Raw genomic sequence first — 243,284 nt, 5'->3', positions numbered from 1 at the left:
CAAATCGGTTTCTCGGAATTTTCTGAACCGATTTTGACAAACTTAATTTTAAATGAAAGGTCCATCAGCTGCTGTTGAATTTTGTGTGGATCCGAGTTCTGGTTCCTGAATTACAGGGTGATACGTACGATCACGCAGCAAATCCCGATTCTAACGAATTCTGCGATGAATGTAAAAAGGTGATTTTTTTCCAAAATGTAAACACAACTGTTGAATTTGTAGATCTAGGTCCCCAACAGTCATTCAAAGTCTCTTTGGCCACACTGGCCACCATCGACGGATCCGGAAGCATCCAAAGTCAGAATAACGGTTATATTGGTTTCTCGAAAATGGCTAGATTTGCTCAACTTAGTCTCAAATGAAAGGTGTTGCGTTCCCGGAAACTGATATTAAATTCCATCTCCATCCGACTTCCAGCACCGGAGTTACGGGTTGTGGAGGTCGATCACATAGAAAACTCCGATTCAAACCGATACCGCGATGAATGCAAAAAGGTGCTCTTATATATACTTACCAAGTGTAATAAGAATGAAAGACATTTCCATAAAGTTATATTGTACGAACCAGCTATTAAATCATAGTTTGGAGAAATGAGAAAGGCACAATTGCACCTCTAGGTGGATTAAAACAGGTTTTTTTAAATATTTTTGTTCGATCATGGATGTCTGTTCTCTGTGACCAAACCATAGGAAGAATCAATGGTGAAATTAGTATTGCACACCAAAACTTATCATAATCTGACGTTCATTAAGACTTTAGATCAGAGATCTTGTTCTACTATACTTACTCCGAGGGGCGACTCACTCTAGTATTTTCGATTCAGGCTAACGTATTGTGTATTTTTCACGAAATGACATGTATTTTGTGTATTGATGAGTATTGGTTATTTCTTTCATAATTCTTACGTATTAGCGCATTAAAAACGTATTTGTGTATTGTTCACGAAATGCAATGTATTATGCGTATTGGTGAATTATTTCATAATTCTTATGGATTAGTGTACTAAAACGTACAATTGTATGCACGCATTGTATTTTTGTTGAATAATCAATTGAAACCGAATGTTACTGAATTTTGACGTTTAAATGTTGTTGTAGAATGCAAGTAGAATAATTTCATAAACGCAAATAATAAAATTAGTACAAATGGAATTACTAGTGATTTTTCAAGATTAACGAACAATTAAGCATTATGCCAAATTTTATTATTTAGAGAATTAGAATTTCTAATTAGGCTTACCCAATGGTAATTTTTGAGCAACGCGGTATTATATTTAATCACTGCAGTCTTATCTAAATTTATTTCAAAAATTGAGATGCATCTCAGTAAAATTGAGATGCTCCTAAGTAAAATCAGCCGAAATTCCTACTGGTTGTACTAGACTCGGTTGCGTCACTAGAGCCTGAATTCTGGCAGAATCCAGCCGGAATTCCAACTGGACTTAGAGTTATGGCTGAACTCATTCCTGCAAGTTGATCGGAAGCGACTCGTAATTCGGATTCTTGTGTTTTGTATAATTTTTTATTTTTTTTAGTTATAGAGGTTTTAACCTTAGGGTCATTCGCCTCTTCTCTGGTTAGAGTAATCTCTTGTGGAAAAATCTCTAACCCTATGTGCGGGGTTGGGAATCGAACCCAGGTGAGCTGCGTACAATCTTGTGTTTTGCATTCTCAATTCATCGAGCGTTGGTTTCGATTCTATTCCCCCAACGAGTGTTGATTTATAATGCAACCTATATATCTAAACAAAATGATCCATCGCAATGTAAACTTCGAACTTGCAAGATTTTAGAGCTTCACTATTTAGGGTAAACATTAAACCATTGTTTATGTCGATAAAATGAGCGAATTCTTGATCAAAAATTTCCTAAATGAAGTGCACTAGACAACCAAAGTACAAGTGAGAACACGCCAATTGTTCAAAAAACAATTTTAAGCTTATAAGCCAGACATGAACCGCTATGTTAGAAAAACGCGAAAAACAACCAAGTCCATTTCAGCCGCCAGAAAATTTGTCTGAGTATTGAAATTGCCTTTAAACCGCATTCGCAAATTGTTGTTGTTCCTAGGGGCAATTAGCACAGGCGAGTTGAGTCAAACGTCCAACTTTTTAAATAGCCTGACCATTACACGGTAATCACAACAAACCTTATTATAACTATGAAGTACACGGTAAATCGAGACTACCCATTTTATGACTATGTTTCATACATTTTTGAGAATACCATTTATACCGAGGGGCAATTCACTCCCCATTCAAAGTGAATTGAAAATACCCAATTGAAAAAATACACGAGAAATGCTTCAATACACCTTAATACATTTAATGCGCCGAAAATACACTAATGCACTAAAATACGTTACTTCTGGAATAATTTTTCAATACGTCGAAAATACGCTAATACACAAAAATACGTTAGTACCGGAAATATTTTCCAATGCGTCGATAACAATCCAATTCGTCAAGTAATACACTGTTGATACAAGCCATACAAATATTACATTAATTTCATGCCGAATGAAACTAATTCAGTATATTTCTTATTATGACATAGCGTATGTTTTTTTCAAGCTAGATTGTTTACTTTTCTCGGAATTGGAACTCCCAGCAAACGGACTCAGAATCGGTGAATCATTAGAATAACAAGTAGGCAGAAATCAATCAGAATTCTTGTTAGTTTGATTCAGAGGAACAATCTTTAATGGAAATAAACATCCCGTACATTTGAAAATACTCCCAGGGGACGTGAACATAAATAAATCCGAAACTTCCTACCAGCATCAGTAGGAAATTTTTGATCAAGAATTCGCTCATTTTATCGACATAAACAATGGTTTAATGTTTACCCTAAATAGTGAAGCTCTAAAATCTTGCAAGTTCGAAGTTTACATTGCGATGGATCATTTTGTTTAGATATATAGGTTGCACTATAAATCAACACTCGTTGGGGGAATAGAATCGAAACCAACGCTCGATGAATTGAGAATGCAAAACACAAGATTGTACGCAGCTCACCTGGGTTCGATTCCCAACCCCGCACATAGGGTTAGAGATTTTTCCACAAGAGATTACTCTAACCAGAGAAGAGGCGAATGACCCTAAGGTTAAAACCTCTATAACTAAAAAAATAAAAAATTATACAAAACACAAGAATCCGAATTACGAGTCGCTTCCGATCAACTTGCAGGAATGAGTTCAGCCATAACTCCAAGTCCAGTTGGAATTCCGGCTGGATTCTGCCAGAATTCAGGCTCTAGTGACGCAACCGAGTCTAGTACAACCAGTAGGAATTTCGGCTGATTTTACTTAGGAGCATCTCAATTTTACTGAGATGCATCTCAATTTTTGAAATAAATTTAGATAATACTGCAGTGATTAAATATAATACCGCGTTTCTCAAAAATTACCATTGGGTAAGCCTAATTAGAAATTCTAATTCTCTAAATAATAAAATTTGGCATAATGCTTAATTGTTCGTTAATCTTGAAAAATCACTAGTAATTCCATTTGTACTAATTTTATTATTTGCGTTTATGAAATTATTCTACTTGCATTCTACAACAACATTTAAACGTCAAAATTCAGTAACATTCGGTTTCAATTGATTATTCAACAAAAATACAATGCGTGCATACAATTGTACGTTTTAGTACACTAATCCATAAGAATTATGAAATAATTCACCAATACGCATAATACATTGCATTTCGTGAACAATACACGAATACGTTTTTAATGCGCTAATACGTAAGAATTATGAAAGAAATAACCAATACTCATCAATACACAAAATACATGTCATTTCGTGAAAAATACACAAATACATCTCTCAATACGTTAGCCTGAATCGAAAATACTAGAGTGAGTCGCCCCTCGATTTATACGTCAAAAAGTGATTAGATTTTACTTATGAACGAAGAGTATGTTTTACGCATTTTTTGAGAATGTCAACGACGAAGAAAAATGTGTAAAAAGTATACCTCACAGAGAAAAGAAAATTTACACTTTGACATGAGGCCATTTTCAAATATAAGTTCGTGTTGCAAACAGCATTTCTTTTTTACTTCCGCGATTATTTGTCACAGGCAAGAAAATTTAAATAGGTATTTTTTATGCTATATTTACTGATATATATAGGTATTTTTTACTTTTTCAAGAAACTAAAAACCTGAGTGCATATAAGGAGAGTGACGACACTGTCAAAATTGGAACAATTATTATTTGTCAGTGTCATTCCAAACGAGTCAAATTCATGTATTTTGACAGGTCGTTTGTTCGTTTGGAATATCACTGACGGATAATCATGACAGTTGTCTTCACTCTCCTTACATACACTCTGCTAAAAACTATGCATTTTGCTTTGCAGGTATGAGTATAAATTACCCATTTTATACTTCGTCGAAAGAGTCAAAACTATGCATTTTTTACTTTGTTGTGTGGAGTAGAAAGTATGCAGATTCTGACGTACATTCTGTTTACTCAAAAGAGAGTAAAAACAATATATTCATTTTATGGGTAGTCCCAGTTTCCCACAAAAATGCGTACATTCATTCACATCTTTCTCGCTGATTTTAACGTTGAATCAGTCCGTTCTTTTTCTTAGAATAATTACGAAGTTTGAGGGAAAGATGGTTTGATGCAACGAACCAATCATGTGACGAAACGGCACGAGAGAGAAGAGAAATGTTAAAATCGTTCATCTCGCAAGCAAGGAGTTTTTTTTTCTCAGCTGATACGATCCTCAAAAATGCCGATCGGCCATGTTGGTTTTAGAAACGACAACATTGTTTACTAGTTCTCTCCATATGTTTGCTTTGATTTCAGTGGGTAAACAAAGTTGCAAGGTTGAATATATTATTCGATTTTATTGTAATATATAAGGATATTAGCCGAATTTTCTCTGTGATGATTTTTTGATACTCTATCAACCCTATAATTTTTAACATGGCCGGGTTATAATGGATTAAGGAAAACTTACAAATTTGTCTTAAAACAAGAAGTGGCGATCCTTTTCTTTTGGTTTTTGCGCGGGACAAAATGTGAACGCGAGGTCACAGATTGATAAATCTATGCTAGTCTGTGATTAATCTGTGCACCTGGCATCCCTGATACTTACGTTGAATGGCTGATCATGACCACCACACGGTTAAATAAAACAACCTGCAGAATAAGTTCTTTTAACTTACTTTTGAGTTGTGCGTCGCTTTCGTACTTATTAGTGTTGTTAAAAACAAAACGAGAAATTCGACTCAGTCGAGGTCTTCCGTGGAGGAAGGTACTTTTGAGTTGTTTGGGGTATACTCAAAATTAGGTAAATTCAACTTAAATTTGAGTATAAAAAACCTATCAATGAGTTGTAACTACGCGCCATAAGGAGACTGGAGGACCAAAATCCAACAACATAGAAATCTGAAATATTCGGTCATCTTACGGAAAAAACTGGATTGTTCGGCCACGATGATGATGAAAAAAAGATGTAAAAATATTTTCTTTCACTGTAAGTTTTATTTAAAGATATGGTAAAAACAATTTGAATCAAAACAGTAATTTTGGTGCTCTTTTACGGATTCAACAATAGCACAGAGATGAAATATCTATCTCAAAATGCATTCAGCGTGTATTTGCTTACCCGATCATAGCTGGGGCAGCTCATGTGAAGGCTAGCCGCTGAACAACCATATGAATGTTAAAGACTTTTCGTTTATTTTTTATTAAACTTCCGTTTCCAATCAGCTTCTTTTACATTCCATTGCTGGTTCGTCTTTCTTGATTATTGGCCCACTGTGAAGTATTTGCAAAGGTAAATTTGGTTAAATTCAAAATAGTTGATCATCACCAGAAACATGAGCTCAACAACGTTAAAGTCGTTATGTTCAGTTGAAGAAATGGTGAACCTGCTTTTCATAAATGCATGTTTATTTCAGTCAATAGAAACGATCAACATTAGATTTTTCTCAATAAACACGAGAGAAGTGAAATTCTCGTTATGTATCGTTTTGGGTAAGAATGTGTTCACATGACTTCTGTATCTCAAACACCAACATTTGCCCAATAATAATGCTTGCTCACGCGAGAGTGAATCCTAAACTAATGCTTCGTTTTCCTACAAGAATGTTATAGGGTTCCTGATAAACTAATGTGGCCACTATAATATGCAAAATGCGTAAACATGAATATTACACCATACTGTTGAACACAGGTAATGCTAGCTAACACATCACCAAACAATTTTGAATGAATTTATTTCTCTTTTCAAAATGCTCATGAACCGGTTTTTACAAAGTGTGTGACTGCGTAGAAAGAAAATTTCTTGAGCTTTAATTACCTCTTACTTGTTAAGTAGTGTATTTTTATCTCTTTTTCAAACATTCTAATCAACATCCAAATATTAAGATTTTTCCTGTGATTATAGTTGCTGTTTCTTTAATGATCCATTTCCACAAAAGGGTCAATATCTGGGTTAGCTTCACTTACTCTTGCCGCAGTCGCGTGTATGGTTTTGGGTTAATATAAATGTGTGTAGTATGTGTTATTTAGTTTCTGCCTCCCGACAGGCTTCACTTCTTACCGGGAGGCGCCATCGGGGTGCCGATATCCTTGCCCCGTAATTTTATGCCAATCACTCGTTCGATCTTGCCCAGGATCATGTGATTCGGGATGCCACGGCCGGCCTCGTAGTCGTTGACGATCTGGGGCTTTTCACATATTTTCTGAAATAGGCAGAAAGGATAGACGATGAGCAATGATGAGTACATAGGTAGGTTTGTGTGGCAACGATTGTTCACTATTTGGAATGTAAGATTTCCGTTTCTGGCTGTGTTCATACATGATGCACATCAATAGTTAGTTTTGTCGTCACTACGACGTACCTTTTAATATTGGCCCCTTTTCGGAAGAAACGGCAGCTAGAGTTTTTAATGCTAGAAACTTGCATTGCACTAAACGGAATTACACTATAGTTACATTGTGTGTACTCCATATGGCATAATAGACGCTTGCATGAAGGGCTTGGCATAATGCTTTATTGAGAGGAGGTAGGGATTGTTGGCATACGTGACATCTCGTCGCGGTTGTGCTATCTTATGACAAACGTCATTTTTGGGGTAAACTGAGTTAGACATGCCACTTTGTCTGAAAAATCTCTACAAAGTGGCGTTTTCAGAATTTTAACATTTCGCTTAGTTACTGAGATATAGCTAGAATCGTGATGAGAAATTCTATTTTGCTAAAAACGACTGTGTCTGGGGATGGATGTTTTTCTATGTAAAACTGTCTTAGAAACACGATAAAATAAATTCGATTTTCGGAAAACAAGGTGACTTCAAAATCAAGCCACTTCCACTTCCCGGTCAAACCATTCGGAATTTGATTCGGAATCCTGAATGGAGTCAGTATGGATTCCATCTAAAATGCAACAACCGATTCTGAAACCGATTGAGTTGAAATCGGTTGTTGCATTTGAGATGGAATCCATACTGACTCCATTCAGGAATCCGAAACCGGTTCCGGAATAAGTTTAACTGGGGTGATTTACTTTCATTGGCCAAAATGTTTTTCATTTATAGTTCTCGAAAAAAGCACAAAAATTAACCGACTACAAACTTGTGAAGAAAACAAGAAACACCAAAAAAAATTTTTGGAAGGAAGCGAGCCGGTTGATAAAAACAACGACTTCCAGCTAAATTTATAATAAGATTTATGTGACTTTGCTGACGGTTTCCAGTTAGGGATAAATTTATTCCCTAATAATAGTTTTCTTTATCCACATTTTGGAATTCGTTCATAACACACGTAACGAAACACACCTTTCTCTTGAAAATTTTTCGTTTCGTTGTTCGTGGTACTCGTACAGAGAAGGCATACTAGCGCCACCATCAAATCGGTGGTACATATATGAAATAAGCACTATCTGTCAAGTTGTCCCTGGATTGGAGAAGAGGTTCTGCTATTATTTGACAATCTCAAATTTCACTGCAACCGTTTGATTTGACGAGACTTCCCATTTAGATGCGATGTTGTCAAAATGCTCCATCTAGAAGTAGCTGTGCCAATTTGAAAACCATGGTTGATTGAAGCATACATTTGGTTGATTGAAGCATACATTTTACAATTATGTTGCATATAACAGCAGTTTTGTTGACGTTTTATTTTGTCTAGACAAACAGTGTCCAATGTTTGTCATTCTTATCGTTTCATTCGCTCTAAAGATTCCTAGTCATGCCAACATCATAAATTCAGTTCGTGTTGGATCTTTTTGGTCTCATAATAATTAGTAACTTTTTCGATGAATCGCAGTTCTTTAAAAAAGAATCGCGGTTCATTCGCCCATCTCTAATCTGAACAGAATGGTTCTAAAGCTAAACAAATGCTCAATCGTCACTTTTTCGCGTACTCGTCAATCCAGTTCAACTACCGTTTGCCCGACTCGATCATTCCAAGACACACTCACGTCAAGGATCTTGGAGTCATCTTGGATCCGGCACTAACATTCATACTCCACACATCATTCATTCTAGCTAAGGCATGTACAGAGTTGGTATTCATTTTCTGAATAGCAAAAAAAAAACTTTAGGGACTTATACTGTCTTAAATCGCTTTATTGCGCGTTGGTTGGCTCAAAAATATCGATCCGGCAATTTTTCCAAAACACTAACTCCACCTTTTATTCACGATCTCGAACACTTATTTGCTGTTGGGTTACCCCTCGGGCTTGGGAACCATTTGTCACTAGTGGTCTATCCCCCATATGCTTGTTCATATGTCAGTGGCGCCATAATTGCAAATGTGACCGCAGTCCCAACTACAAATAAATTTAAAATGACCGATAAAGCGGGCGAAGCATTGTTTTCGAGTGTTATGTCTGTTAGTCTGTGCTACCAGAACAGGATTGACAGAATCGAGACTTTCTGAACGCTTTGTTCTTTGACATTTCCCATGGCGAAATAGATCTCAACTCCGCATTTGGAGGGACTGCTGTTGTACCTTTTTTGTCTCGGATTTACTAAGTGCCAGAGCTGATTTTTTTACAATTCTCGAACCCGTGTTCGAGAACTACGTAATAGCTTTCTACTGCGAGTCGCCAATATAGGGCGCCTAGAAGACCCAATCCTATGAGAAGACCCAGTAAGCAAATTTTCTGGCAGACCGCTCTGCTAGATTTCTGTTTGGCAGTTCTGTCAGATTTCTGCGCGTATCCTGTCGGGTTAGTTGAGCTAGGGCGAACTCGGTTTCGCTCGCGTTTTCTGTAGCATCCCTCTAAGAACGGTTGGTTTCAAAATCGTCCAATGAAGGACGTTCGTTGGACCAATTTGGACGACGTCCAAATAACCGTTCAACAAACGTCCATCGTTGGACCCGTTTTGAACGATTTTGAAACATTTTTTTGGACGTCTCAGTGGGATGTAGCAGGAAGCGGGCAGAGATCTTGGCCGTACATTTCTGGCTGGATTCTGGATAAAAGTGAGCAGCATGGGTTGGTTTAACCGCTTCTGTCAGAAACGGTTGTTGCATTTGAGCGAATTCGTTGCCAGAATTCTCGCACAAATCGCGCAAAATGCTTGCAGAAACTCTGCCTGCATCAATTTCGCTTTGCTCAACTTTTGCTAACTTTCACTTGCCACGCTGACCGGGGAGACATGATCTTCTCGATTGTCTCTAATAGCCCCTGCTGAGAATCTAAAGACAACAAGCGACCATCGTTTCTAGATTCCTTTTACATGTCTTCCGCTATTTACCTCAAAGATCGCACCTAAACCCAAAATTCACAAATCCATGTGAATTTAGAAGCAAAATTTTATTTTTATTGTACATTTTATCTATTTCTCAGCCACTGAATTAGGTAATGCCAATGGGTACACTGATCCTAAAAAGAGTGAAAGATCCTTTAAGAATAATTTCAAGCGAGTTAACCTGTAAACTATGGATCTTAGCAGAACCCGTGGCGGAATCGGAACATTTTGACAATGCTCCAAAAACAACGGCAGTTTAAACTACTGATGATGTTGCAAATATCCGCCATTTCCGCAATTTTGACAGCTTTGAAAGTAGGGTTGACACCTCCGGCGAAGTTTTCACTGACCTAAAGCGAAGACTCCATATCAAGAAGACTGGCAACTCTGTCCATAATCCGGAGACAGTAACAGCAACGCCACTTGCGGGTAAAGGTGGTACTTTCCATAGTGATGCACACACACATATACATTTTTACATAAAGCTTCCTCCCTTCTTCCAATAGAGGCGCTGTAACCTCTGTCGCTTCTCGTTTGTATGGGGGAAGGAAAGAGATATCAGTCTTCTTGATATGGAGTCTTCGCCTAAAGGCACGAGTGTACGTTGAAACTAGACCTGCCTGCTAAATTTAAATGCGACAAGTATAAACTCTTGCAGTCTTTTTGTAACTTGGTATCAATTGCCAAAAGTGATTCACATTCACCATTTAGTGTTTTTTTGGCAAAGCATAATGCACCCCCCTGTTCTACGCTTTTCTCGTTAAGCTATAAATTTTTCACGTTTGTAAACCACTCCCACTGTGGAGGAAAAGCAGAATATGGATTGCTCTCTGCCACATCTAACAGGAGAAGTAGGGAGAAGCAGGCAGGAGAGGGGCAACGGATTTTTTGCTGGGCGCAAATTTGGTTATTCATCATCACAGTCACTAGAGAGGTTCCAACAAAGGAACGAATCTTTTCTCTCTGGTCAACATTAATGCTAGCTGCAGGTGCAGCCAACATTTACACCGGAAGAAAAAAAAACTCGTTTAAAACAAGCAATTTCAGTTAAAATTATTTATCGTCTCACTAGACCCGCAGCCCCTGGGATTGGTTCCAAAAACCGGAGCCTCCGGATCAAACTCGGAGGGGTGGCAACCCTATTTGGAAGCCAACAAAGATGTTCTAACCAAAGACAGGTTTTATTTAGTTTTGTGGTTTTAGAATAGGATTTCAATCGAGATTCTCTTGCTTTCATGAGAGAGAGCAAATGTTAAATGAATGTATTATGTCTTTTTTTAATTCAGAAATAATTCTATTTTCAGCATTTTTCATCATGGGGCGATTTTCATTATTGGGTATTTTTTACGCATTTTGTTGTAACTGCTCTTCGAAAAATAATGGAGGTTAACGTACAAGGTCTGTACTCATTATTGAGTACAAGCTCTTTACCCATTAAGTGGGTTATTCCCACTGACAGCTCCTATACAAATCATTGAAACCACTTTTTTTGGTCTGTGGGTCTAAAATGACGAATCAATCTTTATTCAAGGCCAATACCTGAAAAAAATGTAAATTTATTCACAGTAAGAGTTTTCTTGTCAAGATTTTTTGTACATTCGGTTATTTATTATTTGAAGACTTTCGGGGTTTAAGGTTGTTTTTTTTTCGAGAGTTGTCCTACTGGAGCTGTAGAGCTAGGTTCTCGGAAGGGCTTCCCGTCAGAATCACATGCTACAATTTGCAGACGAGACAGGCAATGTCACCCACTAAAACACTGCTTTAGGCCGATTGTAGAATGTGATATTCATTGTACGGTTCAGGTATGCCCGGGCGTAGGGACTCGCGATCGTGTGTATCATCGCGAAGAGCTCGAGCATTTGTACGTTAACGTGTTCGATCGCGTGTGCGTTTGCATGTCGCGTGTGCTAACGTGTATGTAACTTCGCGTGTATAAATTCTATTTTATAACCGTGTGCCTTTCGCATATTCGCGTGTGCTCTTGGATAATCGCGCGCGGACCGTGAATCTAATACTTTATTTTTTGGTGCACGGCTAAGATGCTAAAAGAGAGTGAGATCTTCCATATCTCTAGAGTTCCCGGTGATGTCGCCATGGAGCGTGTTATCTAGTGGATGAGCTTTATTTTTTCATTGGCCCTACTGAATGTATGGATCTAAGTTATTGGGACAGAGAGTAATGGTTTCCGGACGGGACCGATACATGAGCGCGCGGAAACGGACGTTTGTAGGTTCGTGTTTGAGACAGCGTTTGAAACTTCGTGATTGCTAAAACGTTCTCCTTATTACCGTGGTGTTATTAGGTTTGCGTGATCGCGAGCGTAGGTGTACGTTGTTAATCGCGAAGGGCTTAAGCGTTCGTATGTTAACGTGTTTGTCACGTGTGCTCGCGTTCATGTGACTTCGCGTGTACAAGACTGGATTTTGTAACCGTGTGGCATTTCCCATATACGCGTGCGTTCTTGGATCAAGCGGACCTTCATTCTGATAGTTTTTGGTGTACAATTCACATTCTGACAGGGAGTAAGTTACCCCATATCACTAGAGTCCTCGATCATGCCGCCATGTAGCGTGTTGTCCAGTGGATATGAGAGCTTTCTTTTTTAATTGATCCAATTGAAGGCATGGACCTACTCTGCTAGAAACCTATCTCTGGACCTATCAAGGCTAGAAACATCCGGAAGTGTCCGATTCATGATCATGCGGGAGTTTTTAGGTTCACGCTTGAGACCGCGTTTGTTAAATTAATAGGAGCTGAGACATTCACTTTATCACCGGGATGTTATAATGTTTACGAGATCGCGGGTGTAGGTGCCGGGGATGGTCGCGAAGGGCTCAAGCATTTGTATATTAATTGTAATTATATTTGTATATTATCAATGTGATTTCGATGGTATAATTTTGATTTTATAATGATGTATCGTGTATTCTTGCATGATCGCGCGCGGACCGCGAATCTGATGCTTAATTTTTAGTGTATGGTACAGATGGTAGTTCGTTTCTCCATATCACTTGAGTTCCAGGTCATGTCAGTGATGGGTTAATGTTTGAGACCGCGTTTGGAAGTTTAAAGATGCTACGTTTACTTAACTACCGGGGTGTTTTCATGTAGCCGAAATCGCGGGCGTAAGTAATTGTGGATTATTGCAAATGCATGGTCGTATTTGTGGCCAGGTTTGTGTTATCGCGAAGTCCACGAGCGTTTGTACCTATATGAGTATAAATAGCGTATAGTAGAGATATACTAATAAAAGGAATCATAACATGCCCAATAAAGAAAAATAGATGCAAAGAGCTTGACTAGAAGTGTATAAATTGAACAATACTATTTTGGTATACATAAATAATTGAAAAGCAAACTTATAGAAGAACAAAAGAAATAGACTAATGAAGTAGAATAGAAAAACATATGTAATATGCAATCAAACTCGTCTAAATGGAGCAAATGTTGTATATTTATCATTAACAACAATTGCATGGGAATGGATGACTCACGTGCGTCGGTAAATTTATTGAATCCTAATTTATCTAACCCGATTTTCTCAAATGAATAGAACCAAATGCTCAGATTGATTACCAGAAGTATTAGCAACTATTCTATCATAACCATCAGTTCTGCATCCATTCCCTGACCCAACTGTCACAAATACTCAAGACGAATACATAAATAGATAGACATACGACTAGCACATAACAGTTGCGCACTAGTACGAAAAACTACGATTATTACAAAGCTACAATAGGTTTCTACTTATTCTACTTTATTAACTTAATTTAATTAGTATGTGCACGATGACGAAGTCGACCGATAAATGAACACACAATGACTATGAGCCCCGTCCACGAATACCACCAATAGAACAATATTTGCAAACACGGCACACAGCAAAAGTCAATCCACGTCGATCCGCCAGTCGGCCACGCCACCGCGCATAGACCAATAGTTTAGCGTTGGTATGCGCAGGTGCAGAGTATGAAGAAACATATAACATAAAAAAGGCGCATCAGCCCTCTCAATCTCCTCGATGCACCACTATCGAGGCCTAATGCAATAACCATCATAAAGCAATTGTCTGTCAGAGGTTCTGTAGGACTGATGCACGCAATATGCTTTATGATGTTTGCAATACCGTCAAACCCCTAAACCTTGGGAAGAGGGTTTAAGGTTGTTTTTATTATAAAAATAATAAATGAGTACTCCGATCAATTTTTCGAAATTCTCGACTAGTGGCGCGTGTATTGTGAATTTACTCGAAAGTTGGATTTTGGCGGCTACTTCTGCTGGCGATATGCGAATGGTGCACGAGGAATCACACATTATTACATCGATTACATTCTTCTAATTCTCGTATATGTATGCCGCAAAATCACTACTTTGAAAATAACGATGATTTATAATTTACGCATAATTTATTTCCTAGAGAATAATTCTTCTTATCATTATGATTCTTCTGATTGCACGGGTTGTTATCTCTCGTGAGGTAGCGCGGATTGCTATCCCCCGTGAGGTAGCGCGGATTGCTATCCTCCTGAGGTAGAAGTCAAACTTAAGGGACAACCGAAAAGGCTTGGAAAAGCCGTTGGAAAAATTTTCATGAAGATGAATCAATGTATTCGGGGCATTGGTAGAATACTATTGATTGATTTTCATGAAGATTTTTCCAATGGGAGAAAAAATTGTTTTTTTTTCGTTTTTTAAGTTTCTCAGTTGAAAAAATATTTAAAAAAAACGTGTGTAAACATTTGAATTAATATACGATAAACACTAGCGCAACCACACCAATCTATCCCAACTATCCGTGAAATCCATTCCGAAATCCTTCGAATCCGATTCGAAATCCTGAATGGATTCAGTATGGAATCTTGCTTAAAGAAAACAACCGATTACGACTCTGTCGGTTGATGCATTTGAGCTGGAATTCATGCTGAAAGTCCGAACCGGTTCCGGACTAGTTTGATTGGGTAGAGGAATAACCGCTGTCAATTCTGTTAAACTCAGCCACAAAAAACATGACAGTAGCGCATCTGGTTTGGATATCCCAACTACCTTCGCAACCGTTAAAGATTTTACTCAAGTTGAATGCTGAAGATGGACGTCGATTCTCTATGGACCCGTGTTGAACGCCTTTACAACAATTTTTTGGGCTTCTCTCAGTGCCCACTGAGACGTCCAAAAAATTGTTTCAAAATCGTTCAACGCGGGTCCAACGATGGACGTTTATTGAACGGTTATTTGGACGTTGTCCAAATTGGTCCAACGAACATCCTTCATTGAACGGTTTTGAAGCCAACCGTTCTTAGAGGGTGCCCTCTAAGAACGGTTGGTTTCAAAATTGTCCAATGAAGGACGTTCGTTGGACCAATTTGGACAACGTCCAAATAACCGTTCAACGAACGTCCATCGTTGGACCCGTGTTGAACGATTTTGAAACAATTTTTTTGGACTTCTCAGTGGGTGGGTGGGAACTATCCCGGTCAAACCATTCGGAATTTGATTCGGAATCCTGAATGGAGTCAGTATGGATTCCAAATCAAATGCAACAACCGATTCTGAGTCGCAATCGGTTGTTGCATTTGAGTTGGAATCCATGACTCCATTCAGAAATCCGAACCGGTTCCGGAATGAGCCGGGATAGAGCGCTCTTGCCCTGTAAAGTTCAACCGCAAATGAGCCGGAATTCTGACTGGTTCTAGTTAGTAATCCGGCTCGTGGCACAACCGATTCTAATTAGAATCGATTGTGTCACCGGAGTTGGAAAATGGGAGAAAACTGCCCTCTAACGGTTGGTTTCAAAATCGTCCAATTAATGACATTCGTTGGACCAATTTGGACAACGTCCAAATAACCGTTCAACAAACGTCCATCGTTAGACCCGTTTTGAACGATTTTGAAACAATTTTTTGGTCGTCTCAGTGGGTGCTTTTTGTCTTCCATAATGCACAGATTCCTAGCGTTCAATTTTTGCCTCGAGCAAAAACTAAAAAAAAGGTCGCAGAAAAATTATCGACAGAAAAAATGAACTCTCTCGAATCAGATCTCGCCTCTTTGAATCCTAGATTGCACGATTCATTGATCGAAACTCAAAACTTTATAAAGTATTTGAAATTATTAAGTTTTTGCTATTTAAATCGGCAAAATAATAGTATCGCCCCTTTAGTGATTGTTTACTTTTTCGGTCCCACCTATCACCATTGAAGTGTAGCCCTTACGTTTTTTTACAATAACTACCGTTTTACACCACCGATTTCGTCCGGGTTTTTTCCAATAGCGATCATTGTTACTATTTACAGCTGGTATTAGCTTGTTAAACTTGAAAAAAAGCCTCTAAACTGGTAGCAAAAAAAGTATCGCACTGATTGTTTGTATGGAGCGTGGAAGACGAAACTTTAAATAAACAAACAAAATACAGTTTCGCCCGTTGTATTTTTTGCTGAAATTTAAGCAATATCATAGAATGCAAATATTTAGGTAAATTTGTTGCGTTTTGAAGCCCTCATTCGCATGTATTAAAAATGCCCTATGTTTACATTTGTAAGTATTGCCCTTTTCACAACAAAGCGTTGAAATATAAAGCGACCGTAAAACGAATTTTTAGTCATAATATTATATATACATATTATATACCTTGTTTCCGCTCATATTAAAACAAAAATAAAATAAATACGTGCTAAGTTATAAACTTGCATAGAAAGGGATATTTTCAGTCAGTCTGTTTTTGTTTTACTATTATATAACCGAAAAAAGCTTATCATGGTGGCACCGTTTTTCAACTGATATTCTCGTTTATGAAATGCATAAAAACGGTGATAGCATACTGGTATATGATTATGAAGCCACATCAATATACTGTTAATAACTCATAAGCACTCTAAGCACTACTGAAATTTGTTTCGAATATTTATCACATTGAGGTTATCCTTGACCTGATTTAAAGACTGTACTAACAGGTTATTGTGCTCAATAAAATTACAAATTACTGTTAACAGTAGGATAGCGCATGTTTACATACAGGACAAAATTATTTAATACAACGTACATTTGAAGTTGCGCCATTTGCTTTAAAACTTCTTTAACTCGAATGAACTACACATCTTTTAACTGTTCCAAGAACGCGAATTAATAAATATCAATGACTTGGCAAAGTTGTAAAAATTCCGTTGCATTTCACCATATTTTGCAAACTTTGCCTTTACTCTTGTCTATACTTCATTCTGCTAAAACTTATCAATGATAGCGTCAATATCAACTCACCGTGGCCAAATCCTTTTGACTGAGTCCCTTTGCTTGGCGGCCCTGCATGATCAATTTGGAAATGTCGTGCGAAACGGTCTTATGCTTTAATTCTTCGTTTTCCCGATCCAACTTAGCGGTGTTTTTTGTTGCAACATGCTGCTTATTTGTGCCGGCGTTATCTAGGAGACAAAATAAAAAAAAAATGCATGTAATTTTTAGATGCGGCATACGAAATTGAAATCTAAATTAAGCAAACAACAATCACTGCGGTTTATTTATTTTAGTCTTCCGGCCTCATGCTTTGCTCGATGAGACAAATTTTGTTAATATGGCGAAACAATAATGAAATGAGGTTGACAATTTTGTAAATTAAAAAAAAAATGTGGAAACTGGAGAGGCTACCTACATTTTTGGTTGGTCTCTACCGGAATACCCTGGCGACGAGCCAAATTCACGGCCGACTCAGTCTTCATCGTGGAAGCTTTGGGGGCCTTTTTACGCAACACAGTCACGGTATCCCAGTCGCTTTCGGACATCTTGGTGTCTTTTATTTTCTGCTACACTCTTGCCCAAGTTCTTCCGACAGCTTGACGTTTGAAAAATGTAATAATGCTGATTTCGAACGTGTACTTTATTCTGTTCGGACCAAATTATTAAAATAGGACACTGCAAAAGTTTCAGTTTTTATAACTCACAATAGGTTTGTTCCAGTACATGGAAGTTACTCCCTGTTGCTCCGGAGCAAAAAATTCTTGCTCCTTTTCACTCCGGTTTGCCACCAGAAGAAGAAAAAAGAGAAGAAGATAGTGCAGGAACGATTTTCTCCCTGTTTGCTCCGGAGTACTTCCAGTTTCTCCTGGTACTGGAACAAACCTAATACGACCAGCGCACAAACACGAGTTTTCTACTAGACTTCTGTACTGTAGCTGAATGAGTGCTTTGCTTTCTGTACTGTAAATTTAAAGGCGCACGTATTTGGAAAATATGAGGATCTCACAAGGGCACTCAATTAAGTTACGCCAATCAATATGGTTAGACGAAATAATATCTCTTGAAATTACGCAAACCTCGTTGGATGCGCCGCCCCTGCTTTTGGGAAACGGTTCGAGGAACTCAGATAGTTCACCCGGAAAATGATCCGGAATGCTGGCTGATTCTAGTTAGAATTCTGGCACTAGGAACACAACCGGTTCTAATTAGAATCGTTTGCGTCACGAGCCGGAATAGAAACTAGAATCAGCCAGAATTCCGACTCATTTTTGGGCTGAGCTTCTGACACTCAATCATTAGAGCTCACTCTCACTCCAATTTTCCCATCTTTTCTCTCCTTTTGGTTACAGGCTCATTGAGATATCTGACGTTTAAAATACGCACACTGAGATCTCGCATTTTTATACTACCGTCCTCCCCTTAAGCCCACAAGCGGTTTGTTTTCCTCCCAATTCGCAGTGCAAATGATTTGTTTTCCTCCCAATTTAAACGTCAAAACGGCACAATACCAACGCAGCTGGATAAGTCTATACGAACAAAGTAAAATAATGACAGCCAACTAATTGACGTATGTCAATATGTCATATATACATAAGAACTCAGCGAAAACCCTCTAAGAACGGTTGGTTTCAAAATCGTCCAATAAAGGACGTTCGTTGGACCAATTTGGACAACGTCCAAATAACCGTTCAACGAACGTCCATCGTTGGACCCGTGTTGAACGATTTTGAAACAATTTTTTGGACGTCTCAGTGGGAATGTTTGCGCGATAGGGTTGTCAGATGATTTTGTATGAGGCTGCAAACAAAAAAAATTATTTGCTGGCGAAAATGCTGGAAATCTGATTACAGTCGTGATTCGCTGGTTGGGCCACACCTCTGACAGATGTCAAAAACTATCCAAAGGAGGCGTTAGTAGTATGATTGCATCCATTCACATCTCTAATAATTGTCAGATTGATTGTCAAATTTGACATAAGATTTTGACATTGACAGATGCTTTTTAGTTGGACAATAGTCCAACTAGCGGAGGTCCAGCTAAAAAGCGGTCCAGTTAAAAAATGTCCAACCAGCGAATCACGACTGTATCTGCTTTCGTGCATTTGAAATATTCTTTAACACAGGTAAATAAGATTGTGCTAGTTTAAGGGAGGTACTCCCTCAAGAAATTTCAAAAAATCATTATTTTTTGTTGTTTTAATCGATAGATGTCAGCCTTAAGAATATTTTTCCAAAGTTTCAAAAGCCTGTTCTCGAAATTATGACTGCAGCTAGGGGCAGATCACTTTAGGAATGTATAAGAAATATGCATTAAATTAGAAAAATGCATTTAATTTCAACTTTGCACTCCCTCGTAGAAAAGATTATTTAACAATCGTCCTAAGCTGATCCACTTTGTTCGATGTTTTATTGAATGTAGGGCTGGTTTTTTGTAGGGTTTTGACGTCTTACACGCCATGCAAAATGCATTATGAATTTCTATTTTGATGGAAAGAAAGGCATTTAATTTCGCTGATTTCTAAAAATGCATCACAAGTGATCTGACCCTAGAACTGCAGTTTTTTTTCTTGACGACAACTTTAAACGGCGTTTTCTCATTAAAAAACTGTTTTTAAGGCCCTCATTTTTTGAGGTAAATGTTGAAAATTAATAATTTTTTTAGATTCATCGACGATATACAACCCTCCCAAGTAAAAAATGTGTGGTATTATGATTTTAGATGAGAATTGAGACCAGGATCACTTACGCCAATTTCGATGTAAGCGGAAAGGTGCCCAAGCAACTAGAAGTTCGGATAATACTTAAAAAGCACACTTTAAAGTTCACATGAAGTTCATAGCAAACTTTCAAGCAGTTTAAGCTTTAATGGAACTTCAAACCTGCTTAAGCTTCTATTATAACATAAAACGTATTGCAAAATTACTTAAAACGGGTAGCTTATGCAGCTCCATTATACAAACTTTTGGTTGCTTGGGTGATTTACAATATCGACCTGAACATTCATATTTTCAACAGTACTTGATAAAAGCGAGTCGGCGCGAAATCTTCATAAAATTGACAACGCAGGCACAATATATACAAGATTGCACACTCATTGAGCTGAACGCTTTGTTGACTGCAGGTGCAAAGTTGACTAGCAAGTCGACATAAAATGGCTTTTATTAGGTTAGGTTTGTTCCAGTACACCGAAGTCACTCCGCAGCATAAAAGAAGAAGGCAAATTTGAAGAGAATACAGAAACGGTTTTCTGTATGTTTACTTTGGAATATTTCCAGTTTCTCCTGGTACTGGAACAAACCTATCAGCCTGTGCGCGCTGACGAGGTCGACTGATAAGTCAACATAAAATGACGTTTACTGTGAACCGTGATTACCAACACTACCACTAAAACTTGAAGCAATGTTTGTAAGTCCGGCTAATAGTAAAAGTCAATTTTTTAAAGATATTTGAAGCTATGAATATGTTGTAAAGACATATTTTACATCTGAACACAATTTTATTTAGAAACGAGGGCGTGACACTCTTTTATAAATATATTTCACCTGGTTTTATACTTTTTATAACTCCCTATATTTATTTATAATGGTCTATAAAAGTTATAACTGTATTCGAATCGTAGAAAGTTCAAAAAAAAAATTCGAACACCCGTTACTATAGTAACCTAGTTACCGCGAGTGATTATAAACAATGAAAAAATGGTTTTGCATAAACAAGAAATGTGTAGCGGGCCAAATGGCCGTTTACGGTTTCCGTCTACCAAAACGCTCCTCAGGACGTTTTAAACGAGTAGCTTTAGCGCCACCCCCGAAGAGGACCACTCGTCAGGTTAGAATTGCCCAGCATGAAACCTAACCTCAGGGCAGGTTATAGAAATTGATCCCGAAATGGCGCAAAGGAACGGTAGGTAAACACAAAATGTGAAAAGATGCACTCCGTTTCGCGTATAGATGGAGCCACTACTATGTTTAGCAAAGACGCAAGAGAAATGATCGTTATACCAACTCGAAAGCTCATGCACTAAAAAACGATCAGTTATCATCACAGGCAGAACACTCTTTCCCTCTCGCTTCGTAAGTAGTAGTGGGGACTAATTCCCGATAGCCCATCGGAGTAAAACAAACACAAAGAAAATTCAAATCTACGGAAACGACGCGAAACGTGAGAAATCTTCTCGAACCAAATTCACTACACGGGAAAGCTAATTAACATAAAAAATACAAACATTTCAGGTAACACGAACTAACAGGAAAACATTTTATTGGACGGATTAAAATACGGCATTTTATTCTTAACCTAGGTTTCATATATTCATTTAGCTTTACATTTTTCGTGTTCCTTCCCTTTCTAGCTTTCCCCTTTTCTGTCTACCTATGTGCGGTCAAAATTTCCTGCTAGCGGATAAAGCTGCGCTGAGCAGTACAAATGCGCGCTCGGCTTTAGCTTTCGAGCGGCAAAGAAAGCTTTCGAAGGTTTGAGTGTTGTGTGTGTATGGATCTACGTGCACGGATCAATGATCTATTTTTAACTTACATGCGTTATTTCAGGAACAGCGTCGATCTAGTAGAGCTGCATCTCAGCTGGGTGCCGACTGGTATTGCGGCTTCGGCACCGACTTCCTATCGCAAACCTATTCAGCGATGGCGACGAACGGCGTCTACAATGGCGTCGCAATGATGACGCTAATTAGGCCTTTGCCTACTGGGCGTTGAATTCGGCCGACTTTTCAATGATAATGATGATGGCCGTCGCTCTAACGAAGCGCGTTGATGGTTTTGCTGCTTCCTTCCGACCTTTTACCAAAAGCGTCGGGAACTTTCGAAGCCGGAACGTGGGGTCAGCAGGGTGGTAAACGAGACGGGCGGCGTGCCGAGCGTATGCGTCGCTAGAACGCGGATGGCGGAAAATCCCCAAACTTTTGCAATAAAAGAAAAGAAGCCGTCGATCGGCTATTCGACGCTTTGAAGCTTTTTATCACACAACTCAATTATTTAATCTTACCTTCTTTTCACACACAAGTTCGCACGAAATGTAGCGAATTCAAATTTGTATTTCTGACCGCACAATTCACTGACCGCACTAGCTATGCCTATCGGAAAGGAACTTTTTTAATAAATTTAATCCTAAAAACTTCTCACATTTTTAACAAACTACCTTATAAAACACACCGCGATACTAAAAAAAGAACTTCACACTGCTGCCTCTTCCACGATCAGGATCGAAATGGACGAGTTGCAGTTCTGTAAATCCTCAGATAGGCGTCAAGTAATTCGAGTATTCGTAGTCGGAAGTACGTATTTTTACAAATACTACTCTTTCGACAACCATTTCTCTCGCTTGAATTTTAAGAATACTCTTTCCTCTTAACACATTCGTATCTATCCATTTCATTCTAATGCGCATTTGGGTTTCGGTGAGACGGAATATTTTTTGAAAGTTCATCCGAAATAGGCTAAAATTGCATGCAAGGGAATATTTGTACACAAGCGTCTGAATATTTCTTGATGTGATGCGTTTTGGCATAGTGAGCGTAGTGAACGAATAATGACAAAAACTACGAAAAAGGTGAACATGCTACATCATCCCCTACTAATTGTACGAAAATTTGATTGAATTGCAAAATTCAATCAAATTTTCGTAGGGTTTAACTTTACTGAATTGAAAAATTTGGCTATTGACATGAAATTCCAAAATAAATATGACAAGCAAACTCATTCAAACATCAACACGCAACAAAAAACATTCATTCAACAATTATAAAAACATTACTTTACTGAAATTTATGAAAATTCCAGAAAATAACAATACTAGAACATTGTTTTCACTTCAGCAATGAATTAGCCGAACCACTGAAAACAATAATCTGTAAAATAAACCGCGACTTGTGGATCCAGAATCATGATCTACTCCAGCCCAGTAAAGTTCAGCCGGAACTGAACTGGAATTCTGGCTGGTTCCAGTTCGTATTCCGGCTCCAGTGACACAACCGATTCTAACTAGAATCGGTTGTGCCACTGGAGCCGGAATGCGAACTGGAACCAGCCGGAATTCCAGTTCATTTCCGGCTGAGCTTAACTGGGAGAATAATATCCGAATTAATGATCATGTACGTTTTCCACATTATAAACGATAAAAAAAATCCTGCGAATCCTGAATAACGATCACTCCAGAATTAATCCCGAAATTCTGATCGTATTCACTCTCCACAATAATAAACCTGTGAATCCTGAATGGCAATCCCTCCAGAGTATACTCCGAAACTCTGATTGCATTCATTTTCCACAATAAATTCGTCTTGCGCTATGAAAAACCCTCCAGAAATAATAATCCGAAAAACTGTTTATCATAAACACAAAACGTCAAATCGAAAATATTATATTTTCGACGAAACTAACAATACCAATTTACTTCTCAATCACTCACACGCATACTGAGAGCAAATCGTCACTCACTCCCGTAACTCATTCACTCCTATTGCATTGCCAACAAAACGGAACAAAAATGAAAAAACAAATGTCAAAATGAAATACAGTGATGGCGGCTTTGTTTACTTTTGTAGTGCCCGGACGGTTGCGGAATGGTTTTCCGTAAATTTTCGTAGGAAAACCCCGGAAAATCCAGCCGAAAGCTTAGGGAAGTATTTTTTATTTATGTGTCGTGTCGTTGTTTTGCTTATTTGAGCAATTATTTTCCAGGAACCCGGCGATTTTTCCTTCTTTTCAGGTAGATTGCAGGAGGAAAATGGTTTTAGCGATGGATGAAATGCGACTACAATTACAATAAAAATGTAAACGAATGCAACGAATAATTATGGCCAAAAATAAAAAATACAACGGAGAGAAAAATATTGAAAAAATAACTATGAAGAGAGGAGATACTAAATTGAAGGCATGCAAATGAGTTGGATAAAAAATAAGAAGAAGAAACAATGAATTAATCGTGAGTCTGAACAATTAACTAACAGAAACTTAAACTAACAATACATTTAACGTAGGGCGTTAGGCGCGTACTAATCACTAATTTACAGTATTTACATGGGGAAGTAAGTCCTCTTTGTTTATTGATTATTTCTTCTCCGTTTGGGTTTTTTGATGGATTTTTTCTTAATTTCTCGGTTGCTTCGTATGAAGTGAGCATAGCTTGAGATCCATTTTAAACCCTCTCGTGAGGTCTGATCACACTTTACTGTGATCGAAGAAGTCCAGCAAGTTTCCTAGAGAATGACTCCAAGAATCGACTTTTGATGGCTTCAGAGTCGTGCTCATTCTCGCTCTTATAGGAAACATACTTTTTTGTTTTTTGAAGTCATCGCCAGGCTCACTTTAAACATTCGTTTGTTAACTACTGTTGACAGGTCATCGCCTTGGCTCGTTCTTACTCTTCATGAATCCTACTACTTTCTTGAAATCAACGCACGGATTCCTCTTTAGCTATCTCAAAGTAAATGATTCAAGTAGTATTCGTGGGTTTCCTTTCTTGAAATATTTTTTGAAGTTCTTGTCTCTCACGATACATAGCTTGGAAATTAATGGGTGGTGTTGTTCTGTAATGTTCAAAAATGACCCCGGAGGTGTTTTATTATGACATGCATGTAGTTACTCCGTAGAGCTTCATAGCTGGAAGAAGTGGGTCTTATTTTACAACACGATTTCAATACTGACCCGAAGGTGTTTTCTTTGAAAGTGTAATGTGGTTACTCCGTAGAGCTTCATAGCTGGAAGAAGTGGGTCTTATTTTACAACACGATTTCAATACTGACCCGAAGGTGTTTTCTTTGAAAGTGTAATGTGGTTACTCCGTAGAGCTACATAGCTGGAAATCGTTGGATGTTGTTATTGTACAACACAGTTTCAGTATTGACCCTGAGGTATTTTGTTATGAAACGGATTCATTTTGTCACTCCGAAGAGTTTCATAGCTGAGAATAGGGTGTTGTTACTTCATAACAATGTTTCAGTATTGACCCGAAGGTGTTTTATTATGAAACGAGTTCATTTTGTCGCTCCGAAGAGTTTCATAGCTGAGAATCTTTTTACTTCTTGGGCAAATGCATCTTCTTCAGGTGGTTCCCGTAGAAGACGCCAAGTCGCTTCCCAGTAGAATCTTCAAGCTCGTAGCAGTGTTTTCCTAATATTTTCCTGACTACGGCGAGTTCATACTTTGGGGCTAACTTTGCACAGAAACCTTTCCCTTTGTCTGAAAGCGCAAAGTTTCGCTTCAAAACAGTCTCCCCGAGAGCATAGGTGGGACAATCTGAGTTTGACCGAAGGTTGTATTGCTTTTTATGACGATCATAAGCCTTCGTTAATTGTTCTTTTATTTCGTCGAACAATTTTTTTCTTCTTTTCTGTGCTTCGTCATTCTGCATTGGACCTGCGGTTGGCTGATCCCGTATTTTCTGGTATTCAAAACCATCAGACACCCTTTCTCGACCAAAGACTACAAAATACGGCGTATATTTCGTCGATTCGTGAACCGCATTCCGGATTGCACATGCAATCGTTTGCAGATCGTCTGCCCAATCTTTGTGCTGCTTTATCGTGGCTCGAATCGCTGTTGTTATTACCCTATTCGCTCGCTCAGTGTTGTTTACCTGAGGGTGGTAAGCCGGTGTAAGCCAGTGGTTCACGTTGAAGTCTGCCAACAGATCGCGAAAGATTTTCGACGTGAACTGAGTACCGTTGTCTGTCAGAATCACTTCTGGTACGCCGAAGAGTAAGAAGATCATATTCTTGACAAAATCGACAAGCGAATTTGCCTTTGCTTCTCGAAATGGCTGTATCAGGACGAATTTGCTAAAAACATCGGTGGCAACCAGCAGACACGTGTGTCTACCCTTTCCCGATGCCGGAAGCGGCCCTACATAATCCAGCGTAACGAACTGCCAAGGATACTCAACGAATTCTTTCTGCATTCCCATCGGAGGGGTTGCGTTGATGTTACTGGCTTTTGAGGTCTGGCATTTAACACATTCGCGACAGAATTTTTTTACCTCTTCAGCCATTCCTGGCCAGGTGTAGCGACGCTTCAGTGCCTGCAGCGTCTTTTCTACTCCTAAGTGCGCAATATCATGCTCGGTCTGAATGATTGGTACCCTCTCTTCTTTTCTCGGGAACATTTTCCATCGGAATCGTGGATCGTCGACACGGCTTTCACTTTTAACGTAACGGTAGATTACGTTGTCCGTTATTCGGCGAACTTCGCTGGGTTTGCTTTAATCTGTTCTACCAGTTCTTTGTATTCGTCATCCTGGGACGTTAGATCGAGGAGATTGATGGACCTTGAAAGGCAATCGGCGGTAATGTTGCAAGCTCCTTTCCTATACTCCAGCTGTATGTCGTATGACTGTATTTTTAGCGCTCATCGGAGGAGTTTTGAATTTCCGGACTCAACTCCGATGGTAAACAGCCATAAGAGGCTTCGTGCGTCCGTGACTACTTTGAAGCGCGACCCCTCTACATAATGTCGGAAGTTCTCTATCGCGAGCAGCACTCCGAGGCATTCCTTCTCGACACTTGAATACGCTCGTTGCGTTCTACTGAGCTTTTTGCTGAAATATGCAATCACCCGTGTTTCCCCGTCGATGCTCTGGACTAATGCTGCTCCAACGGCTGTGTCGGACGCATCTGATTCGATGGTGAAAGGCTGGTTGAAGTCCGGATTTGCCAGTATCGGTGCCGACGTTAGAACTGACTTGAGCTCTGTAAATGCCAGTTCCGCTTCTTCGGTCCACTCGAGTTTCTTTTTGGTCTTTTTCAGCAGGTCGGTTATCGGCACGGTAATCCGACTATAGTTTTTTATAAACCGCTGATAAAATCCGGCTAATCCCAGCAGTCGTCTTACGTCCTTGACGTTCTTCGGTCTCGCATAGTCCAAAATCGGTGCGATTCTGGAACTATCGATTGCTACACCTCTTTCTGTCAGCAAATATCCGAGGTATTTAATTTGCTTCCGGCAAAATTTTGACTTTTCTAATGAAACAGTCAAATTTGCATTTCGCAATCTCTCGGCTACAATCCGCAAGAGACGAAAATGTTCGCTCAACGTCTTGGTCGCAATAACGATATCGTCCAGGTAGACAAATACCGCTGGCATGAGATCGAAGCCAATCACCTTGTCCATTAGTCGGCACATAGTGAAAGGCGCATTGGTTACTCCAAATGGACAGACCTTGAACCGGAACAGGCCCTTCGAGGTCCTGAAAGCGGTCAGATTCTTGCACTCTTCCTTCAGCGGAATTTGAAAGTACGCATCTTTCAAATCGATGATGGAAAAGAACTTCGCGTGTTCTAGTCTGCCGAAAATCTCTAGCATGTTCCGGATTGGGTACTGGTCCTTCACCGTCATCGCATTCAGCCTTCTGGAATCGAGACAAACTCGTATTTTCCCGTTCGACTTCCTCACGGGCACCAGCGGGTTGGTCCATTCACTGTAGCATTCCTCTATCACATCCATTTTCCGAAATCGCTCAATCTCAGCATCTATTTCCTTCTGTATGCTAGGAGAGCAGCGATACGTTGGCTGGTTCCGAGGTTTCGCCCCCTCCTTCAAAACGATTTCGTGCTCGATCATATTGGTTCGACCGAGCTTTTCGCTGGATGTGAATGCAAAGTCCTTCACAACTTCCACCAATTCTCGACGTTCGTTAGGTGTCAATTCGTGCTCCACCTCGATCGAATCCTCAGTTGGGATCTGTGCGTTATCCGGTACGTCGAATGTGGGAACGTCCAGCGTTATATCCTCGCCTGTTAGCGGTAGAGGTGGCAACGTGCCTAACGGCTCTAACGTGAAAGCGATGAGCTCGTTAACGTTACCGAAATCATCTACTGGTTCTGGTCCGTGTCCCAGGTCGGCCATAGGAGTAATGCCAAAACTTTTCCAGAAATTACAACCTAATATTGGTTTTGAAATTTCTGGAACTACGACGGTCGGAACTACTCTCGTAACACCTTTATAAGTGTACGGGATGTTTAAATAACCCAGACAATTGTACTGGGTGTTGTCGGCCGTGCACACTCGCAGCTTTGTTGGCTGAAGTTTCAATCCGTATTTCTCAGAGAGTTCCAACGAATTAATTACAGATATGCCTGCACCGGAATCCAACAACGCTGTTATTACGCTGTCAAAAACGTTCACTCGCAAGTATGGACACTTCCTGGTTTCGATTTGAATCGTGTGGACACGATTAATTGGGTCGTAACCGGGTTTAATGGGAACTTTGCCGTTTGTAGGGATGACCGTGTTCCCCGGCGTACACCCCCTTAATGGTTTCCCTGGTTCTGACTGGGTTGTATTCGAGCAGTTGCAGCACAATGTGTGCAAGTGCGAATCGTCCTCCCCAGTTCTCCGCAACCATAACAGAACACCCTTCTGGTCTCTCTGCAGTCCCGCCAATTGTGACCGGATTTCCTGCAGTTCCAACATATATTTAGCTGGGTGTGCTCTGCATTTTGAAGATTCGTCGCGTTCCTTTTATCTGCAGACGGTCTCCAATTTTTCGCTTCCGCCCTTGGATTGATTGCGTCGATCGCTTGCGGGGTGTCACTGTCGTACTCTGACTGCTCACAATCCACGTGATTTACCATCCGCTGGATTCGAGCATCCGGCTGTTGAAGATTCAGGTCGGCTGCATCGATACCGTGATTCAGTCGAATCAGATGGTCAAGATCTCGCACCGGAACGATCGAAATTTTCGAACGGTAGTGCTGTCGCATATTGTCCCATACTACTTCGAACTTCCGTCTGCGCGAGAGGGGTCTTGATAACAGTTTGTTCAACCTCTCTATTTCTGTCACGAACGCAATGAACGGCTCTCCTCTGTGCTGCTTGCGTTCCTGGATTTTCTGCCGAATTCCCTGGTCCTGATTCGGGTTGCCAAACCGATATCGTATCCTCTCCTCGAAATCGTTCCAGTTCTCAAATTCGTCGACGTACGTAAAGAACCAGTCCGAAGCTTGTCCTTCCAAAATGAGATGAATGTCACGCAGTAGACTCCTGTCTGACACTCCCTCACGTCCGGCAATCTTTTTCAGTTTATACAGGAAGTTCTCCACCGAAACAGATTTAGAATCACCAGAAAAAAATAATTTCCAGTGTTCTATTCTCCGGTAGTGTCGAGGTTCGCGATTCTCTCGCAAGATTCCACCCTGACGCGCCATCCTTCCATGGCTTACCCGGTCACTGTATTCTCCCGAACCATACCAATCATCGCTGGCCTCTCTATAGTTCTGCCTATGACGTCCCCCTTGCCAGTCTGTCGCCCTATGTCTTCGAAAATCTTCCTCCGATTCAACTTCGCTGCTTTCTTCGGTTCGTTGAGTCGGCAGTCCGCTGATCCTACGATTTAGCGTCTCATCCGGGTATTGTCGTTCCGTCCTGGCGAAATGCCCTGTCTGTAGCTGAACTGATCTTCTCCTCTCCGGCTCGTTGTTACCGTGTTCTGATTCGGTTGCGTTCATTCTAGGATATATATTATTGGCTGCTTCCATCTTACACTGGATTAACTGCGATTCGAGTTGGTTGATGCGTTTCAGGAGTTCTTCAATCGACGGTTGCACCGCTGTCGACTCACTATTTTGCCGATTTGTAGTTTTAGCCGGTGTCTGGTTGGTTTTCTGAATCGCTCCAAAGCTTTTATCCAGTGTTAATTCCCGGTTAAAGCCTTTAGGGTTCTCCAGGTCAGCCTCAAGTTCTTGTTTGTCCTCACCTCCTACGGCTTCGCTTTCATTCCCGTCATATTCGGGGAGTGTTTGAAGCTTATTGGTAGCTTTCTGAAGCAATTCATGAATGTACTTCAGAAGCTCTTGGCGCGCTCTTTCTCCACTCTCGTTTGTAGCTTCACCTCGATGTACCCGCAAATCATAGTGTCTAAGACGAGACACCAACTTGGGGCTCGATCCATCCTGCAAGGACACATCTATCTGGTGTAGCCGACTCCTGATGACGTCAATTTCCTGCTCGAATCTGTATGGGGGGCGATACTCCCTTCCCTCCTTCTGGTCTTCCTGGAATAGTCGTCGTAATAACCGCAGTTTTGACGACGTGTCTTTCTGCCGTTCCTCTAACTGATTCCGAAGCAATAGTTCGTAATCCACTTCTTCATTCGACAAGTGTTCCGCATATGGAAATTTCAAAGCCATTTTCAAATTTTAAATTCAACAATCTGCAATTCAAATCAAGTTCACTCACCAACTTCACAACTTTATTTTTATTAAGTTAAAAAAATTAAATGTACCAATAAATTTAAGGTTATCATAGAATAGAAAAATATATGTACAGAACTAGGAATAATAAATTTTTTTAACTTAATTATATTCAGGACGCATGTACAAATATAAAAACAGAAGAATAAACGTTATAAAAATGCCCAGTTTTTCTTTTGATTTCAACAAATCCGAAAAAAAATTACCCGAAATCGTTATGTATTTTTTTGAGAAAATGCAGTTCCCAAAACACAACAAAAAAAAACCAATACTAGATTAACTCAAGATGCAAATTGCATTACCTGAGTCCGCAAAATTTTAGCCTTTTTTAAAATTGGATGCCAAAATGTGATACGCGCAACAGGAAAAAAAATTACCCCAAAATTTACGTTGGGCGCCAAAATGTAGCGGGCCAAATGGCCGTTTACGGTCTCCGTCTACCAAAACGCTCCTCAGGACGTTTTAAACGAGTAGCTTTAGCGCCACCCCCGAAGAGGACCACTCGTCAGGTTAGAATTGCCCAGCATGAAACCTAACCTCAGGGCAGGTTATAGAAATTGATCCCGAAATGGCGCAAAGGAACGGTAGGTAAACACAAAATGTGAAAAGATGCACTCCGTTTCGCGTATAGATGGAGCCACTACTATGTTTAGCAAAGACGCAAGAGAAATGATCGTTATACCAACTCGAAAGCTCATGCACTAAAAAAACGATCAGTTATCATCACAGGCAGAACTCAGTCGAACACTCTTTCCCTCTCGCTTCGTAAGTAGTAGTGGGGACTAATTCCCGATAGCCCATCGGAGTAAAACAAACACAAAGAAAATTCAAATCTACGGAAACGACGCGAAACGTGAGAAATCTTCTCGAACCAAATTCACTAGACGGGAAAGCTAATTAACATAAAAAATACAAACATTTCAGGTAACACGAACTAACAGGAAAACATTTTATTGGACGGATTAAAATACGGCATTTTATTCTTAACCTAGGTTTCATATATTCATTTAGCTTTACATTTTTCGTGTTCCTTCCCTTTCTAGCTTTCCCCTTTTCTGTCTACCTATGTGCGGTCAAAATTTCCTGCTAGCGGATAAAGCTGCGCTGAGCAGTACAAATGCGCGCTCGGCTTTAGCTTTCGAGCGGCAAAGAAAGCTTTCGAAGGTTTGAGTGTTGTGTGTGTATGGATCTACGTGCACGGATCAATGATCTATTTTTAACTTACATGCGTTATTTCAGGAACAGCGTCGATCTAGTAGAGCTGCATCTCAGCTGGGTGCCGACTGGTATTGCGGCTTCGGCACCGACTTCCTATCGCAAACCTATTCAGCGATGGCGACGAACGGCGTCTACAATGGCGTCGCAATGATGACGCTAATTAGGCCTTTGCCTACTGGGCGTTGAATTCGGCCGACTTTTCAATGATAATGATGATGGCCGTCGCTCTAACGAAGCGCGTTGATGGTTTTGCTGCTTCCTTCCGACCTTTTACCAAAAGCGTCGGGAACTTTCGAAGCCGGAACGTGGGGTCAGCAGGGTGGTAAACGAGACGGGCGGCGTGCCGAGCGTATGCGTCGCTAGAACGCGGATGGCGGAAAATCCCCAAACTTTTGCAATAAAAGAAAAGAAGCCGTCGATCGGCTATTCGACGCTTTGAAGCTTTTTATCACACAACTCAATTATTTAATCTTACCTTCTTTTCACACACAAGTTCGCACGAAATGTAGCGAATTCAAATTTGTATTTCTGACCGCACAATTCACTGACCGCACTAGCTATGCCTATCGGAAAGGAACTTTTTTAATAAATTTAATCCTAAAAACTTCTCACATTTTTAACAAACTACCTTATAAAACACACCGCGATACTAAAAAAAGAACTTCACACTGCTGCCTCTTCCACGATCAGGATCGAAATGGACGAGTTGCAGTTCTGTAAATCCTCAGATAGGCGTCAAGTGATTCGAGTATTCGTAGTCGGAAGTACGTATTTTTACAAATACTACTCTCGACAATCATTTCTCTCGCTTGAATTTTAAGAATACTCTTTCCTCTTAACACATTCGTATCTATCCATTTCATTCTAATGCGCATTTGGGTTTCGGTGAGACGGAATATTTTTTGAAAGTTCATCCGAAATAGGCTAAAATTGCATGCAAGGGAATATTTGTACACAAGCGTCTGAATATTTCTTGATGTGATGCGTTTTGGCATAGTGAGCGTAGTGAACGAATAATGACAAAAACTACGAAAAAGGTGAACATGCTACAAATGGTAAGTACCCAAATATTTTATATATTTCTGGGTGTTTCTAGTTAGTATCCAGCTCCAGTGACACAACCGATCCTAATTAGAATAGGTTGTGTCACTGGAGCTGGACACTAACTAGAACCAGCAAGAATTACGGGCTCATTTGCTGGCTGGACTTACTCGGACTTACCTGTGGGGGTTCTCCTGATTTAGTAAAATCGGAGCCATACACAAAAAACGCAGCTTTGTCAAATCCCGGTCTTGGTTTCTACAAGTTCTTTACCTCAAAATAGGTCTGTCTTAACGCCGATAATAATTCAGCCATCCCAACCGCAACAGCAGCAAACAACCACAATTCCAGCGTTCTTCAGTAACATTTCACAGCAGCACATTAAGATTTTCCATCATCCGACCGGGATATAGCAAAAACTATGCTTCTGCCACAGAGTTTGACTCCCGATCCTGCAGTTCCCGCTCCTATCTCCGATGCCTCAATTTGATACTAATCATCAGAATGACCGCTTCAACAACGTCGTTGGCTTCAGGTTCTGCAACCTTATCAACTTCGCCTTTTTCCAAATATTGTCGACGTGATTCAATCCTCAACTTGGGTAGCAACTTGCACATCCGCTTCGAGCTTCTCCTCTAAATCGGACACAAGATCGCTTTAGATTTGCAAGAAACATTTCGTCAAAGGTTTGTATCATAATTCGTTTTGTTTCTTTTATTTTATGAATAACTTTTACAGGAAGAACTGCGAGCCATATGATTTTGCTGATGTCGAGTGGATTCCAAGCCTCTGCTTGGATACAACTGAAAGTTTCCTAAATGTAGTAGATGCAAAATTTGAAAATGTAGATAGTAGTAACTTCCTACGGCAGAGCCAATATATGGATATGAAAAAACCTGTCGTCTATGTCAAGAGAACATTGCCCTGATGTCTGCACTGCATCCACTTCCATCACCCTTGTATAATCGTCGTTTAAAATGGCTTAATAAGGAAATTGCTGGCATTCAACTACCTTTCAAGACTGAGTATACAACAATTTTGCATATGAGCTATGTCTAACAAAACTAGAAGAGTTTCACACTTGGCGTGAACGTCAACAGATCATCGACTCTTTAATTAGAACGTTTCGGGATAACGAAAAAGACCGCCGGAATGTCCCACCAATACCAATCGTGTCTAATCCCATTGAACGACTAATGGAAGATTATATGGAGGAGGTTCTCCCGTTCAACTCGTCTAATGGAGAAGTGGAATAAAGATTAAACATGAAACGATATCAACGATACCTGAACGAGATGAACAATTTGATCAGCTGAAGAATGAAACTTTTTCCACGATAGAACCTTTTGGTGTAGAATTGGCTCGAATTGATATTGATGTTTCAGTGGTTTCTCCCACAGAGATACCTTTGGTTGGAGAAAAATAGATTGATCAGAAAGATGCCAAAAAATTAGGAGATAAATGCTGCAACTAAATCCCAAGAAGAGTCGAAGGTAGTTGTGGAGAGCACGATTTATGTATTTATGGATTGTTTTTGAATACGTTTGCAATACACAAAACGATTAAATCACTTTTTTCTCGGATCCGGGATCTTCTATGCTGTACATTTCACAAAAAATGCGATCTTTTTCTACAAGGATGTGCTTTAATAAGTCGTGGGGAACCATTTTACGTTCAATCAAAACAAACTGCCTAGTCCCATCTTTATCACCGTCGAAACGTCTTTAATTGCAACTTCAGAACCATACTAAAAAGAACACGTAGTTGGGTTATATTGTGCACATCCGAGTATAAGCATTTGAATCTGATTCAGTTGAAATTGTACATGTGAAATAATGTGCGTTCTTCCTTAGTAAACTCATTGCTGAATACTAAATCGTATGCCATTGTCTCGAAAATTCTGCATAGTCCACCGATAGAAGTTGATATCAATTTCGTAGGATTCGTTGCGGGTATCAATTTTGACGGTTTTCTTGTTTTGTTTCATTGTTTCAGCTGATCTACCACCAAGACCTCGGCGTCCTATCTTGATTTGACAATTGATGGGATCAACTGTTCCCTCGTTCCTAGATCCTAATGAACCGCCGCTCCAACCAATCTTCTGAAGCTACTTGAATCCCAAATTGCTTTAGTCGATTTTCTTCTCCTTAAAGTCATCAACTTAGGGTGACCATATCAGACGAGTAAAAAACCAGGACAGTCGCAAGGGTACTGATTCCCCCCGTTACCTTTCAATCGACATTGCCTTTTCCGCATGTTTTCGTCAGTTAAAAAGTTCTGGGGTCTGGCATGCAGAGCTTGGACAGTAAAAAAGTTATGGGAGTCTGGGAGGAAGGCTCTGCCAGAAAGTCTTTCATCGGAATTCCACAGTGGTAGTTCTTGCTACACCACCATAAGCAAACGTTTAATGCTGAGATGATCTGTGCAGTACCGGCGAGGAGTTTTCAGTACTAAAAACACGACATGGACGTAAATCAGAAACATCAGTGATCTCAAGTAGCTTCCCTGCGCTATGCCTGGCAATCTCCGTTGACAACCATTATCTCTCGACTTGAGAGCTGCAAAACCTACCGTTGTTACCAAAAATTTCTCCGTTTAATCGATTGTTATATGAAAACTGGCGGATAGCTTGGTGTAAATAATATCAGTTTGAGCCCGAGCTTGAAAAAATTGACATCCCTGCGTGAACTTGAAAGAAAACAAAATTCAATTCATGCACGCCGCGATGAAAGAAATGTTTGGTTCGTTTCCCTCTTCATTCGTTCTCCCGACACAGCGCATTCAGGTTCCATTCTACCTATGAGAGGGATTATTGAGCAAAAGTGCACCAGATATTGATTATGCAGTTCACGTACGCTCGAATATGTAGAAGATGCCAGCTTCTGCCTTCAAACTTTCCACATAAAAACAAATAAATGCATTATTTGGTGAAGTAATTTATATTTCCTCTGCACTCAAGCGTTCCATTCTGCATGAAGTTTCAGTCAGTTGGGAAGTTAATGAATGAGGGAGGTGGTGATTCTGAATTTTGGTTTCGTTAAATACAAGCAGAAATAAGTAACCGATTTTGAAATTTCGCAGCACGTATTTGAGCGCGACATTACATACTCCCTGCTATGTTGTTCGTCCGCATTTTTTTGACTGAGGTAGGATGCTACACTCGGCGATTCGTCGCTGTTCAGCGTCCAGGCGTGAAGGCATGTTAATCGTCCAATAGATATTTCGCACGCATTTTATTCGACACTCCTCAATGCATTACCTGCGCCGTAGAACTTTTAATATTATCAATGTGTAAATAAAAATAAATAAATCGAATTTTAGTGTATAGTGTATTTGTTACTTTGCCTAAAGATCTTATTTCTTGTTGAAAATCTATTTATTTCATTGCCTCTTGTTGCTTGTGGATCACTTAGTCTGCTTTCTCTAGGTTTATCGTTCATGCTATTCTCGCTGTTAATGTTGTATGGGCTTTCACGATTACCTGGTTTGAGTTGCTTGTGGGGCCTACGGGTCACCATCGCGTATCCATGTTCTTTGTTATTTACTTTATTATCGGTGGTGCTAGCAGTTGTTTGGGAAGTAGTAGGCACATCACAATGATCGTTCACGCTGTGCGTTCGTTCGTACGTTCTGTTGTTCCAGTATTCGTTGGTGCCTGAGCTGCAACTCCGGTGGTTTGTGATTTAGTTGATGTTGATGAAGGGCTGTGTGATGGGTATGCTTGCAGTTGATATTGCTTCGTTAGAGGTTTGTGTACATGGTTTCTCGTAGTGTGTCTTCTTGTGTAACAACGTAGGGCACGCAGGGGTCTGTCCTTCATACGTGCACAGCGTGATTTGAGATTTGGTCACGCGTTTTGCTTTAAATTGAAAGTTCAGATATGAAGGAATAGGTCACTCGCATTCTCACGAAACAAAAACCGTTGGAAATACCTAAATTTTCTCCGGGTTTTAAACTTAAAGGATTTCACCGTTACGTATTCCGACATGACGGTTGTAATAAATTTATTAATAATACCCAGGTGTAGATTGTGCAGACGCATATCAATCTTATCTTTGTCAATATAAACGGGAATCTTGGTCCTAACATTATCATGCTCAACGACGTACTGCATGTTGTCTTACATTGCGTAGCTTTCCGTTATAGCCAAAGTTTTAAATGTTATCAGTAACAAGTGTGGTGAGCTTGTATAACGACGACTTCCGTTAGTCTAAACTGCATTTGCAAATTTGCTGTTGAGTTTCAAACATCTTGAAATGAATTATCGATATCGCATCGATGAAAGTAACGGTGCTTTATTGTTCACACGAGCTTTGGACGAAATTTATTATTCGATTGCTTTGCTTGTTTATAGTACTGGCACGGTGCATATAGACAGCAGACTTTAGGTAGAAACGTTCGTTTGATTCACTGCACTGTTGACAAGCAGAGCGACTGATTAGGTGCTATTTTTCTTTTTATGGAATGGATTTCCAGTAAGACGAAAAAAAGCCACTAGCAAGAGAACTCAAGTAGAAGCAAAAGCACCAAAATGGCGATGTGTCTTTTCAGAGGTACCAAAGGGAATTGAATGACGATTTAAGCTGAGAAGAAGCGCTGGTAACCATTGGGAGATTAAAAAAACATCGGAAGGTACAATTGGGAGATTCGACTATATTAAGTTTTATTTGTCGCATTCCGATTGAGGATGAATATACGTTGCAGTTATGGTTGCGGTCGGTCGTTACTGCGATCTAGAGAATAGTGAAAATCGAAGACTGAATAGATAGAAATATATTAGGCTTACAGGAGAAAAACCAGGACAAATTAAGCATTTTCCTCGACTTCCCAGGACACCAGGACAGTCAATGCAAAACCAGGACATGTCCTGGGAAACCAGGACGTATGGTCACCCTAACTATATGACCCGGCGGTCTACAGTTCCGTCAATTTCTTTACATTCGACGCTTTCGTTGTCTAGATTGACGGATTGCTTTTTCCGCTGAAAGAAAAACAAACACTGAAAATTTTTCGAAAATAAAGTCGTATACAACAAAATATCTTACAACAATTTTGTAGCAATGGTTAGCCATCTTTTTCAGGAATGAGATCTTTACATTTTTTCTAACCAGCTTATCCAAATCGCCTATCGCGTCAATCAGTACAAGCGTTCCCACCTTTATTTGGCTCAAGATTTTTCCTCCGGCATTTCTCGACATGTGAAGCTGCACATGCTTAAACTTACTGGAGTATTCCGTTCGCAGTAGAGCACCGCTGTGAGAAACCTGATCTTCCGGTCCTTTCCGTTGTACTTCGGATGCAGCAGCATTCGAAGCCGAAACGAATGTTCGCTGAAGTTAATTTCTTCTGGAAGCTCGATACTTATTGGCAACCCCCTCCAACAGCTGCTTAAGACGTTCCATCGTCTCTGGGGAGTAGCGGAAGTGTAGCAATTCTACATACACAAATACTGAGCAAACATACGAGTTCGTCCTCCGGAATTCAATGTTGATGTCGTTCCAGGAAAATACGCCGAAGGTCCCAATGTTCATCCAGCTCGTAGCGCGTTCTGTAGTCGTCGATGTTTCAATGCAAATTGGTCTTCGGTTCGGTATTTTGCGGAGCATATTTACGGCATTATTTCACTAAAGATTTTTCATTTGTTATATTGGACAATCAAACAACACGTAAACCACAAAATGACACCCGTGGATGGGAATCATTGTTGGATTGCTTATACCTGCTACTCCATCACAAGTAGTTATTCTTCTGCAGTGTAATCAGGTCGGTTTCGGTGCTTTGGTATGTGGTACAAGTGCAAAGGCTTCCGTTTTCATTGTTGGATTGATATTTTCGTTTGTCGATCGATTTCAACTCAACAATGTCAACAATAGTAAATGATAGCTCATAAATCCACCGCACACTGAGAATATGTTCGAAAACAAGTTCGAAAATTCTATGGTTATAAAGTGTATAAAATTATAATGTTGTATATAATTATACAAAAACGTTAGGGCATGTTCAGGAGCGTTTTATTTTGTATAGGAGTTTCAAAGTAGAACTCGAACTGAAACATTCACATCCCCAGCAGAGCGTTTTGTTTTATAATTTCGAACAGTTTTGTTTCAAAATTTAAAACTGTTATATGACTCCGTTCTATTTGTTACTGATTTTAAAACGCATTTAGAACTGTGTTTTAAATACATGCAAAGTTTTCAGCACACACAGAAAAAAAATGTTGGTAAAAATAAGAGTTTTTCACTCTTAGCAAAAAACAACCAACGTATACTCTTAGTTTAAAAATAAAACTTTTGTTTTGAGTACTATTCTTCATTTGCTTAAAAGGAAAACTTTTACTTTGATTATTATTCTTGATAAATTTAAAAGATTTACTTTCAACCTAATAGTTGGCGTTGGTTGTTTTTTGCTAAGAGCGGAACACTCTTACTTTTACCAATATTTTTTTTTCTGTGTGCAGACACTCAGACCCGATAGACTGGGGAAAAATAAATTTTAATGCAGTAACGCTGAAGGCATGGCGATACATGAATTTTAAACTGAATAGAACATCCGCTAAAAATGCTGCTGGGGACAGCAAGTTCATGTTTTAAAATTTTCAGTTTTATATAATAGAACTGTCGAAATTATGAATCTAGAACTGAAACACTCCTGAACATGCTCTTATAATTGTATAATATTTTATAATTTATTGGAAGTGTCACGCCCCTTGTTTAGAAATCTATCTGGTTTCTGGTACAGTTCTGGATCAAAGTCAAAAACCGATCCAAAAGTCTGGTTTCTGGTCTAAGAAAACAAATAAAGACAGTTTTCATTAAATGTTAAAATTTAATATACCTGATGGTATTGTCTATCCTGAGATAAACTAGCGTTTCGTTGATTTGTTGCTATATGTGGCACACATTAGTCGAACGAAACAAAAATAAACGTCAACTCGTTTTTTCGCTTGCACTAACGCAAAGTGAACATGCGCTTAATTCGGCGCACGACTTGGTTTCGCATGGCTGAAATGTCACGATGTGGATTTTAGAAAAGATTCGCAATATGTGTGCACATTTTTTTTCTGTGTGTGAGTGCGGTTGTCATTTTTCTTTGATGAAACCGAAAAAAACAAGAGGATATGAAGAAGAAAAGCACAAACAAATGACGTAGTGTACCTTTCTGTTGCCATAAGTTTTTTTTTCGGTTCGGTCATAAGCGGCCCTTGCACGTTCAATATTTTTGTCAATACAGTATTGACGATATTGCTTCAATACGTCAATCCCATTTGAAATGCACATCGTCAATACATCAATACTTCCATTACACGTACAATACTTTTATCAATACTCTCTAGTATTGACCAAAATATTTAACGTGTAAGGGCCGCTATCGTTAATTCAATCGGTCTTTTCGAGGTAAAAAGTGTCCATGAGTGTTCTAATCGGTAGATCCGAGGTGAAGCTCGGCCTTTTCTCACTTTTTATCGTGCGCCAAAGAATCAGGATGCTCGTTCGGATGTTTATGTTTACTTCAAGGGCCCCGGCCGCCATGCTAAATTTTGCAAGTATAATACTAATACACTCAAAAGTGTCAAATGTTCCCACCCTCTATCTTGGATGGTATCTCTGTTCGTCAGATGACTTTTACCTAGAGCACTCTAGTTAGAGTGTGGCCAAGAGGCCATGACGTATCCAAACGAACATGAAATTTGACATATTTCTATTGTGTATATGTCAAATTCCATGTTCGTTTGGATACGTCATGGCTTCTTGGCCACACTCTAACTAGAGTGCTCTACTTTTACCCCTTGGTCTGAGTGTACGTGTACCACGAGCTGAACTTTTAGCGAAAAAAGCTAGCGACTTAATTCATCCAACCTTCTCACTGTTTACTTACCTTGCATGGAGTTTGAGGACTGGCGACAGAAAGAAACGCAAAGAAGAAGCAAAAGGTTTTTCATCCACCCGAACTCGAGTCGAGTCTGCAAAGCGATAGCCAATCGAGAGGACGTCCATCTCCAAATTCGTGTCGTTTTTACTCCGCGATTACAGGAATTCGCGACCATATTTCTTTTTCTTACTTTCGCCATCCCATCGGTGGAAAACAGTTTTCATTGGATGAAATACGAAAAGGTGTAATGGGTGAAAAATAAGGTGATTGTAGAAATAGCTAATTTAATTCGAAGGGCAGTGAAAAATTCGAATTTCCGACAACAAAAGGCTTGCACATTCATGGAAAAAGGAAGTGATTTTTCGGAGTTGGGCTGCGCCTGGCATTTCCCGTTATAACAACCGGGCTATGGGGGACAAGTGAGATGTGAAGGAAAATTTTCAGTGCAAGTGCTAGTGGTGACATGGACCACATAATGTGGTTCGTCTGGAAGTGAGAGTTTAATTCACTTTGGCCAACCGGAATAAATTCCCTTCAGAAGGGTTTCAGTTCCAGACGTGGAAGATTTGTGGCAAGAGGGAGTGGAACCAATTATTGCTTTCTTTACTGCTAGGAAGCTGTGGAGTCGAAAAAAAAGAATTTGAATTCATGGTTGTATGTATGTGTGTTTTGTCCGATGAAAAGTAGTGAGAATACAAGTTATTAATTTGAAGGAAGTGAAAATTGTGTTGCACAAGTATATCAAAATAATCACATATTAATAATTCAGTCAATAAAATGGTATACCCAAGCCAGTAGTGGGCGGTCAGTTCAGAAAATAATCGTATCGTAAAAGAGTGGAATGTTGGCGACTAACTTCCGGCGTTGAGAGAATCGTCTAGTTCAAGTTTACTTGTGCAGTAGAGACGACCGATCAATGGGAGCCCAGCAAGTTAAGGAGCGCTCCTCTGGCGGGGGCGGAGGAGGATCTGGAGGGGCTGCAGTAAGTTCTTCCTCAACACTGGGTGCCGGTAGCTCAATTCGGTCTAGCCGAAACAAGCCCCGAGTACCTAAGGACTCGCGCATTCTTGGATCGAACATCTTCACAGAGCATAGTGGTAAGCGAATTTCTAAACGTACGAATCGTGATCGGCATCTATCTGAACTAGCCTGTTTTTTGGACCAATGTATAATTATAAATAAGTTTATGGTCAGTTATGAACAATTACCAATAGAATAAAAGCAAGTCAACTACCTCTAGTCATTATCACAGAAAATACATGTAGGAAGCATGAAGGAGCATAGTAAGGTTTATACGTTTCTTATGCTTAAATCGGTTCCAACCACTTATATTGATTTTTTTTCTAATTTAATCGTTTGTCTTCTGTTGTTTTAAGCGACTTTTATGCCCAAGCTTTCAATGTTGTCTTCAACTCAACTCGTCCATTTATTTGTTTAGTTTTCATTTAGAATAATTGCTCATTTGCTTATTATAATTTTAAAATGGTCCAGGTATAATATGGAGTACTTCTTGCTAATCTGAAACCTTTAGTGTAGGCCATTCGGAATTTGATTCGAAATCCTGAATGAAATCAGTATAAATTCCTGGTCAAATGCAACAATCGATTCCAAAACCAGTTGAACCGGAATCGGCTGTCGCATTTGAGATGAGATCCATAGTGGTTTAATTGGGATACATTGAAAACCCGATTTTATCAGTCCTTTGGCGAATTTTAGGCTGATTAAAAAGGAACATTGACAAGATCGGGACATATATTTTTCTATCTTTCTAAGAAACCGAAATTCTTAAAATATTGTTGTTTAGTTCCTAGATATAGCCTCATTTTCCTTTCCGACGGCGCCGGTGGCTGAGGTAAGCGTGGCCGCCTCTCATTCCAGTTGGCCTGGGTTCAATTTCAGCCGAGGTCGTTGGGAGCCGTTGATCCCCAGGTCCATGAGTTGATGGATTGATATCTAGTCCAGATAGTGGAGTCACCTCTCTGGCGTCGGTAAAAAAGAAGTGAAATCCAGCTTCTTTCCTGCTTTTCACGTGCCATAATGGCAGTGAAATTGTTTACTTCGTAATACGTATAATTGCTCTTTTTTGACAATAATCATTTACGTCAAGCACCCAGCAAGAGGAAGTCAACCTACGTTAGTCCAATTTGTTGGATGTTTATTCAATGAACGCCCGATATCCTCAACTGGGTGTTACTGTCAAGCTGGCGTAAACGATTTAATTGCCAAAAAAGGGCAATTAAACGAACTTACGAACTAAACCATTTAGACCATCATTATGGCATGTAAAAAGCTGGATATTAACAAATATTCGCCTTCCGTGACACTTGTGGAGTGTGCAGTAGTATATACGGCTTCTAGCATTGGTAACTGAAACTACGTTTTCGAGCGCCCTAAAGCACACCTTTTTTCATCCGCCATTAAGTATGAAATTAGCAGCCCAACTTGGCTCGATAGATAAAGGTCAGATAGATCACAGATTAGAAATTCAATCAACAAAATTACATTAAATGCAAACGATCCGCTATCACTACTATTACTACTTAAATTCACTATCAAGTTATTTTTTAGTAGCATGTACTTTGTGCAGTAGATGCCAAATCCTGCGTTGTACGACCAAAGAAGATCAATACTTTCATTGGTATCGAGATTACAATAGAAAATCATGTATCTAGTAAAAAAAAGTTCCCCAGAGTAGGTATTTCATTAACGTACATTTAATCATTTTGAAAATTTGATTAAGTTTGTTTACCATTGTTTACCTAATTTTTAAATACATCGTTCTCTGTATATATAAAAAAACGTAGTGTTTGGCAGGTAGTTATATTTAGTAGAGTTGAAGATCAAAGATTTTATTTCAGAACGGTTCCCAGTTCCTGCTAAAATACCAGTACTCTTATCGCAGCAGCTGAATTTTTAGCATTGATTCTCTTCCACACCAAATAAATCCTTTCGAACCCAACAAGTCTGGGCTTGTTTCTTGGCATGGCTATGCCAAACGATACAACCAGCTTGCACACTGCGGAATATGCTGCTGCAGATTGCCTTTTTCATTCATGTTCTATACTGTAGTTATCAGCGTAACTGTCGTATTTTCTACAGTATTTCTATGTATATGAGACAGTTATGCGAATGACGTCTGCATACGTGTCTAAAGTCTGTACAATCCAAGCTTGTTGTGATGTTGCGTTAGGCAGAGTAATTACATCTGCACCAATATAATCTTTCGGAAGGTAGCTGTTTTTTTTTAAATGTGTTAGCACGTCATATTGTTTGTTAGCAAGATGACAATAAAAGGATGAATAGTATTTCCACATAGTTCGGATATTTTTTCGAGTTCAAACGGCAGCTCTATTTCTAGCAATCTTGCCCTGCACAGCAGAGTTAAAAATAATCGAAGCTCTTTTTGACGGCTGAAAATGAACCTGATGCGACTCGCGGTGAATAGAAAAAAATATTCATTCAAATGTCCATGTTATTCATTCAGTTGAATATCGTACAATAAATTCATTACACAGTTATCTAGGAAAATGTTTTCAAATGCCGGTAAAGCATATGAAACAACAAACATCATCGCTTACATTGTGCCAGGGCCTACTGTGATGCGTTTGATTCGTTGCTGCATGGCCGCTTCGTGTAATAATCGGAAACGAATGAAAATTTGCATGGATGAATGGGCGGTTAGTTCGTTTGACGTTTTCAGTTGCGTTACTGAATATTGAAAATGAATGCGGCTGAATATGTTCAATTTTCATTCAATGAATTTGAATATTTTTAACTCTGCTGCACAGTCATCATCACAAGGAATAGCAATACAAGCAAAAGAACACAAAAGAAAAATGCGTACTGCAAGCATGCTGATTGTCGACTAGAGCAGTACGATTATCGATTACGAAAGCTGTTTGCCGTGCAATTTTCAGTGGGGGAGTGACAACAATATGAATCTATCTTAGAATTTTCCCCCTTTCGAGGAGAAATAAGAACAATATTTTTCTCTTTTCCCAACCGAAAATAATCGTCTGTCTGGTTGATAGAAATCTTTATAATTATCGGCTAAACAAATATATTGATGCGGGTGAAATGTGTGAGTAGGAACAAGTCGTAATTGAATGTTATAGGGGAATGCCAACACCAGTCGCAGTTTATGCAGCAGACTAAATTATGCTTTGCGATTTTGACGGTATATTTCGATTATGAAATGTTCAAGGTATGATTCAAACGATACATCAGCTTCCGTCAACCTAACGGAATGTCAATTTCACGTCTGGTCACCGTTTATAGTCAGCAAAAATTGAATTTATTTCCCCTGTGCGCATTTATGCGTTCCGTACGTCATTCATGTTGTGCGTGACTGATTCTGTTCCACAGCACGTAACTAATTTTGACATTGACGTAAATGGTATTTAAGAAATAACAAACGTAACTGTTAAAGCATTATGTTGGATTTACAACATTACCATCTTCAGAAACGTAAATGGAAGCTTTCATTTCCATTTGGTTTGGAAAAGTTGATATATAGGAAGGTTAACATACAAACGCTCGAGCCCATTGCGATCAACAACTTATCTGGGAACACCCGACGATTTAATAGTTTTTTGACGATCAGTAGATGTTGTACATCTTCAAGCAATATTACATGTATCAGTTTAAATACTTTACACTAAGTTTTATCAATAATTTATACTATTATTTAAACTAGACTCCTTTTACCTTCCACATTCTATTGTACATAATTGTAGCTTTTTATATTGACTGCATTATATCTAACAAAATGTTGCTTGAAGATGTTGATTGCAATACGCCTCGATGTGATGCATCAGGAGGCCACACAGTGGTCCAAAAATTGAAAAACCTGTTTTAATCCACCTAGCGGTGCAATTGTGCATTTCTCAATCATGAACACGAGAATGTTTGCGTTGTTTATATTCATTAAAAGCTTTCAAATGCATATATTACATTTTATTGTTATACATGACATGACAATTATATACAAGAAAAGAAATCATTATTCGAGTTCTAAAATTTTGTAAAAGAAAAAACAGCCACGGTAATATTGAACTGAAAAAAGGTGCGAAATCGGCAAAGTCCCAAAAAGTCGATTTTGATAAAAAAAAATTTCCGGGATAACATAAAATTTCGACGGTTCATGAACTTTAAAGATGTTTGGCATCAAAAATACGAATTCGATTTCTGAAATGTCATGGGGTCCCCCCTTCGAAAAATTTTTGAGTTCCGGCTTATATGGGAATTTCATATGTGACCGGACGGTTCAGTATGTATTTCCGGAACCATATAAGCGATCCGTGCGAAATTTTATAGACATCTGTGGGGATAATATAGCTATCATTTGGGACTAAGTTTGTGAAAATCGGCCCAATCATTTCCGAGAAATTGATATGAGTTTGCTAGTTTTGAAAGATGGCCGCTTTTCCCGGGCACTTCCGGAACCGTCTATGGTGGTCAATGTAGTCAACGAAAGTTTGTTTGGCCGTCGGTGACCTAGAACTGCAAATTTAAGTTGTTTGAGAGACATTTAAACGAAATTTTTTATCATTTTTGCTTTCATCGGAGTATCGGTTTGAATCACAATTTGCTATGTGATCGCACGCCACAACCCGTAACTCCGGAATCGGAAGTCGGTTAAGGATAAAATTTAATAGCCTTTTACGGGGACGCAACATCTTTCATTTGAGACAGAGTGTGGTTGATTCGGTCTAGCCCTCTCCGAGAAACCGATGTGACTGTTATTCTGAATTTGGATACTTCCGGAACCGATGATTGTGGCCAATGTGACCACAAAGACCTTGAATGGCTGTTAGTGACCTAGTTTTACAAATCGAAGCAGTTCTGGTTACATTTTGGAAAAATTTTCTTCACCATCACCATTCATTGGAGAATTCATTAAAATCGACATTTTCTACGTGATCGTACTCATCACCCTGTAATTCCGGAACCGGAAGTTGGATCCGTTAGACATTCAATACCAGCCTATGGGAACGTTGCACCTTTCATTTGGGACTAAGTTTGTGAAAATCGGTTCAGCCATCTCTGAGAAAAGTGAGTGAGATTGTGTTCGCGTACACACACAGACGCACATACACATACATATACGCACAGACATTTGCCGAACTCGACGAGCTGAATCGAATGGCATGTGTCACTCGGCCCGCTGGGCCTCCGTTAAAAAGTCGGTTTTCAGAGCAATTGCAATAATACCTTTCTATTGAGAAAGGCAAAAAAACGGTCGTAGGTGTTTCTTGAATTCCAGTTACGTTTTTGTGCTTTAGTGTGTTTAGAATTAAAAAAAATCGATTATTTATTGGCCTATTGAGCTTTAGGGTGCTCACATGATATCTCAAAAAAAGGAAGACGAAAAATGTTCAAAAATTTCAATGCTGCCTCCTATGTATATCCTGTACTGAAAACTATGTATATCCTGTACTGAAAACTTTAATCGCGTTTTTCTCGAAGCCACTTTTTTGAGCTGGTCGGAAATGTAAGTCGAACAAAAGATTTTGAAACCTTCCACAGTACATACTAAATTGATTTCTCCAGTGACGCACGCGGAATTTAATTTTTTTATTGCTGATTTGTCTTTAATTAACAATTCTATGTTGATTTTTATGACATCTTCGGCGTTTTTTCACTTAAACTTTCAAAATATCAGAAAAAATACTACATACGTCGCTTGCTACTGTCATAAGGAATCAAAAAATATTAGGCTTTTGGCTCCGTGGGTGAATGGAGTCTAGTTATGTAAGTATGCAAACTAGGCTCCATTAAACTATCGAAGTCAGTCTTGGATATCACATATATTTGGAGCAACATCAGATATTGCTTCAAGCTGTTCTCAACTCCTATTCGGCAGTTTTCACATCGCCACCCGCGTTACGGCTTGATAAGGCCAAAATGGTGGCGAAGGGGATCAATTAAGGTTGTCTGACATATTCTGGATTTTTGAATTATAATAGGCAGACAGCCTTAGTTGATTATAGGATTAAGGAATATATTTAATGTGATAAATAATGTCTATTTTGCTTCAGATAGTTGATATTCGAGCCAGTAGAACTCCTTGACCGTCTCATATACGAGTTCCGACGGAAATTGAGGATTAGATGAAAGAGATCTCTGCTATGAGACGGTCACCGACAGTGTCGAAATGCCGGAAGAGATGAGCAGCGGTAAGCGAATTTTACAAGAGGGAATGAAACACTCCTTACTACAATTTAAATGAAATCTGCAAGTAGCACGCATCAACGCAAGGATGTGCAAGTTGAGGATCAAAGGCCGTTTCTTCAACTACAGCATCATCAACGTGCACTGCCCACACGAAGGGAGACCCGACGACGAGAAAGAAGCGTTCTACATGCAGCTGGAGCAGACATACGACGGTTGCCCTCTGCGAGACGTGAAAATTGTCATCGGCGACATGAATGCACAGGTAGGAAGGGAGGCAATGTACAGACCGGTGATCGGGCCTAACAGCCTGCATTCCGTATCAAATGACAACGGCCAACGATGTGTGAACTTCGCAGCCTCCCGTGGAATGGTAATTAGAAGCACCTTCTTCCCTCGCAAAGATATCCACAAAGTCACCTGGAGATCACCGGACCAAGTAACAAAAAATCAAATCGACCACGTTCTAATCGACGGTAGATTCTTCTCGTACGTCACAAACGTCCGCACTTATCGCAGTGCGAATATAGATTCGGACCACCACCTGGTTGCAGTATGCTTGCGCTCAAAACTTTCGACAGTGCATAGCTTTCGTCGAAGCCGAACGCCGCGGCTAAACATCGAGCGGCTACAAGATGGCAGAGTGGCCCAAGAATGCGCGCAGCAGTTGGAAGTGGCACTACCAACGGAAGAGAAGAGAAGAATGCAGCATGGGCGAGAATGCTGCAACACCGCACGAGGGCGAACGAGGCGCGATATAAACAGGCACGGAACAGGTAGAACTCGATTTTCCGGACCAAAAAGCGCCAGCAGGAAGACCGAGATCGCGAAGCGACACGGAAATTCTACGAGAAGTTGAACCGCTCGCGCAGGGGCCACGTACCACAGGCCGACATGTGCAGCGATACAAACGGGAATCTTCTCACTGTGAGGTGATCCAGAGGTGGCGGCAGCACTACGAAGAACACCTGAACGGCGATGCAGCAGACGACGAGGATGGCACGGTAACGCACCTGGGAGCACGCGCGGAAGACATTACACTACCGGCTCCGGATCTCCAGGAAATCCAGGAGGAGATTAGCCGGCTCAAAAATAATAAAGCCGCTGGGGTTGACCAAATACCAAGCGAGCTACTAAAACACGGTAGCGAGCTACTGGCTAAAGCGCTGCACTGGGTGATTACCAAGATTTGGGAGGAGGAGATTTTACCGGAGGAGTGGATGGAAGGTGTCGTGTGTCCTATCTACAAAAAGGGCGACAAGCTGAATTGTTGTAATTACCGAGCAATCACCCTGCTGAACGCCGCCTACAAGGTACTCTCCCAAATACTATGCCGTCGACTATCACCAATTGCAAGAGAGTTCGTGGGGTAGTACCAGGCGGGTTTCATGAGCGAACGATCTACCATGGACCAGGTGTTCGCTCTTCGTCAAGTACTGCAGAAATGCCGCGAGTACAATGTGCCCACACATCATTTGTTCATCGACTTCAAAGCCGCATACGACACTCGATCGAGATCAGCTATGGTAGATTATGCACGAGTACGGATTCCCGGACAAACTGACGCGATTAGTGAAGGCGACGATGGATCGGGTGATGTGCGTAGTACGTGTCTCAGGGACGCTCTCGAGTCCCTTCGAATCACGCAGAGGGTTACGGCAAGGTGATGGTCTCTCGTGTCTGTTATACAACATCGCGCTGGAAGGTGTAATAAGAAGAGCAGGGATCGACACGAGTGGTACGATTTTCACAAAGTCCGTTCAGCTACTTGGCTTCGCCGATGACGTTGATATTATTGCACGAAACTTTGAGAAGATGGAGGAAGCCTACATCAGACTGAAAAGAGAAGCCAAGCGCGTCGGACTTGCCATCAACACGTCGAAGACAAAGTACATGATAGGAAGAGGTTCACGAGAAGAGAATGAGAACCGCTCGCTTCGAGTTTGCATCGGTGGCGACGAAATCGAGGTGGTTGAAGAGTTCGTGTACTTGGGCTCGCTGGTGACCGCCGACAATGATACCAGCAGAGAGATTCGTAGACGCATCGTAGCAGGAAATCGTGCTTACTTTGGCCTCCGCAAGACACTTCGGTCGAACAGAGTTCGCCGTCGTACGAAGTTGACCATCTACAAGACGCTGATTAGACCGGTAGTTCTCTACGGGCACGAGACCTGGACCATGCTCGTGGAGGACCAACGCGCACTTGGTGTCTTCGAACGGAAAGTGCTGAGTACCATCTACGGTGGAGTGCAGATGGAAGACGGCACATGGAGACGGCGAATGAACCATGAGTTGCATCAGCTGTTGGGGGAGCCGCCCATCTGTCATACCGCGAAAATCGGACGACTATGGTGGGCCGGGCACGCAGCCAGAATGTCGGACAATAGCCCGGTGAAAACGGTTCTCAATTGCAATCCGACCGGTACAAGAAGACGTGGCGCGCAGCGAGCACGATGGATCGACCAGGTGGAAGACGATTTGCGGACCGTTCGCAGACTGCGTGGCTGGCGACGCGCGGCCATGGACCGAGTGGAATGGAGGAATCTTTTGTATACGACACAGGCCACTTCGGCCTTAATCTGTTAATAAATAAATAAAAGCAAGTAGCACTAACAAACATCTAATTTCAGGAACTGTACGAGATGACGCTGGGCCTTCGACTGGCATGGTCCATTCTCATTGGTTCGGAAGTCTTCTTGGCCGGTTGGTAGACATGTGCTCCTACTTGCACGTTGATCAATTCGCTTGGGTGGGGGACATGTTGACCCTGCTAGTTGTCGACTCTTTTGACCTTGGTTATAAGGCTAGTTCGGGAAAGGAGTCGCACCTAAGAGATAGTTAATTATTCAGGACTTGATTATTTATCTCGACCAAGCACACCGGCTCTCAGAAATGACAAGTAGCCCTTTCGGGTCGAGGTGGTCCATTCGAGTCGAACCAGGAGGACAATCGGTTCGAGCTAACTTTATGGGGGAATAGTGGATAGATATTTCTTATGTCCTTTATGGCAGCGAATGGAGAGGTCGCACAGGCTCCAATTTTTACAACCATTTCTCGTCTAGATAGATAGGAGTGAAGCTAATTCAAAAAGCCTGTTCGAATCCAAGCCTCTCTAGTTTAGCAACAGTTATCTAGTGGTTGATCCTGTCGAAGGCTGCCAAAAAGTCGGTGTATACGGCGTCTACTTGTAGTCTTGCTTGCTATGAATGGATAATGAAGGATGTGTACGATATTAACTTAGTAGAAGTTGATCGTTTAGGCATGAAACCGTGTTGAATCTCGGATATGTAATCGGAGCAGTTATGGGTGATGAAATCCAGAACAATCTTTTCAAATAGCTTAAATACTGCGCATAAAAAGCTGTTCCGCGATAGTTTGAAACAACGCCTTTGTTTCCTTTTTTGAAAATGGATATAAATTTTTTTTCCATAATACCGGAGAAATTCCTGAATGAAGCGATATTTAATAGCATTGAAAAGGAACCAGGTAGCTATTAGCGCAGTTCTTTAGTACGCTCGCGGCTTTTCGCGATAACGCTGACCTGGCCACAAACGCGAACCTGCAATTGCAATCATCCACAATCACTTACGCCCGCGATTTCGCCACATTAAAACAGCCCGGTAATTAAGTTGTAGCACCTATAAATTTACAAAAAGCCTCATAAGTTTTTTGCAGTTGGAAAAGGTTTCCAGCTGCCAGATATTGTTCTGATATAAAATACAGATTTTAACACATGAAACAGATATATACATATTCGACTAAAACTTCTATTAAAAGAGACTTTTCTTAAATCTCTTTTTGTGCGAAAAATGTCAGGAAAGATTGAAAGCCGTGTGGTGTCCGGCGGGCTGAAATCTTTTTGCACTATTTCAACCAAGAATAGAACCTCTGGGAACTGCTCCCATGTCGTAAGAGGCGACTAACAACATGCTAGGAGTTCCTAGGCCGACGTTTTGCTCCGTACCGAAGCCTTAATCTGGACGGACCTTAAGGTTTTCCATATTACCCTCTTTCCAGTCTGTATTTAGTGAATCACTGACATATACTCACCTTTTCTGATTCGCCTTTCTTGATTATGTACCAACGTTTTAAGTTTCTTCTGGCGGTTGTATATTAGCCGTAAATGACGAAATCTAATTCTACACTAAGTAACAGAATATATTAATATACCGGCACTTCCACGCCAAGGTTTAACTTCCAAAGCTTTGGTTTAAAAACCGTTTTTAAAAAATGGAAACTTTCATGTAGGAAATTTATTGAATTGGCCTAAGATGGAGCTGTCGAATTTCACAAAAAGCTTTTTATGTTGCAAGTGATCTGTAGTTGTGTTAAATTAGGTATTTTTCTATTATATTTGGAACCGTCTACCGACAAATCTACATTTACGAATACCTCCAAAAGTGACTCCTTGAGGTCTCATGAAGGCCTGACACTAGCTTTATGATACTTTTGCTTTTCTAAGCAGTAATAAAAATCTCAACATTCAAGAACTTCACTTTGTCAGAAAATGTAGGGCCATCGGAAGCTAAAACTTTGTAAAATCGCACTCCTGGTCCTTTTTTCAGTGCAGTACTCTACGTCACTCGTTCAAATTTGCACCGCTCTTATGGTAGTCGGTATTTGCTAGTATTACTGTTCTCCCATCCATTCTGGTAGTCAAACGGTGGGATAGCAAAATTCTTACAAGTTTCCTATCTCATGCCTCCACGCGAGTCTAAGTCTATTGATGACATTTGGTCCTTAGACCGCAGAATGAGAGGGTGCGAACAGAATGAGAGGGTGCGAACAGATCTAGTCGAGAAAACATTGCCGTAAAAATGAATAGTTGATCGGAAATTAGCCCCAATACGACTAATCTGACTAGTATCTATGAACACGGGTCAATACGTATTGAAAATTCGCCGCGTCTGTTTTTATGAACCTAATTTAAAGCTCCGTTATTGCTAACAAGCCCGTGCATCAGGTTAACAATCCTTTATATTTCCCTTGAGTGTTCGGTATTATCGCTCGTATACTTGTATTCCACAAACAATCCGATATGGAAATAAGAAATACTTTCCTTGATTTATAACATCTCTCGCTATTTTTGCCTGTATAATGTGTTATCACTCGGTAGTTTTCAAGCCAATAAATATATCGTAGAGAAGAAGTAGCGAATTCTGTCCAAATACTGTTGCAATAAATAGTGATCCGGCCCATTACGCGGATAAGATTAGCTTTTCTAGGCAATACTCCCACGGTCGGCCGTGTGGAGTTCAAATTGCTTTTGTTTAGGGAACATAGTATACTCTCGGTAGCCGGCTGCCCAGAGTTTAAAAATAACCAAAAACTAAACAAGATCATCTCTTTTTCGAGTGATCGTGCACTCGAAGACTAACTAAACAACTACCTAATAAAACATGCTTTACAGGTCGCATCGTTTGCTTGGAGCGAATCCTAGACCTGATACCCTTCCAAACCACCAACTCCGCGACACCTATGGAAGAGTCTGATGAATCGTCGTCCTTCCGTTAAGTAGGTGGAGCATCAACACTTCCCGTCTACCTTATCCTTTATCCTTCCCCGTGAACGATGGAGATGGGGGCGGCCGGCAATGATGGCTATCATGCTGTTGAGGTTTTAATATGGGTCGGATTGGTATGAATTCCTACTTACCACTTCCTAAGCAACTCTTATTAGATAATCAGCAGTCAAACATGATGAAGTCAGTGTGCAATCCGCCAAAATCATCGTCACAACGCAACGCAACGCAACGCAACGAAAAATGTCAGGAAAGATTGAATTTACCTAAACGTACAAAGCAATGATTTCATGACATCAAACTTATAGAATTGCGATAGCACATTTTCCAGCAAAATAACCAAGCATAAGTTTATAAAAATATATTGATAATTGGCGGAGTTACGGCTTTTTCCCTGAAAATCTATTTCCCGGATCTACAAAAGTTTGGGAAAATATTCTCAAGGAGTTGTGCTTTCAGATAAACTAATAAAAAATCAATTTTTTGAAAAATAAAAAGGTATGTAACCCTTTAACCCTCACTTCCCCCGTTTTACTAACATGGCTAATACAAAATCATCTGACAGCTCGGGGGTTTACACCGTGCTGCTGGTATGCCGACAATGGATTAATTTGTAACTGTATTGGGCAGTTCCGGGCACCATTGTATCGCTTTCTGTGAGCTTTATAAAGGACAGATATTGAGTTATATGCAACATTCGGTACAAAGGTAAGAATTTCATTGGCACGAAAATCTCATAGTTGTAAGTGTCTATAAACATGCTACACGGTGGTTGAAAACAGCATTTTGAGGTACTTATTAATTCGTTGGAGTCAAAGCTGTCCATATAAGTGATTTTACATATTGTGCATTTTTTGTCTGTGTAAAAAGCGAGTTATAAGACGTTTTCTATGATAAACTTCTTAAATTCTTATTTTTACTTAGGGTTACTGTACCCTAATTCATCTTAGCTCTTCTATTCATCTCACCCATTTGAACACGTTAGTTAGAGCAGTGTCTACTATCTCTATTCAACGCATTAGCTCAAATGGTGGGATGAATAAGTGTATGTTGTACTCGACTTTTCGCTTCACTCAAACGCGCGCGTTTTACTTTTTCCAGGCAAAATTTTTAACTGTGCTACTTCTTAGGAACGAAGCAATTCAGTCACTCTAAGTCGAGTTATCAACGAAATAGTGTGACATCCTTACTAATGAGATGAATAAGGGCGCGTCTACCCTATAATTTGTTTGTTCCTGATTTTGACAACGTAAAAAAAGAATTTCCAGATGACAAAAAGTGCCCTTCATGATGAGTCATCAGAAATATATAAGTCATACCTAGTGACATAAAATGGTACACGTGATGCTGGTAGTATAGTTTGGTTCCAGTTTATTACTTCTATCGCTTTTTCGCATCTGATTGATTTGGAACATGGGACAGAGCTGATTGGAACGGCAGTATAGAACATTGAATCGACAAAAATCTGGGGCCATACTACTACATATAGATAGAATAATAGAGTGTTTGAATTTTATGTTCTGTGTTTTTTTCTCATTCTCTCCTAGATCAGAACCAGAAGACGCCTATTTCAGAACATTGCAGCTCATTAACGATTGCACCAAGTTTTGTTTGATTGATCACGCCGGCCGGTGCTAAGAGCTATGTAATTCAAACAGCTCCACCACTGTCTATAATAGAATTCAATGAAACAAAAAGTAGAATGTTCTAAAAACGAAAGTGCTGCACGGGAAAACTCACTTCCTTTCATTTCAAATACCGATTCATCAGCTAAAAATAAATATTCTGTTCATCGTCGTTACCGAGCTGGAAATGAAAAGTGGACTAGTGAAAAGCGAATCGACTTTGTACACGACACGTGAGAACTGTAAAACCGAGAAGTACCATCCACGCCACAAAAAGCATCTACCCAGTCACGAACTTTTTTTTCGATGCTTAGCAAAACGGGCTGAAAAGAATGGAAAAAAAATTATGTCTAGGTTTTTCTTTTCTTATAGATAGTTCGAATGACCATCTGAAAAAATAGACCATTTAACTTGAACGAATTGAGTTTTGTCTTTTCCGAGAACAGGAAAAAATATTACCGACCAAGTTTTTCGTAGGTACACACAGAGATATTTAGGTTGCCAACCCGACATTTATGTTTCGCGAAATTCGTACGACCAGAGATATTGAAAATAATTCAATGCATTACTTTTTTGGATGGGTAACTTTCAATGGTCAGGTACAATAATTCGAAGAAAAACGATGAGTATTTCCGGATTTGGTTCTGATATATATTGAACAATCTATAATTATATTTGGTTTGTTCAGTATTGATATGATAAGCTAGGGGCTGTTATCTGGGGAGTTTCAATACGTTGAAATCTGGAGAATGTGTTTTACAAAATTAGAATATTCCCAATAGTTGATGGTGCGGATTAGTACTGGTCATGTGACCTATCAATGGCGTGGACCATTCTCACTGTTTCATATGGCTGGCTGGTGGATGCCTGCTTCTGCATACAAGTTTTAATGTTGTTTTATTTGCTTGCAGACTCTTTTGAACTTGGGTGTATCGGCAGCTTCAGACTAGACGTACAGGACTGGTACCTGATGATGTTGATAGACCTACATTAACCTCTATAAAAGGGTGAACCGAACAATTTATCTACAAGATAATCAACATTTTGGAAAAACAAAACGAACTGGTTTAATAGAGGACAGCTGAATGTTGATTTAATTGACAAGCCATCCGCACGCCCAAATGCATTAGATTCAACCCTGTCCAACCTAACTGAGGAGAAATTACATGTGGATGGTTTTCACGATCGCCACGGTAACACGATCAGTAGTGATCTTACGAAATCGAATAATCCTTCTAATGATATGAGAAAAAAAACATTGTTTGTAAAAGTACGAAGCCTTCATTTTCACTGTTTTTGCTTCAAAGGTAGAAAAATACCCTACGACGCACAGAGGAGTATTTGGGGTCGAATCCTGGCCAAAATTATTTGCTGCTGCAATTGTTGTTATTATGCCTTAATATGAACTAAAAATAGACAATTGCTAGTTTTTGGAACAATTTGGCATCTACCCACCTACCAGTGCAGAGGCCAATTTTCTATATCCTTTCGAATACTAGTAATTTCTAGGTGATCTTTGTGAATACATTTGTTTTTTCAGTTGCATAAACATTTGATCAGTGGGAAAGGGAGAAGAAAAGGGACGCCTGTGCATATTTTCATAGAGATACATTTTGGCAAACATAATGTTTGGCCCTACAGCATTTCGGTGTACCTCAAATTAGTAAAAATTTCAATATTTTCAAATAGCTTGGGTTTGGTGGATCGGATAAGATCGGAAGAGTTCGAATATTTTTTGTATAGCTGAAATCTTGTTCTGTAATACTGTTTCAGCAACTTTGCCGGATGTAGCCGTATAATGTAACTTTTTATCATTCAAATTTGGAATAAAATGTTTAAAAAGGGTATTTTTTAAAGTTGGTGCAATACACAGCAAGTCTACTTTTTTAGTTAGTTTTAAACTGAAGCAAAAGGTTGTGTTGAACTACCTTTGTAATAATATTGTCTTATTTAATACAGTCATCATGACTAGAAAGCGATTTTGCTGAATATATAACGAAAACGATTAAAATATCCCTTAAAATATCACCATTGGAAATACATGCAAAAATTCTTTAACAATTTTTGATATACACTCAAGTTTTTTTTACGCGGTTTTTTTTGCGCGGTATTTTTTACGCGGTTTTTTTTTACGCGGATTTTGAAATTTACGCGGTTTTCATTTACGCGGTTTTTGAAATTTACGCGGTTTTCATTTACGCGGTTTTTGAAATTTACGCGGTTTTCATTTACGCGGTTTTTGAAATTTACGCGGTTTTCATTTACGCGGATTTTGAAATTTACGCGGTATCCATCAATGAGGTTCCCTTTATCGCGGATTCTTAAATTTAAATGGTCTTCATTTACGCGGATTTTGAAATTTACGCGTTTTTCATTTACGCGGATTGTGAAATTTACGCGGTTTTCATTTACGCGGATTTTGAAATTTACGCGGTTTTCATTTACGCGGATTTTGAAATTTACGCGGTTTTCATTTACGCGGATTTTGAAATTTACGCGGTTTTCATTTACGCGGTTTTCATTTACGCGGCTCGTATCCCCCGCGTAAAAAAAACTTGAGTGTACTCCTAATTTTTGCCATGTTATGCAGTAGGTGCTTAGGTATGTAAAAAAATATAATGAAACAAAAAAAAATTAAAAAAAAATCGTTTTTGGCCAAGAATTTGTTCTAGTTAATCCTCTGTGCGACGCCTCGATAACTGGGTTGAGGCGAGTGGCTTACTATCAGTAACCCAGTTGATTTCCGAAGGGGAAATGAAACGAACCATGCTATCGGTACTACTTTCAAAAGAAACTCAATTCACTGACACATGACAATTGCTTTAAGATGGTTATTGCATTACGCCTCGATAGTGGTGCATCGGGGAGACCGAGAGGGCTTATGGCTTCATGTATTTTCATACTCTGCACCAGCCCTAACTAACTATCAACAGCTAGCCTATGCACGCTGGCGGGTCGACGTGGATTAACTTTTGCTGTGGGCCGTGTTTGCAAACATTGTTCCACAGCTTAATGGCGGTGTTGGTGAACAAGTGGGGATCACTGTATGCCCATTTATCCGTCGAGACATGGTCATCGTGCACAGGCCAATCAAATTAATTCAATAATTAAATTAATTTAATAAATACATCAAAAGAACCCTATCTACTAGTTGTCATTTTGTAATAATTACAGTCTTTAGTACTAGTGTCGTACTTTTATTGTGTATGTGTTCGTCTGAGTATTTGTGACAGCTGGGTCAAGGAATGGATACAGAATTGGCGTATATGATAGAATGGTTGCTAATACTTCCGGTGTTCAATTTGTACATTCGATTCTATTCATTCAAGAAGGTAGGATTGGATAAATTAAGGTACAATTAATTTACCGACGCACGTGAATCATTCATTTCCGATCAGCATATCATGATGAAATTTTAACAGAATGTATAACGTTCCCATAAGCTGCTATCAAATTTTTAGTTGATCTTACATCCGGTTCTGGAGTTACGGGTGGAAAAAAGCGGTCACACAGCAATTTCTCGTATAAACTGGTACAGTAAGATTCCGTTTTTGGCATGCTCCCTTTTTGGCACACTCCGATTTTGGCAACAAATGGGTTCCGTTTTTGACAACATTTTTGTTGGTCATAACAAGTCTTTTAGAAATGTGCAAAAGATATTTTTGTGTCAATTTATATCACATTTGCCTTCATTTCCAAACATGGGAGTCATATTAACCCTCAAAGGCGCAAATCAATTTTTTTTAATATTGTGAAAATTGTCTCATAGCTTCAATACATTACTGTGATAATTTTGAGATGTTTTTCGCAATGTTGTTTTAAAACAGTGTTATGTATTTAAGGGTTACCTATATTTTACACTATACGTGTTTTATTTAATCATTACAATAAGTGTAGAGATGCATTATTTATGTAGGGGAATGTGTTCGGTTGTCGGAACACTTTTGTTTTTGGCTCACAACATTACTCCAATTAAACAATATATGGGAATAAGCATACTAATAGAAAGCTAGAGGCCTTAGCTAATAACCTATCGAAGAATTTCATTTAATTTGTCAACTTAAAAAAAGTTATTAACAATTTTGTAAAATGATAACTATTTACCATTTTGAAAAATGTGGTCGGTTGTCGGCACCCTAAAAAAATATAAAAATGGAAAAATATGAATGATGATCATCACGATTCAAAGGGAAAAGGAAATTTATTCAGTTCAATACCCATGAAAGGCATTATGAACATCATTCTTCATCAGAACCACAATATGTGTATATGATAAACTAGTGCGGATATTACGCACTGCTAATGCACTGACGGATCGCATTCACTGCCATTGAGTTAGTTTCAGGCACTCCAGTTTTTTACCAAAGCTTCAGACAGATCAGATAGAAATCAGTCAAAACGGGAGGGGGACTACAGGGTAACCCCGAGCCACCCACACAAATTATCTGGTCGTGACAATCTGGTATATACGGTGCTACCTAGCCGTGAAAACACAACCAGGTGAGCTTTCTTCATGTAAATGTAAAACGCTGAACCGGAAGTCGCCTTCCTGGTTTTCAGAATGGTGCCAAAGATCGATCTCTGGTATCTATTCGTAAAGCCCGTTCCAAAATACCCATATTGATTAGGTTATTGAGAGCATTTGCCACAAAAAATTGGGTGCCGACAACCGATTTTAGTAACCCTTTTGAAAACTGATCAAAAGAAAACATGTGGCGAACATTTCGGCGCCATTCAACGTTGAATCACAAAATAGAATAAATTCACATCGTAAATATTCAATGCGCATACTTTTTCGATCGATTTACTTCTTTCTGTAACACTAAGCAAATCATCAAAAAAACTTTTGAGTAGAGTTTCACTTGTTCAAAAAATATATTGGTTGTAGAACAGAACATTCGAGTCTGCTTCAGCAATCGGCACAAAAAGATCGCGCTAATATATAACACAAATAATATTTATCAGAATGTCCATATCTGGTTTCTGTCAAAAGCTACTTAGGGGTGTCGACAACCGACCAGTGCCGGCAACCGACGACTTTCCCCTATAATATGGACAAGTTGCAAGTGATTTTTACAACAAAAATGGTTTTCTTCAAACCTAAATATCTTCAAGCATTGCAGTTCGATTTTCAATCTATCAATTCCATTTGAAGGATCAACGATGGGTTAGTTATGGAGAAGCAATAAATTTATTAATTTTTTAAAAGAGCTGTGTTTTTTAAACAAAATTGTTCAATAATTTTCAGAAAGAAGACATAACAGCCCCAGGAGCGAAATCAACACTACCATTCAGTGAATTGTTCAAGTTTTGACGTTCAGTGGGCCGAAGAAAAGCGATTCGAATTAAATGCTATTTTACATAGTCGTAATGAGGGGAATTGCACTCGAGAAGTGCGCGAAGAATGTGAGAATTCTACAGGACGGCACAGTGGGTAGAATACTACTTTCGACGCTCAAATCCTCTAGCGCCCTGAGTATGTATCCTGAAGGACTTGTGTCTTCGGAAAAGTATCTTGGATGAAAATGAGCATTATTTTGACAACTGACTGATAAACGTTTCTTGCAAAGAATAAGCACAGTCTTATGACTGAACTACAATTCGGAAAACTGCAAAAAGGACTAGACACAGCAGTGATTTAAATAAGATTATTATATAAATTACTTGATAAATTTATTCTCATTTCGAAATATTATATTTGAATTCGAAAACAAGAAAATATTTGCATATATTTTAGTTTACTCAAAAATTCTCTAGCGAAGTAGGAACTATTTAACTTGAATTATAATTTTTTCCTCATTTCATTTGTCTGTAAAAGACCCATATTGCCCCACTTTTTTCTCTTCGTGGTTATAAAGTTAAAGGTTTTTACTAGTCACAAACAAAACTCCAGCTGCCGTCATCTGCCGCTTCGCGGGTTATTACAAATTTTGTGGAACATATGTTTTTAATATTTTTGATGAAAACAACCTTAAAATGTCATGATAACATTTATCACTTTTTTAAGCATTTTTATTATTGTATATTTTCGAAGATTTAGGAATAAAACATTTATTTCTAGATATATTTTTCATAAATGTTAAAATTAGTTTTCTCGAGCATTTTTTTAAATGTCATGTAGCGTCATCTACATAGGTTATAAAGTATAAATGTCTTCAGTACATGCGTTAGAAATATCAAAACAAACAACTTTGCAGAAGAAAGTTTTTTGATAGAACACCTCTATCAAAAGATAGAACTGATCTAGATCAGGTTCTACTTATCTAGATTAAAACCAAAGTTGTCAAAATAATGATCATTTCCATCTAAGATGCTTTGCTAAAGACACTAATCCTCCAGGATATATACCCAGGGCGGTAGAAGTTTTGAGCGTCGAAACCCGATCAGAACGACATAACAGAAAGCTATCAATTTTATATCTCATGTTGATATTTATTACTCACTGTGTTATTTTTGTGATATCCCTATCAGCAAGGCAAGCAAACTTATATCAAGATTATATCTTCTGGTGATATCATTGAACTGCTAATATGATTTAAATGTACGCATATAACGATGATGTTATAATATATTACATATTCTTTCACAATTATCTTTGAACGCTAACTGTAAACTGTAAAGCGGGCAAATGACCAGTTGGTTAAAGCCTCAATAAACAAATCAATCGATCAACTGTGAATGATTGTTATATTACACCAATGATCGTCTATTTGCTAATACGCTGAAGCCTCTTTTTATGCGTATTTGTTCAACTTTTTAAAGCAAATTTTCGAAGTTTTTATTGATTTCCCTATATTCAAAGTTCCACGATTTTTAGAATAAATAAGTTTTGTATGCAAGAGGTCGGAAAACTTGAAAATAAGGTGTTTAACTTACTTGGTTGCATTTTGATTAAGAGATTACCTATTTTCTTAGACACTCGTCTGACACGCAACTTCGAATATGTAGCTTATGATTTCAATGTTTAAGCCTTTATTCAAAAAGTTTTGGAATCGCAAAGTTATCAACAAGCTATTCTAAAGAATATAATTTTCATATAAAACTTATTTTAAAAAAGAAGCAGGAAGTATCAAGCACTCCAGATGAAATAAAGAAACGCGGATTCAAATAAAAAAGCATTTTTAAACTATTTGTTATGGTTTAGTCAAATGATTCTATAAATAATTTTCTTTTAATTAATTGTGCATACTGCGAAAACGAATTTTCAGAACTTAAAAAAACTGTTGAATATATACTGAGTTCCACAATACCGTTATGCATTTTGAGGATCTTCGAGGATCTTCAATCCGATTTTTCCAATTTATGCGGCTTTTTAATATTTTAATAATTTTGTGCGTTCTCCGAATTACCAAAGCATTGTAATTTCTTTTATTTCAACCCCGCATAAAAATGTTTGAGTTTGAGATTGTTGTATCTTTTCATTCCATCTAAGACAGTTTGACATTTACAATTTACAATTACTTTGAATGCACATATGTACTAATGTTTCCGTTGTATTCGATGGTGCTTCGTTCGTCTTAAAAAAACATCGAACTAACAAATTTTCGTAATAATCAAGATACTCGATTCATTTTGCCGTTAAAAAAGGAATAATGCGACTTGTTCAAATTGTTGAAAGATTAATATTTGTGAGTATGCTGCATAAAGCTATCAATATTTCAAAATGGCCTAGAAATCTCTGAATAAATGCACATCCCAGCTGGTATTATTGTTTGCTTTTGCAATTTAAATATGTGTTTTAGATAGTGATTGAAATAGCTAAAAACTTTAATGTAAAAATATTGAATAATTTCCTCCTTAAAACTAAATAAAATTTAGAAAAGAAAATGTATTTTAGAAAACATGAAATTTTCTAAAATTCGTCACACAGAAGAATCCTCAACAAGTTCTCGAATTTTATGATTATCTGTTATAATATTCGCAGTTGATAGATTGAACTATTGTAAAAAATTGTATTTCTGCGAATTTACTAGATGTGAGATAATTGTACTGATTTGCTTAATCTTCCCCATTTTAAAAATGCCAGTAACAAAACCCCAAAAGCGACTTTACTTGAAATCTTAAAATGCAAGCCTCAAAACTTTGGTATTTGTTTCTTTGAATCTATTAGGACTCATAAGTAACATTTGTCGTATTCCCCGTAAAATAATGTAGGTAAATTATCCGCTAAATGTTACCATATCGCATCGACATTATTCCTAAAAATCGTGTAATCATGTATACAAGGAAAACAAACAGTCCTTTGGCTTTGGCAAAGTTCAATGTGTACGTTCTGGAAACATGCACGCTAAATTCGTTGATACTATACAATAGGTGATAAAGGCTATATTGGCCGTGGGAGAACCTAACAAATTTTGTTATAATTCTGATAGAAGCCTATCACAGGTTGTCATATTTTTGATATATACTAGAAGAATTTTTGTTATGTTTTCTGTTATTTTACCAACTAATGAGACCAAAGTTATAACACAACTTGTTCTCTTAACAAAGTAACTCAGTCTGTAATAATTTTGTTATTTCTTTCTGATCGGGAAGCTTGCCCCACTGTACGACGTCTGAATTTGATAAAATCATGAATAAAATTGAATTTGCATATTTTTTCTTTCATCTCATTTCATTTCACATATGATTTAAAATCCTTGAAACATTTTTTAAGTCGTAAATTGAAATTCCAAACTTTAAAAATAAGGTTCCATTTTTGGCACGGTTCCGGTTTTGGCAACTGAAAAAAATAAAATTGTTGCCAAAAACGGAATCCTACTGTATCACCGTGATATCTAAATGATGTAAAACGTATTAAAACTAATCATAGTTTAGGTAAATGAGAAAGTCACAATCGCACCAAAAAGATTTTTTTTATTTTGAACTGGATTTTGACCAACGCAAGATTTGTCTGAACGACTAATAACATTAAGACCACCACGCGCACAAATTGATCAGAAGATCGAAAGTAAATATATCTTTATTTAATTTGACTTTCAAATATTAATTTGAATTTTGCTAAAATCGGGAATACTTAGATTCATTAAATTTAGTTTTAGGTCAAATTTAGTTTGAAGCTCACATTTTATTTGTAAACTAAAGCAATCATTACCAAAATATAATCACAGTACAAGGTCGCTTAACACCAAAATAGCAATAAAAGTTACAACGAGGCATCAATAATTAATCTTTAACACTCGTGAGTGGTTTAAATATCACCAACAGCAGCATCTTCCAATAATATTTAACTACATGCCGTATTCACTTCCCCAGGCGTAGCGGTGATTTAAGAAACATTCCTCCACGACGATTCTAGCATCATTTGCTTGCATATGGCAATGACGAAGCTGTGAAGTTCCACTCGACAGCACTTCGCAAGCAAAAGCATGTATTCGCTATTTCACATGGACACGATCCGACAAAACAGTCTACACTTCCTAGCTCGGTATCGGGGCGATGATACTTTCACATTCAGACTCGGTTCCCCTCGATGTCGACGGCTTCCATACTGCTCGACAAGAAGAGTCGACTGTAAATAGAAGACACTTCGAATGTAGCGGAGGCTGAGAACACCAGAAGACTCGCATATCAATTATGAGTTTCGGGGGCTCCCGTCCTGCTGCCCGTCAGTCCAGACAGGTCTTCCGTCTCACGTTCCGCTTCCAGACAAAGAAGGTTCGAGTGTGATCCCGAGGCATAGGGAGGCAAACAAAGCCAATGTTACTACAAATCCTCTCCGCACTCCATACGCGAAAATCGAAACTCTCAAGTGTGTTGACTTGTGTGGAGCACAAAGCACACAGAACATCAGCGCCGGTTGCGTCAGTGCGCAGAATCGCAACCGAGAAGTTGTTGCTATTTGTACTGATGGTTTCTCCCACATCCCACAGGATATCCAGTGCTTTCCAGGGAAGACAGGCGGGCGGAAGAAGTAGTATGCCATGGTATGGATTTTTGCCCTTTCCTAACTTGTTCATGGATTTGTCCCCGAGCGGGATCACACTTTTGCATTTGCCTTCCATTTGATGATGTTCATATAAGAAAGATTCGTCGATAATCGTACAAAGCGAGCATACGGTAAATGGTGATGAAAAGCACCATCCAACAATTTCATTGGCGGAAACGGTGTCGGAATCAGGAAAAAGACAAAGTTTTTAAAGTTCAATGGAATTACTACCTGACGGAAACGAAGTGTTATTGGTTAAGGAAGTAGTTGTACACCAATGTGCGCGTGCTTCGGTTGTTCGCATTTTAGTTCAACAGTTTCTTTCGCTGTTCGGATGTCTGGTTTACAACTGTTATACATCGATGCAGCTGTTGCGTTATCTTTTGATTATTTTTTTTCATTCCGATGCGTGTGCGGATCAATTGCTAATTAAATTGGGAGGGAATATGGAATATTAACGTTGTCTTGAAGCTCAACATTGTTCGATTAATCAATATTATTAGCGACAGTTTCATGTATGTATCGTGTACCTGAAATTATCATTTTTAAAGAACCTCTGGCAGACAAATGCTTTAAGCGGTTACACAACCGTAGAATTTTCAAACATCGAATTTTTTAATTGACCTAAAGTATGCATTAGGGTCTTAAAAATGATATGTCGAAATATGAAACGCGACAGTAATATATAAACGTTCAAATTTTCAATTCTGGCGCAACGCCTCTTATGTAGGGGAAACCAGGGCTGGTTGGCCAAAATTTGCTTTCGGAAATTCTGCACTCATTCTGGTTAGACTTTTTGTTAATCTGTTTGTGCTGGCATGAACCCTTGAGCGCATATGTGAATTTTTTATTCATAAAACAAAATCAGGGAAAAGTTATTAACAATCAAAGTCGAAGTGGAAAATCGGCCAACCAATCCCAAGGCTGGGGTATGTTGACCGAATTCGGTGAAATGAGTGGAACAAACCAAATGTATCAGTGGAAAATGTTTATTAGTGAGAAAATATCATTTTGCAATATGGAGGTACAAAAAACTCCACTCTTTACTTTTTAGTCCTTTAGACCTTTTGCCTTTTCATATGAAGAGGTTTTTAGACTTAATTTCGGTAGCCTGAGTGCTTTATTTTTCTCCTTTAATGCTGCTTTTAATGGGTAATCAGTCAAGTTTCGACTCGATCGGCGTTTACGACCTTGACGCTTCTTCGAATCAATTTGTGCATTTGTCTTGGCGAAAGGTTGGGCGTCTTCAGGCAGGCTATAATCTACACTACACCTACAACCTCTCCTATTCCGAACGTACAAACGCTCGTGCCTTCGCGATAACACAAACAACCTGGTCACAAACGCGAACATGCAATTGCAATCATCCACGCATACTTCAGCCCGCGATCTCACCAACATTAAACACCCCGGTAAATAAGTGAACGTTTTGGCATCTATTAATTTACAAACACGTTCTCAACCATTCCGTTGGACCAGTAAAAAAATGACGGTCATATTCACTAGACAATATGTTCCATGGCGACATGATCGGAAACTCTAGTGAAATGGGGGAACTATCTTCTAGTATCTGAACCGTACGTGTCTGTGGGTGGTATGATGGGGGCAAATGGCCTTGATGGGGAGGGAGGTTTGATGAGTAGTAAGGGGAAAGTGATATGATATATGGGGGAACCTCTCGCCGGATACCTGTAGCTACGCTCTTGTTCAAATCCAGTCGGGATTATGTTCACGATTTTCAGAGAAATTGCTAAACCTTTCCATACGAGAAAGGCAAAAATGTTCCAAATCAACAAACTCAAAAAAAAAGTGAATTTTCGTCAATTTTTTTCAAGATCGCATCAAATCTCAACATTTAAATGATATTTGGCATGAAAAATAAAAATTCGATTTTTAAATTTTGCCTTACTATCCCCTTTGAACTTTTTTCAATGCCTGCTTATATTGGACCAAGAACCGTCGTAAATGACTAATGTGGTCAAAGCGACTTTGGTTGGTTATAAGTGATCTAGACTGGCAACTCCAAGAAATTTTGCACTCATTTTAATATTATGGTGGTACCGATTTATATGGAAATTTGCTGTGTGGCTCACTCTTCAACCCATAACTCCGGAACCGCAAGTCGGATTAGAAAAAGTGGCAGCCAATGGGAAGGTTAAGACTAAGTTTGTGCAAAAGTGGGGCTGGGAGTAAGTTATCAATTTTCAGAGTTATTGTATAACTTTCCGAGTTATAGGGTCCAGTAGGACATTTGTCCAGTTTAAAGGCATATAAGTGCTAAAATCATGTCAAATTTATTTTGACAATCAAACTGACAACTGGCGAACTAGTGCATTTAAGCTACGTACATCTGTCAGTCGTTCCAACTGGTGAATCAAACTCGTTAATTTAACATGAGTGGTGGTCCGAGCAGCGAATCAAGGTCATGCAAGAGGAGGATGGGGGTGGTGTGGCATTGTGTATTTTGGGCTCAGTCGGGTATGGCCGTAAGGCGATCGAATAGGATTTGATTTTGGAGGTGCAGCTGATGATCTTTTTACCTCGGCAGGTATGCAATTTTGGAAATTGCGAAGCCGGGGAAAGGTTGGAGACCGCATGTCCGAGCTTTCTTTGGAGATTTCCTGGGTTCTGGAAGAGCTATTTTCAGGAAAAGATTATGTTCGAGATGGCACTGGGTTTTTGCGATTCATGCATTTCCAGTCTAGATGGAGAGGCGTATTAGATATCTGGTGATTTCTCACGGGTTGCGTTGCGTTTTAACGATGATTTTGGCGGATTGCACACTGACTTCATCATGTTTAACTGCTGATTATCTAATAAGAGTTGCTTAGGAAATTATAAATAGGAATTCATACCAATCCGACCCACATTAAAACCTCAACAGCATGATAGCCATCATTGCCGACCGCCCCCATCTTCATCGTTCACGGGGAAGGATAAAGGATAAGGTAGACAGGAAGTGTTGATGCTCCAGCTACTTAACGGAAGGACGACGATTCATGAAACTCTTCGATAGGTGTCGCGGAGTTGGTAGTTTGGAAGGGTATCAGGTCTAGGATTCGCTACAAGCAAGCGATGCGACCTATAAAGTATATTTTATTAGGTAGTTGTTTAGTTAGTCTTCGAGTGCATGATGACTCGAAAAAGAAAAGATCTTGTTTAGTTTTTGGTTCTTTTTAAACTCTGGGCAGCCGGCTACCGAGAGTAACCTATGTTCCCTAAACAAAAGCAATTTGAACTCCACACAGCCGACCGTGGGAGTATTGCCTGGGTAAGCTAATCTTATCTGCGTAATCGGCCGGATCATTATTTATTGAAACAGTATTTAGACGGAATTTGTTACTTCTTCTCTACGATATATTTATTGGCTTAAAAACTACCGAGTTATAACACATTATACAGGCAAAGATAGCGCAAGATGTTATAAATCATGGAAAGTATTTCTTAATCTCCATATCGGATTGTTTTTGGAATACAAGTATACGAGCGATAATAACGAACACTGAAGGAAATATAAAGGATTGTTAACCTGATGCACGGGCTTGTTAGCAATAACGGATCTTGAAATTAGGTTCATAAAAACAGACGCGGCGAATTTTCAATGCGTATTGACCCGTGATCATCGATACTAGTCAGATTAGTCGTATTGGGGCTAATTTCCGATCAACTATTCATTTTTACGGCAATGTTTTCTCGGCTAGATCTGTTCGCCCCCTCTCATTCTGATATCGGCAGAAGGCTGATAGCACCCAGTCGTCGCCAGTGTAAGAACCAAATGTCATCAATAGACTTAGACTCGCGTGGAGGCATGAGATAGGAAACTTGTGGGAATTTTTTAATCCCACCATTTGACGACCAGATCTCTGGTGATTTCTCACGGGTGGGTATTTTCTGATTTTGATTGATTTATTTGGCCCTTGTTCGTGTTCCATTGAACTCGAATTTTGCTTGAGAACTCGGGGTGGTCTAGCTTTTGCGGAGAATCCGTTTGAAAAATTCAGGATGACCATTCTTAAAACTACGTCCCGCGATCTCGCTCACACCTCGGTGATTAAGTCAACCTGTTAGAATCCACAAACTTATAGACACGATCTTCGATTATACTAACGCCAATTTTTATACGATCGCGGATGGCGCGCTGAATATCCCCAAACATCGATATATACCTTTACTTGCGCCACCTTGAAAATAATAAATAAATTAAGTGTTAGAATCGTGGCCACCCGAAAATACAAACTTACGTGTTCGCGCGATCATTAATTCCCGTCCGGAAGTCTCTAGCCTCAGTCCTAGCAGTCTAGGTTCATGCCTTCAGTTGGACTAATAAAAAATGACGCTCATATCAACTAAACAACATGGCGACATGACCGGGACCTGTAGTGATATGCAGGAACTCACTCACTTTTAGAATCTGAACAGTACACCGAGCACAAAGCATCAGATTCACGGTTCGCGCGATGCCTATAATATCGAATTAATACACTAGCACACGCGACAAACATGTTAACATACGCTTCATCCCTTCGTGATCCTCCACGAACACTTCCGCCGGCGATCTCGTAAACATGACAACATCCAAGTGATTAATACAACGTTCTAGCACTTATACACATAGAAACGCGGATTCAAGCGTCGACCTACAAACACCTGTGTTCGCGCGATCGTGAATCGGTTACGTCCGGAAGTCCTTACCCACGGTCCTAGAAGCCTAGGTCCATGCCTTCAGTAGGACTAATCAGAAAAATTTACTCTCATATCCACTAAACAACACGTTTCATGGCGACATGGCCGGGAACTCCAGTAATATGGGACAACTCTCTCTTCAAACATCTGAACCGTATACTGAATATCAAGTATCAAATTCACGATCCGCGTAATTATTCAAGGACACGCGCAACTATGCGAATGGCCACATTATTATAAAATTAAATTTATGCACGCGAAGTTACACACTAGCATACGTGACATACAAAGGCCCGTGCGGTCGAACACGTTACCATACAAACGGCCGAGCCCTTCGCGACGATACACAAAGACAAACATGCAATCGCGATCTTCCTCGCACAACTATGCTCAAGATTTTGCAAACATAAAAACGCCTCGGTGATTTAGGGAACACTATAGCACTTGAAATCTGATAAACGCGGTCTCAAGCGCGAACACATTAACGCTCATTCCCATGCCCGCTCATCTCAACCGTACACTCAATGTCACAATCAGAGTCGCGATCCGCTCCAATTGGCACAATTAAGCACTGTATTAGTGGGCGACGTTTCGTCTCGTCTGCCACCGTAGCGAGTGATTCTGGCAGGGAACCAAGCTTCAGTTTCAGTAGGACACGACTAAAAAAATATATTTTTTGTTCGTTTGAAATACATTTGGTTAAAGGCTTGCACAGAAAATTTGACAGCTTTTTCTAAGTCCCTCATTTTTTTAATGTCCTTTTTCATGACGCGCATAGTAGCATTAAATCAGGTGGGTGCACCCCTGTACGAGCCTCATTACATTACATATAGCATCTTCAGCTGAACGAATTACTATTTAATCAACCATCTTGTATTTTCAAATTAACTGGGGATTATTCAGAGATAACAGTACGTATAAGCCTTAATTCAACAGACTGAACAATCAAGAAGAATCACATCTATGGGCATCCATGCATAAAGTAATCGATGGTGCTAGTTTCGAAAGTTGTACTACTGTAAACAAGTGCGCTGTTGCCAATGACATAGACGTGTGTGTTCCGGATATGGATTTTCGTTATATGTTGTGTACAGATTCTCTGGTCAGAAGTTAGCTCCGCTGAGTTATTTCTGGTTCCTATTTAAAATCGTATTCACAGGTTACCTGTCACGGATAAACCATTCCGTCATCTCTTTTTTTCAATGAATAGAACAAGCCAAGATTTTTTTTTCATCAAGTCGGATGAAAAAGAAATAAGTTGAAACGGCAAGACGAAGCGATTAAAAAAGTACGCCATTGGGATCCACAAGAGACTGCAACAAAAACCGAGACTTCCGTGCTTAAATCGGTACTAGAAGCTGCTGCAAGAATGAATTGTGTGGGGAAAAAAATTCGCAATTATTATCGCTCATAGAACAGTGCTAGGAAAAGCTACATAGCTAACTGCGGTCGAGAACAAAACCGTCATGTGTTACATTATGAACGCATACGAGCAAAACATCAGTTCCAGCTAAGTAAAGGGAGAAGCGAACAAGAACTGAAACAAGACCGTCACGTCCGAACCGTCAGCACTCGTGACTTGTGTTGGTTCATCCAACGACTAGTACAGCGAGTAGCAACTGATATCGTATTTCAAATATTTTTCACGCTTGCACCTACCTACAGAAGGCTGTCTTTATTAGTGGTGAGCAATGAATGCGTATGTGCAAATCAGACTGAGTGAACTTGAGCGCTCGACTGGTTTACCCTGCCGGTGTCGTGTTAAATTTGGCGAGGATTAATCATGTTATTTGATGAGGTCATAATGATAGATCCAACAATCAGACCTAATTTTTTATATGTTAACCATTTGATGAAGCAGTTTTTTAATGATTCACAGAGATTCAATTTTTAACAATGTTGTGTTTCTAAATAGTGAAAATAAAAATTTACAACCAGATAACACTTGATCATGATGGAAAAGCTTCACTTTAATCCTTCTCTTGAACAGTATCTTCACTCTCAACCTTATCTTATGAACGTGCTTTAACTTTCATACTCGCTGTGATCGAAGCACGTCGTTGCCACAGCGCATACCTACGTCTTTTCCCTTCCACAATCACCAGCTCAGTCAATGAATAAGACATATGGACATGTGTTCATAAGTTGGTCCAAATACAGCACGAGCACGGCGCACAGTGGCGGATCTTCAAACAAAAGTCGGACAAAACCTCAAATGTTACCTAATATGGCTGAAAATCACAATTTAAGCTAATTTTGAGGTGCTGAGCTCATTTTTGATGTCAAAAGTCGTAAAATATTAAATACATTTTTCCATACAGTGTCATTGAATCTTTCTTATAACTATGATCCCTTTTTCATGAGAGATTTTCCGTTAATGTTCACCAATGTTGCCAATATTATAAAAAATGAAGAACATTACTTTAAATCCACTGTATAACGTGTTGGTTTACTGTAGATTGTCTTACCATTTTACACAAAACACCATGCGCCTCCATATCACCACCAAAGCTTCAAAATTTCCTTAAACCCTTTTGCGCACCTAGGCGCAGAACGAGACCATGATATTCGAAAAGTAGAGGTTATTTCCCATAGAATGTATACTATGTGACCATTCCGAAATGATTCCGAAATTTGTACAGAATACATTAGTGAAAAAAGTAGTTTTGATCTGACCACCTCAAACATATTTAAACAAAAAAGTCATAGTTCCAAGCAAATTTACCAAATGTATTTTAATCACTAACCACGTTCTTTCGTTCCTCTACACAATGAAACTAGTTGTGCTAAAATCGGGCCAAAATCAAAAGAGCAACATGCATTTAAAGTGAACAGAGCAATTGTGTTTTCGGAAATGAAAAACATTAAAAAGTCCGGACTTGGCTACGTTTAAACTGATGTTAAAAATCGTGTTCTTACCCAATGATCATAAAATTTTGAATATACATCATTCAATACATGAGAAATTTACGAAAAATATAAAATATCAATATTTCAAAAATAATTTTTTGAGGTTTTGGCCAGCCTCCAGCCACTGTGCGGCGTCAGTTTAAACGTGAATCCTCACTTATGTTTATCACGAGACTAACCATACCGTTCAGAAGAGAAGCATTCCTGTTATATCGCTACGCACAGCGATGATTCAGCGCCCAGATTGAAGTATTCCCCGATAGGGCAGACATGGTTGCACGTGAAAATTTTCCTCTACACAATTCAACGTGGTACTTCGTACAGGAAAAAAGTTCGATGAAATACAACTTGTAAACAATTAAGTAAAAGGGCCATATATCTTTTCTCGTTTTCATCGCCGTTTCACCCGGCACGTCATTCTCGGCTGTTCTCTCCACCCAATGTGTAAATGTGTAAAAGTGGAAAAATTCGGCGGTGTGAATAAACTCTCCAGCATTGTACATACCCCGCACAACCCCTCCGAGCACACGTCGCATGTACAGTGCATAAATATTGTAGAAGTAAAAGGAAAATCTCTCGCTCATATCAGTATTTCAAACAGCATTGACCTACCTCGCGTCTCTGCCTCAGTAATAAACACACCGGCTTCCTTCGACCGTATTTAATTATATTTTATTTCGATGCGAGAAATGACCGTCGAGCAGTCATTCACCAGTTGTGGATAGGCGATGTTTAGACATGATAGTCATTTATAGTTAGCTTGTCAGGAGTCTTATTGGCTTTAATTAAGCTTGAAATACACTTCACATTACATATCTATGTTTTCTTAGATTAAGCTGGTACTAACAACAGCCCATTCCAAAATTTGCCAGTATATCGTAATACAGGGGGTCGTACACAAATGACGTTTTTATGATTCCCGGAGGAAGTAGTAACAAACATTTCACATGAGTTTTTCGGAGGTCTAGACTCAACAAAACAAACGCAAATGGCTCAAATGAAAAATATAATATCACCATTATCTGGCATTAACTTTTATTCCGAAGATATAAATGAGTACTATACCGTCAAATATAAAATTTCATTACGCATAGAGTGACAAGAAAAAAAAATTACCCCTGTCGGCCCATTCCTGAGTCGATTCCTAGTCCCAACAGGAGTACTTGCTCCAAATTTAAAGCAAATCGGACAAGTCTAGCTACCGGACCAACGTGCCTGAAGTTTGTATGGGATTTTCTGACAATTTTCATTTCTCTATGCTTTCCTGTACAAAGACTGGTTTTTACCAACAAATTTTCACCCTTGCGAGAAATTTTGGTTTTTACCAAATTTTCCTCCATAGGGTGAAATATAGCATAGTGCTTTCGCATAGGCCTGCTAAGCCAAGACAAGTTTCGGTTTCACTGTGTCTCATCGGCATAAACAGAACTTCTGCTCGAACGGGACATCACGTTTGATCAGTCGTTCGATTGAAACACAAAGTGTGTTTTAGTTTTAAGGGATTTGCGTCAAGCCGGCGCTAATCTATTCCGACAATAAGTTAGTGTTGGTTTCTGATGAGGCGAAGCCGAAACGCAACACAGTATTTCATTTCTCGATATTCTATCTCTCTTCTATGAAAAGTTAGTGTTGGCGCCCTCTAGGCGGCCACAGGTGGAACTAAAATTTTCTAACCAAAACATGACTCGTATGTACTACAATTCTTCTGAACATACTATTGAGCTAAATCTAACAATTATTTCACAAAAATGTGTAGTCGTGGGAATCGAATCCTGACTGACTCAGACAACACTTCGTTAAAAGTTTAATAACTTCTTCTGATACAGCCGGATTGACTAGCAGTCTTCGACAAATTTGTAGACAATTAAATTATCTTTCTTATTTTCGCTTACAGTGATAATACGATGCATATAGTGCCTCCTAGCGGCAGAAAATGCGAGCTAGTGGGTTTTCTCTATGTAAATTGTCGGAAAAGCCAATACAAACTTCAGGCACGTTGGTCCGGTGGACTTGTCCGATTTGCTTCAAATTTGGAGCAAGTACGCCTGGTGGGACTAGGAATCGACTCAGGGGTGGGTCGATTGAATTTTCGAATATTCATTATTTTTCTGGGCAGTCCAATTATGCGGTAACAGCACACTTAAGTCCCAATCCTACCAAGATTACCAGTTCAATAAACAATATATAACAGCCACTGTAGACAAAATGGCGCACTGGGAGACTTTCGGGACCTCAAGAAATACGATCGGAAACAAGCAGTTCATCGCAGGTCAGTGTATATTCACACCGAATGAAGAAACAATATTTCGTCGCTGTTGTGCTACCTTATGACAAACGCCTTTTTTGAGTTTAACTCAGTTAGATATGCCACATAAGTTGTTTAAAAAATCTCTACGAAGTTGCGTGGGGGAGGGGCGGTGTATGCAACTTGAATTTTTAACGTAAATTTTGTATTTTTGTAAAAAATTACGCAACATTTTTTCAGTGTATATCTTTTTACTCGAGCAGAAGTATTCATTCCCTGTAACTCGTTTTTAGATAGTTTTGCTGTATAAAATACGGCAATCGAACTTTTTTTTTAAAGTAAGCGTTGCATTGCGTTGCGTTGTGACGAAGATTTTGGCGGATTGCACACTGACTTCGTCATGTTTGACTGCTAATTATCAAATAAGAGTTGCTTAGGAAATGGTATGTAGCAACATTTTTTTGATAGTAATGTACGCAAAAACGTCAACGTCCTTTTTAAAAATTGCTCTTGTATTAAAATCAATTGCAAGAGAAAATCGTGTAGATTCCTTAACCGAACACAACGGCAAAGTTTTGTTCAAATCGGCGATGGTCATATTTTATGCTCGGTCGGTGACCCGAATGAAGAATAAAATTCTTTTTTTATTGCATACATCTAAGTCAGTTTTCTAAACGTAGCCATATGAATTTTCTCTTGAATATTCAGAAAGAATTACAATTCAATTTCTATTAAAATGTAAACAGATCCGTGCTTGATACAATCGGATTTGCTCAACGATTGTTATACCCACAGGGCTTAATATCATTGAACCTAAGCAAAAATATAGTTGGATGGTATTGTCCTGCTTATCCACTTCAAAAAAAAAACAATTTTTATTTATCAATTGACTATGCATGATTAACGCCACCTGCCTCGGAATCAACTGCACACGGAAGTGGGACCCAATTAGAAATCTAGTTTTAATTTATTTATATAACATTTTAAATAAATTGAGTGTAGCTTCGTTTTTCCTAATTGAATTTTGATTCCTTGGTTTTATCGTGCAACTACTAAAATAAAGTTGTTTGTAGAATAGAGCAATTAATGCCATTTTAATGCTTAATTCAACTTTAGACTTAGATCGGACATGTGACATTACAATATTTTAGTGTAACCGAACATGTTTGATTGTATAACAAGTCAAGAAGAAATTTTTCAGCATTATCGTAATTTCGTTTTCAGCTGTCATTCCAAAGCTTAGAAAATGTGTACCATTAGTTACAAAAAGTTCCCTAGAAGAGCAGACTTTTTCGACAATATTAGGCAACTTTAAATGCTACTTCCAAAATTATGTAACGTAACAGTCCATGCTTAGACGTTCTTAACTCACAAATAACTAAGCGTGCCAAAAAATATAAATTTGAAAAAAACTTCGCTAAATGAGCATGCTTTTTCAGGTGGTTGTATAATAAATATCAGAAATATGTAGGTATTATCAAGAAAAATCATGTCGAAATATCCGTCTGAGTGTAACGTAACAGTCCGTTTTTTGCAATTTAAATTATAACATATTATACATAATATATTTTAACATATTTTTTCGTACAGAAATATTCATTCATTCATTATTCACTCGTGCTCAGGTAGTTTTGCTGTATAAAAGCGGTAATTGAACTTTTTTTTTCGAAAATGCTACGTGTAAAAACTTTGACTTTTTTAAATTGCTCTTTAGCCAAAATAATCTCATTGACTGCAGAAAATGTTTAGTCTTCCATGCCGGTGAAACGCGTTTCATCGGAATCGAAGATGGTCGGTCACGATTTTAAAGACTTTCGGACGACTCTTCTTGGAATTCCGTAGAGACAAATTTGAAATTATCTGAATCGACACTGAAATAAAATTATGCTATTTTTCGTGATGCGGTTTGATTTCCAAAGTTTAGATTAGACACCATAATATAATCGAGTAAAGCACAACAAAATTGTAATGAACGATAGCGTAAGGTGGGGCAATTCCAACCTAGTAAATAGTTATGGCTGTAAAATGCTCATTTTACACCGGATCAAGTCGTTTTATATACCAAATTAAAGGTTAGACTTTTGAGCAAATTTTTGTATATAGCATTTTATTCGTATCTTTAGAAAATTTGGAGATGCAAGCGTTTTGCGAAAAATTTCATTTTTGTTGTTTTCAAAAATGGTGGGGTAAACCCAATTGCCTATGTTTTTGGTTGATTTAGTACAGATATTACCTAAATTTTATGGTTGTTCAATGATAAATTGATGAATGTTATGTTATTGAATTGTAACATGAAAATGGAATTCAATGTCAATCTGGGAATGTCAAAATCAAGAGCAGTATCACATAAAAATATTCCCATTTGCATCGGAGCAATTGCTCGACGAATACTATATTCAACACGGTTTTGTGTTTTTCGTTTGTAATTATGAACCATTGTGCAAAAAAAAATAAATAATTATAATAAAATTATTTTTCAAATTGATAAATACACATGTTCTTAGCAAAAAAGCGGTCGGATGTACCCCACTATTTTAGAGGTCGGATTTGCCCTACAGCGTCATTTTTCATTACGACGCGATTAAAACAAATTATGAGAAAAGTTGGACTAAATTCATCTATGCACTTTGTAGGACTTAAATTAAAGAATTTAAATCCACTTATATTTTTTATGCAATCACTTTAACAAGAGTAAAGCCATGTCAAGTGATCCTCGAATTTTTCGCAAAATCACCGATTTTCATGAGATATATTTTATTGTATAGGGATTATGGTAAATAGCTTTCGGTATAAATATTTCGTTAAAACTCCTTTTTTCCTTTGAGATATTAACCCTTAAACTTTATTGCATGATATAATTGTAAATTTCATATCTCAAAAACTACTGAAGATAATTGAATAAATTTTTGTACACTTGTGGAATGATATTTATACTATCCCATAAAAATATTTTTTCTGTATTATTGTGTGAATAACGGTACTTTGCATCTACTTAAAAATTTCAATTGTATTTTTTCTTGTGTTCTTCACGCTAAAAACTTTCAAAAAGTATGTCAAATTACGTGTCAATCTTTCACCTTCAATAATCTGTATTGATAATTTTTCATTTTTGTTTCTATCGAGAGTTATGGATGATTTTGTAACGGTGCGCTCTTTAACGCACGGCTCACTATGATGCAGCCTGCGAGAACTTACATATTGGCAACGCCGCGCGTCTGAACGTCAGAATGCGCATCGCGTAGGAAGTGTGCATCGCATGACTTAATGAAACCACATCCCTAAATTGGTGAAAAAGGACAAGCTTTTCTATACGGATTATCAAAGGTAAATTTTTTCCGTATATTTTGAGATGCTTTTAGATTTTTTTTTGACTGAAGACTGATTCTTTTTTGACACAACAAAAACAATAGTTGTTTAATGAATACTTTTTTATTATAATTTAACCTTACTAGAAATTAAACTGTATCGCAAAGAACCGAAACATAACTTATATAATATGCTTAAGTTATTGCCATCTTCAAAGACACTTTTGCTATGCCATTTTCGTTTTCGACAGTGCACTACACCAGTGTAGTCGGGGCTATACTCATTCAAACTTGGGTGTAATCAGTCTATCTCATTTTTTGCACTAAACTGGTGTTGTGCCAGGTACAAATGAAAACGTTATTAGTCAATGTTATGAAACATTCATTATTAGTCTACAACATTATACAGGAAAATGGAACATTTTATGAAAATAGCATTTTACTTGCATGTTTATGTCCACTGAGTGATCTTACTTATAAACAACGAAGTGTCTTGCGAAAAAAGTTTATTTTAAATCCGTTTTTCAATTGCATTGGCATGTTTTCTTTATCGCTATTGCTTCTGTTCTAGTAAGATATTATTTACTTCATCAAATTTCAGTGAATCATCAACGATTTTTAATTCAAAATCATCGTTACTGTTTTAGCGCAATACAGTATCCGTTTGGTTGAACCATGCTTATAACAAAAAAAAACAAACAAATGTTTTTTTCGAGCAAATATACCGTGCTAACATCTAGACAGAACCAACTGACGATTAATAGTGGTAAAATATGTCAATTTGTAAAAAAGTCATATCCATGCAGATTCAAACATGTCCACTGCTGAAGTTTGCACAGCAACTGCCATCATCCGAGCGCGCCGGTTTGAGAGATTGAATGACAGAAAATTAAATAACTCCTGAAAAATATAACGCTAAAAACCATGTAACCTACTCGGAATACGTTCACCTTTAATAATCCGTACAGAAAAGCTAATCTTTTTGCTCTAATATCAGAGATGGCAATTTTGGACATAAGATACGCTCTTCCAAAACGATGCGCAGTAGAACGTTGCGACATGCGGCATTGCCAATATGTAAGTTCTCGCAGGCTGCATCAAAATGAGCCGTGCGTTGCAGGAACGCACCGTCACAAAATCATCCATAACTCTCGATAGAAACAAAAATGAAAAATTATCAATACAGATTATTGAAGGTGAAAGATTGACGCGTAATTTGACATACTTTTCGAAAGTTTTTAGCGTGAAGAACATAAGAAAAAATGCAATTGAAATTTTTAAATAGATGCAAAGTACCGTTATTCACACAATAATACAGAAAAATTATTTTTATGAGATAGTATAAATATCATTCCACAAGTGTACAAAAATTAATTCAATTATCTTCAGTAGTTTTTGAGATATGAAATTTACAATTATATCATGCAATAAAGTTTAAGGGTTAATATCTCAAAGGAAAAAAGGAGTTTTAACGAAATATTTATACCAAAAGCTATTTATCATAATCCCTATACAATAAAATATATCACATGAAAATCGGTGATTTTGTGAAAAATTCGAGGATCACTTGACATGGCTTTACTCACAAGTAAAAATGTCTTGATATCGATGATCCACAAAAATCAAATCAAAAGTTTTAAAAACACACATTGTCGTTTGAGCATCTCAATGTAGACTAATAAAATCCTGTCATGTCACCATTATGATTATTTTCGATGCTCTACCTGACAGCATTGATATTAGTTCGCGTAGTGCTTCCGATTTTCGATAACAGAGGGGGGTCGGGTTTACCCAACGGTCGGAGTTTCCCCACCTTACCCTAATTATTGAAATTGGAAAATTTGCTAAACAACGTTCTCACATTTTTGAATGCAGTTCTCAAAGCTATAAGTGATGTATTGTATTCAACAAACGATAGTCTCCTTTCGGCTTTTGGGGTTGGTATACGTGTGTACGCGGACACACTGTGAATTTATCCCACGCTTCCAATCTTTTCCACACGCACAAATACATTCCGACGACAGGGTCTTTTTTACTTCTGTTGTTCTTGAACTGCATTCCACCACTCGTCTGAACACATGACTGCGGTGGCTGCTAGCAACGGGCTCGGGATGTATTATGCCTGTTTAAATACTAGTCGCAATCCGTTCTTATCACCTGAAGAAAAATGACTAGTATGCCAGTTGATGCATATAGTGTATTTTAGGTCGTTTTCATTCTGGATTGTCAAAATCATTCGTAAAATTGGTTCATCACCCTACCTAAAGTCAGTCGTCGCACTTACTTCAAACAACCGAATAGCACTTATAGTAATACATTCTTATGTACAAGAGAAAAGAAGTATAAGCACTCCCTACCCTGGTCTCAACGAAGGATAAGTACCGCTCACCGTTCCTAAGAACTAGAAATCTTATAGCGACATAATTTGGCTTTGCGTTTCTACCGTGTGTGCGAGAATTCTATGATGTTTATTTGTCGGCACATTAATTGAGAAGGTCGTAGCATGGTCATCGTGGAATAATATAAGAACGATTAAAATGACCATAAACTTTAATTAACTTCAGGAGCAAATCGGTTACAACATGTGTGATTTAGTCGTGATCACATTCGAATAATTTCGGAGATGATCTTACGTATTGTCGAAGCTACACCATTATTCAGCGTAATTTGTAATCTCTATTTCACATACTCATGAATTCGCTCAAGTTATGTATAACCACACCTAAGCTACACCTTTGTTAACAAACTAAGGAGCCTTCGACATTTTATTGTTCATCTGGCCTTCTGAAAACATACCTATACTCGCGAGTAATGACACCATCTGAGAAACATTGTTATTTTCTTACACAATGAAGCAGCGGCAATAAAGACGCCGAGTAAATGTAGCGGCTTTTCGGCTAACACTTTGTGCTACCAAATCTCGAGTCTACGATGCGATCACAACAGTTTAGCTCTGGCTTTGGTCAGTCAGCCATTCATGGTGGTGCATTAATAGAACGTTGGGAACTAGCAAGTGCAAAACAGTTATTACTTACCGTTGCGTTGGTCGGTGGCAGTATGGCTTATTGAGTAAAATATTTGAAGCATCCAGAGTAAGAAGAGCAGATATGCAGTGTTTCAAACAGATGGAAACATATGTGTGGCCCATTTAATTTGCTTTCAAGATGGTTAACTCAATTACATGTATTTTTTTTCCATACGTTTATTTGACACGGCATTTGCAAAAGCTTTTTACGCCAGTTTCTTTTTTTACATAGCACGTTACAAAAATCCTTAAGACTAATTTTAACTATACTAGTACTTTGTCTAAAAATAACACTGAAATCACTTTATTGTTTGCTTTTTTCCTTACATTGTTGTATTTCATAATGATCTAGTATTTTCGGGTGCATTTATTTACTTTTTTCTCTGTTTTTGTCTAAATTTAAAAACTAAATATTCTAGGACACTTTAATTGGTGAATGATTAGCCTTGGATGAGAGTATGAGGAGATGAATTTAATTAAATTTTGACAGACGCTGTTTTTAGAAAATGATAGATAAGTTCCATGTATAGAGGATCGCGATACGCCAGGATGTCTCTAACAGGAACATGGATTGGTCTTCCTCGGACTTGTAAAGAATCTACTAATTGTGATCTGGCTTCACGATATTCAGTGCAGGACCAAACAACATGCTCAATGTCGTGGTAACCTTCTCCACAAGCACAATGATTACCCTCAGCGAGCCCAATACGACGGAGGTGCGCATCTAAAGTATAATGATTGGACATGAGCCTAGACATCACACGGATGAAGTCCCGACTTACATCCAATCCTTTGAACCATGCCTTCGTTGATACTTTAGGGATAATTGAGTGTAGCCATCGTCCCATATCTCCATTGTCCCAAGATGTTTGCCAACTAGCAAGTGTCCTCTGTCGAGAAGCGCTATAAAATTCATTGTAAGCGATGGGTCTTTCATATATTTCACCATCTAGTGCACCAATCTTGGCTAAATTATCAGCTTTCTCATTGCCCGCAATAGAGCAATGGGCGGGGAGCCACACTAGGGTAAATTTATAACATTTTCTTGTCAGGTTACTCAGAGATTCTCGTATCTTCCCCAAAAAGAATGGATCGTGATTATCAATCCTCTTTGAGCGTAGAGCTGCAATTGTGCTGAGACTATCAGTGAGGATAAAGTAATGGTTCGGGGGTAAAGTATTAATTATTTGAAAACTATAGTGAACTGCTGCTAGTTCCGCTATATAAACAGAGGCGGGTTCTGCAAGTTTGAGAGAAATTGAAAAATTATTGTTGAAAATACCGAAACCAGTGGCCTCACTGATTCGTGACCCATCAGTGTAAAACATTTTAAGGCAGTCTATGTGTTGATATTTACTTGTGAATATTTTAGGGATCTCCCGCGAGCGTAGATGATCCGGAATTCCACGAATCTCTGCTTGCATGGACGTGTCGAAGAATAAAGTGGATTCAGGAGTATCTAGTATATTAACGTATGTGGGAACATACCTAGCAGGCGTTATTTCTTGTGACATGTGATTGAAATACACTGTCATGAATCTGGTTTGGGGTTGAAGCTTGACAAGTCTTTCAAAATTTTCAATTACCAGTGGATTCATAACCTCACATCGAATAAGTAAACGAGAAGAGAGATCCCAGAATCGGTCTTTTAAAGGAAGAACTCCCGCTAGTACTTCAAGACTCATCGTATGGGTCGACTGCATGCAACCTAAGGCAATTCGTAAACAGCGATACTGCATCCGTTCCAGTTTAATAATGTGAGTGTTCGCAGCTGAACGGAAACAGATGCATCCATATTCCATTACTGAAAGTATTGTTGTTTGATACAATCTTATCATGTCACTTGGATGAGAACCCCACCATGATCCAGTTATTGTTCGCAGAATATTTATCCTTTGTTGGCATTTCGTTATTAGATACCTAATGTGGCCTCCCCATGTGTATTAATGTGTATAAATAATTATTTAATATCGGTGAAAGACCACATTAATGTAGCTTCTCCGAGAGAACATCAATGGAGACTGAGTCGAATGCTCCTTTTATGTCTAAGAACACAGACGCCATTTGTTCTTTTTTTGCGTAAGCGAGTTGGATTTCTGACGAAAGTAGCGCCAGACAATCATTCGTTCCCTTTCCCCTCCGAAAACCAAACTGGGTATCTGATAGCAAGCCGTTCGCCTCAACCCAATTGTCGAGACGTCGTAGGATAATTTTTTCCAACAATTTCCTGATGCAGGATAGCATTGCAATCGGTCGATACGAGTTATGATCGGAGGCTGGTTTTCCCGGTTTTGGAATAGCGATAACTCTCACTTGTCTCCAGTCGTGCGGGACAATGTTCTGCTCAAGAAGCTTATTGAATAAATTCAACAAGCGTCTTTTTGCTAGGTCAGGCAGATTCTTCACCAAGTTGAATTTAATTCTGTCTAGTCCCGGAGCATTATTGTTGCATGAGAGAAGTGCAATTGAGAATTCCATCATTGTCAAAGGCGAATCTATGAAATCGTTACTTGTGGGAGCATCGCGACTGATTTTCTGCGCAGGAGCAGAATCGGGACAAATTTTCTTGGCAAAATTAAATATCCAACGATTCGAAAAATCTTCGCTTTCATTAGTCACGTTTCGATTCCTCATTCTTCTGGCTGTGTTCCAAAGAGTACTCATTGATGTTTCTCTTGACAAGCCATTAACGAAGTGTCTCCAATAACTAGATTTTTTGGCACGACGTATACTGTCAAATTTGTTTTGCAAAATGAAATAATTTTCAAAGTTCTCACGTATACCCCCTTTCTGTTTCATAATTTCTTTGTAGGCAACTTGTTTAGCTTCATATGCGTCAGAGCACTCTTTGTCCCACCAAGGATTAGGGGGCCGTCTATTTATTGTCATTCCAGGATTGCATTTCGTTTGGGCTTGTTCTGCTGCTTCAATAATTAAACCCGCTAAGAATTCATATTCTTCGGTAGGGGGTAGCTCTTCTGTCGAAGCAAGAGAAGTGGAAATTAATGTTTCGTATGTTTTCCAATCAATATTTCGTGTTAAGTCGTAAGGAACATTGATTGAATTCGTAAGGCCTAATTCACTGTTAATTGAAACAACGATTGGCAAATGATCGCTACCGTGAGGATCAGGTACAACCTTCCACGTGCAATCTAACCGAAGTGATGTCGAGCACAGAGATAGATCTAATGCACTTGGACGTGCAGGAGGTCTGGGGATGCGTGTTGTTTCGCCAGTATTTAAAACTGTCATATTAAATTCATCACAAACATTGTATATCAAAGAGGATCGATTATCATTGTAGAGGGAACCCCACAATACTCCGTGCGAGTTGAAGTCTCCCAGTATCAGACGCGGAGCAGCCATGGATTCCACTACCTCAAAAATTTGACGTTGTCCAATTTGAACTTTGGGAGGTATATATATATATAGAAGCGATAGACATGTCTTTGCCTTTAATATTCGTTTGGACAGCTACAGCCTCAATGCCCGCAAACAAGGGGATGTTAATTCTATAGAAAGAATAGCACTTTTTAATTCCTAGAAGCACTCCTCCATACGGGGTGTCTCGGTCTAGGCGAATAATGTTGAAATCATTTAAGTTGAAATTAATGTTTGAGGTAAGCCATGTTTCACATAGAGCAAAAGCATCGCATTTTAAATTATGCAGTAAAATTTTTAAGGAATCAATTTTAGGTATGATACTTCTGCAATTCCACTGTAAAACAGTGATGGAATCTTTCATTGGAGGAGGTGAATTACCCATTGAAAGATACAATCGCTGCAAGGATGGGCCATTGAGCAATCAGCTGCTCTAAAAATGTTCTAATTGTTGGGAGGAAAGCTGAAAGTATACTCTTTAGTGGTTCAGAAATATTGAATGCTTTAAAAATCCAATCAACAATTTCAGAAAATTTCAATAATCCTACCCCTAGCTGAGGCTCAGAGGAAGTCGAAATTTTATTATTACCAGTAATGGTGTTCTGTTTGGATTGTACGTTCCCAAAACCGGGCGGAATTGATTTCGGTTTTGAATCGGAATTTTTCGGTTTTGGGCGCAGTTTATCTATTGGTGGAGAAATTTTAAGGCCCTTTCTTGGCAGCTTGGGAAAAGAAGACTGTTTTCTTTTTCTGGAATTTCCGGGTAAAACAAATGATGTACCTTCGCACGCTCCGTCAGAGTCAGACTGTTCCGAAAATCGAGATGTGTAAGTGTTTTCTAAGAAGATGGGTTTAGGGGTAGCATTTTTCAACATTTCTGCATAGGAGCGCTTAGACCTCTCCTTCAAGGATCGTTTAATTTTATCCTCACGCAATTTATAAATGGGGCATGCCGGGAGCTCATGTGAGTTTTCTCCGCACATTAAACATTTTTCTGAATTTTCATTGCATGTATCCTCTTGATGAGAACCCCCACATTTGCTACACCGTGCCTTATTGGAACAGTAAGTGGCTGTGTGGCCAAGCTGTTTGCAATTAAGGCAATTCATTACACGAGGGATAAAAAGGCGAACAGGGAGACGAATCTTATCGATAATGACATAGTTGGGCAGCGCAGACCCAGCGAAAGTCACTCGAAATGAGTCAGGCAGTCGATAAACTTTTTTATCTCCTTCGTGTGATACTGAATGCAATTGCTTGCATTCAAGTATTTTTACGTCTTTAAGTATGGTGTCTTTGAAGCGACCAACCCCATACTTAACTAAGTCATCAACAGTCAAACTCGATTCTGTGATGACCCCATCAATTTCAATTTCCTTTGAAGGAATATACGCTCTATATTCACGCGTAAAAAGCTCGCAAGAAGCAATTGCATTGGCTTGTTTGAGACTACCAACGACAATGCGTATTTTATCTTTATTAACTTTGACGATCTCTTTTACATCCGAGAATCGCGAAGTCAAATCTTTAGAAATTTGAATGATATTTAGCGCCTTTGCTTTACGCCTAATAAATACAATCCATGGTCCCGTTGACGACTCTGGGTAAATTTTAATTCTAGTCGGATTTACATTTTCAGCATAAGGCTTAGGGGGAGGGTCTGTTACTCGTTCTCCCATCTCTTCATCCATTTTACCTAGTAAGAAAAACTATCACAAAAAGGAATGAAAAATATACCTGTTATCTGCTATCTATTAGGTGACGAAGACACCGATAGAACACACCTCATGTGTTACGTTGTAAACTCGGTGCCCGTTGTTTGACAATGTGACACTTGCTGTCCTTCTTCGTCGCGTTGCTTCTTCAGTAGAGAAATAGTCCTACCTGCAACACTTCAAAACTCTCTCCGGTATCACCACCACAAGCGCGATCTCTCCGTTTCCACCACTTTGGTAGACAAATGTGGCTACCTGTGGCTTGCTGCGAAAATCCCACTGTCGATGCGGCACTTTTCGGTGCCACTTGTTTTCCTTATTCGTCGTACCACTTCTGCGGTAGACAAATAGAGCAAATGGGTCTACCTGTGACGCTTCCCTCTCGTCGATTAGAATTGCCCGACGACACCAATACACTATATTTTTTTCTGTGTGTACAGGCACGATCACTGTCGATTTCTGCTACCGCGGTAGGCAAATTCGTCTACCCGCGGTTTGCTGTCAAAACACCACTTGTCGAGGATGCCGTTGACCACGCCTCCGACGTATCAACTGTCGACTCACACTTAACAAACTGGTCTCTCTCTCTCTCTCTCTCTCTCTCCCACAATAACGCATACAGCGTCTCGCACTCCGTCACTCTCTCGAGAACAAAACCTTCCACCTGGAGGCACAACCGTCTCGGTCGGTTGCAAAAACTGTTATGAATTACATGTATTTGGATGTTCAATGTTTTGGTAGTATGTATTTTCAAATCTGGTAGACAAGAACTTTAATAAAGTTGTGACACGAATTGTACAAATGCAATCTCTTTTATTATTCGGCCTTGATGCTAAAATAAAAAGCCTTTTTGCAAGGTTTGTTATAACGTTTGCAAGATTGTTATAACGTTTTCGTAAACTAAAAATATCGTGCTATATTTTAAAATACTAATGATATTTGTGGATTAAAAGAAAATCCAGCGACAGTATGTATTTCAGTCACCCTTTGTTTTAAGATGTGTACAATGATTTTCTTTCTCCCTTTTGTGCTAAGCATATGTTTCACATTGCGATCAATACTCTAAAACATATTTTTTCTCTTCTCATCCCAGGTAAGCAACATTGTCGAATGGATATTACGAAAGGTTTATCATGTTTACCCTTTCGATTAGTTAATTGAAGCTATTTTAGTAATTCGTTGAAAGTGATGGGATCGAGTTCCAGCTTTCATACAAGCTTGTGTACAATAAAACTTTTGTTTAGAGATGTCCAATGTAACCGCAAATTTTAGCTGGTATTTTCGTTCGTTCAATTCGTACATACACCAGACACCAAAAATGACAGGCATTAAACGTAATAATCTTTCAAATAACAACTGTTTTATCTATGTATCAACACTATGTTGAAATGAAATAACAATAAATTACGTTGAAGAAATTATAAACCTCTTTTTTGTTTTGTCAAAGAATGTTTATCTAAAATTAAAGGCTTTCTCAATTTTTCGTTAATGTCAGAGAAAAGACCAAAACATACAGTGTTTCAAAGCGCGCTTCAATTATTAAGAGCAGTAGTAACTTGTAACTTTAAAGTCGATTATCTCTAAATGGTGTTTTTCAATAGTAGGTACCGTGATCACTATTGCCGAAAAAATATTTATCTGTCATTTATTAATTTTTTCATATTTTAAGGGGGTATATATGTTGTTCTGATGAAAAAAAATCGAGAAAGGATTATGGCTATATTATTTTGAAGTGCGCGTCCTTAATTACTTAGTCATGCGACACCTATGATTTAGCTCATGAACTGGCAAATTGATGCAGTTTGTTTTATTATCTCTCGCAAGTGAGTCGTAGTTTCCAATAAAAACTTCATTTTACTAACTGAAAAACCTTTCCATTGCCAAAGTATGAAGAAAAACTATGTTGAAAATGTAGTTTTATTTGTAATTATTTGAAGTTTCAACCATTCAAAACTATTTGACGTAATAATTTCTTCGAAATATAATTGTAGTATTATGGTGATTATCAAAATACGTTTCATAAATAAAATTTCAACTGGAAGCCGAGAACCAAACAATACCAATGTTAAACTCCCTGATATTTTGGACTACGTGGGAGATTTTGTTGGACCAGTTTTGTATGATGCAAAAAATATAGTTTGCATATGTTACACCATGACGTGATTTGCATCGAATACTACGTAACAAAATTTTCTCACCTTGGTAAAATACCGCTTGAAATCAGATTTAGAAACCAGCAGAAATTTTTCGACATGTATTTTCAACGGCGTTTGTGTCGTAAAGATGTGAGGGACGAATCATATTCCTTTTTGCCCGAACTTTCAATGCGAAACAGAAGGCGTTCCAAATCTCACACTGTGAACATATGAAAGACAGACGCCTTCGTATCAGTTCCGTAAAAAAGGGCACATTAAGTAAAAACAAGTAGAAAACTCTAACGGAACAACATCTACTGTACGGAAACCTAACACACAACCCTCATCAACATCAATTAAATCAACAACTACCGTAGTAGCTGCCCTGGCACCAGCGAATACCGGAACAGCAGAATCCACGAACAGCGTTTCCGACCGTTGTGATTCGCCTGCTACCTCCAAATCAACAACCAGTAACCCAAAGCAACAGCAGGCGTTGCAGAATTTCTAACGAGAGAAAAGATCTTTACGCGAAGTAACAAAACGCGTACACAAGATCCAATGGACGTATTATTAAATTTGATTTGCTAATTTCTATTTATACATTGTAAATATAAGAATATCCACGGCTTAGTTAAGCTAACACGTTGAGTTGTGCCAAATAAACAAAATATACATAAATTCATACGTCAACTACGCTATTTATCGTGGTATTGTTTGCGAACATGTCACAGAGGAGTAACAAGAAGAAAATCATGGACAAAATCCATTTTTTTCGAATTTTTATTTTGGTTATTGTGACTATTAGAGCAGTAGAGCCTATTGTTACCCTATTTCGCATCTCTTGGTTCCGAATCGGATTATTTTCCAAATTACTTATGAACATATGGGCGAATGACCATCTGGTTATAGCCCCTAATAAACAAATTACAATTACAATAACTTATGAACATATATAAGCCCTCCCCTAGATAGACGGGTTTGACGGTATTGCAAACATCATCAAGTATATGTTTCAAAGTTTCAAACATCATCAAGTATAGTTTCAAAGAACCTCTGACAGACAACTGCTTTAAGATGGCTATTGCTTCACGTTTCGATAGTGGTGCATCGATGAGACCGAGAGGGCTTAAGGGCCTTTGTTATGATTTGCGTTTTTCATACTCAACAGCCTGTGCACACTGGCGTGGCCGATTGGCGAGTCGCCTTGGGCTGACTTTTTTGTGGGCTGTGTTTCCAAACATTGTTCAACAGCTTGTGTGTCGATGTATCGGTCGGCTTCGTCAACGTGCGCAAGTGCTTTAAAAAAATATAACCTTATTATTTGTGTTGTGTTGTAATAATTGTAATTTTTAGTACTTGGGTACAATTGTTATGTGTTAGTCGTATTTCTATCTGTGTATGTTTTCATCTGAGTATTTGTGACAGATGAGTCAGGCAATGGATGGAGAACTGGCGTATATGATAGAATAGTGAGTAATCCTTCTTGGGATTCGTTGGTCACTTTTTACCGGTGTTGAATTCGTGAATTCGATTCGATTCATTCTGGAAGATCGGATTGAACAAATTATGGTACGATAAATTTACCGACGCACGTGAATCATCCATTTCCGGTCAGCATAGCATGAAAAACTTCGAACGGAATGTCGTTAAAAATAAATAAATATCATTTGCTGGGATTCAGGCGATTTCAAGTAGTTTGATTGCATGTTACATGTGTTCTCTTCTTCTACTTCACTGGTCTGGGGTTTTGTACTTCTAGTGGTTTTCTTTTCCACTACTCATTTGTACCTAAAATAATATCGATCAATTTCGCTTCTACTTAATTTCTTTTATTTTTATTTATTATGTTATTTTTTTCTTTTATTGCTATATCTTAAATTAGATCCATGCTAACACTCACTAACACAATAAATTGCTTATTCTCTCATATACACTCACAATCTCTCGCGATCCAAACGTATGAAATAACGCGATAACACAAGTTTGATCACAAACGCGAACGCCCGTGATTTCGCCAACATTCAAGCACCCTGGTAATTAAGTGAACGTTTTAACATTCATAAATTGACTAACGCGGTCTCAAGCATCAACCCACCGCTCGCGCAATCATGAATCGGTCACATCCGGAAGCCTCTACCTTCGATCCTATCAACCCAAACTCATGCCTTCAGTTGGACCAATAGAAAAAAAACTTGACAACACGTACCATGGCGACACGACCGGGAACGCTAGTTAAGTGGGTGAACTAAATCTCTTCTAGCATCTGAACCATACACTAAAAATTAAGTGCATTCACGATCCGCGCGCGATTATTCAAGAACATGCGAACTTGCGAATGGCCACACGCTTATAAAAAAAATGTATGCACACAAAGTTACATACACGCTGGCACATGCGACAAAAACGTCAACATATGAACACTCGAGTCCTTTTTATTTAACATGAGTAAGAAACCCCATTAATCGAAAAATTATCTCAAAAACTCAACGTAGGGGTTAGGTATTTTTACATAGAATGTGCATGCAAATTTTGAAAGAAATCGGTTGAGTAGTTCTTGGATGGTAGGTAACACCGCAAATCATGTTTTTTTTTCCAAAGACGTTTTACAAAAAGCTTCGTCACCGAGTCCTTTATCGATATTTTCACATAGAAAAATTATAGTATATTATAGAAATAATACACTATAATGTATAAAAGTTTTGATCGATTCGCTTCATGCAAAGTTCTAAAAATATTCGCAAAAAAGTGTTTTTATTTTCACGCTGAAAGCCTTATCTTCCCCTAAGGCAGTGTTTTAGTGGGCTACATTGCATGTCTCATCTGTAATTGTAGTGAGTGATTCCGACGGGGAGCCCTCCCGAGAATCTATCCCGACCAAGAGAAAATAACTGGGCAATAACCCGAGCATACTATTTTTTGGTATTCATACTAAAACTTGGTATTAGTTGATTATTATACCTCATTGAGGTATTAAGCAGGTATTGAGGAAAGATTTTTCAATACCTGCTTAATACCTCAATGAGGTATAATACTTTATTTTGGTATTACTTATGTATTTCAGCGATTTTTACAAACACCAAATCAATACCTTATTGAATATCTCCATAGAGTAAATATAACAAAACTGGAAGGTTGAAAAATGTTTTATTATTATTCAGGTATTGTAATAACTCGTTTCATTATCAAATACTTATTAGTAGAACATGTCTGTGCTCATATTTTCGGCCTCGCCTCATCAGAAACCGACACTAACTTATTGTCGAAATAGATTAGCGCCGGCTTGACGCAAATCCCTTAAAACTAAAACACACTTTGTGTTTCAATCGAACGACTGATCAAACGTGATGCCCCGTCCGAGCAGAAGTTCTGTTTATGCCGATGAGACACAGTGAAGCCGAAACTTGTCTTGGCTTAGCAGGCCTATGCGAAAGCACTTTTTTACCAAATTTTCCTCCTTAGGGTGAAATATAGCATGTCTGTGTTATTTTTTTGGTGTTTTACCTCTTATGCAGAGCTCATTAATACCATATTGTGGTAAACAGTCGTTGGTATTGATACCTAAATTTAGTATTCCGCAATTATCTTGTTCTGCTCGGGTAACTCTTCAGATCCAGAAGGACAGCTCTAAAAAATTACTTATGAACATATTTAAGCACTATTGACTAAATCCAACTTTTGGTGAAAATAAAATTACCTTCTTGAAATATATGCTACTTCTCTTCATTCGTATAGTGAAAATTAAGCTTAGCGAAATTCGCAAATATGAGCCGCACCTTGCTGCGCAATATCTTATTACAGCGCCACAAACATATCAAACTTTGCAAAGACACGTACTATTATTTGAACTGGAGACTAAACATTAGGATAGACATACTACCCAAAAAGAAAATGCATTAAAAAAAAACAAAATTCAAATCCTTTTATATTTTTCCAGGTACTAAGAACCTCGATAATATGGAAAAAATAATTACACCATATTTTTTGCCATTATTTTTTGTACTGATACATCCAAATTCTGCCCTCGCGTCGTGGGGAGGCTTGACCAGAAAAAATGATCACAGCAAAACTTTTGTAGCTTAATAACTTGGGCAATTTCTAACCAATTTCGACAATTTTGGGTGTTTTGGATTTTAGACTCGGTAAAAATGAATCGGGTTACTTCTTTCGGTTCCCGGGGATCCGGAAACAGGTTCCAGTGCTGGGATACTATTTGTGAACTTCAATGAAATACTAGTAATATGGGTATCAAAATTCTTGGAATTGCATCAGTAGGCTGTATCTCGTAGTTTTGGAACCATTTGGTGATTTGACCCCAGAACGGACATTCCGGAGCAAGTTCCCGTGGGGCTGTGAGTGGCCATTCCATTTCAATTGCATTTTTCAAATTGCATAGGGTCCCGTAACAATAAATAACAGACTTCCGAGACAATTTGAAGAGTTTTGATACTCTAGAACATTATTAAAATTTACAAATCATTCCCTAGTACAGGAACATTACTCTGGAAAATTCGGATTACCAAGAACCAGATCCATTCTTCCGGTTCAATTTTACAGAATCAAAAAGTGGACGAGTGCCTGAATCCAAAACATCTAAAAGTGTCCAAATCAGTTAAAGGAAGCCATAGTTATGAGCATTTCAATTTGTGGGTACCCGGTAGGGTTCGCAGTACCGACCCTTTTTGGCGAGAACTGGTACTACGGTACTGAAGTACCGCTAAAGTACCGGTACTGGAATATTTTTTTTAAAAAATTCGAGAAAAGCTTCAAAGTGAAATTGAATGCTCAAACTGATGACCTCATTCTCAAATAATTGATGTGTGGTGATCAAAAAACATGTTTATTGTTTTTAATTGATTCGGAATGGCATGACTCATTTCAGCAGAAAATATTTTTCGTATGCGGCACCTTCTTTTATTTCGAAATCTAGGCCACTTTGAAATCAATAACTGCTAAGTGGTGCGACTTATGTAGACTTCAAGAGATGGTAAATGTAAGAAACACTATTAACAACAGTAAATCAAAGCGAGAATAACAGTAAATCCGAGCAGGTTGCTCGCATTTCCTCTCTTGATTTTCTGTAAATTGGTTTTGACCTGCATACCAAGGCTCCTTGCTTTCCTGTAAACTATGGAGTTTTGCTGAATTTTCCGATCACCAATAATTACAAATCGCCCCATTTGGAGTAGTTCACCAAGTCTAAAATTGTTAGCTACTAAATCGCTGTTCGTTCTTCTATAAATAAAGGTTTAAGAGCAACCCAAAGACATAACTTAGACCATAGTCTTATTACGCGTCACCTAGTGAATAATGGAAACCAATCTGATTGTCTCTAATAAAAAAAATCATAGCAAATTTTTACGTCTCTTACGCTAGATGTGAATATTTTGAAATTTAGTACAAGATCGTTAAAATTTAATTTCGACAAAATAAAGCAGGTATTTAAACATACCGTTCAATACAACGGGAGCTAGAAATGTCTAACTTATAGAAGGTAATTAATACAATTAAAAGTCATCTTGCAGACTGATATTTTGAGACAGGTCCCCCTAGAGAGTCCACATATTTTTCATAAAAATTGCATGGTACCGAAAATCCCGGTACTGGTTTTTGTTCAGTACCGGTATTACGGTACCAAAAATAGGTCGGAATTCCCGGGATTTTCGGTACCGGTATTACCGGTACCACAACCCTAGTACCCGGGTACCCACGTTGGCCTGTTAAAGGTGTCTTTTTGTTGGACACATAACAGTTAAAAAGTAAATTAACAATTCTACAAAAAATCATGAATACGCACAAGACTTTTGCACATTACATTTGAATGAGTTTTGAAATATTGAGTTTTTTTATAGATTTACGTAGGTTTAATGGGTTACACCACTGTAGATCTCGAAAAAATAGGCATATTTCAGGAAAACTAGGCGCAATAAAGAGGTGAATCAAGATATTACCAAATGAGATTTATAATACTAGTTATGAAGTATAAAACTAATTTTTTTTCGAGTAAAGGCTTTTGCCGTAGACGCCTCTTTTTAGAAAGTGTCCACTGCAAGAAAGCTATCTCCCGTAATTTTTATCCCAGAGATTAAAACTAAACTTCTTTCAATTCCTTATAACAATAGCAAGCGATGTGCGCAGGATTTTTTCGATATTTTGTTTTTTCGCGAAATGGTGCACTTTGTAGTAAAAAAACACAGAAAATGTCTTAAAAATGGATACAAAATTGTTGATTAAAAAAAAACAATAAATAAAAGCTGGGACGTCGCTGGAAAAATCAATTCTGAATATGCTGTAAAAATTTCAAAACTATCAAAAATCGTTTGTTCGAGTTATGTTTCCGGCAAGCTAAAAAAATGTTGTTGTCCAATGCGCTCGGGGTATACATAAGAGGCGTTATGGCAGAATTGAAAATTTAAACATTTACTAATGATTGTTGCCTGTGGTTGTTTGGTATATCATTTTCAAGACCCCAAAGCACATTTTAGACCAATAAACCAAAAATTGTACTTTTTAAAATTCTATCGTGGTGTAACCCCTTAACTGAAATCCTGGCCAAGTCTCCTCATGTTCCCCTATTCCAAACGTCACGCACTCATAATTTAGTATGCCCTGAAACCCTTCTCGATTTTTGCGTTAGCAACTTCAAAGAGCTGATTGGAAATGGTAAAGGGGTTCTCGTATGCAACTCAAAAATGTTATTCAAGACTAAAGTGTGTGTGTAATCCATTTTGCCTTCCCGTTTTGGTCCAAGTTACTCCTCTGTACATTGCTGAATTATTATACCTTAGGTTATACTAATAAGACCAAGGCTTACAAATTTTAATTTTCGTTAGTCGAATGTTTATTTATATTATCTATTCGTATTCAAGATTTTGAGATAATGTAAGACTGTCGTTTACTGCAATTCTGCGTGGTCCACCACGATTCAAGATATTTTAGAATATATGTTTGTATTATTACCAACTCTGACATATTAACATATGAGCTCATACATTTTTTTTCATTCTTTTCATTTCCGATGCCAGCGGCCCATTTAAGCCGTTTTCGAACACCCGGATTCAAAGAAGGTAATAACGTGTGGAAATGATACCTTTTTATACGTAATTTGATGTAGTTATTAGATGTTATGTAGTAGGGATGATTAAACCCTTGGTGTAATTCGATGTAGAGGACTGATGAGCTAGCCACAAAAATGAACATACACCTTGGGAACCAATTATCTGCAATGCTTGAAATATCTGCAAAATGTCATCGAAAGTTTAATTCCTATTTGCTTTTTTCACATTATTATTATCCACTGTTGGCAATGTGGGAATAAAACCTGTAGTTCTAGTATATTTGGTTATTGTAAACATGTAATGTGTTAGAACCACAAATATGCAAGCCCTTGAACAACTTTGGTATGTACAATTAAAATTTGCAATGACACCGCTGTTTTGGGGCCATGGATACACTACCTAAACTTTTTTGTAGATGTCGTTTTTAGGTGACATATCTATTTTATCATCCCAAAATGGTTTATGGGATGCTCAAATGTAATGCAAAATCTCCTGCATTCTGATGCGGATCTTGAGCTTCTTTTCGGACATAGTTTGAAACTGATTTATACCGCGTAAGACAATTACAGGGCTGATGAAGCGATCCGACTGACATTTGCTATCTAGATTTTCGTATTCCTTATGAAGTAATGAAATTATTTTACATAGGGTGATGAGCCTATTTTCACCATACTAAGCAAGGCGCCTCACTAATTCGGTAATTTCTTGCCTTACAATCAATGGAATGCGTACCGCTTTGCTTCGTTGTTAAGAACCAATATTATAACACAAATGCGTTGAAAACAGAAATTCTCGTGTTTGAGCACAATAAAAACTCGAATCGAGTGCCTCTATTGTTGCGCTACCATTTGACTCAATGCGTTGAACAAAGATGGCAGACACTGCTCCAACCAACGGCTCATCACCCTAAATCGGAATATTGGAATAGTTAGTACTAAGATTTGCACGACATTGAACACAAGATCTAATGCTGGGGAGACGTGACCAAGAATTTCTGCGGAGAGTTGACCAAGTGGCAATAAGTTGAAGAAACCTACAAAATTTCTGATACTTATTATTCTATGGTACCGTAAATCGGAGTGACATTGATCACTTTTCGAAGTAATCATTATATATTTTGCGGCGCAACACATTATTTTCAAGTTTAATATTTTTAAATCATGTACTGCAGTATGAAGAACAAAATTGGATTATTCTACCTGAAATTGTCCGCTTACTATTTTTTCAAAAATCATTATAATTTGAAATCCGTTTTCGTATTCCGAGGAGACTTCGATAACCTGTATGTTCACCCACATTAAATTTTTGATGCAAATGTTTTTCATTTAAATGTTCATTTAAACTAATTCTGAAAACATACTCATTGCTAAATAGATGTTGATTGGTGTTATATAATATATTTCAATATACTGAAAAATTCTAGTGAACGAAATTTGTATAATTCGATTTCAATTTGAGTAAAAGTATCTGAAAATTTATTCAACCGGCAAATTCAACGGCACTGAGTATTAAAAAAATATTGCGATTTTAAGCTTGAAAAAATTTGAAATAATTGCGAGCTAGTTTCACAATTTTTTTTTTTTAATATAAGTAAGCTCTTAAAAATAAATTTGGCACATACGACTTTGAAGAAAAATGAAAACTCGATTGGAATTTACTATTCTGGCTAAAATCTATGATTTATTAGTTGTATAGAAAATTGACACTTTACGATGCTTCGCCAAAATAAGGAAAAGTAAAATTTTGTATTTTTGTACATTTTGTACTCAAAAATCGAACAATGTACTCAAAAAGCATAACAAATCACTACTTTATAAGTTTAGAGTAAAGCTCATTTCAAATGGGAATGATTAAGTAGATTATTCTAGCTCAATAAGTAATCTACGAAAAAAGTTTCGAGTGATCAGTCACCCCGGTTTACGTAGGTACCGTTATTGTTAATCACGCCACAAAAAGATCCCACCTTAAATACCAGTCTATATTTTTATTGTACTAGTAAACGAAATTAGCTTATATGGCTTTGGTCCTCAACCGATTGACCTTAAGTATTTTGCACATACTTTTTTGGGCGGGAGATTGCGTCAGGGGGCTCCGAATAAAATTTATAAAATTAATTGGTTTTCTAAACAGTCTAATGACTAATCATTACTATGCTATTCCATAGGCAGTGAATTTTAGTTAATACTTGTTTCGTTCAGTAAAATGATTCTGCACAATAACTCACATAATTTCAACCCATTAACCTTTGAACTACATGTTACGGAAAATCAATTGATGGTCGGCTTCATTCCTATTGGATTAGCCAGTTAAGCGCTTTTGGCAAACTTCCATTCAAACTGCCCTTGCTAGTTTGCTGGCTGTCGACTCAGCTCATTTGATTCACAAGTGCATGTTTTCAAGTTCTTCTGTTGTTGTGCAAGGGCTTCCCACTTTTTGTCGCTACAGCAGTCCGGTAATCACATCGAAACCGTCGCATGAATAGGTCGCCTGGCCGCGGTTCAGTAAAGATACAGACAAAAGCAGTGGTTTGGCTTCACTCCCTACGGTTGTAGCACCTCTTGTGCGCAATATACAATGTATTGCAGATTTGGCTGCACTTGTAAGGGATTTGACGCACACTGTTTTGCCATATGGCGTGAAATCAATCGATTTTTCAATGTGGGATTTACATGTTTTGTGGAATGCCGGATGTATACCGTCACCGTTAGTATTACTATGTGTATTATTTAGACGTCGAAACATCTCTTCGTAAATCAAAACTTGATTTTGGTCTAGCTATGATAACGTATTATAAAACATAAACCAGGATGAGCATTTTGATATCCACGCAGGTTGATGCTCCGCATTTCTATAAACACCCGTTTTCTCATTAACCTAAACATATTTTTAGAGCAGCGGAATTGAGAAGTATTTTGAAATTCCTTCTACATATTTCCGACTGCTTCATTACCGACACATTTCTGAAAGTCATTCACACTTCTATAATCCTAACCGCTTCGCTTCCCGTTCCATTCGACCATTAAGTACAACCGGTCGAGGCCATACTTATCGAAGAAGGGATTAAGATTGAGGCTGAGCAAATAGAAGAAATAATATACACTCCACAATTAGTTTCCGGTACCACCCATCGTAATCCTTTTCCACTTTAGTAGCGCGAGGTAAATAAGACCCCCTCTTTCGGGCACTCACATCAGAAACGTAAAAATGTGCTGTATGTTTTGAGCTTTCGAATATTAGATCGTTTCAATATAATTCATGTGGAGTATATGGACAATTATTTCGAGAGTAGAAAAAATTTTAACTTCAAATTTCCTAAAAATAGTAAAAATGGCATTTTTTTAAACATGCTAGGAAACCAAGATAAAATTGCAAATAAATAGTCTGCTTTACCACGGATTGGTTTTTCGAACGAATGTAAATGGAATGCATTAAACAACCATTTCATTTCCTCTTCTCATTGGGAATGCGCATATCACATTCATTCTAAAAAGCAATCTCATGTGAATGTCTTAGGAACGACCAGAAGATTTAATGTAGCAAACTACACAAGTTGAGTTTTGTTGTTCTGTATCAACGATTCACTGGTAATTAAATACTGGGATCGGAACATACTTCAGCATAAAACCTTCACGAGAACGTGTGTGTTCAAGCGAGACGACAAAAATGCGCATCCATCCGTTTGGTTATATTATTATGTATCAGTTTAAAAAGGAGTGACCACGTCAGGCTTTGAAATCTTCCCATATTAGGATTGCTAAGCATACACGTATGTAAATAGTGGCAAGCAAAGGGTTCAAATAAACTCGTTTTCTTTTGATTCTCCCATTTCGTTTGATTTTGGTTCAACTTTACCTTTCTCCAGGCAAATCACATAACTGTGACATGGACTGGGCATTGCTCTAGACGATGACCCTGTCTCCGTTAACTGTTTATGAAGTTAATATGGAAGCCATAAATAACTGCGGGGTAAATTCACACTAAACCATTAGAAAATTTCGTAATGTGCCATATCTGGGATGAACGTGACATTTTGACCTAAACGTTACTGGACCTACCGCACTCTAATTAGCTATTCATAATAAGAGTCAGTAGAGTAGAGATTTCAAGATATTCGTGTAGTTTGAGCTCTGTTGAGTTGTGCTTCCCTTCGTCGATAGCGGATAGATAAACATTTTTTCCATATATCTACGAAGAAATGAATGATGTAGATTACTTGGCTTCTTGTTATGTTATATGTTTGACCTATTTTCTTCTTGATACATGGCGTCGTTCTTGTGGTATCTTGAACCAAATTATATTCAAGAAGTTTAAAAGCGGTTTTAGAGGGGTTGGTTTCGAGTTTTTTAATAAATTCGAAAAGTTATTTTCTCATTTGGAAAAACAAACAATTAAAGCAATACAAAGTAGGGGCTGGCTTAAAGGCGCGAAGGTAGTTTCAGATTGAGATAAGATTACGAGATTTTCAATGTTTTTGTCTGTCACTTCTAGATTTTTACATGTTAGTCCCATAGGTCTGCTCATGTACCTCAATAACAACATTTAAAACAGGTTCTTACTGCTAAAACCAAATACCTTTGCATAATTATGTGAGTGAAATGTAACAAGATGTGGTAACAGGTGGTAACTTTCACCAGAGAACTTCAGGGATTACACCTTTGTATAATTTTAAAAAATAGTTTTTTATTGTTCTAATCTGCCTGAAAATTATATACCCACAATAGAAGGCAACAATAATATATTAAACAAATGTTCATATTTTCAATTATGCCACAAACCCTCGTGTAGTGACGAAACTATCTAAATATTTGTGTAATTTATATCCAAAAACTATAAGACACGAAAAACTTGATTTTTGAGGTTTAAACAATTTGGTGGTAATAATATCACAAAGTTTAAAATCGAAAGAACACAATTTCACTACCCATCATAATAAATAAGTACTTCAGAACAAAACAGAACCTTGACGACGATAAATTCGCTATTACTCAAAGCAATATCCCCTTCCAGGTAACTAAAATGTTAACAGCTGCCAACCGAAAGTCATTTGTTGTAGGAAGTTCCCTTCGTGCAGTTTCCTCATTGATGCTCAAGCAATAATAGCTATTTTGCCTGCTGCCAGTTGTTCTTATTATGATTCTACGGCTGATGCGTTATACCCATTGAAGATGTGTACCTATAGGCAATATACACATGGAGTAAATAAACAGAGAATGCAAACACAAACAAGCAAATAGCTACTAATAGGAAGGATGATGGTATGGATATCCCCATATCTACCATTCGTTGAATGCATCGCAATGGATGTGATTTCCGCTTGGATGTAGTATTTATAAATCGATTGTTGTTGATTGGGATTTCAATTAAACTTAATAGATCGAAATTAGAGCCTCGTAGCAGTTCTTTCCCTTGCACGCCGTCAACTATTGACAGAACTGTTTGGTGGGATAACTTATAGAAGTGTAATACAAATATAACAGTCATTACTTTTTCGGTTTTCACAATTTTTGCAAGGATATAATAAATATGCCTCGAAGATTCGTATAAATAATTCAATCAAAGATGAAGGTTTATTATATCAAGGGAACTAGGGAACGTTTCGGAAAGCATACAAAGAGTATATAAATAAAATTAGAATTTACGTTTCAAATTCATCTCATCAGTAATAGATCCTTCTAGGCTCCGGGCCTAGGGAGCGAAACGCCTGGCATTATGCAATATTAATTCCAAAAGGAAAAATTGGATTAAACCAATTTGCGCATTAAGGTTGGACAGAGAATGGGGGGAAATCGAAAACGAAAAAAGCAGTTTTTTCCACACCGTGTGTTAGATCTTCATAAAAATCAATCAGCTTATGTAGAATGTTGTTACAGTACTGCTGAGGATCTAAAACACGGTATGGAAAAAACTGCTTTTTTCGCTTTCGATTTTTGCTACTTCTCAGTTCAACCTTAAGGGCACAAAACATAAATCAAGATTTATTTTTTGTTTCGAGTTCATCTCGTCAGTAACTAGCACCATCTGGGTGTCTAGTTAGACGATGTTTCTAAACTAGTACCCAAATTAGCACTAAGTTAGGTTTTGTGTCCCTAATGCGCAAATTGGTTTAATCCAATTTTCCCTTTTAAGCAATAATATTGCATAATGCCAGGCGTTTGGTTCCCTAGCTATAAGACAAAAGTTCGTTTACGCTTTCTCGTCACCAAACCAGATCTTATGCAGTTACTTCCCGGAGCATCACTCGGGACAAGTCATTTGCTTTTGACATTCACATATGTCGTGTGAATTGTTTGCAATTTTTTGTGTCTAACTAGTAGCACCTATAAACTTACAAAGGTGGTCTCAAGCATTAATTAGCATTAACCCTCCAGAAGTCGCTCAAATGGCTCACTGAACCAGCACCAGCAGCTGCTCTAAGACGAATTCGCTAGATTTTCAGAGCAGCGTGCACTCAGTGCACTAGCGCGACTGCCGTAAGGTTAAGCATCCACCACTCGCGCGATCATGAATCGATCACTCTTTACCCTCGGTCCCAGCAGCTTAGGCTCACGAATTCATTTGAACCACTCAAAAAATGACGCTCATATTCACCAGATAACACGTTCCGTGGCAACATGACCGGGAACTCTGGTGATATGAGGTAACTCACTCACTGTCAGAATGTGAACGGCACACCGAAAACCAAATATCAGAATGACGGTCCGCATGACCATCCAAGAACGCACGCGAATATGTCATTGGTCACTCAGTTACAACATCGAATTTATACACGCGAAGTTACATGCACGCGAGCACATATGAAAAACATGTTAACATACGAACGCTTAAGCCCTTCGCGATCAAAAACGCTCACCTATGCCCGCGATCGTGCAAATTTTGTAACACCCCGGTAATAAGATGAATGTTTTAGGACTTACGAAGTTTCGAACGTTGCCTCAAACGCGAGCCTACAAACGTCCGTGATCGCGCGATCATGAATCGGTGACATCCGGAAATCACTACACTCCATCCTAACAACTTAGGTCCATAGATTCAGTAAGACCAATCAAAAAATAAAGCTCATATCCGCTACACAACACGTTCTATGGCGCAATAACGGAGAAATCTAGTGATATGGAAGATTTCACTTTCTTCTAGCATGTGAACCGTACACCGATTATTCAGTATTAGATTGACGGTCCGCGCGCGATCATCTATGAACATACGCGAATATGCGAAAGGCACATTAACATACCAACGCTCGTGTCCTTCGTGATGATTCACGCGATCGCGAAGTCCCTACGCCCGCACATATGTGAACCGTACAATGAATATCGGAGTAAGAATCACGGCCCGCTGCAATTGGCCTTAAGCGGTGGTTTAGTGGTGACATTTTCCGTCTCGTCTGCAATTGTAGTATGTGATTCTGACGGGAAGCCCTTCCGAGAACCTAGCTCTACAGCTCTAGTAGGACAACTCTCCCAAAATACTATTATCGATGCAAATTTGAGTATTTTTTAAAATGAGGGTGGAATACCAATATTTTCGATTGATTGGGGCAATCGAATTTGATTCTATCTTAACTACATAGAAGGCCATAATTTGAAGTATACTCGAGGAAAAATCGTTATCACGATATTGTTTTAATCTCAATAACTGATTTTAAAATATTAGTTTTTGGAATTACAAGTACTTCTTTTGAATAATAGAACCCAGAGTTTTACTGTTTTAGAAGAAAATATACGTTTTCAAGAACTCTGAAAGTCATCGGCAGCGCACATTAACAAAAAATTAAAACTACAAAAGTTGTACTACATACTTTGTTTTTCATAAATAACCTCTTATCTAAATGTTTAAATTACTTCTACGATGTATAATATGAGAGAGAGAGTCTCGCGCTGTTAAAAATCTTGAAAATGTAAATAAATTTAAATAGTGGAAAGGATGGTTCTACTTTCACCAACAAGGAAATTTCCTTCCAACCTTTGAATTTCTTGTAAAATAGATAGTACCATTTCATTAAAAAATTATCTAATTTTGTTTTCTACAATTTCAACGAAAGCAGTGTAATATGTTTATTTTTAGGACTTGCTAAAATTAGAACAATCCTTGCTACTATTTTAACGAAGAAAAGCCTTACAAAGTACAAAAACTACCAAAAAGTTTTTTTTCTTTTTATCACTTTTCTTCAAGGTGCCACATTCTTTTACGATGCGGGTTGAAATTAATTTAACCGGTTGCATTATTATGGAAGTGTAGAACCGAAAACGAAAAGTTCAGTAAAACCAACAGGGAAGAGGAAATGGTTATTTCCAACCGCGATGACAGTCAACTAAATGATGTTATTTATGATGCTTTTGCTACTGCTGTTGGGGCAAGCTTCCAATTTTATTTTTCTCTCACTGCACGATCTAACATGGCACTGAACTTGTTCATTGGTATGCGTTTTTTCAGTGACATTGTCCATGCTCTGACTTCAATAGTTCGACAGGATCACAATTCATAATTAGGGGAAGGAGGGAAACGGTGGAAAAGCAGAAACCATGAAACACTCGAAATAAAATTAACAGAACCGTCTTATTCTCTCGCATTTCATGATTTTTTTATTCTTTACACGTTTTGCTATATTTTGGCCAATCGATGACTATCTTTTTTTAATGGATATGTGTTTGTTTTATTATAGCTAGAGTAAATTTGCAATGAAAAACATTATTTTTATTTTTTTGAGTTACCAAGTTCTTTCGTTTTTCTACAAGTAGTTGCGCTAAAATAGTACCAAAATCAAAAGGAAAACATGCTTTTGAAGTGAACATAGAAATCGTAATTTCGGAAATGAAAATCATTAGAAAGTTAAACATTTAAACTGTTGTTAAAAATTGTGTTTTTATCCAATGATCATAAAATTTTGAATATGTATCATTCAGTACATGAGAAGTCAAGGAAAAATATCAATAAACAAAATATAACTTTTTGAAATATTGTCCTCCAGCCGCCAGTTTAAATAACACCAAAAATAAATCGCGCAAAAGTGTGTATCACTGTAACCCCCTCTCCTCCTCTAGTCGTACATCAACCGTAGAAATCTGTGAAGGTTTTGAACACATCACATCTAATAGGGAAACGTTAAAAAATAAAGTATATTTTATAACAACTTACAAAGTCAGTATTCATGTGAATTAATTTTGTTTCCGTAATTTTACTGATTATGTAGAAAAAAGTTACATTTTTTGTCTGGTTTTTATCATATAAATACATTCATTCCTTGCAGGTTAACGATATGCTTGTTGAGCTGTTGGGTATAATAATAATTATCTCCTGCTCCTGCGGTTGCTTCGATCTGCTTTGGTAGTCACCTGGCTAGATTTTTCTTAAAATGTTCTTCCACCAAACAACCGCTATTTATAGTTTCATCAAATTGATTTATCTTTGCTCTATATAGCCAATCCTTTTGAAAGTAAACACACCTAAGGCATTAAAACTATCAGTTATTTAAAGGCCGTCTCGCTCGGCAGTTGAAGTGCACCTCCATACATTAAATCATACACATAACATACACATACTGCTGAATGTATAAATTCCATACGGTCACTTCTGGCGAGAGCCGGGAATGCTCAATACTTCTAGAACAGGCCGTGCACTTTCAATCATTCCAGCAGCACTGTAGAATGACGTAGCCGTTGCATTTGGACAGTATCCACAACGACGGTGGCAATTCACGTGTATACTTCGCTGACGTAAACGCTACCAGCATCAGTATCTAAATAGGAGCTACTGTACAGCACTCCATTCGTCCAATAGCTGTCATTTTAGTATGGCATAGAAGGGAGCAGATGTTGAGCTTGGAAACAAGTGGAGGTGGTTCAAGTGCAAGTGTAGGTGGGTATTTGAACCATGACAGAAATAGACACTCTGACGTTACTGGATCATATCAATGAGGGGAACTGAGAAGATTATTAGATTTTTATGCTTAAAATGTATTGCATCGAATCTTTAAACATTAACCTTTTGCGTTACAAATGCCTTAGTTCTACCGCATTTTATGAGATTTACTTTTGCGGTAATCTCGTTTCGTTAATTTAATTGCATCAGTGGATGACTAGAAACATTGATTACCTTCCCGAATATGACATTGCATGTTTACCAAAATATGACATGTAACTACCTTTCCGACTCTGTCTCCAGAATGTTTAGCAGGCGCATTATGAAATTAATGTACACGCAATTTAATCAGATAGTTTATCTATTAACCGGCATAATATTGTTTCTCTCTCAATAAAATATTCCTAAACATTCACTCAAAATTTGTTGGCAGCTGTAAAAATGCTGCGCTGATGTAGCTTTTGCCTCTGTTCAATCGCCCAACCCATGGTGTCAAAAGAGTACGGAGGCAGTATAATTCAAAAATAAATACCACCCCGCCACAGATACAAACTACTGCCGTATTTTTCCAGCCAGACGAACCGGAAAAAAACGGATGTACACAATTGATTTGTAGAAGCCGATGATAATGGCATGGTTTTCGGGCGGGTTATATACATATATATTCATCGTAACGTTGATGCTTTCTCGTTATTGTGCGCTATATTCTCTTCTTCCGTCCCGAGTCGACTTGAGATGTGGGATTTTGTGCTTCTTTTTTACTGGACGGTATCTCTGACTAAGTACTATCATTGGATCGCACTTCTACAGGTACATAAAAGGTCCCACTGCTCACCGGTGCGAATAACGAACATGAAGTCAGATTGCGCAGGTTTCAATTTTTTGTGGATTTCGTTTTAGTCCATGATGAACCAGCAGCCTTGAGTTGTGATGACGTTATTTTTTATACTGCTCTCGGTAATTACTTTTCAATAGAACATCAAGCTTTCAAAACAGTTTGATCCATTAGCAACAGGAATTGCAAAAATTATTGCTTAGGCATTTTTGGTTCATTGAACACTTTGGATGGTGCATTGAGGCGTACATTTTTCAATGCATCTGGAAATAAGATTTAAAACACCGAAAACAATTGTCAGATTATATACCGTACTGACCAGCATGCCAGTTTAATGCTCTATTGAGAAGTTCGATGTTTTACTTCTCTATTCTCTTCGTCGGGACCTTGAAAACATGTAAACCTTTCAGCAATCTTGGTCGATCAATTTTGCTGTTAGCAAGGGAAACCCTCTGGCCAGAACTTCGGGTACGAATCTTTTTGAATTATTTAATGTGTCTAACAAAGTATCTCGTATATTTGAAATTAATCAGAGTTTTCACTGTACAGATGGCGCTGCGATGTTAATAATTAAGAAAATTTAAGACTTGTGAAGTCTTCTATTCACAGTTAAAATGGGGATCGGCGCTAGGATATTGGTTTATACCAATTGAAATATTGGGTACTATATTCGGTATATCTTTTTGGAATAACGAAATTTGAAAATATCAATCTGGAACTGAATTCCGACCCATGCATGCATCTGGGATTTGACCTTTTGTTCTAGATTTATAAAACTGCATGACGATAACGTTGTTCGAGAATAATGTATTAAGAGTTACTGCATGTCGCTCAAAACTAGTATGGGAGTCTATACTTGATTTCCCATAGTAAGCGCAGAAAAATCAGGTTTAATTATACGGTATACCAAGACATCGTGGAGTTGTAGGGAATGAAATAACTGATGTAAGAAAAGGGTCTTCCATTGATTTTATCTTTTCACCATTTGGTTTATTGCCTATGATCGCAAATTTGTCCCAAAAGGATAGGAAATTCCATAGAAAACGGGACAAATATGCGATCTTGGGCAGTTTAGCTTTGGAATAAAATGTCGAACGATATAGTGCGTGCGGCTTGTAATATTTTGGAAAAGCATTTACGGGTCGTAAATAAATTCAAAAGCAAAATATTTAAGAGGTGTAGGTGCGGGAAAAAAGGAGACAGTATGCAACCATATTTTTATCGAATACTTGTTTCACGTCTTGCGTAGTGCAATATCTAATTTGCAAAAGTTTTGCAAGCAGGGACGATTTTTCCAATTTACATCTGAAAAAAATATTAAAAAATTCATAACATTGATATGGAAATTTAAACAAAAAAAATGATATCGTTCTTTGACATCGGTTATTAAATTGCAAACAATTTAAAAAAAACATGTTTGAATTCGGTTGAAAACTTTTTCGGCAACCCTAGTCACCACAACGACGTTTTTGAAATAACATGATTTCGAGATAATTGCGTTCAAAATTTCAAGTATAAGTCATACCCGTGTAAGGGAGCAAGATGAAAAACACTGTCTCCAGGGGACGGGCATAGCGTAGTTGGTAAATTGATTACCTTGTACGCAGCTCACCTGGGTTCGATTCCCAACCCCACACAGAGGATTAGAAATTTTTCCAAAAGAGATTTCTCTAACTCGAAAAGAGGCGAATCACTCTAAGGTTAAAACCTCTATAATAAAATAAAACGCTGTAACGTTGCTTCTACTGCTTGAATCACTATAAAAATTCGGAATAGCGTTCTTAAGAACTTATACTTTAAGATAAAATAATTAAAAAAACATCAGTTTCTGATCGACCTCAACTTTAATAACTCCTTAAATAGAACATTGTAACTTACCTACTTTTACATGTTATTGCATGCGAAACACAAAAGAAATAATATCCGGTTTGTCTTTTTATACATTTTAAGTGCATCACTTTTACGTTGTCACCATAGGGAATTGCAGAAATTGTGCTAATACATGTATAAACCTTTCCTATAAATGTAGTTTTTATCCGATAAATAGATGACATTCATTAGTATATTTTCTGTGTTCCAAAAAATTCATCCTGCACTGCTTGTCATTGACGTAGTAGCAACATTGATACCGATTTAACACTTTCAGGCCCAATTTTCTAGTTCGTGTAAGATTTGCACACTATTTTTTCTTGAAAACCGCGGGGTCTAGAAACTTCTTTATAAAGATAAGTTCTATCCTCGTAGTGCTACAATCTGTTCAATTTCTACCTTTCAATGCTCAATACAGCTCTCCTAGAATATTTACAATACACCAATTGCGTGGAAAACGTGGTCAAAGATAGTCTGAATTGATAGGTTTCATCAGTTTTCAATAATATTTCAATGTAACGAAGATATTTGAAAAATTGTTTTTATATATGTCGTCAACCTAAACTGTCCCTGGCAGCACTGCTCCATCGGAATCCAATCAGACTAATTGCAATAACTTCAGTTCTAGAGCTGATGATTGTAACTGTTAGTGCTCAAATGAAAGGTAATAGTCATATTTATTAGGCTTACTTGTTTTTGTGAGCAAATCTTGCTTAAATGAAAAGTTATAGCTGTTTAAAAACGTTGTTGTTTATAAACAACATGGGCACGAAGTGGTTAAGTTATAGCTCCATTGATTTTGAGTCGAGAAATCAGTGGAATGGGGAGGCGCGCTAAATAATTGGATGGAAGTGAGAGAATTAACCCTAGGGCGAATTCTGCTTGTAAGATCAAACTTTTGTGGGTGCTACTATAGACACTCAAAAACTATGACAGGTGCTTCGCGTACAACGTAAACAGTTCTATCTGTAATTGAATATAATCTATTGTTTTTGCCTTTCTCATATACAAAGGTTATGAAATCGCTCTAAAAATCGTCAATCTAATCTTTCCCCGGAGAGCCAAATGTCATATGCCATTCGACTCAGTTCGTCGAGATCGGAAAATGTCTGTGTGTATGTGGAAAAAAATGTTGCCTCTGTTTCTCAGAGATGGCTGGACCGATTTGCACAAACTTAGTCTCAAATGAAAGGTACAACCTTCCCATCGGCTACTATTGAATTTTTTGGTGATTGGACTTCTGGTTCCGGAATTACGGGTTGAAGAGTGCGACCACACAGCAAATTCCCATATAAACTGGAATGAAAAATTCTCAAAGGGGGGAGTAAGGGAAAATTTCAAAATCGAATTTGTACTTTGGATGCCAAATGACTTTAAAATGCATGAAACTTTGAGATTTGATGCAATCTCGAAAAAATTTTTTTTGCCGAAGATTAACTTTTTTGACTTTAGCACATTTTCCCCTTTCTCATATAGAATGGTTATGCAATCGCTCTTTATGAGTATGCAGTAAGGGGTTGCTACTTTAAAATTATAAGTTGTTCAAAATTGTTTAACCTTATTGATCCGCCACTGGTTTCAAGCGATGTTTCAGTGTCGACACATAGTATCTCAAAATCGTGGCTGTCGATCCATTGTATATACTATGTGCAAATCGTACTGAATATGTAATATACATTTCCACCATTGTACTGAACATAACCAGATATGGAATCGTAGTTTGGACAAATGAGAAAGGCACAATTGCACCACTAGGTGGATAAAAACAGGTTTTTTTCCCTTTTTTATTAACGACTAAGAGTGAGTCAATTTTCCTTTTTTATGTTTTTAACGACATTCAATTAGCAATTCAGGTGATTCGCATTTCTAATGCCAAAAGATCTTGACTCCTGCAGTAGTAGCTAAAGGGTTAAATCGCCAATAAACTCTAAGTTTGCTCATATGACCCTTTCCACGCTTTTCTAAACTTTCTTCCTTCAACTCCTTGCTCTCCCTTGAGTACTATGGCTCTTTATATTGAAAAGTATTCTTCACTTTTCAGTCCCTTGCTAATTGAATGTCGTTAAAAACATAAAAAATCTAGTAGTCTGTAAGGCCAATGATAAAATTGTACAATGTACATCCAACATTTAACCCATTATAACCCAGCTATGTTAAAACTTTTGGTAATTTATTAAATACTTCGTGAGCCTTCATATTATTCCGAATTAGGTATGGGAAAATAAAATAGCCAGTTTGGAACGTTTTGTTGTGAAAAAACTAACGTATGAAATTTCATACTTTGGGCAGATAGGGTATCAAAAAATTATTACAGAGAAAATTCGGCTCATATCCTTATATTTAGTATAAAATCGAATATCTTCAGCCTTGCGAGAAAATTCATTTAGCGGCTTTTTTGAATGATTTTAACGCTTCTCTCCTCTCTCGTGCCGTTTTGGCTCATGATTGGTTCGTTGCATCAAACCATCTTTCCCTCAAACTTTGTAATTATTTTAAGAAAAAGTACATTTTATTACGAGAATTTACATAAACAATATTCTGGTTAGAACCAGGGATGATTTGCAACGTATTTGTTAGCCTTGAATGCACAAATTCGACGTTAAAATCACCGAGAACGTTGTGAATCTCTTCCGGGTCCTAATGGGGAAATAATTTTGCCTTAGGAAAAAAAGATATCGGTTCGTATGAAATATCATACCTTCAACTACCAGCAGAATTTTCGCAATTGTTTCACCAATTTCTTCCATATTGTCACACTGAGCCACCTCTTTCACACCTCTCATGGCCATTCGTTCTCATTGCGAAAGAAGAATTAGTGATTTAGAAGATAAATTTAATAATATGTGTTGTTCATTTTTTGGTTTGAATTTTGTCCAACTTTGACATTCGAAAACACAAAAAGATTATTGAACATACACATTATAAATTATAGAGTATTAATTAATGTTCACAGAAGACCAGAAGTTCGAATACGCCTTTATTGTATAATAAGTATGATCCAGAAATGTGTTGTTTTGGCGTATGGAATTTCATACGCTGGGTCATAATGGGTTAAATGCTGTATATTCTCGAATTCTGATTTTTGCTGTTTTTCGAACTATGTGTCTTTACTCTGTAGTGAAGTGCATGAAATACCACACATACCACTCTCACGAGATTCATTGTTTAACCACATGACAAATAAAATTTTTATTCTAAATTTTACCACTTAGTACATAAAAAAGAGTTACCCGTACAAAATCTTAACAACATGCAACATTGTTGTCATTTCTTCCAACATTCACAAATATTGATTTTATGCTCCTTCTTGCATTTCGGTGAGTTTTCTTTGTTGCGTCTAACACGCCTTTGCTTGGTGATGCTTAAATAACTGTTAGGGCCGGCATTTTATTTTCCTCCAGACTCAACACACTCACCGCGCTGACCCTGCCCACTCGAATACATTTTTTCAGCGTAGATTAATTTAAACCACCCTCGCTCTCGTGCCCTTTCGCGCAGACGTTGTGAATCTCTTCCGGGTCCTAATGGGGAAATAATTTTGCCTTAGGAAAAAAAGATATCGGTTCGTATGAAATATCATACCTTCAACTACCAGCAGAATTTTCGCAATTGTTTCACCAATTTCTTCCATATTGTCACACTGAGCCACCTCTTTCACACCTCTCATGGCCATTCGTTCTCATTGCGAAAGAAGAATTAGTGATTTAGAAGATAAATTTAATAATATGTGTTGTTCATTTTTTGGTTTGAATTTTGTCCAACTTTGACATTCGAAAACACAAAAAGATTATTGAACATACACATTATAAATTATAGAGTATTAATTAATGTTCACAGAAGACCAGAAGTTCGAATACGCCTTTATTGTATAATAAGTATGATCCAGAAATGTGTTGTTTTGGCGTATGGAATTTCATACGCTGGGTCATAATGGGTTAAATGCTGTATATTCTCGAATTCTGATTTTTGCTGTTTTTCGAACTATGTGTCTTTACTCTGTAGTGAAGTGCATGAAATACCACACATACCACTCTCACGAGATTCATTGTTTAACCACATGACAAATAAAATTTTTATTCTAAATTTTACCACTTAGTACATAAAAAAGAGTTACCCGTACAAAATCTTAACAACATGCAACATTGTTGTCATTTCTTCCAACATTCACAAATATTGATTTTATGCTCCTTCTTGCATTTCGGTGAGTTTTCTTTGTTGCGTCTAACACGCCTTTGCTTGGTGATGCTTAAATAACTGTTAGGGCCGGCATTTTATTTTCCTCCAGACTCAACACACTCACCGCGCTGACCCTGCCCACTCGAATACATTTTTTCAGCGTAGATTAATTTAAACCACCCTCGCTCTCGTGCCCTTTCGCGCACCATTCCAACCCGAATCGTTTCACCCGCAGGTCATTCTATTTCATTCATCTATTCCGCACGATACAATCGACCAAGCTGGATTCGACTGCATATGGCTTGTCGGCGTCGGGCTTTATCCTTATATGGACTTTGTTTTCTCGTGCCGAAGCTGGACTATTTAAACCAGCAGAGAAACTGAAAGAGGGGAGTCCGGAGAAACTCGTGCAATTGAAAACATAAGAGAGGGAGCGAATATGAAGGTCTCTCTAGTGGATGTTCCCAGACTGCAATGCCAACGATGTTATAAAAATAATTTTGGGGAACCACGGCAATTTTCGCCAATGATGATTTCAACGACACAGTAGGGGGTAACATTGAGGAGAAAAAATGCTAATAAAGCACAACTAACGTTGTCCACACTTGTGTCCCGCGTCTACCGATTTCAATGTCAAAAGATGCGATTAATTTACGTCTTGTCTCTGGTTTGATGATCTCTTAGTCAGCACTTTCTTAGAATAGGAATTGCCATAACAGTAGATATTCCGTTGACACATTCCGCAGGTTTGTATGTCAGAGGAAACATTTTTGTATTGTATTTTTTGTTTCATAAACAATAATTAGTAATATCTTTTGGTGTATTTGACACGGCACAATGCGTTAGCATTACTGAGTCGTGTGTCCTATATTTTTCTACAATCTGCACATACAAAATACGACGGGTAAATTTCTGTTACTTTTTGGTATTAGTTCATGCAATTACGCATTACTGTAGTAAACCCCTAATACCGTAAAGACGATAAACGGTGGAATTACGAAGTTTGCACAACCAAACAACTTTTCAACCGGAATTCTGGCAAAAACCAACCGGAATTCCGGCGTTTTCGAGTGGGTAAGTTGGATGGTACAAGTAAAGTTAAAGAAATCGTTACGATGCGTTGTACCGAACTCTCGTCTTGGGTTCCAGATGCCCGGTTCCGATTTAGACCGAGATCCAGATCCCAGATCTGACCCAGTACATGGATACGGACTAGTCCAGTAGCAGGGGAAGAACCCGGATCCAAATTATCTACTTTTCCCATACCAGGTTTTTGTGCAGTCGCTATCATGTTTTTGAAGTCCGTGATAGAAGAAAAAATATTTCAACGAAGCACCCCACCACTAATCCGAGACAGTTTTTCGTTTGACTGGTTGTAACACTGATAGAATATATTCGTAAATCGCTGCGAATTAGAATCGTACAGACAATGTTCATGAAATATACGAATTTTTCGTACATATGATGAATCATTCGTAGTTCTATCGAAACACTTATTTTTTATTACGAGTTTTATAACCACGAAACGACTTTCGTTGTCTTATTACGAATCGGCTTCATTATGCAAACAAATTGTTCGCTGATATATACGAAAGTCTTTATAATACTTACGAGCACCATTCGTCAAACCGTCAACGTCAAAAGAACTTCAATAGATGTAGAATATGGAGTCCCTGTTGCTATACGCCAGATAATTGTTGATCATCACGACGGTATCCGTCTGACTATTTAGTAACCGTATCCGTGTCTGCCGGTTTCAGGAAGATTTCCTCTTTCGCTTCCAGTTGATCCAAAATCCGGAGCGGTTTTGGAAATTTACGCGGTTTTCATTTGCGCGGATTTTTGAATTTACATGGTATTTATTAACAAGGTTTCTATTAACGCGGATTTTGAAATTTACGCGGTTTTCATTTACGTGATTTTCATTTACGCGGCCTGTATCCACCGCATAAAAAAACCTGATTGTATATGCAAATTCGTACTACTTAAGTATTCCATCAATTCATCTGAGCTTCTCACATTAATATCAGGATATTAATTAGGACACTATTTACATGTATGCACGAGACACTCGTCATGGATTTATCATGCATTTTTTGTTGAAAACTACGAAGACGGGGTCAAGAAGCTTTCCAACAGAGAAGTTTGTTTGAATGAAAATACGGTTCGTATAAGGCTTTTAAAACAACTGGCATAATTTTGTTTCGCCAGCTATTCTATTCCCGGCACAGAGAGACCTTGGGCTCTTCTCCATAGTCGCCTCTACTTACGACAGGAGGTTAGTGCATCGATTCTTGGCTGAGACGCCTCAACCCACCGAATATCAAAAGGCATCTAGGCCTCCCGAGATAGATAATAAACTATTCTGCTTTTGGGCTTTGGTCAGGCACTCAACATGTCACAATCTCGCACAAAGTTACTTTATTAACCGTTGTGTGTCCGACGCGGTACCCGGGTACCTTTTTATGTTTCAATTAATTAGATTCCTATGTTTTATCCACAGCTGGAAATTGAAACTTTGTGACATAATAGAACTTAACTAAGTCAAGCTTTTGGGTTAATAATATTGTTGATATAGTAAGGGTGGGAGTGAGGAGGGGCTCCTGATCTTTTTTACTACGTAACAGGCCGACGTGGGTACCCGGGTACCCACAAAACTAAAATGCCCATAACTAAGGTAATATTCAACCGATTTCGATACTTTTGGCCTTTTTAGATTCAGGAACTCATCCACTTTTGGACTTGATAAAAATGAATCGGGTTACTTTATTCGGTTCCCGGGAATCCGGGTTTCCGGAAGCAGGTTCCAGTGCTGGGGTACTATTTGCGAACTTCAATGGAATACTAGCAATATGGGTATCAAAATTCTTGGGATTGCATCAGTAGGCTGAATCTATTGGTTTTGGAACCATTTAGTGTTTTGACCCCGGAACGGACATTCCGGAGCAGGTTCCCGTGGGGCCGTGAGCGGCCATTCCATTCCAATTCCATTTTTCGAAGTGCCATAGGGTCCTGTAACAATTGTAACAATCAAAAACAGACTTCCGAGGCAATTTAAAGAGTTTTGATACTTATATTGCTAGGACATGATTAAAATTTACAAATCATATCCTAGTACTGGAACATTATTCGGGAAAATCCGGATTACCAAAAACCAGATCTATTATTCCCGTTCTGTAGTACAGAATCAAAAAGTGGACGAGTTCCTGACTTCAAAACATCTAAAAGTGTCCAAATCGGTTAACGGAAGCCATAGTTATGAGCATTTCAATTTGTGGGTACCCGGGTACCCACGTTGGCCTGTTAAAGGTGTTTTTTTTTTGTTGGACACATAACTGTTAAGCCATCCCCTTCAACGATCTTAAAATCACACCTGGCGCTGTATCAATTTCTATTGTACAAACCGACATAAAAAGCACTGATTTGTCATGTCCATTTGTCGTATAAAGAAAAGCAGACATATCGTCGCTGTTGTGCTCAGGGATGCCAACGGTACCGATAAACTACATTTTTTTCGGTATATTTACATTTGTACAAGCCGTACAGCCCGCTACAGCGACGCATCACTACAGCTCTTGCCAGAACGGTAGCCAAACTGAGTACATTTTCCCGTACAGCAGTAGAATACATTTTTATTTTGCTGCTGTACTCGGACTGCTCGGTGAGAGTGTGGCGTAGTAAAGTTTGTTCTCTCGCTTTGTACATTTTTCTCTGCATAGTCAAAGGGAGAGGCCCGCACACGAAAGCGTTGATGCCGGCCGTGGCGTAAATGAGCCGCATTCATTGTCGTAAATTGCAACCCGTTTTTTGAATAAAAATATTAAAAAGATTGAAAATATTAAAAAATGTGAAATAAGGAAAGAGAAACTGTACCGCTCGCGTCTGGTGGCTGTACTGGGGACAGTAGTTTTTTGTCATGTTACTGCTTTGCACGCAGGCAGCCGTACAGCGCCGGGCGTCCTGCACTAGCGAATGACAGCAGCATCGAGAGAGAAATGAGAATGTAGGCAGAAAAATTACAGCCGCAGAAAAGGTAGGCATTTTGCATCCTTGTGCTATCTTATGACAAACGCCATTTTGGGGTAAACTAAGTTAGATATGCCACTTACTTGTTTGAAAAATCTCTACAAAGTGGCGTTTTCTGAATTTTGAAATTCTACTTGGTTACTTAGATATAGCGAGAAAAATAATGAGAAATTGTGAAATTGTGAGTTTTTTGCTTCAAATCACTGTATCTAGGGATTTGCTCAAGTTATATTGAAGTTTTAGATGTTTTTATGTGTGAAAATGTCTGAGAAACACAATGGCATAAACATTTTCAAAAGAAAATTACACGAGTTGTGAGAAAAACACAGTTTTAGTTTAAAACTGGAAATAAAGGATATTTGGCAACACTGTAACCAAAAATAACAATTTTTTCTAGATTCCCTGACTCATTTCCTTTAAAATGCATTTCACCGATTGTTTATAGAGCATATGAACGCAAGAATATGAATAAAAGTTAAGAATTGATGAATTTTTTCTATGGAAAATTTTCCATTCACGATTATGACACGTCATACAAATTTTGTCATCAATACACGCCTATGACACGTATGAGTGCGACTTTTGTTTACATTCATAGCAAAAACTCGCAACATAGTCAACCGATCTTCGTAATATTTAAGAGATTAATGCAGAATAGATAGAAGCATCAATTGTCTTCTTTGGATTGTTTATTATAAATGGTATAAACAATCCAAGTTTCAAGATATTCAATCTTGAATCTTTTTCTTGAAATGTGCTAAATGGCGCTTGTCATAAGATAGCACAACAGCGACGATATAGTATAGAAAAGCTCGAAATTAGGTTTAACCATCATCGCATAACAGTAAGTATTTCTGAGGCCAATGATTACGTAATTAAAAAATGCTTTGAAAGCCCGAATTTTAAAAACACGCTAATGAAATTCCAAAACAGAAATGTTGAACAAAGTGCTTGCTGGTGGGAAACAAAATTCGTTATGCACTTGGTGTACATCTCGCTGTTTGTCACTATCCAAAATGTCAGTAAAAATTAATTAAGTGCTGAAAGTCGGCTTCATGAAATTTATGATCACTTCGGTGCTCAGGTTACGAAATTTAGTATCGTTGGATTAAAACGAATTGCCTAAAATTGCCTTTTTTTCTCTTAGAAACGATCGTAACTATTAGCAAGACTCGTCATAGGTCAGGGATGAGCGTTATGTGCAGAAATAGTGCATCGGTTTCGAAATTCCTGACTCGGCTGGCTCATAAAATCCGCTATAGTCTGTTGATACTCCCTTAGTTAAGATTTGCAATCATAATTATAATTGCAACCGGTAATATAAACTTCTCGCGTATACATAATCATTTTCTCACGCAGACATTAAACTCCTTTCTTTGGGGTGCAATCCGACGCTTGGTGTAGCTGCTTGAAGCATAAAATATTACACTGCAGTAAAAAAGTTAGGAAAATCATTGTTGAAATCAAATCTTGTTAAAATAATTAAAATAAACTTGATGAATATAGGTATATATTTAAATATACATAGTTTTTTTTAATGTTTAATTTTTGAGGTATTTAGAGGGCTATCCACGATTAACGTTGGCTTCGCTTGGCTGATATAACATCGTTTGATATTTTAAACTTTCCTCTGGTGCTGTACGTACTCAGTGTGGTTATTTATTTTTCTTCGCATGATTATCAAGTGCGTTTATAATTGAAACATTGGCCGCCACTCTGAATAATTTCACTTTCACTTTCGTTCTCATCCACACTTGAATTAGTTGCACCGTCGTTTCTCGCCATTTCTGTGCTGAATTTGACTGGCAGATGTAGACTGAGTTGGGGTAGGGTTTTCTATCCTTCTCGGTGGATGGCGCTCAATCGTGTGCGTTAACGGGTGAACATGGCCGCGACCTCTAACGTTCTTGCTCGATTTTTTGCTGCTCTGGTATCTTAGCGGTTCGTTCCACTTGGATTACTTTTCACACGGGGTATGCTTTTGCAATACCTGATAATTAACGAACGGTACTGAACTGCAGGCTGAACTGGTTTTTGTCTTGAGGTCGAGTCTCTTCTGAATTCACTTGAGTTCGCGTTTTGTTCATTGTGAAAGCTTTGAGTAATAGAAATCAATATATTTCCAAAGTTAAATATAGATCCACAGGCCTGTCTGTCTATCACTATTATTTTCACTTCATTCCTTTAACTATTGTTTAGGAAGAGTATTATTAAAAGAGAGAAGGATAATAAACAACCACCAACATGCAAAAAATTAGGAGAAATGTTAACTATCGTTTTATAGTAATCTCAATACTTAAGGCAAACATTGGTTAATATTTGTATCTTTCACAACTATGTTATTTGTATGTATTATGTGCAGCAAACACAAAGTGCTGAAGTGACGAATCAATACCAGTTTGTCCAGAATCATAGTGTTAGTGGCGATGAAGAAATTTGCAGCATTGTTTTCAAACAGCTATTGCTTATGGTTTTGGCAAGAATAATAACCTCATGACCATTGTTTTTTTATCTGTCAACCCCACTAGTTGGCTATTTGTTATAATTTATTATGTAAAATTTTTCGATGGGCCCATATAAACCGATCTATACGTACTAGAGATTAAAGGAAAATGCATTTTTTTTTCATTTTTCTTCTAGTTTCCGAAAAAAACTGCGGTTTCTAGTTTGCTCCTTTGTTGAAGTAAAAAGTGTACAAATGTGCAGCAAACACAAAGTGCTGAAGTGACGAATCAATACCAGTTTGTCCAGAATCATAGTGTTAGTGGCGATGAAGAAATTTGCAGCATTGTTTTCAAACAGCTATTGCTTATGGTTTTGGCAAGAATAATAACCTCATGACCATTGTTTTTTTATCTGTCAACCCCACTAGTTGGCTATTTGTTATAATTTATTATGTAAAATTTTTCGATGGGCCCATATAAACCGATCTATACGTACTAGAGATTAAAGGAAAATGCATTTTTTTTTCATTTTTCTTCTAGTTTCCGAAAAAAACTGCGGTTTCTAGTTTGCTCCTTTGTTGAAGTAAAAAGTGTACAAATGTAAATAATGAACATATTTAGTGTTGAACGACAGGTTTTATCACACTACTATGTGGGTTGAATGTGTTTTTTATTCATTTATAATCGGATTATAGTTTGTTTGAATCATTACATTATAAAACACTTCCTCTACCCATTGAAAAACAAATTAGAGGAATAATGGGTGTCTGATATCACTGATGATTAACATTAATCTCATTACTTGTATGCTCTCCATTGATTTGTGCATTTAGACCTGCTTCTGAAGACGAAACTGATGCAAACACAATGCGAATCACGCCACGGCACGGGTAAAAAATATTTCGAATTGGGATCTCTCCGTTGACCCCTTATGAAAAACCCGGATTTATTTCTCTCTCAATTGGCGCTTGCATTACGTTCCCCTTGGCGGTGGATCGGTACTCTCGGTTATGCACATAATTGAGGTGTAATTTATCTTTTCTCTGACGGTTTGTTTATACAAGCGGAAAGAGTTCCCCTGCTATAGATTTCTCCTGTCGCGTAGAAGCGATGTTTGTGGTATATCGTTGCGTTGCAACTTACCAGATTAGCATGCAGTCGTTTATGGCCAGTTTTGAGCTACTCGATTATTATCTCGTCATTTTTGCGATGATCATTTTGCGTTATTTTTATGATTTTTCACCTTTCTTATTTTGGGAACGCATAGAACTCAAACTGGGTTTCAACATTCTAAAATTGGACTGGTTTATTGATTTTTTACACTATAATGATATCATATAAACACGAACGTAACAGTATAGATAATCTTATACGACTACGACTTATACGATGAACCCCACTAACTACATTAAATAAATGCTGTTTGGCTGGATTTTTCGACAACATTTTTTTATTTGTTCTAAAAACATTTAAATTAAGTACGTTATGTGTTTCTTCTACCTTCAATCATTTCGAAAATGATCATGAGTATGTGTTCACACACCTCTACAGATTTATTTGAATCCCTATCCCTACTAACAATTGTAGTCGTTACTGAAAGGTTGGATTCATCATTGGGGTTTTCTATATATGCTGATTCGAGAGATTTAAAAAAAAATATGTGTACAGTTTTATGAAATAACTTGCAACATTAATCTGCGGTGTATGCACTGATAAAAATCCGAACGTAAACTCTATTTGCTTCAAAGCACTTAAAATCCATATGACCAAGAAACGCGCACATAAAATCAGGTTTTATGTGCCTTATAGTTATGAAATGTGAATGTAAGGTTCATATTTTTTAGAAATACACACATTACGTTTATGTACCAGCAAATAATTTCTATATGCCACCGCTTGCCTAAATCTATGTGTACCATTAATAGACATAACGTTTACATTTTATTCAGTGTATATGCCTAGGTTTATATTCATACAGTGGAATAAAGATTTCAACGAAACAGTGACTTCCTCTATGCTGCAATATCGAGACCATTTTTATACATCAAATAAAATATTATTCATGTATTTTCCGCATTTTGTAACTTGTAAAATAAATCTGACATAATTTTTAACCTTACAATTGGTAATATCATTAATACAGATAGTAAGAATAAATTAAGGAAAAACTATGTAGTAACCTCTAAAAATCAGTTTACTTATTGGTGTACAGTGAGCAACTGAATACAATTACTTACGACACTTTTTGCATTCTCGTCGAGCCATATGGCGAGAATCGATTTAAATTCAATTTGATTTGTACTGTAACAAACTTCCCGCCTATTCATTTGTCTATAATATTTTAACATTGGGGCGGGTGTAGAGTTAGAAAATATCCTAATCCGAAAAAGAGGCGAATTACCCCAAGGTTAAAAGTTTATAATCAAATTAAAAACAAATTTTAACACTCGTTTACATACGGCTAATGTTTATTTTTTTTTTTCATTTTTTTCAGGTAATGTTGGTCAGCGCATTCGTCTTTGTCAAGAAATGTGGAACGAGCTGAAATAAATAAAAGGATGCATTATGAGGTTTTTGACGTAGGATTATGTATTTGTTTGCGATATGGGGGTGCACTTTGCCAATTCTACAAAAATGATGTGTAACGAAAAGTGGTCCTATTTCAAACGTATCCAATTCAGCCATCTCACGATAAATATCGCCCAAATAGAATAGATTCTAATAGATAAACCCAAAGATTTTTGATATCATTGCATTTAAATTTAAATAATGTACAACCTAGTCAAAATATCGCGCATTTACACACAGAAGATAGTGCTTTCCAAGTCCGGCACGACAGATTTGTGTACTTTGCGCGCTACACTTCTATGAATGACGTCATTATCGACTATTTAAAGAATGGATTTGGCCAGACAAGCTCATTTGCCTGTTGAACGCCAGGCAGAGCAGATCACTGCGCTGTTGTTTTCACAACCAGTGTAGCTGAGTTAGAAGTCCGTTACACTGGCTGTGGAGGTACGCAACCCAGTGCCGTCCAACACGCGACTGAACTTGTCCGTTCAAACACTATGCTTTCTTTTGTGTTGTGCTTGTTTCCAGAACACTTTTATGTACAATCTCGAACACAATTATTCATACACAAAATCGCTTGTACATTCGAGCTCCATTTGCAAACCCGGGTAACATAGTGTCGTGGTACTAGTTGTCTCTTTCGCTCTACCCATCATCATCAGCGTTCACTCATTTTGCTTTGCGCGCTTGGGTTCAATGTTTGAGGCGAATGTAGGAGTAGGTATATCTAAAGGACGATTCAGACAATACATCAGCTTCCGTGAACGTCGACGGAACGTCACCGTTCCGTCATGATAAGTTAAATGCGTTTCTCTTGTGCCCGTTCACACGTTGTGTGTGAATGTCTCCATTTAACTGCATGTAACTAATCTTGACGTTCCGTACAGGTGACGGAAGCCTGATTTATCGTGTAAATCGTACTTAATTTGTTTTGCATGATAGCAATCTGTGCTTTCGTTGCGCAAAGACGAAAACTTTCTTCTTAATTATTAATCTTAATGTACTAGTATTATTATTATTACTCTAAATGTACTAAGAAAAAGATACATTAAGTAATATAGTCCTACGTCTACAGTTCGTGCAACCCCATAGGGCTGCCCCTTGTAGTTTTTTAAGTAACTTAGTGCAACTATACGCACAATTAAATCTTAAGGTGAAGTGATGCCAAAATCACAACAAAGGTTCGGTTATGTTCGGCTATGTTCGGGTTTCGTTCAGCATCTGTGTGCGGCTAGAACATACTATACCGATAGAAGATGGCACGCACACAAGCGTATCGTTCAACAATCAGCTGACTGATTTTTGCATCACGTGTTTCATTTGTTTTGAAAAATGAAAAGATGCAAATTTCCCAAAAGAATCAAAATTCCGCGAAGAGAATCTATTCATCTGCATTGCTAACATGCTTACATACAGTGATACAATTTTTAAGCAATCTGAGCTAAGACATTCAAGTTACAAACGATTTTGTCTTGCGCGCCAATGCAATGTTTTGATTTTGACGATGAAATAAAAAGAAGAAGCAGAAACGACGGAAGCCATTTAGCTGCCACTTTGTGACTCTATTCAGCATTTCCCTTAAGTCGTAAGTTTATGGGTACAAAAGAAAATCGGATCAACAACCGGGAGCATGCCCATTTTTAATACAGTTTTTCCTTAGGGATGACTGAAATCACTACATTTATTCTCGGCATTATCGCATATGCTGTAAATTGGTTTCGACTTATATGCATACCAAGGCTCCTAATTTCCTGCAAGCTATGGAGTTTTGCTGACTTTTCCAATCACCAAAAATTACGAATCGCTCAATTCGAAACAGTTCACCAACTCTAAAATTTTAAGCTGCTAAATTGCTGTTCATTCTTTTATAGATAAACGCAAACCATACATTACAGGCATGACTTAGGCCCCAGTCTTATTACGCGCCACACAGTGAATAGTTGTAATTAGAACCAATCAGAATGTCGCTAATAAAAAAAATCAAAACAAATTTTTACTCTTATGCTAGATGTGAATGCTTTGAAATTTAGCATAATTTGAAATTTTATTTCGATCAAACAGTGTGAGAATTTAAACATATCGTTCAGTACAACGGTGGTTAGCAATGGCTTAAGCTGAACGATTTATCTAGAAGATAATTAAATAAAATTAAAAGCCACGTTGCAGACCGATATTTTGAAACTCACCGTAGGGGTTAGGTATTTTTTACATAGAATGTGTATGCAAAGTTTGAAATAATTCGATTAATTAGTTTTTGAACAGCAGCTAACACCGCAAATCGCATTTTTTCAGATGCGTTTTACAAAAAGCTTCGTTACCGCGTCGCTTGTCGAAATTTTTACATGGAAAAAGTACAGAATGTTATTGAAATGATACATTATTATGCATTATGCAAAAGTTTTGATTAGTTCGCTTCACCCAAATTTCTAAAACAAATTCGCAAAAAAGTGATCTTTTTAACGCTGAATCCCCATACCACTTCCCCCCCACCGTCATGTAATTTTGGAAAAAATTAAATATATATGTACAAAATAAGGCGCATTAGTATTCCACAAAGAAGACAAAATATGTGTAAGTGGTGCAAATGATATGCTGACCAGGTGTAGTGCATAATCGCAAAAACTCTACTTGATTTTTTGTTCCACAATTGAACAATGGATGCTGATAGCACTACAGGCGGACGGACCACCAACTGTAAGAAATTACAAAAGCGATTGACAGGTTTCGCCCCCATCGTTGCTAAGGTAATTTTCAACGCCAGGCGCTTTGTAAGATGAAAACGCTTCTCACAAAGTGCTGTGCAATTGTGCTACTATATAGTGACTGCTGCATCTAATTATGCAAACAGCCGGTGGTATGCTGCAGTTTTAGGTCAACAAAGGGTGTGTGTGCCTAGAGCACTTGCTGCTTATGAAGAATTGAGGTAGCCAAATGTTGCGATATTATGAATGTGCATGCGCGAAAACACCGGGGACAAATTTGAATAACAGATTTCATTGTTTTTCTATGTCAATCACTGCTTCCTACTCCAGTCTAAAATGAAACCGGGCAATGAAACGAGAAAAAAATCGTGCTCAACACGACATGAATTCTTCCGATTGGAGTGAAATGCTGCTGGCATTCCTACCATCTGTTGCGTGGGTAAAAGATACAATGGAACACAAATCCACTCTCGGCCATTTTTAGATTCAGGTTGATGACTTTGAGAAAATAACGAGTGGAGCACAAATCTTGACTTCAGTTCGACGAAGCTAAATAACTCTACATATTACGACCGACTCCACAGTCGTGTTGTAAACACCACTTGAATTGGGATAAGACTTTTATCTGTTTAAGATTGCTGTGGAATGCGTTTTTTTGCATAATTTATGTATCGTCTACGCCTATGACATTTCGTACCGTATTTATGACTGAATAGAATCGTTTGACAAATTATCATTTGAATAACCGGTTCACGCTCGACGGCCTATCGATGATTCAGCCAAGCCCCGTCGACGCTGACCACGGCATAAGCCCAAGAAACACCACTCGCCATGTGAGTAGCATTCAGTATCAATCGGTCGGTAACGACCTTGATTATCCATTGCATTCAAGGCTTGTGTGCCTTGTCCTATGCAGATGAAGCCCATCACGCTGCAGTGACTCACGTTTTCATATGCAGTTGCAGACTAGCTCGAACAACAGTCACTTTTGGACAGCTTCCAATTTATTTCTGCTGTTTTGCTAACCTACAGGTAACGAAATTAAATATGAGATGGGAAGGTGAGCGTGAAAATGTGTTTCTAGATTCTGAAAAAATCAATAGTATTTAGTATCAACGCGTCATAATGCATGGTTTTGATAAGAGACTAAGTCTACATTTTGCATCGATTAAATATATATCTGAGCAGACGTTGAACTGTAATATTTATTTTACAGGTACAGTATTGTTATATTATTTATATCTTGCAGCGAGCAAGTACTATTGAAAGGGCACTATATCGAAACAACTAATGTTGTCAAGTCTGATGGTATTTTTGAAGTATAAAATATATCAAAAACTGCTCTAATCAAGTCACATGAGTAAGCAGGTCTATTTTCAAAAAGATCACTTAATATTTATTCTGAAACAGGTGTTGATACAGACCCTTGAATAAAAATAACCGTGAGGAAGCGCTTTGGTTATAGTAAATAAAAAGTCGCGTGGTGATGACCTATGCCCTTTCCTTAGCAAACAATAGGAGCTTGAAATCTAGCTATATTTTTTTGTTTTACTTAGCACGTTAGTAACACTGTATAATTCAATGATGGTAGCGAGTTTTCCATGGCTACACTATATAAGCTTCAATGATAATACCAAAGAAAAAGTACAAATGAGATCATGACAGGACATCTATAGGACAAATTGCTACATGAAAAAAGTGAATGCTCATACTAATTGATAAATTTCAAGACATATATTTACCATTGACTGATTTTCATAAAGCAATAATATCTAATTCTGAAGCAAAGCTACACATTTTGTGGTAATTTTGTGTGTTCCTTTAGTTCCACGGCTTATACCACTAAAATGGTTTAATCGGCGAGGCACTATTGCACTGTCGGTAAATGCATATATCGTGGACGCGTGCACCACAACACAATGCTTAATTTGCATAACAATTTATTGTTTGTTTTTATGTGTCAGCTGTCCGGCTTTCATCCACATTAGCTATATCCATCATCATGATTAATATTGGTGGCTTTAGGAACCACTGTTTTTGGAACAGAGAAGCTTCCGCTTTTTCGTTTCTTTATGCTAATTGGCGTTGAAGTTAAATCAATCCAAACTTCCGCTCTTAAAGACTAATTTCCCCAAGCCCAGTACGTTGGTTGTTTCGCCTGCCACCGACCTACCCGGAGTAGATTATATTAATCTCTTGAGTGTCGTTCGGTTGTGCTTCCTTACTCGCACCGGAGGGCCAATAGCTCATATAATTACGTGGTCTGTTAATTTACTGCATCGCGTTGCAGGACCGGTTGCTGTCGACCATCGCTATATAGTAGTATGTTTCGTTTGAGAGTCTGCCACTGCCATATGCAGACACGAAAGTGAAAACTAATCCGCTGCCAAGTGCATACTATTCCGTCCCTTCGTTACCTGGCTCATCATGACGTCAAGCAACGATAATAATACAGCTGTCCGCTACAACTCGTTTCATACATCGGTTCAGCTGCTGTTACTTGAACCTACCCAACGATGATAAAGTTGATACGATAATGAATTTGTGAAGATCCATGTAAAAGTTGTGCTTGAGTTAATAGTCCAATGAGATCTGTAGGGTGTCGGCTACGTTACTACTGAATTGGAATTGGGTAATTGGATTTTAAGTATCGTGGCGTCACAGGTAATAAAATTCAGATGAATGGTTCGTGTATATTTTCCCATTCTTCTATCACTACCGATAATACATGGAGGTTCTCTTTTTTCTAACTTATATACTATAAAATGCTATAGTGGAAGTCCTTAAATTACACCGATTTTATTGAAAGGATTGTATTTGATACCTAAGTGTTCACTATATGATAATAAGAGAAAGAATTATGCTTTTCTTGCTTTAAGATGCTGGATACTAAAATCTCAAAGTTGAAATGCCAACTTAAGGAGGTAGCCTTAGCTTTGGGAGGCGAAAATCTGTTTCGTTTCTTTACTAAAACTTTATTTGTGCACCCATTGCAGAAGTCTAATTGTGTGTCAAAATGGTGGAGTTATGAGTTATTCAGTGACGCAATTGTAGTAGTACCTAGTGGGTGAAAAAGTGGAGCTCTTAATTCTTGTTCAAAGCAATGAAATTAATAAGATTTACAATTTACTACATGAACATACAAAAACTGAAGAAAACGTAACCTTTTTCCGGGGGTTTTCTGGAAATTGCATATTTTTGGGATATAATTTTGACTTCAACGTACTATATAAAACATTTAAAATCGATTTCTAGTAATAGTATAGGTTAATATAGAAGAGAATTATTATCTGAAGAAAACTAACCTTGATGTATTTCAATCGGTTAAAACAAATTCTTTGTTATCTGTCACGTCAATTAGAAAGAAGTTAAAAGTGAAATGTGAAAAAACGTGGGAAATCGAAGGAACGAGTGAGTGGCGAACTCGAAAAACCCAAGCCGGTCAAGCTATTTTGGACGTGGATCCATTAAATAATACTGGAGTCAAAATTTGGTGGGGTTTCTTTGATGTCTAGTCGTCCCACAGTGGCGGAACTATATCAAATCCGTGGCCAAAATTATTTCACTTGTTTTTTAGCTTTTTTATACGATAACAAGTGATGAAAATGAGTTTCATGGTTTTAGACAATTTATGACCAAAATATGAAAATATTAAACCTCCTTGCAGTGTTATGCAGAGCCGAAAATGAACGAATTTCACAAGCGTTATTATTTTTCAAAGTAAACGTGTTTTTAGAGTAATCTAGGGAACCTTGCATTGAGATTTAATAATTTGTTTCATTTTTTTCATAAATTAAAGCATTTTGTTTCACGTTCATATGTTTATTTTGCTTTTCTGATTTTCTTATAGTAGAAAAAAATATTCAAGTTTTTGTAAATTCGGTAATAGAAATTTTTCCAAATGATTGTCATATTCAATCCTGATTATTCACTTTAACACTTGCAATCCGGAGACAAGAAACTGAAATGAGAAGATTGCATAATTTGTTTGATGCTTTGCTTAGGGGCCGTACACAAATGACGTAGCTTTTTTCTGGCGATTTTCGACCCCTCCCTCCCCCCTCGTAGCATTTGATCACAAAATTCTAACCTCCCCCTTGTAAATGACGTAGCATATCTCTAAACCCCCCCCCCCCCCCCCGCAACGTGACCGGGAGATGAAAAAATTACATATGTTTTTCAATTCTTTTAAATATATGTCCTTACAAAATGTTTGACGACTTTTATCAACATTTTCATTATAACAGCAAATTACCTACAAAAGAAGCCCATTTCATGACAAATATAGTGTGGATAGTTTTGTTTAGAATTTTACATGTCATAAAGCATGAAGAAAAGTTCACATAGCTGCTGCAAACGATTTTAGGAAGCATAAGCTCAACTAAATTACTAAATTTTCTTTGATTGAATCCGAAAGAAAATTTAATTCAGCTACCAAAATAAGTCTACTAGCTAGAAATATTAGCTAACTAATGTGGAAATTTAAATCCGCATGAAAAATCTATCCTTTTCTTTGCGAGCCTACCATTCCGCGAACAGTAAAATTTACAAAATGAAAAACCGCGTGAAAATCAACTTAGGAATGGAGGAACATTAAATTGTTTTCTCTAATTAATGGGTTTTGATGCCCGCCAAAAAAATTAAACTTAATGCTACGTCGCACAACTTCTGACCCTACCCTCCCCCTCGTCACACTTCGTCACAAATTTGGTGTACCCCCCCTACCCCATAAAATGCTACGTCATTTATGCATGACCCCTTACGTTTCCAAGGCTACTTGCGTACGTTACGTTTCATATAGCAATATGCACAGGGAATAAAAAGATAATTATGCTTGGGAGTAGCGAAACATATTTCAATGTGCAACTCCTGATAATCCTAAATTGTTTTTGATCAATACTGGTGCCGGCCAGACCCGAACGTAGATCGCGGAAGGAAAGGGAAGGAATGGTTAATCCGATACTTGCTTTTGCTAGGCACTCCACAAATATCACGGGAGGAGGATATTTGTTAGTAAATACAGAAGCTGGAATCAGGCACGTAGCCAGAGGGGGGGCTACGGGGCTAAAGCCCCCCCCCCCCCGAAATTTTTCAAAAATAAATTTAAGAAGCAACATGTTTTTCGGTAACTCGTAAAAAAATTGTATCTTGTTTGGTTTCAACAAATTAATGGGAGAATGGTGAGGAAGATTGCTATTTCGAGCCACCGAAGACATCGGTCACGATATCTACTTAGTATGCCGAGTCTGATAACACACTTCCTTTCATATTGTGCGACTCGTCGGAAGAACAAAAGAAACTGTTACTTTAATTCTTGCTGGGGTGATCCGTCGGATGATTGAATCGCAGAAGCAAGAAGTGGTGCTCCAGCTAAACGTGGAGGCTATTGACTTCCGGAATTTTTGCATAACCGAATTTCATGATGGGAAATATTTGCTGGAGGTGAAAATAGAGGTTATGCTTACGAACTTCGCCTTTAACGAGTTCTACCTTGTCAGGCATTCAGTACTTATGTTATTCAACAAATTAGCCCAGGCGAAACCAGTCATTTTGCAACTTGTAGCACGTGGTTGATTCTCATATATATGGATGATGAGAAAATCAATGTTCGACTACAAGATCTGATACCACTTACTTGAACCGCGGGCGAACGATCAGGAAGTTAAAGCCCCAATAAACAAACTTAACTTATTTGAACCGTGGCCATTAAAAGATTCCTGTCACATTTGGAAAAAATGGAATTTATTATAAAGGACATATCTACGAATTAGACGGGCTTTCGATTTCGTCCTTAGGATTTCGTCCTAGCTGACCCTGCACGTACAAAACGCAATGCGATAGTATCATTATACAGTTACATCTTTGCACATCCATAGTCTCCAATACGATTATCTGAAAAACAAACAATTGCCAAATTTGTTGCTGCTGTTCATATAATATTGACGGAAAAAACTGCGTCTAGTATCTCAAAACTAACAGTCAGCATCATAATTGAGGAAGTCGACACTGGTGGCCCGTAAGGGGACAAAACAAAAATAAAATCAGATATTCGCGAACATGGACATGGCAGTTACCACGATAATAATATGGAAGTGTACAAAATAGATATGAACGACCACCAAGACGCGGTTGGTTATGAAAAATATTTCTCAGTCAGTAAACAGGTCAATCGCACGAGATCTGTTGGGCAACCATTAGCGTTTTATCATTTTCATTGTTTACATTGTGAAAATATATTAAATACTCAAGGCTTCATTTAGCTAATGCATTGAACGGACTCAAATAAACGAATTATATAATAAAAATTTAGAAGTTTCATAGAAAACTGAGTACAAAAACTGTCCCAAAATTAACATTTATCGCTAGTGATGGCATCTAACAAAACTCATTTTATGCTAGATATTGGCCTGAATAAAGAAAGTTAGTTAAATCATACGCAAATTGGATTTCTGTAATAGATTAGAGCACTGTACGCTTAATATAAACGTCAGGCATCTCACTCAAGCGTGCTAAACAAAAACATTTCAATTAGCTGATGACATAGTTGTAGCCGAGACGACAGGTTTTCTTTATTTTCACATCATTTTAATGCAATAGTATTTCTGTTGACACTCAATTTCATTTTATGTGGGGAATGCGGGCCGTATTGAAACACTTTTAGTCTGGAAAATCGAACAATAAGCAAGAAAAACGTGAAAAAGTAAACAAACCAAAAAGTGGTAAACCAGCGGTTTTCCTGAGGTGTTCATCAACCCACGAATCGTATATTACTAATTTTGTTGATATACAGAAACGTATACAGTAGCGGTAGGACTAACTGACGTGATTTTACACTTACTTTCCTTCGGATGTCAATTGATCAATTGATGCTAAACCACATATTAGTCAATCAACCATAATAAACTAAATGTATCAACCACCAGCAGCATTTTAGTCGCTTTCGATGGTTTCTAATTAATGCCTATGTAAGTTTGAAAACAACGTGTCGATAGATTGATCAGAAATCAGTAGGTTATCACGGAGAGCGACTAAAATGTTGTAACTAGTTGAGTCTATAAGTCAATAAGGTGGGATTATTGTTTCGATTTCATGTTTTCATTATATTACAGTCTTTCGTTTTATTTTTGGTCTTTATGGAATAAGATGATAAGACATCACGGAGAAAAAAAGCAAAAAGGAATCAATAAATTGAAATCGAGGGGAAGTAAGTGCGATATATTCCCTTCTATGTGTCGAAATTAAGAGATGCTGAAATTATTGAGCTTGTTCACATTTATAGTTTCTAGTTATGTTGTCAGCCATGAAGCATTTAGTAAAATTTTACGTAAATTAGATGATAGTAGTAACATTGTTAAGAGATTTTCATTCGATTTGTGGACAAATTTCTTGAATAGATTAAATTCCGGGCAGTTACCTTTAGTTGATTAAATCATTGAAATACATAAGTCATTCCACGTCAATTATATAAGTTATTCGCTTTTGAACTTTTGAAGTCTATAAAATTGAACATTTTTCAATCACTGATAACTCGGAAACGACTCGATATATGGAAAACTATATTAAATAAAAAAGTTGCGTTTTCAAATAAGCTTACCAAAAAATCACATTTTTTTTGTTATATAGCTTATGAAATTTGCAATTACTTGAAACAAATTGAATTTTTTTAAGGTTGGACCAAATTTTTTATTTATTATTTTCTTTATGTATTAAAATCATGTTAAAAAGATTGTGAAAAAATTTGGCAGTGTAATTCTTTGCGAGATATTACAATTATAAACATAAAACAAGGCAATTTTACACTAAACACCCAATGAAAGGCCTGTTATAACTGAAATATCTCGTAAAACACTTCGTGTTCCATTCTGAAATTTTCACATAATCTTCTTAATATAGTTATGTAATCAAAATAAATTTGATTTCGGGGGACTTTAAAAAATATTTGCTTTTAACATTAGAATACCCCCAAAAAAATCTGAAATTTGCAGAATGCGAGTCATTCCACGATTTACAACTGTAATTTTAGTTCCCTCCATTTTTTTTGCATTCTTTAGCTGAAAATTATAGACACGATTTTTTTTTACTTTGGCTGAATTTGATTTTTTTTTCAAGTTATGAGTTTTTGATCTTTATAAAATACTAGCTAATACCCACCGCGCGTTGATGTGACTTTCAACGAAATAGGAGGAAAACACAATTTGTTCCGAAGTGCCATCTTGTAGGCAGATAATCCCCACCAATAGCACACAAACAGGCTCCATAACAAATTCCTATTATGCATAAATTTTTACGGCAATTGGTTAAGCCGTTTAGGAGTCCATAAATCATATACATGCAAATATCGACTTTTAATAATATAGTGATTTTTTAAAGTTTTATAAATTTAATAGAATTGGACATTTTTCATTCCCTGATAACTGGAAACTATTAGATTTCTGGAAAAAAAATTAAATAATAAAAGCTGCGTTTTCGGAAGATCTCGGCGGATTTTTTTTGTAATATTTGTTTTTGTTAATTAATTTATGTATTATGCAAATATTAGTAACAAATATTTTTTTTAGGGGAGAGCCAAAAAAATCTTTTTAGCTTTTTCAAATAATTTATAATTATATCGAGAAGATTGTGTACAAATTTCAGAAAGAAATTCGAAGTATTTTACGAGATATTTCAATTACAATAGGCCTATCACTAGGCGTTTGGTGTAAAATTGCCTTGTTTTAAGTTTATAATTGTAATATCTCTCAAAGTATTTTGATATCCACTCCCAAATTTTTGCACAATTATTTTAACATGATTCTTAATATTTAACGAAAATAATAAGTAAAAAAATTGGTCCAACTTTAAAAAATTCAATTTGTTTCAAACAATTGCAAATTTCATAAGTTATATAACAAAAAGAAATTGCAATTTTTTTCAGTAAGGTCATTGAGTACACAACTTTTTTATTTAATATTTTTTCCATATATCGAATCGTTTCCGAGTTATAAGCGATTAAAAAATGATCAATGTTATAAACTTCAAAAGTTCAAAAACTAATAACTTGAAAAAAACATCATATTCAGCCAAAATAAAAAATACGTGTCAATTATTTTTAGCTAATGAATGCAAGAAAAAAAAATTGGAAGGAATTCAAATTTTGGTTGCAAATCAGACGTGACCCATATATTTTGATCCTGTTGATCACCAAAGATCCTCCTTCCTAACTGGGGTATGCCAAAAAATTATGTTAGCATGATGCATTAGAACTGGTAATAGTTACAGGACGCCAGATCAAGAAAATAGAAGTTGAACCATCTACAATTCGTTTGCTAAATCAGAAGAATGTGCAAATTTCGACCGAACATTTTATGGATATTTTTCTACTCATTTCGATTTAGCGTCTTCTACACCTTTTAAGCGTGTAGCTTAGAACACCTTGCGTTTTCCAGCACCGTCAAGGATTGTCATATTCGGTTAGCGCATTAATACTGAGAACTCTAGAATATCCATTGTTGCAACGAGAGTAAATTGTAACTTGTAAATAAAAATAAATAATAAAAATCAAATTAAGCATCAATAATTCGTTGATGTATTATAGCCTTTCTTGTGATAAAGAACATGGATTGTCTTAGATTTGGCTTTGTTTTCATTAAGAACTTTTCAAAATTTCGTTTAGTTTCTAGTGACAATATGAAGTAATTAGAACTAAAAGCTTTATGCAGGGGCGCGTAAAGCGTAGTTGGTAAATCGATTGCCTTGTACGCAGCTCATCACGGTTCGTTCATCAATCCCGCACATATAGGGTTAGAAATTTTTCTAAAGAAATTTTCTAACCCAAAAAGAGGCGAATAACCATAAGGTTAAAACATCTATAATCGAAATAAAAAAAAGCTTTATACAATAATTTTTTAAGCCCCTCCCGAAATAAACTCCTGGCTACGGGCCTGAGCTGGATCCTACTTCTTCTTTACCGACGCCAGAGAGGTGACTTCACTTCTGAACTAGATATCGATCCATCAACTCATGGACTGGGTACCAACGGCTTTACTTTCCTCCGAAGGAAGACGTAACCACAGATGTTTTCATCTCAGAAAAATCTCAACGACCTCGGAATTGAACCCAGGCCAACTAGAATGAGTGGCGGTCACGTTTACCACTCAACCACTGGCGCCGTCTCAAATCATTCTTGTCATATAAGATCTTGTAAACAGCCCCAAAACTGATTTTTTTTAATGTATTCTCTTAAATTTGAACAAAAAACACGACATATTCAAACAGCTGAATGGGATTAATTGAGAATATTTTCTTCGTGGAACAGTCAGAGGACACTCCAAATAATCTACTTTTAATAGATTTACCCGACATTGCCCGACAAAATACTTTTTTTTACTAAGAATATGTGCAAAATTGAAAAAAGTGAGCAGTTTTATAAAACCTACCCAACAATGAAAAGCAAAAATTGGCCCCCATTGATTGTTGTTGCTGGAGTTTGTTATGAAAAGAACGATTTTGATTTATATATTGACTTTGAGTAATTAGTTTTTAAGTAATCTGAAATATTGAGGGATAATGGCTTTCAAGCTAAAAAAATGGGCAAAAAAATCACTTATTTCAAATTATTGCATACAAAAATTATCAAATGAAAACGCTTTTCTTTTTAAGCAAAACGTTAGAGTATGTTTCGAAGAGCAATTTAAGCTGAAAATATGGACAAGTAAACAAAAACAACTTTTTTGTCTATTTTGGCCACGATTTGAAGTTAGTTACGCCTCTGTGCGTCCCACAAATCCCCTCTTGTTGTAAATTTTTCGAAATTTTGAGAGAATTCTCGCTGAAAACGGGTCATTTTTACACATAAGTCTCAAAAAGTAAATTTTTGATTTTCAATCGATGGTCCCCAGTTGTAGGATGCAGAAAGTGGCGTTGGTTGCGGAAATCGATGGAGCTCTAGTTGCATAAATATATTCTTGAACTCCTCGATTTCTCTTAGTTTATGGTCCATGAAAACATTTATAACACACAAAGTAAAAATAAAGGAAAAAAGTAATGCCGGAATTGTTGGAAAGGAAATATGTTAAACCCATTTCTAATTTTATGACAAAAAATTGTTTTTTTTATGGTTTGCACCAACCGACCTGATTGAAATGTAAACCATTGGAGAACTGAGAGCTTTTTCCATAAGATATGTCTACATCATACAGCTTTGATTCTGGTGAACAATATTTTTTTTGGTCAGATTCGTTCGGAACATAGATGGAACTTCAGTGCGCCCACTTAATGTTACGTCATAGAGATTAAGAGCGCTGCATGTATTGTGAATTCAACAATGCATTGTATTTTTAGTAAAATAAAACATGTTGCATATCCTCTGGTCCACTTTGCGCATAAAATTCTTTCACTCTAGGATAGTACTTTATTTAGTGTAAAAGCATACGATTCAAATATTCCTTGCATTGCTATTGCGTTCCCCTTGTGCGGTCATTATAAAGCACCATCGAAAATTAGTGTTTATCTGTGGTATAGCGAATTCAATCGTGGTCGTTGTTCGCTTAAAGACTAGTTTCGAGTAGATCGTCCACAATCGGTTGTTGTTCTAGAAAACATCAATGCTCAGATTACGGAGAATTAAAGATCGTTATGTGATACACCGTGAGTTGAGGGCATCATCACTTTACAAGAGAACTTAGATGTGATAAAATATACTCGCGTTGTAATTTAACCCTAGTGTCAATAGCTGTATGGAAAACCTCAAGAAACGTAACATCTAGATACCCACACTAGTTTTATTTAATAATTACAACTTAGTTGACTGATTCGTCTCAAATTTGGAAGAACAATCTCCGGGTTGCATGGAATAGAAATAGCTCGTGATGCTGGGGATCATTTTGTATCATCCTACCCTACAGCAGTTTATATCTGTTCAATTATAAGGGGCCCCTTAGTTTCGTAGTGCCCATGAGCCCCTCGTGGTCTTAAGATGACCATGTTTCAGCATCTTGGTTTTTTTTTCGATTTTCATCTTTTTCGTCCCCCCTAATGCACACATACACTTCAGTGGTAACATGCTATTAAGGCTCAAGTTACTTCCTTTGAGCGTGTGTGAGAATTGAACGCATGGTAGTATGCGTAGGAAAAATTGTTTACAGCTTTTCCGGCGGTTTATCCATATAAAGCATTTATTAAACTCTAAAAGAAGAAAATCAGTCGATTTATTAGATTATCACGATTCAAATAATGCAAAATAATTGGTGAAAAAACAATTGACCGGGCGGAATGGTGCTTGTGAAAAAATGGCAAACATTTGCTACACCATTCCAGTGGCCCTCATGCTTTTAGAAATCGGTTAGGTACGATTGCCTCCGGTGACATATTTTATTCAGATTTTCTGGCAAGATAAGCATCAGCGATATAATCGAAACAGAACTACTGAGCACTGCACCCGTCACACACGAATGGTAACGTCCGAAAGGAAATGAAAACTACTCATGTAAAAAGTGGAACAAATAGAAAAGAAAATCTTATACCGGTAGGTAAGCTATTTCTTCATCGCAAACGCTGCTCAGAAACGTTATTAACGTACATGCATGTTTCGGAAGCACGCTTTTGAATGTAGTTGCAACGCACTGGCATTATCTAACGTTTTTATATAGTGTTATGCTGTTTATGAGTTGGATTTTGCATAAGAGGAAGACCAAATGAATGTTACAAGACAATCGTTTTACAGTGATAATACGATGCATACAGTGCCACCTAGCGGCGAAAATGCACACTAGTGGGGTTTCTTCATGTAAATTGACGAAACATCCCATACAAACTTAAGGCACGTGGGTCCGGTAGCTAGACTTGTCCGGTTTGCTTCTAATTTGGAGCAAGTACTTCTGGTGGGACTAGAAATCGACTCAGGGGTGGGCCGATTGAGTTTTCAAAAATTCATTAATTTCTGGTTTTTGCGGCCTATTCTAAGCGATTCATTTCGTTTAAACATTTATAACGGTAATAGAAATATCGCTCTTTTCCCGTTTCAACCATTCGAACTGGAGAAAGTTTGTCACAAAGTTGGGTGCATTTTTTACAGAGGATCGGTTACAGGCGATTCGAGGTGAAAAATTTATATATCTAAATACTTACAAAATTGTAAGAAGAGTTGATTAACAAAATATAAAAAAAACTCATTAACCCTCAAAAAGGTAAGGGGTCTCAAAGGCCCGGTTAGTTACAGTTCCCTAGTTTTAGTGAACTTGTAATTTGAAAGACAAATGGTCGGTGTTAAGTCAGACCGGACTAAGTCGCAAAACATAAAAAATGAGATAATGATGGCACTGGATAAAGAATATCGTCAACTACATTCGACTTTTGTCAGATTTGAAATATGTAACAATAGACAAGAATTATGGCAAAAATAATTTTCCAATCATAATGTAAAGGATGCTGCGATCCAAACTTTAAACTCGTTTTTCTCGAAATCAATATTTTGTCGCTTAGTCCGGTCTGACTTAACACCGACCAAATGATCGAGCGTTTTCAGGCTTCCAATTCTCTCACTGATAAAACGACAAAAAGAAACTTTTGATTTCATTGGATCATAATAATGGATGGAATTCATAAGAGTAATGTTTCTTGCAGTCACAATTTTAGCTTGCCTTTTTGAAGGTTAAAATATCTTCAGTATTTTTTTGCAATCCATCCTGGAATTCGAGCTCACAAACCGAAGAAGACCCTCTTAAAGACGATATCCACCACTGTAAACACAGTATGCTCTATGCAAGCTTCTTCATCAAAATTTCAACAAAGGGGCAGAAAAAAGATTCATTTGCATATCTTTTAAGTTTTTATGTGATTAATGTAGCATTCAAACAACACTATCTAGAATCTACCGAATCATTCCTTCATTATTGTAGTACTACATTAACAACGGTTTGAAGTAACCTCTGATGTTACTCCAAGACTATCGTGAATCAGAGATTCAGTCTAGCCTACGCTTGACTTACTGTTATGCTTTCACCCACGTTTATTGGATCTATTTCATCATCAAACATACTACAATATAGCATTATATTTCATACTGTCTGAACTTTTTTTGTAAATTTCAAACCGTTGTTCTTATTTTGGAGTATGTATACACATGCTTTGTCATGAGATCCATCAAAAAAGAAACAAAAAATAAGAGATTTGTTCAATAATGGTTCAATAATTTACGATATATGGAAACAACAAATTTATAGTCTACGTGACTGCTATGCACTGGGTAATAATGGTTTCTCTGGAATTTTTCCTCAAAGGGATCATCCATAAATCATAATAATCATATGTTTGACGAGAGCTGATCACTCCAAAACATGACTTTCCAACCAAGGCCCAGAGGGCCGAGTGTCATATCGTCATTGTTGTGCTAACAAGCGCCATTTAGCACATTTCGAGAAATACGATTTTTAATCGAATCCCTAGCATGGTGTTCAATTTAACGATTCCCAGTCACCTCGACATTTTGAAAGTGCCAAAATCATTCTCTGGAAAGTGTGCCAAATCACCATCTACCAAAATTGTATCGATATCCATAATTAATTAGATTAATTTAAATGCCATTCGCCCTATCTCTTCCAATCTTTCTCAGTCCATTAGGAAATTAATCAAAATACCAATATGTATGAAAGTGAATCATGAATTATTACTCGGTGCAAAACAGCCATGCATCCAGCTCGTTCCAATCGCTGCAAATGCAAAAATCATGCCAGTAATATTCGCCAAAAAGGCATCAATATTAATTAACGTTATTCTTCTCCTTGACTTAATTTACAGAAGCGCTGCTGCAATCACGCCCACTTCCACATATCCCACCACCGGGCAGCCTCATTCCCGCCGACATGCTTGCTCAAAGTCAGGATGGTACGGAAAACCACACCGGAACCATGCACTCTCAAGGGAGCTCAAACACAGCTCAATCAAATTTCGAAAATGCGAACCGGTGGACATCCAAAGAAAATCTACTGGCTCCTGGTCCAGAAGAAGACGATCCTCAGTTGTTCGTGGCCCTGTATGATTTTAAAGCTGGCGGTGAAAACCAGTTGAGCCTGCGAAAGGGCGAACAAGTACGAATACTGTCCTATAACAAATCAGGCGAATGGTGCGAGGCACATTCCGATTCTGGCCATGTCGGCTGGGTGCCTTCAAACTATGTCACGCCGTTGAATTCCTTAGAAAAACACTCCTGGTACCACGGGCCTATTTCTCGAAACGCCGCAGAATATCTTCTTAGCTCCGGCATCAATGGAAGTTTTCTAGTGCGTGAGAGTGAAAGCTCGCCCGGACAGCGCAGTATAAGTTTAAGGTACGATGGACGTGTCTATCACTATAGGATATCCGAGGATTCCGACGGTAAAGTGTACGTAACTGCGGAGGCTAAATTCAACACGCTAGCAGAATTGGTGCACCACCACAGCGTCTTGCACGAGGGTCATGGACTGATAACACCGCTGTTATACCCGGCACCAAAGCAGAACAAACCAACTGTGTTCCCCCTGAGCCCCGAACCGGACGAGTGGGAAATTTGCCGCACTGACATTGTCATGAAGCACAAGCTCGGCGGCGGCCAATACGGCGAAGTGTATGAGGCTGTGTGGAAACGTTACGGAAATACAGTTGCGGTGAAGACACTTAAGGAAGACACAATGGCACTCAAGGATTTCCTAGAAGAAGCTGCTATTATGAAGGAAATGAAACACCCGAACTTGGTACAACTGATAGGTAAGCAACCAATTTATGGATTGTGTGATTTATTGTTTTCGATCAGGGCTCATTCGACTCATATCATCATTTGGCGAATCCATTCGTTCCGTTTTTCATTTTTAATTCATTGAGAATAATTATCGAGCGTAGGAATTTTCCAATCATCATGCACCATGGCTCCAATGTTGTAATGAAGATAAAAATATTTGTACCCAAATAAAAGAAGCTCCGATTATGTCGTCGAATGCCATTTCGTCGAATTTAGATTTTATCGAAAAGTTGTGTATCTAAAGTGAATTCCTTGGTGATCAAATAATATAAAAGGGTAGTTCAACGTTTCAATTTGATCCAAAGCACAAATATAATACAATTTAGAATCAATACGCAAGTTTTACAGAACAGTTACATACTTTATAATGAAGCAAAGATGACAAACAGATTCAACCAAAGAAGTACAAAGCACATGACAGAAAATTGAAGTACCAAGAACTTAAATTTACATTAAAATTATTTTTTTAATCTGTTCAAAAAAGAAAATTTTATAAAATAATGTAGTGCAGACGTGATTTGTTGGTCGGACATTTGAAACTGAGCTTTTCTGCGTTAATTGGGACACTGTTCAATTTTAAGGTTGGACAGAGAATGCGCAAAATTCGCAAACGAAAAAAACATTTTTTTTTCCACACCGTATGTCAAATCTTCATAAAAATCAATCAGCGTATGTAAAATGTTGTTACAGTACTGCTGATTGATTTTTTTGAAGATCTGACATACGGTTTGGAAAAAACTGCTTTTTTCGTTTGCGGCTGTCCAACCTTAAAGTAACTATATGGCATTCTCCACTACTACTATCTCCTTAGGCTACATGTTAGTCACGGCAAAAAATATTACTCATTATCCAATAATGTTGGGAATATTTTTTTTTTTATCAAAATACATTTTTTTTTAAATTGGAAAACAAAAAGTTAAAAATTATATTCTGCATTCCAGAACTATGGACTACCCTTACTTCAAGAATATGTAAAAATCAGTCCACACTATTAAGAAATTTTTACGACATCACTACATGTCTTTATTTAAAGAAACACCACATTTTTGTCTTCCAGAATACGCTCTTGCGATCATTGCGCAAAGTATTTAGCGAAATAGTTGTTCAGCATGTATTCCCCATTACGAAGTTCAATCGTTACTTTTGTTTCAATATTGCATATCCAAATTTACAAATAATTAACTGTAAATATTCTGATCAGATGGCGGGCAATAGCATGTCTAACCACTCCAATCGGCGACATGACTGATTGCAATGCAGCGTAATTACGATTTACTTAACCATTCTCGTCATTGCTTTCAGGTGTTTGTACGCGAGAGCCACCGTTCTACATCATCACTGAGTTTATGAGCCACGGCAATCTGTTGGACTTCCTTCGTTCGGCTGGCCGAGAAACGCTGGATGCTGTCGCGCTGCTCTATATGGCCACCCAGATTGCCTCCGGTATGAGCTATCTGGAAAGTCGTAATTTTATCCACCGTGATCTGGCGGCAAGAAATTGTCTCGTTGGCGATAACAACCTCGTAAAGGTGGCCGATTTCGGGCTGGCCCGATTGATGCGAGATGATACTTACACGGCACATGCTGGTGCCAAGTTCCCGATTAAATGGACCGCTCCGGAAGGCCTAGCATATAACAAATTTAGCACCAAGTCCGATGTGTGGGCTTTTGGCGTACTGTTGTGGGAAATAGCCACATACGGAATGTCACCGTACCCTGGAATAGATCTGACGGAAGTGTTCCATCGACTGGAGTCCGGATATCGAATGGAACGTCCGCCTGGTTGTCCTCCGGAAGTATACGAACTAATGCGCAAATGTTGGCAGTGGAATGCCCTTGAGCGACCCACCTTCAAGAGCATTCACCACGATCTAGAGCACATGTTTCAGGTAATTGAAAAAAGTGTGTCTCCAAGCGCTAATTTTTCTTATCTGTATAGATTTTTTGTTGACAGGAATCGTCTATCACAGAAGCGGTAGAGAAGCAATTGCAGGGTGCCGCTCTTCCCGTTCAGTTGACACCGCAAATGGGCAAGAAACCCCAGATGGGAGCTCAGCAGCCTCCGCAGCACGAACCGGCTATCACACCAATTTCGGGTATCGAATCAATTGTTTTTATTTGTTTCTGCAACATTGAATTCTCATTGCAAAAGTTTTTATTTTCGCAGATACCGGTTCCAGCTCGAAACTTAGTACGTTTTCAAACAAGGCTTCTACGGCAGGTGTGCAGATGCGAAGAACTACCAACAAACGCGGGAAAACGGCTCCGGCACCGCCAAAGCGGACAAGGTTCGTTTTTATTTGAAACAAAGTGTTTTTAGGTCCAAATTGCTTACGCCTCTCTTCTGTTTCAGTTTGTTATCATCTAGTCGTGATTCAACGTACCGGGACGAGGACAGTGGCAAGCCCGGAGAATGCGAACAGAATACAAACGGTATTATACCAATCACTAAATCGACTTCTTGCAGTAGTTTCCTTATCGATAGGCTGTTTCGAGGTATTTCTGTTTTTGGATGTGGGATTAGTGTGATTTGGTTTTTTGGACTACTAATACTTTGACGGAAGTATTTAAAAAAACTCATGAATCAAACGATAACATGTTCACTTAATACCAACTTAAAATGAACACTAACTAAACTATCTATAAAGGTTGAATTGATTGATGTTATTTCTCCACTTTTTACCTAATTGATTTTTAATAGTCACATAAGCTAAATAACTTGTTTGGTTTATGGTACATATAGCTTTCACTTCCAGCATAAAAACAAGCTGGAAGTCATAGTGTGCAGCCATATGAACTATAAGCGAAAAGCTCGACGAGAATGGTTTATGGGAGAAAGCATAAAACATCATGTTTAAAAGGAATCAAAACATTTATTTTTAAATGTGAATAAAACAATGTTTGGAATAAATGTGTTATATTTTTCCAAACTTAATTTTTCCAACATTAGCTTTGTAAATTTAGTGCCTTATGAAAGGTTGATGTCAATTTATGTAACCAGTATGCATAATATATTTTTTTATTCTATTGCTGTCAGTATTGTATGTCGGAGTTTTTGGTTTGCTAACACCATGGGTGACTAACATTTTTGAAATTACTAATAAATTTGATAATTATCGGAGAACATCGGTGCCATATACGAACATAATATTTTTCTACAAAACCACATTATTGTACGTATTGAAAAATTAGCTTGGGTCATTTGGCAAAAGGGCGTTTAGCAAAACGGATATTTGGAAAAACGGTGTTATGGTTGTTTGAAATAATTCAATTGAGCACACTGAGGGTAATTTGGTGTAACGGACATCTGGCATTATTACTTTTATTTTCATATTGATGGTCTTTTGGTATAATTTCTAATGCTGCGTAAAGTGAGGTTCATTTGGCAGAATTTTGAGTAGTGATTACACTGAAGGCATTTTTTTTAATAGTTTGCAAGTTATGGAACATATGGTATGGAAGACCCCTTAAAGTTAGTTTTTTCATTATAACTTTTTTAGACATTCTCGCACCATCTTGGAATCTTCCACAAAGTTATTTGCGGTATCGAAACACATGTTTGTCGAACATAGTTACTTTCTATCTGTTGAATTTAAAAAGATATTCCAAATTTTATGATATTTTTGGGGTAACTTCCACCTTAAATAACGCGTTGAGGAGCAAACAACATCATAACATTCTGAAAGTACTAGCTTTTTACTTTCATATAGTGGCTTGATTGTTAGTCGACACGATTCTCCCCGAATGTCATGTTCTAAACAATTTGCCATCGCAGTGGTATAAAATGAAATATTCAAACGCACTGCGACAAGCAGCTTTATCTTTTCATGGTAAACATGGTAACTTGCAAACTATTAAAGCTAGATATATTGTGTTTTCAGCAATTTATTTTGTACTTACATTTGCTACAACTTTGCCGAAGACACAATGTCTCTATCTTAATTAGTTCAGAAAATAAATTTCGTATATCACTTGTAGGTGAATTAATCACTAATTGATGTACATCTGTAGATGCGCAATCATAGGGGTAACAACTTCTTCGAACAAACTATACTTCTAAAGTTAATGGTTTAGACACTATTAATTTTAAGCACGAAAAACACTGTGCAATGGTGAAATTGGTGTTGCACACCAAAACTTATCACAATCTGACGTTCATTAAGACTTTAGGTCAGAGGTCTTGTGTAATAGAACTTACAGACGATTCCACAATTTCCCGCATTTGTTGCCTAAGTGAAGACAAACAAAGCACAGACGAGAACACGCCAATTGTTTAAAAAAAACAATTTTAAGCTTAAGCCAAACATGAACCGCCATGTTAGAAAAACGCGAAAAACAACAAGTCTATTTTAGCCGCCAGAAAATTTATCTAAGTATTGAAATTGCCATTAAATCGTATTCGCAAATTGCACTTGTTCCTAGGGGCAATTAGCACAGGCGAGTTGAGTCAAACGTCAAACTGTTTAAATCGCCTGACCATGTTCGTCCGCATTTTTTGACTGGGATATCCCAGTCAAAAAGGGCAAGTTGTTAGCTAACGGGAGGCTATTTGCCAACTCGAATGCGCTGATTGCCCTTCAATTTGCCAGCAAATTGCTGGCAATTATGGGGTTATTTCAAATGCAACATTTGGGCGATTTGCCGCCGTCATTTTTTGCCGCCCTACCCGCCCTTAAATCGCCCCCCAATCGCCCAGGGAACGCGCCATTTAATCGCCCTTAACTGTCTAATATGAAAATTATAAATAATACTTATTTTCGGATTCATTATCTACTCACATAAACTTATCAGTACACTAGGTAATGACCACCAAACTATAGGAAGAATCAATGGTGAAATTGGTATTGCACACCAAAACTTACCGCAATCTGACTGAGATCTTGTTAACATTCCACATTACTTACACACGATTCCACAATTTCCCTCGTTCGTTGGCTAAATGAAGTGCACTAGACAAACAAAATACAAGCGAGAACACACGAATTGTTAAAAAAAAAAACAATTTTAAGCTTAAGCCACACATGAGCCGCCATGTTTGAAAAACGCAAAAACAACAAACAAGTCTATTTCAGCCGCCAGAAAATTTGTCTAAGTATTGAAATGCCTTTAAATCGCATTCGCAAATTGCATTTGTTCCTAGGGGCAATTAGCACAGGCGAGTTTGGTCAAACGTCAAACTGTTTAAATCGCCTGACCATGCTCGTCCGCATTTTTTTGACCGGGATATATGTGAAGTAGGGTGCATCATTATTCTGTGCATAATAATAAATTAATATTATATGAAAAGCACAGTGATACACCCTTCTTTACAAATAACACAATCATACATCTGACTTCTGCTAATAGTACTGTATTTATTACTCTTTATTCAAGTTATCGAATAACGGAAGACTTTCTTGCTGAATATACACCATGTAATCTAAAGGACCCTTTAACCCATTAAGAATAATGTGTGTAAATGTGCCTATTGTTAGTCGTATTTTGTGGTGGTCCATCTAAATACTTACAGATTGCTTGATTCATGCGACATGATTTTTTTTTGAGGATTCCAAATTACGAAATAAAACAACATGTGTATGACAAAAGTTGATTATGCTAAATTTGGATTCACTTCCTAATAAGTATTATGTAAAATATCCATTATGCCAAACGTCCTTTATGCCACATGTCCCTTAACCCTCAATAGGTATTATGCCAAATCTCCATTATGCTAAACGTCTTTATTCCAAACCCGTTATGCCAAACGCCTATTATGCCATATGGGGTACACCCTTTTCCGCGATACTATAAAATAGGACCTGTGAAGTTTTCCATGTTTGAGACGATTCAACTGCGATTTCTTCAATATAAATGTTAAAAAAGCGCGATTAATTTGGACTAATATTTCCAATTTCAGTAAAATTTTAGGCCTTAGGGAAACTCGTAATTCTTTTAGGGAGAGGGAGTACAACGAAATGAGACATAATGGGTATGGAAAGTAAGTTAGAATGTTACGTAACACGTTTTACCGATTTTTTTTTAATAGGAGTCTTTACTTACTATGGGAGGATAGATAAAAAAAATTGTAACGTGAGGGGAAGATGGAGTCAATTTTTATCATTTTTTTGCGTTACGTTATTTTTAAATAGTCTCTTAACAGTTTCTCGAAATATTGAAATTATTCTCGTTTTCCAATTTAAAATAAATCGTTTACTAATACAACTCGAAACACTAAGTTTATGCGATACTAATGTTTACCTTATGAGGCAATTCTCCATTCAACAAAGCCATTAACTGCTACCTTCGCTTTTCTTTTAGGTTTCACTCGAGATCTCGCAAATCTGGTCAATCGAACCACGGATTCAGAGAACGAACAGACGGAGATCACACCCGACACAGACACGGACAGCCAGGAACCGATTGGAAATTTCCAAAAGTCCACCTCACAGCAAAGTTCCTTCAAGCGTGTTCCAATTATGGGCAATCGGGGCCTAGAAACGCGCGGCAGTAAGCGATTGCCTCAGGGAGCGCCTCGTAGAGATCAAGTTATTCCTGGGACAATTCCATTACCCACAGGGATACCGGTAAATGCGGCTGGACAACCACTTGTGGGAGCCTTGGAGGTTCAGAATGTAAAGAAAGCCATCAATCGGTATGGGACGCTACCAAAGGGAGCCAGGATAGGAGCATATCTAGAGTCCCTAAGGCAGACTGATGGAACGGTGGGCCAGCAAGTCCCATCTCAAATGCAAACTAATTCAGTTCCTCCTGACCCACCCCCACCGATGGCTGCCGCTACTGTGATTTCCAACAGTTTACTATCAGCGCAACGAACGGCATTGAAGTTGCAGCAACAACAGCCGCAAATGATCCGTAGCAACTCATCCAGTGGTGTAACCATGGCAAATTCGGCAACCGCTAGTCTTTCGAAACTGCAAAGACATAGAACCACCACAGATGGATCAATGATGACATTCTCTTCTTTCCGTGGAACTGTTGGAAATAACAGTCCAAAAAGATCGATGCCACCGACGTTAGCGGATTTGGAATTTCCTCCTCCACCGGTTGACCTCCCACCTCCTCCAGAAGAATTCGAAGTGCAACAACTTTTAGGACCACCATCGGAAAAACTTCTTAAGCCGTCGAACGATGTTTCCAACACTGAACCAAGTGTTGAAGAAGCAAGTTCCCGGTTTGGAGTAAGCCTGCGAAGAAGAGAACCCTCAACTGACTCCTGTAGTTCTCTTGGTAGCCCTGCAGACGCTATGGTTCACAGTAGCGAACCGTCCGTTCCCATTCCACCACCGCCCAGTCTGAAGGAGAAACTCGAAATGAAACTTGCAGCCGAAATTAAGGAAAAAGCAAACGTGCCAAAGTCAGTCCTCAATGCGGAGATTAACCACAAATCGTCAGCTTCATCCGATCCCGTTTCACAATTAGTCAGTGAACTGGCGGAAAATATGAATTTACCAAAACCTCCTCCACCGCTACCACCAAGTGACGTGGCAACTCATTACAAATCTTCCGATGTTAGTTCGCTGCGTAAGACCAAAGCAGCAGAAAATAGCAATATCCCAACAACGCAGCCTTCATTCAAGACGCAATTGAAAAAGGTTGACCCAAAACGAATCCCAAGTCAAATACCCAAAAAAGAGGAAGTCGGTAATATTATTGACTTCAAATCTCGTCTGCGTAAGGTCGAAAATATAAATGAACAAACTGCTACCAGCAATGGCACTGCGATCGGTGATCCCAGTGCAACGATTGGATGTAGTGATTCTAGTACCGACAATAATAATAAGCTGCACTCGAACAGTGTCAATAATAACAATTGTAACATTCTAAATAATAACCAATCCATCAGTGACCATTCATCAAGTGACAGTGAAATAAAGGGAAAAAAGAACGATCTTCTGCGGAATGGGACAAGCAAAAACGGTCCTTCACAGCCCGACTCGACCAACAAGTTATTGTTGGAAAACAATGAGATCAACACACTGAAGTTGAAAAAGACAACTTCATCAGTAGTGACTAGCGTGGCACCTATCGATAGCAATAAAATTATCGAGTTGAAAAAGACTGAAATTAAAATTGAACTTAGTCAGGAGGATAAGAAACGGGAATGTTTGGAGAGTAATTTGCTAAAAGCGGACGCTGGTGGAGGTAGTGGAGGAGATAACTTATCCACCGGTAGTGGAGGCACTGGGGACGAAGGCGATAAACGGAAGAGTACCGGTAGTATCAGCAGTTTGAAGAAACTGTGGGAGGCAAAAGAATCGCCCAACGAACAGAATACTCAGCTAAGTCCTAAGCTTGGTGTAAAGAGTGCAGCGAATCTCAAACTAAACAACAACCCGGATGAGGAAACAACTAGCGTTAACAACTCTAGTACAATCGTAACGACAACGAATAGTAATTCCAGCCAAAATGATGACCATCAACCAGCACCACAGTTGATTACAGCGAAAAAACCTGCAGTTCCGGTAAAGCCATCGAAATTTACTTCCATATATGCCACTCCTGTTCAAACGCAAGTTCCAAATCCTGCACTGATAACCTCAATTGGCAATGCCAACAATACTACCACATCGAAATCCAACGATAGCAATAGTTCGCTTCTTTCGGAAAAATCAACCGCTTCTTCCTCTTCCGGCCCCTCGTCGTCGGCGAGCCGCGAAGGAATCCTCGAACTGGTGACCGTGCTCGAGGGCAGTCTGAAAATTCCGGTCAACTCAATATCCGCCACCCAGTGGCTACAGTTGAGCGAACGTCTGAACTCTTTACAGTCCAGCTGCGTGACGTTTGCCGACAATGAAACGTTACCCCCGCACACCAAGTTCCACTTCCGAGAACTGGTCACGCGGGTTGAGAACCAGTCGCGGTCGCTGCGATCCGCCGGCAACAAGAACATGCAGGACAACGAGAAACTAGTGCTCGAAGTTGGTCAATCACTGAAGCAAATATCAAACGCGCTGCACAGGTAATTTCAAGTAATGCTGGTTGATTTCAAGGAAACGTTCTAAGGGTTGGGTGATGAACTTTTCTTTTTGAGTTCGGGTTAATTGATATTATTCTTTGGAATGGAGACAACTGGGTTTATTAAGTGTTTTATTGTATGAGATATCGCCGAGACAATTTAGCTGATTTTGTGTTATCCCAAAAACATTTCTTTTTAGTTGTCGAAGTGTTAACGAGCTTATAGCAGCATTTTAGTTCATTTGATAAAATGATCTCTGGCTATGAAAATACCGCAATTGAGTCTAAAAATAGAAGGACGATCATGTTAGAACGTCGTTGCTCTATTATGTACATTATATACAGATCAGGGTCATGTAACAAAACTTTCCATAAAGCTGCTACAATTATTTAGTAAAGTTATTTGTAACTAAATGAAGGCGTCTGTTTGTGTATTTTCTCAGTCTGACTGTTACTAAGCTTTCATAATGGATAAGAAGGTGAACCAAGATAGACGCTAGTTTGATTAAATAGAGCACGGAAGAGAAGAGTCGGGTAAAAATCACATTTTATAAAGCGCAAAAAACATCTTACCAAATAATTTTGGTTAGCCGACTTTTAACCTTGATCGTCCCGATATATAGAAGCTCCTGCGTATGAATTATTTATTTTTATTCGGTTGTGCGGTTGAGAACTTTTTAAGCTATTCTCATGCCGATGGATCTCAGACCAATTTTTGCGCATGTCGTCGATAATCGTGGCATCAGGTGAAAAGTGCGTTAAAGCTTGCATTTTTTCAATGGTGTTGTATTCTTCAGAAGGCTAACCAAACACGATCAACATTTAATGCTGCTGCATAAACTTTAAAAATTTCTTGATCCATTGAAAGAAGCAGTTAGAATGCTTCGCATGTGAAAGTTAGCTTTCGTATATTACTATCTATATCTTCATCTGCGCACTCTCGTGGATAAGCGAAGCAGGTACCCAAATTTTTGTTCCGTTGTTAAGGCCACTGCACTGAATAGATAGCAGACATTTTTCTAATAGGTTGGGTGATAATAGAAATATGTCTACAATAGGCCCACCACTCATGCCCGCATGTTGCTTTTGTCGAAGTGAATCATGTTTGCATTAACGAACAACTCATGGTGTAAAGAATGGAGAATAGTGATTTTTCATTCAACGAATATTGCTATTGTGGTTGTACGTCATTTCCCGGTATACCATTCCCTGGAATACCACTTCCCGGAAAACTATTTCCCGGAATGTACCATATTCCGGAATATCGTTTCCCGGAATGTACCATTTCCCGCAAAACCATTTCCCGGAATGTATCATTTCCCGGAAAACTATTTCCCGGAATGAATTATTTCCCGGAAAAACCGTTTCGCGGAATACCATTTCCCGGAAAATAAAAAAACTCGTACCTCACCGACCAAACTTATTTTTAGAAGACCTGCTATGCAGCTAATTGTTTTGAAGGAGATTTTACCTACTTCAGAACATGAAAAGTTATTTGAAAATATTTTCAAATTTTTTTTATCTTGAGTGGTTATTGTGGTAAAAAAACAAGATAGCGACAAGATTGCAAAACTGTCATTCTAAAGATTTAATCTTTTCGATTCCGCGATGTTAGGAAAATTCATTTAAATTGATCATTATATGAACAGCTTAAGAACGACTTTTGGTTTTGAACCAAAAAGAAACTTGGAAGGATTTAAAAAAATTGAGTGGGGAATAAAAAGCATCCAAATGGATGGGATATCAATGAATTAAATGGGTACCAAAATAGAAACAAATACTTTCCAATTTTCCCACCGCAGGTAGTGACGGAGTGAATAAATTTCATAAATTCATGACCGTCTAGTTCCTGACTAACAGGCCCTATATTTTGCCTCATATTTGTTCCAAATTTTGCGGATTCAGTTAAAATGGTATATTTTCAATTCTTCTACTATTTCGAATCGATTCCTTCGCGTGGTAATCTTCAGTGAAAAGCATAATACACCACTGTAGAATTTTTAAGATTTGGAAATTTTGTTATTGAAACAAAATGATATAATAGAAAATGGAAGGCGATCAGAATACCTAATTGTATATATTATTAATTCTGTCCTATCGTTTTAAGATAAACTTCAAGCGTACTAAAAACTTCAAACGCGTTTAGGGGCTATCCATAAATGACGTAGCATTTTTTCAGCGATTTTCACTACCCCCCTCCCCCATCGTAGCAATTAGTCACAAACTTCTAAATACCCCCTGGTAATTACGTAGCTTGACGGTCACTCTACCCCCCCTTGTCCCCGCAAATTCTTTTAAAAAAATAAAAAAATCGATGAAAGTTATTCCCCTTTAAAAAAGTTACGTAGCATGACATGACCCCCTACCCCCCTGTCGTCACACATCATCACAAAATACAAAACTGCTCCCTCCCCCATATAATGCTACGTCATTTATGGATTGTCCCTTTTTTCAAATCCACTTCAAACCATGAGCTTTGAAATATTCACAGAATATTCTAAATTATTTTCTCCAGCGACGTACGAAGGATTTTAGTTAATAAATTATGTCTGTATCGTTTTTCTTGGCCATTTTCAGCAAATTTAAGACTAAGAGAAACGAAAGCAATGAAATTGAAAGACGGGTAGATATTCTATAAATGATGAGGTGCTGATTTTAATGATATTTTCAGCGTTTCGCGTAAAATTAACATAGCGAAAAAATCCTACGTAAGTCATTTGCTATCGTTCTAAGGAATCGAAAAAAAACTAGTTTTTGACACTAGGTCAAACATTACAGGAAATAGTTGTAAATTTGTAACGATCAATTCAGAACGCCTCGAAATGCGGCCATCTTTGAAATTGAAAAGGCTGTGTTTTCCACACCGTTGGCAACATTTTTATGATAACCAATCACAGTACTCTAAAAATGCCCTGAATGCGTTAATTGATTTTCACGAAGATTAGGTAAAAAAATAAAAACATTTCCTAAAATTTAATCATAAATATTCCTGGAACCTTTGAAATTTTATAGATAGTGAATGTATTTGTCTAAGATGCTGCCTTCTTATAAATATGCATTTTTCTTTGGAATTTTGTGTAGAATGTTATTTTAATCTATATGAAGTTTCTCTGAAAATACTCTTGGACTTTCATTGATTTTTATTCTCACTAATATTTGTTTACAGTAACAGTGCATTGAAAACGCCTTCAGTTATTTTGAATTTCATTTCGTATTAAAAATTTCTATGTGAATTAGCCTTCTTTGGAACAATAATAAATCAATGGGAATAATTTTAGAATTTCATTGATTCAAATACAATAACTACAATGAAATCGATTTGCCTTCTTTAAAATTTTCGTAGCATATTATTGAAATGCCATTAATTTTAAATTAAATTACGACCTTCTTTGGTATCGCCTTCTTTTTAGCATAAGCTATTTTCTGGACCTTCGATTGATTGATGATGATTTCAAATAAAATTACATATGCATGGGAATTAGTTTTTCAAATTCATTAACATGATCAGTGAGCAAAGACAAGCTGTGAAGGGAACCAAACAAATATTTGAGTAGCAACATAGTTCTAAATGCAAATGTTCTTAAAGTACTTCAGATTTCAATGGTATAACAAATTGCCGAGAAAAAGTACGTTCCGGGAAATGGTATTCCGGGAAATGGTACATTCCGGAAAATAGTATTCCGGGAAATGGTACATTCCGGGAAACGATATTCCGGGAAATGGGACATTCCGGGAAATGATATTCCGCGAAATAGTACATTCCGGGAAATGGTTTTCCGGGAAATGACATTCCGGGAAATAGTTTTCCGGGAAATGGTATTCCGGGAAACGACATACAATCGCTATTGTTGCTTCTATGCTCTCGTCCCATATTTTTCATTACAACGATTACGTTTTCTTTCCTTTCATGTGAAACCAACTGTTTATGCAAGGAAGAGATTTTTCCGTGAACTGAGACAAGTTACTGAAATAAACAACTTGGTTTCACAACATCTTAATGCCTTCCCTGTTAAAAATGTTGCAAGTCCTAGAAAAATAATGAGCAAAATTTTCACAAATCGTCTTGATATGATCTTCTAATGAACTTGCTTAACTTTGTTCATTGTACAATCTCTCACCGAAGTTATACGGCATAGCATACTAAAGTGATTCTCCAAACCCCTTAGCTTAACCTCCCGGCACTCGCGCATTGTACTTTATACAACACAAAAAGTTTTACCGCTTGCCTTTAAAATATTTTGAACTCCTAATCGTTTGGAACAACGCTTTCTTCTGAAAACTTAAGCAGTAGATTATAACCTGTTGGATGAGCGAATGGATATGGATAAAGGATAGATATGCCAAATAGTGCGGGATGCTGCCACCAGGCATTGAGCATGCCATTTTGACCTACTGTACCTCGAGTTTGTTATTTCTTAGCCGGATGGTGTCTTCGGTCTAGTTGCTTAAGAGATCAAAACTAACGAGGTAGAATACGGAATCTTCTATTCTGTCACTAGATGGCGTTAGAGAGCATAATTTTTTTCTACGTCAGCGAATATGCGCATTAATGATTTCTGAATCTCAGTATTGGAACCATTGCAGTTTACTCTCTCTATATCAATATTGAAAGGACTGTCGAGATAGGGAAAGATCAAGACTTAGAACGCAATGATATTTTTTCAGGACGTATTTTCATTTAGGTTATCATAATACATGCCGGTTTGACGCTAAATTCCAAAACGGAAACACAATTCGTGTTTCTAAACAAACGACTGGTCAAACGTGATGTCCCGTTTGAACAAAAGCTCTGTTATGCCGATGAGACAGCGAAGTCAAAACTTGTTTTGGCTTAGCAACCCAATGCGAAAGCACTATGCTATATTTCTACCTGAGTACCGTTGTTTATTCAATCTTTTTTCCTTTTTAGGGAGAAATATAGCATAGTACTTTGTGATGTCCCGACAGAAAAAAGATCACACCGACATAGAGAAAGTCGATAGGGAGATATCGAGATAGAGAAAGTAGAGATATCGAAGATTTTTCACGACCAATCTGAAAGGACTTACGTTACAATCGAGATAGAGAGGAATAGCGAGATAGGGAAAGCTAACTGTATTTTGAAGTGCAATACCTTTGCTAGAGTTGTTGGTTCAAGTTGTTTGATCTGGGGACAAAAGGCGTGATTATAGCAAAAAGTATTATTATTTTGACAAAATAAATAACTAAAACTACCACAGGATATCTCCGTACAAGTTTTCCAAAGATAGCCAACCTCTACATGATCAAGATCACGGATATATTGCACTGAATGTTGTTTGTAAAGCTTTCCATATCGCTTGTTCCATTTACATGATCCTAATAAACAGTTTCTGATTTTGTTATTGCACTTGAGGTGTAGTGTATTGATGTATAAAATGATTATACCTTGCTTAGAACATGTTATCTGATGAATACAATGTGGTTTAACATTGATAAATGTCTTTGCAACAAAATAATAACGAAATTCTCAAAATCTTGTGCAAAGTACAACAGCGCAAGTGCGCGTGGGTTAAAACATCTATAATGAGAAGAAGATATCCGATTATACGATATAATAGTAAATTTACCTAGCGTCCATTATGCCTAACGTACATTATGCTAATCGTCTTTTATGTGTCATATACCTAACGTAGCGCACCTACAGATACCCTCTTTTGTACACCACACATAAAGTCAATTTATAATCTTGTGATACAAATTGGTAAAGCTGTCAGGCAATCAAAACGAAATTTTCGATGTCCAGGTTTTACATTGAACCAACCACTTTAGTATACACTATTACTGTTTGTATAGAGGCTATTTCTCTCTTCTTTCTGGTATATCTCAATCATGTCAGACAACATCTATGTTACAGTTTTGTACAATACATCTGGACGATTTCTGCGTTAGGCTCGATTGTTTTGATAGGGTCGTGTTGGTGAATACAACACTGTTTTCGCAGTATCCTGGTTTGGCAAATAAGTCCAGGTTCGCCGTTTCAGAGTTTGCATCATTGATGTACGAGCTCTATATTCGACCAGAAGACTTTTGAATTCGCCAAACGTTATCTTCATGAAAAAGATTGTTTTAATGGGAGGTTACACAATTCATTCAGCATATTGGTTTCGAAGTACGAGTCCTAGGTGATATATTATTTATTTAAATGCTCAAACATTTTGGAACAAATACCACTTGAAATTACCGTTAGCACAGTGCGCAATAAAATTTATTATTTCTTGTTTTTATTTTATTTTCATATGTTTAACCAGGGACACTAGAAGCAGTCAGCTACCTATTCTGACGTTTAGCTAGAGCTTTTGTGTTTCGGCAGTGATTGACCGACCGGTGGCATCAGATAAGCATATACATATACAGCATATTTACCGATATTTACTACTACTACAACTACTAGTACTACAATCAGTATCAGTGAAAATACAGGTATTAATTAGTAGTTTTGGCTAGAAGCATAAACTATTGTTTCTGTTTTTTTGCGGCGCGATTTAAGTAAATGAAGGCGGTCAGCGGATTAAGCGACCTGCGAAATTTCTAAATTTGTTAACCAAAAACACCGAATTGTATCTAAAATCCGGGAGCGGTACAAAAGGCCGAATCACAAAAGGCCGAATAACAAAAAGCCGAAACACAAAAGGCCGAAGATGTTCTAACCTACCACAAAAGGCCGAAACCCGAAAAGGCCGAATCACAAAAGGCCGAATCACAAAAGGCCGAATCTCAAAAGGCCGAATCACATAAAACCGCAAGTCCACATGCATCAGAAATCGAATGATCTAATCTGTTGGTATATGATGATACGTTAGTATTGCCCATGACTAATATTTTAAAATAAAATCGCGTTTATAAAAAGCATAGATAATAAAAGAAAATTAATATAAAAAAGTCAGTTTGGCTAAATGTAACCGCTAGCCACAACTATTGTTTGGTTGTTGCACTGCGCCAGCGCATACGGCGAAGCCAGTACGATGCGGCCTAGCCGCATAACCGAGGCCAAGGATCCGAAGCGGCGTAAAGCCGCTGAGGATCCGCCGGACGAGGTTGCCGCCGACCCGCCGTCGGAAGCGGCGGCCTCGCGCAAGCAAACCTGTGATCCACTCGTTTGCCCGGATTACTCAAACATAGGGGCTTAAATTAGTTTAAGTCCGACGGAGCGGAGCGATGTCGGACAGCACTTGCCATGAAGCGATGTGGCGTAGCCACATTAGGCTTCGTTCTGTTTATTTATTCTAGTAAAGCGGCAAATATGCAACGAGAAAAGTGTCGTAAATATTCCAAACATTATTATTCTATTGAAAAAAAATCGTAAAAAATCACTCTTAGAAAGTTTCCAGTTCCAACCGCTCTACATATTTACCATTCTGAAAAGGTACATCGACATTTTGGAGACCCCGCTTTTTGGCAACTTCGTGGAATAACTTCATTGTGTTCTGTCTCGAGTTGGTGATTATGGAATCATATTAGGCTTAATGCAAGCAGTAGCCTGTGGAACAACGACCAACTTGCCGTGTTTAACATTCTACATGACAGGTAGTATGGAAAGTTGTGCTCAAACTGATATTATTTACTATATCATCATTGAAAATTTTCAGTTTCAACTGCTCTACATATTTGTCATTCTTATTTGACCAGTCGGCTTAACGGCATTCGGCCAAACGACATTCGGCCTACCGGCTTTCAGCCTAATGACCCAGCACCTTGATATTCGCTGCATATTTACAGCGAGAAAGATGACGTAAATGACGTAAATATTATTTTCAATGGTTCCAATCAAATTCTTTCAAAGGTTCCAATCAAATTGTTGAAAGCTTCGTTCAAATCTTGTTTTTAGTTCCAAAGGCTTTATTTCTCACCCTGTTTGGTGCATTCGACCTAGTGTGCCTCGCCCTAATGACTATTCGTCTATATATCCTTCGGCCGGATAACCCTTTGACTAATGACCCCCAGCATCGTTCTAATCTACTACAAAATGCCCGAAAAGACCTTATTAGAAAATATGTGATGCGGATAGCGCATATTTTAACGAAAAATGGTCAATCAATGTTGAATAGATTTTTAGAAATCCTGCCATGTTAATTATTGTACTATCTTTTCGGGTATTTTTCCTTCTTTTTAACATGAGCTGTTCTTTTGAATTTAATTTAATTTAATTAAATAAAAAATCAATTAAAGCAGTTTTCAGCCATCAATTCATGATATGATATGCACCAGCTCATTAATAACGCCATGGGTTCCTACAATGACCTTAGCGATTTGATCTCGTGCTTCGGCCTTTTGTAGTTCGGCCTTTTGTAATTCGGCCTTTTGTGATTCGGCCTTTTGTGATTCGGCCTTATGTGATTCGGCCTTTTGTGGTTTTCGGCTTTTAGAGATTTCGGCCTTTTGTGATTCGGCCTTTTGTGCTTCGGCCTTATGTGATTCGGCCTTTCGTAGTACTCCCCTAAAATCCACATAATCTGCTATTGTATTATAATCCAAAATATCTATGCATGACGTCTAACCGATTTTATATCCAACCTTTACAACCAACACTCCTTCAGAGCATCCCCCGGATAAACTATTTTTTGGCCAAGAATGTGAATACTAGCTGCCATAATATCTCTAGTTTTGTCATCTCAATGCCATTTGCAAGTTGGAAGAAATCAGACAAGACGCATTCTTAATTAACAAAAATAAATATCACCTTTCTTGCAACCGAACACTATTTTTTAGCGGTCACCGTTTATCACCAATCAATGTAACAGAAGGGATGGGTCGATGGAAAAGTCATTATTGAATATATATATATTTCCGTCGCTAAAGAAAAAGCATGGAGTAACCGACTCACAACGCTCAATAAAATTGCCAAATATGAAAGTGGACTAATTTTAATTGATTTTAACGGATGGTCTAATAGGTTTTAAATCGATTGATCAATTGACGAAGAATGCGTAAACGGAATCAGAACTGAAATGTTAAAAAATTACATTTTAATTAAAATTTTAATTGTCAGCATTGTTTCTATCGCGACTCAGTTGTTTTAAAGTTATACATAAGTTTGAACGCTAGCGTAGGCTTGATAAAACAATTCATCTTCGATAACTTTCCAGAAATATACTTCAACTATAAATGTATATGGAATATGGAATGCAAACAAATTAAGGCTACATTTTAAGCCAAAGAGCTTAAGACTTTTCTTTTGATTTGATAAAACATAATTTTTCGTATGATAAAACCTTCGCTTCGTTGTAGATTATTTTACAGCACTTTTACGCGTGGTATGGCGAAATCAGATACGGTACGTAGCTAAACCTGTAGCACATCCAATTTGTTCTTGCGTAACGTTAAGTTATTTAAAATTTATCTCTAATAGTAACACAGTAAAATGCTAGTCGTAAACATTTATATTCTATCAATAGTAGCGCTTAAAACATACCACAATGGAAAGGCATATTACTCTGTGGATGGTTTGTCATCTACAACAAACGATACAAACGATTCTCATCCGCTGTAATCGTGCAACGCAATTCGTAAAGTTGCGAAAAATATAATCGAGGAAACATCAATGTTCTAAGACCATATAATACTAGCGTCTCTCTAGGAATTTACCAAAATAATCAAATGATGATAAAATCAAACGAAATTGATGAACGCAAAAATTACTATATATTTTTAGATAAACCGACAAAAAGAGCATTCTTAATCATCCTTCGTCGTAAAATTCATACATTCATGCATACAACAAGCTTACGTACAGATATTATAAATTTAAAACAGAAAACAAAGGGAATAATCAAAAATCGGTAACTGCAAGAAACTGGTTCAAGTGTGAATGAAAATAATCGAATAAATTACTCCCCTTGAATGTGTAGTAGTGGCCCTATCTAAAAGTATGTAAAAATATGATCAGCTAGAACGAAAACATAATAAAACCAAGTGAAAATGCGTGATATAACAGAAAATATACACATACCTGTAAGACAACCACAAGATTACAACACATACACCTATTGCACATTAAAGAATGAACGGAGACAGCTGTCAAAAAATCGAGCGAAAATTCGTGAACCCGCAGAGAAGAACGAAAATCAGTAAATAAAACATGCCAGCCGATGGCAGTAATGAGAAACAACAGAATCTTTGCTGCAGTCAAATCCGAAATCCCTGCTGAACAAACTTATAGGTGACAAGGAAATCAAATCTTAAGTATTATACGACAAAGTCGAAATGACATATTGCAGCAACTGGGTCATTAAATGAAGAATAAAATTCTTCTTTTACAACGTGAACCGACAGAGCTCATCCTCCTAAATATAAATTGCTAATTTGCCCGAAAAATACTGCCATTTTATGAGTAAAAAACCTCCTAATTGAAAATTTATCTCGAAAACTCAACGCAGCGGTTAGGTTTTTTTTACAAAGAATGTGTATGCAAACTTTGAAAAAAAAAAACAGTTAAATTGCTTTTGAATGGCAGTTAGTTTACACCGCAAATCGTGTTTTTTTTCCAGAGACGTCCTGCAAAAAGCTTCATCACTGAGTCCCTTGTCGATATTTTTGCATTGAAAAATTGAAATATTATTGAAATGATACACTATAACACACAAAAGTGATCAACTCGCTTCACCCAAATTTCTAAAGAAATTCACAAAAAAGTGTTTTTCATACTGAAACCCTTGCACACCTCCCCCCTAAAGTCATTTAAAGTTGCAGTAAAAAATTTGGTTGCAAGTAGAAACAAAAAAGTAGTCGTAATTTTGTGCAGATTTGCGCATTCCTCTACGGGACTCTATAATACACAGACTCTTGTATGGATAAGATCGGTTCAGCCATTGCTGAAAAACACGAATGAGAGCTTGCCACATACATACACACAAACGCGGTTCCGGGGTCGCTCTGCTACTCAACCAGGCTTGGATAGCGTCCTGACTTAAGGCTCAAGTTATCTTTTTTGAGCATGTGTTAGAATTGAGCGCTTGGTAGTATGCGTAGGAAAAATTGTGTTCTGCTTTGCCACCGGATTATTCATTTAAATCTTATCAAAACTCCAAAGGAAGAATATCAGTCGATTTATTAGATCTTCACGATTCAAATCATGCCAAATAGCTGCTGGAAAAACCATCGGCTTAGATGAGTTATATACAAAGTTGTGGCGAAAAAGTGAGATAAGTTCGTGATTTTTTTTAAGTGTTTTAGCCAATTTTATTTGAAAAAGCGAAAGACAGCACTATCGAAGATAGAAAAAGTTGAATTGAAAAAAATATTCAAGGCTGTCGGAGTTATGACCCATCCCCCGTAGCGTGTTTTTTGGTAGATGTTTGTGGTGAACGCTCTCCAAGCCGAACCGCTGTATTGTGGTGTACTTGAACGGATCGGATTCCCAATAAAAAAATTTCTTGCAAAAAAACATGTTGAGTTTTTCGGTGTTTTTAAACAAAAATTCATTGCAACGAATCCAAAAAATTTTGATGAAAAAGGAACCGTTCAAGTACACGACAAGATAAATACGAACTATTCAAAAAAAGTTATGAAAATCTCATGACTAGTTTTTGAGATATCACCTTCATCGCAACGGTACTTTTCAAAAAACTTCATTCCGAGATAATTGCGTTTTAAGTTTTGTGTTAATGTGTGGAAGAACCAGCGCGCTACAAACGGTTGTAATTTGAAATCTAGTACTCCGATCTGGATGAAAAGTATGTACTTTTAGATTATTCAATAATTTTTTTTTTCGATTATTCGAGCTCCAACTTTGTATATAACCTCTTAACATAATAATAATAGTAAAAAAATGCACAATTACACCACTAGGTGAATGAATCTGCTCGACAACCGAAACAGATTCACTGCACTCAAAATAATCTGACTGTACAATCTATTTGTTACCCGCACTTAGCAATTATATGCGCAAAAAGAGTATATTCATTAAGCGCAAAATATAAATTTTTAGGTGCAAACTGTAGAATTCAACAAGTTTACACATAAATTATATGTACGTGACACTATAGACTCATGTTTTATGTGCCGAAGTTATAAAATGTCAATGCAAAAATAGTATGTATTGATATTTTTCTCATCAGATCTATGTGCGAGTAAATAGTATGCATATGCAGCCGCTAATTGCAAAAATCTATGTGTAAAATTAATAGATGTTACTGTTATATTTTTATCAGTGTGCCGAATCTGACAGAAAAAAATATCTACCAATTTTCACTCATATATACAACTGGTCGTACGACCAGTTTTTAAGCATGCCAAACTACCATACGATTCGACCCGGTCGTACTGGTGCTACAAGTCGTACGACAGAGGCACACACGTTGCGATAATCGTTCATACGGTCGTTGCGATCCAAATCGTACGAGCAATCGTATCGTTTATGGCCTGTTTAAGGCTGATGATCTGCCATGCCGTTTCTTTTCTCACGCTATTTTTAAAATCTGGCGAAACCTTGTCATACAGCGATGGCGAATGACCCACAGAGGTTAAAGCCACAAATAAACAACAATTAGGCTGCTCTCAAAATTTTCCATCGTTAATACTGCAATTGATAGTTTGAAAATGTATTGTAAAACCTAGAGTAAATATATTTATTTTAAAATGTATTGTAAAACATAGAGTAGGGGAACTGGGGGCAAGTCCGACACCGTGGGTACGCCCGACACCCCACTACTTTTCCCAGATATCAAATTTTAAAACATACAATAATAACAGGATATCATTAGTACGATTATTTTGAGCATTTCGAGACACACAGATGCCATATAGATTCATCCAACGTCACAAAATAAACAAAACATGCGAAAACAAAGTTGATGCGCACTTGGATGTTATTTTTAGTTGAAACACTTCAAGGTTTTAACAGCACAAAGGCTTTGGAAATCACCAGTATTTTTGCCGCACATTCTAATCTACTCTCCATATCATTATTTATCTGCGTTGAGGATAAGTTTGAGTATTCCAACACTGTTTATTGGGCATTTAACAAAAATGTGCACTGTTGGGGTAAGACCGACAGTTTTAGGAGGGGTAAGATCGACACGCCATTTATTTGTGATTGAGTTCATTTTTGATTCAATGCGAACGACTGGGAGTTGTTTATGGTATTCTACTTTTATAACATCATGTTAATATTTGAAATATACGGAAACTCTGGTATTTGCATTTATTCCTTGTCAGTATTGTCTCAAGCCGACCAAAAAATTAAAAATCAAATTGAGCGCGATTCATAGTTTTATTATAAAACGAAAGGAAAAAGGATAATCTAATATGAGATTCTAAAATGATATCAAATAACAATTTCCATCGACTGCCGGATTGTTGATCAACAGAGTTCCGAAAAATCATAACACGAATCGAATAGCTTACTACAAAAGCGTATGTTACTTCTAAGTGAATGAATCTTAGTAACAGGGGATATATTCTTCTTGCAGAACGGATCTTACTTCTTAGAATGGCTTCACAAGCGCTAATAAAACTTGAAAAGATTAAGAGGGAAAATCTTTACCATAATACAAACCAAGTGTTGAACATTATTTATTCACACCTTCCTCTGTTCCTCTTGCTACGCGATGAAATTCCAGAAAGCATGCATTTCTATCACACATACTCATATACACATAGTTACACTTTATCACACATCACAACACATTTTTAATGAAAAAAATTGGACAAAAAGAAAGCTAACAAGGGTGACGTTCGTGCCACTTCGGGGTGTCGGTCTTACCCGCAGCGTTTTTAAAATGTTATTTTTCTCCATTTTTTGGCAATCAATAATTTTTTAATGAATCCAATTTTTTGAAACGCTTGAAAAATTATATCTTGTTAAGAACCATGTAAACAAGGATTACGCACAGAATATACAATTTTTGGAGCTTTTTGGTATTTTAGAAAAATGATAGCGCTTAAGGTGTCGGACTTGCCCCCAGTTCCCCTAAATATTATTATTGGTTGGCTCGATTGTGACCGGAACAACACCAAACTACAAATCGACCCCGACTTTCTATAGCAATATTATACTGCAAGGGCCGTTGCAAACAGTCGTTTGCAGTGATTTTCTTGATACGAACACAATTGACAGGCAAAATATTTTGAACTATTATCGAGCATACGCCTACTTTAAACATGTTATCAATTTGAACGCAACGTTGAATTTGATTTTTTTCAAAATTTTGAACTACGTCAGCGTTTTAGTATAACGTTATCCGTCAACCGACGCAACATTGCAAACATGTGCATTGATAACCTTTGTTTCAAAATCTCACGCTGATGCTGAAGACCTATTCTGTTTAACTTGTGAAGGCGTAAAGCCAAGTACATCTCTCATTTGTTTGAATACTTCGTTTAAAACTTCGACCTTGCGGTAACCTTTACAAGACAGCCTTTAATGGTCTATCTGTCGTAAAAATCATATGAATAAAATATATATATATATATATATATATATATATATATCATAACTCCGTGTGATACAGGAGAAGTCGTTTGTGGTCAATCAATCCATCCACTCCAACTCGACATTCTCTACTTCTACTAATCTGAAAAGAAGATTTCGAAAGGCTCTGCGTTGTTAATGGTGCATATTCGAGCGTTGAATTGAGTGGTGTAATAAAATTTTGTATACAAGGACTCGTTCTGGAGTTGTGAGCTTTAGTAGTAAAGTAAAATTACTACTCAAAAACATTTTTTACGTTCACGATCACATTATTTTGAATCTGTCAACTTTGGATGTTTAGTATCTTTGAAGAATATTAGAACGTAAAGTAGCACCTCTTCTAATAAAATAATTTTGGCGGTTAAACTCTTAGAAGTAATGCTAAAGAATTTTCTCTTCAAATAAATTTAGTTCGCGATTCAATGTAGTCAGCAAAATTTTCGAAAATGCTTTTTTAAACAACTTTGTTGAATGGGGCGACCCCATAGTGCAGTTGGCAAGTCGATTGTCTTGGGTTCGATTCCCAACTCCCACACATAAGGTTAGAAATTTTTCTAAATTGAATAAAGAGCCGGAACACCCGAAGGCTAAAGCTTCTATAATCAAAATGGAAAACACTTCGTCAAAGATATTCCATAACTAATTTTGTTGAAGAAATGAATACTCTGTGTATTCAGAATATCGAAATATGTTTGACTATATGCAAAAGAAAACCTTTGAATCAAGTTTTACTGATATTACTGTAATTGATATTTTTTCGATTATAGAGGTTTTAACCTTAAGGTCATTCGAGTTAGAAAAATCTCTTATGAAAAATTTCTAACCCTATGTGCGGGGTCGGGACTCGAACCCAGGTGCGCTGCGTACAAGGTAATCGATTTACCAACTACGCTACGCCCACCCCCAATATTGATAAATTTCTTCTGCTGTGTATAATTAATAAAATTCACATTCTATTAATGGTAGTCTCTGAAGCTTACAATAAAAAGTTTTATTGAAAAGAACAGGCTTTAAGAAAATATCGTTCCATATCTCGATATACTGCATTCATGTAGCCATAATATTTTCAACAAAATTGTTTAAAATTACATTATCAACAACTTTGTTGAAGACACCAAGTCTCTTACTTTTTTTGAGGAGTTAATTCTCCATAATTGCTTCTAGAAGATTTAAGTACCAAAATTATTATATCAAAAGATGAGCTTTATTTTTTAGCTTCTTCGAGGTTATTATTATTGATGGTTCCGAAATTATGTGATATTGACCGTTAGAAATGTTTTCGAACATTTTTCACTTTAAAAATGTACTTTGCATTTGCATTCTTTGACTTCATTGACAAATTATGAATGGCGTCTGTTAGATTTACCCCCCCCCCCCCAACCAAATTTCTGGCTGCGCCACTGACTCTTACGACATGGGAGCAGGAACCCAGTGGATCAATTCTTGGCTTATATACTTTATCCCGCCGGATGCCACGCGGCCTAGGCTGGTTTTGTACGAGAAAAAATAATAGACTTATCAACCTCCTAGTGGACCACAGTCACACATCAACCCGTAACTCCGGAATTAAAATTCGGTTCTAAAAAATAGCTTCAGGAGCGCTACGAACATTTTCTAACTCGACTGGCAGAGTAAACTACGAACACGTAAGAACAATACACAGTTTATCGTTTATACTACACATTGGCTTGTTCTTGGCTATAAAGTTTATCACACCTAAGAATACAACAAGAAACATTCTGTATCACAATAGATCACTATAATATATACTTTTCATTTCTTAGGTACATCTGAATAGCAATTCTTTCTTCAATGAATTTTCTTTTCCTCCGATGAGTCGTCGTTCTCGTCCTCCTTCTCATCTTCTGCAGATTCCTGCTTTTTGGTTGACGCTTTGTGATATATGTTGTGATGGTTATTGTTTTCCGTAGTCTCGCCCGTTACGGTTGTCGCTTCAGTTTTGTTTTCGTCGTGATGCAAAACAGTTGGAGACGGTGGGTGGGTTCGAGCACCCTCGTGAATATTTTTCAGAATCTGTTCCACTGGTACTGGTCGTATGAAGTGTGGGCCACTGTTATCATTGTCATCATTGCTACTGCTAATGATTGGTGCTCGCGTGCTGGCTTGTTGAGTGGTTGAAGTTGTTTGGGTTGTATCGTCAGCGCTTCGCTTGCTCTTCGATCCAGACGCGTGAACAATCGGTGTCTTGAGAGAAACCGGCTCGGTCGTAGTTGTACTTAGACGTTTAGGACTGTTTGTTGTTGAAGTAGTTTGTTGGTCTCGTTTCAATGCTGGTTTCACGAATGCAGTACTCAATTGATCTGTTTGGCGTTTGGCCTTCGGTTCTGGTGAAGTGATTGGTTTGGATTGACCTAATTCACTAATGAGTTTTGTACCCGTGGTAGGTGTTTGTGCTACGTTACTCTCTCCATGAAGTATTGTTGATCTCGGCCACCCTAGAGGACTTTCCGAGGTTTCTTTTGGTTTGGGATCACTGACAACCTCCGGATTTATAGGAGAGGGTCGATCGAGTACGGATTTGCCAGTTGATACTTCAATTGGAATGCAGTTTATGCTAACTACTGCCAAAATAATTAGGATTGCCTGCCACAGTAAAGGAAATTTTATAAGCATTTTTAAATTTTGCGATTTTTTGGACAACTTACTGACTTAAGCATCTTGATCTGATGCAACACGAGGTTTGGTGCTAAATGAATACAGCTCGCGCGACTTCGATTATATTTATAATGTGACAAAATTCTCACATTTTGTATTTTCTTTGCTGCTCAATGGTAGGGATTTTTTTATCCGCGCGTTTGTATAATTTACTAATTCACAAGTTGTCTGATGCTGTCAACAATAATTACGGCGTAGATGGGGGGTTAGACAATAGCGTACTTCGAAGTCCGCCAAAATGAACATATGATATGCCGCCAAATAAATACTTTATCATTGCGTTATCTTGCACTCGATCTGGAACGATCGGCCAAGGATATCGTCATGTCGAAACAAAATATTGGCTCAAAAGGAGTTTGTATGTGGCATTTTGTATTTAAGTACAGTTTTTAAGTTCTAGGCACCTTCCCGCAAGAGCGTGATTTGTTAGTGATCCGTGAATATTATTGCCAAAATTTCCTGTTCGTATGTGTCTAGCACGTGTTTCGAGTAAACCAATTTCTCGGTTGGTACATGTATCGTTATTTTAGTCATGCAATGTAGAGAAAAGCATCAACCTGGTTACAAAAAAGAATGTATAGGACACAACATATTTTTTCATGCTCCTCTTGCTAGTGGACACCTCAGTTCTCAGCGTAAAAAAGTATTCACAAAAAACAGACAAAAATAACACGTGAAAGCAACAGCCACAAAAATTAAGTTGTAAGCTACAAATAGTTGCTACAAGTAGTATTAAATAGATTCGGATTTTTTAACAATTTAAAATGAATTTAAATTTTAATAATAATATTCTAGAAAAATGATAATATAATAAAAAAAACCTTTTTGGTGTGCATGAACTTCAAGTTTATATAGGTTTATATTAAGTTTATATTGGAGACCCCCTAATTTAATAACGAAGATATATCAACTTTATATTTTTCATCGCTGGAAATGGCCATTGGCAGCGCTGCACTAGCGAAATCCTCTCAAACTAAGGACCGATTTCTTCACCCTCGCTTAACGCTTAAGCCAGGTTTTAACGTACTGGTAAACCTGATTTAAACGTTAAGCAAGGATGAAGAAATCGGCCCTAATAGCAATAACTTCAGTTCTACGGGCAATACTTCTATCTGTAAGCAGTCAAATGAAAGGTGATAGTCTCAGTTACTATGATTACTGATTTTTGTGAGCAAATCTTGCCTAAAACAGTTACAGCTGCTTAAAAACATTGCAACAACACGCGCATGAAGAATAGAACGCCCAATTTCTAACAACATAAGACAACAGATTCTTCACATTTCCTTTTGATCATGTCCTTGTGACCCTGTGTCCATCATCTCGAACAACCACTGTTTGTATAAAACAAAGCAGTATCATCTGCAAAAAGATGACTCTGATCTCTCTTCAATTGTCGAATAAAAAAAAATCTGCAAAAAGATGAGGCGTACCTTGTCAATTCAAGTCTTCCTAAATCGTTTACATAAAACTAGAAAATCAACGAACCAATGTTGGTGACCTGTGAAATTCCTATTTCGACGCCTCTATTTAAGCTACATATATACAGTCGTGATTCGCTGGTTGGACACTTTTTAACTGGACCGCTTTTTAGTTGGACCTCCGCTAGTTGGACTATTGTCCAACTAAAAAGCATCTGAACGTCAAAATCTCGTGTCAAATTTACTTTGACAATCAATCTGACAATATTTAGAGATGTGAACAGATGCATTTACACTGCCAACATCGCCTTTGGAGAGTTTTTGACATTTGTCAGTCGGTCCAACTAGCGAATCAAATTCGTTAGTTGGACAGAGGTGTGGCCCAACCAGCGCATCACGACTGTACTGCTTCCTGAGTACCCGCAAATTGAACAACTCGTAGCTATGGCAATTTTACCCGATTTGGATACCACGGAATAAAAAGCTGTCGAAATTCACCTGTCTGGCACGCTATCTGTGGCTGTGGCAATATGAGTCAACCGGAGACTAATAGAAACCTCGGACTCATGAGTTTCCCATGGCTGAAGAGGAACTAACTCATACTGAACTAGAGGGCTTGGGATCAAAAGGGCCCGGCAGTAATACAAGCCTTGGGGCTCGACGCGGCTCTCGACGGCCCTGAGAGCATCTAACCAGGATACTCTATATCAAGACCATTTTTAGGAACGGTGATCTGGTTAGTGGATTGTTGATTACGGTGCATATCATTAGATCTGTTTCTGTACTCATTCTTTTGCAATTTGCTATGAAAATCGGTAGTATCTATCATATATCGAATAAAGATAGGTGACCACATCTAAAGGAGATGTTAGTAGTGTAATTGCATCTATTCACATCTTTAATAATTGTCAGATTGATTGTCAAAGTATGTTTGACATAAGATTTTGACATTCAGATGCTTTTTAGTTGGACAATGGTCCAACTAGCGGAGGTCCATCTAAAAAGCGGTCCAGTTAAAAAATGTCCAACCAGCGAATCACGACTGTAGCGTCTAGCTCAAATGGCACGTTCGCCACCCTTCCTCTCTTCTTTTGTTTGACAAACCGACTGTTTAAATTGACGAATTAGTGCCTATAGAAATGGGATTCGATCCGCAGTCGAAATCCTTTAGTTTAGGTGACTTCTGGAACGCATACGTATATTTGATATTGTTCGGTGTCTCAAAGCACTATAAGAAGATTCTATATTAGCACTTAGAGTTTTCTATAAAAGCTTTATAGCATTTATCTTCAAAAGCTTTTTAGCACGATGTCTATGTTCTGTATGTCGATATAGTGCTAGATTTAATGCTTTACATTTTAGGTGCATTGAAGCATTAAAAATACTTGTACACGTCCAGCTAGCAATGGAAATGCTAACTTATAGCTTATCTAGAATTTTAATTTAGTGCTTATGGTTATTTGGGTAACGACACAAAATAATTAAAGCTGAGCATTCTGCGCCTCTGAACGATCTTCAGGTGTTACAATAGCAGGAATAATACTTCAAACCCCCGGAGGAATTTGGAATTTTTATTTTAACAGTGAGCGGATATATTTCGTTTCGCGAAACAAACACTTCTACTTGATTGATGGTCTGGAACATCAGTACGCTATGTCTAACATGGTGAAATTGTAGGGTGTAAACATTGGCCATAGTGGTTTGGAACACGACATTTTGCTTCTACTGTACAGACAAAGCGATACACGAACTGATTTAGTTGCTAGTAGCAATGGAGCAGTTTTTAGCTTTTTTTGTAAGAAAAATAAAAAGGTAGCCGATGCAGTTCGAAATTCTCGTTTAAAATTATTACATCAAAAATATTTTCAATTTATGTAAGAATCCAAGAAAACCGTTACTAATTGTAGATTTTATGCAGGTTTAAAAAATAAACAATGTGATTTGGATAACGTAGGAGCCGGTTTTGATATGCTGTGAGAATATGTATGACCCGACAACGATATAGATACAGAAAGACATAAGAAAACGCAAATTAAACAACTGCGAGTATAGTGGGTACTGCTGCTGTTGGATGAACTGAACTTAACACGCTATAAAAATACAAAAATACTAAAAGGTTATCCATTTTAATCACCTGTTAATTAAGGTCAGTCTACCTTCTCATCTCGCCCAGAGTAGAAACTAAAAATCGTTCCGCTAAAGCTACTCGGGAAGTGAAATAATTAATAAATGTGCAGATTGTGCTCAAACCAGGAGAAGCAAACGCCCTGTAAATGCATCATATCAAACATTAAGAAACATTCGCGGAACAACGTGCAGCACATCAACGAAAGCTGCCACGTTAACAACATCATCCCCGTATACATAGGCAAGGGCTTCAGAGAGATGTGCTTACACGAATTATATCCACATGCCTCTGACATCGTGATTACCAAATTTATGTCAAGATAGTGAAGTGGCTCCCATATGAGCTGTAACTTGGCATTTTCCCGGGTATCCCTAACTTTGTTCTTGTGGCGAGAATACTTCCGTACAAACCAACTTTTTCATACGTAACCATTTTATGCGGATCAACCAAAAATGGGACGTTTCATCAGACAATACTGGTTATGCAACCATGGTAGATTGCTATGCGCGAATTCTACACAAAGACACTGCACCACGGAAAACTTTGTGCAAAAGCAGCTAAGAAAGGCACACCTACTATAACCGTAAACAGCACATTGTTATCTTATGCCAAACCACAAACGGCTACAAAACCAATATCTACGGATCTGACAGAAACAAATATTCACTCAACAACAATCACGCCCAGTGTCTCCAAGCCAACAACCGGCACCACCAGCAAAAAAGCGAACGTAGAAGACGACGGATGCGTTTGTCCGTGCGCTCGCTTTTCTGCTTGACGCTCTATTGTTTTCTTCGAAAATACTTCAAATTTGCTTCTCAATATTTTGTAGTTTATTCCGTCGATTCAAGCAATAAAACTCGTTTTTTTAAACTGGTACACAAAGTAGACAACTCCCTTAAGAACAACAAATGTCAACTATCAAAAAAAAGTTTTCCTTTTTATACGCTTTAATCATATAACAATTTATTAAGGCGAAATTACCATTGCTATTTTTTGATCTTTTATGAATACCGGACCTGTTCGCCAATCTTTCGGGTAAGATCGCAGGCCCCCAAATACGATCCGGGCCCCAGGGCAATTGCCCTGGCTGCCTCCTCCACTCATCGGGCCTGGATGCTCTGTCCATTGTCTTCAAACACCAAGCGTCAACTGATTTCAAGAATTTACTGTTCTTGATTTGCGATTGTAATTTACACGAAATGAGCGACAGTCCAACGAGAACGAGCGTCGAACGAATCTTTTGGAAATCTGGTTTTGTGGAGTTTTCTTACAAATTTTCAGTCGTCGGAAATAAATTAACTGTTGATGGAGAAAAAAATATTCAAATTAATTCTACGGATTTTTGTATGATAAGAGCGGGTTAAATTCTTCAATAAATCGTCTGTTCAGGAAACCTATCTGCATGTACAGTCTTCCGGAAAAATGCTCTGAAATCAGCCTAATGGCACACACGTTTCATATTTCGGATATTCTGGTTGCAGTTGAAAACTGGAAAATCCATCCAGCGACAATCGGTTTTTCTCCTGCTTAGTGCTAATCCATGATTTCGGAAGTAGTGCGCTGGATAGCGCATCATTGTACGAGCGCACTACTTCCGACGTGATTCCATTGTTTAGAACCAGAGAACATACGATTGTCGCTTGTTGGATTTTCCAGTTTTCAACTGCAACCAGAATACACATAATGTGTTCTTTGTCTCACTAAGGCAACTGAAAACATGCTTCTGTAGGTATTTCTGAAGCACAGGTGGATTCTATTGGATTTTCGTCTACTAAAAGGCGAGGGTTAGTTGGAAATGTTAATGGGCGAGGATATTGAGTTATGTTAGTGCAGCTTCAGTTTTGATTCATTTTCAAAAAGTTGCGAAACTAATTTATAGCGATTTTTGACAGTAAATCCAAAATAATGTTATCTGACCATAAGAAATAACTGATTTATTTTCATCGCAGGTTTGCAATCATTAGCATTAAATTCCTTAGGATATTCAACAGCGTAGTCTTTTATGTAGAAGTTTTAAAAAGAAATTAGAACGGTTACAATCTAATCCCCAACGGAGCGGTTTGATTTATTATTTCGGTCAGTTTTGTTTCGAACATTAAAACTGGTATATACAGGTTTTGAACTGTATTTTGAATATATAAATAATATTAAGCGCATACACTAAACAAAAAAAAATTGAGCCGTTATATTTTGGGCCTCTAATTTGGCCGAAAGCGGTTAAAAATGCTTCTGACGATAGCGTATCCTTGAAGAGCACGGATTTTAAGGTTTTTTACGTTGTTGCTGATAGCAGCGGAAGTTAGCGTGTGGCTCTGTTTTGGGGTCCAGACAGTTTCAAACTGGATGCGGTAAAATAAAAAATCGTCAATATTTTATATTTGTACGTGTCTAATGGATTTAATGTCTAACTGACGCCAATTTGGTGTTAGTTTGGATATATCGTCTAACTGACAGTAAGTTGGTGTCAGTTACTGACGAGTGGAGCACGAAACATTCAAATACCACTTATTTATACAAAATAGTAACTTTTCGGATTGGAAAAAAATCTGCGGCTCACGACAGCTTCATTGATGGTTAGTTCGGTAAAATCGACTAATTAAGTCACCGTAGTATTTTTTTTTCAAAATAAACGGATTAAAAACTTTAAATCAATAGTAATTCTTCAAAAGGGCTAATGAGACTTTTGTAAACAAACTTATTTCGCTCATTTTTCCGCTACAGAGTTGAGTTTTATGAAAAATACACATGAATCAACATCTTTGCCCTTGGTAGAATCAATTTCAAATGTTTTCTGTGTTGAAATGATAACAAATTAAGAGAAATCAGCAAAACAAAAGTTTGTTTACAAATCTTATTAGCCCTATTCAAATGTTGATATGGAAATGTCAATATTATGGTTAAATTTTGTTTCACTAAACCCATCTGGAACCAAAAATTGAATCTTCAATCGAAATTGCGAAATCACCCAATTTGGGTGGCTCGCTTGAGAAATTTTGACTCAGATGTCAGGGCCACTCGTATCCAGCTGCAGTTTGTGTGGTTTTGTATGATCAAGACGAACAATTACTTTTATTATTACAAAGATTCATTTGATAATCATACGCGTAAAATACAATAATTGATTTTCTGTGTTAAACACTTAAACTGTTCTTGTAAGCCACACGAGCTATAATATATTGCCAATCCGATTGCCCACATTTAGATGTTACGTACCTACTATTAGGGCTACACTTAGGGGAGACTGAGGAGACTTGATCCCCGGGGAGACTTGATCCCATCATTGTAACTCAAAGGCGGATCAGAATACATTAATCGAATATACTAGAAAGTTGCGGAGTTTTATCTAAACATAAGTTTTTTTAACACAAAAAAATAAATTGGACATGTGTTACCGAATTTTTACCGATTCAAAGAAAAAAATCTCAGAAGAACTGAAGAAGATTTATTTTCTAAATTTTCAAACTTTTATACAATTGATAAAGTCACCCACTACATACTACACTTTTGCATACAGAATTACAGGAGAATGTCAATTATATGAATACGTTATGATTGAGCTGATTTTTTTGTTTAACTATATTTGTACTAAAGTTTGCTGAAATAGATGCTAGGGGTTCACTTGATCCCTTCAAATTTGTGGAGATTTGATCCCCTTCGCCATGCTTCATACACACCACTGAAAATAACCAAATTTACACCAGAACAATTGAAGTCATTGTTGCCATAAAATAACAAAAAATACTGTCAAAAATGAACGCTTCATCGTACAGAAACTTAACTGTAATTGTTTACTACAGTATACGTAGCAACCATGCATCCCACATTTGACGTTCCTCAACCATAATAACGACAGCTTTCAAATAATTGCACAGAGATTTGGGGAATTCGTAAAAAAAAAATTTGTGAGATATGCGTAATATGTAGTAACAAAAATAGTAATATTTAATCACAACAATTTAATCATGGTACATTTATAACATTGAATGGGGTTAGGTACCTATTTTTGTCCTATTAGGGAGGGTACCATATTATTTCATTATTAATTTTATTATTTCAGCTTCTTTGCTTTGTTATTAGGAACCATTTTTTATTTCGATTATAGAGGTTTTAGCCTTAAGGTCATTCGCCTCTTATTAAGAGCCAATATAATAACAAAATTGTCTTGAGAATGGTGAAAATCTTCTGTTTGAGCGCAGCAAAAACTTTAATCGAGTACCCCAATTATCGCAACACCATTTGAGCCAATGCGTTGAGCAAAGATGGCAGACGCTGCTCTAACCAAAGGCTTCAGATGGGTAGGATGATAATAGAAAAAGGGTAAAAATAGGCTTATTACCCTACATGCTCTTTTAAACACGTTTTCAAAAAATAATCAAGTGTCCCCAAATTAGGGATCGAGTCTCCACTAATCAAAGAATTTTCCAGTTTTTTGTTGTTTTCCAAAAATGCTCATAGCTCATGTCCAGTATAATATTTCCATGTAATTTTTTTATGACTATCAGTCAACCCTAGAAACAATATAAAAGTACAAAAAATACATAGTTTTTGTATCATTCCACGGAGTAGGATTGAAAAATAAAAAAGGGGATCAAGTCTCCTCAGTCTCCCCTACTGGTGCAACCTACGTCCAAGGACGACACATTCGTAATAATCACTCGATATGAATGTCATAGCAGAGCAGACCTTCGCGTGATGATAGGTGCTAATTGAACGTATTGGAAATTTTGCAAACAAATATTTACAGACGAAATTTTGTGTCGTTTATCGTTACGGTATATCTTTCTATAGAACTGTTTGACAATATAATCAGTAAATAAAAAGTGTACAATTTTCAAAACACGCAGCAAAAGTGTGGGGATCTTTTGGAAAACCGGTTGAAAATGGTGTCATATCATGACTCACTGTTCTAAAGTTGTTTGCACGCCGGCAAACGCTAACAAGAATGATGAATTCGATATACATCAAAGGTTTGCTCATTATCTTTAATATACGGTAGGGTAAAACGAGAGTATTGAAACAATTTTTTTTTACATTTAACAAGTTATTAATTATGTACATTGAAAATAATTCGCCAAATAGTGAACATAAATGTTAGCACGGGATACATCAAAGCTCAACATAGACTTCAACCACAGAGAACAGACGCACATATTGAGTGTTAGAGTTGTTTAAACTCAAACGAATTATTCAAATCATGCCTCCAGGCTTACCACTGATGTTAACCGTTTTTACATCTGATCAGATGAACAATTCGAAATGGCTGACATAGTTATGCCTTCAGTGTATTGGTATGGCAGCGTTAAAGTTTAGGCGGATTTTCATTCCAATTTTTGACAAATCTTTGTTTTAATTGTTCGAACATAAATGTAAGTTCTATGAATGGATACATAAGCGTGTAATTCGTTTTTTGGGTTGATCATTTGTTCACAAAATTAAACAGAACATATTCGGTTTTGAGTATGCTTGATAGCGCTTTCCATTGACATGTGTGTACTGAGCTAGAAGGATGAATTATGAAAAGAAGGTCGGTTTTTACATCCCCTCACTGATTGTCAACCACAAGCAGATTTTATTTACGAACTTCGTATGGGAGATGTACTTACGTAGCTACTCTCCTCCTTCTTGAGGAACGTGAAATAGCCGGTCCCCTGCCAGACATTGCCGTCAAGCGTTAAAAACGTCTCGTCGTCCTTGATTACAATCACGTTGCTCTTCGCGGAGAAGACGATCACCTTCAGCCGATGCTTTGAAGTGACCGCTGCGGTTTTTGAAATTGACGGCCTCATTGAAAATTTTGACTTGCTCTTCTAGCCTAAATGACAGGTATCAGCTTAGAATTTAAAAACCTATTTTATCCACCTAGTGTTGCAATTGTGCCTTTCCCATTTCTCCAAACTATAACTCCATGGCTGGTTATGATCAATATAGGGGAACTGGGGGTAAGACATATTAAGGATAGATTTAAAAATAACATAGTAAGAGACAACATGTAATACTCTATGTTGTAGCTCCATATGTTGGCTTTCGAGTGCCCAGAGGGATTGTGTTACAAAAATCAATAAGTATCAGTTTTTAAAGAACTGAAAAACGAAGAAATATCTTCACCTTTTCCAGACTGCGGGTGAAACGGATATATGGTGGGGGTAAGACGGACATGTTGCAGAAAGGATGATCACAATACAACATATTAAAAATTACTGTTTCTAGCGAAGGTTTGGAATGGATTGTAGTTCTTTTAATTATATACATTCAACTAGAGGTGAAAAATAACGTTTTGGTGTTCGATTTAGAGTTGAAGCAAATGGTGTATTTTCTAATATGGTTTATGCCGTTGTCATAAAGAGAGCTATATAATCAGTTCAAATGATCAGTCAGAATCACTTATACGAAACTGAAAGGTTATATATTAAATGCGTAATTGGAAACATCAGTTTCTCGATTATACACATCCATAGTATGGGACCTGCACAATATCGTGTACCATTTCCAGGTTCTAGGAATTCGGTACTTAGTCTCAGTCACATTAACGCACATCCTGCAGTCTACTGCATGTGAGACTTCAGTTAACTGGATGGTTCTCCACGTTTGATTACTAGAATTTCGTTTCTATACGCGAGACATTCATATAAGGACGAATCAATAGAATCAATCAAGACTGTCCATCTTGCCCCACCAGTACACATATTTTTTAAACGTTTGTACTCATTCACGCATAAATAAATATACCAGTTATTTTCCATGTCACTTAAGAGTTACTTTATCGAAATAAAGGAAAAAATCAGCGAAAGAATTGATTTTTTCGTCGATAAACCTTAAAATAGGAAACTTGAAAATTACATCCGCACGAAACTGCACTACTGATTATCAATATTTGCTTAAATTGTACATGTTTAGCAGTATTAAATGCCTACTAAGTGTTTCATAATTCAAGGTTACTCATAATGATAGGGTACACACACAATACATTTGAATTTTTAATGTTACATCCCTAAAATAACCGTGTTGCCGTTCTTACCCCACCTGTCCGTCTTACCCACAGTTCCCCTAATTGTGGAAATGTCTATTACATTCTAAAAACACTTTGCGCGTAAACACAATGGCTCGCCAGCCACGTACTCGATGAGCTACGCGTCGACAGTGAAACACTTGAAACAAAAAATACAATCTTTAATTTGCACCAATTTTAATTAATTTTGCATCATTTTGATAATGGTGATAGTGGTACTAGCTTAAATGAAAAATTACTGTGTAGCCGCACTTTTCAAGCCGTAACTCCGGCACCGCAATCCCAATCGAACCGAAATCGATAGCAGCCGATGGGAAGGTTGTACCTTTCATTCAAGTGTTAGTTTGTGCAAATCGGTCCAGCTATCTCTCAGAAACAGAAGCAATATTATTTGCTACATAGGCACATACACACAAAGATTTTCCAATCTTTTCGAACTGAGTCGACTCTCCGGGACTCGGTTAAAAAGTCGATGTTTGGAGCGATTGCATAACCTTTCTATACGGGAAAGGCAAATGAGTCAATCTGAAATCATAAAAATTGCCCCGTGTTACCGAGTGTGGAGCGAGTAAAGTGATTATGACGCATAACCAAATACATCACGTGGGTTCCACACACACACCCTAAACGATACGATACATTTAAATCGCACGAAAACAGAAATAAACAAAATAAGCCGAGCATCGAAATGTATTCGTATCGATGTTCTCAACACAGGAATTGTTCATACTGTTGGTAATACATACACACATGCACACTCGTAAGCACACACATTTGCCGAACTCAGCGAATTCAGTCGAACGGTATGAGTTTCGGCCCTTCGGGCCTCTGGTTACCTTTCGATTTTCAGTGTGATTGCATAACCTTTCTATATGAGAAAGGCAAAATGTTCTATATGGGAAATTTTCGTTCTTCTACTCAACTCCGGAACGAATACTTTGTTCAAACGATATTCGATAGCAATCAATGTGAATACTGTATCCTTCATTTATGTACTAAGATTATGAGAATCGAGCCAGCAATATATGAGAAATAGGCGTGAGTCTAATTTTGAAACTTGGCCATTTCCTCGAATTTCTGGGATCTTCACCAGTTCTCAATGTAGTCAAGGAGACTTTGATTTGCAATTAGTGATCTTTATTTCACTAAATTTCAAGCAATTTAGAACCTATTTCAATTAGTTTTGCATCATTTAGATATAATGATTGTATCGGTTTGTAAGGGAATTTCACATGTGACCGCATACTTTAACCCGTAACACGGGAACCTGAACTCAGATTCCAATGAAATTTAATAGCAGTCAATAGGGATGCTGTAGCCTTCATGTAAGTATTACTTTGAGAAAATAGAGTCAGACATTTCTAAGAAGCAGATGTGAATTCACTTTAAGAACTTAGCCACTTTCCCGAAGCTTCCAGCTCTGCCGAATGTGTCCAAAGTGGTCAACGTGGATTTAATTGGGATCTAGTGAGCTGAAACTATAAATTCAAGTAATTTAGGACACATTTTATGAGTTTTTGCATCTTTTAGATAAAATGTTGATACCAATTTTTATGGAAATTTCATGTGTGATCGTACTCTTCATCTCGTAATTCCGGAACCGGAGGTCGGAATTGAATGAAATTCAATAGCAGCTTATGGGAAAGTTGTACCACAGATAACAGACGTTTAGGCTCGATTCGTGTGTAAAGACCCGCTACTGAAATTTCGAATAAATGAGACGTTTGAAACACGTTTGGCAAACGTTTGTAGGCGCAGTGATCAATGCATTGAAGCTGGAGTGTAGCTGTCAAACACGTGTAGCAAACAGTTGCGTAGATGGCAATAGTGAAACACTGATTTCGCACGGTTATCAATTTAAAAGTTTACACAGGTTTTTGAAGAAATTTTGTTCTAGACGAAATGTCTGATGTTATCTGTGGTCTTATTCTTCTAGAAAATTGTGTATTATTAAATATTATTATATGAAAACGTTACAAATAATTTACTTCAAATATGTGTTGCGTAATTTTGTATTGCGATACTTTTTTGTTAATTTTAATGGATCACTTCAATTGGGTCATTAAATGAGAAAAAAAAAACTCTTTTTTTATTACATAGGGTGATGAGCCTATTTGCACCATGTTTCTATTATCACCCTACCCATTTGAAGCCGTTGGTTAGAGCAGTGCCTGCCATCTTTGTTCAACGCATTGAGTCAAATGGTAGCGCAACAATAGGGGCACTCGATTCGAGTTTTCATTGAGCTCAAACACGAGAATTTTACTGTTTTCAACGCATTTGTTTTATTATATTGGTTCTTAACAACGAAGCAAAGCGGTTGATGTCGATTTTTACGCATTCCATTGATTATAAGGCAAGAAATTACCGAATTAGTGAGGCACCTTGTTTAGTATGGCGAAAATAGGCTCATCACCCTACATCGATAAAGCTGATTTCGTGATTGCAACAATGTATTTTTCCAACTCAGGAAACGTGAAAATAAAATTTAAATTTAAAATAAAGAAAAATGTTGACAGTCTGGATTTGACACTATCAGAAAGATTTGACATTTCGAATTTCACGACAACTGATGCCTTGTCAGAAAAAATGAACACATGTTTTCCCGGTTTTCCCGCAGGGTTATTTTTATTTGACATAAACGCCATACAATGAATATAGTTTTTTTTCATTTTGGGTGCTGTCTTGATAGGCCAGATGTAAACAACCGCAGTTTTCCTATGTATGGTTGCCAAGCTTATATAAGATTTATTTTAAAAAACAAAAAAATCGTTTTTACTAATAATTACCAAGTTTTTTTAAAATGATGTTGTATTATGTATATTGGACCTAAAATTTATCGAATGGAATGGAAAGCTGTATATAGCTTAATGACCCAATTGCCGAACGCTGCACAGTGGGACCAATCTAAAAAAGATGGGACAAAACCTACTTGAGACCTTAGATGTCATTTTAGAACCAGCATTTCTTCGTATGATATGTTCACAATATTATTCTGCAACTTTTTAAATAGAATATTTTGTTGTTAGACTGAAGTAGAGTACCCGAGCAAAAAAAAAAATTCAAAAAAATTTTTTAGAGGGTCGATATCTTCGACAAAGTTGTATAATATTATGTTTTGAATAACTTCTTCTAAGATACCACAGACATCAGACCTCAAATTTGAGGCAAAATAGTTGTTTTTTGAAAATATGATCAAAAAATCAGTTTTTCGATATTTCCATGCTAAAAACCTTAATTGAATAATTTAATATGTTCTACAAACTTGCAGGTAAAATACAACTTTTTGTTGAAGGAAATAATAACCTAAAATCAATATTTTGGCTTCTAAAACTATTTTTCATATAAATTTACTGTATTTTCATCAAAGATTTCTGTTTTAAGGTGCACTTTTGTGCAGCCAAATTTTGGCTATTCCGATACTCTATTATTCGTAGAATAAAACTAATCTAATACTACATAGAAACAGGATATAGTTGGACGCATTGTTTGGGTGACCATTCATGTACGACGGTTTATAACATAAAATGTGTCTATATTATTTTTAATTTATATACATTATTAGCTATTAACAAAATCTTACATTTTGTACGCACTTACAAGTATATAGAACATATTTAGTTGATCAATTACGGTTACAATATGAAAAATTGAAAAAATAATATAAATTTTGAATTTGAACTGCCAAAGAACAACGATTTCGGCTCAAAAAATAAATAAATGGTATTTTCAACAGAATTGTTCCAAATACAATATTTGACAACTTTGCTGAAGACCTCAACCACTTAAACAAAATTTGATTTATTTAGTTCGGGATTTCTACTTTAGTTTAACCAATAAGATTAGTTCTACAAATTCATAAAAGTAGATTTAATATCTATTTGATGCCTTAGATATGATAGAATCTAAGTGTGTCGAAAAATATTCACAATATAATTGAATCATTTCTATTTTTTTAGATGGTTGAGGACTTCAGCAAAGTTGTATAATATTCAATTTCGAACGTTTTGGAAGTTCTGGTCCAATTCTTCCCATACCACAAAAAGGAACCGATCCGCGATATAAATTTTCCAGCATATTTATTCGGTAAAGGGATGACTGATGTTGTGTATCAAATTTTTGACCTTATGAACGTGTTCAACAAAATATTTTAGAACCGAAGAACCGCAAGCCAATTTTGTTCAACAGTGCTTGAGAAGTTTTCAGCAAAATGTATCCCGAGAATTTTTACCAAAGATTGTATTTGCAACCATCCTGTTTGTGATGTTGTATTCAAAAAGCCGATATTCAAGGCATTAGTTTTCTGCGTGTTGAGTTTTGCGCCATAAACAGCTGTAAAGACAGCAAAAATGTTTCGATGAACATAGAGATGTCGTCCGAATATGAGTACTGAATGAGGAAATTGTCTCCGCAGTTTATCAAGTAAGGGTTATACGATCTCCCCTATATGTCCCTTATTTATACTTTCATAAAAACGATAAATATCCCAATTTAGTCCCTCTCTTTTATTTCTCGTTTTTCGAATTTTCCCCCTGCCTTGTGGAACCGGTCCCTCCAGAGGGCCACTATGTAACCGCCGTCGCCCTTACCACTACGGAAACTGAAGCGTGAGCGACTCCAGGTCCGATGACTTTTGAAGGATTCCCCGCGGGTCCGAATAATACCATCCGCCAATCCGACCTACTAGACTTTGGCAGTTCAAATTCAAAATTTATATTATTTTTTCAATTTTTCATATTGTAACCGTAATTGATCAACTAAATATGTTCTATATACTTGTAAGTGCGTACAAAATGTAAGATTTTATTAATAGCTAATATTGTATATAAATTCGAAATAATATAGACACATTTTATGTTATAAACCGTCGTACATGAATGGTCACCCAAACAATGCGTCCAACTATATCCTGTTTCTATGTAGTATTAGATTAGTTTTATTCTACGAATAATAGAGTATTGCAATAGCCAAAGTTTGGTTGCACAAAAGTGCACCTAAAAACAGAAATCTTTGATGAAAATAGAGTAAATTTATGTGAAAAATAGTTTTAGAAGCCAAAATATTGATTTTAGGTTATTAGTTCCTTCAACAAAAAGTTGTATTTTAGTGTTACCTGCAAGTTTGTAGAACATATTAAATTATTCAATTAAGGTTTTTAGCATGGAAATATCAAAAACTGATTTTTTGATCATATTTTCAAAAAACAACTATTTTGCCTCAAATTTGAGGTCTGATGTCTGTGGTATCTTAGAAGAAGTTATTCAAAACATAATATTCTACAACTTTGTCGAAGACATCGACCCTCTAAAAAATTTCTTTGAATTTTTTTTTTTTGCTCGGGTACTCTACTTCAGTCCAACAACAAAATATTCTATTTAAAAAGTTGCAGAATAATATTGTGAACATATCCTACGAAGAAATTCTGGCTCTAAAATGACATCTAAGGCCTCAAATAGGTTTTGTCCCACCTTTTTTGGATTGGTCCCACTGTGCGCTGTACGCAGGACAGTGCGAGTTTGTATTATAGATCGTGATGCTAAAGAAAATTTGGGCAATTTATCTTGCCCAACAGTAAATCTGAAATGAATAGACATGTGTTTAACGCTTTAGATGAACAGAGACCCTGAAGTTCTTACCGGGGGTCCGCGAATAACAATCTTCCGGAAAGATAGTGAAATTTAAAGTTTTTTCTGTGACAGACTGAAATAGTGACAGCATATAAAATCAATGTTAAAACCGTGGAGGTCCGCATCCACCCGCGGTGATTTCGAAGAGGTCCGCGATCACCAGGGGTGATTTTGAAGGGGTTCGCGATCAGCCAGGGTAAGTTCGAAGGGGTCAGTGGTTCAAACAAGGTTGAGAACCGCTACTCTAGATTACAATGAGCCCATTGAAGGGCAGATTCAATATACCAGAATAAAATTCGAGTGTTGAACTTCGATAGTGTTCTGAAATGTGATCGCGCTACAATTACTGTTTTTGAATTTTCCACCCTTGTTTGACATAATATTTATATTTTCCTAAATTTTTTTTTCGAGCCCGTGGGAATTGAATGGTTGGTGTTGCTATTGTTTTTATTGCTTGGGGTTCGTTTGTTACCTAGCTATCCTCAGTAGACAGTGAAAAGGGAAAAGTATTGGGATGAACGATGTAGAGATCATGTAAGCCTGAGAACAATTACGAAAAATGAAAATCTGTGAGATAGTTGGCGAATTCTTTTTACTTTATTAAGGATGCAGCAAGAACTCTTTTTCTACTTCAAATTTCGATTGATTGATTATTTCGAATATTTGTTTAGTTGTTTTTAACTGGCTGGACGGCTGGTACAACCTTAGCGGGTTGATTGCTGGAAATTGGGATGGCTTGATTTTTATTATCACTATTGTTTTGTAGAACAGTTGAGGTTGTTGCTGGTTTTTGGGCAGTTCGCCGTACTTTGGTTATCTGCTTAGCTGGGACAGGCGCACTGGTGGGGGTGTTGCTCTTTACAGCTGTAACAGATGCAGGGTTTATTGCGGATGCTGGCTGAACAGGGACACTCTGGGTATCTCGTTTTTGAGCGATTTTACTGGCAGTTTGACTGTTGGTTTTGATATCAGTGGTACGGGTATTGGTCTGTTGGCCATTGTTACTTGACGCAGATGTCCACTGTGCTGGATGTTGTGGAGTAATCGATGGTCTATTATTATCGCTGGCTGTTGGTTGAAGTTTAGCTCCAAAGTTGCTGATCGTCGGCGTACTAGTCAACGTAGATGTCTGTTGATCAACTGGTACGGCTAGCGCGCACGACACCACAGCAAGTAAACAGATCTATTTAGAATAAAACATATATTATTAGGCATGCAATTTAAGTCTCCAAAATATCGTAAAAGAAAATGATGGCTCTTACAAAACACTTCATTTTTAATACAATGTAAGCCCCGGTAGCTATCGAATGACAATGTTTGGAAAAAGCTTGCTCGCCGTATATATAGAGAGAAAATAGACAACAACCAGTTTGCAGAGAACAAACAACTGGCAATTAGGATGCCATCGTTGAGTAATTTAGCCGCCATTCGATAAGGGATTTTGGAAAATGGAATATTTAATAAAATACGTCCTCATATTCTATGCTGGGAAAATCAACCTTCTTTATTTTTTCGATACGTAACATTTTAAACATTCGGCCTTTAGTTTCAAACATAGGTTATTCTTAACCCTTTTCTCACTTTTAATAAAATTGTATTTCGTCAGCAGTCGCGGACATCTTTTTTCGGCACTCCCCTTTTTGTTTGAGTAGCGGGTGATTCAGCTTTTCAGTGCGATATTAGCACGAATGTGTTAATTTAATATAAATAAAAACAACATTGCGGTTAGTTAGCGAGCTTGACTTATTTCGCACAAAAAGTGTCGACGTCTAAGATTGCTGATACTTAAACATTCAAACCTCGACAAACATATGATTAGGGCGTATAAGTCTGTCATAGGTCCCCTTTGAAGAATAATTTCAGATATACCGCTATTGGCTGAACACAGTTCATAGCAGTCAATGAAGGAGAAAACTTTTCTTTATTGCTGACTACTGTGAGATATAGATGATACATGATACATATGTAATTAATCCAATTGGAGGGTAACGGATAGTCTTGAATTTCCATTCGAAGTGAGTTTTGATAATCGGTTTATGCGGCCTAATCATATGTATATTGAGATTCGCATTATGTAGCCATTTTATGTAGATACATTTAAAAGATAACACAACAGTATCAGAAGAAACCATTGCCTTTGTAACCAAATTCAGTGGAATATGTATAATATGGAATATGCCGTCTATGGAAGCAGACTTTCAATGTCAGCTTCATTCTCCAAGAAGCCTAGACAAGCCGTGTAGTATAGGTAAAGGTTGTTTCAACCTGTTTTGGTAGTTTTTTTTGTAAAACATTTATTGTCCAGTTTCTTATTATTACATGTTAAATAAAACTTATAATTTTCAATGTTCTTCTCGTTTGCTGGTACACTTGTCATCGATGAAAATTCTTTGAGAGTTTGTTGGCGGGTCCGTCTAAATTGACGCTGAATGGTCGGATATATCCAGTCCTCATGATGTAGCTGTGAGAGCCGTCGATCCAGAGCCAAAAAACGTTTCGCTGATAAGTTCTTATTTGATATGTTCTTATTTTCGGTACATTGGAATAGGTGGTGCTCGATGCTATCTGTCTGACCGGGACAAATACTGCAATTTGAGTCAGCTCTCCTGTTCACCCTATATAAAAATTCGTTGCTTACAACTTTGCGATGCACAACTGAAAACCATGCTGAGCGTTGGCGTGAGCTTAAAAGCTTAGAGTGGATGTTTTTAAAAATTCGCTTCCAATCACGTTGTGGATTTTCCCTGACTATTTTTGGTTCTTTAAGCGGTTGTACAAAATAGTTATACTATACTAAATTATACTAGAAGTAGGTGCTCTAGCTATTTCGTCCGTCAGGAAAGGGGTCTCTTTGATTACCGTCCGGATGTGCTCATACTTTCGTGGGACGCGTGAAAGGTTTGGAGGATTTGCGTTGTGCTCCAGAAAACTCCACAAAAAAGGGTAGATCCGAACCGATATGCTGTTTGTTAGAAGGGCCTTGGCTTTGATAGATGGTGAGAGGAGGTTTAACCCTCCTAGACGTTTTGGAAGTTCTGGTCCAATTCTTCCCCTACCACAAAAAGGAACCGATCCGCGATATAAATTTTCCAGCATATTTATTCGGTAAAGGGATGACTGATGTTGTGTATCAAATTTTTGACCTTATGAACGTGTTCAACAAAATTATTTTAGAACCGAAGAACCGCAAGCCAATTTTGCTCAACATTGCTTGAGAAGTTTTCAGCAAAATGTATCCCGAGAATTTTTACCAAAGATTGTATTTGCAACCATCCTGTTTGTGATGTTGTATTCAAAAAGCCGATATTCAAGGCATTAGTTTTCTGCGTGTTGAGTTTTGCGCCATAAACAGCTGTAAAGACAGCAAAAATGTTTCGATGAACATAGAGATGTCGTCCGAATATGAGTACTGAATGAGGAAATTGTCTCCGCAGTTTATCAAGTAAGGGTTATACGATCTCCCCTATATGTCCCTTATTTATACTTTCATAAAAACGATAAATATCCCAATTTAGTCCCTCTCTTTTATTTCTCGTTTTTCGAATTTTCCCCCTGCCTTGTGGAACCGGTCCCTCCAGAGGGCCACTATGTAACCGCCGTCGCCCTTACCACTACGGAAACTGAAGCGTGAGCGACTCCAGGTCCGATGACTTTTGAAGGATTCCCCGCTGGTCCGAAGAATACCATCCGCCAATCCGACCTACTAGACTGAGGCGCTAATTTGTTTCGCTGATCTTCCGTTTGTCCAAAAGTTGCAAGTTTTGCTCTTCTCTCCCGGTCACCATCTCTCCCCTGTCCTTGATACAACTGCTTCTACACTGATTTTGGAAATAAGCCCCCTCTGAATATCTTGACCAAGCATAAGTCTCCGATAAAAAATCAAATTTGTATTCCGTATTCCTAGTTTTAAGATAGCTGTAATTTTTTACTCTTTGTTAAAACTATTGTCCCCATCTTGTATCCCTAGTTTTAAGACATCTGTGAAATTTCTCATAAATATTTGTTCCCCTATTTTGAGTACCAAACTAAATTGTTAGTTTTAAGATAACTGTAAAATATTTCGTAAAAAACTATTACTCCCCCTCTTGTATATCAAACTGAATTCCCTGTTTTAAAATTTTTCATAAAAAAAATCTTTTGCCCCCTCTCTTGTATATAAAATCGTATTTGTAGTCTTAAGATAGCTGTAAAATATTCCTCTCTTATAAAAAAATATTTCATCATTGTAACCTCCTAGTTTTAAGATATCCAAAATGTAAAAACAAAAGAATTTGACACCGCCAAGCTAACGTATTTGTGCCTAATAAACGAGGTGAATAAAAAAAGTTAGGGTTGTAAGTAGGTGACGAACAAAATCATTGAAAGTGGATCACCTTGGCGCACTGATTTTTGAATTTTTTTTTTCATTTCCTAATTTTCCGTTGACCAGTACTCTTGAGAAGCTGTTGTTCATGCAGAACATGAGGAGGTTTATCAGTTCCAGGTTCAAGTTCATATGCCCCATAGTTCTTGCAAGACAGTTGTACTCCACTCTATCGAAGGCATTTTTTTTGTTAGGGGAAACTTTGCCAATGTGACCACTATTCAGGTTATCTTTTGTGGCTGCCCTTGTTTGCTCTACATGTTACAAATTGTCCGAATACAATGTAGTTGGAAGCGAGTTGTTTATTTGTCCACATGTTTCCTCCCAACCGGGTAGTACATTATTATTGTAGCTGAGGATCCGTTTGGGACAGGTATGCCTTATCTCGTGAGGCGTCATAAGATGCCTTCCGAAGTATCGCTCCCTTCGAAGAAATAGTACTGCACAATGGCAGAGAATATGTTCCGAGCTCTCGGGCTCGTAGTTCCAGAATCGACAAATGTCATCTTGACTTTTGCCAATTTTTTTCAGATGATACTTAGGAGAACAATGTCCCGTAAATAAACCTGCGATTATACGTAAGTCTTTACGTTTTAGATCCATTAGTTTTTTGGCTCTCGTTGTATCTGGATGTATGAATTTCTTAGCTTGTCGAGCGTCTTCTACGCTACGCCAACCGTTTAGTAGTTGGTCTCTTGCCCAAGCCGAAAATTCTAGTTTAATGGCACAGGTAGATATACCTAGAAATTGTTTTGGCCCAACAAACATGTTTGATGAACCACGCCTGGCTAATTCATCGGCCACTTCGTTACCATCGACTCCTTGGTGGCCAGGTACCCAGAATATCATTACTTTATTCCGAGTTGACAGTTGTTGTAAAGATGTGATGCACTCCCAAACCAGTTTGGACTCACATTTCGACGACCTTAATGCCAACAGTGCTACTTGGCTGTCCGAGAAGATTGCGATTTGTGCATGTCTGTAGTTTCGTTTTCTACAGGCCTTCGAGCAGATGTATATTGCATATACATCTGCCTGGAAAACTGTAGGCCACTTTCCCATTCATATCGCTTCTTTAATTCTTGGTCCGTAGACTCCCGAGCCACTCAGCTCACCCATTTTAGAACCATCCGTATAGAATGATATTTACCTTGAGGTAGTATAGGACCCCCTACATCCCACATCTGACGATACACTATATGGACCTCATATGAGATATCGAAGTTTAGCCTCCATTTTATCTTGAATTGTAGTCAAGATAGGGTTTAGTTTGAGTTCCTTTATTATACTCAGGTGACCATTTAAATCCCCATCAAATAGTGGTTTACCCTTTAGCACTCTCAGAGAGCCAAGTCTCGCCTCCCCCATAGCGTGTTTGTGCAATGAAGGTAGATGAAGCATGGCTTCCATAGCTGTGGTGTGTGTTGATTTCATAGCGCCTGTGATAGAGAGGCAGGCCAGCCTCTGAACTTTAGTTATTTAGCTTGGGCGGTCTTTTTCTTAACTTTGGGCCACCACACAATGGAGGAATAAGTTAATCGTGGTCTGGCGATGGTCGTGTAGGACCAGTAAGCCAACCTCGGTTTGAGACCCCAAGTTTTCCCGAAGAGTTTACTGCACGCCCACAGTGCTGTTGTTGCTTTATTAACGGCGTATGTCAGGTGCGAGTTCCAATTCAGTTTTTTGTCTAGGATAACATCTAGGAGTTTCGCTTGTTCTGCGTAGTTGATTGTAGTTCCACTGAGAGTTGAGGGAACCAACTTCAGTTTTTTCCTATTGGTAAATGGTACAATGACCGTTTTTGCAGGGTTTACGTTGAGTCCCTCTTTGAAACACCATGTCATGATGAAGTTTAGGGCTAGTTTTCCCCTCACAATTAGGACAATGTCATCTGTATATCCAACAACCTCGAAACCCATTTCAGTCAGATCATTGTCAGTTCGTCCACTACTAGTGACCAGAGCAGGGGTGATAGCACACCTCCCTGGAGACAACCTCTATTGGCTGTTATAGTTGCTTTCGTGTCTCCCAACGTTGCTGTGATCTCTCGACTCTTGAGCATTGCAAGAATCCAGTCCTCTATCGGCTTTTCCACTCCTCTTTTTGACTGGGCCTTGTGAATTGATATGTAGGACGTATTATCAAAAGCACCCTCTATGTCAAGAAAAGTGCAACTTGCTATTTCCTTGAAATCGAGGGTAATAAGTGTCACTAAGGTATATAGGGCTGTTTCCGTAGATTTTCCCTTTTGATATGCAAACTGGTACTTGTTTAGCGGAACTTTCGATAAGTGCTCCGTTCGAATATAGTGGTCCAGCAGTTTTTCCATCAGTTTTAGAAGTGTTGATGTCAAATTAATAGGTCTGAAGGCTTTGGGTAGTGTCAGGTCTATCGAAGGCATGATCAAACTCAAACATCGCGTTTCCCTGCTGCTGTTTTAGTTCACAAATGCGGTCCAGTATGCGAACAGTAGCTTCGAAAATGTTTCGCTTTTCATTACAGCAATTTCGATTTTTAGATAAGATAGAACCAGTGGAAGGAGGGGGCTTATTCTTCTTTTCAAAATCCTCGTGAATATTTTGTAGTTAGCATTCAGTAGTGGAATCGGCCTGTACGATTTTATGCTGTCGTTACTTTTCTTCTTTTTGACTAGTACGATCACACCATCAAAAAACTCATTGGGGGCTTATGAGGACAAGGCTTCATTTATGATGAAGGTGAACTCTCTCTGAATCACTTGCCGTGATTTTAAGTAAAATTCATTCGGTAGGCCATCAATGCCAGGAGATTTTCGTGAGCTGCTTGCTTTAATTGTAGAATCTCTTCGAATGAAATCTCGCTCAGTGTATACTGATTGTCCTCATTCTCGTTCGGGATGCATTGTGTTGGATTGAAATTGTCGTTTATTGTTGTGTGCATGGAGGAGTACAGGTTAGCGAAATATTCCTGCACGCTCCGGCTATCTCATCTGACTCCCTTATTGTATCAGCACCATTCTGCAGCGTTTTAATCGAGGTTTCGGTTCGTCGAGATTTTTGGTTGGCTACGTGGAATATGGATGTGCTTTCGCCTTCGTTCCAACTCCTTGTTTGTTGGGCATAGTTCCATTGAAGCAAAAGCAAATGCATTAATGTGGTTGATAGTACTTAGCTGACTGGAATCGCCATAATAGCGGTCATAGGATGAACGAAGCAGAGCATAATACTATTCTATTGTGTCGCAGAAGGAACGCCTTTTTAACGATATTTCCATTTGAAGTTTTGGTTTAACATATTTGATCCACCATTCGATCCATGTGCGGAAATTCCTTCGGTTCCTAGTCCAATACACCCATTTGACGTGAAGTTCATCTATAACTGCTGGATCTTTTACTAAACTTGGGTGCATACGCCATACACCCCGACCAGGTGGGTTCCCAAGTGTGGGGAGCACAGTGCGGATGATGTATGCGTTATGATCCGAAAAAGCCGTTGCTGCAAAATGTGCTGTTATTATCCACCCGCGTATATTGGGAGTCAGAAGGATCTGGTCTATCCTGGACGCAGAGTCGAATCTGATAAATGAGAATTCGACATGTTGACGATGTATGAGTTCCCAGTTGTCGTCAACTCCTGAAGCCGACATGAATCTTTTAAGCATTGGACTGTGTGCATTTGATCCGGTTGCGTCTTTTTGATTCACTACAGAGTTTAAATCGCCCCTGACGATTGCAGTATTCGTCGCATTGTAGAGTATGGTTGTTGCTCGACAGCAGTGAGTACTCGCAGATTTTATCAATCTTCACTTTATTGTAGATGAAACGTATGGGATGATTATAAAATTCCTAGAATGATTAAGGTTTTAGTTTGATAGGATAATGCATACATTCTCTTACTTTTAGTGACTGTACTGTCGGGAACGTGTTTAAACTTTCCGGAGAGCGATCAATCTGGCGACACTATATGCAATTTATACATCAAATCTATTTGTTAGCTGACAATCTGACCACTCACCCTAACGACTCAGTTCAGCACTGTACTGATTTCTACGCGAACGTGAGCTTCAAGGCGGTACTTGTACTCTTAGATCCGTACTAGGTTGTCCCCGTACTATCTTGATCCGTACTGTAGCTGTAAGTTTTAGGTTTAGTTTTAGCTCTTAAGTTGAATATAGGCTCACCTTTTCACAAATAGAATTGACAAAATAAGAATTGCAAATAATCGATACCGCTCACTAATCCTCACACACTAGAAGATTATTAAATGCTTCTAACTGTGATAGTTTAGGTTATACAATTTACGATTGTTCTTCACGAAATGACTTGACAACTATTTCCCCCGCTTGTTCGACTGTCTTTCACGTCACCCTTATTCGTGCCAATCCCCCGAGAAGGCGGAAGGCGCGGTTAGTGTTGTTGATTTGTTGCATGGGCGCCGAGGGGCTCGCTTAACTGTGTAGCGCTGTTAACACTCCCCCCGGAATGCAGTAAGGGTCTCCCTGAAGCATTCATCTCAACGCCTACGTCCAGGACAGCGAGTTTAACGGCAGGCCTCTCGTAGATTCCGTTGGCCGTCTGCACCGTCGCCCATCTCACTTGTCCATCTGCACCAGGTTTGACGCAGATAACTCGACCCTTCGGCCAGCAGTTTCGCCGTAGATTTGGGTCCACGATGATGACAACGTCGCCGACTGCAATGGGTTTTGCTGTTGTGAGCCACTTCGGTTTCCGAGTAAGCGTTGGAAGATAGTCTCTAACCCACAACTGCCAGAATCGGTTGGCCATGGCCTGCGAACGTTGCCAGCTGTTTCGTAGAGCTGCAGAGCTGTCGTCGAATGGCACCCACGGTCGTAAGCCGTTTTGCGTACCCAGCAGAAAGTGATTGGGCGTCAGCACTGGAGATTCGTCGTTTTCCAGCGGGACGCTAGTGAGTGGCCGCGAGTTGAGAACGTTCTCAACTTCCACCAACGCGTTCTGGAGCACCTCGTGAGTTGGCGTAGCATTCGATTGCAGCACAGTTAGGTTCCGTTTCACGGACTGAACCAGACGTTCCCATGCTCCTCCCATGTGAGGAGAGGCTGGCGGATTAAAAGTCCATTCCGTTCGAGCCGTGGTGAACTCCCGCATCAGCCGGTCGTCGTCGAGTTCCTGTAGCGCTAGCTGTAGCTCCTTACTGGCGCCCTGGAAGTTTGTGCCACGGTCGCTGTAGATCACTGCCGGAACTCCCCTTCTAGCGAAGATGTTGCGTATAGCCATGATACAGGAATCTGTCGTCAGTGTGTGAGCGAGTTCTAAGTGTACGGCGCGAATGGTAAGACATGTTGCCAGTACCCCCCAACGTTTCTCCGTGCGTCGTCCGACGGATACCGTCATTGGGCCAAAATAGTCTATCCCCATGTACGTAAATGGTCGAGCAAAGGCAGCCAGGCGAGCGAGTGGTAGATCGGCCATCGCAGGTGGTTGCGGGGCAGCCTGGTTATTTTTACACTGTTGGCACTCCTTCCGGATCGCATGGTACGTTGCCTTCAGACGTGGACTGCGGAATCGCTGGCGAAGCTCGTTGATGATCGTCTCATGGTTCTGGTGGTTAAACTGCTTGTGTGCGTTGGACACGATAAGCCTAGTGATGTGGTGATTCCGTGGAAGAATAACCGGATTAGCGGCGTCGTAATCTGTGAATTTACATTCTTGGGTTCGGCCGCGGGCCCTTAGAACGCCGTTCTTGTCAAGAAAGGCGCACATCTTGCTTAGCGAACTGTTGTTTTTTATAAGCTTGCGTTGCTGGGTGGTTGATAAGGGTTCATTCAGGACTGCTATCTCATCGGGATACGCACTGCGCTGTGCAAGACGAAACAGGTAATTTTCCGCTTTTCTTAGCTCGTAACGAGTCAGAGGGCCACTCTGCCTTGGTTTTTTCATCTTAGCTTGCTTCAGGTTGTCCACGAAACGGGTCACATAAGCCATTCGGCGCAGTAGAGAAGACCATTCCGAGAAATCATGTGGCTGAACCACTGGGTCCAACGGCATGGTATGAAGCAGAAGATGAGGCCGCAACTCCTCTTTAGTCGATCCAAATGAGTGCGGGGAAACAGGCCATGCTTTCTTCGGTTGCCAGAGAAAATTGGGACCGCAAAACCATCGACTAGAGGCTGTCATATCTGGAGCTCGTGTCCATTTGGTTCCCTCGTCTGCCACGTTCAGCTTCGTTGGCACCCACTGCCATTCGTTGACGTTCGTCGTTTCCAGGATCTCGCTAACACGGAAGGCCACGAATTGGCTATACCGACGGTGATCCGAGTTGAGCCAGCAGAGGACATCTCTGGAGTCAGTCCAGAAGAAACGTAGATTGATTTTGACGGATAGCGATTTGGCAATGGTTCCCGCTAATCTCATGGCTATCACGGCGGCTTGCAGTTCGGACTTCGGAATGGAGAGAAACTTTAGCGGCGCGACTCTCGTCTTTGCTCCGGCCAGTCTGCATTCGATGGTTTCTCCTTCCTGAAAACGCAAATACACTGCAGCTGCGAAACCGTTCTCGCTTGCGTCGACGAACGTGTGCAGTTGTACCACCGTTCCGTCCGTCGCGGATGTGAGTGTTCGGTAGCATCGAGGTATTTCGATAGACGATACCTGCGGCAACACTGTCAGCCATGACAACCACTTTTGAAACAACGACTCATTGATGGGGTCATCCCAGCCGACTGAAGTTCTCCAGATTTCTTGCAGCAAGGATTTTAGTTGCATTAGGAAGTGTGCTATGAGTCCTAAGGGATCGAATATCATCATTAACGTCCGAAGCACTTCGCGTTTTGTCGGTCGTCGCTGCCCACTGATCAGTAGCTGCTCGTACCGCGGTGACATTTTATATGTGAAGCAGTCTGTTGAGGTGTTCCACCACATTCCGAGAACCCGTTCTGACACGTGTTTGTCGCCGATACTGAGGCTTTTCTCATCGGAGCCTGTTTCGCTCATAGCTGCCACAACTCTGGGTGAGTTGGAGATCCAGTTCCGCATTTCGAAGCCTGCTGATCTGTGCACTGTCTGTACTTCTCGAACCACTTGTATTGCTTCCTCCTCAGATTCCACACTCAGAAGCATATCGTCAACGTAGTGTTGCTTTACGATTGCGTGAACTGCTTCTGGGTGTTCTTGTTCGAATCTCTTTGCATTGTAATTTTTTACGTATTGTGCCGTACTCGGCGAGCAGCATGCGCCGAACGTCATTACCTGCACTACGTAGACGCTAGGGTCGATATCTGTCTCGCAGGCCTTCCAGAAGAAGCGTTGGCAATGCTGGTCGTCCTCCCGCATCCTTACTTGGTGGTACATCTCACGGATGTCGCCGCATACCGCTGTCCGAAACTCCCGGAACTGGATCAGAACAGATAGAAGAGATGTCAGTTGCTCTGGGCCTTTTAACAGAACTGAGTTGAGTGAAACTCCAAAGGCGGTGGCAGCTGCATCCCATACGAGTCTCGTTTTGCCCGGCTTGTTCGGATTGACGATTGGAAATATCGGAAGGTACCAAACTCGTGGGCGGTTTACTATCAGCTCTTCCGCGGACAACTTGCGAATGTAGCCTTTGTTGATATGATCCTGGATTTTCGCGTTCAATTCTCCCGCCAGAAGTGGATCCTTATTCATGCGGTTATCTAGGCATCGCCATCTTCGCAGTGCCATCGCTGCACTATCCGGAAGTCGGACTGAATCGTACTTCCATAGAAGCCCGGATTCGAAACGGCTGTCTACGGGCCGAGTGAGTGATTCCAGCATTGACTGTGCTCGTTGGTCCTCGTGTGACAGAAGTAGTTTACTTTGCTTAGATATGCCCAAGCTGTCGAGCTATTGCTTGAATATTAAATTATGGTAGATGAAATTATATTTATTATTTAGAAATTATAAAAAAAGATTTTTGTATAATAATTATTGGTTATTTAGTAATATTGGCTGCTATAACAAAAAGAGCACAAATTCCTTTTTCTTCTTGATTACCTGCAGCTATAGCAGCTCCTACTCCTGTATCAGCATTAGTTCATTCATCAACTTTAGTAACAGCTGGAGTTTATTTATTAATTCGTTTTAATTTATTAATTATTGACGAGTTCGTGAAGATCTTCACTGGTCTCTCTGTTGCACTGGCAAATCTGTAGCGCATGATAGTTTACGTAGTGCCCAGCATTCTTCTCTCCCACACAACTGCCGAAAGCAATCCAGCCGAGCCGTGTTTTGATTGCAATCGGCTCATTTGACTGTCCTTCGCGACTCTTCATTGCATATCCGAGAGTGGCATTATCCAAGCCGATTAGGATTCGCGGATTGGCCTCGTTATACGACTCAATCGGTAGTCCCATGAGGTGCTGGTATCTCTGTTGCAACTCCGAGGTAAGGAGAGTCTGTGGTCGGATCTGCAAATTTCTGATCGTTCGTACACTGGAGAGATCATACCTCTTGATCGGGTTCGTTACACTGGAGATTTGAAGACTAACGTTTTGTGATCTGTTTTCGATCTTGGTGGTTTCGCCTGTCCACTTCAGGCACAGTGGATTCTTTGGTCCCCTTAACCCGAGCTCGTCTGCTAAACTCTGTTCTAGAAGCGTGAGTTCTGAGCCGTCGTCCAGGAATGCGTAGGTTCGAATTGCCTTTGATGGGCCGTATAAAATGACCGGAACTACTCTGAACAAGATCTCCGACTGCACTTGGTGCACGTTGCAACTCTTCTCGTAAACAGCGGCTGCTGTAGGAGATTCACCAGATCGAGGGTTTCCGTAACCGTGAAGCAGGTGATGGTGCAGATATGTACAGCCATTCGTTCCGCATGGTTTTTCTTGTCTACATGACCCGTTGTGTTTACGCAGGCATTTGCGACAAAGTTTGTAAGCTCTTACTGTAGCCCACTTCGAATCGTAGCTTAGGTCTACGAACTGTTTGCACTTGGCCAGCATCGTACAATCCCCTTTGCACGCCACGCACTTCTTGGTGTCAACGATGGTTGGTTTCTGTAGAGAGTTGGCTGGTTTCGAATCCTCAGAGTCTATTTCCGAGTGAACATTCAAGAAGCCATCCCGCTTAGTACCGCGAAACCGTTGATCGCTGAATACGGTATCTACGACCGCACTTGCATCCTCTGCTGTCTCGTACAGCCACGTACTGAAATCCAATAGGTTCGGAGTCGGGTTGTTCCTTGAGAACCTGGCCCAGCTCAGCTTCAACGTTGGTGGCAACCTCCCTACCAACTCGTATCGCAGCGATGCATTGTAGACGAAGTCACTAACCTCACACACTTGAATGGTAGCGACCAAATTCTCAACTGTCAGCGCGAAGTTCACCACTGTCTCCAACTTCTCTATGCTCGGTGACGGCAATGATCGTATCTTCTTGATAACCGCCTGCACGATTGCTTCCGGTCGTCCATAGAGCATCTTGAGAGTTGAAAGGACTCCCGCAACGTTCGATGGGTGGAGCAGGCGACATCTTACTGCTTCCAATGCTCTTCCTTTCAAGCACTTACGCAACCGTAACATATTTTCCTCATTGGAGAATCCGCACATCTGAGTCGACGAGTTAAACATCGAGAAGAACAGCGGCCAATCTTCCGGATTACCACTGAAGTCCGGCAAATCCTTCGAAACTGCCTGGCGTGCGGCGATTTGACTTCGATTCAACACACAAGCCGTGTCGTCACTGAGCCCATGCGCTGGGAGGGATGGTCGTCCAACGGGGGTGGAACGCTGACCTGGTACAAACGCATTCGCTTCGACCCATGATCCAGCCTCCGGTGCGAGAGCGACTGATTGTCGCATATGGGAGCTGCCGAAGATTGGCCGAGTCTCTTGTTGGCCGGAAACACGTTGTGGGGGTCGTCGGAGTTGGATATTAACTTGAGTCGCACGCTGCTGATCTGGAACTGGAGCATGGTGCTCTATAGACGCAGTCGAGTTCCTCGGTGGACGTTTCTCTAGTTCCTCGGCTTCAGATCCGCAGTCAACCTTCTCGCCGTATCCATCCGTGTCGTCTATCCACTTCTTCACCTTCGACATTGATACTGATTGGGGTTCACTAACAATCGACGAGCAGTCGCTACCGCCCTCTAACAGAATCTTGTACTTGAGTTCTAAATATCGTCGTTCCAACTCCTTTTCCTCCTCTAACCATTGTAGTTCCAAAGCTTGTCTCCGTTTGGCCTGACTTCCGATGCTGCTTGCCTTGCTCTTTGACCGTACAGTGGATGTGGTACTGCTTACGTTGGGGGTATGCAGAGGGGAAGGGGTTAGATCCTTTGCGTGTTCGCAGTTCATGCAGATCCAGCTCACGTCAGCAATCTCTTCTGACACTTCTACACACGAGAAATGATACCACTCATTGCAACCGTCACACTGAACCATTCGACTATTATCACGCTCATCACACACTTGACAATGACCGACCCGATTCTTTCGTACGCGGCGGAACGGATTACGTTTGACTACGTTCGTTTTATTTTTCTCGGCGGTATCCTTTTCCTTAGGATTTGCTCACGGCCGGTTGGATTCATTGGTAACTTTATCATTTACCTGTTCGCTAGGGGGAGGATGGACAAACACTTTAATCGCCGAATCCTTAGCGTTCGTTTCGTCCTTCTGCAGCTCAGTCGTAGTCGCTTGGACGTTGTGACCGTCAACTGCCGCGTCACCACCTGGGGTGACCTTATCGACCGTCTTCTTGCTGGATCCGGATTTGGCTTTCCTGGATGACATCCTTCCTCCGTGAAGCAATTCTCGTAAAAGAATTTTATAAGATGTTGCTCGACAGCAGTGAGTACTCGCAGATTTTATCAATCTTCACTTTATTGTAGATGAAACGTAAATAAAATTCCTAGAATGATTAAGGTTTTAGTTTGATAGGATAATGCATACATTCCCTTACTTTTAGTGACTGTACTGTCCTGCAACGTGTTTAAACTTTCCGGAGAGCGATCAATCTGGCGACACTATATGCAATTTATACATCAAATCTATTTGTTAGCTGACAATCTGACCACTCACCCTAACGACTCAGTTCAGCACTGTACTGATTTCTACGCGAACGTGAGCTTCAAGGCGGTACTTGTACTCTTAGATCCGTACTAGGTTGTCCCCGTACTATCTTGATCCGTACTGTAGCTGTAAGTTTTAGGTTTAGTTTTAGCTCTTAAGTTGAATATAGGCTCACCTTTTCACAAATAGAATTGACAAAATAAGAATTGCAAATAATCGATACCGCTCACTAATCCTCACACACTAGAAGATTATTAAATGCTTCTAACTGTGATAGTTTAGGTTATACAATTTACGATTGTTCTTCACGAAATGACTTGACAACTATTTCCCCCGCTTGTTCGACTGTCTTTCACGTCACCCTTATTCGTGCCAATCCCCCGAGAAGGCGGAAGGCGCGGTTAGTGTTGTTGATTTGTTGCATGGGCGCCGAGGGGCTCGCTTAACTGTGTAGCGCTGTTAACAATGGTAGTATGTTGTTGCAAAAATTTTCCTGAGCGTTTCGATTTTGCATCCCCGACGGTGCGTAATACTACGTTCACACTACAGAGTTAAGACATGTTATAATAATTAGCAACAAGAAAAATGTCATCAAGATAGCGTTAAAACACGTTTTAACGCGTAGTGTGAACATGGTATAAACGTTGATGAAAGTAACGTCATTTATCCGTCCGCTGATTATTCTTGTGTCCATGCTTCTATCAATGTAAGTTAGGAGAAAAAAATTCGTGCTGCAATCGCTGTTCCTCTTCTATGCTCGTCTACATTGTACTCAATGCTAAACCCTGGTATGCTAAGGTTTGTCGTTGCCACCTCTTGCAGGATTATATAATTCAGCAGACCGGATGAAAGAATTCACGGCGTCGAGCTTTGTTCCGTTTGTCACTGCGTTCATGTTGATTGTAGCAATCTTATAGCTCATCATATCAGCCATTTCTTCATTCAGAAGACGGTTCTTTGACAGCGCCAGCAGCTGAGCGTTGTCACGATAGTGGCGGGGACACGAAGGCGCTGTTTGTGCAGGTGGCAGTATTTGCGAGAGCTGAGAATGTTGATATCTTGCTGAAGGTGGCAGTATCATATGTTGCTTCGGTGGGACATATACTGTCCAGCACACTCAATTCGGCTCGGTAATTTCTCAACAGCTGTGTAGTCAGCAAATTTAGAAACTGATATCTCTGTAAAGTGAAATTAGCTTGCTGATTTTCGGTGAAATATTTTCCGAGTCACAGCACTCAAACGTCACTTTTACTGAGATCTCAGCAAAAATAATGTTTGCTGAATCTCAGCTGTTGAGATTTCGGCAAAAGATGCAAAAAAGCTGAGATTCGGCAGAAAAAATTAAGTGTGAGAATGCTTACCGAGGAAGCTAGAAATGCGGCTGGCATATTCGTTTTATGTAGTGTTTTATCACAGCTGGCGGCTGCTTGCAGATGCAACGTAAGGTTTCCCAGACAGGGCGGGCAGCTGATGGGTGCTGTTGCGGTGATACCGGGAGCTGGGAGAGATAAAAACACGGAAGTGAACATCGCTGCTTGCGCATCTAATTGGTTGCTGCACTGTTGAGACGAAGGGCTTCTCAGAATTTATCTGGCCGCGGATAATTGATACGTGTTGAGTGCAACTGCAGCGAAGCTATACTGCATGCTGCACTTTTTTATATTTCGCCGACACGACGAATAGCAGCAGGGCTCAGCGGCAGCGGGGAAAACTGTGAACGGTGAAAACTTGCTGAGGGTGGTAGTATCGAAACTTGCTTCGGCGGAACATATACTGTTCAAAATGCTTACCGAGGAAGCTGGGAACGCTGCTGGCATATTCGTTTTTCTGCATTGTTCCGTCACGGCAGGTGGACGCTGGCAGAGACGTCGAATGGTTGCCCTGAGAGGACGAATAGCTGGTGGGTGTCCTTGCAATGGCAGGTTGAGCTAGAAGAGATGGAAGCAGGGAAGCGAAGGCCCTGCTTGCACGTCCAGTTTGTTGCTACAGTGTTGAGACACGTAGCTAGTCGAAATTTGCCTGACGACGCGCGCTTGCGTAATCATTTTAGTGTTGCACAAGCAGAACGGATAGTAGATGAGTACAACTGAAGCAAAGTAATACTCGAGACCAGCAGAATGGCTGATGTAGACTGCAGTGGTAGTGAGAGCTGAGAATGGTAAAATCTTGCTGAGGAGGGCAGTATCATAGCTAGCTTCGGCGGGACACATACTGTCCAAAATGCTTACCCGGGAAGCTAAAAAAGCTGCTCACAAATCCATATTATTTAAGGTACAAACACAACCGGCGATCGTGTGCATGTTTGTTTATTACCTTCACCAACAGGCCCCTTTGCCCCAATTGTGGTTGCTTAAACTAATTACATTGTTGCACAGGCAGAACAGGCTGCAATTGCGGCTACGGAGTGTTGAATATCGTATTTACTATCGGTTCAGCCACGGAATGATGACACAACTGCGGCGACGTGTGCTGGGAGAGGTGGAAGCAGGGAGGCGAGAATCACTACTTGCATATACAGTTTATTGTTGCAGTGTTAAGACGAGAAGCTGGTCGAATTGTCCCAGGGGACGGGAGCTAGCACATACGTTTTATTGTTGCACCAATGTGACATGTAGTTGATGAGTTCCAAAAGGGAATATTGCATTGTGCGTTGATTTTTATTTCGCCGACAAGACGAAGCGGCGCATCACGATGACGCTTGTCTACGGAAAAATCATTGTTTACAGAATTCACCGGTCCATTCTTAACAGTTTATGTCTATGTGAGCGTCTGTGAATGGTTTCTTGTTTTTTGGGGACGAGATAATCGTACGGAAGAAAGACTGCGTCGGACATGTTGAGAAGCGTATGGGAACGAGATTATAAAAACTGAAGCAAGAAAAAAAGGTATCGGTGGGAAAGGAAAGAGAAAGTTGACGGACAAATTTATCGGCGAGCTAACAAAATTTTATGAGCTGGCAATTCGTAGAAATTTAAATTCTGTAGAACATATGCGAAATTCTATCAGGGCTTCCCTCGAACACTGCTCGTCATCGAACGAAAATTCCCAACACTCAAAGTGTCCACCCGGCGAGGACAGTTGGTGCAAGTCGCGTCAGGCAGAAGCAAAAGGAACTTTAGAAACTTTCGAACACGTCGGGATCCCCATCGCTCCTTCCATCGTAGAATTAATGAAACACATCTACGAAAGTCTATCATCTAGAGGTTTAATAGAAAGATGCTTATGAGCTCACACCCAAAACAACAATGAGTCTCTGAATAGTGGAAGCTGGGCTCTAGCGCCAAAACACTTGCACAAATTCTGGCAGGCAGGTGGTCAATGTTTGTATTTGTATTTGTAAAATTTTTATTCATCCAACATTTAATGTCTTAATGAAATTTCCTAAAACTAGTGTGATTCAATTCGTCTTATTTGGCAGTCAGCATCTTTAATCATTTTCATCGATATTACAAGCTATGGAGGTGATGGGAATTACCTTAGGGAATGAAGCTGAAAGATGTGCTGATCGACTCGACGGTGAACGTATAACTCGTTCTGAACGTAAAGTAGGTGCTGCTGCAAAACAGGCCCAAATTCAACAGAGGGAGCAAAATATGGGCAACCAAGAACATTTTCGTGATGAGTAAGGTGAGCTCTAGGGCCCCGGTATAGCACATTAACTAGAAGGGTACTACAATCGTACTTTATCTTTAAACGTGTTTTCCCGAAAGTAGTGTTTTTAAGCGGTCAATTAAGACTTTTCATAGAAGTACTGGTTCTATTTCAATATTTTTTTCTCCAATTGTTCAAAAAACATTCAAAATTTTCAAAATGTCAATTCGTTCCATTCTTATAGCCACTAATAGACCAAAAAAATAATTAAAATATTGGAAATTTTCTCAAATCGTTACATAGCTTTTACTAATTATAAAAAAGACGACAAAATCGCATAGAAATTGCTTAATCCAGAGCAGAATTTACCGGTCTAAAGTGTATTCTACTTCACTCCGGTTATGTCTCTGACATTACCCACCCATCTTTTTAATAATGATACGAGTTCTACCTTTTCAACTTCAAAATCCATACAAAGTGCGTCCCTGCCGCTTCAGAGTATAGACGACATTCATTGCGGTTTTGCGCTTGGCGTGTTCAGTGTAGGTCACGGCATCTCGGATGACATTTTCCTGCACACCATCAGCATTCGTTGATTAAATCGGAGATGCATTTTACACCACGAGCCAGACGCCGAATGGCGGATTTGGTGATTCCCTGAATTTTATCACGAAGAACCTTGCGATGACGCTTGGTACGGGAACGCAAACAGGATACCGCTTATTGTACCGTCCGGACAAGCATGTTGCTCGTGTGGTAAGCGAGCACCCACTGATACAAAACAAGTTCGCGTGACCTGTATATATAACATTCCCGTATGTAATGAAACGCTTACATGCTCCTTTTTGAGGGCTCTGAGTGGTTTTGGTTTATTTATAGTAGTCGCACTAATTCCGAAATTTAATACGAGATACGTGCACGAATTTCCGATCAGATAGTGCAAAAATATTGCGATTTCGATCAGTAGAACGGAAGATATTCGCATTTCAAACCTGGGAAAAACTCTCAACTGAAATTTTTGAAACGGGACCCCATATTGAAACGTTAGAAGTATTCTACTTCAGTAAAAAAACAACCCTCTCGGGAAAACATAGCCAATGTGACTATGGCTATAAAAATATGAGTTTTCTGATTTCAGATTACCCAATTTGCCAAAACTTTGCCTAAACGGGACCCATACAGTTTCAGCATCAATTTCATCAATAAAGTTTCAAGGTCGCGAGAGATTTTTACTTTACATCTTCAAAAATAAAATTGAAAAGTCAAAACATGTATCCTCAAAATAAAAAAAAAATTAAACTCCATTGGGTAGATGCTTTACAATTTATTCCCAAAAAACTGCTCAATTTTAGGCCTCGCGAGTGGAAGACCCCCTTAAGTATGTCTCTGAGTGTCAGTCGTCCAAACACGGTGTCGTCTATGGAAGGACGGCCGAAAACTCGAAATCCGAATTGCGCTGTATACATCGGCTACATGCAATTACAGTAATAGTTACGTGAAAATAGGGTGGATGAAAACCACCTGTTTTCAGGTAAATCGAATTTTTTCAGAGTTTAGTGATCTGGGACGGGACCTGCGGATAAATGCTTTCTTTTCCATTTTTTGTTTTTCCTTCTCCATACTACTCACATACGTTCTCATTCTGGTTCACATATCGCTCACATGACATTTCATTCTGGCCCACACTGGTTCAAAATAAGGTTTGAGAGCTGGATCAATTTCACATGTGTTTTTACTCTATCCGCATATTTCGTTTCAGGTAGTGATCAGTAGCATCATAGCAACACCTGTAATTGTCCTGTACATTAAGAATCGGCTGCGAAGTCAGTTGATACTGAAGATTAAGTTCCAAAACGGAATGATAGTCTCAAAACTTTGCTTTGCGGTTCCAAGAGGCATTGTAAAGGGCATCCACACAATATCGAGCACCATGCCAACCTTCATAATTATTCGTATAAAATACATGAGGGTACTGTAGCATTCTCTAGATTCCATTCCCGGTGCATTCGTGATTTTTTGGGACATGCTCAGACCAATTCCATTTTCTACATATCCGAAAAGCGCAACTGGTATAAAACATTTGCACCTAAATATTACTGTAATGTATGTAAAATTACACCAAATCGAAGATGGAATCGTGGAATCGGGTTCTTCAGACCACCTGTTTGTGGGAATATTACTGTCGTACGCCAGCTGAAATTAAATAAAAGCGACGATCAATGAACAATGAAGTTACATTTGTAGTCATCTACGTTTTATGTAGATACACTAAAACTGATTGTGGGAATTTTAGAATTCGGTTAAATGAGCCAAAAATGGTTGATTAATATTCCTGACTGATCATTGTCTTTCCATTTCCATGCGAGCATATATGTCGTTTCAAACACCAGATAAGATTTTCTTAGTCCAGCTGCCCAATCCCGCCTTTTGGCGGGTTACATGTCTTGAGGTTTAGCTGAAAAATCAGTAACTTTCATAAACAGGCAATATGTTTTTCGGTTTTCTCATCATAAAAACACACTACTCAAGTTTTTTGAAGTTAAACAAAAATTTGGGCTCGTGTTTCACATAAAATGACAAAAATTATTTGTTATTTGCTACACTATACTCTGTTCGTTCTCAGATAATCATCCACCGAAACCTTAGTCAGTCTCGTTTCAAAGAATTCTTGCACTGTATCAGTGTTCCACTTGGTGATCGATAGGGTTTCCTTCACACTACCAAATTCATCTATCAGCTTAACCATCGGATCTAAACCTCGAACATATTTGATGGTCAGATTTGGGAATTTGGCGGGACGATCGCTTTTGATGAACGCCTGAATTTGAGGATAAGCGCCAAATTTGCAGGTACACACTTCTAATACTGCTTTTGGGTATACTTTTAGTTTTCCGTCACCTTCGGCGTCCTTTTGACAGCATTCACGACAGTGGTCCCTAGAATCAATCAATGACATTGTAAGCATTAAATGTTCGATATTTTTCAAGAACTTACTTCAACTCGTCTAGTCCATATTCGCCCAAACTGTTACATGATGAGCAAAATAATTGAGCTTTAATAAATCCAAGCTCTCGACAGTCTTTTGAAGTGAATTCTGATTTTATCTATTTTGTGAGGATAAGGATAAAAAAGTTAGATATATAAAACATCCAATTCTTTCAGATTGCTAAAACGCTTGAATATAGTGAATCGACTGTTATTCAAGTCAATGTTTACCAAGTAGTATAGTATGCAAACCTTTTGACTTTATAAGTATTGAATTTTTTTGTGAACCAGATACATTGAGAACACTTATTTTAGGAATATGGTAAATCGTATCTTATTGATCTACTTTCACATCTCGATTTAATACCTTGTTGAGATTTGTAATAATTAAGCTCTATTGATTGCATTATTATCCGTACAGACGTGAGTACAATAAAATAGAAAGTTATATCTTCTGTGAAGTTAAAAATATTGCGTATAATAATGTTCAAGTAAACTGCATATTTTGATTAGCCTGATACAAAGAGCATGGTATTAAAGGCAAATGTTGCAAATAAACGTAAGCTATAAAAATACATGAGATTTCAATGGTAATAATCCTTGGTAATTGTTCAGTTTAGTGACTATGGTGAAAGATGTTTTTGTCACAGTAATTATGCTATACGTATTCTGACTTAGATAAAGTCGGAGTAAAAAGGAGCATGTTTTTCGCTCCTGTTTTCTCTGGAGCAACTAGGAGCAGGAAGCGTATACTTGGTGCAAACTCAATACGGTATAACCATATTAAACGGTAGCATTTTCTTACAATTAAAATTCCCACTAAAACATGCTTCTATTTTTGCTTAATGCTATTCAATTACTAAATAAAACGTTACCACTGCCTAATTTGCTACGCCAGCTCGCCGTTTAGTTTTACTAAATCGGGGAAAACAAGTAAAAACTTCCCTCTAAAATCGCCAAACTCGACAATTACCGTATGATTGGTGAAGGTGAGTATTCCCGGTAATCTTATTAATAGATGTGTCTAACGTGAACCAAATTTAACCCCGTAAAAACCTAATTCGAAACATGTCTTCAGATATGTGACCACTTACACATGCAAACAGTAGCGATACGAAAATCACATAAATTGAAATCATCATCCAAAATTTTATAAAAACTTTCAAACTTTACTGATGCAACGCTGTTTCACGTAAAAAAGTAAGCATACACGTACTCGGACTCGCTTTGTTTTGTTGGGCAATTCACAAAATGTTTGTTTGACGTTATCCGCCCAGAGACGATGTATTAAATATAAGACACGCGGAGAGAAAAACAGTAAATTTTGCTGCACAGTCCTGGAAACCCTATCCCAGAGTCTGTGGTACAGCGCAAATTCGTTAGTTGGGCTGTTCGTTAGTTGGGTGTTCGCTAGTTGGGGCATGCCTCAACTAAAAGACACTATTATGTCAAAACTGAAAGTCAAAAACTGATTGACGTTTGAATGTCATTGATTTCAAGGGGTTCATTGGTTGATTTCTGTGGCGATCTAGGAAAAAGCGTACTTTGAAATTCAATGGTATTTTATTTTTTGAATTCATATTCCGGAATGTTTTTAGTGAAATAAATGTTTTCTTAAATGTATTTCACTTCTTCCATTCAGCATCAATTAGTTTGTGTCGCATAGAGGTTAGTTTACTAACTTTTGAAGGTATTGATGTATTCAATCCTATACACTAGTAACTGTTATCCTCTAGGTAGAGACGAGGGGCAGTTCACTCCCCATTCAAAGTGAATTGAAAATACCCAATTGAAAAAATACACGAGAAACGCTTCAATACACCTTAATACATTTAATACGCCGAAAATACACTAATGCACTAAAATACGTTACTTCTGGAAGAATTTTTCAATACGTCGAAAATACGCTAATACACAAAAATAGTTAGCACCGGAAAAAAATTTCAATGCGTCGATAACAATCCAATTCGTCAAGTAATACACTGTTGATACAAGCCATACAAATATTACATTAATTTCATGCCAAATGAAACTAATTCAGTATATTTCTTATTATGACATAGCGTATGTTTTTTTCAAGCTAGATTGTTTACTTTTCTCGGAATTGGGACTCCCAGCAAACGGATTCAGAATCGGTGAATCATTAGAATGACAAGTAGGCAGAAATCAATCAGAATTCTTGTTAATTTGATTCAGAGGAACAATCCCATAATCTTTAAAGAAAATAAACATCCCGTACATTTGAAAATACACCCAGGAGACGTGAACATAGGTAAATCCGAAACTTCCTACCAGTATCAGTAGGAAATTGTTGATCAAGAATTCGCTTGGTTTATCGACATAAACAATGGTTTAATGTTTATCCTAAATAGTGAAGCTCTAAAATCTTGCAAGTTCGAAGTTTACATTACGATGGATCATTTTGATTAGATATATGGGTTGCATTATAAATCAACACTCGTTGGGCGAATAGAATCGAAACCAACGCTCGATGGATTGAGAATGCAAAACACAAGATTGTACGCAGCTCACCTGGGTTCGATTCCCAACCCCGCACATAGGATTAGAGATATTTCCACAAGAGATTACTCTAACCAGAAAAGAGGCGAATGACCCTAAGATTAAAACCTCTATAATCAAAATAAAAAATAATACAAAACGCAAGTCTAAGTCCAGTTGGAATTCCGGCTGGATTCTGCCAGAATTCAGGCTCTAGTGACACAACCGAATCTAGTACAACCAATAGGAATTTCGGCTGATTTTACTGAGGAGCATCTCAATTTTACTGAGAAGCATCTCAATTTTTGAAATAGATTTAGATAATATTGCAGTGATTAAATATAATACCGCGTTGCTCAAAAATTACCTTGGGGTAATTCAGCAAGCCTAATTAGTTTTCACCAAACTAAAGATAAAGGTTACTTGTTACATGTTCATCAGCCATAGCAGCATATCTGGTAAATCTCCCCGCTTCCTGCTTCTCACCAGTAGAAGCAAACTGAAGAAGTCATTAATTCTCTAAATAATAAAATTTGGCATAATGCTTAATTGTTCGTTAATCTTGAAAAATCACTAGTAATTCCATTTGTACTAATTTTATTATTTGCGTTTATGAAAATATTCTACTTGCATTCTACAACAACATTCAAACGTCAAAATTCAGTAACATTCGGTTTCAATTGATTATTCAACAAAAATTCAATGCGTGCATACAATTGTACGTTTTAGTACACTAATCTATAAGAATTATGAAATAATTCACCAATACGCATAATACATTTCATTTCGTGAACAATACACAAATACGTTTTAAATGCGCTAATGCGTAAGAATTATAAAAGAAATAATCAATACTCATCAATACACAAAATACATGTCATTTCGTGAAAAATACACAAATACGTCTCTCAATACGTTAGCCTGAATCGAAAATACTAGAGTGAGTCGCCCCTCGGGTAGAGATATGCGGAGGAAAAAAGGCAAACTAGCAACGGTAAATATCGCGATAAAAAACTTGGGATGGCAGGTTGCTAGCGGATTGACAAAGTGCCAGATCATGCTGTGTGGGGTGCTGTCCCGGTTAACAATGAGGCGAACGAGATATTTGCAGATACGTCATTTAGTAGGACAACTGTCAGTTTGCTGGTTGAGTTTAATTTGGTTTTTTTAAATTTAAAAATCATAAAAGAATAATTAAGGTTTAAGAATGATATGAGTGTACTCGTAAGGACACCCGCTACCAATACATATGAAAAACTGGCACAATTTTTCCAAATTAAAGATCCCTATTACGCTCTAATAGTTAATTGAAATAAGTTTTTTTTCGGTACCCGAAGGATGCTGCATTACGCGATAAATGGGTTGAATTTTTCGAGTTCCGGAAGACTTCCCGTTGCTGGATTCTATGCGGCTATGTAGCGCAAGTATTATTCAAACAAAAATCAGTAAATATGTATATAATTAAAAAAGAAAACTGCAAAAAAGCTCCGTTCCTGTGTATTCGCACGTTAAGCAGTTATAGTAGTTTAAGGAAAACAGAAAAGTACATTCAAGCGTTTTCTCCCAGCAAACATTTGATGATGGATCTATTTCCCGCAGAAAACCATTCTTGACCCTATCGAACAGCGTAAATAATCTACAGAAGATAGATTAGATGCATAAAATATACCATGCGGAAGCTTTCGGACAAAAAATCATCTCTTCAGATCAACCAAAAGCAACACTGCCGGCAACGCAACCATCCGGAAAAAAAAGCTTAAAAAAGTTTTTTTAAACAATTGGCGTGTTCTCGCTTGTATTTTGTTTGTCTAGTGCACTTCATTTAGCCAACGAATGTGGGAAATTGTGGAATCGTGTGTAAATATAGTGGAACAAGATCTCTGACCTAAACTCTTACGGCCAATTTCTTCACTTGAATGAAAACCGGTTTTCGTTGAAAACCGGTTTTCGGCTAATTGGCCACCAGCAACCCGAAAACTGGTTTTCAGCGAAAACCGGTTTTCATCCAGTGAAGAAATTGGCCGTTAATGAAAGTCAGATTGTGGTAAGTTTTGGTGTGCCAATTTCATCATTGATTCTTCCTATAGTTTGGTGGTGATTACCTAGTGTAGTGATAAATGTATGTGAGTAGATAATGAATTCGAAAATAAGTATTATTTGTAATTTTCATATTAGGCAATTAAGGGCGATTAAATGGCGCGTTCCCTGGGCCATTTAGAGGCAATTTAAGGGCGGGTAGAGCGGCTAAAAAATGACGGCGGAAAGATCGCCCAAATGTTGCATTTGAAATAGCCCCCTAATTGCCAGCAATTTGCTGGCAAATTGAAGGGCAATTAGCGCATCTGAGTTGGCAAATAGCCTCCCGTTAGCCAGCAACTTGCCCTTTTTGACTGGGATGGTGCAGAACCAGCCCAGTAAATAAAAGGGCGGCTAGGCGGGTTAAACTAGATGCTGGCGACCGGCAGGCTATTGAAATTGTTCTATGCTGCCCGCCGTAACTTGCCGTTTACTGTAAAAGTAGTGTGGGAGTGCACTCCCTTACACCGGTGTCAATCAATCGAAAATCCCGCAATAGTTTTCGTTATCCAGACTGCAAAAAAACTTTATCCATGTTATGTATTCAAATTGCTCATTTTCGGAAGTTATTCGAACTGTCAAAAAATGCACGCAGAAAAATATTTTTTAATGTCAAATAATATGAGGGTTGAAATAATAAATTTACCAAGTTGTTCTGTGTTCAATAAAAAATACATGTTTATATAAATAAAATAATTGTTGAAATAATTCTGACGAATTTATTGGATCAAACATGGAAAATAGTTGGACCAACAATTTTTTTTATTGATTTTATCATAACAACAATCGAAACAACAAACAACTTTGTTGAATCAATGAGCTCGTTTTGTTGAATAAAACTAATAAAATATTTGGATCAATGCATGTCAAATGTTCAATACAACAAACATTTTTGTTAAATCAAATAATATCTTTTATTGTTTTAAACATAACAAATATTTGAATCACTGCATAGCAAATATTGAAGCAAAACCAATTTTATTGTATATAAAACTAGCTACTACCCATCGCGCGTTGCTGCGACACTCTGCGAAATAGGAGGAAAACACAATTTGTTCCAAAGCGCCATCTGGCGGGCAGATAATCTCCAACTAATAGCACACAAACACGCCCCATACCAAATACCTACTGTGTGTAAATTTTTACGGAAATCGGTTAAGCCGTTTGGGAGTCTATAAATCATATACATACAAACTGTGACTTTTGTATATATAGATATGCCTATTCTTTCATAGGAACCAAAGGCCAACTGTCATGGTGACAAATTTAGAACAAACCATTACTCGCTAACAACAGATAACATCAGTACAAATGAACCACGCAAAGTAAATACTTGCCATTGACTTATTGGCCTTTCTCTAAAAACAGGCTACAAACACATTAATTTTACGCAGTCAAATCATTCTGGAACCGCTTCGGAATCCTGAATGGATGCAGTATGGCCCAGTCAAACCCATTCCGGGATCGGTTAGGAATTCTGAATGGATTCATTATGAGTTCTAGCTCAAAGGCAACAACCGATTCCGACTAAATCGTTTGTTGCATTTGAGCGAGAATCCATAAGGGATTCCAAACCTGTTCCGGAGTAGGTTTGCTTGGAATGAATTGAAATTTTTTTACATGCAGCGCATACGATTCCAATCACCGTCCCTTTATGTAGTACCTTTGGCCGTGCGCGTGGTTTATTACAGATATGCGCTATAATGTAGTGCTTCAGAATCTCGGCTTTTCCAAAAAGATTGCAGAAGGCGCACGAATACGCTGTGTCTTCCTGTTGGACCAGAGATGGTGAAGTACAGGAAACTGCCCTCTGGAACGGGTATTATTTATCTCTGGTGCGGTGACGTGTTTTCAGTTCTGCGATAGTCATTTTTAAGCTACACAGAGTATTTTGTTTGAGTCCTGGAATAGAGAAAGGCACCATAAAACGCACCGTGTGCATTCGACTTAATTTATTCACTAACCTTTGTGCGACATCATGATTATTTTCAAGCTGCACTTGCGCCCTTCGAGTCCGGAAAATCTGAGCACTATAAGAATTTACCGAAATCTGGATGCCCTGATTTAAAAATAGCGAATTTCTCCAGCATTGACGCACGAGGAAAAAGTTTGCTTCTTCGTAGCAACTTTTATTTTTTATTTGTTTCAATTCAACAAGGACTGTTGTTGTAATGCATTCAGTCCTTTTGAATCAATTAGCTGCAAGCTTTTGTTAGAATCACTGATTTGTTTGGAACAAACAATAATTTTGTCGATCTTCGTAAAGCATAGATAACAAAACTTGTAAGATTGATTCAAAAGATATTTTGGTTGATCTAACCAAAAAAATAAGTTTGGTTTAATAAATTCCTTGGTTCACAATAAAGAATTTTTATCGATTAAAAATGAAGAAATAATTTTTAGAATCAAACATGCACAAATCTTTTGCGTGTGGGTACTTTTTTGTTTCCAACAATGGGTACTTTTTGTCCATTTCATAACCTCTCGATGAGGTATTGATCCTGATAATGGGTGAAAAATCCTTTAAGAATAATTTCAAGCGAATAAACCTGGAAAATGCCGTTATGTTTGCATATGCAATTTAGGCCCTGATGAAAGATTTATGTAGAATTCGACACAGATTTTTCATTAGGGCCTAAGTCGCAATGTACTCAAATGGAGAAAAATCAGTTTCAATATTCGGCGATGCTTTTCTAAATGTAGTTTTTATTGCAGGTATAAATTACTTTTTGATCATGTTTTCCCTGAAGCATCTTTGGTTAAACCTTATGACAATATAACAAAGAATTTAATTCCTATGTGCTTTTAGTGGGTAGAAACTAAAAAAATGCTTACGCCCAATTTGCATTCCAGTCGTGATTTCGCCCTTCAGCAACCACCATTTGCGAAAGGGCTAAACCGTGAACACAATTTTCAGAAGGGCGCGGTAAATGGGCTAAACTGACTTTGTCTTGCTGGGTAGGGCTGGGTAAATGGGCGAGCTTGACAGTATACTTTTTAATAGGGCTCAGCAAATGGGCGCATATAAACCCAATGCAAATGAAAGGGCGCGTGCATCTTTTCTCCGAATTTCATGAAAATATCGAAATATTCGAATGTTTATGTACAATAACTATAGAGTAGACATGATCATAGTAGATATTGCTTATCATTTATATAATATAACTGCCATTTAAAGAATTATTTTGTGAATAATAGCCATACGCCCCGGTTCTGCCTAAAAATGTAAGTTTAGCCTTTATATTCCATATGAGAAGAAGGGCCTAAGTCGAAATCTCGAAGAAAATGCATGTTTCGCCGTTTTGTTTTCTTTAATTATAAATCGAATTAAAAACCATTTTAACTAATTTTCACCTCAATCTTGTAGTATTTTTGTCGCATAATGTCATAATAGCGAAAACGCTGTTTGTTTACATTTGCGATTTAAGCCCTAATGAAAGATCTATGTCGAATTCTTGATTTAGTTCCAATCGCCGCGCATCTCTATAAAAGCATCATCCCTGATATTTTTTTTTTTTTAAATAGCGTAAATTTGAACCAAACACCGTATTTTCATATCACAGACGTTTTAAAAAGTATAATTATGTTGTTCCTGCAAGCTACTCGAGCTTTGATTAATTGCAGTGGTCTTTGTATTAACAGGATGGGCTCCAAACTAACCTGGTAACATATATGAGACAAAGCCGAAGATTATTGGTGTAGTAACGTTTTTTATGTTTTTTTCTGAAGTATTCGTCAGATAAAAACAAGTTCTATGCTGTTGACCGGTCCAAGAAGTCGCAAAGAGGAGCGCTATCGATTGAAGGACAAAGTTCCTGTAGATTACCGGATCATTTACCGAGCTCCGATGGAATATTATTTATCTGGTGAGTCCACTTCTGACTGTTTCACTAGCGGCATCGCGGTCGGTTTATGAACTTCGTTTGACATTTCTCGCATAAACAGCAATCAGCATTTCCATTACAATTCACATCTATGTACTCGGTTTACTATTGTTAAAATATTGGAATATCTTGTGTTTACGTAATAGTTTTATTAGTGAAATTGCAGAAAAATGTTTCTAATAAACGGGACCTTCAAACAGTTACTCTCAGGTAATGCAATCGTGAATAGTCAAAAACTGTATGAATTAAACTATTTCTATTTTAGATATTTTGAGAATACCACATAACCAACAAATCGCTACGATGAAATATTTTGCGCCTCCTATCGAATACAAAAGTAAGTTTGTTTTCATAACTGCAAATTAACATGTCTCCTCAAATAAACATTTTTTTAGATACCGTTATACCGGAAAGACCAAAATTGCGCTTCATGGACAAAGTTCCGGTGATGCCGTCAAACATGAAAGCTCCTAAGATGCAGAAAAAGTTAAAGTTTATGCGAGGTCCAGAGATGGTACACACCACACTGTTGCATAAACAGTACGGAATTGTGGCCACCGGAGGAGGCAGACTACGATGGGGACACTTTGAGATGATGCGTTTGGGAATAGGCCGCAAAATGGATACTAGCCGAATGTTTGCAATCTGGCGTGTGGATGCACCTTGGCAACCAATTTCGAAGAAGGGTCAAGGTCAGCGTATGGGTGGCGGTAAATCGGCTATCGATCATTACGTGACCCCGGTCAAAAGTGGGCGAGTGATATTGGAAATTGCAGGAAAGTGTGAGTTTGAAGAAGTGAAACCGTTTCTTGATATCGCGTGCCACAAACTCCCTTTCAAAGCGATGGTGGTATCGCACGAAATGTTAGAGGAAATGCGCGCTAAAGAGGAAAGACTGCAGCGAGAAAACTTGAATCCGTATACATTCAAGTACATCATACAGAACAATCTAGGTGGGTGTCACAGATGGCTTTCGCCGGTCGATCATAAATGGTTCGGAAAATATCTTTAAATGGATTAAATAAAGTAATCAATACATCAACTTCTTAGTGTTTGGATGTAATTAGTGAAACTGTTTCATTCATAATTCTGTTTAGCTATTTCTGGATTAAACTGAGAGTTATATTTTTGTTTTATAGCCGGTTCCGGTGCTTTCTGTTGCTTCGGAGGAAGCGATACAGTGTCGCCTCTAATTTTCGATAATAATTTCTCCGCTCGAATCTTCTCTTCTTGCTCTCGAATTAATCTTTCTTTGCGTAACATATCCAATTTCGCCTTTTTTGTGCACCTTTCTTCTTCATCGGATGATTGTTCTTCCTTATTAGATTTTCGTTTTTTATGTTTTTTCTTGTGTTTCTTATGCTTTTTCCTTTTCTTTTGTTCAGATTCACTTCTGCTGTGCGAGGATTCACATCTACGACGTTTCTTCGAACGATCTATAGTTGGATCGATCAGTGATTGGTACTGCAATTTTTTGGACGATGAAGAGCTTGAAACAACTTCATCTTTCTTAGTTAAATTCGGATTCGGAATAGAAGGCAATGATTTCTCCGGAAGATATCGGCGCATTACATTCAGTGGGTCATTGAAAGACTTCGTTTTTAGACCAATCTCTACGCGTTTCCCATCCTTATCTAACACATCGCTCCTCTGTGGAGCCGTATCGTACCAATCCCGTTTTCCCAAAGCTTCGTTTGTATCCTGGCCTAAGTATGTGAGATAGCCAATCTGCTTTTCATACTTTTCCTGCTCTTCCTTTTTCTCCTGTTCATGATCTACATTCTTTCGCTTGACTCCATCATCTTTCCCTGTTTCTAAATCTTCGAAAAAATTTACATGCTCCTTTCTATTGACTCTCACTTCTAATTCGCTTGGAACATAAGTTGATTCCGTTACAGATTTTCCTGATCGTGCCTTCTGCCTAAGGAAATTTATTTTTGCTTCTTGGTCAGCAAGATCAATCCTTCGTTGGCGTTCCTTTTCTTCCTCGGCTGCTTTGGCTTCATCGCGTCGCACTCGGGCAATATTGTCCTTAGTGCGAACATGCCAGCTGGTGTAGAATATTTTAGTTAGTTTTGTGTAAAGGTTCAGGTGAGATAATTGCTATATTACCTTTTTTTGGGAAGAATATTCATTATAATAATCAGTGTCTCTGATTAATAATGATCAATTCAACATACTTTTTTCACTACTGAAACGAAAAAAATTTGACGAAATTTATGTTTATTTACTTTTGTATTGTATAGATAAACGAGATAAACATTATAAAATCCTGTCATTCATTTTCACTTTGTCGGAGTTCGTGTTTCAGAGCGGTATGTACCAGAGATCAGTGTATGGAAGAAGAGTGACGAGAACAGGGCTTCGGTTACATTTAATGTGCGGTAACAAAATCATAATTTTCTCTGTAACAGTACAGTAACTTTACAATAATTCACAGTAGAATTTAAACCATTATAACCCAAGGTTTTCTAAAGTGAGCCAAATGAAGTGATATCTTCAATTTTACCAAAAAAATATATCGTAGATTATAGGAAACACAAAATCACCACTTAAAATGGTTTTGAAAATGAAAATACCTCATGTAAAAATTTTAGTACGCTCAATTAAAAACAAGAATTTTTGTTTTACAACATTTTTCTGATAGACAACAATTCTTTTACAGCTGTTGTAGTAATGTTAATTCTAATAATTAAATTTATTGCTCACTTTTCAGCCACCATTTGCCTCTAGATTTGCCCTAACTATACACGATTCAAAAATATAAACAAATTGACAAAAATCGAGGGTTGTCTTGTTTCGAAAAGAAATGCGAGGTGTAATGTTCCCATTAGTGCAATAATAAATCAGTTAGTTGTCAAAATTCTACAGTAATTCGCTTTAAAAGATGGATAGTTCAGCGCATGAAATTTCATGCACTAGGATATAATGGGTTAATGTTCTCCCTATGAAGCATCGTATGATTTAAGAGCCTAATGACCTGTTCAGAGCATCATCCAAACAATCAACCCAGGTACAACTTGACAGATAGTGCTTGTTTCATATATGTACCACCGATTTGATGGTGGCGCTAGTATGCCTTCTCTGTACGACTACCACGAACAACGACAAGAAAAAGTTTCAAGAGAAAAGCGTGTTTCGTCACGTGTGTTATGAACGCCGTCAATGCGGCTAGAACAACATTTGGATAAAGCGCATTCCAAAATGTGGATAAAGAAAACTATTATTAGAGAATAAATTTATCCCTGATTGGAAACCGTCAGCAAAGTTACATAAATCTTATTATAAATTTAGCTGGAAGTCGTTGTTTTTAGCAACCGGCTGTCTTCCTTCCTAAAAGTGTTTTGGTTTTCTTGTTGTGTGTGTTGTGAAGTTTGTAATCGGTAAATCATTGGTGTTATAAATAAAATATAAATGAAAAACATTTTAGCCAATGAAAGTAAATCACCAAGCTTAACAATTCGTGAACCTGCGACACCCTGTTTCAAGTTCATTAAGAACATCAAGAATGATAGTATTTTGATCGGGAGAATAAACAATATATGTAGGATTTTCTACACATTTAGCAAAATTGGCTTTGAATAAAATTTGTGTGCTTTTATCAGAATTCTGGCAGCAAACCAGTAGTGCTCGGTTTCAGCAAGAATGCTGCCAGGAATGTACAATTTGCAATAATTCTGTCCGGAAGATGTTGCGATGGTTTTGGTATGGATCCCTTCAGAATTAATGGCATTTTCGTCGGTCGGTTCCGACAGCATGAAGTAACAAGTTACTTTACGCTTGTCCGGACATGCCGTAGACTCAGGTGATTCGCATTTCTAATGCCAAAAGACCCTGACTCCTACGGTAGCAGACAAAAAGTTAAGTCGCCGGTGAGCTCTAAGCTTGCATATATGATCCTTTCACGCTTTTCTAAACTTTCTCCCTTCAACACCTTGCTCTCCCTTGAATACTATGGCTCTAAATATTGAAAAATATACGTCACCTTCCAGTCCCTTGCTAATTAAATGCCGTAACAACTGTTGTCATACTTGTTCCTCTGCTTAGCATTTTTTAGGATTTTTTTGTTTCTTGTTTAGCGATGTGATCCCGGTAATCGATAGTGCGTTAAGGTCATTCCAAGCGGTTGTTACCTTTTTTTATTAACAAACCATCTGACTACGTGTAGAACACTCGGTTTATCGTGATTTTCAGATGGCATTAGATGAAATTGACTGGTCCTTGCTTTATAATATAAGTGATTCTGATTTGGCAGTCGATTTCCTAAACCTGCGTCTGGTTGAGCTTTACAACACATTCGTTCCAGTTCGTGTATCAAAGCCTTTGCACAATAAATTTTATTTCAGCGATGAAATACGTAGAGCTATGCTATCCAGAGATGTTGCATATAATCAATGGATTAACAGCAGAAGTGAATCGAATCATGCACAATATAAACGTTTGAAAAACCGGGTAAATCATTTAATTTCGAAGGCCAAATCAGATTATGTGTCTGGAGTATTGAATTCGTGTGATTCTAGTAAGCGATTGTGGAAGAAATTAAAAGAACTTAAAATCTCCAAATCCCAAGATAAGCAAGTACAGACTTCGAATACTGGCGATGAAATTAATGCATATTTTAGCGGGAATTGCATGTCTGATCCGGAATTACCGTCAATAGCTCCAGCCAACACAAATGGTTTAAAATTTGTTTCTTGTAATGAGTTGGATGTTGCAAGGGCAATACAATCAATTAAATCGAATGCTGTTGGGTTGGACGGTATTCCTCTACAATTCGTGAAACTTATTTTACCGTGTGTCCTAGCTCCTATTACCTATGTTATCAACACAATTATTTTGACCTCCAAATTCCCACGTGCTTGGAAAGCCTCAAAAGTGATTCCCATTCCAAAAAAAGTCAGGAACAATGATTTAAATAATTTGCGACCGATAAGTATATTATGTTCCTTGTCAAAAGTTTTTGAAAAAATAGTCAAGCAACAAATACAAGACCATATCCACGCTTTCAATTTATTAACGCCCCACCAATCTGGTTTCAGAGCCGGTCATAGTACAACTACAGCGTTGCTGAAAATAAATGATGATATCCATCGTCACGTGGACAGAAAAGGTGTTGCTTTCTTGCTTCTTCTCGACTTTTCAAAAGCGTTCGATAGAGTATCGCATACAAAACTGATGAAAAAATTATCTAATCAGTTTAGCTTTTCAAGAGATGCAGTACACTTGATACAATCGTACCTTGGTCATCGCACTCAAATGGTTGAAATACATAATTCACTTTCAAGGCCCATTGAAATTGTATCTGGTATACCACAGGGGTCGGTTCTAGGTCCCCTACTATTCTCCATGTACATCAATGATTTGCCATCTGTACTTCAATACTGTTCGATTCACATTTTTGCGGATGACGTCCAACTATATCTGTGCTCTCACGATACAACTATAATTGAAATGGCAAGGTTAATAAATTCTGATCTCGATAATATAAATCGTTGGTCAGCACGTAATTTACTCCCAATCAATACTACTAAATCAAAAATAATGTTTATTACGAGACGTCAGCAACGCCCGCAATTACCGGATATCATTTTCAATAATGAAGTTCTTGTCTACGTCGAAAAGGTTTCAAATTTAGGTATTGTTTTCCAACAAAACCTAGAATGGGATGATCATATTAATGGGCAGTGTGCTAAAATCTATGCTGGTTTACGTCATCTTAGGCTTACAGCAAGTATGGTACCTATTGCGGTCAAAATAAAGCTTTTCAAATCCCTTCTACTCCCGCATCTAACCAGTGGCATTGAGTTAACAGCGAATGCCTCTGCCGCCGCTTTGAATAGATTAAAAATTGCGCTCAATGGATGCATTCGTTGGGTATTCAATATACCGAGGTTTTCAAGTGTTTCTCATCTCCATGACCAATTGCTCGGATGCCCTTTCCATATTTTCCTCAAGGTACGATACTGTCTTACACTACACAAAATAGTTCACCAAGGCCCTGATTATTTATCAGCTAAACTAAATTCGGTTGGTAGTACACGGACTAGGAACTTTATTTTACCACGGCTTAACACAACGCATTATAGAGACTCGTTCTTTGTGCGAGCAGTCAATTTGTGGAATCAGCTTCCAATTGACATTAAAAATATTGAATCTCGTGAGCGGTTCCATCGGGAGTGTTTGGATTGGTTAAGAGAAAGGAATTAGTTTTTAAATTAGTTTTTAATTTAAATTTAATTTGTAATAAGATGAATGAAATTGAATTAGTAATAATTAGTATGTGGTCAAATGAATTCCGATTGTAGAACCAAAGAAGGAGAAGTCCTTACTCTACAAGTATTTCCTTAAATAAATAAATAAATAAAATAAATATCTGCTTCCGATTTCGTATTCCATTACTTACAATTATGTTTCTTAGGCTTGTGCTGCTGAACATAATGTCAGGTCGATTGTTGATGGTTTTTTGTTTTGCTCGGTCAGCATGAATGTTGGTTGCGTGCTATTTAGTAATATTGCATTTTCCTCGTTGATTGTGTCGTATAATACTGCTCCGCGTCTGTCTCTATGGTTGTTGTCCCACGATATATGATGCGCATTAAAGTCGCCACCAATTATATGATGTTTAAACGTCGTTGTATTTTGGCATATTCCCTGCAAGCATTCTTTGAACTCTTTTACAGTTGTGCTTGGTGATACGTAAATTGCTATTATTGCCAGATCTAGATCGTAAATATACCTTCCAACGCATTGGATGCATGGTGAACATTTGATATGTAAGTCGCGACGAGTTATGTATTAGTTTCATTGCCCCACCGTATCCGTCGTCCCTTGAACTATAGTAGTTGTAGTAGGATATTTTGTACTTTGTTCGTTCTAATTCTTTTTTTGTCCAGCTCTCGGATATTAATGCAATTTTGAAGTTCTCTTTGATTAACACTCTACTCAGCTCCTCTCGATTACTTTCGACACTTTGGATATCACATTGAAAAATCTTTATTGACATTCTTACCTTATCTCTCAATATGGTTTGGTATAGTTGTATCGAATTTTGCTCGTCCCGCCTGGTTGTACTGTCTGACCTGTGTTGGGTGCTCCTTTCATTCTTGTTGTTTGTGTTGTTACTTCCGCTAATACTCTACTGGGTACTCGTAGCTGTAATTCTTGGTTGTCATCGTGTATTATTTGTTGTTGGTTTGTCGCTCTTCCGCCAGGTAGTTGTATTTGCTGCTTCCACTGCAGTTTTTCGGCTTCATTCACTTTATATTTGTTAAATAAAGCCACCCCATTTTCCGAGGGTTCTCTTTGTTTGTCGGGATCTGCAATTGTTTTCCTTGTGGTAGTATCGTAGGCATTTCTGGCAGAAAACTGCTTTGTTTGCAAAGGGTTTAACTGTGTTGTTGCAGCAGAAAATGCTTTCCTCTGTTGGCAGTTTGTTGCTTCGGAAGGTCACACTAATTCGAGTAGCTGGTACTTTTTGGTCGCCATCGTATTTGTGTAGTCTCGTTACTCCCAGTATCGGTACCGTACTTCTAATGTTTTCCGTTATCTCCTCTATTGACAATTCCACGGGGATGTCCGTAACTACTCCCGAAATAGCGATGAAATGTTTTGGGATGTGGGCTTTGTAGTTCAGCTCGTTCACGGTTTGTCTGCTTGGATTTTGTTGGCTGTTTGGGCATCTCTGAACAGTACTAGAAGCTTCTGTCGTCCTAGGGGTTTCATGTTGATGATATTTTGTCTGTATACAGCAGTTTTAGTCAGGGTCTTTCCAAGCGAAAGTTTGTTGATCGTTTTCGTCTCATTTTGTGCGTCGATAAGTTCTACAATCACTCTGAAAGGTGCCACCTCGTGTTCAAGGTACTCGTAGTTCAACCTATTGGGTGTTTTTTGACCGTTGCTTACGCCTCCTGCAGGGTCCCCGGGATCCGTCATATCCCGTTTAGTTTGTTAGCTACTTTACTGTTTACCAAATCTCTACTTGTGTTTTATCAACTCGAGAGTTAAAAGTAGATTGATTTATGAGAAATTACGTATAAATGGAAATTAACTTTGGAATATCTCCGCGAAAAAACACGTGTTTTGAAGTAGAATACTTCTAACGTTTCAATATAGGGGTCCCGTTTCAAAATTTTCTGCCGGAATTTACCCGATTTTTTAAACGTGAATATCTGCCGTTGTACTGAATGGAAAAATTAGATTATTACGCTATCTGGTTGGAAATATGTACAACAATTTTGTATTCAATTCGGTAGTATGTACAATTACTAAAAATAGCGGAAATAATGCATTTTATGAAAGTAGTAATTATCTGATCCATGATTGGTCGGTACAATTTTCTCCAAAAGCAAGCGTTGCTGAGACTGCCTCTTTTTCATCGAATGAACTGCGAGGCATATAAAAAGGGAACACAAGAAAAAATCGTTAGTTTGTGTTCTGACGTTGTAAGCGTAGCGGCTGCTGCGTTTCATGTCAGCTCTCATTCTTCGATGATAGTTAATAGATACCATGACTGCCGCCAGGCGCTGATAGCATTTCATTCTAATCATGAAATGATTAGAAAAAAAAATGGAATAAATGGGTTGGCGATGGGGTGGTTTAGTGCGAGAACCGCGCTCTCTTCTTTAATTTATATGTGGCGTCAGGTACGCGTACAGATAAATTCACCCCGGCGCGCGTTCCAGAGTGCATCGTGGTGAATTTATCTGTGTTTCCTCTGGAAAGTCGTAGTGCGTACTGGTTATTTCGTTATGTAAAGGAGATGGTGTTGGCTTATTGGATGCTGATATTTTGATTTTCTGTTGATGATTTGATACGAGTTTTTTTGGAAAGTTTATTTACGAGTTTATAGAGCATTTTTACACTACCAGGGAATATTCGGTCCTCGGAGCAAACTGAGAAAAAGTTTTACGTATCATCATGCTACGAAAACAGTTAAATAACGGTCCGTAAAACAGATTATTTGTATCCACATTAAGCCCAGCTTATTTTATGTGCGGCTAAATGGCGCAATATGCATTTTACTTATTTTGTTTGCGAATATCGCGGCTACACAAGTGAAAAGCTCCATTATTGTGAAAACTCCACTATAAGTTACTTGCTTGGTTAAGGTTCAAGCATATTATCGAATATCTATCTATCTATCTATCTATCTATCTATCTATCTATCTATCTATATATAAAAGTCAATGTTTGTATGTATATGATTTATGGACTCCCAAACGGCTATACCGATTGCCGTAAAAATTTATACGTAGTAGACATTTGTTATGGAGAGTGTTTGTGTACTATTGGTTGGGGATTATCTGCCCAGATGTCGCTTCTGAATAAATTGTTTTACTCCTATTTCGTTGAAAGTCGCAGCAATGCGCGATGGGTATTAGCTAGTTATTTATGAAAACATGGGGTAAAACGCGCCTCCTAAGGAAATATGATCATAGTTTAGCTATAGAAGTTTAATTGGGAAAATTTAATTAATATCATTCAACCAACATTTCCCCTTGTAATCGCAATCATAACGCTTTGAAAAATGTTCAAAATTTGAATAATTCAGAACAACAACGGGACAGAAAGTTTGTTGGACTAACACGTAATTTTGTTTTTTGTCGAGATTTCACAAAAGTGTAGCTTAAAATCGTCTTAGGTTGTGCAATTATTAGGTTTTCAAAACAATTGTTCGGTTTCAGATTAGAAAGATAGGTAATGTCAACGACATTTTTACTAATTTTTACTAATTTATCATATGAGGATAAATATGTTGGAATATTTTAGGTTTCGATGTACGTGTACCGATACCATTAGAATTAACGATGTAGGTGGTTTTAATATAACCTATCAGAAGATAGTCAAAATTGTAGCATTCGCATTAACAGCCTAAAGTGTATTCTACTTCACTCCGGTTATGTCTCTGACATTACCCATCCAACTTTTTCTTCCAAGATGTCCGCCAAGAATCAATTTATTTATTTCTCATCCACAGCCTGCAGCTTCGTAACTTCATTCAGCTTCGTTGCATTCAGTGGAATTACAGCATACGCATATCTTCACGATTATCACACCATGACCGTGCCTTTCGATTTCGAATATGGACCATTGACGGCTAATGAGCAGGATTTGCTACTGTTTTTGGGTTTTTTTCTGCTAGCTAATGTAGCAATCAGAGTTATTGTCAACCGTTACCCATTACGCATTTATAGGAATAGTGGAAAGTGAGTAAAAACTTACGAAAAAGATTGCACGGTTCATATACTCACTACTTTCGGTTTACAGATATCTTGCTGTCTTTGAGGGCATGTTGCCGTTCACTCGGAGACAGATCATATTCAACAAAGGAGATGTTTCACAAGTTCCAGAAGGTGGACTATTACCATGGCAGGAGGCACGGTATAAAATCAATGAAAAACAAGTTTTACTGCTTGAAAGCCATTTCCGGACACCGGCAGAATTGACTACCATGATGAAGAAAGACTAGTTATGTTAATGAATATACCTCGTATTATGAAACAATTTTCTGTGTTAGTATGCGTTAATTTCCGCAAAGTTCTATTCTACCGATTTTTTGTGGCCATTTTTGAAAATTGAAGACTAAAGGCAAATTGCATCATTTTCAAATTACTGTTGGACGGAGTTTTCTGTTCGCAGGGGTACAGCAAAACAAACTTGTCGACAAAACCCACCGCCGAATTGTCAACAAACGGGTCATGGATTGTCTAATTCTCGTGCCATCTGACGGTTGGCATCCAGCGTTAGGTCGCGAATCATACAACGGGGCCGTCATCACACGGTGAGTGCGGTCAAAACCGAAAAGACCAAAGTTACTCAAGTTCAAAAGGAGCCATAAAATTTCTAAACATTCTTCGAACGTTTCAACTCTTTATTCCAGTAAGTTCCCTTTTCTGATGAAAGCTTGCCGAAAAATGAGTCAGAATTCCAGCTGGATTACGCCAGAGCCCAGGCTACAAAGGCAACCAATTCCAACTCAGAATCGGTTGTCATAGCAGCTGAAGTTCTCGCAGAGATCAACTGGAATTCCAGTTGGCTTTACTGGTGGCATTTTTAATTTACACTGGTTTAGCATTTTCTATCAGAAGTGGGAATGAAACACGTCTAGTGGCTCTTCTGCTAGAAAAAAAACAACACCAGTGCAATCCACTGCCCCTGGGTTTTTCAATGAAAAACCTCATGGATTTACTCCGACACTTGACATGTGTATTCGCCCAACTATTAATATACAGTGACTGTAAATCTGATGCATTATTTTTGTTTATGTTTAATCATCCAGGTGAAATATATGCATTCCTATCTTCTTTTCCGTTGCAAATATCGATCGATAGCAGTTGATTAGGTGCATCTGTTTTTATCACCAGTGTCTATAATGCAGCACAGGCCAAGTATTTCAAGTAGGTGTTCCTTGTTCTCACAGAAAAGTCCTCCGGGAATACGACGTCGCCCAAAACCTGCGCAACCTCGGTTGGGCAAGTCCCACTATGGCTTCAATGTCGATTCTGGATTCGAGACCTCCGAATTTGACCTGGTGGATTTTGCCGAGGATGTGTTCAATTGTCAGGATCCGAAACCTCCGAGACTGATTGAAGAAGCCGCAGCTCTATTCGGACTGGTGGCTGGCACTGCGAATCGTCGACCAACGACAGGGCATAGTCGTGTCCGAGTTACTGAACAACCAAAACGGAGTCTACATCCGTTTAACACGGGACGATATCAACGGCGCAGAAATCGAAGTCGAGTGTAAGTGAATATCAATTTTATTTATGCGCTGTTATTGTTGAATGTTTGTTATATAGAAAAATTTCATAAATAAATTTGTCATTTTGATTATTTATTATTTTCATTATAAGACGAAGGAACCATGACCTTGACATAAAAAGCTGCGAAACGGATAATGCAATTGAACCACACTTGACGATAACTCGAGTGGATGCAAAAGGTTTTTTCTATGTTAAACAATCACGTTGATGTGCAGTGAATTACTATTGAATTTGCACTGTTTATCAAATCTTGCGATGTCAAGTGCAAATCTATTGACAGATTGTTTAGAAGTGTGATGAGAAGTTGATAGCAAGTCGCTTTAATTCATTTTGTTTTGCACATCACTGATGGACCATCTGTTGAATCCAGAATGTTTTCCAAGTTAATATTAATAGGGTAACCAATCTGAACTGAACCTCAATATATTTTGATGCTATATCATATATTTGTCTGCTTTTCCCATAACACGTTTGCTTTTATGAACGTAATTAGACATTTCAGGTCTTAACGTCGTTAGTTCATCTCCAATTGCTTCAAATTAATCAAAACACACTTATATTTCTAGTAACAATTGAGGTTATATGGCACTCTTAAAGCCTTTTTTAAAACTTTGAATGCACTTGTAGTGTGCTATAAAACTAGAAATGTTACTTGGGATATCGCATAGAATTTCATTTATTCCATATGCGTGACGAATGAATTACAATTTAAAGTCACGTTAATAAAAATAAAAAAAAAAATAAAAAAAAAATTCCATATAGATTAAAATTGGAATTTTAAAATTTATATTGCGGTTGAAGTGCGACCGAAAAACAGATCATAATACCATTTTAGACTACAGACAGACAAGGGACGATTGTGCTAGTAAGTCCTGCCGAAACTCTGACTGGATTCTGTGACACAACCGATGAATTCTGAGTGAATTTACTAGCTACGAGAAATTGCATACACCAAGGTTTTTTTTACACGGGGGATACGTGCCGCGTAAAAAAACCGTGTAAAAAACACCGCGTTGATTGCGTTAATTCCGGAATCTGTGTAAAAAAAACCGTGTTAATTGCGAAATCCGTGTAAAAAAAACCGTGTTAATTCCGAAAACCGTGTTAAAAAAAACCGCGGTAATTCCGGAATCCGTGCAAAAAACGCGTTAATTTCAAAAACCGTGTAAAAAATATTGCGTTACATTGAATGCAAAAGACTTTGAACGATTTTTGAATTTTGTTTGCACGGATTTCGCAATTACATACCACGGTTTCTGCATTCATTCTGTCTTTTTGTACAACAAACTTAGAAGATTTTTGATCAATGTAGACGAATCTTGAAGTCGGCACTTCAAGGATATGGGTGTTTTCAGAATAGGATTAACGCCTAGACGCCAAATGTCGATGCCTGACATCATTTTGAAAACTAAGATGGCAGCTTTCGGTTAAGTGATTTTCTCTAAAACCCAATCAATATGGGTATTGTCGTAACGAGCTTGATGAGTGTATAACAGAGATCAATGCCCGAAGATATTTTGTAATACATGATGACTACTTCCGGCATAGGCAAATTTTATATAGCTCAGACAATATGGAATGTTTTGGAACCGGATGACTAAGCAGTTTCCAGATGTCTACATCTGAAGCCATTTTAAGATCCAAGATTTTAACTTACCGAAAATACATATACACTAGGTTTTTTTTTACACGGGTGATACATACCGTATAAAAAGTGCAAATTACCGCGATAATTGCGGACTCCGTGTAAAAAAAACAGTGTTAATGCAACTACAAAATGCGCAATAAACACGGTTTTGGCGGAAACAATCTATATTCCTGTGATAGTAAAAAACTTAGAAAATTACAGAATGAGGGATAACGACTGGTCTTGGAGATTCCTTTTGAAAATCAAGATGGCGACTTCAGGTTCAGCGGAATTCTCAATAATTCAGTCAATATTAATGCTTTCGGAACGGGATTGGCACGTAGATGCCAGAGATTGAAGTCAGATGGCATTTTGAAACCAAAGATGACAATTTCCGACTTTGAGGATAATAATAAAAAAATCTATGAGAATTTTCGAAATGGGATTAGGGCGATATCTGGCCCATAAACCATTGTTTCTTAAACCAAATAATAATTATTTTATCAATTCTAATGGATTGGATTTAGCCCGGTCTGATTAAGTCAAATTCTTGGGTCTAAATTATGACTGAAATCTTACTTTTATGCATAAACACTAAAGAAATTCAAGCAAAACGTAACAAATATTTGAAAATGGCGAAAGTTATAACGAAAACCACCACCACTGGAACCGTTCCAACAGCGCTTAGAAAAGAAAAACCAACTTAATCCACCTAGCAGTGAGATGAGACATTTCTTACACATATCACTGTTGGAGCATTTATTAGTTTGCAGAATTTACGCGAAGTAGGCACACAACAGCTTCTTGTCTGCACGAATAAAACCTCGAATAAACTGAATAAACTATCAAAAATCAATAAAACGAACAAAATAAAAAAAGGAGCGAAAAACGAAAAAAAGGCTTTCAAATTCAAAATGAATATAATGATTGGAATGAATGAATTGAATAAAATTAATAAAACAAAAAATTAATAAATTGAATAAGATGAAACAAAGGAATCAAATAAACAAAACGAATAAAATTGGTAAAATGCAGGACAAAATAAATTAAATAAAATTAAGCGATGTTAAAAAGTTATAAATTTATAGAAAAAAATAAATTGTGTCAAATAAATAATTTCGATGAAATCAATAAAACTGAAAAATAGTCAGATTATTAAAATGAAGAAACTGAATAACATGTATGAACTGGAATAAAAACGAATAGAATGCATAGAATGGAAACAGTGAATAAAATAAGTTAAATGAATGGCATAAATAAAATGCACGAAAAAAAACTGATCAGAAAGAATCCAAATAATGAAACGAATAAAATAGTTAACATGAACCCAAATGAACAAAATTAATAACAATGCTGAATGAAATAAATAATTAACACACAATGATCATACACTTAAATTATTCAAATATTCAAAATGAATAAAATAAACAATACGAATGACTTCCATGAAATGAAGAAACTGAAAAAATTGACTATTTAGAATGAAATTAAAAAATCATTTTGAATAAAGTAAATGAATAAATAGAATTGTACGAATTTGAGAACCATTGTATCAGAAAGTTATGAATTGTTTTTGAAAATCCCATTATCTGAAAAATGGCTAAATAATATAAAATGGACTTTCTAGGGTTTCCATTCTTTTTTGTTTTCATCTTTTCGTTTTCGTTCTTCTTTTCTTGACGGCGATTAAGATTATCTTGTGATTCTACTTCATTGATCAACCTTAATTAGGCATCAGGAACCTGGAACGTTCAATTTGTTTTGGAATTCAAAGTTTTCTTTTTGGTCACATATTCCCGAGTAATTGATTTTTGTACAGAATACGTAAATACGTGCAATTCGAAATAGTTAAGCAAGACAAGGTCACATGTGCTTTCAAGTCCCTTAAACAGAGAATTTCTTTGAACCGGAAGTCGCCATTTTGGTTTTCAGAATAGCTCTAAACATCTATATCTGACGTCCACTCTTCAATCCCGTTCCAAAAATACCCATATTGATGGGGTTTTAGATAATTCCATTGAACCGGAAGTCGCCATCTTGGTTTTCAAAATGGCCTTAAACATCGATATCTGACGTCAACTCATCAATCCCGTTCCCAAAATACCCATGTTGATGGGGTTTTAGAGAATTTCATTGAACATGAAGTCGCCATCTTGGTTTTCAAAATAGCCTTAAACATCTATATCTGACGTCCACTCATCAATCCCGTTCCAAAAATACCCATATTGATAGTTTTAGAGAATTCCACTGAACCGGAAGTCGTCATCTTGGTTTTCAAAATGGCCTTAAGCATCGATATCTGACGTCTACTCATCAATTCCGTTCCAAAAATACCCATGTTGATGGGGTTTTAGAGAATTCCATTGAACCGGAAATCGCCATCTTTGTTTTCAAAATGGCCTTAAACATCGATATCCGACGTGCACCCATCAATCCCGTTCCAGAAATACCCATGTTGATGGGGTTTAGAGAATTTCTTTAAACAGGAAGTCGCCATCTTGGTTTTAAAAAATAGCCTTAAACATCGATATCTGACGTCCACTCATCAATACCGTGCCAAAAACACCCATGTTGATGGGGTTTTAGAGAATTCCATTGAACCGGAAGTCTCCATCTTGGTTTTCAAAATGGCTTTAAACATCGATATCTGACGTCCACTCATCAATCCCGTTCCAAAAATACCCATGTTGATAGGGTTTAGAGAATGTCTTTGAACCGGAAGTCGCCATCTTGGTTTTCAAAATAGCCTTATATATCTATATCTGACGTCCACTCATCAATCCCGTTCCAAAAACACCCATGTTGATGGGGTTTTAGAGAATTCCATTGAACCGGAAGTCGCCATCTTGGTTTTCAAAATGGTCTTAAACATCGATATCTGACGTCCACTCATCAATCCCGTTCCAAAAATACCCATGTTGATAGGGTTTAGAGAATGTCTTTGAACCGGAAGTCGCCATCTTGGTTTTCAAAATAGCCTTATATATCTATATCTGACGTCCACTCATCAATCCCGTTCCAAAAACACCCATGTTGATGGGGTTTTAGAGAATTCCATTGAACCGGAAGTCGCCATCTTGGTTTTCAAAATGGTCTTAAACATCGATATCTGACGTCCACTCATCAATCCCGTTCCAAAAATACCCATGTTGATGGGGTTTAGAAAATTTCATTGAACCGGAAGTCGCCATCTTGGCTTTCAAAATGGCCTCAGACACGTTACTCGTTAATACTGTTCCAAAAGCAACCAAATTGTTGACGTGCTAGAAGGAACCCTTTTCCACTTTTTCAAAAATCTTTAAAATCTTGAATAAATCCGCGCAAAAAAACTTGATTAAAAATCATCTAAGTCATTTGCCTTCAATAGGACTGCGAATAACCGTGTTCATTGCAAAATCCGTACAAAAAAAACTTGATCAAAAAGTCTTCTGCCTTTAAAAGGACTTAGAACATTTTTGCGAAATCCGTGCAAAAAAACTTGTTGAGAAATCGTCTAAGTCTTTTGCCTTTAAAAGGACTTTTTGCGAATATTTTTGCGAAAAACCGTGTTAATTGCGAAAACCGTGCAAAAAAACCGTGCTAATTGCGAAAACCGTGTAAAAAAGCCGTGTGAAAAAACCGTGTAAAAAAAACCTTAGTGTATAATGAGCCTGTTGGGTCCCGATGAGTGCCGCTCTATCAATGAGTATATATAGGTGTGGCAGAACACACGGTTTGCTAGTGTTGCCAACTAAAAATATGTAAACAATCCAGAAGCACAACGGGTCGACGTCATAGCGGTCACACGTTTCAATGGGAGCGAAACGACCGGTATGACGAAAGCAAGTCGATTTATACTGTGATCACTCACACCACTCATGTAAGATTCATCTTACGGATACCAAAGTGCCATCTTCGCCAGACCTGTATATACGACATTGCCGCTCTGTTTCATTAATTACTTGCCCTTTAAATAATACCTGTAAATCGGTTTGTTCACAAGCATAGGCGTGCGCAGCCTTTTCTATTAGGGGGGAGGAGTGCTAACAGCTCAAATACTTTCAGTTTTGTCAAGCCTGATTATGTTGGATTTTTCGTCGAAATTTTGATACCAAAAGTTATTTTACTTATATTTTTCTATTTGTAATTTATTGTCAACTATTGTACACGGTAGCCTGTTGTTTTATTAAAATTGATTCAGGTCAAGGAAGAAATTTTAATCCATTTCAATTTTTGGCGACCTCTCTCGCTTCTGTCCGCACTGAGCACGCAAAATAATTACCCATATTTGATTCTCCGAATTATTTCTTCGTTTTTAATCAAGACTAATTTTTCATTTTGAATCGCGCCATTTAATGAACTAAAATGGATTTTTGAGTTGGATCAAGCGAAATGTTTATTAAATTAATGTTACAGGTTTTGTTATCTGTGTTTTACCATTGCCTTTAAACAAATTCGTAATCCCCACGGAAGTGGCTACATCGCGGGCGTAATGTTGTACTGCCAACGTTCACAGAAGTTTAGCGGAGGCTGGAAGTGTGATTGTGAAGAATTTCATGTAACTCAACATCGAATACAGCCAAGATTCCCGTGTATATGGATGATGATGAAATATCGGTATCATTTGCACCGCGCACTAACTTGGAGTTCCTTAAGGGAATCATTTCGAAAGAATGAGAATCCATTAATTCAAGAAACTTTTTCCAATGTATTTCCAACACTTTATATTGTGATAATCCAGATAAAAAAATATATTCCTTCGTACCTGGCTTTGAATGCAGATACTGAGAACTGACATACAAGTGAAGTGTTTAACATGTGTAAGAAATAAAACTTTCGTTTTGAAATGACAACACCAAGTACCGTGCAGAGACCATCCACCGATAGGCCTCCATTTACCGATCAATTTGATGGTGAAATTGTTTTGACTCGAATATTGCACGGAATTTAGAAATTATAAATAAAGTGAAATATGGAAATAGTACGTAGAACGTCAATATAATATACACTTTCATTATTCGTCTTTTCATATTTTTCCAAATAATTATATTTGAATGCTGTATTAAATCCGTTGCCATTTTACCGCTTTTTTCGCTTAACTCAAAGCCAACTGTTAATAAAACTGTGTAAGGATAATATTTCTAAGTGAATTATACAACAAACGGAATGAACAAAGTCTGACACATGTTTGGACTTAATTTGTCGGTAATAAAAAAATATAAACCTAGAATTTTCGGCAAATGGATATCTATTACTTGTAGTGATCGGTGAATGGTACTCTAGAATTGTTGGGCTTTTCGGCTATTTTGCACTGTCTGCCAATTCATTTCCAAACTTGCGTATTTTTTCTTGATAGTTGATTAAATATTCTAGTTGAAAACGAAGATCGAATTGAAATGCCTTTTAACATTGTTTTTTAAAGAGCGTTGGAAGTAGAAATTGCTGTTAATTGATCGGTAGATAGATCTTGCACGGTAGCAACTTACCACTGGCCGGCGCAACGATCGGCCAGCAATTGCAAATTTGGATACAATGGCGATTCAAGCATGCGAACCTGTATGCGATGGTGTTTTTCAACGTATTTTCATTTAAATGTGTACACAGGTTGTTCGCGAAAGTTTGCTCTAGCTTATACGTCTGTTCTCTGTGATGCAAATGACATATAATCAAACAACGCTGATCACAAACTCAAGTGAGATCCCTACGTACCCTATTCGGATCGAAGTTAGTCAGCGTTCGTGTTTTTATAGATTAATATTTAAAAGTAAAATGTATATAGCCGTGACTTAGGCACGAAACTTATTATTTCAGCGAATAATGGGAAACATCATTTATTATTCAGGGTCCTAGGATTTTGGTAATACCGGTACCATAACCCTAGGTCCAACGGTTTTACTTCCCTTCCGAAGCAAGAGGTGACAATAAACTTTTCATCGCATGTAATCTCAATGATCGGGGTTAGGATTCAACATAGACCACTAGCATGAGTGGCGCTCACGCTTACCGCTAAACCACCGGTATCGTTAGTTATATTATTAATTTATTGCAATTCACGTTATTTAATTTTTTTTCCCATGCCCAGCAACTTCGGGTCGCAAAAAAAATAACCAAAATATTTTCCATGTTCTACTGTATTGATTTTGTTGGCTATTTTCGGCAACTTTAAGGACTAATACTGATTTCGTTTTTAGATTCGCGTCGCTCTAATGTTTACGCTTTCCATATAAAAATGACAATTTCGAGCGAACCTAGGGCGACTCCGATCTAAAATCGAAATCAGCATAAGAGAAACGAAAGCAATTGAAAGACGGATAGGTATTCTAGAGCGAATCAGTTATAAACTTAGAACGGAAAACTAGTACTACGCAGGTTCATAGTATTTTCAGTAGATTCTATTTTTATGAGGATTCAAAAGTAATTTAATGTCAGGTCATTTTTTGTCAAATTTAATTTGCAGCTCAATTTTTCAACTATTCTGAACATTTTTCCTCGCGCTCTTTAACGCAAAACCATCAACACGTTTTCTCTAAAAGAGATTATAACTCGCATGTCGCTGTAAATATATGGAGACAGAAGCGATTTGCTCCCTCTAGTAGTTATAATAGCGATATTGCTGATGCTTTGGACGTAGGCGAACTGTGGGTAAGACGGACAGGTGGGGTAAGACAGACACATGGTTATTTTAGGGATATAACATTAAAACTTCAATTGTATTGTATGTGTATCCTATCATTATGGGTAACCATGAATTATGAAACACTTAGTAGACCTTGTATACTGCTAAACGTGTACAATTTAAGCAAATATTGATAATCAGTAGTGCAGCTTCTTACGGATGTAATTTTCAAGTTTCCGATTTTAAGGTAAATTTTAATTATTAGTGTTGTGATCATCTTTTCTGAAACATGTCCGTCTTACCCCCACCATATGTCCGTTTCACCCGCAGTCTAGAAAAAGTACAGATATTTCATCGTTTTCTAATTCTTTAAAAAATGATACTTATTGATTGATGTTAAATAATCCCTCTGGGCACTCGAAAGCCAACATATGGAGCTACAACATAGAATATTACATGTTGACAAAAACATGCTCTTACTATATTATTTCACTATTTCCTTTATATGTCCATCTTACCCCCAGTTCCCCTAATAGTATCCTCATAGCGGTTCAAATTTGGATAGACTTCACGCAGCTTTTTGGTGCGATAAACTAGATTAGACAGTAGGACACTGTGATGCTACATTAGATTCTGCTGATCAAATGGTACTGACTTCTTCACTCCCGAAATATTTCGAATTGTCCATTTCGCCATCTTTTGTATCACTCCTGTAGCAGAGGAGTGAATCAGTTTTTTCTCGTATCACCATACATTTGAAGGTAACATTCCGCAGAGGTTACAACAGAGACTAACGCTGTCCGGTTCACGAAGGCAATTTTTTCTGCTTTGCTTGATTGCTGCTGTAATTAGGAGTACAAAAATTCACAGCATTAGACATGCTTCCCGAATAAACCATTCGGAGCTGGGCTTGAAATTCTGAAAATCTGTCTAGATTTGAGCTCAAATGCAACAAACGATTCTGATTCAATTGAATTAATTTAGAATTCTGCTTGGTTCGACCATTGCCAGTTTTGACAGTCACATTCCTTCTATTATGAAAAATAAAGTCAACACACAATAATATTTAGATAACAAGTAGATCGATGGAAATCTCGAGTAATTGTTCAAAGTGCTATGTTTGCTTGTCTGTGATAACAGTGATGTCCCGCCAGCTGTTTAAAATGAAAATTAACATACGTTTAATCGTCCTTTTGAATGCATCCGTTGAAACTCATAAATGTTTCAATAATAAGATTCTCAAATGAACGATAAACACAAAATTAATAAGTACAAGTACTGTAAACTAAACTCGTATGGTGAAAAATCCCATGGAAAAATTATTATGCAAAATTTGTTTTTTTCGTGAATTTGCTCAATAAGATAAAATTATTTAAAAAATACATTTTTCCATAAAGAAATCAGAATGGTATTCATTAAAAAAACCATCTTTGCTTGCGGTCGATGGATTTTTATAACCTTATAGCTAATTGACTAATCCATGTGCAGTTGTGTAACACATGTAACACATAAGTTGTGTAACACATCCATGTGCAGTTGTGTGTGTTAGTGCGAGATTGAGGTTAAATCGGGTGGAATTTTTGCCAAATGAGGTTAGATCAGATGGCGAATTGAAAACATCGCGTTATATGTATGTTGTCTATACACATTGCAACTGTGTTGGTGTCCTAGACGTCAAATAAGTCAATACCCATCGCGCGTTGCTGCGACTTTCAACAAAATAGGAGGAAAACACAATTTGTTCTGAAGCGCCATCTGGTGAGCAGATAATCCACAACCAATAGCACACAAACACGCTCCATAACAAATGCCTACTATGTACAAATTTTTACGGCAATCGGTTAAGCCGTTTGGGAGTCCATAAATCATATACATACAAACTTTGACTTTTATATATACAGATATATATATATATATATATATATATATATATATATATATATATATATATATATATATATATATATATATATATATATATATATATATATATATATATATATATATATATATATATATATATATATATATATATATATATATATATATATATATATATATATATATATATATATATATATATATATATATATATATATATATATATATATATATAATAATGAAATAACATCGTACTTTTTTTGTTGAACCGAATTTGTATATTCAGATCAATGTTACCATAGTTGCGGATTTTTCCGCAAATCTGCGGATTTTCAGCAATATGAAATTGAGTGGCGGATTTTCCTGTGGATTTTTTAAATTTGCATATTTTTCATAGATGACTGAAAAGACTGACCATTTTTTGCCTTTCTCATATAGAAAGGTTATGCAATCACTCTGAAAAACGTCAACCTAATCCCGGCCCGGAGGGCCGAGTGTCATATCCCATTCGACTCAGTTCGTCGAGATCGGAAAAAGTCTGTATGTGTGTGTGTATGTATGTATGTGTGTGTATGTGTGTGTGTATGTATGTGCGTATGTGTCAAATAATGTCACTCATTTTTCTCAGAGATGGCTGGACCGATTTGCCCAAACTTAGTCTCAAATGAAAGGTGCAACCTTCCCATCGGCTGCTATTGAATTTTGGATCGATCGGAATTCTGGTTCCGGAATTACGGGTTTCAGAGTGCGGCCACACAGAAACTTCTCATATAAACTATAGGAAAAATTAAAAATGGAATTTTTATTTTTGATGCTAAATGTGTTCAAGGTGCATGAAACGTCGAGATTTGATGCAAACTCGAAAAAAAATTTGACGACTATTCACTTTTTTAGATTTTGGCACATTTTTGCCTTTCTCATATAGAAAGGTTATGCAATCACTCTGAAAAACGTCAACCTAATCCCGGAGGGCCAAATTTTTTTTTCGACTCGCATAAGGTTTCGGGATTTTAACAGGGGCGTAGTTGATGGTTTACGGAGAGGGGTTACACCCCCCCCCTCTACTGTTCACTCCCCTCCTTTAAAAATCTTCTTAAATCATCCCTCAGACCACCACCCCATCCAGCCCTCATACCCCTCCCTTTCAACCCCATCATCTTTAAACCACCACTATATCACAAAGCATACCAATTTAAGCTGGGGAGTCGTTCGTTCATGGGACTTTCGCCCTCCTCACATACCCACCCCCGCATGACAAAATGAGTTAGCAAGCAGATAACATTGATCTAATGCTGATTAGGCTAATGGAGTATGATATTTTTTGACATTAAAAATGTCTTACTCCACTATCTGGGGCTGGGTGTCATTCTAAAATCTAAACTATCTCCCATGTAACGAAACTATGTAAGGTTTGCACGCTTATAACTCCGATATTACTAGATGAATTTTAATCATTCATACACCAACTGATTCAGAAACACCTAACTTAAATATTGGTAATAATTTAATATCTCCTCAATAAAAGTAGACTTTAGGAAATTGGTAAAATTAAAAAGTTCACGAAAAACGGGAAAATTACCATTCGTGAGGCAGATTTCTCAGACACAGCCGTCAAGAGAGGGCAGCTTAGTTGCTCAATGAAACACGAAAAGTCATAAATAGAAGCGACGCATGTCCGTTTAAATCAGTTGTTGCTCTTATCCCATCCGAGCAACATCGTCTCCAGGCAATACAATAAGCGCTATCGATTTTCGGTAACGTTGGCATTTGCACACACTCGCACCTAAGTGACTAAACCATATACGGTTAGTTTATAAATAGAGGTGACGCGTACACGTTTGAATCAGTTTTTGTTCTTATGTCGAACGGGTAAGATCATGGCTGCAGCGTCTGGACGCTACACTAAGCGGTAGACGCTATGCATTTTCGGCAGCGGTGGCCGTGTGCGGATTTTTCGGGTACCAGCACGGTGTCACAGAATGATTTGCAAAGTGGGTGGGAGGGGTGGTTTGGATTTAATTCAATACGGTGTGTGCTGCTTAAGAGTGTTGCGTTTGAAAAAAATATATTTATTTTTATGCATGCGTGTGCGTTGTAACTTGTTAATCCATGTATACGGCGCTTTGTAGCTGCGTAGGGTAAAGAGCCTATTGGTTTTCATGTTTCATATTTCGGTTATATATTTTTTATCAGTAAGGCATCTGACAACGTGCTTCTGTAGTGATTGCACTGTTCAGCAGCGTAGTATTTTATATAGGAGAGTACACTCAGGTTTTTTACGCGGGTTTTGAAATTTACGCGGTTTTCATTAACGCGTTTTTTTTAAATTTACGCGGTTTTAATTTACACGGCCTGTATCCCCTGCGTGAAAAATCTGAGTGTAATTGCATCGGAAACAATCACATTCCCAGCAGAACTTTTTGTTTTCTAATTTCAAACACTTTTGTTTGGTACTGCACGCAACGGAAAATTTTAAAACAGAACTTACCGTCCCAGCAGCAGTTTAAGCGGGTGCTCTTTTTCGATTCAAATTCAAGCCATGTCTTAAGCGTTACTGGACTTAAAATTGTTTTCCCAGTTTATCCAGTCAGAATATCTGTCCTACCCTATGTATTTTAAACACAGTTCTAATTGCTTTTTAAAGCATTCAACAAATAGAACGGTTGAGTAAACTAATTTAAATTTTAAAATAAATCTGTTTTAAATTATGAAACAAACCGCTGTACTGAAGATATAATTATGTCAGTCCTATTACCACATAAAACACCTATAAAACATAAAACGCTTCAGAATTGGTTTAATAATACAATGTTTACACTACAGAGTTATAACACGTTTTAATAATTAGCAACAAGAAAAATGTCACCAAGATAGCATAAAAACCCGTTTTAACTGGTAGTGCGAACGTTGCATAACAATGTAATTTATCAAATAATTTCATTTTTTCCACCACTAATCGATCAAGAAATACTTAAACTTAAGATTGTTTACTTAAGTTCATTAGTACATTATTGAAAATTTAAATGGAAAATGAAATTTCATATTTCATGGAGAATCTGTATATTTCCGTTGGCGGGCGTGGGCTTCCTCATCACAGCTCTCAATATGGAACTTTTCTTTTGTATATATTTTCTGGACAGACCAGCCTATTTTTACTAGATGGATCAGCCAAATAATGTCAATCACTTAGTGAGATACTTGATTAATTAATAGATTACCGTTAAAAGACCTTCAATAAATTATGTTTTGATGGGGAGGGTATATAGCAAATTGTAACATATGAAAACAGGCGAGTGAACAAGAACGTGAGTCGATATGTGTGATAGATAAAATTCATTTGCTCGCTCTTGAAAAAAGCTACATTTTTAATGTCACCGTGGTCGTGTCCTGTACACAACCCTTTAATTTTTGTTTCAAGTGTTTCACCGTCGACACGTAGCTCATCAAGTTCGTGGCTGGCATGCCATTGTGTATAAGTGCAAAGTGTACTAAGAATGTAATGGACATTTCCACAAGTATGTTGAACATAAAAAGCCTCCGTGCCATAGTTTAGAGAAATGAGAAAGGCACAATTGCACCGCTAGGTGGATTAAAACAGGTTTTTAAATTTTACATTGCATGTTTATTCAAAAAATAGGATAAATTAATAAATCAAATAAAAAATAAAATAAAATTTTGTGAAATAATTGTCGTAGAGGATAAGATCAAAACGATTTTTATACTTAAATCAGCTCGGATATTTCCGGAACAACAGATTAAGGAGAAAAACTCGTAACTGATATAACGGTAAAGTAAATTTTGGTTGCAGGATTTCAACCAAATAGATTCCAAGTTTCAGCAACCATTGCATTAGGAAGTCGGCAAAAATGCAAAAAGTGCTGAGATTCAAAAAAATACTATAAACTGACATAGTTTCTTCGATCCTAATATTCTGGTTGTTTTAACTATTCGCCAAATATTTGAAATTTTTAAACATTCAAATTTCAAAATTCTGAAATTATAAAAGTTTAGAATTTTAATATTCAAAAATTTTAAAATTCTTGTGTTTAAAAATCTTAAATTTACAATTTTTTCAATATGTAGATGGCAGAAGCTTCAAAAAGCTTCGATTAAATTTTTGAACTACTCCCTTACCATGGTCACAAAGCGCAACATGGAGCTCCAGTCGGAGTCCCCTAAAATTCACTTGCTGCTTACCGGCATCTACCTCGAAGAGAATTGCGTAATGTACCGGATGCAGAATACATTGAATTTGCGGGAGCATTGGATCCCTCTTTATAGGCTGCATCTTTACCTTTCAAAGAGAAAAACGTAAAAAAGTTACGTGAGCTCTGCTTCATATCTGTTAAAAACATTGCTGCTGTTGTAATGTTGATGAGGCGAGCGACGAATTCAGAAGACTGAATACAATGTTTCGGCATAGCATTGACCTTCCTTTTAAATTTTTTTGGAACAAAGTGCGTAGTACGAAATATTCCAACGGCAACCCGAATTTTTGCTGCTTCTTCATTATGGAAAAAGTGGATGTCAACGCCAAATGTGGAGAGAATTTTCAGGGTAACAAATTTATATAAAACAGAAGTTCGGTATCAACTGGGTATAGAAACCATTACGGCCATTCTACTTGAAAAGGTATTGTTACATGGGCATTAAAAAATCACGGGCATAGATTATACGGATATCGTGGCAAAAATTGGAAACACTACTAGTGAACACACTAAACGACTTCTACCTTCCGATGTCCCGCAGGTGAAGAGATTGTGTTTGTTGATGAGATGAAAGATGACGATGTGTTCACAAGTGTTTCCAATTTCGGATTTAGCGTCAGCCCGGTGCATTGGTCAAGTGTCGTGTTTCTGACGAGAAGTCGAAACGCAAAGACCTGGATTAATTATAGGTAGGTTTTGTGCCCTTCATGCATAAAGACGAATTTAAACAAATTTTCCTCTTAGGGAGTAATATAGCATTTGCTAGCATTCGCCTGCTTAGCTGAAAACAAGGATCGTTTTCAGTAAGTCTCATCAGTATCGCAATAAGTTGAAAATATTGATTTTATTGACCTTTTCATCTCCTGACGGTCTTTTAATCTTTTTGAGGTTATGCAAGAAGCTTAATAAATGACAGACATAAAAAAATTTCTTGGGATCACCATTCATATTATTCAATCAGGAATGCCATCTATGTTTCACAGATTTCCAATATGCTGCACGGATTTCTAAAACTGCACAGATTTCCACAATTTTTTTGTTTTAATGCACAGATTTCTTGTACAATGCATAGATTACCACAGATTTCTCAATTTTTACCACACCTTGTTTTGAGACAAATTTGTACGTTTTCCTTAGCACTGATTTTCACAGATTTCTAAATGGGCTGCGTTCAGATTTTACAAAATATCACTGGCATCCCTGTATTCAATATTAGAGGACATGTACATACGGAAAAAACAGTTTGGCGCAAAAATCGATAAAAACATTTCGCCCATGGTTGCCATTTTCCAAGCTTTGACCATTTAAAATTCAACCAATGCTTCAATGATAATGGGATTTATAAATGGTAAAAAAAATTTTTTTTGCAAATTTAATATATATATATATATATATATATATATATATATATATATATATATATATATATGTATATATATATATATATATATATATATATATATATATATATATATATATATATATATGTATATATATATATATATATATATATATATATATATATATATATGTATATATATATATATATATATATATATATATATATATATATATATATATATATTATATATATATATATATATATATATATATATATATATATATATATATATATATATATATATATATATATATATATATATATATATATATATATATATATATATATATATATATATTTTAAATTTGCAAAAAAAAAAATTTTTTTACCATTTATAAATCCCATTATCATTGAAGCATTGGTTGAATTTTAAATGGTCAAAGCTTGGAAAATGGCAACCATGGGCGAAATGTTTTTATCGATTTTTGCGCCAAACTGTTTTTTCCGTATGTACATGTCCTCTAATATTGAATACAGGGATGCCAGGTGATATTTTGTAAAATCTGAACGCAGCCCATTTAGAAATCTGTGAAAATCAGTGCTAAGGAAAACGTACAAATTTGTCTCAAAACAAGGTGTGGCAAAAATTGAGAAATCTGTGGTAATCTATGCATTGTACAAGAAATCTGTGCATTAAAACAAAAAAATTGTGGAAATCTGTGCAGTTTTAGAAATCTGTGCAGCATATTGGAAATCTGTGAAACATAGATGGCATTCCTGATTGAATAATATGAATGGTGATCCCAAGAAATTTTTTTATGTCTGTCATTTATTAAGCTTCTTGCATAACCTCAAAAAGATTAAAAGACCGTCAGGAGATGAAAAGGTCAATAAAATCAATATTTTCAACTTATTGCGATACTGATGAGACTTACTGAAAACGATCCTTGTTTTCAGCTAAGCAGGCGAATGCTAGCAAATGCTATATTACTCCCTAAGAGGAAAATTTGTTTAAATTCGTCTTTATGCATGAAGGGCACAAAACCTACCTATAATTAATCCAGGTCTTTGCGTTTCGACTTCTCGTCAGAAACACGACACTTGACCAATGCACCGGGCTGACGCTAAATCCGAAATTGGAAACACTTGTGAACACATCGTCATCTTTCATCTCATCAACAAACACAATCTCTTCACCTGCGGGACATCGGAAGGTAGAAGTCGTTTAGTGTGTTCACTAGTAGTGTTTCCAATTTTTGCCACGATATCCGTATAATCTATGCCCGTGATTTTTTAATGCCCATGTAACAATACCTTTTCAAGTAGAATGGCCGTAATGGTTTCTATACCCAGTTGATACCGAACTTCTGTTTTATATAAATTTGTTACCCTGAAAATTCTCTCCACATTTGGCGTTGACATCCACTTTTTCCATAATGAAGAAGCAGCAAAAATTCGGGTTGCCGTTGGAATATTTCGTACTACGCACTTTGTTCCAAAAAAATTTAAAAGGAAGGTCAATGCTATGCCGAAACATTGTATTCAGTCTTCTGAATTCGTCGCTCGCCTCATCAACATTACAACAGCAGCAATGTTTTTAACAGATATGAAGCAGAGCTCACGTAACTTTTTTACGTTTTTCTCTTTGAAAGGTAAAGATGCAGCCTATAAAGAGGGATCCAATGCTCCCGCAAATTCAATGTATACTGCATCCGGTACATTACGCAATTCTCTTCGAGGTAGATGCCGGTAAGCAGCAAGTGAATTTTAGGGGACTCCGACTGGAGCTCCATGTTGCGCTTTGTGACCATGGTAAGGGAGTAGTTCAAAAATTTAATCGAAGCTTTTTGAAGCTTCTGCCATCTACATATTGAAAAAATTGTAAATTTAAGATTTTTAAACACAAGAATTTTAAAATTTTTGAATATTAAAATTCTAAACTTTTATAATTTCAGAATTTTGAAATTTGAATGTTTAAAAATTTCAAATATTTGGCGAATAGTTAAAACAACCAGAATATTAGGATCGAAGAAACTATGTCAGTTTATAGTATTTTTTTGAATCTCAGCACTTTTTGCATTTTTGCCGACTTCCTAATGCAATGGTTGCTGAAACTTGGAATCTATTTGGTTGAAATCCTGCAACCAAAATTTACTTTACCGTTATATCAGTTACGAGTTTTTCTCCTTAATCTGTTGTTCCGGAAATATCCGAGCTGATTTAAGTATAAAAATCGTTTTGATCTTATCCTCTACGACAATTATTTCACAAAATTTTATTTTATTTTTTATTTGATTTATTAATTTATCCTATTTTTTGAATAAACATGCAATGTAAAATTTAAAAACCTGTTTTAATCCACCTAGCGGTGCAATTGTGCCTTTCTCATTTCTCTAAACTATGGCACGGAGGCTTTTTATGTTCAACATACTTGTGGAAATGTCCATTACATTCTTAGTACACTTTGCACTTATACACAATGGCATGCCAGCCACGAACTTGATGAGCTACGTGTCGACGGTGAAACACTTGAAACAAAAAAATATCATACTCCATTAGCCTAATCAGCATTAGATCAATGTTATCTGCTTGCTAACTCATTTTGTCATGCGGGGGTGGGTATGTGAGGAGGGCGAAAGTCCCATGAACGAACGACTCCCCAGCTTAAATTGGTATGCTTTGTGATATAGTGGTGGTTTAAAGATGATGGGGTTGAAAGGGAGGGGTATGAGGGCTGGATGGGGTGGTGGTCTGAGGGATGATTTAAGAAGATTTTTAAAGGAGGGGAGTGAACAGTAGAGGGGGGGGGGGGGTGTAACCCCTCTCCGTAAACCATCAACTACGCCCCTGTTAAAATCCCGAAACCTTATGCGAGTCGAAAAAAAATTTGGCCCTCCGGGATTAGGTTGACGTTTTTCAGAGTGATTGCATAACCTTTCTATATGAGAAAGGCAAAAATGTGCCAAAATCTAAAAAAGTGAATAGTCGTCAAATTTTTTTTCGAGTTTGCATCAAATCTCGACGTTTCATGCACCTTGAACACATTTAGCATCAAAAATAAAAATTCTATTTTTAATTTTTCCTATAGTTTATATGAGAAGTTTCTGTGTGGCCGCACTCTGAAACCCGTAATTCCGGAACCAGAATTCCGATCGATCCAAAATTCAATAGCAGCCGATGGGAAGGTTGCACCTTTCATTTGAGACTAAGTTTGGGCAAATCGGTCCAGCCATCTCTGAGAAAAATGAGTGACATTATTTGACACATACGCACATACATACACACACACATACACACACATACACACACATACATACATACACACACACATACAGACTTTTTCCGATCTCGACGAACTGAGTCGAATGGGATATGACACTCGGCCCTCCGGGCCGGGATTAGGTTGACGTTTTTCAGAGTGATTGCATAACCTTTCTATATGAGAAAGGCAAAAAATGGTCAGTCTTTTCAGTCATCTATGAAAAATATGCAAATTTAAAAAATCCACAGGAAAATCCGCCACTCAATTTCAAATTGCTGAAAATCCGCAGATTTGCGGAAAAATCCGCAACTATGGTAACATTGATCTGAATATACAAATTCGGTTCAACAAAAAAAGTACGATGTTATTTCATTATTAAATTTACGTACTATTGCACAGTGGTCCAGAATGCAAATTTAGTAGGAGTTTTGTGATTTTACTAAAACTAAACAACATAGCCTTATTTCGTCTTTGGAGGAATTTTCGTAGTTTGTGAGCTTCTTTTTGCCTTTCTCATATAGAAAGGTTATGCAATCACTCTGAAAAACGTCAACCTAATCCCGGCCCGGAGGGCCGAGTGTCATATCCTATTCGACTCAGTTCGTCGAGATCGGAAAAAGTCTGTATATGTGTGTGTATGTATGTATGCGTGTGTATGTGTGTGTGTGTATGTATGTGCGTATGTGTCAAATAATGTCACTCATTTTTCTCAGAGATGGCTGGACCGATTTGCCCAAACTTAGTCTCAAATGAAAGGTGCAACCTTCCCATC

General features: G+C 37.9%; 10 protein-coding genes, 1 long non-coding RNA gene and 1 pseudogene across 17 annotated transcripts in view; 4 read left to right on the top strand and 8 right to left on the bottom strand.

The window, feature by feature from the left end:
- Positions 1-5,483: 5,483 nt before the first annotated feature.
- LOC131689956 (endothelial differentiation-related factor 1 homolog) lies at positions 5,484-17,853 on the bottom strand. 4 transcript variants are annotated; one of them, XM_058975363.1, is made up of 4 exons: positions 17,835-17,853; positions 17,368-17,627; positions 16,980-17,140; positions 5,484-6,710 (listed from the first exon to the last, which is right to left on the bottom strand). In XM_058975363.1, exons 2-4 carry the CDS (start codon positions 17,495-17,497, stop codon positions 6,558-6,560), a joined length of 444 nt encoding a protein of 147 aa, XP_058831346.1. In that variant the 5' UTR covers positions 17,498-17,627; positions 17,835-17,853; the 3' UTR covers positions 5,484-6,557. The 4 variants fall into 4 exon arrangements, with proteins under 4 accessions (XP_058831346.1, XP_058831345.1, XP_058831347.1 ...); XM_058975362.1 differs by lacking the exon at positions 17,835-17,853 and adding an exon at positions 17,657-17,803 and having other exon boundaries at positions 17,368-17,597; XM_058975364.1 differs by lacking the exon at positions 17,835-17,853 and having other exon boundaries at positions 5,484-5,781; positions 6,569-6,710; positions 17,368-17,789.
- Positions 17,854-33,970: 16,117 nt separating this feature from the next.
- LOC131687917 (NF-kappa-B-repressing factor-like) lies at positions 33,971-34,664 on the bottom strand (annotated as a pseudogene).
- A 973-nt stretch (positions 34,665-35,637) lies between these two features.
- LOC131692977 (uncharacterized) lies at positions 35,638-38,298 on the bottom strand. 2 transcript variants are annotated; one of them, XR_009306121.1, is made up of 3 exons: positions 37,454-38,298; positions 37,195-37,389; positions 35,638-37,141 (listed from the first exon to the last, which is right to left on the bottom strand). It is a non-coding gene; the product is annotated as an uncharacterized LOC131692977 (long non-coding RNA). The 2 variants fall into 2 exon arrangements; XR_009306120.1 differs by having other exon boundaries at positions 35,638-37,389; positions 37,454-37,815; positions 37,872-38,298.
- Positions 38,299-40,334: 2,036 nt separating this feature from the next.
- LOC131694006 (tyrosine-protein kinase Abl) lies at positions 40,335-158,293 on the top strand. 3 transcript variants are annotated; one of them, XM_058982342.1, is made up of 10 exons: positions 40,335-40,540; positions 40,891-41,374; positions 94,949-94,990; positions 138,232-139,176; positions 140,510-141,096; positions 141,162-141,303; positions 141,375-141,495; positions 141,561-141,703; positions 145,505-148,166; positions 154,432-158,293. In XM_058982342.1, exons 2-10 carry the CDS (start codon positions 41,194-41,196, stop codon positions 154,472-154,474), a joined length of 4,866 nt encoding a protein of 1,621 aa, XP_058838325.1. In that variant the 5' UTR covers positions 40,335-40,540; positions 40,891-41,193; the 3' UTR covers positions 154,475-158,293. The 3 variants fall into 3 exon arrangements, with proteins under 3 accessions (XP_058838325.1, XP_058838326.1, XP_058838327.1); XM_058982344.1 differs by having other exon boundaries at positions 40,337-41,374; positions 141,561-141,640; XM_058982343.1 differs by lacking the exon at positions 94,949-94,990 and having other exon boundaries at positions 40,336-41,374.
- Positions 158,294-164,327: 6,034 nt separating this feature from the next.
- Positions 164,328-165,362, bottom strand: LOC131694011 (probable serine/threonine-protein kinase nek3). Its single transcript, XM_058982351.1, has 2 exons — positions 165,257-165,362; positions 164,328-165,194 (listed from the first exon to the last, which is right to left on the bottom strand). The coding sequence occupies exons 1-2, from the start codon at positions 165,266-165,268 to the stop codon at positions 164,400-164,402; spliced, it is 807 nt and encodes a 268-aa protein (XP_058838334.1). The 5' UTR covers positions 165,269-165,362; the 3' UTR covers positions 164,328-164,399.
- Positions 165,363-182,023: 16,661 nt separating this feature from the next.
- LOC131694015 (mucin-5AC-like) lies at positions 182,024-182,826 on the bottom strand. The gene is made up of 2 exons (XM_058982354.1): positions 182,711-182,826; positions 182,024-182,631 (listed from the first exon to the last, which is right to left on the bottom strand). Exons 1-2 carry the CDS (start codon positions 182,720-182,722, stop codon positions 182,116-182,118), a joined length of 528 nt encoding a protein of 175 aa, XP_058838337.1. The 5' UTR covers positions 182,723-182,826; the 3' UTR covers positions 182,024-182,115.
- Positions 182,827-190,195: 7,369 nt separating this feature from the next.
- On the bottom strand, positions 190,196-193,468 carry LOC131687916 (uncharacterized). Its single transcript, XM_058972010.1, has one exon. The coding sequence runs from the start codon at positions 193,466-193,468 to the stop codon at positions 190,196-190,198; it is 3,273 nt and encodes a 1,090-aa protein (XP_058827993.1).
- Positions 193,469-202,953: 9,485 nt separating this feature from the next.
- On the bottom strand, positions 202,954-204,611 carry LOC131694016 (selenoprotein F). The gene is made up of 3 exons (XM_058982355.1): positions 204,471-204,611; positions 203,386-203,495; positions 202,954-203,327 (listed from the first exon to the last, which is right to left on the bottom strand). Exons 1-3 carry the CDS (start codon positions 204,516-204,518, stop codon positions 202,994-202,996), a joined length of 492 nt encoding a protein of 163 aa, XP_058838338.1. The 5' UTR covers positions 204,519-204,611; the 3' UTR covers positions 202,954-202,993.
- A 6,822-nt stretch (positions 204,612-211,433) lies between these two features.
- LOC131694012 (uncharacterized) lies at positions 211,434-222,338 on the top strand. Its single transcript, XM_058982352.1, has 4 exons — positions 211,434-211,614; positions 211,681-211,817; positions 221,812-222,040; positions 222,102-222,338. The coding sequence occupies exons 1-4, from the start codon at positions 211,535-211,537 to the stop codon at positions 222,301-222,303; spliced, it is 648 nt and encodes a 215-aa protein (XP_058838335.1). The 5' UTR covers positions 211,434-211,534; the 3' UTR covers positions 222,304-222,338.
- On the top strand, positions 211,906-212,877 carry LOC131694014 (large ribosomal subunit protein uL16m). Its single transcript, XM_058982353.1, has 3 exons — positions 211,906-212,045; positions 212,101-212,172; positions 212,231-212,877. Exons 1-3 carry the CDS (start codon positions 212,006-212,008, stop codon positions 212,845-212,847), a joined length of 729 nt encoding a protein of 242 aa, XP_058838336.1. The 5' UTR covers positions 211,906-212,005; the 3' UTR covers positions 212,848-212,877.
- On the bottom strand, positions 212,870-214,091 carry LOC131694010 (leukocyte receptor cluster member 1 homolog). The gene is made up of 2 exons (XM_058982350.1): positions 213,948-214,091; positions 212,870-213,885 (listed from the first exon to the last, which is right to left on the bottom strand). The coding sequence occupies exons 1-2, from the start codon at positions 213,968-213,970 to the stop codon at positions 212,913-212,915; spliced, it is 996 nt and encodes a 331-aa protein (XP_058838333.1). The 5' UTR covers positions 213,971-214,091; the 3' UTR covers positions 212,870-212,912.
- Positions 222,339-223,089: 751 nt separating the features above from the next.
- Positions 223,090-243,284, top strand: part of LOC131694008 (uncharacterized) — a 62,280-nt gene continuing 42,085 nt past the window's right edge. Inside the window, exon 1 of the mRNA XM_058982347.1 lies at positions 223,090-223,577. Coding sequence (XP_058838330.1) covers positions 223,207-223,577 — 371 coding nt within the window. The 5' untranslated portion in view covers positions 223,090-223,206. The remainder of the gene's footprint in view (positions 223,578-243,284) is intronic.

The sequence above is a fragment of the Topomyia yanbarensis genome, chromosome 3 (genome assembly GCF_030247195.1).
Source record: "Topomyia yanbarensis strain Yona2022 chromosome 3, ASM3024719v1, whole genome shotgun sequence".
Lineage (NCBI taxonomy): Eukaryota > Metazoa > Arthropoda > Insecta > Diptera > Culicidae > Topomyia > Topomyia yanbarensis.
The sequence above is the reverse complement of the archived record's forward strand: the minus strand, read 5'-3'. Positions and strand labels throughout refer to the sequence as shown.

Coding starts and splice junctions, on each gene's coding strand:
- LOC131689956 (XM_058975363.1), bottom strand. CDS start 17,497: ATGTCCGAAAGCGACTGGGATACCGTGACTGTGTTGCGTAAAAAGGCC. Junction 17,141..17,367: donor GGTAGAGACCAACCAAAAAT/GTAGGTAGCCTC, acceptor TTTGTCTCCTAG/ATAACGCCGGCACAAATAAG. Junction 6,711..16,979: donor GTCAAAAGGATTTGGCCACG/GTGAGTTGATAT, acceptor TGCCTATTTCAG/AAAATATGTGAAAAGCCCCA.
- LOC131694006 (XM_058982342.1), top strand. CDS start 41,194: ATGGGAGCCCAGCAAGTTAAGGAGCGCTCCTCTGGCGGGGGCGGAGGA. Junction 94,991..138,231: donor AACACCCGGATTCAAAGAAG/GTAATAACGTGT, acceptor CTTAATTTACAG/AAGCGCTGCTGCAATCACGC. Junction 141,097..141,161: donor ATCTAGAGCACATGTTTCAG/GTAATTGAAAAA, acceptor TTTTGTTGACAG/GAATCGTCTATCACAGAAGC.
- LOC131687916 (XM_058972010.1), bottom strand. CDS start 193,468: ATGGCACTGCGAAGATGGCGATGCCTAGATAACCGCATGAATAAGGAT.
- LOC131694016 (XM_058982355.1), bottom strand. CDS start 204,518: ATGATGATTTCAATTTATGTGATTTTCGTATCGCTACTGTTTGCATGT. Junction 203,496..204,470: donor TATCGCTACTGTTTGCATGT/GTAAGTGGTCAC, acceptor CTCACAAAATAG/ATAAAATCAGAATTCACTTC. Junction 203,328..203,385: donor TATGGACTAGACGAGTTGAA/GTAAGTTCTTGA, acceptor GATTGATTCTAG/GGACCACTGTCGTGAATGCT.
- LOC131694012 (XM_058982352.1), top strand. CDS start 211,535: ATGTTGTTCCTGCAAGCTACTCGAGCTTTGATTAATTGCAGTGGTCTT. Junction 211,818..221,811: donor GATGGAATATTATTTATCTG/GTGAGTCCACTT, acceptor TCTCATCCACAG/CCTGCAGCTTCGTAACTTCA. Junction 222,041..222,101: donor ATTTATAGGAATAGTGGAAA/GTGAGTAAAAAC, acceptor TTCGGTTTACAG/ATATCTTGCTGTCTTTGAGG.
- LOC131694014 (XM_058982353.1), top strand. CDS start 212,006: ATGTTTCTAATAAACGGGACCTTCAAACAGTTACTCTCAG. Junction 212,046..212,100: donor CTTCAAACAGTTACTCTCAG/GTAATGCAATCG, acceptor TTTCTATTTTAG/ATATTTTGAGAATACCACAT. Junction 212,173..212,230: donor GCCTCCTATCGAATACAAAA/GTAAGTTTGTTT, acceptor ACATTTTTTTAG/ATACCGTTATACCGGAAAGA.
- LOC131694010 (XM_058982350.1), bottom strand. CDS start 213,970: ATGAATATTCTTCCCAAAAAAAG. Junction 213,886..213,947: donor AATATTCTTCCCAAAAAAAG/GTAATATAGCAA, acceptor ATTCTACACCAG/CTGGCATGTTCGCACTAAGG.